Genomic DNA, 205,640 nt, shown 5'->3' on the forward strand with positions numbered 1-205,640 from the left:
TCATGTAAGTCAGTTGAACCAGACTTTTTTCTGTCACTTTTGGCCATTTCATCATGACATTTACACACAAATTTAAAACACAACATACATTTTCAAATGAAGTCAAAAACTGAAAAAAATGGACACATTTACTATGTAAATGAGCTATGTCCTGATTGGATACCCTTTGTTGACTCATTCCAAAGTGGCCCAGGTTGAAACCTTGTCTGTATACCACATCAAACACTTCTATTTAGTAAAAGCAAGGAAATATGGGGGGTTGCGGGGTTTTTTAGCCTAAAAAGGCCTTATTGTAGGTGGTGACAGGACAAGGCCACCAGTATGACTAACCTCCAAAGTTTTATTCCTTTTTTGCTTCTTGTATTCTTGCATTGTATTCCAAACTCAGGGGTGGATGCTGCACATCTATAGTCCTAGACCTCAGATCTCCCTCCCCTCTCTCTCACTGTCCACTCCTCACATCTCTCTCCATCCCTCCCTACCTCTCTCCTCCCCTGCTCCCTCCTTTTCTCTCCCTCTCCCTCTCTCTGCTCATTTCACCCACTCTTCCCAACACAAGGCAGAAACATGGCCGCTACCCCCACCAGCCGTGTGATCGTGTACGGAGGGAAAGGAGCTCTGGGCTCGGCGTGTGTTCACTATTTTAAGTCTAAAGGCTGGGTAAGTGCTCGCATGGTTCGCTTCTGCTGTGCTACAGTTTCTTCCACACCTCGGCTGCTCCTGGTGCCGCTTTCCTCAGCGCTGAATGAATGACACTTGTTGAATAGGCTTCTCATTAAGTTGTCGTCACGCTGCTTTGTTATAGTTTTAGCTGCTCTGTTGTTTTGTGTCGTCTAGTGGGTCGCCAGCGTTGACATCGTGGCGAATGAAGAAGCAAACGCGAACGTCCTGGTTAAAATCTGCGAGTCTTTCACCGAACAAGCCGAGCAGGTAGGTGGGCAGATTTTTTTCCCACCTCTATTCCGACAAGCCCCGCCCACGTCTAACAGGATTGGCTCATTTCTTCCTACTCCCTGCGCTGGGATTGGCTAGTGGGGCTACTCGTCTATGCAAACTGGTTGTTTAGTTTCATCGCTTAATGGATTTGAAGGCTACATTTCTAAGTATTTTGACACGATAACTTGTTTTAGAAGTATTTTTTAACCTGTTCTGTACAGTTTACTTTAAATGCCTCATATTTAGCGTGATTGCGGATTTAATTTCGCACGTCTCGCTTTCAGGCTATTTTCCTATGTTGGTGGGTGCTGGGTGGGAGCTTCCACTGTACTGTAGTTTTAGATGACAGAGTTTTTGACCTGATACTTCATTTCTTTTCTCTTAGCTTTTCTTTTTCTTTTTCTCTTGCCTTCTTTTACTTCTGCTTAAGCTCTTATTTAATTGAAATTACAACACATTTACTGAAATATGGTTTTAGACTCGTCTATCCACCTAGCCAATCATAGGAGGAGGCGGTTTGCTGCTAGCCAATCACAGCACAGAAGGCGTAGTCGTGTCAGAATATAGGTGGGTGGGGGGACCTAACCCTGCCTGCCACTTCAATTTCCTGCCTGGTATTGACACCAGTGTGTGCCATGCTCAGGATCATTTTTCATTATCTGTCCTACTGTGTTTGCCATCGACAAGCACAGCGTTATAATGAAGCTGGATGTTCATAAAATCCATGAAAATAAATTTGTTTTGCTTCTCTCATCTGCTTATGTCTTTCAGTATAGTATAGTATAGTATAGTATAGTATAGTATAGTATAGTGTAGTATAGTGTAGTAATGAATTAAACACAGTCAAATGCCTTCTTGTCAATGTGCCTATGAGGCCCAGTGCTATCTCATGTGTGTTGCTGTAGGTGACATCAGATGTGGCCCGGTTGCTGGGGGACCAGAAGGTTGATGCCATTTTGTGCATGGCTGGAGGATGGGCTGGAGGAAACTGTGGTTCAAAAGGTCTTCACTAGCCATATGTGTTTGAGCTAAAACAGGACATACAAGTGTATATAGACCTGCTGTGATGGTACCTTTAGCTGCTAAAAGTTTTTGGACACACTTTTAATCTACAGCTCCTCACTCTTATACCTGTATAATTCACTTATTACTTTCATAAGAGTTTCTGAATCATTAATAGTGGTTACTGTCTAAGAAGTCTTAAGAATTAAGTGTAAGAGGGGTTAACTGGGGCCTCTGTTTGGCTAGTTGGTGCAATGAGAAAAGCATTACTTTATAGTAACGCTAACTGTTTTGTGTTCTTTCTATTTGCTCTTTCTGCCTTTGCAGACCTCTATAAGAACTCTGATTTGATGTGGAAACAGAGCGTGTGGACCTCCACCATCTCCAGCCACCTGGCCTCCCATCATCTGAAAACAGGTGGCCTGCTCACCCTGGCTGGAGCCAAAGCTTCACTATCTGGAACTCCAGGTGCCCATAATTTCAAGTGTACTTTTCTATTAGAGCTCTGTTAGATTAAAGCAACGACCCACATGAAGCCGTGTGCTACAGTTAAGTGGTGTTGTTGACCATTGTTGAGTGCCTAAATCCCACTTAACCATGGCAGAATTATTATAATGGATGGCCTTGAATCGCTTATTGTTTGCAGAGCAATGTGACAGTCAGAAGGCCAAAGACCCAAATTAAAGCTGTCTGTAGATTGTGAAGAATTTCCAGTGATGATTCATCAAGAAACGCAGTTAACTTAGCATAGCATGCCATTAGTAAGCTATCATGGTCTGCTGGACAAGGAGAACTTTCAGTCATCCATCATTTATGTTGCAGTCAATTCATTTTTTTTTCATTTGTGTCATATAGTCATGAACATATCATAATATATCAGCATTTAATGCAGAAGCCTGCACCTCACGCTAGTTTCCTGTGTTGTGTTAGCATGAAGCTAATGCTGCCACACATTCATTTTCTGACATTAGGTTTAATACTGCTTATGGTTTCTTTAGATGTTCACAGTTTTACTGTGAATCCTTCAGTAAATACTTCAATTCAAAATATAACACAAAATATCAATCTGCTAATTTTAGCTAGTCTACTAGCTATCAACTGAGTTGCTCAGCCTATTTGTAGCTATTAAGAAAATACATTAAAAAATGGGTTATATAGGGTTTTTAGTACACTCTCAGAAAAATAGGTATGAGACTGTCACTGGGGCAGTACCCCTCTTGTCACTAGGGTGATACCCTCAGTACTTTTAGTGAGGGAGCATAATTGTGCCATAATCCACTGATATTATATTTTCTAATTTGTATTAACTACATACACCCCGTCTCGTCTCTAGGCTTTTTATTTTATTGTTCTGTTTTCAGACATTAGATTATGTAAAGATACAAATATGTACATTTCACCTGGAAAAACTTATTTAAGATACACAATTGGACCTTAAAACCATTGTTGCACTATTCAGGATACATTAACATTTTGTAAATGTATCCTGAATGTTTGTACTGTGATGAATGAGCATGTACCTGTGCAGTACCTTTGATTTCTGTGTACCTTTTTTGAGTTGTTTACTTCAAATCCACGCTGAAGTCTGGTATGTATCAACATGTGCAGTGGTCCAGATAACTTGGCATTAATACAGCATACAGCACTTTGCATTCATTTTACCATATATAGTCAAAGATGTCTGTATATTGAGTATTTTACAATGGCTTTGAATGCAGCCGGGCACACTTTTCAACTGAAACTGACATTTTATTATGAGTTATGTATATAATACAACATTCCCTCTAACAGCCGAGCTGCTTGGTGTTTCAGCTATTGTGTCTGCTAGTAAGAGAAATAAAATAAGGGAGATAAAACTTACATAGTCACCAGCTTATTCAGACTTTGACATTTGACGAGCTTTGGCTTGCAGCCGTCTTACCCATACCACTCAAATAAACTGATGCAAGAGAGACTTGGCTCTGAGCCAAGAAAGACTGAATTCACTTTAGTGGAACAGACCTTGAGGTGCTTCATCAGTGCCAGCGGAGTTTCAGTTTATTGTCAAATCCATTACACCTCTTTACACCAATACCTTCAAAATAGGTTTTGATGCAGGAAAAATCGAATTCATGAACGGTTCCCCAGTCTATCAGCACCAGTCAGCAAAAAACACCTCTCTAAATGATTTCATTTATGGTTTTAAAGTTCAGGTGCACACCTAAATCTGCACCCAAATCCTGTTTAAAATAACTATGAAATATACTCTCAGATAGTCAGTCAGTGATTGACATTCATTCAAACACAGCATTAGATAACATGGCAGTTATTGAAATATCTGCACTGGTGCTTCATGATTAAAGTGACTTCAAGGTAAACCAGTTGCTTATGGATAATGCCAAATTCTGACACCTGATTATTCTATCATTATTTTAGACCAAAATAGTGCTCTGAAGAGATCCATGACCCCTGATTACTATGTTCTTTATCTCTCCATGTAACGACTCACCTTACAGAAACAACCTTCAATTCATGTCGAGCTTTTACATTATGTGGAGGTTAATGAATGTTTATAAAAGGTTCTTCGCACCTCTATTTATATTTACAAGCATTTTTCTTTACATGAGGCATTCTGGCCCCAAACTGTCATTCATTATATCATTTATTGTATTCTGTAATATTCTGTAGAGCAGCACTGCATCACTCAGCATCACCAGTTTAACAGAATTCACAATTTTATGCCACTGAGAGTAATCCCACTGTTTTGAAATACACTGATGTAATAACTTGTGGATGTGATATTCATGTGATATAGCTATAGCTATGTATAAGCTATACACACTTCACACTGAAGTTATAAAGAGTGTTTCAGCCTAAAATACAGGGCAACCTTTCAGAACAGTATTCATTTACATAAATCAGTCTTAAAGTACAGTGACAAAACAGCCAGTTTAATTCTATGGTGTAAAGAGAGTTTGGAAAACTCTCATTCAAAACTGAATTATGACTGTTTTGGTGCACAAACCACACAAGTGGATGAAGAAACATGTAAAATATGAGTCATTTGAGACAAATGAGGAACAATAGAGCCTAACAAACAAACTATCAGTTCCTATGCTGATAGATGCTGAACGTACAAAGAAGTTCCATTGCAGTTCAGTAGTGTAGCTACTTCTAGTTGGGTGATTATTTGACCCTATTGTCCCCTTAAATCTGGCCCATGTGGCTCTAAATCTCCTGAACACCCCGATTAGAGCAGACATCATGTGATGCTCTAAGAACAATACCTCATGTAGCCTGGAGCCTACCCAAAACCCCCTCATCAGCACATTAGCCTGAAATAGCCTCCCTGATTGGCTGCGCTGCTGGGAGGAGACATGAGTCAGCGTTTTTGTGCTGCACATGTGGACTCTGCTCAGGAGTGCTCACTTTCTGCCCACTCACCCGCCCGACAGTGATAGAGACGGGGAATGCCTTGCAGCCAAGTGTAGTAGCTTTGATAGAACATGATGGAAATCTCCATTTCGTGTGGTTGATGTGTCCTCTTCAAAGACACGTTAGGTGGGCGAGGAGATTGCGGGGGGGGGGGGGGCTACCAAACGTTTTTGACAGGCCTGTCAACTCTCACAGCTGCATGGAGCTACACACACTGCCAGTCACGCAACAGCAGCTCAACTGCAGACTGTTTGCTACAGACAGGCAGGTGGTGAAGTCTAGTGGTAGATGTGGGGATTATGGTGTTATTTAGTGCTATCATGATGAATTACATTATGTTGCAATGCTTTTCTGAGCATTTCTTGTTAGTGTATGAAGAATTCGGACCATATTTCATTCTAAAGTGCAAAATAAAAGAAAAAAGAAATATCATAATACATATCATATATGAGGTCCAGTATCCATCATGATATATGAAGATGTTTTAAGTCAAAGGTGCAGAAATTTTAAGCAGTTTGATGTGACTTATGACATTTAATGTTTTGCCTTTTTTTTGGCTAAGCCTACGTTCACATTACCAGGTTGAAGGGGAACAAATCTGATTTTGTGTCCTAATGTGACTCGCCAGCTTCTTGTCTGAATTTTCCTGTTCTACCTTAAATGGTGCAGCAGTTACATATAGCTTCTGCACCATTTAAGGTAGAATGGGAAATTTAGCTAGCTAACTACTGAGACATCAGGATACTTCTGTGTGTGGACACACAAATCTGATCTTTCTTTAAATCCGACCTGAGCCACTTCAGTTACGTTCACATTACAAGCCCCATTGCTCTAATCCGATTTTTGTTTAAATCCGTTGGATTTGTAGGTTCACACTCATTTAGGACAGACTCAAACCTGTCATTAATGAGCGTTCTCATTAAGGTCGCATTGTGACAAATTGGAAACGTATCTGATCTAGGACCACATACGGAAGTAGCTTAGGTTGGATTTGTAAAGATCAGATTTGTGTGTCCACACAGCCCTGAAAACATCTGAGTCACATTATGGCAGAAAATCAGATTTGCGCCACTTTAGCCTGGTAATGTGAATGTAGCCTTTCGTATGTGGTTCTAGATTGGATACGTATCTGATTTGTGGCCATGCAACCTTAATGTGATGCTCCACTGCGCCTGCGCCATCATTCAGCATTACCATGGCAGCAGTGCTAAACAGAAGTTAAAGCCTGTAAATGGTGGAAAAGCAAAACATCTCACCTTTTTTCCCCAGTAATAATTAAGCTGAGAGCTGATCAGAGTTAATTATCTTCATAGTGAAGCTCGTTCTGCTCGTTGATGCAAGTGATTCATACCGAGTGGGATGTGTGCATGCGGGTCATTTCAGGACGCCGGTTCATCATTTAACAGCAGGTTTGAATCACTTACCTAAACTAGTGTGAACCCTCATGTCAGAGACTGGATTTGAGCAAAAAATCGTATTTGAGCAATGAGGCTTGTAATGTGAACGTGTTCTAATATAGCACTTTTCATACATTTAAAATGCAGCTCAAAGGGTGTTACAGTGCTGAGTAAAAAAAAAAGAAAAAATAGGGAAAAGAAAAAAGAGGAATACAACAGTCAAAATTCAACTGGTAAATTAGGTGAATATCATAAAAATGCAACAACTAAAAATTTAAATAAAATAAAACATGAAAACATTTAAGATGTTGAAAGTGAAAGAATAACAGCGAGAGACATGCTTGTGAATTTTTTAAATTATGTTTAAATAACCTATTATGTGATATTACGACTAGGCATGATCATCACTGTCATTAAAGGATTGCTTAAATCTCTTATAATAAAATAATTTTTAAAATGTATGCTACGCTATTTTTTTTATAGAACAGTAGCCACGTTTACATGCAGCCTAATAATCCGTTAATAATCCGACTAATAGCCCAATCGTAATAGAATACATCCATGTAAACACCTCAATCGGAATAGTCTTGTCCGAATGAGGCCATTTGGAATACAATTTCTATCCGATTGAACGAGGTGGGTAAACCTCTAAGTAATCTGTTAAATAGAAGAATAATATCCGTGTAAACGCCTGAATCTGATTACCTTCCACTCAGAACAAGTACGTTCTGTGCATGCGCGTCGCGTCATAGCGAAAGGTTTATAACGTTCAATATGGTGGAGCAGAAACTGGCAGAGGACATGAGTTTTAAAAGACGGCGGTGGGACGGACATCCAGCTTATGTGTCTCAGAACACGACGTCTTCCTCTCGCCGCTTCCTTTATAAGGACATGTAAAGGACATTTTTCTGACATCAGTTTAAAGTAATTAAAAACACAAGCACTGCTCACTGCTGCTCATCTCACTCTGACCGGACTCACATGATGTTTGCTGTCATGGTAACATTTACTCTAAGCGCTATCATGTGTGTCATTTTGCATCAGATTACTTGTAGTGAGCATGTAAACGAAGATTTTCCATCAGACAGTTGAATAGAGTGAGCATATAAACACCTCAGTCTGAATCAGTAATCCGATTATATTCAATCGGATTGGCAAAAATCCTTGCATGTAAACACAGCCAGTGACACACAGTAGTAGTTATTTAATAAGTGTATAGTAATCTAAACAGAACAGAGGGAACCCAATATTCATTTTGCAATATTAGTGCTGTTCGTATATCCTACTGTAGTGATGTAACTTGGCACTTCATCATTATTATGTGATATTACATATTTTCATAGATAATTCGTCTTTCATTAAGTGGTTGTTCTATTTTATTGCAAGATTCTCATAGGCATGTTAGTGATACATAAACTCAGAAGATCATCTGCCAGCATTGCTTGCTTTATAGCAGATAAAACTGCAGTCAAACAGGGCTCGGAGAGTTCGCACTTAGTTTAAACACCCTTATTGATCATTTAAGCCTTAGCTTGAGCGGCAAAGCATGTGAGCACACTTTGACCCATTTTTATCCTGGCTTTAAAGCCTAAGGTCAGAATGAAGCTGCTGAAGGTCTTCAAAGGCGATCCAGAGGAAAGTAGCTACAAAGTGCTACACCACCCCTCGCTCTCATTGGCTCTTTCCCCTTAAGTGGTTTTGGGGCATCTGGCGCTGGAGAAAATATTCCTGTTCTTTAAAGTAGAGCTTTCTCCCCTTGTAAAGATGGTTGATGTTGTTTATTGATTCCAGATGCCAAAGTTGTAAACATGTAGAGAGTTGGAGCCAAGAGCTGTGGATGAAGATATACAGTCAAAACACTGCATTTTCTAAGTGAAAATAAGTTAACACATCCATTATAGAGAGCACACTTGAATATGACATTTTTCAAAACATTTTAGTGCGCAATTTATATGCTTAATTTATTTATTTGACAAAAATGAAACATACAAGTGTACAAAAGAAAGGGCCATAACTTTTGCATATGCCACATTTTTGGTTTTATTTTTTAATAAACATTTAACATACAATCAGCATTCTTTGCATATGCGTAACACAAAAGGGGACCAAAAGGGGGCTAGAAATATATATACTGCTCTGGAAAAAATTAAGAGACCACTGCAAAATTATCAATTTCTCTTATTTTACTATTTATAGGTATATGTTTGAGTAAAAAGAACATTGTTGTTTTATTCTATAAACTACTGACAACATTTCTCCAAAATTCCAAAAAAATATATTGTCATTTAGAGCATTTTTTTGCAGAAAATGAGAAATGATCAAATGCAAAGTAAACAAGTTCATATTCATTTAGAAACAACAATACTAATGTTTTAACTCAGGAAGAGTTCAGAAATCAACATTTGGTGGAATAACCCTGATTTTTAATGCTCTCCACAAGTCTTTCACATCGGGTGACCTTATGCCCCTCCGGGCGCAAAGATTCAAGCAGTTCAGCTTTGTTTGATGGCTTGTGACCATCCATCTTTCTCTTGATTACATTCCAGAGGTTTTCAATAGGGTTCAGGTCTGGAGATTCATCTGGCCATGACAGGGTCTTGATCTGGTAGTCCTTCATCCACACCTTGATTAACCTAGCTGTGTGGCACGGAGCATTGTCCTGCTGGGAAAAAACAGTCAGCTACAACAACTCAGAGTTGGAGAACATTGCCAGAGCAGGAGGAAGCAAGTTTTCTTCCGAGATAACCTTGTATGTGGCTTGATTCATACGTCCTTCACAAAGACGAATCTGCCCGATTCCAGCCTTGCTGAAGAATCCCCAGATCATCACCAACCCTCCACCAAATTTCACAGTGAGTGCAAGACACTGTGGCTTGTATGCATCTCCAGATCTCTGTCTAACCATTAGACAACCAGGTGTTGGGCAAAGCTGAAAATTGGACTCATCAGAGAAGATGACCTTACTCCAGTCCTCTATGGTCCAATCCTTATGGTCTTTTGCAAACTTCAGCCTGGCTCTTCTTTGCTTCTCATTGATGAAGGGCTTTTTTCTAGCTTTACCTGACTTGAGCCCTGCATCTAGGAGCCTGTTTCAAACTGTTCTTGCCGTGCACTTCACCCCAGCTGCCATTTGCTATTCTTTTTGTAAGTCACTTGATGTCATCCTTCGGTTGCTGACTGACATTCAAATAAGTTGACAGTCATCCCAGTCAGTGCAGAGTCGAAATCGCCCTCTGCCGGTGTGTAGCTTTGTTGTCCCCCATGTTTGCTGCTTGACCTTGTTTTAATGAACTGCCGCCTTAGAAATTTTAAGGGTGGAAGCAACATGACGCTCACTGTATCCCTCTTCCTGTAAAGCCAGAATCGAGCCCTTCTTTTGCTCACTCAAAACTTTTCTTTTCAACTCTTTTGGCATGGTCAATAGTTATTTTGTTTATTCTAATTACTTTTGAGCTATTTCTAGCACTTTTTTGCCATCCAGCCTGTCCTATTGCAAGAGGACAGTGATGTTTTTATACTTTTCCTCATTAAATAAGATTTGGTTCAAGTGATCACATAATCACAACCACATTAAGTAGAATGACGTGTAGTTGTGTTGGAATTCAGCTGAGACTGGAGTGGAGTGGCTGGCATATATGTAGAGATGCTGATTTTAAAAAACTTTACAGCAGTGCTCTCTTAATTTTTTCCAGAGCTGTGTGTGTGTGTGTGTATGTATGTATATATATATATATATATATATATATATATATATATATATATATATATATATATATATATATATATATATATATATATATATAGAGAGAGAGAGAGAGAGAGAGAGAGAGAGAGAGAGAGAGAGAGAGGACAAAACCTGTTTTGTATCTTCATTTTTGTTTTTCAGTTTTTGACATAATGTAAAAATAACTTTTGCTCTTTATATTGTTTGTAAATTTCATGATGAATGGACCAAAAGAAACAGCCCAAAATGACTTAGAAAGACATCTGGTGCCCATGACTTACATTAAAAGTAAAGTATGTTTTGTAAAGTTTTTTACATGTAACAGTTTGACACACAGTGTCAGACACCACATAATCCGAGATTATGTAACAACTCACCACAGTTTGAGGCTACTGTATGAAGATTTAGGCCCAGTTCTATTTCAACCCTCACCCATTGCACATTCACGGCTTGTGGTAGGCTGTTCTGATCCTTGTTGAGATAGAGGGGTAGGGTAAAGTGTTAGAACTACATGGCCCTTGAAACAGAGGTTTTTCAGAGAAAAAATGACAAAATGGCTACACAAGTGACCAAAGAGACCCACAATGTATTTTCTCTGTTAAAAAATTACAGTAACCATTGTATTTTTTCTTCATTATTAACAAATACAATTGCTAGAAGTATCCTGATTTCCCATTCCACCTTAAATGGTGCAGAAGCTATATGTAACTGCTTCACCATTTAAGGTGGCACAGGAAAATTCAAACAAGAAGCTGGTAAATAGCTTCATTTCATAGAAGAATTAGGGGTGAGTGATAAGAGGCATATGATTCCCTTAATTACACCAAAGCCCAGCAATGAGGTTGCTGAACTTTACCATCCTCTGCTGTCACTGCAGACTGGCAGGGTCGTCTACAGAGCACCGCTAGTAGCCTGATAATAAAGTAATGTTCTTTTTTTATTTGAGGGTCCCATTTCACAGAGGAAGATTTAAACCACTGCTTGTAACTGAGTTACAAGGGACAAGGTGACCTGCGAAGACAATGGGTAGGGGTAGAAATAAGAAATGGGACTGTGCCTTAGACACAGTTTGCATGCTAATCTTGTGTTTTAAGCTACATTAGAGTCCAGGGCAAAACTTCAGACACCAAACATGTCTTGGCTGATTGAGTACATTAGGGGTAAAGGCTAGAAAACAGCCGTAATTTAGGTTTTTCAAGGAAGTGTTTCTTTGCAAAGGCTATTCAAAGTTCAGGCCTAATCTCCTGTCCATGTTTATGTTTCTGCCGGTCAAGAGCAGAAACTGTTAGTAAAGGTCAGGTGTGCATGTACATGTACTACTAAGAATCTGCATGTGTCCTTGTTATTGTTCCATTCTTGTTATCTTGTCTTCTACAGACATCACATTAAATGCCTGTTAGCTTTTCATCAAAGGAACAGCTGTTGGTTTTGAGGCCTCATTTTCTTTAGCAGGTGTTTGATTAATGCTTTATCAGCTGTAGCATTTTATATGCCACACAGCATTAATGCCCAATAGGCAGTATTGGTAAACCTCTGAAGTGCCATTTAATTAGAAGCACAGACTTTGTACCTACACTCATTGGCCATTTTATCAGAAACACCTATAATATAGGTGCACTAAGAGAAGTTTTGAGTGCTTACTTTAGCCCATCTGTTACTGCTCAATGTATCATCTACTCTTCATCCTTTCATTATTGGAAAGAGAACGTCACAGGACCACCATGGACCCAATATTATCTGGGCGGTGGACCATGTCAGTACTGGGCTGAGAATATTTCACCAGTCAAAAGCTTGTGTGTCGATGCTTAAAGGTGCAGTCTGTAATATGTAGAAAGGTCTATAAGGAATATGTTATACAAAACCATGTTTTCATTAGTGTAAAATTACAAATCATTGTGTTTCCGTTGCCTTAGGATGAGCCCTTCATTTCTGTTGAGCCAGCATGTTTACTACAGTAGCCCAGAGTGGACACAAGCTCTAAAGAGCACCTTTCACATTTTACATTGAATTTGATGGCACTAAAGCACCAAGAGGAACACATAGAAAGAAGAAAGATCAGTGGTTGCCATCACAGAAGAATTGTGTTGTGAGAGGTTTGACAACCCAAATTTTGACACATGGAGGATTATACTTACAGTTTAGCACAGAAAAAAGCAAGAGAGGGTGAATCCTTGTCCTGAAAGAAGCGAGAACATTCAGAAGCAAAACAACATTGGGGCAGGCAATAGCAGACCACTTCAGGTTCTACTACACGCTTGGAAAGGGAGGGGTGAGAGGTAGTCAGTTGGTCGCAATCTGCAGGCTCACCACTAGATGCCACTGAATCTTACACAATGTACCTTTAATCATGCTTAGTTAAATAATAAACATACAAAATTTGTAGTTCACAACAGTACATTTCTGTTTTTAGTATATTTTAGTCTTTACTTTGGCCACAAACCTGCAATTTATCTGGTTAGAAAGAATGAAATTATGAATTACGAGTTTTAGCCTCTAATCTCTTTTGTCTGAGGTCCATTTATAATTGAGTTTTGTCCCGAAACCCACAGCCATCTTGTCTACACTGTCACAAACGTGGCTTTTTTGTACTGGCATGATGTCTTTCTGACACAAAAGCACACACTGCTAACTATAGTTCGCATGAAGAAAATCAGTAAACAAAAATGTTGTTTTTTAATGGGGTGTTAAATGAGTTTAAACCGTCACTGGAGGTTCTTACTGCAAGAACTCACCTGGCACAGGCCTGTATTAGTATCTGGTCATCACCTGTACTGTGACTGTTCGTTTCCATTGAAGGAAAAAGTAGATGAGAGCTTTTCTCTTTCCTTTTCTCTCTCTCTCTCTCTGTAGGTATGGTGGGCTATGGCATGGCCAAGGCTGCAGTGCATCAGCTGTGTCAGAGTCTGTCTGGCGAGAACAGCGGGCTTCCTGCTGGAGCCGTGGCTGTGGCCATCCTTCCGTAAGTTTTTTTACCGACTCTGCTTATCCAAGTTTCACGATGAGTCAGCATTACAGCTGTTACTGATCTGGACTCACATCTGTTCACCACAGACTGCTTGACTCTGCACTTTTCCTATAGCGGGAGGGCCCTGAGGAGCATGAAATCTGATTTTAGAGTGCTCTCTGCTGTGTCTGTATTTGTGCTGAATAGATGCTTTGTGTCCGTATTTATGTTCAACCGCTATATTGAAAACGCTGTAATTTAAGAAACAATAGACTACATGTTTTAGAAGAGATGGCTGATTGAACTAAATGCTGTAAGCCACATATTAAATATTGTGAATCAAAAGGCTTAAAGCATTAGTATCAGATTAACACCTTTTTCTTCTAACCACAAATGTAGTTCGTCTTTCCACAGTTTTGTCCAGTATTGGCTTCTGTAATTTTGCACTAGACCTAATGTAGAGCTAAAGGCTAATATAGCAAACAAATAACAAGTTTATGTATACCAGTTAGCAAAAGGTGCATTAAGACTGTCAGTTCGGACACTGTATGACGTGCTGCGATCCAAGGTGGCTGCTAATACTGTTTATTTATAGACTAGTTTTACCATTTTATCCTTTTTTGTAGATAATGGTATGTCTCAGCAGTATGATTTGATTTTGACATTTCAGCATCTGTAATCTTGTCAAGGTGCATGACACACATTTCCCTGCAGTCTCTTTGCATCAGCTGCATGTATTCGCTGCAGCGTTGAAAGGGCAGACTAGTCTGATAGCGCTGCCTCAGGCTGCTCCGCTTTTCCAGAGCTCTTCCCAGATAACCCGTTATGACGTCATCTTCCAGGGTTACCTTGGATACGCCAATGAACAGGAAATTCATGCCTGACGCAGACTTCAGCAGCTGGACACCACTGGAGTACATAGCAGAGTGAGTACACAGCTCTCAAAACCTGACTTTAACGTTTCCCTCTGATATAGTTCTGCATAAAAGCCTTAGAAATGGTGTTTACTGCTGCTTATCTTGGCAGTAAGAAAACATTAACACTAGAATAATTGCATATAAACATTAAAGTAATAATTATAGCATTTTCAATCATATTTCTGTGTGCCATTGCTGTTATAAGCATACTTGAAAATTATGATTTGATGGTTGGACCAGGCAATACTTCATACTTGATTACTGTAACTCACTTTTCTATGACCTTCCAGTTAAACTAATCGTCTTCAGTACATCCAAAACTCAGCAGTCAGGGTTCTTACCTCCACCAAGCGCACAGCTCATATCACTCCTATTCTTCAACAGTTGCATTGGCTTCGTATTAGCTCTAGGATTATGCACAAAATCCTTCATTTTATGTTCAAGTCTTTACGTGGTCTGGCTCCGACATTCCTTTCTGATCTCGTTTCTTTATATTGTGCCTCTCGTGCTTTCCGATCTTCTAATGCTGGACTCCTCACAGCTCCCTCAACTAGACTCTCTACTATGGGTGGCAGATCTTTCAGTGCTGCTGCCCCCAAACTCTGGAATTCTCTACTTTCCGCTCTTCGTAATTGCCACTCTTCCTTCAAATCCCTGCTAAAAACCTTCCTTTTTTCATCTCTGTAGAGTGAATTCCCCCCATCCACCACCCCCCTCTGTGGTGATGATGATGTAAAGCATCCTTGGGTTTGTGAAAGGTGCTATATGAATTTAACTTATTATTATCGTTTTTATTATTATTATTATTATTATTCATTAAATTAAATTAAGTGTGCTGCTGGTTGAATTTGACCAATCCATGAAACAGCATCCTGGGTTTGATTCTCCGTCCAGGCAATCAGGGTCCTTTCTGTTTGCATGTTCACCCCATGTGTCTCCCATCTGTGTGGGTTTCCTCTGGGTGCTCTGGTTTCCTCACGCAGTCCAAAGACATGCAGTCAGACCAACTGGACAGGCTAAATTGCACCTAGATGTGAGTGTGTCTATCCTGTCTTCTGCCCAGTGGCCGCAGGGGTGGGCTTCAGCACCACCATAACCCAGAAGAGTAAATGGCTTAATTCCTAATGATGCACACATTTAAAATAGTTTTTAACAATTTTCTTTCATTTTTGCACAGTGCTGTAATTACTGTGGGATCCTCATGCATTTATTTGCTCATTATGAATTTATAGGCCTGGCTGATTAGATTAAAGGGAGAAGGGTCCACATTGCTTGGCTGAAGAGGCATGACTGTCAGTGTTGTCCACAAGGTGGCACTGATGTTCTTCCAGAGTCCTGGCACATATAAGTGTGGGAAGCCGAAAAGGAGACGGCTGCTCGGGTTAATCTGCAAATGACAGTAGATCTTATCAGACTATTTTGAACATGATTCTCGTTTTTGAAAACCTCTGGTCAGATATTATCAATCGTAGAAGTCTCAGAATCGTTTTCAGCTCAAATGACTCCAGCGGGATGAAATTCTTCAGGTCTTGAAAGGAAATGTTTCTCAAGACTGTATGTTGTTATTCTATACAGCCAGATTCAGCTTACATGAATGCATTGAGGTGACTAAAGTAATGCAGGGTTAGATATGTGTTTAAAGGGGAATTCCACCAGTTTTTCAAAATTTCTGCAAAGTGAAATCATTCACATGTAAACACAGTGTAACTTTACAGGAGAAGCAAAAAATATGCTTAATTTTCATTGTAAGATATCTAACGGAATTTTTCTATTTGGTTATATTATATACAATATGCATGCTTTCAAATTATGTAGAAAAATTGAGATACAAGGCTTTGTCCTGATATCAATCAACAAATATCAACAATATATGTGATCCTGCGCAGGTGAGCTGATCATTGTGGGTAGCAAATGGCAAAACAAATAGAAATACATATACATTCAGTAGGGCTGTACGATATGTATAAAATAAAACTATTGCAAGCATATTCCATCATATTATGTTCTTTCTATATTTTTAAAAGATACTGGAGAATTAATAATATTGTGATGTGGTTGAAGACTGACCTGCGTTATTTTGACTAAGTTAACATTAATGGATTAATATAAATACCACAAAATACCAATAAAGCAGGCTTCTCAAACTGTGATCAGTCAAGATGCTTGCAGCACACAGAGAAAAGCATTGATTGGCTTAGAGAGGTTATTTGCATATTGCAGCCTTCTGCAGTACTGCAAAGGCCGATATCACGATAACGATTAACATGCGTTCCGCAGCTCCAGCATTAAGGTACAAAATGAAAGATGCCTAAAAAGGGGTTCTTTAGAGGGATGCAGTACAGAGGCTTTTACTAAACTCTTCACCCAAGCCAAAAACCATTTAGTAACCTATACTCTTAACCCTTGTGTGGTATTGATGAGTTTGTTACTCAGTGGTCTGGTGGAGCCACCACATTATTGCTTTTTAGATCAATACAGTCATAACAATTTATGTAAAAATACCAGATGTTTAAAATATCACCAGTGTCCAGCGTAGGGTTCTCTTTTAGCAGCTGTAGCCAGTCAGCAGCCTGTCCATTTTGTCCAACCTCATCCACACACACACATACTAACAGCAGGTTATGTGGCACGAGAACAGAGTGAAGGGACACAGCACCTCCACACTTTTATTCCAGTCCACACAGTCTGTATCTGGACACTGAGCTGCAAAAGCATCCTTTTTTGTTTTTGTGATGTCACAAAAAGCAGTATATTTATATATCTGCCTCTTCTGCTTACAACAGTTTAGCACTGCCCATTGACTCTAACATTATAAGGAGTGTTCCAGCCGGGTCAGCTTTTTGAATAAGGGTCAATACAGGGCAGCCAAACAGAACAGACTCATTTACATATGTCAGTCTTAAAGGCACAGTAACAAATAAATATAAGAGATAGAAAGTTGGAAAATAGCAATGTAAACCCAACTTAATGCTGTATGTGGACTTCAAGGGAGAAAAACAAATGTAAATGTGAAAAAGATGTAAAATATGGGCTTTTTAGTATTGTAGACTAAATGACTAATTCTACAGAAATGCACAAACAGCATGTTAGTGGCTGAAAGATCAGCTGAGCAGAGCTCTGTACGTGCGGCTGGCCGCTGTGAATGAAGTGGTCTAGGCTGCTGGGGCTAAATCTCCCCTGCCAGTCTGCACAGATTAGATGGGGATTTGATGCAACTTTGTAATCCCAGAGGAGGACTGGCCAAAACGAACCCACAGGGATTAGAGAGGGAAAGGATGAGAGATGGAGGAATATAAATAGACTGGGTGCTGGAGGGTAATTAATACAAACACTCAGACCCTCAATCTGCTGTTGGTGCACTGAAGGTTTAGCGCAGCATCACTGTTTCTCTTCTGTCAGCTTTCTAGAATCTTCCACAGCGCTCTCGGCTTACAACTGCCTTCAGCGCCACTTTCTTTTCTCTCGCTTTCTCTCTCTCTCTCTCTCTTTTGCTTTCTTTGCTCTTCCCTTCTCTCTCCCTATGTTACTCTCTTCCTCTTATATTGTCCCCTCTGTCCATTTCTTTGTTTTCTTTTGCCTCTCACACTTTTCTGTCTTTCTTTCTGTCTCTCGTCCTTTTTCCTTGCTCTCTCCACCTCGCTCAACTGATCATGCTCTCTCTTCACATTCTCTTTTCCCTCTCTATCTTTCCCCCTCTCCCTGCCTCCTTCTCTGTCTCCCTAATTTTACTCCCTTTCTATCTCTTGAGCTCTATCTTCTATTTGGTTTTTCTCTGTCTTTCTGTTTCTGCTCTTTCCTTCCCCACTCCACATCATTTTCAGTTTTCAGTACTTTCCCTCTCTTTTCTCACTCTCTCTCTCTCTCTTTCTCCCTCCCTCTTTCTCTCTATTTCTCTCTATTTGTTTCTCGTTCTTTCTCTTTCACTCTGTCTGTCTCTCTCTCTCCTTCTATTTCTCCTTATCTTTCTCTCTCACTCTTGCTTTTCTTTACTCCCCATTCCCTTCTTCTGTTTGTCTACCTGTCTCCACATTTGTTTCTTTCTCTTTTCCTGTTTTCTCTTTTCTAACTCTCCCCCTTGCTCTCCTTCTCTCTTCTTTCCTACTTGCTCTCTCTCTCCATCTCTCGCCTTTTGTATCTCCCCATCTTTCTCTCTCTTTCTCTCCCACTCTTTTTCCTCTTTCTCTCCTTCTACCTCTTCTCTGTTTCTTGCTCTCACCGGTCACTCTCTCGCTTCCTCCCCTCTCCACTGTCCACCTTTCTCTCATTCTCTCTCATGTTTTTCTTTCTCTTTCTCTTCTTTCTGTTTTGTTCCCTGTCTCACTCTCAGTCTCTCCCTCACCCTGTCTTCTCTGTCTTTCTTGCTCGTTCTTTCCTTCTGGCTTTCCTCTATCCTTTCCCATTTTCTGTCTTTCTCATTTTCTCCCTTTCTTTCTCTATATATCTCTCTTTCCCTTCCTCTCTCTGACCCTCTTCTCCCTTCTCTCCCCTTTATCCTCTTCTTCTTTCTCACTTTCACTTATCAAGCTCCACCTACCTCACTCTCATTATCCTGCTCTCTCTTTCCTTCCCGACTCCACATCATTTTCATTGCACTTTCACTTTCTCACTCTCTCACTCACTCTGTCTTTCTCTCTGTTCCAGAACCTTCCACAGCTGGGCCACTGGGTCAGGGCGGCCAGCTTCAGGCAGTCTGATCCAGCTGGTGACGACAGGAGGAAAGACAGAGGCCATACCGGTTCAGTAAAGATACAGAGCGAAGGAGAGGATGAGAAAAGAAGGTTCTGAAAAAGGCAAACATTTACCGTTATATTTCACTGCTGAACAGAAAGATCAGAAAGATAAAGGCGAGAAGGGCAAACCGATGTGAAGCAAGATGAGATATTTTATCCATTCGGCCTTACAGTGTTTGAACACAGCGCCCCGTACTGGTAAACCTATTCATGTCTGTGTCATAAGGCCTACACACTTTACATGTTAATAAATTAATCTGGACGTTAAAATTACATTTCATGCAGACCAAATAAGATTCTTCAGATGTTCGAAAATTAAATGTTATTTTTTTCGGCCTCATTTGATTTGAACTCTCAACATCAATTTACGTGACCAATCACAGTTGCCTCTGGTGTTGACATGGCAACAACCAAGATGACCCATGGCATGTGTAAAAGCAGCTACAACTTTTCAACAAACGTTAACTGTCTGAAAAAGTTTCAGTAAGTATTGACTTAAATCTTCAGTATTTATTGATAACTAGAGAAGGTAAATGCTTATGGAATCATTTCAAAGTTACACACTTCAAAAGGAAGGTTCTTTAAGGGTTCTTTTGTATAGGCAATACATGCTTAAATGGTTCTTTGCATGGTGAAATGGTTCTTCTGGATGATGTAGAATGTGTTGTTTATGGTTCTGTATTAAAACTCTTTTTAAATGGTTCTATATAGCACCAGAAAAGGTTCTCATATTGTTACAAGCTTTGTTACAAACATCGTAACAATAGCAGAACCCTTTTTGGTGGTGTATATAGACCTATACATGACACATTTGCCATCAATCCAAAGAACCAGTTCACCATGTAAAGATCCATATAAGCATGTACATGACTGTATGTAGATCTCATGGTTCTAATTACAAATACAAATACAAATTACAAATGACAAATAAACGTGAAGCTTGAAACTTACCTTTAGAATTGCCTTTACTAAAGAACTCTTGAAGAACCATCTTTTTAAATGTGTATAATTTTATGTTTAAATTTTGCATCAGCTGGAACTCTAAATTAAGGTCTAAAACTCAATTTAAAATAATGGATTTTTTCACTTGCAACTCAAATATTTCCCTGAGGAGGTTTAAACAGCTTAAAATAAAATAAAACTTAAGGTCAAAATTTGTTTGTTTTAGGCAGCTCCTGACTGAAGGTGCGAAACCGATGGCCCATTTTTTTTGCCTTTTTTTGAGGAGAAAATGTTTTTTCGTCACTTGAAGCTCATTTTTTTCAGTTTATCATGTTCAGTGTGTAATGGCCTTTCTTTTTAATCAGTTAATCATTATTGTAGGTTAATATTAAGACACACAAGCTGGGTTGTTGCTTGAAAATGGATTTTGATGGCTCTTGAAATTGCCTTACCTTCTCATGATTAGACGACCCCACTGTAGAGCAGTTATGCTGATTCTAATTGACCTGTCTGAGCCCCGCCCACAAACAAGCTCTGTCACCGGTACTGTTGCGAGGTTGAACTTTACAGAATCCCATTCAGCCCAATGACAAACTGTAGCTCACTACAGCTACAGCGTTTGTTGAAGTATCTACATTTAGAGTGTGTTATTGTTCTCAGATGATATTTATTTTGCATGCATGATGAATCAGCTAAACATGTAATAAAGCTGAAATTAGCATGATGATAAATTTGTTATTGTTCCTTCCAACCTGCCTAGTTCCAATTAGCTACAGCAGCACAGTCCAGCTCAGTAGCAAAGCATTTTAAACTGGAAGCTCAACATTACGTAGCCTCTAAATAACGTGTGCTACAGTTTCTCATTAGATTGGGATTTTTGTCTGTGTTCTGTAAATTTAGACCAACTCCACAACAGTAGCTCAGTAGCTTGTGGGCAGAGCATGGCTTGTTCAATTTCCAATAGGTTCTTGCATCTAGAATGTAGCTTTAATAGAGCTGTTTACAGATATTATTTCACACAGAAAACCCTAGAGGAGCATCATTGTTGTTTGAAATGTACAGTACAGCTTTCCGAAGCAGTGGCCTTACTGTTTGTGTGTGTTTCTGTGAGAGTGAATGAAAAGTTTCGCAGTGTTGTTCATCACAATTGTTCCTGTACCTTCTGGCTATCTGTTCCAGTTCCATTGAACGTGTATGACCCGCTCTTAAACAGTAAAACATTTATTGCTGTCCACTATTTGCTTTTATGGTCTCTATGTATCTACTTCAAAAAGCTTATCTCTGTTATTTAAACATTTGGGGTAAAGATGTGAAATGTGTGTATCCGTATGTAGTCCAGTCTGAGTACCAAGACCAGTGCCTACTCCTTGTTTTCGAGTGTCCCCTTGCCCCTTTGAACTGAGTTACAACGGAAAGTGGTTAAAATCATCTACGAAATGGGACCCTCAAATAAAAAAAACATTACTTTATTAACAGCTACTAGCGCTGCTCTGTAGGCGACCCTACCAGTCTGCAGTGACAGCAGAGGAGGGTAAAGTTCAGCTCCTCACTGCTGGATTTAGTTATATTAAGGAATCATATGCCTTCAAAGGGGTATGAAGCTGAACTCAGCTGTTCGCCAGATTCTTGTTCAAATTGTCCTGTTCCACCTTAAAAAAAACAGAAGTTACATTCTGGCATCTCAGGCATCAGTACTGCTGGACTGTTTAAGGTGATGGGAAATTTAGCTAGCTACTGAGACATCAGCATACTATTAGCAATTTTTTATGCTTGCTAAGAAGAAAAGGACCATAATACTCTGAAATGACGTTAAACTAAGATAATAGAGTGGTTATCATATTTTTAACTGAGAAAATTCTCACATTTGAGGGTTTATCTGGTCATTTCTGCAGCCATCCTTACATTTTTGTCGCATAACACTCTGTTTGGAGGGCCATGTAGCCCTAACACTTCGCCCTACCCCTCTATCTCAACAAGGATCAGGACACCCTACCACTAGACATGATCACACAAAACGGAGGAGTAAGGGTTAAGTGGTAGGGGCAAGCACTGAAATGGGATTTGGCCCAGGAATGGACGAGACCGAGAACAGATGAAGATTTTTTTTTTTTTGTAATAGGAAAATGAAACGATTTCAGGAGAAACATTACAATCTGCCTCCAGGGGATGTTTGAGCTTCATAACCAGTAAACATAAAAAAAAATAATACTCAGTTAAGCCGCTCTGGGTACGATCGATTAGATCCTCAACCAACAGATTGTATTTAAACATGTACGACGGTAGTTTTCAATCTGTGGGCAGCGCCCCTCAGTGGGCCCTGGTGGAACTGCATGAACTTGCAGTTGGAACTCCGTAATTTGTCACAGTACAAATATTTAACCAATATAAGTCAAATATGACAAATATTGCTCATTATCTGCAAAAATAAAATATTTACATCAAGCTTATTGATTGTTCTGCCAAAATGTTCACAGTGTATTAATGTATTCATTGCAAGCATAACCAAAGTGAAGGAAATGCAGCAGTGTGGGATTTTAAGTCAGATCAAATTAAAAGCTTTTGTGGTCGTTTGTGTGGGCCACGAGTTGCAAAAGTTTTTTTTTTCTGATTTTGTTGATATTCAGTAATAACCTCAGTAATAAGTTTCCAGTTATTTCAAATGGAGGCCTCAGACTCCACTGGTCTCTATAGCAGTTTCTTAGTCCACCTTACCCCGACACTGAGATAAGACCCAGTCGAAATGAGACCAAGACCACTAGCTAAAAAAGTATTTTATACTACATATATATGTATGTATATATTATTTTTCAGTACTTAGAGTGTTCTTGCTTCTGTTACAGCTTCCATTCTTTCTGTTAGTTTTTCAAAGAAGTCTGCAGGGATATTTTCCAAAGTTCAGTCTTGAAAGTTGGTTACAGTTTCTCCTTCTCACAATCCAAGTAATCCAAACATGTTCAGTGATGTTGAGGTCTGGCCTGGGGAGGTCAGGAATTTTTGGGAATACCAGCACTTTTTTGGTCTATTTCCTTTTCTCAGTGAGGTTCTTCTTAACAGCTACACATCCTTTCAGACCCATAGCGCTGAGTCTTCTCACAGTGGAAGGATGGACAGAAACACCTGTGGATGTTCATGTCTGAAGCAGCTTATTTCCTCCACTCTCTCAAAGATGAATGCTTTGAGTGCTGTTCATCTGATGTTCATCAAGTTTTGATGTCTACCAGGTCTTCCAGGTGGTTGTTAGGAGACACATTTTCTCCATAGCTTTTACTCATTTTTTCAACTCCAGCTTTGAAAGCTTTTTTCACTTACTGCTTTCCTTTGACTTTGACCTTCCTTATGTATATGGATCATCTTACATCTTCTCAGAAATAGCTCCTGAAAAATGATTGACTTAGCCGTAATGACTGTTTTGACTGGAAACTGTCTCTGACTTTTGTACAGTATTGTATGTCTGAAAAAATAATATAAAAATGAAGCATACCATTCTCATGCAAACGTTTGGGCATCCCTAGATATGTTTTGTTGATTATTTACATGATTGATATGAAATAGATATGATTATCTCTTTGCAAATTAAAGTTAGTTAAATTAAATCTGGCATTGCTTTTATAAATTTGTTGTTTTATTTTTTCCAATATGTTACATTTAGCCAATAAACAGAGATGCCCCATTAAAAGGAAGTTTGCAGAAGTTTGTTTATTTTCTCAACAAAATGTCATTTGACTGGGGTGCCCATTGAATCAACCAGCAGCTCCTTCCAATCATCTGACCAGTTCAGATGTTCAGACTGAAATTTCCTTTTTAATATAAAACATTTGCTTCCACTATCGTCTGCCTTATCATATAATCGAGTAATTATAGACTTATCTAAGCACTGGTAATTAAAATGTTGGTTGTAGGAAAGTCTGATTGGAGTGTAATGTGCACTCACACAATGTCACTTTAGCTTAAGTCACACTGAGTTTTGAATCAGTGCACTGACATTTTCACTCCTTTATAAACCGGCATTAATTGGTGCCTTTTTAGTTTAAAAACTAAAAAGCAAAAACTAATGTCCCAGCCAGAGAGAGCATCTTACGTACAGCTAATCTACACCAATCAGGCATAACATTATGACCACCTCCTTGTTTCTACGCTCACTGTCCATTTTATCAGCTCCACTTACTGTATAGCTGCACTTTGTAGCTCTACAGTTACAGACTGTAGTCCATCTGTTTCTCTGATACTTTGTTAGCCCCCTTTTACCCTGTTCTTCAGTGGTCAGGACCTCCATGGACCCTCACAGAGCAGGTACTTTTTTGGTGATGGGTCATTCTCAGCACTGCAGTAACACTGACGGGGTGGTGGTGTGTTAGTGTGATCAGCAGTGCTCCTGGAGTTTTTTAATCCACCTACCAAAAATATTCAGCCAACAGCGTCCCATGGGCAGCGTACTGTGACCACTGATGAAGGACTAGAGGATGACTAACACAAACTGTGCAGCATCAGATGAGCTATCCTCTCTGACTTTACATCTACAAGGTGGACTGACAAGGTAAGAGTGGACAGTGAGTGGACACAGTGTTTAAAAGCTCCAGCAGCACTGCTGTGTCTGATCCACTCGTACCAGCACAACACACATTAACACAGCTCCTACAAATTAAAGCTCTGTGTTTCAGTAATGACATGAAAACATGGGACACCATTTATTGAATAAAGCTTTTTCTTTACAAAATGTCCCAAAATTTTATTACACAATTCTAAATCTAACAGCTGGTTTGCACTGATGTTGCTGTACAACCCCAATTCCAGTGAAGTTGGGACGTTGTGTAAAACATTTAAACTTTATAGTTTTTTGCAAATGTTCACTCATTCTGAATTTGATGCCTGCAACACGTTCCAAAGAAGATGGGACAGGGGCATGTTTACCACTGTGTTACATCACCTTTCCTTTTAACAACACTCAGTAAGCGTTTGGGAACTGAGGACACTAATTGTTGAAGCTTTGTAGGTGGAATTCTTTCCCATTCTTGCTTGATGTACAACTTCATTTGCTCAACAGTCCGGGGTCTCCGTTGTTGTATTTTGCGCTTCATAATGTGCCACACATTTTCAATGGGAGACAGGTTTGGACTGCAGGCAGGCCAGTCTAGTACCCATACTCTTACTATGAAGCCACACTGTTGTAACACATGCAGAATGTGGCTTGGCATTGTCTTGCTGAAATAAGCAGTGACGTCCCTGAAAAAGACGTTGCTTGGATGGCAGCATATGTTGCTCTAAGACCTGTATGTACCTTTCAGCATTAATGGTGCCTTCACAGATGTGCAAGTTACCCATGCCATGGGTACTAACACACCCCCAAACCATCAGAGATGCTGGCTTTAGAACTTTGCGCTGATAACAATCCGGACAGTCCTTTCCCTCTTTGGCCCGGAGGAGACGACGTCCATGATTTCCAAAAACAATTTGAAATGTGGACTCGTCAGACCACAGGACACTTTTCCGCTCTGCGTCAGTCCATCTCAGATGAGCTCGGGCCCAGAGAAGCCGGCTGCGTTTCTGGGTGGTGTTGATATCTGGCTTTCACTTTGCATGGCAGAGTTTTAACTTGCACTTGTAGATGGAGCGACGAACTGAGTTCACTGACAGTGGTTTTCTGAAGTGTTCCTGAGCCCCTGTGGTAATATCCGTTACAGAATGATGTCGGTTTTTAATGCAGTGACACCTGAGGGATCGAAGGTCACATGCATTCAATGTTGGTTTTCTGACTTGCTGCATACTTGCAGAGATTTCTCCAGATTCTCTGAATCTTTTGATGATATTATGGACTGTAGATGATAAAATTCCAAACAGGTGTTTTTTGAGCATTCCTCAACTTTCCCAGTCTTTTGTTGCCCCTGTCCCAACTTATTTGGAACGTGTTGTAGGCATCAAATTCAAAATGAGTGAATATTTGCAAAAAACTATAAAGTTTATCCGTTTGCACATTAAATATCTGGTCTTTGTAGTGTATTCAGTTGAACATGGGTTGAAAAGGATTTGCAAATCATCATATTCTGTTTTTATTTATGTTTTACACAACGTCCCAACTTCAATGGAATCGGGGTTGTAGTTACTGAATTATAAGCCTTAGTACATCATGAAAATATTATTTTCACAAGTGTAAATTTAGGAGCTAGGGTTTGGGACAGTCACCTTCCAATTGAAAGTCCTCTTTAAATGATGCTTTTGTGTGTATTTATCTTATAATCTCACTAGATGCCTCAGATTTAAACAAAGCAGAACATAATCCTTGTAAACATGTAAGTTCTGAATATGATTTTTTTTAAAATGTCTTTTTTACCTTTCAGGAGTTGGAACTAACCCAACAGAAATTTTGTGAAATTACACATTGAAAGATCACGTGTAAAATTATGATCCAAAGAGAGTTTGAAGATAAAGCAGAAGTAATAAGCTGGTGAGCTATGAAGAACAATAACATTTGCCATAATTACTAGTAATAGATTTAAAATTTCTGTTCCACATCAGTTAAAATTCTAACAGTTAAGTCTCATAAAAGGAAATCTTAAATATATTGTCTACATTTAGGATGCTGTCACTTATTATCACTTGATATCACCTTTTGCAGTGTATATTGTTGTCTATTTTGATATTATGTATTAAAATGAACAGCAATCCCTAAACGTTTTCTAAGTCTTTGTATCACAGGCATATTCAAAAGTTTAGGCACCCCTGTGAAATAACATGTTTTGTTGAATTTTTCTATTGAAAATAAAATATAAATGAACTTATCTTCTACAGAGAACACACTTCTGCACATTTTAATGCACAGTTACTGATTACTTGCTGAATGTAACACATTGGGGAAAATTTAAAACATAAAATGTGACCTGTGCAAAAGTTACTACATGTTTTATTTTTTAATTTTTTTCTCATTATTTTAATTGTGCACTGAGATAAGCAGAACAATGTCATAGTTAAATGTGTTCACTGCAGAGGGTGTTAATTTCACTTAGAAGGTCAACAAATTATGTAATTTGACCAGGGAGTTTAAACTTTTACATATGTGTGCATTTAGGTCTGAGCACTGACTCGTGTTTCTAGCAGTGCCTCAGCTCAGTGGCATCTTTAGACTATGGCCTGGTCACTTAAGGATCTGTTAAATAACAAAGGATTTCTGGATGTCACTCTGGATTAGAGCATCTGCTTTAAATGCTTTAAATGTTCAGTGTAAATATGTAGTTTTACGATTAGTGAATCTTGTATTGCTGCATTATAATATATATATAATAATGCTCGGTGTGGCATTGATGTTGCGTGGTTCTGCAGTAAGCCTCTCTTAGTGGTGAAGGAGTGAAGGGGTGCCCCTCTCTCTGCCTGCGGCTGTTAGTGTTCAGTCTGAAAAGCATGTGGAAGCCATTTTGACTGGAGCGCCCACCATTCATATAAATAAAGGGGGAGCAGATGGAAGTGGTTAGTGTTCCCGCTGAAAACATGAGTGCGGGGATGGAAGTGTGTGTTTGTTTGTTTTTATACATCTCAGCGTATATTACGCTATGGGTAGCATTCAAATTATGCAAAAAAGTACAAAAACTAAAAAGTGAAGACTATGTCGTCACTGTGCAAAGAAAACATGTATCTCCATTTTGTCATTTGAACACGGCAGCTGAACTTTATACTGTGTGAAAATTTTGTGATGAATGGGCTGATGGAAATCAAAACCTTGTATCTTCATTTTTGTCGTTTTCCAGTTTTTGATGGAGTTTGAAAATGCCTGCCGTCCTTTACATTGTGTGTAAATTTCAAGAGGAAAGTACCAAAAGAAATGGCCCAAAACTACTAGGAAAGAATTCTGGTTCCATTGACTTACATTAAAAGTAATGTGTGTTTTTTCCTTCTCCTGTAAAGTTACCTAAAAATTTACTTCAGACTTCTTTCCAAATCGTTTTGAGCCATTTCTTTTGGTCCCTTCTTCATGAAAATATCCCACAGTGTAAAGAGCAACGGGCATTTTCAAATTATGTCAAAAACTGTATATATATAATTATAGTGTTATTGTTAATATTGTGTACTTTTCAAATTACATGTGTTGATTTCCTGAGTGCAAATAAGTTAACACAGACACAAAACACTCAAATCTGATATTTTTCTAATTGCTGAGTTTGATATATTGGGAAAAATTTACATAAAATATTAAATGTGGCATACATTTTGCACAAGCCAATATGTTTCCCCCCCCCAATATGTTCAACAGTGATTGTGCATTACAACATGCACTATTATATTCTCTATAGAGGATGTGTTAACTTTTTTCCCTCCAAGAAAACATGTCAGTTGTCCAAACTTTTGCATACGACTGTCTTTTAGTTCTGTCATGGTGCACATCCTGCTCCCTCGCAGTGTAATTGAGTGTGAACTCCACCTCTAGATGGTGCTGCCTTCTCAAGCAACTCGACCTGACAAGACAATTAAGGGTATGTTTAATGATCTCTCTCAGTGGATATTTCTCAGCAGGATGTGGGAATATAGCACAATTAGCAGAGTTTCATCACTCTTCTGTTTGTCTTATAGGGAAAAAGTGAGTATGGTGAAGTACCTGTTGCAGGCAGGGTTGTAAAATCACCATTAGCCACTCTCTGTGTTGTCAAGATTTGACCAGTTTGAGCTACAGTGGCCATTACAGTACAGACCAGAGTGATTAACCCCTTAAATTCCCTGGCTTATTACATCCTAAGGCCTATTATTCAGTGTGGTGCCTGGCCATTTAAGGGGTTAATTTAGTGGCTGCACAGTAGATTGAGGATATGTCAGCCAATATGCCTAACAGTAAGAATGTCTGCAATGCAGGCTTATTACGCACATATATTCAGGGGCTGCACAGTGGCTTAATGATGTGTCTGATTTGTCAAAGCTGTGTGTGTGTGTGTGTGTGTGTGTGTGTGTGTGTGTGTGTGTGTGTGTGTCAGGTGGGTAAGTATGGCATACTTCACCCATTACCCTGAGTCTACTACACAGACTGCTTTCACAGTGTCAGCCAGGCTTTACTATTCTTTTTTTCCAGCTCATTTCTATATATTTTTTCATTTTTAGCTCTATTAATATGACGGTACCTTTAAACCACTGTCTATATTATTAGCATGGCTAATAATATAGTGCAATTTACCACCCAAAAGAAAACAGTTAGAGTGGTGTTTGTAGTTTACTTCCACAGCAACCATAGCAAGTATCCATGGTATTGTCTGAGAAAATAACAACTACAATAATACTGAATTATTATAGCTTTAATAAGTATTTAATATGTCTTAGCCCATTTTAAATTGTATCTCATCAATGCTAAATTCACAAATGCTTTACATCTACACATTAAACATTGAGGTTCTTTGAATCCATCACTTTAAAGGCTGCGCTCCTCCATTATTTATGTTAATTTATGCAATAGGATATAAGTCTAATGATATTTTTGAATATGTAAGTGGGCCCCAGTCAGAGGTAATGAGATATGCAGATAATGATATGCAAATTTGGTGAATTATTGAAGAGGCATGACTGAAGATTTTCTATTAGTCCCCATATTTATATCAAAGAACTCTCCGTTTTGAAAATCTGCATTGTTGCCTTTTAGGCAGTTGAATAAAAACCAGATCTGTCAATTAATTATTAAGACACTTCAGCTGTCTGTTCCTCTGCCTATGTGCGTCTGGATGTTTTGCATAGATGAAATTGGAGATATGGGCCAGCATGACAGGGCTGGTCAGCAGGGGTTTATTCATCACAGTTTAATGGAACAAGTAAGGTTGTGACAGCACTTCATTTTAAACACTTAACCCTCTCAGATCAAATGGACTGCTGCACAACAGCCTGTTTGACTTGTTCTGTTGGGCTCTTGCTTAAAAAATGAATGGGGAAATTCGGGCTGCATCCAGGTTCATAGAACTGCTTCTTAGCCATGCCTATATTGATTGGTTGATATCATCAAGGCCCTGGAGCCACCTAAAGCTATGTAATAGCTAGCTTAATCATTCTGAGCTCAAAGTTCTTTCTTAACACTTTTATTGTGGTCAGATGGTCCTTTTCAACTTAAAATTTCAGTTATCACATCATTAAATTGTGACTTGCAGTTGTTTCTGTTTTAGAGCCATATAAAATTAATTTTAGATTTTCCCAGATTCCTGTTTTTTTAGCCAGTTTTTATCCAATTTCCTTCATAATGTAAATATGGCCAGTTTCCACCCATGAGCTACATTTCCCCATCACGTTATGTTACCAATCGATGAGGATCAAGGCTAGCATGAACTTCCTCTGAGTCATGTGAAGCACCTTTTTTGAATCGCTGCTAATGCAATGTTACTGCCAAATCTGTCAATTCTGTTATGCCAGCTAATAGAAGCCAACATTAGCTAGCATCGCACTTAGTGATGGGGAGAGGGAGGGCCATTGTGCCCACCAATAGAGTGGCCGGTTATGGTGTCTCAGACATTGTACTCAACTGGGTCAATTCTGAGGTGTTCGTTCAGTGCAGAGAATATACAATTTTGTTTTTTTTACATGTTTTTGGTTTTCTTTTTTACTTTTATTTAAATTATTTATTTATTTATTTATTATTTACTTATCTGTAAAAAAGAGGATGTAAAACGCTAACACAAACCAACAGTGAAATGTCTTGTGTATGAAATAAATTGCAAAACATTTTATTGAAATAATATTCAATAACAGCAAGAAACATTCAGGTGGTAATGAGTGAAATCATTTCTACACTCATGGTTAGCAGACTAAAGATTTTCCACAAAGTGGGACTCTTACCACATCCATAGTTTGTGTATGCATCATTGAAAGAAAGAAAAATGGGCCACCAACCATATTTAAGAAAAAAAATCTTAAAACCCACTTATGCAGTTTTCACAAAGGGTCTGACACTCACCATTGTTGTTCTTACCTGGGATTTGTTCTTAGGAAAGAATAGAATCTACACACACTCAAGAGCTCGAAGGTGAGATAAATTCTGCGTTTTTTTTCTTAGAAACTTGCTCAAGAACAAATTTAAGAAAAAGTTAGGAAGTGAATGAGGCCCATTGATAGGAACCTACACCAGCAGGATCTGACAGTTTTTTTTAAACCAGTTTCACTTGCATTTCGGTGATGTATAAAGTAAAGGACTCTAAGCACACCCTGTGATAATATGGGATAATTTAAAGAAATAAGGTCATGTGTAACTCCCAATGTTTACCAGCAGCCTTTGTGACTTGGAAATTCATAAATTTTTGAGTTTTAAAAGACTATCTAAATGCACCATTAGTTTCTAAATTGCTCCTCCAGATCTTGAAATTCTGACACTTTCCTCGATCATGGCTTTAGTGTGGGGTTGGCCCTTCTCGAAATGGTGTGCAATGTGTCCTGGATGCTCCTCATAAACTGGTGAATTTCTGAGTTTACCACAAGACAGTGATAAATGCAACATAACATAATATCAGAGAATGTACTGGATGCTGATACATAACTCATAAATCACTGGAGTAGCCCTAGGCAAGGGGCCAGCCTCCATCAGGCAATCATAAAAGCCATGGACACTCTAGAATTTCTTAGTCACAAATACAGGTGGCTAACTCTGCCAAGCTTCTGGCTAGCTGAGTGTACAGGTTATGAGTATCACCATACATTAGGTTCCCTGACATCATGTGATCAGTAGATCAAGCTTGGTCCAGTAGTCCATTCTAGATGGTTCGCTAAGTTTACCAGTTGCTGATGACCACCTGAATGCAAACAACTATTATAATTTGATGATGGGATAATGTCCACCATGACGATTCCCAACAGTTGCATTCAATGAGACCTCTTAAACGGCCACTCATTTCGCACCTGAACTTGGAAATTCTGAATCCTTCCTAACAAATTGTTCCACAAAGTGGAATTTAAGTTAGTTTATCTGCTGCAACTATAGAGAACACACCCCTGACTTTCCACTTTACCACTGCTGACTTACCTTTGATGACAAACACCTTGTTCCTGCAGCTTACCTAGACGGCCCCTGTGGTCGATAAGTGGCCAGCCACCTCTGGAAGTTTGTTCTGTTTATTTTTTAGTTTGTTTATTTAACATTTAGTTCATCACTCAGGTCGGTAGAGTTGTCCGCTCTTTTAAAAGAGACCTCGCCAGGAAAGCTTCAATAAAAATCAAGTGTACGGTGCCAACAGCGACATTAACCCGACATCAACAAGTGAAAAGAAGACGTGAAGGAAGCAAACATCAGAAACATTTTCAGCAATTTCACAAAGTTCACAGAGAGATCATGTCAGAGTAACATGCAGATCAGCGGAGGCAGTTACACGCCACCTGTACCACATGGCTGATGTTAACTCTGAGATAAGCTACCTTAGCCTCCCACATTGGGGCCTTTCAACATACCTATAAAGGGTTCTGATACATTAACATCACCAGTGTGAGCTTATTTTGAAGGCTGGCTCAACCACACAAAAGTATGGACACTTTAGATTAGTATCATTTGTGTTATGACTGGTTTTCTGTGCCCTAGCATCAGTGCTAACTGATTGATTACTTGCCCCCAAAATAGAGGCAGATGCAGTGCTGTGTCACGATTGACCCCTCCCAGTCCGGTCCATGTGCGTTTGTTTTGGTTTGGCCCATGTGTATTTGTTTTGGTTTTTAGTCCAGCCCCCTCGTTTCAAGACTCCACCCCAATTGTCTCCACCTGTGTTTCCACCTGTCCCTCGTTTATCCTTATGTATTTAAAGCCTGTGTTTTTCCCCTGTCTGGTGACTGGTCTTTGTCTGAATTGTTATCTGCTGTGATGTTTGAATCTCTGTTTGCTTTGTTGGTTGTTATATGCTGTGTTGGATGTTCTGTTTGTTCTGTTCTGTTGTAGTCTGATTTAGATCATGTCTACACCCTGATCTATCTGTATTGGCTCTATGACCCTGGACTGTCTCAACCCTGAATTTGGATTTGCCCTTAATAAATCTCACTTATCTCCGCATATGCGTCCGACCTACTTACTCCATGTTATATGCTGTGTTTAGCATATAGAGTAAACTAGCAGCTGGTTTGACACTAGTGCTATAACTGATGTGCATTAGCTTCTGGAGCTAACTGATGTCATAACTGAGATTTCTGCATATTATTTTTGCTAACAAACATACCTTACAGCTAGCTAGCCAGATGTTGGTGTACATTACAAATTGCTTTCTCTCTATGGGTTCAGATAGCACCTGTAGGTCCAGTGCTAAGGTTGGTTAGCGTTAGTGTTTCTTTGGATTCATCTCACTCTACAACCCTTAGTCAATACCTGATATGCAAAACTAACATTGTTGATATTAATAAATGTACTGTATATTGTAGCACCGCATGTGCTACCCTGAGCTCAAGGAGGCAGGATTCAGGGTTGCAGCAGCCATTGCTTTAATTCACCGAAAACAACACAAAAATAAACCAAAGACAACCAATGCTATGCTGGCCACTTTTCAGTGGCTGACGCTAGCTAGACTTTTCAGTCCTTCTCTTCACTAAGCTTTTCAGCTGGTCAGTCCTCTGCTGCTGCTGCAGTTTGTCCCTCCCTCTCCCTCTGTTCCCTCTCAGCTCTTTTTAAAAGGCACTCATGCTGACAGCCAGATGAGCAGCTCGCCACTCCGCCTCCTCGCCCCTGCCCCCAGCTGGCAGCTCGGCCGCCCAGGTCGAACGTGAGGTGTAATGAAGCGGCCTCACTGCGTAACTGAGCTCGGGATACGATTGTTGCCGGCACCATCATTGTCCTCCTCTTCCTCCCACCGTCACTCGCGTCTGTTGGGGGAGCTCGCCTTCCTGCTGGCTTTTTGCAAATGGTTACAAATGTGTACACAAAATTTCCAATCAAATCTGGAATTAACTAAAAATACAGCCAAATATAATATCAAACGTTTTAGTATTTACTGTGTCCACTCTTTGCCATTATTACAGCTTCCATCATTTTGGTTATTTTTTTCTGAGACGTATGCAGGGATATTTTTCCACAAACCTCTAAAAGTTCAGTCTTAGAAGTTGGTTGCATTCTCTGCTTCACAATCCAAGTAACCCCAAACACCTTCAGTGAAGTTTAGGGCTCTGGGCTGGTCAGCACATTGTTCTTGAGAACGCCAGCAGCTTCTTTGTTTAATAAGGACTAGATTTTGATCTTTTCAGCAGTGTTTTATGGTTGTTATCATGCTGTAGAATAAATTTCTTCACAATCTTTTTTTTTCCAGAGGGCTTTACAAGATGCACTATAATGTTGTAATTTTATCAGCATTTGTCAATCAAAAACAATTAACTACAGTGTCAGGTTTATGGCAATTTATAACATTTCTTAGCACCAATATTGCAAATGTTCTGCATGTGAAGAAATGTTATTGTAAATACATTTAGATATATACAAGATTTACTACTCATCTAAAAACTTATTTCCCACATTGTAAACACCAAGAGCATCAGTCTTTATGCAAGATGTTACATTTACCTTCCTCAGTAACATGTTTACACTGTAACACGCTCTGTAACTCACTCTGGATAAGAACTGAATAAACTGAACGTAATGTAATAAGGACAGTTGGCATTTTCAAATGATGTAAAAAAATAAACACGGAAAAAATTGAGATGAAGGCTTTAATCTGGCAATGGCAATACAGCAGTTACATTTAAATGTATTTACATATTTAATATGTAAATGTATTCCAATATATTCACACATATGACAATATATTGAAATACATGTATGTACATGTATATCGCTGCTGAAGGAAGAAAACCTTGTGATGAAAGGACTGAAAGAAAAGGCCCAAAATGAATTGGAAAAATGTACACATTAAATGTAATGTATGTTTTTTGCTTCTCCTGTAAAGTTAGCATTTTGGAGATATGAGGTTTTCTTCCAGCAGCAGTGATATATATATTAAATACACAAAATTGTTAATTTTTACATCCAGAAATCCATATACACACATAAAATTATGTGAAATGCATAATATGAATATCTGTTTGTGACATGGTTGCCCTGCTTCACTGAGAGTATATCTAACCTTAGCTCCTCCAACTCTGAATCTATTCACTGAAATGACCAAGTAACAGACAGAAGGTTTCTCCCTCTTCGCTGATTGCTGCTATTCAGAGGGCCATCCATATCTGCCTTCTATATGTAGCGATGGTCACTTCTCAGGTCCTGATGGTTCACATACAGTCCTGTGGTGTGAGCCCTGTGAGTACTGTGGTTGATGGTGGAACAGTGAAGAAAAACACTTTACAACAGCTGTCTAGATCAAAAACGCCCACCCAGAGGTCAGCATATCTGTGTCAAAGTCAAAAACCAGTCTTTAGCAGAGGAAATACAGAGGGTTTACCACGAGATGCAAGCCTCAAAAACAAGAAGACAAGCTTAGTTTTTTTTTCTAAAAAAAAAAAAAAGAAAAAACAAACAACATCTAAAAAGCCTGTACCATTCTAAAACAACATGTAATGGACAGTATCAACTTGAAATAGAATCATGAGAAGACTATCTAGAAGAGTAAGGAACTGCTTATGATCCAAAGCATACCACCTCATCTGCAAAGCATGGTGGAGGTAGTGTTACAGAGTTGGCAGGTATGTCTTCCCAGTATTAACTGATGATGTGTCTGCTGACAAAGCTGCAGGATGAATTCAGAGGAATATAGGGCTGTATCCTCCATTCATATTCAGCCAAATGCTTCAAAATTCATCGAATGGTGCTTCACAGTGGCGATGAACAATGACCTGAAGCATATTGCGAAAGCAGCCCAAGATTTTTAAAGACAAAGAAGTGGAATGTTTTGCAATGACCAGTACTGACCTGAATCCAGTCAAGCATGCATTTCACTTACTGAAAGCAAAACTGGGGATAAAATACCTCAAAAACAAGCAGAAACTGAAGACAGCTGGAGTAATGGCCTGGCAGAGCATTACCAAATTAATTCCTACACGTTAACCCAACTTATGTAAATACATTCAAATAAAAGCTGCATTTTGAGATTATATTCATTGTTTAATTTCAACATATAGGTATATACAGTATATGCCAAATATGCTGCGACTACAAAAATAACAATAACTCTGCTGGCATTGAAATATTCTTGGACCTGATTGTAGCATTCAGGTTTTAAATACTGGTGATTTCTTCTCAAATCCATGAACAGCTCAGCTAAACACTATGACACTACCTGTGAGTACTATAAGGGAAATAATACAATTCACCAATGAAGATGGTCTGAAAACTTACCCTTGCTTTGCTTCACCCAAGAGCTGTGTTCTCCTTCACGCTTCAAAAAACTTGAGTTATCACACCATTATTAGCAAATGATATGATAGCTGACATTTACTAGCCATGTCCTATGAAGGACAAGTTGTTGTAAATGTTAGTTGCATTGATTGCTAACTACAGTTGGCACATGTGGCACGAATTATCTTGGTTGTAAACCAAAAACTGGCCTGTAACCCAAAAACTGCAGGCCTAAGTGCTTCGTCAATGTAATGTTGTTATGTTTTTACCGTAAAACGCTGTGGGTTAGTTTCCAAATTTTAATTCGACATTTATTCATTCACAACAGAGAAGGTCCCTCTGTACTCATTCTCATTACTCCTCCCCCCCATCTCATAGTCTTCCTTTTTCAGTCTCTCTCTCTCTCTCTCTCTCTCTCTCTCTCTCACCCTCCCCTGCCTCATTTGCAATGATTATGTTATCAGGGCAGCCAGGCAAAAGGGTGGAGCAACCATAATTTCAGCGCTGGATTAGGCTGAAATATCGAGGTCACCAAGTTACTGTTGCCTTGGCAACGGCACATCCAAGAACACAGGATGCCATTGCAAATCCAGGGCCCGGGAAAATCTTTTTTTCTCTTTATTTCTTTTCCTCGGAGCTGCAAAAAGAGGAGAGTGTCATAGTTTTCCTCCACTGTTTAAATCTTTTTTGGCTTTGTCTCAAAAATGGAATTCTAAATTACCAGGTGTATGAATTCTTTATGCCTCTACTTTGTGTTTTGGGGGCGGTCAGGCTAAACAGTGCGTAATGAGTGCACACACAATGACACCCATCACAGTTAATGTTAATAAGTCATTTAAAACCATTCAAGAAGAAACTTTCTGAGGTGAAACTGAAGCTAGAAAAACATATGTTTAAAAGGAGCAGATTTATCGAGTTGGTAAAGTAATAATGATAGGGGAGTATAGCGAGCCATTCTCAAACCCAGTAGAGTGGAAGCTGTACAGTGTCTCTGACTCAGCTGAAACACTTTCTGTGTGGCTTTCTGTGTGCTTCAGCAGATATTGAACAAAACCCTTTATCAAAGAGCTTTCAGACTGGAACCCAAGTGTGTAGAAGTGTTCAATAAAAGAGTTTCTCTACTTTATATAATATAGCATGGGTCATGGTAAATATTCATCAGTGCAATCAAAATCCATGTCACTTCTTGTAGTCGAGATTTGCTGCTGTTGGTGGAACCTTGTATCTCCAAAGTAGTAACTTTACAGGAGAAGGAAAAATCATACTTTACTTTAAATGGAAATCAATGGAACCAGACTTTTTTCCAAGTAATTTTGGGCGATTTGTTTTGGTCCATTCATCATGAAACCTTGACACAATGTAAAGGGGAACAGACATTTTCAAATCATGTGAAAACCTAAAAAAATGACAAAATGGACATATGACATCCCTAAATCATGGGAATTTATATGGAGTTGCCCTCCATAACAGCCTGCACTCTTCTGTGAGGAGTCCATCCATCCATCCATCCATCCATTTTCTAAGCCGCTTCTCAGTCAGGGTCACGGGGGGATGCTGGAGCCTATCCCAGCAGTCTTCGGGCGGAAGGCAGGATACGCCCTGGACAGGTCGCCAGTCCATCACAGGGCAGACAGACAGTCACTCACACCTAGGGGCAATGTAGCATGTCCAATTGGCCTGACTCAATGTCTTTGGACTGTGGGAGGAAACCAGAGAACCCAAAGGAAACCCACGCAGACACGGGGAGAACATGCAAACTCCACACAGAGAGGACCCTGGCCGCCCGGCCGGGAAATCGAACCCAGGCCCTCCTCGCTGTGAGGCGACAGCGCTACCCACCATGCCACCGTGCCGCCCCTGTGAGGAGTCCATCCTGACAAAAAAGCATTTAAGGTCAGGAACTGATGTTGGACAAGAAGGCCTGGCTAGACATTCCATTTTATTCCAAAGGTGTTCAGTGGCATTAAGGTCAGGGCTCTGTGTAGGTCAATAGAGTTCCTCCACACCAAACTCATCAAACCCTGTTTTTATGGACCTCTATTTCTATTTCTTCACGCAGGCACAGTCATGCTGGAACAGGAAAGGACCTTCCCTAATCTGTTGCCACAAAATTGGAAGCATATAGTTTTCTAAAGTATGTCTGCTGTAGCATTAACATTACTCTTCACTGGAACTAAGGGGCTCAAACACTGAAAAACAGCCTCAGCCCATTATCCCTCCTCAACCAAACTTTACTGTTGGCACTCTGGCAGATAACGTTCTCCTGGTATCACCAAACCCAGATTTATTCATCAGACTGCCAGATAGTGAGGCATGATTCATCCCTCCAGAGAACATGTTTTCACCACTCTGGAGTCCAGTGGTGGTGTGCTTTATACCACTCCAGCCAACACTTGGCATTGCACTTTGTGATCTTAGGCTTATGTGAAGCTACTCAGCCATAGAAATCCATTTCATGAAGCTCCCAATGCCCAGTTCTTGTGCTGATGTTGCTTCCATAACTAGGTTGTGGTGAGTGATTCAAAGGATGAGTTTTACATGCTACATGCTTTTTCTCCCAGATGCTTCCATTTCACAATAATAGCACTTACAGTTGACTGGGGCAGATCAAGCGTGGCAAGAACTGACTTGTGGCAAAGGTGATGTACTATAAAAGTGCCACATTTAAATGCACAGAACTCTTCAGTACGACTCATTCCTCTGTGAGTGTTTGTTTTTGGAGATGTTGTTTTATGTTTTTACATAATTAATAAAACATTGTCCTGTGCCTTGTGTAAACATTTCATAATTACACAGAAAAAAAACTTCAATTATTAGTAATTTTTTTTTCCTTCTCCTGAAAACTATTATTTTGGAGATAATGGTTTTCTTTTGATAGTGACGATATGTGGCAATAATTGTGTGCATCTCAACACAACTGTTGCCCAAAGTAAGTCAAATAAAGACACAATTGTACTGATATTAAATTTATGCGAAATTGTGTGCATCCAAGAAAAAACAGTGGATCACTTTTTTTCGGTATAATAAGCCCATAATAAAGTTCTCACTGTAACTCATTGGTTTTTCAGATACGTTGGTGGAAGCCTACAAAGTTAATATGAAATTTGAATGGAGGTATGCATTCGTGTTTGTGTCCTGTTTATTGTATCATAAACCTGCCTCTGCCTCTGTGATTTCATTATAAACTGTTGCACCAGGCAGCTAAGGCAAAACACCAATCTATAAAAGGCTCTACACCCTCCACCCACCACCACCCCCTCCCCCCCATCTCTCTAAACCTGGCTCTGCTGTTTTCTCCGTGCTGTGTTTTTGGCTCTCCCGTTCCTTTTCATCTCTTCGTAGTTGCACTGTTTCCGTCTTCGGCAGACATCAGCGTTGCCATGAGACGGCAGTGGGCCTGGCCAATGTGTGGAGACATGCTGGAACATTCTGCCTCTCAGGTTTTTCAGCAGCACAGCTATGAAAGAGGTCTGCTGAGGGAAGTTTGCTCCACCTCAAATCAACGTATGGTCAAACTTCACATCCTCTGCTCACACTCGATGAGATTTATCTACTTCTGACGTCCAGTGAAGATCATCATAGTTTATAGATCATATAGTATCAAACAGAGTTTTTTGTAGGGACCTGATCCATTTATTGTTTGGCCAGTTAAATCAGTTAATATTGAGGATTCATGGTGGAAACTATTCCAGAAGATGTTGCTTTTTTGAACTTTTATGTAGTTGAACATTGTGAGATGTTATGTATATAAGTAGGTTTTTTTTCATATTTATATTATTTAAGGCTTTCTGCTAATTAATTGACTTGGAGAAATGTGAATAACTCCTTAAATGGCCAGTGCCCACCGGTGGGCCCAAAGTTTTATTACACACTTCTATAACCTAAGGATAGCTTAACCAGTTTGCAAGTCCCTGTAGTTAGTTAATAATAATAATAATAATAATAATAATATTAATAATAATAAGCTTTATTATATAATAATCCTACAATCTCAGAAAAAAAGTTCCCAAACTGCCACTGTGTAACACTCAGACAGGGTTGCTGGATGCAAATGCAGAGAAACTCTTAATAAATAAAGTCCCTAGAGCCAAATCGTAGAACCGACAGGCAAAAAGTCAAGGAAAAGCAGGAAAGACAAAAACACAGTGAGAACAGCTCAATAGTGACACAGAGAGTGGCAATACCTCGTAAGGAGGCAGCGTGAGAGTCCAGGTTATAAAGGGTTGCTGATGAGTAGGTTGTAGGCAGGTGTGTTTGTGTGGGAGGAGTCAGCCTCTCAATACTCCAAAGAAGCTGATCTCTGGATGGAGGAATGGCCAGTAGGCGTGACACATTGGGGCAATGCCCCTCTTGTCACTGTGGTGGTACCCTCAAGTGTACATCTCAGCATCTTTAGTCAGGGACCATAACTACCATAAACCATTGAAATTAAATTCTCATTGAAATAAAACACTCTCTGTCTCATCTCCAACCTTTTTATTTTATTCTTCTGTTTTAAAACATTCGGTTATGAAAAGGTGCAAATATATACTTTTCCACTGGAGTTGGTGCACAACTGAACTTTAAAATCACTGTTGTACCTTTGAGAGAACATTTACATCGTTTATACCTTGATGAACGAAAAATGTACCTGCACAGAACCTTTATTTCTATCTGTGTGGGATTAAGAGGTTAAATTGAGTACTGAATTCAGCTGAATACTGACAATATACAGTATGATATCTGACAGTCATAGTGGCTAGTTCACCACTGTTAGATAAAACTACTGTCATCTATATAATATAAAGGTTATTTTGGCTAATACTAAGAATTATACTAATGATTTGGTTTCTCACAGTGAATTTGTTAAAATTCTGAAAAATGCAGACGATACCACCATAATAGGCCATATCACAGATAAAAACGACACTAGTCATAAGCAAAAGGTGAATCGATCAGTAACAAGGTGAACTAACAATGAGCTCCAACTTAATACATTGATATCAGTGGAGATCACTGGGGATTATAGGAGGTAACAGAGTGTTAAAACTCCAAACCTGCAAAATCTTTTGAATTTTTTGAAATTCACATTAGTGATGCAGCTTTAATTCTGATCATCAAAAAATCTCAATAAAGGTTGTTATTTTTGAGACAATTAAAAAAATTTAAAGTGAGCAGAGGTCATTTGATTCAATGTTATTTGTCAATTATGAATGTTGATTTATTTCTCATAATAAATTGCAATGTGTTGTTGGTAAAGCTTCAAAGATAAGAATATCACTTCCATCAGCTCACCCTGTTGATACTCAGGGCACCTTTAAACAAGCAAAAGAGAATAATTCGGGATTCCTCTCATCCATCGTGCAATCATTTCCAACAGCTTCCTTCTGGGAGACACTATTAAATCAATAAGCCATGAGAGGCCATGCGTTCCTGCAGTTTAGTCATGGGAAAGGGTGTTCCTAGACATGATGCAAAGCAGAGTGGTGAAGAATGTACGGTCACCTATCGTTGTATATTGTGGTAATTGAATGAACTTTTTAAGATTTTGTTGTATAACAATGAAAATATGATAAGACAGCACTGTTTAATGCAAAAACATTCGCTTTATAATTACTTTTTGATCACCAAATTATCACCGCAAGTCTTATTTCGCATCATTCCAGCAGTGCACCTGATTCACTGAGGCTGAATGTCAAATGGGGCTCCCTGCTCCCTACATAATGCACTATGTAGGAATTTATATACCGACTCCTGCAGCCCAACAATGAAAAATACAGCCAAGAAATTGACATTTGGGACTACTCAATAAATGATGTGATATTTGGCTGTAGAGGCTAGAGTACGGAGCTTTTTGGGATTCAGCCTGGGTTTTGACGTGACGTCTAATTGAAACACGAACATTTGAAATGCATAATTCATCCAAGTAACATTTTATAGACTTTTTTTTATAGTTAATCACTCCATAAGTACTTTCATTCAAGCCTGTGATATTAATGATGGAGTTGTTTAAGCTGTTGGCTCATTTAGCCTGTTAGCTAGCTGACCAGCCTAGTTCTAGTTAAGAGCATAAGTTGTCAGTCCCTCAGTTTAAACAGTCCATACAAGCAGTATGATAGAGACTATTCATTAACAGCACAAAGTTTTTTATCCATGCTGTAACATAGTGATACACTATTTAGGTGTTGTGAGGAGGTCATAAGTGTGTGTATATTGTAGATTTTACAACCGCTTCAAACTCAGCTCAGCCAATCAGATTTTAATACCAGAACTATGCTTTATAAAGATCTTTCAAAACTAAGACAATTAGCTTTTTCTGATTGTGTTAAGTGTTACTAAGCTCTTCTGAGTGGTGTACATCAGATTAATTTACCATGATTATCCTATTTCCAAATGTTGTATATTGTATATTATATTGTCTATTATTTTCTATAAATATTATATTGTATGTTTGAGCGCTTTGAGCTATAACGGAGTTAATTTGCATCTTAATGCTCTGGATAAAATCACCACCAACATGTCATGTGGTAATAAAATAATTATCAATTAACAAAATTAATTATTAATTAACAAAATCAATTATCAGAGATTAAAATCATTATCGGTATTTTCAACACTCAGTAACCCAAGAATGATGTCTTGCTTCTGTCCACTTTATTATTTTCTACATTGCAGTGACTGTATAGTCACAGTAGGTGTGTCTGAGTCTCTGGAGATCCTGATTCTGGTGAACTAATTTAGGGCCGTGATTGGGTAAGATGACGTGTGATGTGCTGGTTGAATGCTCTGATTGGCCCACGGCCAGTTTACCCAGCAGGCTCTTGTCCCCCGTGGTGTGGTACATGCCCTCTAAATGACCCCTGTCAGTTTGCTGAGGGCACTTTGCCAACCATGAGCCAGCGAGAGCCAGTTAGAGCAGCTCAGGAGAACAGAGGCTGAACTGCCACTCGTATGCTTGGCACAAACACCAAACCTTATTCAAAGAGCAGCAGCAGAGACGTGGTGGGGAGAGAGAGAGAGAGAGAGAGAGAGAGAGAGAGAGAGAGAGAGAGAGAGAGAGGGAACCCAACAAAAATAACAAAACCCCAGTGACTGCTTTTATATCCAAAAAGATGTCTTACTAGGAATTGCAATAAACTTGCTATTTTCTCTCAGAGTCGTGCAGTTGAGTTCAGGTCATTTGTGATTTTAATTCACAATGTTTTCACAATTTCATTCATATGGTGAACAGGAAGACACTCGTATAACCAGGTCCATAAAACCTCTGTATTTTTCAATCATATGACGTTTGAACAATTTTAAAGCCATTTTTAAATGACATTAGTACGTAAATAATAAACTGATTATTTTGACTATCAATTGAGTTGGTTTCACAAAAAACAGCCAAAAAATGTTGCTGTCGGAACAATCATATCTTCATTTTTGTTGTTTTTCAGTTTTTATAATTTGAACATGCATTTTTCTCTTTACATTGTGTGTAAATTTAATGAGGAATGGATCAAAGCAAATGGCCCAAAACGATGAAAAAAGTTTGGTTCCATTGACTTACATTAAAGGTAAAGTAGGTTTTTTTCTTCACCTGTAAAGTTCTCAATTTTGAGGTTCTCTTCCTACAACAGTGATAAATGGATATAACTAAATAATCAGAAACGAAGAGTCTGGAATACTTTAAATGACCATTAAGTACAAGGAAGTAGAAAAAAGCAGAAAGATTATACAATAATACAAAACTGCACAGACACGTAAACAGCTAAATACAGTATTAAATGTATCTGTATTTATTGCGTCCACTCTTTATTGCAGCTTCCATTCTATTCAGTTGCAAAGAAATCTGCAGGGATACTTTTCCACACTTCCAAAGTTCAGTCTTAGAAGTTTGTTGCATTTTCTGCTTCACATTATCCAAATTATCCCAAGCATTCACTGCTGCTGAGGTCCGAACTGGTGGTCAGTCTATTGTTTTCCAGCAGCTTTTTTCCTGCATTTGCCAAAGTTCTTCTTTCTTCGTTTCCTTTTCTCAGTGAGGGCTTCTTGACTGCTACACATCCTTTCAGACCCATATCATTGAGTTGTCTTCTCACAGTAGAAGGATGGACAGAAACACCAGTGGATGTTTTCAGAAGCAGCTTGATTCTCTCCTCTCTCCCAAAGATGAAAGCTGCTTATCTGGTGGAAACAGATTGAATGTCTTTCTTTGTATCTTTTAATCATTTTTTTTAACCTTCCTGTCTTTTCACTTCTTTTCCTTTCACTATCACTTATTCAAGTGGATGATCTTACATGCTATCCCCTCAGAAACATCTCCTGAAAAATGAGCTAAATCCATTTGATCATTTGACTGGGAGATCGCTGACCTTTGCACAATAATGTAAACAAAACCACTATGTGTCAACAATGCAGAGCCACCAGGCTCTGTTTCTTAAGACTCCAGCATACTTTAAGTGAAACAAAGCTCACAAGGATAGCATGAAGCCAAAACATTCTCTGCAAGAATATGAGCTCGCATACTTTCTGCAGCTTAGTTTTGGCCGGTTCATCTTTGAATGATGCCATGCTACTTTTGCACCAACCAATCACAGGCTTTGTCACGTAGTGTGTTCATCCACCGAGTTCGCCCAGCTGCCATGTGCACGTCACGGCCATCAAAGCCTCCACTTTTCTCTCTTTCGAACTGCAAGAATTATGTTGAGGCCTTGAGTGTCACAGAGACCAGTAGGAGAATGTAAATTATACATTATGACCATGCAAACCTGCCATGAATCAGTGCAGATTCATTAAGAAGGGCAATTTTTATGGTAACACTTTACATGAACCTGCTGCATGACATTGACATAATCATGCCATAAACATGTCATGATAGAAGTCATGATGTTTACATGACAGATGTTGTCCAGTTGCCCATTACTGGTAATATTATCAGACACTACTGTATCTGTGACTAAGAAGAAACCCAACAAATTAATTTACTTGATTTCACAACCACAAAATACTGGCTATGACATCATACATACTTCAGTACATACAATGATGTAAATAACTAATACATGAAAGAACTGGAGATGGATTCTGTGTGTACAGTGCATGAGAAGGAGAGATAGAGACAGACAGAGAGAGAGAGAGAGGTGAGGGAGGAGGTTACCGCAGGCAGATTGGGGGGTTGAGGGCGGGAGGTCAGCAGTGTTACCATGTCTGCACAGAAAATCCCCAAAGGAATTTTTGAAGTCTTAAATCCAAAAAAAAGGGAAACGAAAGAAGGACACCAGCAGAGGTGGAGCGTTTCAAGAACAGCAAAATAAAGCTGTTTACTGCAAGACATTTCCCCCATATTTCTCTACATATTTATCAATATTATTCCTAATGTAGACAGCCTCCACAGTTCAAGGTAATTTTATGTTGTATAAATAAACTCTGTCCATATAATGTTTAGCTAGAGCCGAAATGCATTCTGTCCTAGTGGTCGTTAGTAATTGAAGTGCATGGATTTCTATTAGTGCTCTTGGCTTCTATTAGCCTGGTGCAGGAGTTGACAACATGTGGCTCTGGAGCTGCATGCCACTCTTTTAACTGCCCTGTTGCAGCTCCACAGCAGAAATAGATTTTTTTAAATAAAATAATCCTCCTTTGCAGTAAAATAAAGCTCTGCTGATCATTCTAACACAGTTTTAACAATTAAAATGGTCTTAAACACTGGAGTTAATGTACATCTGCTAATTCACCCTTCAACCCTGAAGGTTGTTGTACAGACTGTTGGTCACCATAGCAATGCAGATAACCATCTTGCCTAGCTAGTAGCTAATGAAAAGGCAAAGAGAAAGATTCCAGACGAATATTGATAATTTAGAGACAAAATGGACTTAGTTGCATTTATAATCACTCCAGCTGGCTTGTTGATAAGTTTAATCTGCAACAAGAAACTGTCAAAAAAGTTGCAAGGCTCAAGTCAGCTTCTCGTTTTTTCCCCTACCACCTCAAATGGTACAGCAGTTATGTTCTGGCGCCTCAGGCACCATTTGAGGTGAAACAGGAAAATTCAAGGAACAAAAAGTTGGCGAATGAGAAGCTGACTTCAGCCTCATAAAAGAAATTTAACATTGAGAGACATTTTACAAGAAACGTAGCTTGGTCCTTTAGCTACAATAGGCTAAAGCACCACAGAACAGACTCAATTTAAGCAGTTGATGGACATTTTGCTCTCTCAGATGTAAGTTTTTATTATCTATAATGCAGCAGAACTCCAGTTAGTCAGAATCAAACCAGTGCTATGATGTGTGGCACTGTTTGGGTCTTGGTGAGCTAATGTTAAAACTAAAAAGCAAAATTTTTTGATCTGATAGCAACGACATAATTTTACATTTTTTTCCACATTTTATTATTTGATACAAAATATATGTCTGAATGCTCAAACCTGCCAATACAGAGCATGAACTGAAATGTCACTACTGTCCAAAGAAACATCATCACCAAAACAGTAGCAGAAGAAGGCAAAAACCTTATTTACCTTTAGTTTAAGCCTATGTGATGAGATTGTTTTTAAGCATTTTTGTACCATTTCTATTCACCTCTTTGTCATGAAATTTTAAATACAATGAAGAGGACAGCTACTGAACAGTCCTGCAAGGTACGATGACTGAACATGCATCTAAGTTCCACTTTGTTTTTTATATTTGTATAACACACAATTGTACAATTTCATCGTTATCATCATCATCAAGTCCACTTTATTCAGCTGGGTTATGGTTGCAATAAGGAAAGCATAGAAGCCCAGATGACGCTGTCTCCCACAACTTCCTCCAACTCATTGTAGTCCATCTTGAAGATATAATCCCTCCAGCAGGTTCTAGGGCAATCATGGGGTCTCGTCCCAGTTGGCCATGCCTGGTAAATCTTCAACAGGATGCGGTAAGAGGGCATCCTAATCAGATGCCCAAACAACCTCAACTGGATCCCCTCAATGTGGAGAAGTAGCAGCTCTACTTTGAGCTCCTCCCAGATGACAGATCTCCTCATTCTGTCAAGTGGAGTGTACCCCACCTCCCTGCAAAAAAAAACTCATTTCCAAAGCTTGTGTTGGCAGGCCCGTTCTTTTGGTCAATATCCGAAGTTCATGAACAAAGGTGAGGGTGGGGATAACAGAGAGCTTTGCCTTATGGTTCAGCTCCCTCTTCACCACCACTATCCGGGGCACAACTGTTGCCACCTGTCCCAACCTGTGGCCAATCTCATAGTCTGGAACCTCTTCAAAGCCAAATGAATGTTTTTCCATGGCCTCTCCATACTCCTCCCATTTTCCTGATTTTGCTTGTTCTATGACCGCTGCTGCTGCCTTTTTTGCCTGTCAGACTCTGCTGAGTCGAGAGTCCTCCAGACCAACAAGTTTCTAAAGGCCTCCTTCTTCAGCTTGACAGCCTCTCTCACCACTTTTGCCCACCATCAGGTTCTTGGGTTGCCAATCTGACAAACACCAACAAGATTTGGCCACAGCTACACATTACACCTTCCACAATGGAGGTTTTGAACAGGGACTATTCAAACTCTGTGTACCCTACCTCCTCTGGCACATGAGAAAAGTTCTCACAGAGGTTGGAGTTAAAATAATTTCGGACAGGGGCATCTGCCAGTCATTTCTGGCACATCCTCACCGTTCGCTTGGGTGTACTCTGCCTTTGAATCCACCAGATGCTGATCAGTTGACAGCTCAACACCTCTCTTCACTTGAGTGTTCAGATGACATGGTCCCAAGATAGATGAAACATGAACAAAGTTGATCATTGACCTTTGCCACAAGGAGCTCTGGTACCAAGTAGACTTATGAACTTCCTTGTGCTTAAACATGGTGTTTGTTATGGACAATCCATGGCTAGCAAAAAAGTACAATAACAATTTACCCTTCGGGTTTAGATCGGGCAGGCCATTCCTCCCAATCACCCACAAAATCTCCCAGCAAAACTATAGGGCCTTTCCAGAACCCCATCCTTGTTCAAAGAAGACAGAATATTCTGAACTGTTGTTTGGAGTTTTTCAACTTGTGATTTTAATTAATTTAGGTGACTCTCTTATCCACTGGGGCAAAATCCAATTGCACAGAAGCCAACCGAGGGCTTGTGAATATCCCCACACCCGCCTCTATGAAGGCGTTTGGTTCCAGATCCCACTTTGTGAATAGAGGTGAGCCCAACTATATCTAGTTGGTACTTCTCAATCTCCTGCTCAAGCTGCAGTTCTTTCACCTCCAAGTGAGGTGACATTCCAAATGCCAAGTGCCAGTTCCTGCTGCAGGGGTCTATGCCATCAAGGACCTCCCCACCATCTCCTACTGCCTATATGGCACTGCACTGGTCCCCCACGCTGAACCTTGCAGGTAGTGAGCCCATGTGGTCCCTTCACATTGCCTTTTTAGGACTGAGCTTGGCCAGGTTCTGTGGGCACCTAGCCACTAGGTCTACACAAAGGAACACTACCTCCAGGCTTTGCTTCAGGGGTAGGTCCCGGTAGCGCTCCTCAACAGGGTACACAATATATTGTGTCTGGATCGTGTTAGTCTGGGTCTTCACTCCAGACCTGCTCATCCTGGGAGACCCTACTAGAAGCATACTGCTCCAGATGACTTAGCTCTGAAGATCCCTAAATCACACCAGCCCTTCTGCCACAACAAGACCCCGGTCCAGAAAGTCCCACATTTTTCCTTACTTTATTTTATAGTCTTATCTTTTGCTGAATAAACATTACTGGGGAGTTAATAGTTAGTATGCTGCACCAGGGGGTGGCTAAATTTCTTCCCCTTTCTGAACAAAGTAAATAAAAACAAAAATGTAAAAACAAAAGCAATGGAATTGCCCATTTGATAAGCAGCATTGAGCAATATGGAAAAATATGTATAATATATATATATAATAATATATGGCAATAAGATTTTTGACCATATTGAAAGTAAATGTAAATGTAGCCGACAGCAGGAGACGAAAGGGTGCAGCATCTCTCTGCGTGTGCAGGTTCTCCACAGAGCCGCACAGTGCAGCAGAGCGGTTATTCCGGCGCTATCTTACAACAACATGAGTTTACAATCTGCGTGAATGGTAATCTCATTGGGCCTGCCGGGGTAATCTCCAGATGTGTGTGTGTGCATGTGTGTGTGTGTTTGTGTGTGTGTGTGCGTCTGTCAGTCTGTCTGTCTTTCTCTGTGTGTGTGTAATCTGCTGATAGGGAGCTTTGCTCTTGTATGTCTCTCTCAGAGGCTGAAGCCAATCTCAGTGCCTGCAGTCCTGACTGCTGATATGTGTGCAAGCATGCTGTATGTGTATATATGTGTGTGTGTGTGTGTGTGTGTGTGTGTGTGTGTGTGTGTGTGTGTGTGTGTGTGTGTCTTTACAAGTATGTATGTAAATTCACATGTATTTTCAGATACTTTCACAATGCACAAATGAAGCATATGAGTCACATATTAAAGGATGATTCAAGCATGATTTCTGCATAAGTGAATCATTAATATCAAGATTATAAACAAAGTCATTTAGAGTGTTGTAATGGTGGTCATAGGAACCAGACATCTGAAGCATTTAACGCATCTTAAAAAGCTCCCTCATAGAAAGATATCACACAAAATGGTTATGTTGCATTATGCCTGAAATATTGTTTCATGGTATTTTTTTATACAAATACTGGTGGAGATGGACATGCAGGGCATTGTAAGGCACACTAGTCTTCACTGTTTTATCATTCTCAACACATAAAAACCCAGAAGACACGTGTAGGTTCGCTGCTGGTTTTGGATAGTAAATAAAATGGCCATATTTGTGTTGTAGACATGGTGACCCCTGGTTCCTACCACCACCACTGTAAAGAAATTCAAGCTGGTATATTTATATATAAATGAACTATTTCACATCAATGCACACTGAATGACTTTGTTTACATCTCATCCACTAAATTATGCAGGACGTTTTGAAAATCCCCAGAATTCCCCTTTATTGATCTATTTTCATGGTAATTTTGTTAAGTCCTTGAACATTAACCCACCAGCCAGCCTACACCACCATATATTTTCATAGTAGCCTTAAGATCTGAACTGAATAATAAGCTTAGAATTTGTACCTCATCTTACCTAATATCCTGCCTGTAGTCAGGCTTCCATCCAGCTGTCAAATTAAAGTAGAATTAGGCAGATTTCTCAACATTTCTACATAGTTCTGCATGATTAAACCTTATGACTTATGCATAATTCAAAATGTCCACTAATTCTCAAAATTCTGTGAGCCTCTCAAACCTACTGAGTCAGACACAGTGGTGGTGACAGGAGCCAGACATTTGCTCCGTCACAGAAAGTTAGTATACAACATGGTTATGAATATGTTGCCTAGTACCTGAGGCATCATTTTATGATAGTTCTGTGATAAGATTTTGGCCTTAAACAAATTATTTTAATACTAACATGGCATAGAGGTACATGCAAGGCATTATAAGTTATAATCAAGTTATTGTTCAGATTTACAACGTTTTTATTAATGTTAAAGTTATATCAACATTATACATGAATGTATAATGTAATATATGTAATAATATTTAATAACTCAGTAATGACTACTTATAATCTTCTCCCTGGATAGTTGATGTGTGTGCCTGTCTAAGCTGGTTTTCATGTAATGGGTCAGAATGTGGAACTGGAGCTTTCTGTGTTAAGAGTATTACCTATCACTGTATAAAAGAAGTTCCATGCTGCCTTTATTGTTGGATGCACTGTGGTAGTTTCTGATCCAGTGTGCACAGACATTCAAAACACAATTCACATTAGTATGGAAAACCTTATTATTGGTCTGTGTGTGAAGTATTTTTCTACACATTTCTTCAGTTGCCTTTATATATCAGAATAACTGCAACCGCATGATTCTACTGAAGGAGAAGAGCAGGTTAAAAGGCAGAACTAGCTGTGTTTTTGCTTTAAAGGGTTAAGCGGTGAAATATAGTGGAATATGCGGCAGTTGCTGGAGTTTTGTGTTGGTCTGCTTTCTGAGCGGCAGAGACTCTGTTCCTCTCTTCATGCTGTAACTTGCTGAGCGAGTCAGGAAGAAAGTCTTAGCTTTACTCTTCAAAGCTGAGGCTGAAAGTACGGAGAGCTGTGAACTCAAGTTAAAACGCCTCAGATTCTATTGTTTGGTCATAAAAAGTTGCATCCATGAACTGAGAGAGAGAGAGAAAGAGAGAGAGAATGAAAGAGAGAGTGGGAGAGGAGGGGGTGTAGAGAGAGGAGGGGGAGAGGGACAGAGGCTCTCTCAGAGAGAGAAAGAGTGAGAGAGAGAGAGAGAGAGAGAGAGAGAGAGGGATGTGAGTATAGACATGGAGAGAGAGAGAGAGAGAGAAGGCATGAGCATGAAAAAGAGACAGATAGAGATAGAGAGAGATGAGTGAGAGGGGAAAGGGTTATGGGTATAGACACAGAGAGAGGGAGAGAGAGAGAGAGAGAGAGAGAGAGAGAGAGAGAGAGAAAGAAAGAGAGATGGAGAGGGAGAGAGAGAAGACATGGAGATAAAAAAATGCATTAGTGTGAGAGAGAGAGAGAGAGAGAGAGAGAGAGAGAGAGAGAGAGAGATCGGGATATGAATATAGATAGAGAGAAAGAGAGGACATGGAGAGAGGTTTGCAGGGAGAGAGGAGATAGAGAGAGACAGAGAGAAGAAGGTGGAGAGAGGAAGAGAAAGCAAGAGAAGGCATGCATGCGAGGGAAAAGAGGAAGAGGACAGAGAGAGCGATGTTGTGTATGTGAGAGGGAGAGATGGAGAGAGAGAGGTTTGTGAGTATAGACAGAGAAAGAGAGAGGACAGAGAGAGAGGATTGTAGGAAGAGAGAGAAAAGCAAGAAGGAAAAGAAAGAGGGGTTTATGGGTATGGAGAGATAGTGAGCGGAGAGAGAGAAAGAGAGGGTTTTGTTGGTGTAGACAGAAAAAAGAGTAAAACAGATAGAGGTTTAGAGAGAGAGAAATAGAGAGAGGGGTTTAGAGAGAGAGAGAGAGAGAGAGGGAGAGAGAGAGAGAGAGAGAGAGAGAAAATATGAGCAAAAGACAGCAACAGAAGAAAAGGTTGTGTGTGTGTGTGTGTGTGTGCCTGGTCTCCTGCTGAGGACTGTGTTTGTGTGTGTGTGTGTGTGTGTGTGTGTGTGTGTGTGTGTGTGTGTGTGTGTGTGTGTGTGTGTGTGTGTGTGTGTGTGTATGTGTGTGTGGGTAAAATTCCACTCCCTCGTTCCATCGGTGCTCTGCATCAGTCTGCTCCCCAGAGACTGGACTGTGTGTGCCCACACACCCACACAGCCCAACCTACCCCCCCTAACACACACACACACAACAAACAACCACAAACAAAATCATAGTTACAGGGTGATAAATGAATTTCAAAGTATAATGACACATATTGCCAAATAACTGTCTCTCTAGATGTTTGTTCATGCTTTATGCTTTATTCCTGTGTTCATCGTGTGTGTGTGTGTGTGTGTGTGTGTGTGTGTGTGTGTGTGTGTGTGTGTGTGTGTGTGTGTGTGTGTGTGTACATGCATATATGTGTGCCTATCCAGCCACACAATTAAATGTTTCTGCATGGTTGTTTGCGTATGTGTGTATCTGTGTGTACTCGGTATCTGCCTATACTGAGCACTCAAACAGCTGCCAATACAGAGTACTCAAACAGCTGTTGGTACCAAGTACTCAAACAGCTGTTAATATTGAGTACTCTAGCAGCTGTTAATACTGAGTACTCAACCAGCTGTTAATACCGAGTACTCACACAGCTGTTAATACAGAATACTCAAACAGCTGCTGATACTGAGTAATCAAACAGCTGCTGATACCGAGTACTCAAACAGCTGTTAATATTGAGTACTCTAGCAGCTGTTAATACTGAGTACTCAACCAGCTGTTAATACCGAGTACTCACACAGCTGTTAATACAGAATACTCAAACAGCTGCTGATACTGAGTACTCAAACAGCTGCTGATACCGAGTACTCAAACAGCTGTTAATACTGAGTACCCTAACAGCTGTTAATACTGAGTACTCAAACAGCTGTTAATACCGAGTACTCAAACAGCTGTTAATGCAGAATACTCAAACAACTGCTGATACTGAGTACTCAAACAGCTGTTAATACCGAGTACCCAAACAGCTGTTAATGCAGAATACTGAAACAACTGCTAATACTGAGTACTCAAACAGCTGCTGATACTGAGTACGCAAACAGCTGTTAATGCAGAATACTGAAACAACTGCTAATACTGAGTACTCAAACAGCTGCTGAACCAAAGTACTCAAACAGCTGTTAATGCAGAGTACTCAAACAGCTGTTAATACCAAGTACTCAAACAGCTACTGATACAGAGTACTCAAACAGCTGTCAACACCGAGTACTGACAGCTGCTGATACCTAGTACTCAAACAGCTGCAGAAACAGAGTACTCAAACAGCTGCTGATACAGAGTACTCAAACAGCTGCTTATCCAGAGTACTCAAACAGCTGCTTATCCAGAGTACTCAAACAGCTGCTGATACTAAGTACTCAAACAGCTGCTTATCCAGAGTACTCAAACAGCTGCTGATACTTAGTACTCAAACAGCTGCTTATCCAGAGTACTCAAACAGCTGCTTATCCAGAGTACTCAAACAGCTGCTGATACTAAGTACTCAAACAGCTGCTTATCCAGAGTACTCAAACAGCTGCTGATACTAAGTACTCAAACAGCTGCTTATCCAGAGTTCTCAAACAGCTGCTGATACTTAGTACTCAAACAGCTGCTTATCCAGAGTACTCAAACAGCTGCTTATCCAGAGTACTCAAACAGCTGCTGATACTAAGTACTCAAACAGCTGCTTATCCAGAGTACTCAAACAGTTGTCGATACAGAGTACTCAAATAGCTGTTGATACTGAGTACTCAAACAGTTGCCAATACTGAGAACTCAAACAGCTTCCGATACCGAGTACTCAAACAGCTGCTGATACAGAGCTTTTAAGCAGCTGTCTATTCAGAGTTTTCAAACAACTGTCAATGCTGAGTACTCAAACGGCTGCTGATACTGAGTACTCAAACAGCTGCTGATACTGAGTACTTTAACAGCTGCCGATACCGAGCACTCAAACAGCCATTAATACTGAGTACTTAAACTCAATTATTGGCACCCTATTGATGAATTCCATTCAGATTAAACTCGATTAGACTCACTTGTAATACATTAAATAATAATAATAAAATAAGAAAAATAATAATAATAATAAAAAGTTAGTTGTGCTTCACTTCAAACTACCGTCATTAGAGATTGTGCAGTGAGTGTCTTTATACTGCTTGTCTGTAGTATGATCTCACACTGCCAACGCATCATTGGTCGTTTTTAATCTTCATCTACTGCCATACATATGAGCGTCATTAAGTGGCACACGCACATGTCAGAAACTGCCAATACCAAAAGAACCGATACAGCATCAGTATCAGTGCAGCACTAGTGTGTGTGTGTGTGTGTGTGTGTCCTACAGTCAGGCTGTGAGGTTCTCGTTTATTAACTGACCTGAGGGGGGATGGGAGGCAGGAGAGGAGAGAGGGGGGTAGGGAAGCAGTGTGCGTGTGTGTGTGTGTGTGTGTGTGTGTGTGTGTCTGGTTTTATAGATGTGTGTACTGTATTCAACACTCTCTCCACATCCCTCCTTTTCCCTCTCTCTGTGTTTCTTTTTTGTACTCTCTCTCTATAGAAATATATGTCTCTCTCCCTATTCCTCTCTCTCCCCCACTCTGTCGTTCTCTCTATTTCTCTGTCCCCTCTCGCCTTCCTTATTTCACTCTCTCCCCTCTCTATCTTTCTGTTTCTCCCTTTCCCTCTCTCTCTGTTTCTCTCTTTTTTTGCACTCTCTCTCTCTTTACATATAAGTATGTCTCCTTATTTTTCTCTCTCTCTTTCTCTCTCTCTCTCTCGTGCTCTCTCTCACTCTCTCTCTGTCCATCAGTAAAACTCTGGGAGTTTCCCTGTACAGAATTATGAAATCAGAGCTCAGAGATGGAGACGCTGCCATTTATCATCTTCACTAAACGTGTTTGTAAAGATTCGGTGTTGGAGCTGAATTGAATGGTCAGCGGTCAGAGCCTGGTTAGCTGATATGGAAGGGAAGGACCTCAGCCGTGAGACTAAATTGTAAACAGATGGCGAGAAACGGTCAGAGATACAGACAGAGAGAGAGAGAGAGAGAGAGAGAGAGAGAAAGAGAGAGAGAGAGAAAAATAAGGAGACATACTTAGAGAGAACAAGAAAGAAAGAAAGAAAGAAAGAAAGAAAGAAAGAAAGAAAGAAAGAAAGAAAGAAAGAAAAAGAAAACATGCGAAGGAAAAAGTTTTGGTTTGTGATGCTGTTGAAACCAGATGACAGGTTTACTGAAGGTTCTTGATGTCTGATGAGGTTCTAGCTGTGGACTCTGATCTGAACTCATCACTGTGTAAGGAGCCGCAGAGCTTAACACTGTGTGAGAAACACAGACAGATCCTGAATTTCCGGGCAGAGCAGTGACGTTTGGTTTCTGAGGAACAATCTGAGGCGAGACCACGACGTCCCACCCGACAGATTTCAATGATTTCACAGCTTTGACAAATGGAGAAGTTGCAATTATGCAGAGATTTGTCATGAGTCTGAACGCTGGCGGGGAAGTCAAATGAGCTGCTCATTTCTGACACATCAATATCGAAGTTTACAACACGGGCAAACATGCTGGTGCTGATCCACAGGCGCACTGCGTGTGATGTATGTCCCTTACGTCACTTAAAGCTGAGCTAATGAGGTGACAAACCAAAAATTGTCATTCTTTTTGTTTTGCGGTGTTTAAGTTTTCATCATTAAAACGAAATATTGTTTTTGCTCCCTCAACAGAAATGAATGTTTCTCCACAAACGCTCAACAAGTCCTGCTTGTCTCTAATATAAGGAGGGAGACGTAATTGAAAGGCGCCTTTCAATTAGAATTTGTTTAACTTAAATAATGAAATAAAATATGGTGCTTCAAAGTTTTTGCTGTTCTTTTTTCCCCCCTCTCTCACTGCTTTGCTCTCTCTTTCTCTCTCTCTCTCTCCCTCTCTCTGTCTCTCTCTCTCTCTCTCTCCTCCAGTTGAAAAAAAAATTCAGTCTTGGCAATATGCAAATGAGGCTGCAAGCTATTACGATGCTAATGAGATTCCCCAGCAAAACTAGCAGTTCCCCGTCCGCGCACACGGGTGTATTTCATCCATATTCAGAAAACATTAGTGTGTGTGTGTGTGTGTGTGTGTGTGTGTGTGCGCGTGTGTGTGTGTGTGCGCGTGTGTGTGTGTGTGCACGTGTGTGCACGTGTGTGTGTGAGTGTGTGTGTGTGTGTGTGTGTGTGTGTGTGTGTGTGTGTGTGTGTGTGTGTGTGTGTGTGTGTGTTAGGCCCTGCATCACAATCCTCAGTGCTAACTCCATCCCCACTCCAGCACCCGTGCCTGTACTCCGCAGTGTTTGGTCAATGTGACGCATTGCTCACTCTGCCAAAGTAGAAGCTTCCAGAACACGCCAACATCTCACAACTTGCTTCTCCACATGAAGGAGGAAAATAAAGAAGCAGACGAGGAAGAAGGAAAACAAGGCTGGCCTTAACTGGCATCTGTGTTGACTTTGTTGTATTTGTTTGCGCTGGCTGAGAAGTTTCACCTTGACTGGTTTACACAGGAGAATCCACGGTGTTAAATTAACACCTGCAGTGTTACAGCGTCTCCAGTGGGCTGCTCTCCAGCACACACTGCAGGCCTTTAATTTGACCCTGGTGAGTTTACTGGGCAGGCCCGCTGGAAGACCTGTGTCTGGAAACACTGTCACATTGGCGGGGGATTTGCAGCTTTCGCCGTCATAATAAAACCTCAACTCTATTTTTTAACGTGTGTTTATATTCACCTTTGTCCAATTATAAATCCTTGTTTATGCACATTAATCTTTTTCCACTTCAACACTTTCAGGAAAACTGCAAAAAAAAAAAACAACTCAAACTTGTTAATTAACGGTGAAAGTATGTTTTCTCAGTGAAGGTAAAAATCTCTAAAATCAGTCAATTGATTTATTAGAAATCCTGTCTTTTATATTATGTTTTAATAGTTATATACATTATTGTACCATAATAACAACAGTAGTAACCATAAAATAAGCACAAATGTATTTATAAAATTTCAAATTTTGTTTTAGCCAATTTACATTCTATGTAAATTTACAACAGCAGTGTTAAAATATATTAGCTTGGTATGTTTACAAGCAATTGCTTATATATATATATATATATATATATATATATATATATATATATATATATATATATATATATATATATATGTTTGTTTTTTTGCTGTGAAAGTGAAATGTATTTGTTTGTTTATAATGCACCAAAGATTATCATATTTTATGTTTACATGACCACTTTCTAACCTCCCTTAGACTCAAACTGGTTATTTTTGCTACTGTACATTTAAGACTGATACATGCTCTGAGCTCTGTATTGATTGGCTTCAGATCTGAAACACTGTGAATAGGTGGGGCTAAACTGCTGTAGGTTGAAGGTTGAATAGGTGGATATATGTGTATGTATATATATATATAAGTATAAGTGTATATATAAGTGTTGGTTCTTTTGACATCACAGAAGCAAAATACAAAACAGGCCGTCTTGCAGCTTTGCCTCCACAAATGTACCATATGGACTGAAGAGTGAAGAGTACATTTTGTAAACTTGAACAATGTTTATTCATTAATTCAAAGTCCATTTTTAAACAAAAAGTGTCAGGCTCTAAAAAACCCTAGGCTTTTTACATACTAAAGCTTATTATTCAGTAACTACATGTTAATTACAATTACAATGAGTAACTCTTGGGTTATAAGAGGGTATTTGGACCTGAAAACATGTTCTGGCCGTTAAAGAGGTTAAAGAGTAGCTGACAAGATAACGTTATGATTCTTTTGCACATAGCGTCTCAGATATCCCCTCCAGTAAGCAGGCTGTGCTACCAGTGCATAAGACGACACCGTATCTCTAATCACATTCACCCAAAGCCAACACATTCTGATCCAATCTAGCGTGTTACTGTAACTATTGGACAACAACTACCTTGTAGTCTTTAAAGGATGGACTAAGTACCCTGTCTGTGCAAAGTTAAAGGAGTGTGCATTAATATTTAACTGTATGAATCTTCCTCTAAAACACAAGCATCTCAAGTAGCACTTCCATTTAGGAAATATGGGAAGTGCTACTAGAGATATTACTTTTTCTTTTCTGATACTGAGACCAATAATTATTTTGAGTGGTCATTTTACATAAAAAACATTCAACAGGCTCTCAGGAACATGTCAAAAACATGAGGGTTAGGGTTAGTTTTTGGGTTGAGGTTAAAGTCAGGATTAGGGCCAGCGTGAGGATTCTGATTAGGTTTTGAGTTGAGTTTAAAGCCAGGATTAGGGCCAGTGTGAGGATTCTGATTAGGTTTTGGGTTGAGGTTAAAGTCAGGATTAGGGCCAGAGTGAGGATTATGATTAGGTTTTGGGTTGAGGTCAAAGTCAGGATTAGGGTCAGCGTGAGGATTATGATGGGGTTTTGGGTTGAGGTTAAAGTCAGGATTAGGGCCAGAGTGAGGATTATGATTAGGTTTTGGGTTGAGGTCAAAGTCAGGATTAGGGTCAGCGTGAGGATTATGATGGGGTTTTGGGTTGAGGTTAAAGTCAGGATTAGGGCCAGAGTGAGGATTATGATTAGGTTTTGGGTTGAGGTCAAAGTCAGGATTAGGGTCAGCGTGAGGATTATGATGGGGTTTTGGGTTGAGGTTAAAGTCAGGATTAAGGTCAGCATGAGGATTATGATTAAGTTTTGGGTTGAGGTTAAGATCAGGGTAAGGATTAGGCCCAATGTGAGGGTTAGGGTTAGCATTTGTGTAAGGTTGGGTAAGGTTAGGTTTTAATGGAAGAAACATATTAACAATACATCTACAAGATATTTACAATGTATTCAGATGCTTCACTGCTGCCACCTCACTGGTATGTTGTTAATCAGGTCAGACAACAATATTGTCGGCAGGGAGAGAGCCATGAGTGTGCAGGGAGCTTCCCTGACTGACATGAGTCACGGGAGTGATGGTGGGAGGAGGAGAACGAGGATGACGGTGCCGGCAAAGAACAAGCCCGAGCTCCGCTGTCCGGGCCCCGCCCCCGGTTACGCAGTGAGGCCACTTCACTACAACTCACGTTCGACCTGGGCGGCCAAGCTGCCAGCTGGGAGCAATAATGAGGAGGCAGAGCAGCGAGCTCTCGTTCCCTTTCGGTTCGGGTGCTCAGAGAGCCAGCTGAGGCTGATCTGGCTGGCAACGTGAACGCCTTTAAAAAGAGCTGAGAGGGAACCGAGAGGGAAAGAGAGGGAACAGAGAGAGGGACGAGCAGCAGCAACAAGGGAGGACTGAAAAGCTGAAAAGCTTAGTGAAGTGGACTGAAAAGTCTAGCGAGCTTCAGCCACTGAGAATTGACCACTGTACCTTTGGTTGGGCTTGTTATATATATATATATATATATATATATATATATATATATATATATATATATAAGGACTAAATACTGAACAGATATTCTATACTTATTATATTTGTTTGTTAACCTTTCTGTGTAATATTGTTTATTTTTTGTAATTTTTTATTTCCTATTGCTAAAATGAATAACTCACTTCATTTTTTTCAGTGTTGCTGAAATTTAATACAAAGGTCACTGACTTTCTTCAGTACAGTTGGTTCAGAACTGCATAACTATTGGAAAAAGACATGCAGTGATTTCTAGAGCAGCGTGTAATATTCAGGAGGAGAACAGGATTTCTGCCTGTAAATGTCTGTACAAAGCTGAGTAAGTGTGTGTGTGTGTGTGTGAGAGAGAGAGAGAGAGAGAGTGTGTGTGTGTGTGTGTGTGTGTGTGTGTGTGTGTGTGTGTGCGCGCATGCGTGTGCTAGAGCGCACACGCGTGTGTTTGGGTTCAAACCTGCTGAGGAGCCGGCGTGCACTGCGCACCACGGTAGGTTACCATAGTAACAGCGGGGAGCCTGGCAGAGAAGTGTCTATATGTGTCCTGACCCATTTCGATTTTCCCCTCTCGCACCTCAGCATGCCTATCTCCCCCTACACACACACACACACACACACACACACATACACACACACACAATCCCAATTAAAACCCAGGCCAAACCCAGGCTCTCTCTCTGCTTCTCCTTCCCAGCACCGCTCAATCTCAGCTGTAGGAAAGTCATAGTGGGAGATTTTTTTCCTTTTCTTTTCTCCCTATAGAGGCAACAGTGTGGAGATCATTTCAGAAGAAAACACACCGTTGGTTTTCAGGCTGCCGAAACCCACTTTTGGCAAAACAAGCCGCCGACCCTTTTAGTAACGTCGATTGGAAAGATCTCCAGATATTAAATAATGTAATTTTTAATTAAGGTTTTATTAATAGATTTTTTTCTCCCCCCGCTAACTTTTATAATTACCTATCTCTTTTGCCTGAGGCGTTTGGAGTCGAACTTTCATTTATCGGAGTTGGTAAAAACCTTTCATCTGTGATATTCCAACAAAACAGACATCTTATCGTACTTAATTAAAATGTGGAAGTGTGAATGGTTTTTGATGTGTTCTCACTGCGAATGGGACGGAGACGGTTTAAATTCCACTGCCGTGGTGGACAGTGGACTTGAGTGTTATCCCCTTCAGTTCAGGCTTAGTTTTCCCAAAGTGAGTGAGGTGGCACTCTGAACACCCTCTCTAAAGGTTAAATCATCTTAACGCTACAGCGCTTCTGGTAAAGAGGATCTAGTCTGGGTCTGGCCCTGATATATCCCCTCTGTAGGTCTTCAGATATACTGAGAGAAGCCCAAAAAGAAGCTTGTTCCTCAGTGGGCAACCTGTAGCTCAAATAACCTCAAACAGAACTATGCTTTTATATGTTGCCGTTGAACTGAAGGTTTCAGCAATTCCATGTAACAGAGTGAAGTATGTCAGTGGTCACCAATACAGCTTCTGGAGATCTATATTCTTAGAAAAGTTGGTTCTTTAAGGGTTCTTTAATAAAGACAATAGTCCCATATGGAACCATGAACATTTAAAGAAAGGGTTCTTTGCATCAGTTCTTCAGATTGATTGAAGATATGTTGTATATGGGTCTATATAGAACCAAAAAGGGTTCCTCTGTTGTTACAAGCTTATCATCACAACAATAGCAGAGCCCTTTTTGATACTATATAAAACCCTTTTCAATTGGTTTATGGATCATGTAGAACCACAAACACTCAATGAATCTTTTGCATGCTTAAATGATGCTTTGTATGGTGAAATGGCGTTTCAGATTGATGGAGATTGTGTTGTGTTTGGTTCTCTGTAGCATCAAAAAGTGTTCTGCTATTGTTACAATGTCAAGGCTTGTAACAATGGAAAACCCTTTTTGGTGCTATATACAACCTTTTCCAAAAAGGTTCCATATAGAACCCTTGAAGAACCATCTTTTCTAAGAGTGTGGATCTCCAAAATTAGAAGTGGTGACCACTGACATACTCCATTGTGTTACATGGAATTGCTGAAGTCTACAGTCTAACAGCAACATGAAAAAGCAAAGTTTTAAAGACTTTTAGGTAGCTATGAATGATCATGTCAAGCTCTTTGAGCTATAGGTTGCACACCGAGGAACAAGCTTCCATTTTGGGCTTGAGCTGTAACTATAATTGACCCCATATGGTCCATCTAACCATCTGTTACACAATACTTTAAGCTTTCATTTCTGTCCATCTTTCCACTGTGAGAAGACAAAATGCTATGAGTTTGGAAGAATGCAAAGCTGCCAAGAGGATGTTATTAAGAAAAAGAAAATGACAAAAAAATCCAAATCCAAATCTATTGACATTTTTTGGATTGTGTGAAGTAGAAAATGCAACCAATATCTAAGACTGGACATGAGATATGTGAAAACATCCCAGTAGATTTCTCTGAAAAATTGAAAAGAAGCACAATGAAAAGAATAGGAGCTGTGACTAGACACACAAAATACTGTCCACTTTCCACTCTAAGAAGACAACTCAGTACTATGGGTCTGAAAGGATGTATAGATATCAAGAAGATTTTACTGAGAAACGGAAGACAACTCACCAAAAAAGAACATTTGTACCAAAACTGGATGCAAAGTAAGATTTTATAAACTGCTGAGTCAAAATTTGTTACCAGGTGAGAAGCAGAAAACAACCCAACTTCTATGACTAAACTTTGGAAGCTTTTACAAGCAGCATGGAAAATATCCCTGTAGATTTCTTTGAAAAACTGGAAACAAGTCTGTTGAAAAGAGTAAAAGCTGCTGAAAATGAATAATTTGTACAAATTGGCTGTCTGGAATTTCAATAAATTAAACCATGGCTCTAATTTTTCAGTGGTGGAAAGTAACTCAGTAAATGTAATTTGTTATTGCCCTTAAGTAGTTTTTTCATGTATCTGTACTTTACTAAAGTTTTTTCCATTTTGGGCAACTTTCAACTTTCACTCCAGTACATTTCAATGTCAAACATCTTACTTTTTACTCCACTACATTTTGTAAAATCTGTTGTTCCTTTTGGTTTCTGTGTGTAGAAAAACGTAACATGTCAAAATGAAAGAAGCACAAAGCAAGAGCACCAATCAGCGCACAGCGGTCACTTTGTTCTGAGCTTGTTTTGACCTGTTGGTCATACCGACCCAGTGCAAGCACACAGTTGAATGTCAGTGAAGTCTATTCAACATAAATGATGAATTAACCTAACTTTGTGTAAATAGAGCACAATATAGAAATATGTCCACATATGCAGTCGTGACGGATGCGTTTTTTTCCTGAATTTATACAGCATTTCATTTTATAGTAAATTAGTTTGGGCTGGTTTATGTTTATGAAGGCCTACAGATCAACATAGTAAAGGAAACTCATTTGTGATCCTGAGTTTTTATTATACTTAAACTTGGAACTAAGCTGCATTAATTAGGTACATTTTAATTTAATTTAAGTACAAGTTAAGTACATTTGAAGGCAAATACGTTTGTACTTTTACTCAAGTGGAGGTCTAAATGGAGGACTTGTACTTTTACTGGAGTAATATTTTACCTTAGGTATCTCTGCTTTAACTCAAGTCCAGATTTGTGTACTTTGCCCACCACTGTAATTTTTACAGAACTGTAGACATTCAGTATGTCTCAACAACTAGTAGCTTTACCTGCTGACCACTGCCTACACAGATGTCTAAGTAGACAACACCATCAATATGCGCTGCACTCTTAAAATGAGAGGATAGTAAAGAGATCTTCAAGGTTTAGTAAATGCTCTTAGAAAAGAAATCTTCAAGGGTTTCTTAGTAAAGAAAATGGTTCCATATAGAGCCATGAACATTCAAAGAAAGGGTTTTTTGAATTGATCCTTTAGATTGATGGTAAATGTGTTGTGTATGGTTCTATATAGAACCAAAAAGGTTCTACCGTTGTTACAAGCTTGACACCGCAACAATAGCAGAACCCTTTTGGTACTATACTATACCCTTTTGGACTCACTGGGTCTTCATGGAGTTTTGGTTTTGAGTCTTGGTTCTTCTTGGATTCTTCTCTTGGATCTTCAGGGAGTTCATCTTCATGAACATTCAAAGGGTGAAGACATGAAGAACTATGATAAAATGTAATAACATAAATATGATCAAATCCTTTGTTTCATTGTAGGACTGCCTTACACATAATGTTGTCTTACAGTTGGGCCAAAATCAGAAAACTGGGTAGGTACACTCTCAGAAATAGAGGTATTAAACTGTCACTGGGGAAGAACACTTGCTGCCACTGGGGTAGTACCCTCAAGGTACATCTCAGTGCCTTTAGTCAGGGAGCATAAATGCACCATAATCCTGTGAAATTATATTTTATAAGTTGTATTGACTCCACACACCTCGTCTCATCTCCAGGCTTATTTTATTGTTCTGTTTTGAAACATTCGGTGATGAAAAGGTGCAAACATGTACTTTTCACCTGGGAAAACTTATTTAAGCTATACAATTGAACCTTAAAACCACTGCTGTACTTTTGAGAGAACATTTACATTGTTTGTACCTTAATAAACAAATAATGTACCTGAACAGAACCTTTAACAGTGTAGCAGATTTAGGATATATGAAAACTCTGGATTTTATGTTTGGGATGTGGATTTGGTGACTTCTTTTCTGCATATGTAGAGAGCTCCCTAGGTATTAAGACTTAGCCATTGTGTACTGGAATGTGCCATGTTGCTGGTGGGCTGTGGGTTTCAACAATCCTGTGCCACACAATGGAATGTGTGGCAGATGGATCACTCTGTTCATTTTCAGTGTGTCTAACAGGATGTTTCCTGGGTCTTTGCATGCAACATATATGGATAATGCAGGCTTAAAGGCATGTGATAGCAGTGATGGCCTAAATTCAAGCCAGCTTTGACTCGCATCAGGTATCCATCCACTGCCTGATCTGCAAAAGTCAGACTACGTCTGTGGTCTGAGAAACTTACATTGTAGTTTCTCCCAAAGTTTTCCTCGGTTTGGAGAGAAATTAGAAGCCTGAGTCGTGCTATCATATTTTAGCCAGCTGGCTGGAAAAGTGGCCAGCTTATATATTATATCCAACTCTTGACATGACCTGGTTCAAATCCAACTGTAAATAGATTGAACCATGAACACAATGATTATGTCTGTGGCAAATGACTTCTAATTAGATTTAAATATGATTTTGCACAATAATAACCCCAAGCTTATTACAAAGCAACACATAATACTCAGTAACTATATGGACTACAATCCAAACCAGCTGATTTCCTCTGAGTGTTTATTCTTCATGCTCTGAGTTTCTCTTTCTAGGTCTTAGATTGTTCTCATTGTTTCTTAAAGGAGTTTTTTCTCATTGAGTCGTAATTCTTCTTAGTGGAATTCATCGTGCTTATTTCTTATGGTTTTAGGAAGTTTTCACATTGAGTCTTGGTTCCTCTCAGTGGGTCTTCATGGAGTTTTTAGTTATGAGGCTTTGGTCCTCTCAATGAATCAACATGGGGTTTTTGTCTTTGAGTCTCTCAGTGTGTCTTCCGGGTATTTTTCCTTTTGAGTCTTGGTTCCTCTCAATGAGTCTTCAAGGAGGTTTTGCTTTTGAGTCGTGGGTCCTCTCAGTGGATCTTCAGGGAGTTTTTGCTTTTGAGTTGGTTCCTCACAGTGTGTCTTCAGGGAGGTTTTGCTTTTGAGTCTTGGTTCCTCTTAGTGGGTCTTCATGAAGTTTTTGGTTTTGAGGCTTGGTTCCTCTCAATGAATCTACATGGGTTTTTTGTCTTTGAGTCTTTGTTCCTCTCAGTGGGTCTTCAGGGAGTTTTTCCTTTTGAGTCTTGGTTCCTCTCAGTGGATCTTCAGGGAGGTTTTGCATTTGAGTCTTGGTTCCTCTTAGTGGGTCTTCAGGGAGTTTGTGCTTTTGAGTCTCGGTTCTTCTCATGGGGCTTCAGGGAGTTTTTGCTTTTGAGTGTTAATTCTTCTCATAGATCTTCATGAAGTTTTTGCTTTTGAGATTCGGTTCCTCACAATGGGTCTTCAGGGAGTTTTGCTTTTGAGTCTTGGTTTCTCTCAGTAGGTCTTCATGGAGTTTTTGCTTTTGAGATCCGATTCCTCACAATGGGTCTTCATGGATCTTTTCCTTTTGAGTCTTTGCTTAATATTTTCTTATTAACACTTTTAATGTTTATTTTTTCCTTTTTATTATTAATGCTCTGTGTTTTCTCTTGTACTTTTAGAGGGGATCCCCTGACACTGATGCCCTCATATGTCATTTTAGTTTTTTATTTATTTATTTTTCTTAAAGAACAATCCATGGAAGGGTTTAAAGACCTTGTTTAGAGACGTGGTTCTAAGACATTGCTCCAAAGAACCTTGTGTGAATTTGGTTGCTGAGCTTGTGCACACCTTACTGGAGTTAGTCTGCACTTAGTTGTGTGTTCAGTGTGATTAAGCCATAAGATCAGAATAACACAGAGTAAATTTCCATTAGGCTTTGCTTCTCAGCCTGGTTCCTCCAGCACGAGCCCACAACATTTCACCAAGCAGTCTATTTCAGATTTAAGAGGTGGGGGAAAGGCAATGAAAACACGCACGAGCTTGGAGCGTTTTCAGCATTTTGTGCTGGCCACGCTCACCTCGCTCGCCTTCCTTCCTCAGCCGTCCAATGAGAGCCCGCGCACGGACCGGGAAGAGGAGGAGGAGGAGGAGGAGGAGGAGGGGGAAAGCAGGGGAGGGAGGGGAGGGGAGGGGAGGGGAAGGCGCGAGAGGAGGGAAGAGAGGAGAGGAGAGGAGAGGAGAGAGTTGTGAGCGTGCCGCCCGGCCACAGCTTTCGCAGGCGCGCGCTGCACGGATGCTGGAGGCGCTCGCCGCGCGCCCTGCTCCCCGCCACCATGTCCAACCCTCCGCACGACCCGTTCTACTCGTCGCCCTTCGCGCCGTTCTACCGGAGACACTCGCCGTACGTGGTGCAGCCCGAGTACCGGATCTACGAGCTCAACAAGCGCCTGCAGTCCCGCACCGAGGTGAGCGAGCGCGGGCTCGAGCCTTGCAGTGGCGACACCCGTTTGGGGTGTTTGTTTTTTTGGGCGGGGGGGGTGGTTGTCGTGGGGGGGGGCAGGACCCCCTGCTTTTTGCATAGCAGTTTCACCTGCAGTTCAGCAGTGCACGTGCATGTGAAGGTGTTGCGATTGGGCGCGTGCGCGCGGCAGCCTTAGTTGTGCTGCTTTTCGCTCACTTTCTCGCCCGCCGCGGAGGCCACGCGCTGCGTGACCCCGAATTCCAGCGCAACTCCTGTGAAACAGGTCGAGCCGCTTGGAAACAGATGTGCAGTCGTGAGACATTTTCAAGTTGACTAGATTCTGTGAAGTTCAGTCCAGACGCTCTCATCTTTTGCTAAGGAGTGACCACCCGCTTTACTGGGCGCTGAAATCCAGTGAAGTATGAATGCTTGGAGAACGGGGCTTGCCAGTTAAAACCCACGTGGACGCATATGAGTCTAACCAAACAGTGGCTTTGTGCCCAGAAGTGACTTTACTGACTCTTAGTAGAGTCATTTTAATGAATCATGCATGCATCCAATAAGCTACACGGAGCTATATGTCTGTTTGGTTGTGTTATGAGACTAAAGCTGTGGAATTAAAGGACTGATAGCTGTAGAGCTGCCTGACATACTTTTGACTGCGCATTATCATTCAGACACACACCTTAACCTTTTTTTTTCCTCCAGAATTGGGACTCTTAGTAGTAGAGGTGGGCGATTATGGTGAATATGTAATATCACCATACTTGAGAAAGTTTTCAGTAGACGATATTTATTTCTGATGAGTATTCGTTTATTTATCTAATGAGTTAGAAAAAAGTGGGGATGTGGGGTTTTTAGTACAAATGCTATCAAAAATGTTTGTACACTCTGTAAATCACAGTAAACAGGATAATTTATGCTGTCTTTGTCATTAAAAATGCAGTTGGAAAGTGTTTAAGTGCGGTTGATGCATTCTAAAGCATATCGTGACATAATGTAAGTGATTTTAGTACAATATCAATACATATTGTCATACTGCCCAGCTCTACTTAGTAGCCTACACTCTCAGAAACAAAGGTACAAAACTGTCACTGGGGCAGTAGCCCTGCTGGCACTGGGTGGGACCCTCAAGGGTACATCTCAGTATCTTTAGCCAGGGAACATTACTGGACCATAATCCACTGAAATCATATGTTCTAAGCTGTACTGATTCCACAGTCCCCGTCTCATCTCCAGGCTTTTTATTTTAAAATTTATATAGTTTATGAAAGATACGCGTATGTACTTTTCACCTGGAAAAAAAACACACATACTTAAGGTGTACAGTTGGACCCTAAAACCACTGTTGTACCTTTGGGGGAACAGTTACATTGTTTGTAGCTTGATGAAAGAAAAATGTACCTGAACAGAACCTTCATTTCCAACAGTGTGTTACATTTTAAGTGGAATAGCACTCATTTAAAAAGCATCCTAGCATCTGTCCTGGTGAAGTACATCTCAGCAATACAACCTTGAACAGGTTTGAAGGCCCATATTGGGATTTTATTCCTTCACTTCTGTCCAGTCTTGTGAAAGCTGGCTTATTTTCATTTTACCAAACTGTTTAGATTGTTTTAGGAAGATTTTTAAGGTGTTGTCTGAGGCTATTGGGGTCTGAATTGCATTTGTTTGATGATCTTTCCTGCATAATTCTGTAGAAGAGCGCAGCGACTCAGTCCTCTTCACATTCACAACCAGCGCTGCCCAAATTCTTCACGAATTTGAAGGTCACGCGCCCGCTTTAGGAACTGTGTGGTAGTTTTGCAAGTTGTTGTGTTTTTTCAAAGACCTTAAAGCAACGTAAGCTGAATGAATTACAATGTGTGTCTACACTTTTAAAAATAAAGGCACCAAAAAGTTTTCTGGATCGATGCCATTGAAGAACCTGGACTAGTTAATGGATGGTGCTGTAAATAACTGCTTTTATAAATGAGATATACAAGTGTCAAAGTCAAACCTCCAAATGATGTAAAGGTTCTATTCCAAGTGAATGTTTTTCCTAGAACATCCTGTACATCTAATCCTAGAGCCATCTAGGAACCTTTATTTTTAGGAGAGTAGGCTAGTCTTTCAAGTGTGACATGAAGTACCTTCTAAGCAGAAACATTTCAATATAATAGAACCCAAAATGTTCTATGGCTCTTTTTGGTAGTTGATAAAACATAAACAACATTTTTTTAGAACTTCTGTGAAGACAAGTTTTCAATCATAGAAAGCAACCTTTTGAAATATGATAAGAACCAATGCGGTGGTTCTTTAAGTGGTCAAAGGTGCCAAAAAGGGTTCCTGCATGATCCCATTTTTCATTAGAACTGTCTTTAGAGACCCAGTTCTTTAAATGTGACATGTGTGTGAAGAACCTTTAGCTTAAAGTTTAAAGAACTGTCTAATGTATACCTTTAAATTGGTCAAAAAGCTTTGCATTGTTTGAAGGTTCCTTTATACCGTCAAAAAAGTATAAAGAACACTTACACTCACACAGTTCATTAACATTTGTGGTTCTATAGAGAACTAAAATGGTTCCTCTAAGGCAGGGGTGCTCAGTCCTGGTCCTGGAGATCTATCCCCCTGAACAACACACTTGGCTTTGATACTGATATGTTCTCAGAGGCATTTATTACCTGGATTAGGTGGTAGATCTTTGGGACATGGCTCAGAAAACTTTATGGAACCTTGTGGAACCTTGTGTGTGTGTGTGTGTGTGTGTGTGTATGTGTGTGTGTGTGTATATATATATATATATATATATATATATATATATATATATATATATATATATATATATATATATAGCCTTCACTGAAGAACCTTTGAAGCTCCAAGTGTGGAGCAAGTGTGGACAATAACATTTTTCATTTGAACCATAGAGCGTAGAGATTAAGGCTTGTGTACCACTGCTACGGCATCACAGATGCAAAGGTATCTAACGCTATAGATGTGATAACCCCATTCCTTAGCTACTCTAACTGACTTACTAAGCTTATCACTCCATTCTTGCTATTCCCTGTTGAAATCCTGGTGATGAACGGCTGAAACACTAACCTGCTGCACCCGCGAACGAACAGAAGTGCGTGGATGGAGTAGCGGCAGCAGAAGCAGCTGCAGCTGGGGCGTTAGACGGAGGTGGTGTAACTTTAAGGAGATGTGGGCTGTGTTGCCGAGATGCAGTGCCACAACATCATGCATAATGCATGAGCCGTGGCCTAAGCCCCTGAAGACTTCCACTTCGAAACGGCACTTACCAAGCAGGCTAACGTAAACACAGGCTCAATATGTCATTTTAATCTTCTGCACCGTGCTCTTTTATCGCACCGGCTTTCGTTTAGATTAAATCTGTTCGTGTGATTGATCTTGATAAGATGTTCTATTGAGGAGCGATGATGAATCTGTCTGAGAACCTCTGCTCTCATGTACGACTATCACTTTAAAAAAACAGCTATTGCGATTTACAGAATTAAGAGTGGAAAACAAATTAAACAAGTGCCGAGAGAAATAAATGAAGTCGCTGAGGTGTTTGTGCAAAGCAAATGGCCGGTTCCTGGTCATTGACCACGAGGCATCGATGCGTCTCCCATCGCCTCTGAAAGGAAGACCAAGGAAGCATAGCAGAACGCTCTGCACGTCGGTTCTAACAAACATGTCTGGAAAGAAAAAGATGTTGGCACTTGATAGGCTCCCCTATTAAAGGTCTGATGTCTCAAAACCTGACCACTTCTCACGAGAGATCTCATGAACAAGCATGCCATCACAAAAGGCTAATCAACGCTGCAATACTGCTAATATCGTGCTAGCAATCAGTGTGCTGTTTATTGGCTCAGTGGTGTAATGTGCATAAGAAGCCTATGGTAATTTAGGGCTGGTTGTAAGAGGGAGACGTCGCTGTGGTCATTCATCATCTGGAATCGGCAGCTTTATGTGATAAACCCATGCAGACAGTGAAGAATCAGGCCTAACTTAGCGAGTTATACACTAAGGTGTGGTATTTTGTACAACAGATACAACCTAAACCTCATCTTGAACTTAGCATTTTTAGTGCTAATGATTAGAACCCTACACACATGGTTCTGCATAGCACCAAAAAGGGTTCTTTTATTATGTCAAGCTTGACAATAGAAGAACCCTTTTTAGAGCTATATGGAACCCTTTTCAAAAGGGTTCTGTATAGAATCCTTTTACAGCACTGAATCTGAAGAATGCTTTCACAATGCAGAGAACCATTGACTCATGCAAAGTGTTTTTTTAATACTCATGGTTCAAGATAGTACCATATTCTTGTCTATATATACACACACACACACACACACACATATATATATATATATATATATATATATATATATTTTTTTTTTTTTTTTTTTTTTTTTTCTTATTTTTGTTCATGGTTTGCTTTTTGGGTTTTTTGTGCGAGTGTTTAGATATCTTTATAATATTGTGGTAAACATTACAATTGGTTAAAATCAATAAAGACAATGTTGGCAAAAAAAACATTTATAGAATGGAGAAATTGGGCTAAGTGTAGCTTTTAGATCATTTTAGATATTACATGTATTTCTGTGGGGTTACAATTACATAAAATGATTGATACAATAAAATACAGACATTTTAGCTCTAGGTTACTTGTACGCTTTCAGAGTGCAACAAATATGACTGAATATTAGCTTGGAATATTGGTAAAAATCTAAAAGATTATGTTGTGAGCTGCCAAAGGGTTTATGGACAGCCGGTATCGATATATATAACAGATACTAGACTCAACATCTTAAAACAGACCATTAAAAGAGCTCTGAATGGAGTTGCACACATCAGACCGTTGGAATGAAGGTGGGGTACGAGCTGAAGAAGCTTAGACAAGTCCTGACTCTTGACTCGAGTCCTCTGACCCGCAGCATGTGATGGAGGTATTATGAATTGAGCTGTGTGGAGTCTAACAGTGCTCCATTTACAGCCCTTTACCTCCTGTAAACTAACAACAAGACAGAGTAGCCGCCTCTTTGAGACCTCAAGTAGCTCTTGCTGTGGGTCCCTTCAGATGGAATAGCAGGATGAAGTTAAATGGGTTTGTTCCCTTCATAACTCCTTTTTTATGCATTTATTGTGTTGGCTTTTTGTTGTTGTTTGACTGCTTGCTGTGTGTAATCAGAGTGGTACAGTGGCTAAACCATATAACCAAGCCTTATATGTTGCAATTGGGAGTCACCTTTTCCCTTTTAGTCTTACTGATCTTCTAGAAATCTTAATCTAATAAAAAAGGTACCAGAAAGGATTCTTTGGTGGGACAGTGCTCACAAACCCTAGTCCTGGAGATCTATCTTCATACAGAGTCTACTTCCAAACACATTTTGTCACACCAGCTAATGAACTTCTACAGAAGTTATTGTTTGTTTGGATCAAGTGCAGTAGTGTAGATAAGTAGATTAGATGGTAGATGAATTGAAACCTGAAGGAAAGTAGATGTTCAGGACCAGCGTTGGTGACCACTGCCATAGGAGAACCACTTTTACTTTCATTGTGAAACCTTTCAGTAGGTGGTTCCTAAAGAACCATTATGTTACACAAAATGTCCAAGGAACCTTTTTAAAGTTTGAAGAGCATCATAAAAACATTAAGCATCTTTACCAATTACAGGCTGCCTTTTTTACCCAGTACTCTTAAATAGGGGTCTTTAAGCAATACCATAAGAGAACCACTAATGGTTCCATAAAACCATGTGTTAAAAAGAAATAAAGAGATGAAAGGTTTGAAGAATCTTCACGTTAAAGAGGAACTCATTTTTTCAACGTTTTCATAATTCCATTAGTGCATTATAAATAAAGACATTCAGACACTCAGATTTCTTTACAGTGGTGGTGATAGGAACCAGGGGTCACCATATCCACAACACAAATATGTCCATTTTATTTACTATCCAACCACCAATGAATCTCCATGTGTCTCCGTTTTTATGTGTAACGCTGATGATTTTAAAATAGTGGAAAATCTGAAAAAAGTATGTTTTCTTTGGGGACTGTTTTGCCCTGCATGTATCCCTAAACCATGAATGTATTCAAATGGATTTACCAGACTTTTTAGGCCAAAACCATAATACAACACCATCGTTAAACAATGTTTGAGGCATGAAACAGCACATTCGTAACCTTTTCATGTAATAACTTCCTCTGAGGGAGCTTTTAGAAACATTAAACTCAGACATCTGGTTCCTTTCACCACCAGTTTAAATAAGTAAGGTTCTCTAGAATGGAACATTTCACACCAAACCACTCTGAATGATTTTGTTTACACTCTAACCATTAAATTGTGTAGACATTTTGAAATTTTATTGGGGTTCCCCTAAAAGGCTTATATAGCAGTTTAAAAGCACTTCTTTACAATCTCTACATTATGTGGATGTTATGTAAACTTAAAAGATTCTTCCCACTCACACATCTCAGCCATCTCATTTTTCTAGAACCATCCACTGAAAGGTTTTTAGGGAACCTTAACATGGTTCTCCTATGGTATAGTGTGAAGAACCCTTTTTGACACCTTTATTTTTAAGAGTGCAGCTTCTTAATAGTTTTTTTTAGGTAGAAGAACAATCTCACTTTTGGCTTAATGGTTCCCTTTGAGGATACAAGAACATGGAGCCAGTGTGTAACAGTCATTCTGCTTTGCATATGGAAAGTTCTGGATCATGCTGTATGCAAAGTGTCTAGGCTGAAGGCTTCCCACATTCTGTGTCTATGTTCTAGAGAACCAAACCAGTGTCTGAAATGAAACCCTGACCTTTCACTGCTTATCTCTTTGGCTGTCTGTGACATGTAAACAATAGGTGCGTATGTAGCTCAGTGCATGTCCTCAATATTGAGAACAATGGCTTCTATATATGTATGTTAGGGAGCCGTGTCTCACAAACATGGTACCTGTTGTAATACCTGATGACTTGAATGCATTTCTTGCTGCGGGCGGGCAGGTTCGCAGAGTAGCTTGGCTCTGGAGAGTATGCAAATGAGCCAGCCGATTAACATTCAGAGGAGGAGCCTTGTCGACCCCAGCTCTCGTAAGCTCATTAGCATACTGCTCATTAATATTCGCAGATGGAGGGGGGAAAGTGAGGTGGAGAGGGATGGGAGGGGAGGCAGGGAGCATGAGAGAGGGAGAGAGAGAGCATGGACGAGAGAGAAAGAAACACATACAGGAGGATCCATAAGAGGTCAAGAGGACGAAAACAAATGGAAGCACCGCTTTATGAATCTCTGTCTAATGGCTGCGGAATGGGATGCGTTTATGTAAAAGAGCAATGGAGGTTGCCGATGATGCCCTATCCCAATCTGAAACCGATCGATAATGCATTTTGCTGAAGAGCAACTCACTCCCAGAGTCTCTCAGAGATAAACCAATCAATGCGACTCCTCTACAGTCCTATTATAGCGGCTGTTGCCTCTGAATGGCAAGTCATTCGACAGATCATGATCATTTGTAACACCTGATGTTTAATTGATTTTGCGCATGGCAGGTAATGGGTGGATTGTTTTGCGCCGAAAGATGGGAAAAGCCTTCCTCACCTCTTGTTGCTATATACTGTAAGGAAGAGCATTAGCTTTGTTAACCTCATCTTGTTTAACCTCTCATACAAATATACTCATACACATACAATACACTCGGAGGCTTAAACTTTTACAAGGTTGGGTATAGTACAGTTAGAGTACGGTCCAGTTAGAGAAAATGTCATCAAGCAAAGGTCCAGAACATCATAATGCCTATCTTGCATTATGGTTCAGTGCCATATACTGTTTACTGAAGTAGCCTAGTAGTTATATCAAAATCTTGTGCAGTTAACAACTGAATGTCAAATCAAATACAGTGCAATTCTGTAATGTTTCAATAACATTTATTGTCAGTTTTCTATTTTAAGAGCACGCCATGTGACTCACTTTCTTCTCCGGCTGCTGTCTCTCGCCTCACCCCCCCCCTGTGTGTGCGCCACTCACCTAGAGTCTCAGTGCACATTGTAATGCACAGATCTGATTGGCTGAGTGGCGGCACATATTTACAACGCATGCGATTGGCTCTGAGTTCCCTGGGCCTCTAAACCATACTGCAAGTTTACAAAAGTAGTGCCGATTAAAATACGACCACTCTGTGGAAATTATATAATTCTCCATAGTTTATCGGTTATAGGTCCAGGTCTGCCTGGGTCCGGACTCGGACCGCAGTCCACCTATTAGTGGCCTCTGGTGCAGTAGAATGGATCAGCATGTGGAACGGGAGATTTTTGTGTGTTACAATGTTTCCTGTCACTGCATGAAAGAAGTGGTAACACGTTAATTCATTCCCAAGATCTTACATAAACGCTTTAGAACATGTTCATGAATGTTCAGATCAACATTCAGAAAGCATATGTGTTATACATGACATTAATATGGACTATTTTGTCATTTTTCTAAATAAAAGTCCTCACTTTTTATTTTAGTAAAATATCTCATTTCTGGACAAGCAAAAATAAAAAATGACTTTTTTGGTCATTAAGTGGTTAAATTCTAGCACTGTTATCTCAAAGATTATGTCAGACTTTAGATTAGATTTAGATTTTTAATGCTTATTTTATTTTTAGTGATGTTCTTCCTCACTTATGGTATTGGAGAAAGTGGAAATATGATTGGTTACTGAGGCTAAGTGTTGCATTGTTATCTCAAGGATCAATAAACTCTGTTCTGCCTTGACCTCAAAAGTGAAGTTAAAGTCTACTTACATGTATTTGACTGCCCAGCATCTACAGAGAATGGATGAGTTTTACAGCCTGTAAAATCCCTTCATGCACCACCATACTAAAATTTTGGCTTGTACATTGTTCACAGCATATTTATGAGTAATCTACTGCCTATGCTTAAAAAAAAAATAATAATTAAAAAGAAGTTGGAAGTATAGGTGAAATGTATGTCAAAGCTCTTAATGACCAAAGGGGTAGAGCAATGTTATTTTTATTGTCCAGAAATGACAAAAAATAAATAATAGTTTATAAAAATAAAAATGTATTTATATTAAAATGTATTTTATAATAATAAAAATGTATTTATTTTGAATAAATATATCTCAGTAAAATGACATAAAAGTCCATATTAATGTCATTTGAAACATGTATACATTATAAATGCTGATTTAAACATTCATGAACCTGTTATGAAGTGTTTATGTGAGATGTTATGAAAGTGTTATGTAGAAGCCCATCAAGTAAAGTGTTACCAAAGATGCTCTGTGCTGTCTGTCCTTGTTGTTGGATGTCCTGCGGTTTCGAGACTGGACTTCAGCTCGCTAAGGAAATGCATATTATTGATTTGTTTCAGATGAGTCATAATAAAAGCCAACTGAATAAAAAAGTACAATACATGCCCAAAACTATTCAGACACCCTTTTTATTGAATGAAATCAACACATTTTAGGGGCATCTATTGCTGACACAGGTGTTCAGTTGTGCATATGACCCTAAGGTGACCTTGTCCAGTGCCAAGCATTGGCTAGAGAGGTATAAAGCTCCTATAGCATTGAGTTGTGGAGCAGTGGAACAGCATTCTCCAACATCTAGAGTGAAAACGTCCTAGAAGAGTAGATGATGTTATTTCCTATTAATACCCTTGATTTTAGAAGAAACACTAGATGAGGAGGAGTCTATAAACCTTTGGATATATAATGCATGTTTGGCACTCAAAAAGCAGTGTGGGTCACAAAGAAATAGATCTTTATAGATCATGATGATTACAGGTCAAAACCTAAACAATAAAACATCATGTTTTTGAAAGAGAAGAATAGATTAAATGGCTGTTTTTAGCTCCCCAAATGAACGTTTTGGTGGAAGTCTTACAGAAATCAGACTGGATCTTATACCTTGCCCACAGCAATGTGACACTGTACTGCACTCTTATTCAGTTTCAGTGGAGCTGACAATGACTTTCTAGAGCCATTAGACGAGATCATACAGTGCACACATCTGATTTATAAACATAAAACTATGCAAAAATATATTCTTGACTTCATCCACATAATTGTAGTATATATTTTCTGTTACATTACTGTAAGTGAGGTGTCAATGCTTTACTTAGAGTATGCATATATGCATACATACCTCTGGTTTCCCTGTTAATACAAAGTTTTAAGCACTAAGTAGATCAACTTGAGACACTGTCTTGTGCTAAAGTTTGGGCACTCTGGTCAAATTGCATGTCTTCTTGACTTTCTAAGTGAACAGTTTCCCCAGGGGTGCCCAATTGTTTGCACAAAACTGTATGCTCATGATTCTGTAGTCGCTATGATCACTAGGGCAGCACTGATATGGCAGTTGTGGGTCAAGACTGATACAAAACATTTATAAAATATATGTACTGGGACTAGATGTACCTGGATAACAACTACAGAAATGTGGTTACTTATTTAATACATAGGTTATTTGAAGATGGTTACAAATGAATAAAATAAAAAATAAATAAAATGCAGTAGCCCAGCATCATGTAAACAGGCTGCTTTTTTTGGAGTATGATAAATATTATTGTTATTGTACTTTACTGACCCTATAAGGGAAATGTGTCATTTTGTCAAGTGCCTTTCCCAAAGGCACAATCAGAAACATCCAGTTTGCCTTCCAGTTACTGTCTCACCTCTCTTATAGCATTATGATACTGATGTCATTTTATGATGAATAGTCATTACATCTGACTAAACACTAACCTACTAGCAAAATCTGAGACCTGAAACAATGTAAACAAGTGCCATAATGAATGTTTAGTACTGTTTAGTGATGTTGTGATATGCCATTACATGTTTATTACATCTGTTTAGTCATACACATTATCATGTTATTACTACATGACAGAGTTCAAGTGAAGTGTACAGTGGAGTCAAACGTTCTGTAATATGAACATAACACAATAGTTTTGTCTTGTCAATAGGCCCTTTTATTATTACACAAAGAGGGGTTATGGGGGCACTGCCTGCTATCTGATAGATTACATTGAAAACACAACTGCAGTGAAAAAAAATTGGATTGTTTGAAACAATAAGGTGGTGGAGAAGCTGGCAGGATGCTAGGACAATAGTCCCACCTTTTTCCTGCGACTTTCCCACAGTTCCTTCCAGGCTACAGTGTTGGGCTGATAACAGATAAAGAGGGATCGCCCATTTTCACCAACTTCCTGTTTTCGGTTGCCCCCCCCCCTCCTCACTCACAATCTAAATCATGTTTTTGATGTAGCCCTGAGTGCAGCCTTTATTTTCGAATGCTGTATTTGAATATGAAGGTTTGTCAAAAATCTTGATTGACATTGAAGATGCTATGCTCTTATTTTCTATAATAATTAGTATTATTATTCAGATAGCTAATACAATTCATAATAGACATGCACAATTAATCACGCATTAATTGAAATCATGATTTCGGTCCCTGCAATTAGGGCGCTGTGAAAGGCAACAATTAATGCAATTCTTCAGCAGTGTGCCCACCGCATCGTAATCAGGTTCCAAACAGCACAGCGCTCCAAATGTGTACACAAACAAATGCAGGGAATTTGTGCTGTTTGTGCTGGACGGGACACTCGTCGGGTGTTTCTACAAGAGATTGTGTGCATAATACATGCCTCAACAACAAGAACTACCAGAACATAATACCTCTCAACAAAAACATACAGACTTTCTAGAGCAATAGAAAAGTTACTGTAGAGATCCATTGGTTTTCTATTTACAGTTTTACAAGGTTTTATATTCTGCTTCTCAAATGCATCATGTTTTGAACGTTATCATGCCATGTAGCAGTGTTGGCGCATCTGTGATGCTTTATATGTTTATTAGGAATAGTCTCTTTTGAGAAAATATAGAATAAAAAGGCCTAACAAAGCCACTGTATACAAGGTAGGCCTGGACTAGACCTCTAAGGACTATTTATTAAGCCAAAGTCAAAATATAATAAATCAAAATGCCAACATTTTGGCTTTGGTGTCCTTCATCTGGGCAGAAGGTGAAAGCAATATGAGGTTATAAACAAATAAATATTGCATTTTAAAGGAGTCTGGAATGATAAAAATGCTTGTTGATGATTCAAAAATGACTTCGGCAGCTATACAACATCAAAAGCTAGAATGCAATCCAAAAATGATGTCTCTTGTTACCAAAATTAATAATCAAATAGCAATACAGAAAAAGTGACTGTAAATAGATAGTAACCCCATATTTTGTAGCTTTTAACCTCTTGTTGTTCCCAAAATACTTAAGATGTTGAATAATACAGCCTGACTTGTTTGGACTTTGGTTTTCATGATGTCATAAAAAACAACATATTTAATATATCCACCTATTCAGCCTACAGCAGTTTAGCCCCACCCATTCACATTGAAGTTATAAAGAGTGTTTTAACCTGGACCGCTTTTGCAATAAGGCACAGTACCAGACAGCCAAACAGAATAGAGATCATTTACATTTATTAGTCTTAAAGTAACAAAACCAGCCTGTTTGATTGAAGGATTAAGGGATGAATAGAGTTTTCCTGTGTGGTACAATTTATTGTTACCAATAAAATAGCAAAGATCTTAAGTATGATTGCATGTTTCCAAACTCTTGAATGGTAATGACACTGAATGCTAGCAGGTGGTCAGTTAGCAACGTTCTAACCTTATTTGTCACCTTCAATTGTATGAATGGATTTAAAATGTGAATATACATACAAAAGTATACATCTAGTCTGTTTGCTTGTTGAAAGGGGCATAGATGGGGTCTTCAGGTTTGACTAACTTGAGGCTAACTCCTGAAGGACACGATCTTTCTGCTGCTTCCGCTCATTTGCATAATTCCCATTATGGATGCTCAACCTTTTAATGCACCTGAACACTGTCAACACACACACACCATCCTAAAACAACAGCAAAACAAAGGTGAGCAAAAGAGAAAAGGCTGCTGTCTGACACCAACAAATATATTTAGAATTCTGTTCAGAAGAATGGAATGTGAGTTTCTCCTCAAGTTCTGTTACAGTCCTAAGGTTTCAAGTTTCAGACCCAGAGACATTAAGGAGATTTCTGGAATTTGAGGAGTTAGAACTGGTCACTACTGATAAAATTCAAAATCATAGTAGCTACATCGTGGTATTTGGTACTAGAGAAATATCTCACCGACGTGAGATAACTTGACCTCTCCACAGAGTCCTATAATTCAGGTAACTGTCTAAAAATAATTGAGGCAAATAGTTAAACCAGGTTGGTGGGGGGTATTTTGCTTTACTGTTCCATCCTGTTAATTTTTACGATACTATGAGTTTGACTCAAAAGTCCTGTATGTAAGATTTAGAAACATCTAGTGGTGAGGTTGCCAATTACAATCAACTGGATACTTCTCCTTCACCCCTCCCTTTCCAAGCATGTAGTAGAACCTATGGTGGCTGTCAGGTACACTGGTATGCTAAATTACCTGTCCAGCAGAAAAAAGACAACTTCAGCTTTACTCTGAAAACACTTGTCACTTATCAGTGATTTCCACTGAGGAAGGGCCACACCAGTGTTTATTCTTGTTTTCTGCCATTATCTGTCCTGATTATGTTTTGCTTCTTTATGTTTTCATGTCTTTAATGATGATAATTCACCCTCTGTTGCTTTTTACTTGAACTAAATAATAAGTATGTTCTTCCATTTGGCAAAATTTGGGTTCTCAAACTTCTTACAACACAAAATGGTTAGCCAGCACCAGCAGCAACCAATGATTGAATGAATCTCCCAACCGGTGCTATAGCGCCACCAAATACAAGCTGCTATTTCAACATAAAAATGGTGCTCTCTAGAACCAGTATGTGGTTTATCCATTCTAGATTCCTGTAGAAACAAGGTGGTGCAACATGGCAGCCTCTCCTGAAAGAGGACTCTTCCTATGTAGATATGAAGGCCTCATTATAAGCTAATGAAAACACAATGGTTCATATGTACAGGTGAATATGTGTGGATGTCTTAAAATGTATGCTGTAACGTAGAGGTGGCTTTTGGTACAGGCACAAATCTGCGCAAATCACTCAAGTTCACTTACTTTTCCGTTTGGAGTTGAGCTAAATAAAACGTCATCATTGGCCAATTTTGGGTCACGAGCCTCACTTTGGACAGCCTAAGCAGTGGCCCTGTTGTGGGCAAGAGTTGAGTTTGATCTATGGTGACGCATCAGCCATCAAAGAGAGCATAATTGCCTTTACTCCTTCTGGATGCCCTTCCCTTTCCCTTCACCACTTAGTGTGATGCTAGATGAAGTTGACATGAAGAATTGGCAGTTAGCTTTCTCATCTGAACATGTTGAGCTGTCCATTGAGCAACGTCTAATTAGCAACAGTTTGAAAAGATGGCATGTGTCTCATAGCCCCCAAACCCCCCCAACACCCCCAACCAGCTGGTAGCACTATGTGAATTTATTGCTGGATCTTTTAAAATTGCACCTTACACAGTTTGCAAATGCTAATTAGACAGAAATGACATTTTCAGAAAGTAAACTTACTGTTGTTTTCATCTAGCTAGGTTAGATGTATTATGCACATTCAAAACAATATGAACTGCTCTGCAAATGGTGCATATTGTAGTTAAAGCTACACAATGTAGGTTTGGAAACGTAATTGAATTCAATATGTTGGTTTTGCTTCAGACCCCTTCCCCAAGGGGATGAATCCGATGTGAGCATGTTGAAGAGCCTGTGACTTTGAGTGTGACATTAATGAATAAAAGATGTATGACATGGTCCGAAAATCTTTCAAGAAATCCGACCCAATGCCTCAGACTTTTAAATATTTTCAGGCTATACAGGGTGACTCACAGCAGCACATGCAGGCCATATGTTTGTGTTTTTTTCTCATGACTCAGTAACGCTACTGCTTTCAAAATGACATACTGCAGGTTTAAGTTTTCCTTATCTATCAGTATCTGTAAATTGTGTAAACGATGTAGTGCCCAGTGCTAGTTGGAGTAACAGCTAGGACTGTTCAGCTTGGACATATCACTAAATACAATCGACTAATTGCATCCTTTCCCCAGTAGCACACAAACACTAAAATCATTAGAGTCTGACTCATTATTCAGCACTGTTGATTCCATGTATCTGGGAGCGTTTTGAAGATTAAGCCCATCTTAGGAACTGTTTCTGTTTGTGTTGGTCCATGTGTGTGAGTATGTGCGCCGCAAGAAAGCAGTTCACTATTGTTATTTACCGAGGCTACAGGACGCCGTTGTCTCTCTAAGCCCCCGGATTTCCCATAAATCCCGGCTGCTTGGCCCCAGCGGTGCGGTGACTGGGTCGAGAGGCGCCATTGGCACATTGATGAATCCCTTCAGACGGCCCAATCAATACGGCTTTATCTTCAGGCAACCCGTGCAGACGCCCGTGTTTGTTCACCTGGGGTCCTGAAGGAGTGATCAGCGAGCTGTACATCAAAGCCCACTATCAGGCTCAGACGGGCAGACAGCAGCAATCAGAAGCGAAGGTGTGATCCACTCATCTCCCGCGGCAGCTAAAGACGTGTGATCTATAGCCCATGCGCTAGTGGTGCCACCGCTGTTGAATATGTCATCTTTATCAGCGCTGATCTGTGTTTCTGGAGCCATAACAGCTGCAGCTTTCCTCACCAGTCAGTCGGGACACAAAGGCTATAGATGGTGATGTTTACGATATGTTACAGTAGTGGCAGAAAATACATCCTTGGAGGGCTTCGTGGAGGGCTCTTGATGGAGTTTCTTGATGGACTCTTCATCAGTTTCTTTGAGTACCTCTGGAGTATCACTGCCCTGCACATTGATCCAACTAACCGACTAACTAAGACTCCAATCATGAATTGAAGTTGGTGTGTTAACGCTGGAAAAAAACTGTACAATTACAGTAGCTGTACTGCCACTTATCCCCAGTAAATAAAAGTGAGATAGCTTTTTCCTGACTCCACACGGACTCTAAGATTGGAGTAGTGTTGCTGTATTTTGCTGTACAATTATAGCAATAAGCTATAAGTAAAACACAGTAATCTCCTGTATTTTTACATAACAACTGTGGAAGTTATGCAACTCAGTAACCAATTTACTATAAATGTACAACGTGAAAAATGGCCTTTAATTTGACCGGATCTATAATTAGGCCAAAAAAAGGATGTATTCACAATGTTTTGCACGGTATATACACAATATATTTTAAATATAAATATATATCTTTAAAATGCAAATTTCACAGACATTTTCAATTAATTATAATTTGCACAAACATGACCAAGAAGTTCTGTCTGGCAATAATATTCTGTGTTCCAGCATTTAAACAGCCATACATGTAACAACATTACATAATCAGGATATGACAAAAGGGTAACTTTACAGCTTTACAACTTCAGAAAAAAGGCTACAGTTTATAGGTACTTTATACATTTCCGGTGATTATTAGCAGAGTTACAGTGAGACCACTCTTGCAAAGAAAATGATTTTTCAGAAAGTGTCACTAATTTATTCTTCCCTAGTCATTGTCAGCCAGGCTGACCAGACGCTGTCCCAGGAACTTGTACTTGTAACAAACATCAATTGGATTAGTTTGTCCTCTGCTTCTGCAATGGACTGACAACCTGTCCAGGGTGTATCCTGCCTTCCGCCCAGTGACCACTGGGATAGGCTCCAGCACCCCACCGCGACCCTGAGGGAGAAGCGGTTTAGAAAATGTGTGTGTGTGTGTGTGTGTGTGTCCCCTCTGCTTCATCACGTGTGGTGCTGCATTTCCAAAAGCAGACGTCCAAACTATGAACAAAAGCTCAACGTTTCAGCTCCTGAATGAGGAGGTGAAACTCTTCATGCTGCTTTTGCCGTTCCAAAAGGAAAGTAGACTTTTTTTTTTTTTTTTTTTTTTTTTAATTGTTTGTTTGCTATGAACAACACAACAAAACATTGTGTTGCATCTGGTGCGCATAGTTTTGACAGACAATTATTCATCACTTATTATATATTATTTTATATCACAGGTTTTCCTGTTTGCTTTGTTGAGTGAAGTTTTGTTTTTATTATTATTTTTACAGTTGTGTACAAAAGTCTGAACAACCCCCCAGTCAAGTGACATTTTTAACCCCCCCCCCCCCCCCCCAACCCCCCCCCAATTTAAAGGAACACATTTAAAATGACATTTTTCTACAACATGTGGTGGCACAATTTCTATATTTTTCACATGTTGGAAGAAATGAAACATAAAAAAACAAAATGTTACATAATATTTACACTGGCCATGTTTTATTTTATTTATATTCCAATTAAATAAAATAAAACATTAAAATGTTCAGAGGTGTGTTCCTGGTAGAGGATGTGTTCATTTATTTTTACTTAAAAATGAACAAAACATGTAATCTGACTAGGGACACCCAAACCTTTGCATATGACTGTAGTGACAGGGAATTATATTTACATGTGTGTTGACAGGTTCTGAATTTTTTAGTTTGTTTCAATGTCAGTGGGGGGGGAATGTACCAATGTACATATAATTCATATAATAATATAATGAAAGTTTAGAAGTCACATTTGATATAATGGCATAATTGATCTTGATTGTTTCAATAAACTATGAGTGAGGAATGACTGATATAAAATTACAACATGCTTCAGTCATTGCTGGTGACTTCTAAAAGTTAAGCAGATAATTCCACTTTGAATTCTTTTGAATTTCTTTTGGCAAATTAGTGACATAATGTTGAAGTCAAAACATGTTGTGTCTCAGCTATAGCATCTCTGGTGCTTGTGTTGAGGGGTATTGACATTGTTTGCAGGGGCTGCCGTGCCATTAAACAGTGTTAATTGGTGCAAATGCCTGATCAGATTGGCCATTGATTGTGACAGTGTAGATTATCTCCCAGATAAATGAAATCCTTTAATTCACAGCTTCAGCCAGATACTGATCATGCTGTCTCAGGCCATTAAAATCCTGTTGCAATTAAGTTATAACACAGTAATTAGTGCCAAGACAGAGTAATGTAATTAATGTTTGCAGTATCTTTAGCTTCTTCATGTTATCTCTAGCTGTGTGTGTGAACAAAATAATGTGCAGTGTGCAAAGTTGTTTGTCAAAAGTAATGTTCTTGCATGAACACCTGTGTTTCTCTTTTGTTGAGATTATAGTTTTCTTGGTTTTGTATATCGCAACAATACACAAGCATATTAAACACTGTAGAACAACACTGGAGTAACATAATTTGAAAGCAAGTAAACTCAGTACCAGTAGATGTTTGCTAAGATGTGACCTGTGTGAGACACAAAACAAAGTAAAAGGTCTTTAGCTGACCGGGATCACAATACAGTCCAGATAGGTGCGTACGTGTGTGTGCATGTATGTGTGTGTATGTATTTGTTTGTGTATTTGTATTTAACTCTTTTTGAGGACTATTTGATGTTGCAACTGGTTCTCACAAGGAAAACTCTTTTTTCTTTTATTATCAAAATTTTGTTGACATTTTCTGCTAAGATCAATGCTATAGTGTAGACATAGACAGAGCCAGCAGAGTGAGTGCCCCATGCCATGCCTTTAAGGGGGGGCCCTCAGATGTGAAGTAATATAACACATAAAATGTTCTTGACAGAATTCTGGTAGATGGTAATATTACTTCAGTGTTATAAATGACAGAATAAATCATAGTATTTGGGGTCCAGTACAGAAAATATGACTGCAGAGTAAACTAGGCACAGCACTCACATGATGCTTAAACAAAAATCAGCAGTGCTAAAGAAAAAAAGACAGAAAAGATGTAATTTTAATTTTGGTTTCACTCATTTTTTTAAAACTAACTTCAGTTTCAGACTCAAATGATCAAAAGGAAAGTGACTGGCAATGGTAAGAGAGAGTCTGACAGGTGACAGGCTCAGATGACACAGAAGACAAAATGAGGATGGTTAGCAATAATGAATGAGATTAAAAATGAAAGTTAAATAACTGTCACGAAGTCTAGACTGTACCAAGCACAAAGGAAATCATATCTTAACAACGTCCAGAAACGCTGCTGACTTCTCTGGGCGCTCATCTGAGGTGATGCCCAGTGGAAACATGTATGGTGGTCTTCAGATTTCATTTATGGAGATGATGAATGTCATGTTCTCCAGGACAGTGAAGAAAAGGACCATCCAGATTGTTACCAGCATAAAGTTTAAAATCCAGCGTCTGACATGGTAAGGGTGGGGGAGGGCATTAGTGGGTAAACACACACGAAATACATTGTAGAGCAACATATGCTACCTTTCAGACAACGTCTTTTTCAGGAACGTCATTGCTTACTTCAATATGAACTTAAACACGTTCTACACATGTGACCATAACAGGCCTGCCTGCAGTCCAGACTTGTCTGCCATTGAAAATGTAAAAGGACCTATACACTCGTGCAGCTGAAGAATCTTGTGTCTTTAGTCCCCAAATGGTTACTAAAGTGTTGTTAAAAGGAAAGGTGATGTAGCTTTGTGGTAATAATGCTCCATTACTGGAACATGCTTCAGGCAGCAAATTGAAAATGAGTGGATATTTACAAAAACTGTGATGTTTATAGGGTAAAACATGATATGTTGAGGTATTGTTTTCAATTTAATACAGATCAAACAGATTTCATTAATCACTACTTTGTTTTTATTTGCATTTCACATACCATACCAACTTTTTTGGAAATGGGCTTATATTATTACATACAGGTGCTTACATATATGTAAAACATATGGTAAATGTTAATAGGTACGTACACATATAATGCATATGTGATGTGCATGACTCCACATTCTAAAAAGGTGTAAACTTTTTATGTGTGTGTATGTGTGTGTATGTGTATGTGTATGTGTATGTCTTGACTCGAGCATTAGAAAGATGTCTGTTCTGAGGAGATCAATGAACTCTCAGAGTGTGTTCTCTTCACCTGCTGACAGTAACGCTGGGCTGGAGTGGCTTGACTCAAGCGTTCACGTCAATGGACCTTAAAAGGGATATTGAGTTGTGCAGGCATAGTGAAGCGCCACAGTTCAGACAGCAGTACAGGACTTAAGGACAGAGCAGGACTTGTCTTTTTGCTGGTTTCGGTAGACAAACCAAACAGTCACTGACTGGAGGATGTTTCACAAAGGATGGGAATGAGGATATATTTTAATATGAAAGGTTATTGTTATTGTTTTGCAGTTTGGTATCATTTATTGAGATTGAATCTAATGAAAAAATTCTGAAGTACACGCATGGATATAATTTGAATGTAAATCTAATTCCTCACATATCTAAATATGCTATTTTAAATATAATGTAATTGTGTAACTGCATGTAAATAATATATTAAAATAACCTCAATAACTCTGCATTTCCAAGAGTAAAGCCTCTAAACCAGCAGCCCAGCTGGATGATCTGATGACCCTTGCACTGTCTAGTGTTGGATTTTGGGATAATGGCTTTGCTTTGATGTTAATTCAACATGTAAAATTAGCCAGAGCAGTTTACAAGGACACTCAAACCATTTAGCCTGTTAAGGTTCATACAGCAGCACGCGCACTCCCGATTCCATATGACCAGCCAGCAACATCATTAATAATCAAAGCATAATGATATTAACCTTGACCAGCAGGGCAGATGGAGGAACTTGAGCTTGATCAGAGGAAGCTCGCAAGGAATAAGCTGAGCCAGCATATATAGAAGTAAGTAAAGTACTTAGCATAATCTGGTGGGCTGCAGACGGAGATTTATGGGCAGTTTGTGGAGGATAATGCAGTGTGTGACGAGCTTTGGGATGAAAATAAAGAAAATAGTGAGCACCAGTGTTCAATGACCAGCCCCCTGAAAGCATTCGAAAAATGCAGAGAGAGAAAGAGAGAGCGAGAGAAAGAAAGAAAGTTGGTGATGACCCTGAAGCTCTGCCAATTCCCAAGAGGCCAAGGGAGAAAGGTAGAGAAGAGAGAGAGAGAGAGAGAGAGAGAGAGAGAGAGAGAGAGAAGGCAGGATTATCTGATGAGGTCATACATCCTACAGTGTGACTACTACATTCAGTCAGTGCAGATACAGATGTTTGTTTTTACACAATGTCAGGATATGGAATCGTGTCTGTTTCTCTGAATGTATATATTATACTGCTGCTGTCAGAACAACAACTTTGTATGTTCATTTTTGTTGTTTATTCGCTTTTTTGACGCGCCTGTTGCTCTTTACTTTGTCCCTCCTGTAAAGCTGCCATTATAGAAATACAAGATTTTGTTCCCACAACAGTGATATGTATGATATGTATTATATGTATGTATTATGTATATCATCACTGACTAAAGAAAACCAAATATCTTCAAAATTCTGACTTTAAAGGAGAGGGCAAAATTGTTCTTTGCCTTAAATTATTCCAAGTATAATGGGGAGAGAGGAGGCGGACGCATATGCGGAGATAAGCGACATTTATAAAGGGGCAAATCCAGGGTCATAGTCCAAACGGTCCAGGGTCATAGAGCCAACATGGATGGATCGGGGGACAGACATGAAAGAAACAAGCACCAAATCAGCAGAACAGTACAAACAACAGAACAAAGAGCAATACAAACACCACCAGTACAACCAACAAAGACCAGCAAACACAAGGAGTCAAACACAGGGCTTAAATACACAGGGCTGACAAGGGACAGGTGGAAACAATCAGGGGTGGACACGAGGAAACGAGGGGGATGGACCAAAACAAACGCACATGGTCTAAACCAAAACCCAAACGCATGGACAGGACTGGGAGGGGCCAATCGTGACACCAAGCAGTTCTGGAGCATTTCTATTGGTCCAATCACGAATTTTTCACACAATATAAAGGATAGCTGCTGAGCTCAAATGATGCAGAAAAATCACATTATATATATATATATATATATATATATATATATATATATATATATATATATGTGTGTGTGTGTGTGTGTGTGTGTGTGTGTGTGTGGGTGTGTGTGTGTGTGTGTGCTTACACTGATCAGGCATAACATTATGATCACCTCCTTGTTTCTAAGCTCATTGTCCATTTTATCAGCTCCACTTACTATATAGGTGCACTTTGTAGTTCTACAGTTACAGACTGTAGTCCATCTGTTTCACTGATACTTTGTTAGCCCCCTTTTACCCTGTTCTTCAGTGCTCAGGACCCCCATGGACTCTTAAAGAGCAGGTAATATTTGGGTGGTGGATCATTCTCAGCACTGCAGTAACATTGGTCACAGGACACTGCCCACAGTACGCAGTTGGCTGGATGTTTTTGGTTGGTGGACTATTCTCAGTCCAGCAGTGACACTGAGGTGTTTAAAACCTCCAGCAGCTCTACTGTGTCTGATCCACTCGTGCACTTGCTTTTGGAGGCAAAAAATATCCCTACGGCTTTCTTTCAATATGGTAACTACTGAAAAAAGGAAACTGTGTCCATATTCTGACAGATGCAGATGTGCAAAATGAGGGAATTAAGTGGACAAACACAGCTGCTTGGCCTTTGTCTTTGCATATGAGGGTTAGCCAGATGTGGATGTTCATCTCATATTTGTGTGTGTGTGTGTGTGTGTGTGTGTGTGTGTGTGTGTGTGTGTGTGTGTGTGTGTTGTCAGTGATTATCCTATGCTAAGAGCCAGCTGTGTTGACTAGCAACACTAGGACCTCTACTCCTGCAGGGGTCCAGCAGAAATCTCAGTACGAGGCTACTGTTTCAGCATCAGCAGCGTTCAGACTCTTTAGTTTCAAAACACTTTTTATTCAGTCATTAATTTGTTTAGTTAGTTTGGGCACCCCTGGCCAAATTACATATTTATTTGATTTCCAAACATCTCTGCAACAACCTATTTAAAAAACATGCACATGTAATGCAGAGTTACTTTATAGTAGATTACCATAAATAGGAAACAAGAAATATGTGTAACTTGGGATGCCCAAGCTCTTGCAACTGGTGTTTAGTAAACAGCAAGGGTGGATTTCTGATTAAGAAGAAGGCTTAACTTTGATGATTGTTATGGGAGTTTAACACCAACAGACTCTAGAACTTTCTCAAAGTACTTGTAATTTGTACTAGTGCAATTCTGTTGCTACAACTTAAAATATAGCTGTTTGCTTTGTTGATGATAGGTCTACACTCTCAAAAAAAGTGTTCTTTAGTAAAGAAAATGGTTCTATATAGAGCCATGAACACTCAAGGACCACTTGCATGATTAAAGGGGTCTTTGCATCATGAAAGGTTCTTCACATTGATGGAGAATGTGCTATAGATGGTTGGCCTTTTTGAAAAGGATCCTATATAGCAATAAGCCAAGGAACCCAACTCCTGAAAAACAACCCTACACCATAATCCCTCCTCCACCAAACTTTACACCTGGAGCAATGCAGTCAGACAAGTATCGTTCTCCTGGCAACCGCCAAACCCAGACTCGTCCATCGGATTGCCAGACAGAGAAGTGTGATTGGTCACTCCAGAGAACACGTCCAGCGGCGGCGCTTTCCACCAATTCATTCAACACTTTGCTTTGTGCTTGGTGATGTAAGGCTTGGATGCAGCTGCTCGGCCATGGGAACCCATTCCATGAAGCTCTCTACACTGTTCTTGAGCTAATCTGAAGGCCAAATGAACTTAGGAGGTCTTACTCTTAAGAGTCGATTGACTCTACAGAAAGTTGGTGACCTCTGCACACTATGCCCCTCAGCATCCGCTGACCCTGCTCTGTCATTTTACATGGCCCACCACTTCATGGCTGAGTTGCTGTCATTCCCTATTACTTCCACTTTGTTATAATACCACTGACAGTTGACTGTGGAATATTTAGTAGTGAGAAAATTTCACGACTGGACTTGTTGCACAGATGGCGTCCGATCACAGTAGCTGGAATTCACAGAGCTCCTGAGAGCGACCCATTCCAGTCTGCAGGCCTGGGTGCTTGGTTTTATACACCTGTGGCCATGGAAGTGATTGGAACACCTGAATTCAATGACTTGGATAGATAAGTGAATACCTTTGGAAATATAGTATATATAAGAATTTTAGAATTATGAAATAATGCTTACATTTATAAATTCTAGAGTGGGTTATTTATAAATTATAACATTAATTAGAAAGTTATTTACATTTACATTTGATCTTTCTGTGTTGACATTCTGCTCTTCTGCCTTTTTCCAACCATTTGTTTTTAATATCAATGAAAAAATTAGTAATGTATTCAGATTTGGCCAAATTGAGACTAAATGAGACTGCCAATCAAGTCATTTTATATGGCATTTTGAATCAGCAGTCAATCGATAGGAGCGTCCGTAGGCAGCACTGCCCCATACACAGCGCCAGTCATTCCAGCAGAACAGTACCATCAGTGTCAATATTAGCGTTGCGCTGGCATGAGCCGTGATCAGAATCAATCCCCTCCTAAACCAGCAGCAGATGGTGTGGCCTCCTCTGATGTCGAAAAGGGGGCTTGTAGGTCTCGGGGTGTGGAATCCTTGGGTCTAAAGAGGTTGGCCGGAGTGCTGCGTGACGTTACACGAAGCTGACATTGCTAATTGTGGACATCTGGGAGGGCTCGCGGTCCGTCAGTGGGTGATGCTAGCGAGACGGCGACGGCCGTCAAAACAGTGTCAGCGAGAATCAAAGTCCTGTCAGTCAGAGAGGGTCGTAGAACCGTTAGAACCGTGGAGTGGATGATTGCAGCCGGAGTGGCAGAACAGAGTTTCAGTGGATAAGGTTAATGCGCCTGTCAGTGGAGCCGAGTATGTCGATAATTTCCTTATTACGGCCACTATATATGATATATCTGAGATCTTTTGGTGCTGGAAGCCTGAATTTACGGTTGATAAACCCGTAGACCTTTACAACTATGTTGAATTATGTAACATACATGAATTCATAATTCATTTTATAGTTAGTTGCATAAGAAATTACATTAATATATGATTATATAACACTGTGTTAACACTATATGGTGTATGTATGTCACCATCACTCCTGTGTGAGGATTTTTATATATATATATATGTGTGTGTGTGGGTGTGGGTGTGTGTGTGTGTATGTATATAAAACCTACTTCACTTTCAACGTAAGCCAATGGAACCTGACTTTTTCCAAGTCACGTTGGGGTGTTTCTTCTGGTCCATTCATAAAGAAATTTATGTACAATGTAAAGGACAACAGGTATTTTCAAATTATGCCAAAAACAGAAAAATGTCAAAAATTGAGGTAGAACGTTTATACACACACACACACACATATGTATTCCCCCTACTTCTGCTGTATCATGTATTCATTTTCTCTGGGATGGTTTTCCACAAGATTTTGGAGATTTGGAGAATTTGTGCCTATTCTGTCTAAATAGGCACTGATGGTAGATGAGAAGGCCTGACTCACCATAGACATTCCAATTCATCCCAAAGGTGTTCAGTGGGGTTGAGTTGAGTGCCACTGGAGTTCACACCACATTCATTGGCACTATGCACTTTAGGAGGCATCCTACTACAGTGCTGTGTTTAAAGTCACTGAGCTCTGTGGTGGGATGCATTTGACTTTATGCACCAGTTGTATAGGTGTGACTAAAACACCTGACCTCAGTAAGTGTCCAAGCGAGTATGTTTTGTATCGACAAGAGCACCTCTTAACTTTGTCCATTTGTAAAAATGTTATAAAATGACAAAATCATTGAATTTCTGAATAACAAGACTTGACTGCACTCAAGCAGTACTATTTTGAGAACACCCAAAGTATACTTCAGAAAGAACTGTTGTGTCCAGGGATTCTGTCAGACTTAACAGAAAGTTTATATTTGCAATGTCAAGTTAGATTGTAAAATGCATTTTAAGTATAAGGTGAGTGTTTTACCGTAGAGCACCCTGATTGCTGTAATTCCCTTTCTGCGTCTAATTAGGTCATTCAGGTGATCGACAATCTTTATCTTTTTTTCTTTTTTTTTTAACTTTTGTTGTTGAAGAGTAGGTCATAATGAGGGTAATTAGCTCTCATTAATTAACTGTGTTTCCTTCCCAGGAGAGTGACAATCTGTGGTGGGATGCATTCGCTACAGAGTTTTTTGAGGAGGACGCCACACTGACCCTCTCCTTCTGTCTGGAGGATGGACCAAAGAGATACAGTAAGACATCAGCTTATCTTCATAAAGCAGTGTCACCTGCTTTGCACTTACTGATCACTCGCTAGACTTCCACTAGTCTCCGTCTCAGTTGAAGAGACATAGTTTAGTGATAATGAAGTTGGAAGTCTTTCCTTTCATCTAAGACTCACATACTAACCCAGGAATATTTTGCCAGTTGCTATCTTTTTGCACATGCAGTCAGAATCATGTAATTTCCAAAGAGTCGTGAGAGTTATTATAAAATATCGACTAATAAAAGTACATTTTGGTTGATTTAGTCTGTCTTTAACATATATTCTCCTATTTAAGAACCATGAGATGTCTGAACTCTATGCTCCACCAGAGGGCAGTGAAAGTCCATGTCTTGTGATTGGATTAGCATAGAAAGACTACTGCAGCTGGCTAAAGGCTACCGTGCGTAGTACAAAGTGCAGCTCTAGCACATAAGAAGCATCACAATGTTGATCAATTTTAAGCTCAGGCTTACTTTACACTTTACTCATATAGATTTAATAACATTTTAATTTCAAAATCTGAATTGATCATGTTTGCTATCAGCTAGCATTCTCTTCACAAACTTGCAGTTTTCTAGCTGAGGTGAAATAAGTTACTAGGTTAGTCATGTTAGCGGCTGGAGGTCAGTAGCCTAAGCTTGCATTCAGACCAGCCGCGATGCAACAAAGCAGCCAGTTGTCATTCATTTTCAAAGAGAGCTGACGATTTCTGGCAAACGTTGAGAGTGCAAAGTGAGCGGACTCAGCGGTGTGACAAAGTTGAGCAGAGTTTAACTTCATGCAAATAAGGAGCGAACCGATGTGGCTATGGTGGCTCCTCTTTTGGTTCCTAGATAATTGTTTCTACCACAGGTGGATTAATGACAACGGAGAGCTTCCGCCCCAAACATACTGTTTTCCCTTACAAAGTGACTGCACAGACATGGGGACTAAATAAAAATGAGCACACACGCGATTTCCCACCAGGATTTTAGCAGGAACATATCTGATTTGTGTTTGGAGTCAGTGAAACCATGGCAACCAACAGTCCATGATTTTGGCAACGAGGTGAAAAGATGGTGCCGGTGTGGACACCGGGATTAGATTTCTATGCAGAATGTTTTTTTTTCCTTTTCTTCTTTAGAGGAGAGATATTTTCTAACATTTCACAAATAATGAATCAAAAAGTTGGACTGAAAAGCACATCCACAGTACTTGCTAGGGGTCATTAGTGACATGACGTTTATAGTTAATCCAAATTGGTCTACAGACTGTTACTCTTAAAATGTGTATCAAGCTCTCTTGATTCCATCATTTCCATACAAAATCTGTACTTTTTCATTTATATACTTACTTAATTGTGTTGATGTAATACATTTTATTTCAATAGAACTTTAAATCAAGCAACCTCAGTGCTTTAGCTTGCAGTGTTACTACATTCGGTGAAAAGACATCTTGATTTTTTTTTAATTTTCTTTGTAATATTATATTTATGTTTTGTCACTATAGAGGTTAAGCCTGAGCGTGGTTTTATAGCATTCACGGTACCCTTAGATATTAGCCTTGTTCGTCCTGAAATGTTGCAAACTTAACCAGGGAAGAATAAGTTATATTACAGTATGATTTTATGAAAATATTGCGGATGATGTCAGTACTTAAAAATGCTGATGAACAGCATGTTCCATGTAAAAGAGAGTGTAGTTACTCCTGCTTAATTGAATTTTGTGCAGTATGTGAAAATATCATTATACTCTTCATTTTCGATGGAATTTCTTTAGCAGTTGGGCTTTTTTTTGCTGTTCCAACTTATTCAATCTTGAAAAAAAAAAGAAATGTTGTGCTATGTAGCACAGACTGTGGAAATCGTATGGTATTGTGATTCTATTGCACTCCTTGTTGTACCACTGAGTATACCTTTATATGTAATAAAGGTGCCAAAATGGTTCATTTGCAGTTAAACAAACTTTAATCAATGTAGAACCTTTACATGAAACTTTACAAAAAGGTTCAAATTTCCTTTAGGGAAGGAAATTTAGTATATTATAGTAAATTATAGTATGAGCCAGGCTGCAGGCTGCAATAGAAAAATTTCTAAAATCTAAGAATCTAAAAATTGGAGAAAGTTGTATAGGACTCTGGAAAAACCAATGGGCATATGCACAAAAACATACAGCAGTTTAAACAGCAGGGGTGCAGTTGTGAAGCTGTAATTTCAGTGTGGTCATTTCAGGCTATACAGATAATTGACTCCATTGATTATCTAAAGCCTTGTAGCGTTTTTGTACATCCTGTACAGTAAAACACAACTCTAGCTTTAGCTTATTGTGAATGCACACCACATTTGGTTTGTTTTTCTGTTCTCTCTCTCTCTCTTTCTCTCTCTCTCTCTCTCTCTCTCTCTCTCTGATGATTTGAGCAGTGCTGTCTATCTTTACCGAGTCCTGCGCCTTTGCTTAGTCATGCAGAACAGGCGGCTTGTTGTGGGGAGAGAGTGACTCAAACCCAGAGTCTTTTTCATGCCTCCCCCCCCCCCCCTCCCCCTGCCTTTGTAGTGCTGATTTATTCAGAAATACACACTTTTATTATGCAAACTGAAAATACCACTTGACGACGTGCAGTTAAACAGCAGCTTTTCTGCACCTTTTCGTAAAGAAAGCAGGAGTTTTTAACGGTGTGTTAGGGGATCACTCCTGTTAAAATGTGGACCTGTAGGTTTTTCGTGGGGCATCAAATCGCATTTCCTGCAGTGGTGATATTACATTTGCGGTAAGAGCTGTTGTGGAGCCGTGGGACTGTGAATGGGCATTATTTTAAAGATTTTAGACTCAGAGGCATTCTTATTTCATTCACTTTAACTCACTTTGTGCTGGAAGTGGGCAATATTATGATCTATTATTATAGTCATGACAAAAAACATCAGGATATGCATTTCTGAGTGTAGCGTGGATATTGTCAGTGCCTCCAGAACACTGAACGAATTCATACATCATTAAAAAATGACTCAATATAGTAACTATAAACAACAACACATGTATAGTAAGTATAAGACGCTGCTGATTGGATATCATATTGAAAAAAGTGGTTTAAATATACATGATTAAATTTAAGTTACACCCTCAACCCCTTAAAAATCCCAGACTTATTGCAAAATAAGGCTTATTATTCAGTAACTACAGGGACTGCAATGCAAACTTGTTGAGCTATTCATCATTTTTAAAGGTGTGTAATAAAACTTTGGACCCGCCGGCAGGTCCTGACTACACAAAGAGTTAAAATAAGGGGTTATTCTAGAGTTATTAAGTTAAAGACGATGGTTACGCTCATAGAACCATGCTAACTCAAATAACTGCTTAACAGTCCTTAACAGAGTTCCTATGTATAATGGAAAGCCTGTTGTACATGATTCATGTTCTGATAGAACCTTTATTAGGTCTTATACGGAACCCTTTTTTCTAAGAATGTACTTTTCATATGCAGCTTTGTAAATTCAAAGCATCTTTTTAATTCAGTGCAGCTCATTATGCCGTTATTTATTTTGATTTGTTTCATTTTTCATTCATTGTGGGATTTTCTTCCAGTGTCTTTTTAAATATATTATTTTTCTCTATAAAATCATAACTCATATTGTGAACATGCCTTCAAGTATAAATTTTGCCTTATTGATTACATAGCATTTCTGTGTTTTTCTCATAGAGACGTTGTATAGTGATGGATTTATCCAGTGAAGATATGCAATGTATGGATTGTGTGTGTGATTGTGTGTGTGTGTGTGTGTGTGTGTGTGTGTGTGTGTGTGTGTGTGTGTGTGTGTGTGTGTGTGTGTGTGTGTGCGTGTATGGTGTTAAGGTTCGGTCTTTCTGCTTGTGTCTCTTGCTGGATCAGTCAGTCCAGCTCAGCTATGACTCATCTTTAGTCATCCTAAATACATTCCTCTCAGACTAAACCACTAGCATATGCTCTCTCTCTCTCTCTCTCTCTCTCCCTCTCTCTCTCTCTCTCTCTCTCTCTTTCTCTCTCTCTTTATGTATATTTGTTTGTTGTTTCCACACTCACTGTCCATTTTATCAGCTCTACTTACCATATAGGAACACTTAGTTCTACAATTACAGCCTGTTGTCCATCTGTTTCTCTGCATGCTTTAGCACCCTTTTCACCCTGTTCTTGGTCAGGACCCCCATGGGACCACCACAGAGCGTGTATTATTTGGGTGGTGAATCAGTACTGCAGTAACACTGACGTGGTGGTAGCATGTTAGTGTGTATTGTGCTGGTCTGAGTAGATCATACAAAGAGTGCTGCTGCAGTGACAGTTTCAGCAGTGACAGTTTGAGCTAATTTTGAGCTCAAAAACACAGCCAGCACATGACTAGCAAACACAGCTTTGAACGGCTGTGCACAGATAAAATCATAAGGGTTTTCATTAAAACACAAAAATGTTTGCTTAATATCAGAAAATGTGTGTTTCAGTGGTGACAATTCTTAGTGTTCCACACCGATTTTCAGATTTTGGGATACATTTACTTTAAAACAATGGGATCGTTCATGTGGCCATGAGGGTCAGGGATGCAGTCCCACTTCCTGCTTTAAAATGCAGGGATGTGGCTAAAACTCTGTGTATCGATAATGACATGAACATGTGACAGCATTCTTTGAACAAAGTTTCTTTTTATTTAAAAATTAGGCACTCATGTTCTCTCTCTCTCTTTGTCTCTCTCTCTCTCTCTCTCTCTATGTATATATACATATATGTCAGTTGCTCTCTCTCCCACACCTGAGCGTTAGATTCCTTATTACTTTCTGACATTACCCTTATTTTGTTTTGCACTTGACAAATATGATTAATTGCTGTACAGTCATTGTTTCCCTTTGAGCTTGTCAATCGTTCACAGTACACAGTGTAGTAAAACACAGTCCTAGAGCCATGTATTACCTGTTTACAAATGATTCATTACCATTAAGCGATGGTGTCTCATTTATAAATGTGTTATTTGACTGTTGAAGTGCAAACTGAAGGGTTCTTCCCCCACAAGCTCTTTCACAGTACGGTCTTCGCTCTCTTTACACTACAGTCTGTCTTTTCACTTAGCGGCAGCCCCGCACACCCCTCTTTTTCTCCTTGTCCTGGGCCCGAGAGCCCTCTCGTCAAACACGTCTCACTCCATCCCCTTTGCCTCTCCGAGAACCATCACTTACACGTCTGCAACAGAAGTACCGATACCATTCAAATAGAAGCGCGTCGGTGCGGCATCATATTGACGGAGCTGCGGCTCATCGGTCAGTGTGCCGAATTTGATATCACCGCACCAGTGCTGTGTTTTTCCTTTTGAAATGGAAGGGTCATTGCTGGTCTCATCCAACCGAAATTACTTTTCCCACTCTCTCTCTTCCTCTCCGATCGGTCTGTTTTCCCTTTCCTCCTCCGCCTCATCCACCTTTATTTTCTCTCTCTCTTTCTGCTCTCTGCTCATTTTGCTTTTAGCCACCCATCCCCCCATTGTTTTTGTCCTCCTTCCATACTTTTTCTCTCTCTCTCTTTGCCGCTGGCCATTTTCTCGTCCTCCGCACTCTACCTGTTATGCATGTGGCGGATAAATAGTGAAATTACATGCTTTTTTCCAATGTAAGATAATACATGTTTAGTCTATTTCAGCTAAAACATCCAAAGTATTAGTCTTAAAAAACACATTTCCAGACAACGTGCAATATGCTAATTGCTCTTTTATATTTTTATTTTCTTATTTTTCCTTTCAGTGTGTTTGCCCTTGATATGGGCTTATTATTTTTGGAGTGATTCATATCGCATCTGAAGCGCTCGCCTTGTTTTTGGGGATGGTGTGATGAAAGTTTGCTCGCATGATGCAACGGCCCTGCAACAGTGACACGCTATAGACGAGCCGCTAAGAGTGGAGATCCACATAAAATATGAATTGCTCTGATCATTACCGCATGCTACCGCAAAATAATCTCTCATAGACTTTCTCAGCCAGGAAAATACAGCAGGCAAAAAAGAAAATGCCATAGAAGAACCTGGTTCTCTGAGGAACCTTTCAGTGGGTGGATCTTCAAAAAATACATGTTATAAATGAGGTGTGAGTGTGAGAACCTTTTTGAAGTTTAAGGAACCTTCAAATAATGTAGATGTTTCATACCACCCAATGGTTTTGACCTAGAACAGGGGTCAGCAACATGCAGCTGTTTTACTGCCCTGTTCCGGCTTCACAGCAGAATTAGATTTTTAGGTCAATATAAAATCATCACCTTTTGCAGTAAAATAAAGCTTTGTTAGTTCTAGTTCGTTAGTTATAACACAGTTAACAAATACTGGCATTAATGTACGTATAACTGCTAATTCACCAACCTTTAACCCTGAAGGATGGCACACTGACTGCTGGTGACCATAGCAACGCAGATAAGAATTTTGTCTAGCTAGTAAGGAATCAGTCTTGTAAAAAACCAAACGCTGAAAGACATTTTACAAGAAACTTTGTGGAAAAGTTTCCTGCCAGAGATGTGAGAAAAGCTGCTACAGCTGAACTAAAGCTTAAAGCAGAACAAAGTAAGTCTGCGTTTTCCTTACTAGTACATCAGCACATACTGAGACATATTTACAGCCGAGATGTTAAAATGGACATAAAATGTAAATATAAAACACCAACATATAATAATGATGATAAAACATCAGTTATATCAGTCCTGATGCTAGATAGCCATCAAGTTAGTAATAAGTTTTTATTTAAAAATAAGTTTTTATTTAAAGCAGCTCTTTGAATATATTTTTCAGCACTCAGCTTTATATTTGTCAAAGTATCTGCCTTGATATGAAGAGCAGTTTTTTCTTAAATGATTTGACGTTTTTCTTTCCAAAGCTTTCAAAAGATGGGCAGTGTAAATGGCCCTGAAGATGTGAATGAAACGTTTGAGTTTCTAGTGATGTTTCTGTATTGTGGACATTTTGACAGGTGCTAGACGTAAATATGTAGGTGACCAGAGAGAAAAGAGATGAGCTTTGTGAAAAAAAACAGGAATGGATACAGAAGTAACTGGAGGTCAATGGAGAATGAGGTTCATATTTCTGATTATATTTTATAAGAGAAACAGCCTTAGAGCTCTTTAGTGCAGCGAGTTTATTGTTTGAATGAGATTAGAAGAGAAAGAATGTTGGAGGCAGAGAGTGAGAGAGAAAGATAGAGAGAGAGGGAGAGAAATAGGGAGTGATTGGCAGTGTTATGTAGCTCTACATCAGTTGCAACTTAGATGGGTGATTACTGTGTTTGTGTGTGTGTGTGTGTGTGTGTGTGTGTGTGTGTGTGTGTGTGTGCGTGTGTGTGTGTGTGTATATATATATATATATATATATATATATATATATATATATATATACACACACACACACATAAAAATGAAAAAATCAAACAAAACACAGTAAGAACCATGAATCTGAATTCGGAAGCTTCTTCTTTGAATTTTTCCGTTCCACTTTAAATGGTGCAGCAGTTACATTCTGGTGCCCGAGGCTGCAGCATTTAAGGTGGAACAAGAAGCTGGTGAGTACGAAACTGACTTGAGTCTCATGTAAGAAGGTGACTCTATTAAGGAATGCTGTAACTGATCTACAGTGTAAATACATAACTACTACATCAAGTTAAGATCCCCTGTGTAGGCTATTAAATTAAATAAGCTTAATATAAAACCAGAGATCCTTTTGGGCTGCTTCTTTTGGTCCTTTCATCATGAAGTGGGCATACAATGAAAATGACTACAGGGATTTTCAAATTCTGTCAAAAACTGAAAAACATCAAAAATGGAGGTAAGAGGTTTTGTTCTGACAGCTCTAATATACACTCAAACACATACACTCACACTCACACACACACACACGTTGTAGCAGGAAAGAAGAATAGCATTAGGAAGAGGCGCTGGACCTGTCTCAATTTTTCCTGTGCTCTCTCTCTGTCTCTCTCTCTCTCTCTCTGTCTCTCTCTCCCTCTCTCTCTCTCTCTCTCTCTCTCTCTCCCTCTCTCTCTTATTGTCTTTCACTGCTTGTACAATAACAAAAACAGCTACCCTACCCAGTGTCAGGACAAAACCACCTCTACTAAAAAAACACTTGACCCATCCCTGTCTACTAATCACTCCTGTGTGTGTGTGTGTCTGTGTGTGTGTGTGTGTGTGTGTGTGTGTGTGTGTGTGTGTGTGTATGTGTGTGTGTGTGTGTGTGTGTGTACTCAGAAATGATGTGTTAATTTGTGCTTTTTATTGTAAAACTGCTTTAACACATCCTGTGTCAGTGACCAATAACACCATATACAGTACTGTGCGAAAGTCTTAGGCACCCAAGACACATTTTCAAAATCTAATTATTTGTGTAGTTTGTGTTTATTTGCAGAGAAAAGTGTTAATATTTGAATGAACAGAATATATAGAATATTAATTAATAAGGATTTTATATATATATATATATATATAACAGTGATTTTCTGGATGTTATTGTGTTTGTGTGTGTGTGTGTATGTGTGTGTGTGTGTATGATTATATAATCATATAAATAATAATTAGTGATTTTATGGATATTAGTGTGTTTGTTTAGCCATTTCCAAGCCTCTCCTCGAGGAAGCCCAGTATTATATGTAGTTAAGAAGCAGCTCCTGGTTTGTCCAATCAGTGCTTCAGTAAATTGTGCTCATGATGTAACTGATGATATCAACAAGTCTCTGTGGTGGCTGTGAAGGTGTTAAGTAAAAATATGGAACCAAGAAATTCTTGTTACTGTTTATTGTTTTTATGTTTATTTGAATTATGAATATGACTTTATTCTAATGTATATTGTGATAAACTCACTGCTGAGGTAAATTGTTTAAAAATTTGCTTAGATGCCTAAAACTTTCACATAGTACTGTACCTCTGACACAGAGTGTAATTAGAAGCCATCTCTGTGTTAAACACACTGCTTTTATTAAAGGGTCCATAGCATATATACTTTTAAATGAAAGAGTCTGTTGTACTAATGAAAAAAACAACAAAACAAGAAATAATTAACACCAAAACCTGCAAAGAACCTGCAAATCACTGCTCCACCTCCAGTGCTCCACTTTTAAGACTTTGTGAGGTGCTGTTTGAGTTTTAGAAGTATGACAGTTGGCTACTGACAATCAAAGCTATCACTAAAGTGCTGTTTAACTCTTGAATTACATAAATAAAATCTAAAATTTAAATGTAAAACTGCACCAGTCAGTAATATCAGTTATTGTCATTTTTAGCCTCACAATTTTGTTATCTGTACACTGTAAAAATGATTTGATGTTTTAACTTAAAAAGTAAGTAAGGAACCTGGTTAACTTAGTAAACTTTGAGTTTACTGACCTACTAATATTCATTTAATAACTACTTACTTACTTTAGCTTACTTTTGAAGGTAAAACATGACTAGAGGGTATGGTGACCCTAGGTTCATGTACGGCTGACAATATTTTGACAATATTTTAGGTAGCATCAAATGACTTCCGGACTTTATAGCTTTAGGTCTATATGAGGTGAAATAAGTCACTAATATGTTTGTTCCATATTGCTGCTTTTAGAACAAAACCTTGTATCTCCAAAATGGTAACTTTACAGGAGAACGAAAAACATACATTACTTACAAAGTAAGTCAATGGAACCAGAATTTTTTCCAAGTCATTTTTTGCCATTTATTTTGGTCCATCCTTCATGAAACGTACACACAATATAAAGGCCATTGTGCATTTTCAAATTATGTCCAAAATTGTAAACAGAAATGGAGTTACAACGTTTTGTTCTGACAACAGCGATATACTTAAATAGAGTTTTATTATCAATTTGAAGCTGAAAAGTGTTTTTCAATAAGTCAGTTACAGTTACAGGCATGAATCATAGGTATGTTTTGATTTCTAGCCTCTAAATAAGTCACCTGCAGCTACCTAGAACCTGTAGGAATAAAATGCTGCCAAGTAAAAAATGTACAGTAATAAAATGTTAAATTTTGGTGATAATTAATGCTCAACAATATATTAACAAAGTGCTTACTTTGTATTGTGCAGTTATGTGATTTTTAAATAGCAGAGCAGCAATTTTTTCTAATTTTCATCATAATGAATAAAGATTAATGCATACTGAATAAAACATTTAGAAGTGTCTAATTTAGGCGTTACTGAACAGAGAATAAGACCATAATAAGTAATATGAAACATAAAATATCTAGTGTTAAAATTATGTGGGTTCTATATTAAAAATGCATAGTCAAAAACTTTTGATTATCAGTTATAAGCATATCTGTTTGTAGTAAACAAAGTTTGGTCCCCAAATCCAGACTTTTTAAACATTCGACACTGCAAAGTGTGTCGTCGGGAGGTTTTTTTATAACCCAGCAGTGCAGCATGTATTACATGCACGCGTAGCTTGTATGTTCTTGCTTTTTAGCTGAGAATGTGCCTGCTCTAGATTTAGTAAATATGAAGTCATGAAAAAATTACGAGTTATGAAGGGCAACATGCAATTTTAAGCCGAGAACCTTCCAGAAAGTCAACAAGCTCCATGCATCCGTATCATACATAATGAAAGACAGACGAGTCCTCTTACACACTCGAGGATTGACCAGGAATAACACACACACACACACACACACAACTGCTAAGTTTTGTAGGCCATGTATGCGCTGACCGGGTCTTTTGTGCTGTAATGTTGGAGACTTGGCCTTTGTGTTTGGGTCTTCTTTGGCTCTTCAATGGTATTAAAAGTGTATAGATATTGTCCACGTGTGTGTGTGTGTGGGGGGGGGGGGGGGGGGGGGGGTCTAGCGACCCATTTTCCCTTGCTTTCTGTTTTTTCCTAGCCCCCTCGCTATCTCGCTCTCTCCCACTGTCTCTGTCTCTCTCTATATATATTCACTGTCCTTAAAGCTTATGTGCTTTGACACAGTATGTGTCTCTCATTTCCTCTCTCTCTCATGTGAACATATCTGTGAGTGTATGAATGTATTAGAATGTGAGTCTTTGCGAGTATAAATATAAGATTGTCAAAGTATGAGAATGTGAGTCTATAATCTGAGTCTATGTAAATATATGTCTCTGTGAGTCTGAGTTTATGTGAGTCTATGTGAATGAGAGTCTATGTGAATGCGACTATAATGGGAGTCTAAGTGAATATATATCTTTGTGAGTGTGAGTCTGTGTGAGTCTATGTGAATAAGAGTCTCTGTGATTGTGAGTTTATAATGTTAGTCTATGTAATTATAGGTGTCTATGATTGTGAGTATATGTGAATAAGAGTTTGTGAATGTGAGTCTATAAAATGAGTCTATGTGAATATAGATCTCTGTGAGTGAGTCTATGTGAATGAGAGTCTATGTGAATGTGCGTCTATAATGTGAGTCTGTGAGTATAGGTCTGTGTGAATATAGGTCTCTGTGAATATGAGTCTATGTGAAAGTGAATCTATGATAATGTGAGTCTCAGAGAGTGTGAATACATAATTATGAATATATTTGTATTTGAATATGTTTCTATGAACGTGAGTCTATGAGAATGTAAGTCCATGTGAATGTGACCATGAGAATGTGATTCTGTGCGAATGCATGTGTATGAGAAAGCCTCTGTGACTGTTTCTCTCTCTCTCCCTTCTTTCTCTCTTACCTCCCTCGTTCTTTCTCTCTCTCCCACTAGTATCACCCCATTCTCTAAAACTCTGTCCAATTTTTTTCTGTCATTCCAAGGCTGCCTCTTTCTAATGGTCTGTCTATTCCTCTCTTTCTTTCTTTCTTTCTCCCTCTCTATGGTGAGGTGTTGTTCCCGCAGGCCTGGTGTTGGGTGTGTGTGTGTGTGTGTATGTGTGTGTGTGTGTGTGTGTGTGTGAGGTTATCTAAACAGACCCAGCAGGAACCCTCCTCTCCTTGGTCCTAATTCACTCAGGAGGAATAAAGGAGGCACGCCGAGTGCAGCCTGAATTGATCGAGGCACAAAGGGAGGAATTACCTGGGTGTGTGAGATTTCACAGAGCCTCTTTATCAGCACCGAGGACGAGGGCATATCAATAAACATCAGCCAGCGTCCCGCAGTGAGACACGGGCGACTTAAACACTATGCAACTGCGTAACAGCGGGAGAATGAGCGTCCGTATAACTCAGAGAGTCACTCAGAGTTAATGTTCCAAACATGATCTGATTGCTTCCAAAGACACAGCAGAGGAATTACATTCACATAGACTTGAATAGAATGCTATTTTCCCACTCCAGTAAAACATTTCAGAGATGCAACATCTGTTTTGATGACGATGATAGACTCACATTCGGCTAGACTAACATTCCCATAGACTAACATCTAAATAGCTTCACTATCATAACTGCTGTTTTGCCCTTTGTTTTTCTCCAGACACCAGATGCTCTTTACATCTTTCACATTGACTCACATGCATAAAGTCTGACATTTTCAAAGTCTCACAATCACATAAACGGACACTATCCCACATTCACATAGAGTCATATTTACCCTGTCTCACATTCACATAGACTCACATTTACCCTGTCTCACATTCACATAGACTCATATTTACCCTGTCTCACATTCACATAGACTCATATTTACCCTGTCTCACATTCACATAGACTCACATTTACCCTGTCTCACATTCACATAGACTCACATTTACCCTGTCTCACATTCACATAGACTCACATTTACCCTGTCTCACATTCACATAGACTCACATTTACACGGCCTCACATTCAAATAGACTCACATTCATATAAACTGACATCCTCATAGACTGCCATTCACATAGACTGCCATTCACATAGACTAACATTTATGCATCATTGCTGTCTTTGCATTAATGTTGTTTTCTCCTTTGTTTGTCTTTCCATCTTTCACATTGACTCACATTCATAAAGTCTGACATTTCCGTAGTCTCAAAATCACATAAACTCCCACGATCCCACATTCACATAGAATCATATTTACCCTGTCTCACATTCATGTAAACTGACATCCTCATAGACACACATTCACATAGACTCGTACTCACACAGAATAACATTAACATGAACTCACATTCACATAGTCTGACATTCACATAGACTGTCTTTGACATAGGCTCGCAATCACATAGCTGTGCAGTGCTATCAATAGTTTGTCATTCTATTCTTTTCAGCCATTTGAAATTATTGTGTGAAAGTTTACACAGGATTACATTCACATAGACTTACATTCACAAAGACTCACATTCATAGACTCACTTTCACATGAAAACCTTGTAAATACATTGGTTTTAGTTACATGATTTGAAACACCAGCTGCTCTTCACATTGTGTGAGCATTTCATGATGATTGTCCAACAGAAATTCTCCTAACATATTAACAGAGGGATGTTTTTGCTGCTTTTTAACTTGGTTCATATTAATAATTGTTTTGTCTTATATTTATATTTTATCTTTTTAAAAAGAGTGAAGTCCAAACTTTGTTGTGTCCTCAGCTCCTTTTGACTGGCCGTGTATTTTAGCTGCATGTTTTAAATGAGATTCCTGTATGATTATGAACTGGACAGTAGTGGTGGTATTCGTCCAGGGAGCATCAGAGGATGGAGAGGGAGGCCAGGGCAGCCTCTACTGAATTATGGATGGAGGTGGGGAGTGTGGGGGGGTGGAGCAGGACCCATGGGAAACACACATACATACATACACTCACACACACACACACACACACACACACACACACACACACAGGCCTCTGCAGAAGCGTACACACAAAGCAGCTTTCACAGTTAAACAGGCCCAAAGTCACAAAGAAAATCACAAAAACGTATTAGTGAATAGACAAAACTCCCCACGCCCCCCAGCACACACACATACACTGGTGTGCAATGTGAGCAGTGGTGTGAGGCCAGGCGTGTTGTGAGGTGGCTGTGGGTGAGTGAAGCTCAGACTGCATCTCTCTCTCTCTGTCTCTCTCCCTCTCTCTCTCTCTCTGACTCGGCCTGTCTTTAGGGATTACTGCTGGAGAGAGAGGAAGCCACAATCTATCAGACAAGCAGCTATTCTCTCTCTCTCTCTCTCTCTCTCTCTCTCTCTCTTTTGTCTTTTTTAACTTTCACTCTGTTTTATCAATTTCCTTTTTCCTGTTGTTTTCTGTTTCTTTCTTGCTGTTTTTATCTATCACCCATTTATTTCTGTCTCACGTTGTTTTCTCTCACTTTTTCTTGAGCTGTTTGTATATCTCTCTGTTCTGTCTCTCTCTCGCTCTGTTCTGTTGTTCTCATTCTCCCTCTTTCTGTCCCTCTTTCTCATTGTATTTTTTACCTTTTTACTCTTTTTCTTTGTGTTTTTATCTGTTTATATTTCTATACTTCTGTTATCACTTTCTCTTTCTTTCTTGCTTTGTTTTTGTTTCACTTCTTTCTTGCTCTGCACTTACTCTTGCTCTTGTTCTGTTTTCCCTCTCTTTATTGCTGTTCTCTTTCTCGCTCTGCTGTCTTTCTTGCTCGGATTTGTCTCACTCTTACTTACTGTTAAGCCTGAGTAGACCAATAAATCAATGTGATGATCATTTACTAATCTCAGTGTTACTGAGCTCTGCTAAAGCCTGAGTAGACTGATAAATCAATGTGATGATCATTTACTAATCTCAGTGTTACTGAGCTCTGCTAAAGCCTGAGTAGACTGATAAATCAATGTGATGATCAGTTATTCATCTCTGTGTTACTGAGCTCTGCTAAAGCCTGAGTAGACTGATAAATCAATGTGATGATCAGTTATTCATCTCTGTGTTACTGAGCTCTGCTAAAGCCTGAGTAGACCAATAAATCAATGTGATGATCATTTACTAATCTCAGTGTTACTGAGCTCTGCTAAAGCCTGAGTAGACTGATAAATCAATGTGATGATCAGTTATTAATCTCAGTGTTACCGAGCTCTGCTAAAGCCTGAGTAGACCAATAAATCAATGTGATGATCATTTACTAATCTCAGTGTTACTGAGCTCTGCTAAAGCCTGAGTAGACTGATAAATCAATGTGATGATCAGTTATTCATCTCTGTGTTACTGAGCTCTGCTAAAGCCTGAATAGACCAATAAATCAATGTGATGATCATTTACTAATCTCAGTGTTACTGAGCTCTGCTAAAGCCTGAGTAGACTGATAAATCAATGGGATGATCAGTTATTAATCTCAGTGTTACTGAGCTCTGCTAAAGCCTGAGTAGACTGAAAAATCAATGTGATGATCAGTTATTAATCTCAGTGTTACTGAGCTCTGCTAAAGCCTGAGTAGACTGATAAATCAATGGGATGATCAGTTATTAATCTCAGTGTTACTGAGCTCTGCTAAAGCCTGAGTAGACTGATAAATCAGTGTAATGATCAGTTATTCATCTCAGTGTTACTGAGCTCTGCTAAAGCCTGAGTAGACTGATAAATCAGTGTAATGATCAGTTATTCATCTCAGTGTTACTGAGCTCTGCTAAAGCCTGAGTAGACTGATAAATCAATGTAATGATCAGTTATTAATCTCAGTGTTACTGAGCTCTGCTAAAGCCTGTGTAGACTGATAAATCAATGTGATGATCAGTTATTAATCTCAGTGTTACTGAGCTCTGCTAAAGCCTGAGTAGACTGATAAATCAGTGTGATGATCAGTTATTAATCTCATTGTTACTGAGCTCTGCTAAAGCCTGAGTAGACTGATAAATCGATGTGATGATCTGTTATTAATCTCAGTGTTATGGAGCTCTGCTAAAGTCTTAGTACACTGATAAATCGATGTTACATAAATCAAATACATGTCATTAACAGAAAATCACATAGCTACCTCCCTCAGATTTATTAGAATTTGTTATTGAGATATGGCAAACTGTTTGTTTAATTTGTGACATGGTAGTTGGATTCTGGAAGAAGCAGTGGACTAAAGTAAGCAATGAGAGAATTTTGTAGCTTCCTTTATTGAATTTTTCATGAGAAATTTGAAGATTTTTGAATTTGAAGAAAACCAGAAACAAATAACAGCAAGGAACAGTGTGAATTATGTAAAATTACAACAGCATGTGCCCTATCAATATGCACTGTAAACGTATTCTTATGTATTAACAGGACATTCTGTAGAATCACTAACCATATTGTTACACTAATTCAGAAACAAATTGACAGCATTATTATTAGTATTATTATTAATAATAATAATAATAATAATAATAATGCAATTCATTATAGAATATTAGTGCAGTGTATTCCATTTCCAGCCATTAATTGCCCAATTGCTCGACTCTGTGTACAGTTTACTTACTTTTGCCACAAATTATGTTTATATGTGACTTATTAATACATTATGTTCATTCAGATCACTATGGCTCTGTTCACACAGCAGGTAAAAGTGGCCCAAATCTGGTCTTTTTCTTCATAGGTGACAAAGTGTGTCAGTGTGAAGAACAAGAAACACACTGAATCTGACATTTTCAATTCCGTTTTGATATGCTTTCATATGTGGTACTCAAATCTGATACATATTCGATATGCGGCAGCGCAACTCTGGCTCAACAGAGGAATTCATGCGACTTTAACATCAATACAACTCTACATTCGTCATAATTTCACGCCTCATAAACATTTAGGCTGGTGTTCCGGTACAAGAATTAGAAGAAACCTATCCAAAACACCTCCGGGTTCAAAGAGATTTTGAAAGAAATAGCCAAACGCAGCTGTAGGAGAGCAAGGCTGCAGCGCCAAAAACAGTTTAAAGTTTAAAAGCAACATTTAATGAGTCAGAGGACAAAAAACTGACCGTGCTCGAACATATTCTGGGTGATGAGCCCAGCTGTCAGCCATCGAAACTTCATGAAAGCTCCTGCGATGCTGGTGAAGATTAAGCTGAAACCTCTGGGAACGACTGGCGTTCGCTGGCAGTCGTGATTGTTGGCCTCTGGATGAGCCACGTGAAGCAATGTAAAGCATGTTTCTTTGCACATGCAGGTCAGTTTAGGAACTGATCTGTTCAGACTGATGGCGCATACAGATCACATTGAAAAGATATTGTAAGCAGCCAATCAAAAAATCAGATTTGGTGAGAAAACCACTTGTACCTGCTGCGTGAACGTAGCCTATATTTTCAGTGTAAAGTACACTTTTAAAAATATACGGGGCCTGAGACTAAGCCTGTTGACATTCATTAGAACATAAAAATCATTATAGAACTCAGTACTGAAGGTTCTGCTCACCTTTCAGCTCAGTATGAGGCGAGCCTTTGAGAACTCCCTTCACCTTTCTCTTATATCTGTTCAGAGTTGCCTCCAGTAATTTCCTTCTCAGTGCTTTTATTTGCCGCATACGTCGCTGTTGTTTTTAACTTTTGCTTTCGGCCCTATTATACATAAGATAACTGTCAGAATTGATGCTATGGAATCATGAAGAGATGCAAAAACACTTCCTCACCACCACCATCCAACCCCCCCCCTCCCCCAAACACCACTCACAGCATAGATGTCATCATTTCATCCCATCGCTCCTATCAATTATTTTCACTACTCGCAGAATATTTTGACTTCACAGATCAATGTGCTTTGACAAAAGTTTGGGAGGTAGAAATAGAGAGAGTGAGTGAGAAAGAGAAAGAGAGGGGAGAGAGGGAGGGAGGGAAAAGATAGATGGTGTAGAGTGAGGGGTGAGGGAGAGGAAGAAGGAGAGATTGAATTAAAGTTTTATGACTGATGAATATTTCATATTCTGGGTCCCGAAATCCACATTCAAACAGTGTGTGTGTGTGTGTGTGTGTGTGTGTGTGTGTGTGTGTGTGTGTGTGCGCAGATTTTGTTGTTCTTGTTATTCTTGATATGTAGCTTTACTTTATGTAAATTCTTTTATTAACGCAACAAGTATGGCATATTTAACGTGACTCCTGAGACGTGACATTTAACACCAGAATGTAAACGCTCGTGTGCCTCTTACAGCATTAATCCAGAAGCACTGCAGCTGGGAGGCCGGTTTTTTGGCAGTGTATCAACAGAAAACAGCACTGTTTTACCAGCAGGCCGTTTAAATCACACACAAATTTATGCATTAAAGGGGATTTCCACTGATAATTCAGTCACTGGGATGTAAGCAGAGTCATTCAGAGTGGTTTGATGTAAAATAGTTGATTGTAGAGAAACTGAATGACTCAAACTGCTTTACAGTGGTGGTGATGAACCAAAATATACATTTTATTTATTATCCAAAACCACCAGTAAACCTACATGAGTTTTTATATGAATGTGTTTTTAAAAATACGTTTTAGGTTTTCTCAAAACTATAATACAGACATCAGATTGCATATTCGTAGAATTCAATATAATAGCTTTCTGTGACTTTTAGAGGCATTAAACCGACATCAGACACCTGGTTCCTATTACAGCCTCTGTTAATCATTCTGACTTAGTAAGTCTAGAATGGATCAATTCACATCAAACCTCTCTGAATGGCTTTATTTACATTTTAAGAGTTTAAATATGCTGAAATTTAGAGAGAGGTGCCCTTTAAAAACCTGCATGTGTCAAAACTTTGGAGTTTTCTTTATTTTTACACATTTCAGGGTCATAGTGAGGACATCAAAAGTAGAAACTCAAAAATATCCCAAAGAATTCCCAAAGTCTGGGTCAGTAAGTAAAAAGCAACCAAAACAGAAAGGAGTGATCTGTAAATTAACTTGATCTTTATTTAAATAAAAGCAACAGAAAGACAAGATATTATCTTGTATAACTTCATTGTTTTTTTGCAAATATATTCTACTTCTGAAATTGAGTCCTGCAACACATTCCAAAAATGTTAGGAAAGGGGTAATATAACACTAGGAATCTTGCGGTGGCACAACATTGCTAAAATGCATAATAAAAGGAGCACCCAGGAAAGGCCTAGTATATTTATATTAATTAATTAAATATATTATTATATTTACATTTATAGCATTTGGCTGACGCTCTTATCCAGAGCGACTTACAATTTGATTATTTTTACATAGGTAGGCCAAGGTGGTGTTAGGAGTCTTGCCCAATGGCTCTTATTGGTATAGTGTAGGGTGCTTGCCCAGGTGGGGATTGAACCTCAGTCTACAGTGTGTATATATATATATATATATATATATATATATATATATATATATATATATATATATATATATGTATATATGTATATATATATATAAATGATTTGATTTGAACTGTTTAAGAAAAATGTTCTACAACAAGTAGTTGCAAGAATTAAAAATGTTTACCATCTATAGTGGATAATATTATCAAAAGATTCAGAGAATCTAGAGAATCCCTGTGCGTGAAGAGCAAGGCTGAAAGTCACATCTGAATGCCCATGACTTTCCTTCCCTCAGACATGTCTGAGTTAAAATCCGACATGCTAAGGTGATGGAATGCTGCATGGGCTCAGGAATACTTTGACAATTAAATGTATTACACTTGTATATTAAACTTTATTTTACTTTTATATTGAGAGTTTAGACAGGTTTATATTTAATGGAGATCTGGGTGATGTAATTTCATTACAGGGTGTCTGTAATGTTTATGACTGATTCACCGGGGATAAGAAATCATGGTATGGTAAAATACAGACATGGAAATAACTACTTAATGTGTACACTGCCATCACCCCAAAAAGAGTTCCCTATGCAGTACATTCAACTTTTCACAAGCACAAAATGTGCTCAATGTTTTATTTTGTGGGAATTTTATTGACCATAATCAGCTACATAACTGTCCTTAGTCAATGTGGTGTGACATTAGCATTGTCATAAATAGAAATTTACAAGACTGGCACATAAAATCAAACTTTTTTCTGTTATTTTACATTTAATGTAAATGTTACATATAAGCTTGATTTGGGTCACATTCAGTACAAGTAAATAAAACGTTGTGCACTTACTTTAGAAAAACGGCAAAACTTTCCATAGAATATTATACAATTACCATCTCAAGTCACACTCGATTAACCTGGGGTTAGTTCTGTTTCGTGTTTAGTAAGTAAAAGGTGCCATCATTTTTCCTGATTTAAAAGCACACAATCAGTAAAAATGATTTCTATGCTGGGTGATATATGGTCTATGCTGGTATCTCAGTATTGCCGTCAAACAACAATATTGATTTTTAGTCGTAGCAGAATTCATAGATAACACTGCAGTATGCATTGCAGTACAACAGTGTTTGTATAGATATAGATTTCTTCTATATGAGTATATTTGTCAAACCGAAAGATTGCAAATCCTCATCCCATTAAGAAATAGAGCACGAGAGGGAGTGTGTTATACACAGTAACACACAACCTGGAGTGTTCTATTGCTTTTATATAACAGTTAAATAAATAAAGGAAGAAATTAATCAATTGGGCCTTGAACATGTCATTTAACGTTTTAATGTTCGCAGTTCCTTCTGACAAATTATAGCTCCTTAACACTCAGCTGGTTGCTATGTCAGAGTAACAAGCTCCGCCCACTCGCTGCACAGCTGGCAGTTCGTTCTCCAGCTCCTTACTCTAAATTCCCAAACTGCCATCACCACTGAGCAACTTTTCTGTTTTTTATTGCGTCAGTTTTATGGTTCAGTCTGATTTGGTCAGACTCTGAAGATCAGACACGTTTGGCGAATGGTATTGGGTTCATTTCTGGCTGATTCCAGGTTGTTTAGCTGCTCTTCTCACAGCTGCTGACTGAAAAGCTGCTCAATGGTGATGATAGTTTGGGAATTTAGCATTGTCTCATCTTCAGAGTCGGACCAAATCTGCTGTCGGTCAGATGTGATCTTAAAGGTCTCCATTTTCTATTTGTGGCAAAGTAAGAAATAAAAACGTTCAAATGGCTTGAATGTCTCCTATCAAAGTCGTTGCTTAGCAACGGCATCTTAGGAGAGTGCTATAGTCTTTGTGACAAACCTGTTATGTTATGGTGAAATCACAGCACAGTTAGAACGCTTCTCAACCAATCAGCTCGCGTGGCTGGAACTAACTGTTGTATAAAAAAAGAAATTGAAACACAAAGCAGTTTATAAATGATTTTTTTTTTTGGAGCTCTTCTTTTTCCAGACTGATGTATCTCAAAAGCACCCTTTCACATGTCTTTATGAATTTCTCTTTATCGCGGTGCTGCTTATTACCTTTTAGCCTTCTCCCTGGCTGCTGGAAAGGTTCTATTTAAGTGATGTTTAAGTTCAACAGGGTTGGCAGAAGTCAAGCTTGGGTGTTTCTCGTTGAATTGATCTCAATTATTAGGTAATTTGTTGATCGAGGAGCTAAGAGGGTCAGTGGGCCGGTTGGTGTCAGGTTGTTTGCTTCGAGTTTGTTTAAAGATCTGAATCAATGCGTGACGGATATGATAAAACAAGAAGGGGCAGATACTTTGTCACAGCACTGTGTGTAATTTGCTGGGTGCTTCAGATAGTTATTTGATTCCCAATGCATAGAAACTAGTAAACAGTAGATTTATTTTCTGAAAAAGTGTGAATGTCAGTTTTCTGTCTGACATTCACAGCGTTGTGTAAGCACAATTTTTCATATGGTCCTATTTTAAAAAAGACAAAATTCTTGTTTTCCTTGACCTTCTAATAACCTGTGATATATTTAACCCCGCCTGTAAAACAAGCATTTTATACTTATTCCTGTAAATGTGATGCCATAGATCATCTAGATTTACCCGTTAATTAAATTATGTCTATAAAACAGGGAGAAAGCATGATAAGCTGCATAAAGCCACATATATACAGGAATTAAAGAATCAGAGAATGTCACATTATAAAATTACAGATATCAAATATCTGTTTTTTTAAAGAGAATGCACACGTTTCTTGGTGAACAGTGCTTCTTTCTCTCTTCACTGCAATCAGTGGCTTTTTTATGAGCAAAAAGGCAGTGAATCCAGGTGTTATTTATTTATTTATTTAGTTAGTGTTTTTTTTTCTACTACCATTTTTCTTCTCTGCTAAATTGGAGGACAGAGGAGACTAAAAGATGTTTATATTGGTGAGGCGAGGGGTCAAGGTTTCCCAGGTCTCCATGGACACAAGTGGAAGAGATGCTCTGTGTGTGTGTGTGTGTGTGTGTGTGTGTGTGTGTGTGTGTGTGTGTGCGTGTGTGTGTGTGTGTGTGTGCATTCAGCAGAGTTTGCATGCATTTTTAACCCTTTCAACACAGTCACATGCAGGCATTACAGAAACAGCCCATTGGGCCAGATCCTGCTGTGTGTATGTTGTGTATGTTTGAGTGTGGTTCCCTTTCACAGCAGCTTTTTTCTATTTTGTCTACAAATGGTTGATGTTTTGGTCAGGGCAAGATTTTGTGAGGTCCATTTTGCAAAGGTGACTGAATATGTGTGGTTGAATGTGTGTGTTACACCAACCGTCAGTTTCTCCTTTCATTATTTTACGCTTCCATAATTGTGCACCTTGTTTAATTGTATTTATTTAATCATTAAACTATGTATTTTCCCATCTGTTTTTAGCTGTAAATTCATACATATACCTATTTATACTAAATCAGTTGATAGATGCTTTGTATGCCTCATGCATTTTAACGCATACATTGAAAACACTTTATGGGTCATTCTCCATAAGATTAAATACTTTTATGATTTCTATGATTTTTCTTGTCCTATTCTGTTTCATAGTCGCTCTGCATCTGTAAAACAGCTTGTCACGAAACAATTTTCAACATCTGAGAAACCATTTTTAATATAAACCAATATTTTTAAAAAGGTTTTAATTTTGTATACAATAGATTCATGTTTACTTTATATATCATTTATGTTATATTACATTTTAAAAATATGTATTTTATTTTTAACAATTCATTTGTCACAGAGATTTTGGTGACTGGTGTTTTCAGGACAACACAGTATTTCAGCTCCATTAAACTCCTTTGGGCTGAGGCTCATCAGAAAGGAAACATCTCAAAGCATGAGAAGTCCAGGCAAGACCACACCTGCTTACTATATTTCATTAATTAATTAATAGCTTTGTTTGTGAGGCAGCACAAAACTTCTATATGTAACCAGTGTTCTGAGCTTTAATTACTGGGTAACTAAAATGTCAAAATTACACCACATATCATTTTCATTACTGATTTTAAATAGTTAAACAAGGTCGCTTGACAGTCAGTGAGTCAGCCAATTTACAAAGTCCTCAGTTTTAGCCAGAATGTGACTGGAGTCACCGTCACTGTTACACCATATTCATACAACACCAGTGACTCTAAAATATGTTTGGAATCACATATATGGTAATAGGAGATGTTAATGGACATATTAAGCTTATTTAGTTATGGGTGTACTTTTTAGCTGCAGTTAAGCCAGCCGGCCATATTTTCTGGTATCTTTCCGTAATGGGCAATTTAGAGTTATCATTGAGTAAAAATAGTTGAAACATTCTTTTGTAATTTAATACAAAATGTGTAATTACAAGTTATATGATCAGAATAACGGTCTGAGTGAACACTAGAATCTTTCAGATTTTATGTGAATTTCTGAATTTCTCAGTGTTTTTTTTCACGCTTTTAATTAAATGACACTGTGCACTCAAGCTGTCATAGACTCTGATCAGTAACAGAGACAAAAGCCTCTGATGAGCAGATCAGATCCACCCCACCTGAGAGTCATCTGAACATGAGCTTCAGTAGACGAGATAAGACTAAAAAATCGGACCTTTTTGTACAAAGACTGTAACATGGCAGTGTTACAGATTTGCATAACTCTGAATAGTGACCTGGAGTCATGAATATTTCCTTCCTCTTCCTTTTACTTATCATAACTTCTTTTTGTATATATTTGTGTGTGTACACACACACACATATATATATATATATATATATATATATACATATGACTTTCCAAGTAATTCTGGGCTGTCCATTCATCAAGAAATTTTCAATGTATGTCACTGATAAATGACAAAAATGAGGTTTTGTTCCAACAGCAGTGATATATGTAAATGTACCGAGTAATGGCCCTGCTATTCCACTAACACATAACAACATGAATGGATTAGGATCAGTTGAGGCTCCCAGCTAGCGTCTACTTTATGGATCCCAAGTGTAGCGAACTTTCTCTGTAATAATATATTTGAATTTGGTATTGAATGACATGTTAAAGCTGAGGATTGTATGTGTTCACCTCGCTGCACTGGCTGCTGAGAAATTTCTTCTCTGTGTTCATGTCTAATAGATAATCATCCTTGTCTGTTTAAAATTCCGTGTTTACCTCGGACCACTGTCCTGCTGGAGGGGGAGCAAGCGTCTAGCCGCGGAAAACGCATTGATGTGCTTCTGCGTTTGTGTGTGTGTTAGTGTCTGTTACAGTCCCCCGAGAGTTAATTACTGATGAGGAAGGGCAGGGTCCGGGCTCTTTTCTCTCTCTCTCTCTCTCTCTCTCTCTCTCTGCACTGTGATCGTTTGTGCTTTTCTTAGAACAGAACCTGCACATGCATCCCACTGACCATCAATATGGAGTAGGGCTGCAACAAACAATTAATTTCCTAGTCGAATAATCGACCGATTATTGAAACGATTAGTCGATTTTTCGGATTGTGGAACATTATATTACCAAATAACTTTTACATCGTTTTTAGCTTTTAAACTTAGCTTGAGGTTGTTTTATGCATTTGCTAACTAACATTGCAGACAATATAGATGAACTTTTCTGCTAATACAAAAGATAAAAAAAACTCCAGTGTATTTTTCCTGTCAAGATGTGTAACCAATGATGTGCAAAGTAGCAGCAATGAAATATAACAAAACTCATTTAATTCTTCAATCAAGTTTATAAAAAATAAATCGAAATTTAAATGTTAAATTTAACCAGTGCAGTCTGTGCTCTGCTGTCTGTCTACATTTTGCTGTATTTTAAATCACAGGTCTTTATTGAAACCGAGGAAAGTCAGCACCTCTGTCAGAGAAGACAGAGCAGATGGGAGCGTGGTGAATGTTTGTGGCGAACTTCTCTATGAACAGCTAAATTTGAACGATTTTATGTAAGCACTTCATTTCAACGGCAATCTTTTCTCCAGGGGCCTGTGTTCACGGAGAACTACCTCTTTAAACTGTTAGCGAGTGGTGCTAAACGTTCGCGGAGAACAGACACCTGTTTGTAACACGGTTATCTGGAAAGTGAACAGGGTCGCTGTGAATAACAGTTACTTGCTTCTCTGTTCCAACTCCATTAATGATTGCAGAGCACATACATTTCCAAATACAAATTTTACAGCTCACAACATGAAGTAGGACGGCTTTTAACATTAGCTAACTAGCTTGCCAGCACAACCATCGCCACGTCCCAAACCACATACTTGACACAGTACACTAATGACTGCACTTCTTATGGTATATGCCCTATTTTACACACTATTTAGTGAGCTAGTACACAATTTGGGACGCAGCGTATTTTACCAAGCTGAATCTTCTTCACCCAGTGAGCCAAGTTTCCACTTCAGATACTCCAACGTGGATTATGTGCTCTCATGCCAGTCAAGGTCGGCTTTACAACTAGGACAACTGACACCTTTTCCTACCTTATCCCCAGTAAGCGTTAAAGTCAAAACGTTTCGAGTGAGAGCGAGAAAGTCACATAATGACGTCACCAACTAATCGACTGCTAAATTAGTTGGCAACTAATTTGGTCGTCGATTTTATTGACCAAGTCGAATAATCCTTGCACAACTAATATGGAGCACTTTTTAAGGTGATAGTTTGACAGTTTCTGCCCTGAACCTTAGTGTAGTTGATCAGTGAAGACTTGTTGAGTGTCAGAAGTTGGCTTCTTTAGTTGTGCATCGAAGCTACAAGGCTAAAGTGGCTTACAATTAATAGAAGCTTATAGCCAGCAGTGTAGCGCTGTGTCATCAGTCTGTGTTCAGTTGTTAAAGCGGCTGTGGATAATCTGTTAATGCGTATAGCTATAGGCTCCTGCAGGGACACAAGTGATACAGAACAACAGTGATCTAACTTTTAATTCATGGTCACACAACACGTTCTCTCTTATTGGGTTAAACATCACCCTTTAACTATGGGGCACGACTTTAACCCTCTGGGGTCCACAAAGTCATCAGCGCATCAAATTTGTTTCTAAATATCACTGCTGTCAGAAACAAAATGGTAACTTTACAGGAGAAGGAAAAACGATACTTTACTTTTAATGTAAGTCAATGGAACCAGATGTCTTTTCCTAGTAATCCTGGGTCATTTCTTTTGCCCCATTCATCACGAAATTTGTGCAAAATGTGAAGGGCAATAGGTCCTTTCAAATTATGACAAAAACTGAAAATCTATCTTTGTGATAATACAGCACAAAATATGGTTCAAACATTTCTTAAATCTTTTCATTCCATTTTATGAAATCATACGTGACTGACATCCAGATTAATGAGGCTATAAAGAGGGGCTGAGATGCACTTCATCTGCCTCTGACTGCGTAGAGCTGGTGGATCCGTGTGTCCATCTACATTCTGTGTGAAACTGACCAATGCACATTCAGGAAATCACTAAGGACTGACCATCATGCCGGAAACCTTTCATTCTTCACTCAGTCCACATCGGAGACACGTGAGATGGTGTGCAGAGAGTTTACAGCTGCTCAAGTTACTGCAGCGGTTTTAGAAAGCAGCGATGAAGACGACGGAGCATTTTTATATGAAACATATGAAGAGCCTTAAAGGTGAATTTAAGAAGACAAGCACAAATTGAGAAAATGCCCTCAGACCCCAGAGAGTGAACACTAAATAAAAATGCCCACTTTCTGTGAGATCAGTTACACAGTTTCACAAACTGTTGGACGCTTGTGATAAAATCATCTATCTCTCCATTGTAGATCATACAGAACCTGCCTACATCCTCCACACACGTCCTTCACTAAGGTCTTTCAGGGAGAGTGAAGTCATACATGGGAAAGCGTCTATACTGTAAACAGCTTTAATGGAATTTTCCCTGAATAAATAAATAAATAAATAAACAAATAAATAAATAGTTTACCATGTCATGCATTTTTAACATCATATGGAGTGTTTCCTCACTCTTTCATCATCATTATTAACACTGTGATGCTGATGAGGTGAATGGAAGTGTGTGTGTGTGTGTGTGTGTGTGTGTGTGTGTGTGTGTGTGTGTGTGTGTGTGTGTGTGTGTGTGTGTGTGTGTGTGCGTGCGTGTGCGTGCGTGTGTGTGCGTGTGTGTGTGTGTGTGCTTCACACTCCTCTCCACTTTCCACTCACTTCTTCTTTCCCAGCATGCATTGCACTGCAGAACACTGCATCGGCTGCATAATCACACCAAAGTACGGCCAGCTTACACACACACACACACTTACGCACACACACATGCACACACACACACACACACACACACACACACACACACACACACTATTCTCCCTTCCCCCAGTATCTCTCTCTTTTCTATTCTCCCTCTCTATTCTGTCTTTCTACTTTCTCTTTTTCTCCTTTTCCCTCTCTCCTACTTTCTTTCTTTTCTCTTTCTCGCTTTATCCTTCATTTTTTTCTCTTCTGTATCTTTATTTTTCTTTTTCCTCTCATTCTCTCTCTAGTTCTCTCTTTTCCCTTTTTTTGTAATTCTTACTTGTTCTTTTCTGTCTTTCTTTCTTTCTCTCTCTCTCTCTTCTCTCTCTCTTACTGTCCTTTTTCTGTCTTTCGCTTTCTCTCTCACTCTTTTTTCCTGTCTTTTTCCCTTCTCTTTTATTTCTCCTTTTCTTGTTTTCCCTTCATTCTTTTTTCTCTGTCTCTCTCTTCTCTCCCTTCACTTTCTCTTTTTCTGGCTTTTCTCTTTCTTGAATCCTCTTATTCTCCTTCTCACTCCCCTCTTTTGTAGTTTTCTCACTCACTTTTTCTCTTTATTTTTCTTTCACTGGTTTTTCTCTCTGTCTTTCTCTTGTCTGCATCTCTCCTTGTCTCTCTATATTTTTTCTGTCTTATACACTCCTTTTCTCTCTTTTTCTCTTTTTCTAGTTCTCTCTCTTCCGTCTCTCTCGCTCTCTCTCTTACTGTTCTATTTTCTCTCTCTCTCCTTTTTCCTTTCTTTTTCCATTCTCTCTTTTTTATCTTTCTCTCACTCTTTTATTTTTCTTCACTCTTAGTCTTTTTCTTTCCCTCTTGCCCCCCCCCCCCCCCCCCCCCCCCCCTTGTTATAACTTACCATGTCCGTGTATTTATTCGTTCTATTGTTTCTGTTTTGTGCTCATTTAGATTATCATTTCAGGCTGTATTCACTTTAATAACTGACAGGAGAAAACCACTCACCTTTTCCAAACCTGCATCTTTTCTCCTTTCTCTCGCCGTTGCTCTAATTCTCTTATTCAGTCTCCCCTTTCTGCTTCTGCTTCCTCTCTGTTTCTGTGTTTCTGTTCATTCTCTCTCTCTCTCTCTCTTTGTTTCTGTCTCTTTCTCTCTGTTTCGCTCTCTCTGTCTCTCTCTCCCTTTCTCTCTCGGTGTGCACGCTCGTCCTCGTCACTTCAAGCTGAATTCCTCCCTTTCGTCTTTTTGGCTGCGAGTGCTGGCATCCTTCCTGGGACCCGCGCGCGGCGTGAATTAATGTGCCTAATTAACACCGCGTTAATTATTTGTAAATTGCGTGTTTGGGTACACATTACTTGAGAGGCATATGTTGCGCTGCGTGTTAGCCAAAACAAGTGACTGCGTAATCCGATCTCTGGAGTGCCGTGTTCTGTGGATGGGCCAATCAGTCTGGAAGCCCCTCAGAAGGCGCGAGCGAGAGAGACCTGCAGACGCCAATAGAGAGGCTCTCCGAAAGTGACTGTGCAATTGTCTGCGTGTGACAGGAGCCTGGAGAGGCTTCCTTCTGCAAAGCTGAAGAGCAGCAGCACTTCTGGACCTGCAGTTTCAGAATATGGTGTAGCGTCCAGGTCATAAATGCAAATGACGGTGGCCTGTTGTGCAAACAGGACCTCACACCTAGTCACTTCATGTGACAATTATCTGGACTGTATCCTGAGAAGATTTCAGCCACATGCAGTTACACTTGATAGTCAAATATGTTTCCGGTTAGTTGGTCTGACGTCCGATTGTTGTGTGGGACCGAATATTCAAATCTGCTTGTTACATAGCGACCAATTACCTATTGTTTATCCTTTCAGCCATTTACTCTGCAGTTTGTTGTGCACGGTAGCATCTGTCCATGATCATCTTCCTTGCAGACATGGATCGTGTACCCAGTGACGCACTACATTAGGAGGAGTTTCGGTTGTACTATGTGGTTATTGGTTGTCGACTATGTGCTGGTAAGCTGGATGCATTTACACTGTAATACTGTAATATATAAATATCTGTAAACTAGATTTACTTTTAGTCCAATAACCAAAACCTGTATAAACATCTTAATATTTGCAAAGTGTGCTGCTTTACTGGTTGGTTTACTGGTGATAAAAGTAGAGCAACCAGAAGATGCAGTACAATCACTGGGTCACTCTTGGAGCAAAGGTGTGTCCCAATTCAGGTGCTGCATCATTTGGAGGACGAGGCTTATGAAGCTGTGTCCTTCGAAGGCTGTGTAGACCCGCAAAGGCTGAACCGAAACGAGACCGTCTGCTCTACACTGGATTTCCTTACCACCCCCTGTTGTGGGACTAAGAAAAGATTATCTTATCTTAATTTATCTTAGCTCCCAGGGGTGCTCAAACCTTTGCATATGACTGTAGCTGTCCAGTCAGCCTCTACTTAAGATAGATTGATCCATCTAATTCATTCTAACTTCTTTTCAGGATCTATTCATTTGCATTTTGTACCTTTTTAGCTTAATTTATGAGTCAAGTTAATATAGCTAATAGTTAATAATTGGATTAGCTACTTTATCTTAGCTAGCTAGCCAACGACTTTAGCTACAAACCGGAAGCCCAAATAAGCTCACAGGCTAGACTCCTGCCTGTCATCAGTGAGCAGTGTATTTTCTTTACTAACATAGCCGGAAGTTGCCTACTTTGGCAGGAAAGGGCTGTTAGACTAACACATTGGTGTGCAATGGCAAATCCAGGACATCACCTAAAAATGCTTCACTGAAAACTTAAATATCTTTTAAAGACTATTTTAAAGACAATTTCAAATATCGCTGTTGTTGGAGCAAAACTTTGTATCTCCAAAATGATAATTTAACAGAAGAAGGAAAACCTTTACTTTTAATGTAAGTCAATGGAACCAGACTTTTTTTCTAAATTTGGGTCATTTCTGTTGATTCATTCGTCATGAAATTTACACACAGGACATGTCACAAACTGAAAAATGACAAAAATGGAGAGACAGTGTTTTGTCTTGACAGCAGAGATTTTCTGCTGACTATTTTCCTCTGAAAGACTCGGTTGTGGAACACAGATCAGGAAGCTGCTTGCAAACGTTTATTTCTTGCTGGACAGAATAAACGCATTGTGCGTACACATGGATGTGCAGGTAGCCAATCACATTGGCAAAATCTTGATAGTTGTGGTATCAACGCACAACAAATCAGATCAGTTGCTCTGTTTACACCTGGGTATCTGAGGTTAAGACTATAGCCCAAATAACCCTAAACCTAACTTTAACTCCTTTATGCAGGCCCCCTAGTGGCCATTCCATCTCTGATATTTTGAATTAATAAAATAAAAAAATGCTTTTTTTCCGCATAAATCAGTTATCAGATTTACTAGGACACTGTTACAAACTTTCTATGTTGTGACATGTTGAGCTGCTAGTGAGCAGCGAAGGCTGAAAGGGAAGCGTTGAGAACCCACATCTTGTTGAAGGTTTTTTCATATAAAAACTGTGTACAACTGCCACAGAAAACCAATACTTTTGTATATATTTACATGCTTGCTCACCTATGAGAATGACAATCCAGCTTGCTTCCAGTATTATAAGTCATTCGAGACTCAAGGTTCAAGAGTTTTATTGTCATCTGCTCAGCAGAACAGGCAGTTACACTGTACAATGAAATTCTTACTTTACTGTTCCTCCATTCACCAAATATAATCTTAAGAATCAAAGAAATCTTAAGAAGAGAAAAAAAAAGAAAATATAAGAATAACTCTAAAAACAGTAGTAAAAAAGTAAAAGTAAAAATGTACAGTATGTGCAAAGTTGGAATAAAATTAGTTACTCGTGCGTATGTGCAAATATGTAGAGCAGCTGTTCATAAAGTGCATCAAGTAACAATAAAGTGCATCAAGTAACAGAACACACAAAGACATCTGCCAGCAAAGAAGCATCCAGATGGGACTTCATTTGCTACCATGACATCTTCATTGAAATATATACAGTCATATACATCTCCATTGAAATATATTCCATCACATACTGCGATGGACTGGTGGCCTGTCCAAGTTGTTTCCTGCCTTCCACCCAATGAGCTCTGGGACTGGGGGTGCTGTGTAGGGGTAAACCATTAGGGACCACCATTCTAAATCTACTGCATACTGTGAAATTGATAGACAATATTCTGTAGCCTGAGCTTTAGAGACAAGTGTGCTTAAAACAACAGCAGGACGGAAAACAGGACGGATGGCCGGGACTGTGGCTCCTATCGGTGACTGTTTGTTCAGCCTCCTTAGGCAAAGCACGTAGAAATAAGCCTTTCAGGACTTATTGAGGAGATTTGTTAAGCCATAGAGAGTTGATGAAGGTCAAGAGAACAGTTCTGCACCTCCAGCATGTTCCTCAGTCTTGGTAGCAAATGAAGTCCCATCTGGATGCTTCTCTGCTGGTCGTATCTTGTTTGGCATTGTGTTTCGCAGTGGGGTGATTTTTAAAAAAGTGTCTCTATAAGCATAGAATGCAAAAGCATGGATACACAAAGTCATCCACAATGGCTTAGAGAGTTAATGAAGAAAGCCAACTCCAAACAATCATAATGAACTTTCTGACCAAGTCTCTGGACAAACATGGGTTATTTGGCAATGATCATTATTTCCTCAAATTTACACTGCTTTACATTATCAATCAACACCAGCGTTCTCAGACTGTTAGGTCTGTTTTTCTTCTTCAACTCATCACTTTAAAAACTAAAATTATTATCTGTGACTCTCCACAATTTGAGAAAAAGTGTCATTTTGATTACGCTGTAATTTGGACCGGTCGTTGATAGGGAGATAAAGCCGTCTGCCCAGCCAGTTTTACCGCAATTACAAAACTCTGTAATTCACAGATGCCTTCTGAACCAAGCAGAGAGTGATGCTCAGTGTTTTCCAGCTGGCAGGCTGCAGGTATATTAGGTTTTGGACGGCGTGTTCTGGTTCATTATGGGCTTTGTTTTCGTTTAAGGTTCCATTCAAAGACATTAAAATGGATGAGCCATATACAGTTCAGAGCATTATTCCTTTTCATTACTGCTGAAAGATGCGGCTGCTCTGATACCCATGACTGACACATCTCTTCATCTTTTTGGTTGTCTATACTGGTGTGCATGTCTGTGTGCACATGTGTATTTAGCTCTTTGTGAGGACCCAGGTGCTCATTAGCTTATTTGAAGGGACAGCCGCCATCACTTAAGCCTCATCTGATGTGAAACTTGCCTGTTTAACAGTAGAAAGGAAGAAATGGTCAGTTTGACCATGGTGACATTTGATCATTTTGAGAAAATAACCCTCCATATCTACATTCACTAAGTTGTATTAAATTAATGAATTTTTGGTAACACTTTCTATGAATGTGACATTTGTAAGAATCTATAAACACATTCATAACATGTTATAATGCATTCATAAGGCATTATAAGTACATAGTGTACATAAGTACATAGTGTACATAAGTACATTGTTCATAACAAATTATAAGAGCTCATAAGTTGTATTAGTCCGTTCTAAGTAAAGTGAAGCATACAGTACTAAAGCTTCCTCCAGTGTTAAGAAAGAGGCTTTAACTTGAAGTATTTACTGAATAATTTACTGAAACACTAAAACATAAACAAAGTATATTGCATGCTTTAAATGTCAGGTTTTAAACTAGTGCTGCCATCAGTGTTTTACCCAATGTGGGAAATCAATGTACACCACTGTTAATGTACACCACCATTAGCTTGGCACTAACTTAACACTGCATATCCAGTATTATACTGTTTGGAGCATCTGAATATTCAGTACTAAAGCCCCAAAGATGCAGCCCTAACAGCACCAGCCAAGACAAATAAAATATTCTCAGGGTGTAAACAAACTTTATATTTGTCACTCTTCATGCTGTGACTGAGTTGTTTGGCACTGACAGTGTAACATGTTATTGTAATGTAACACTACCTGTAATGCATTATATTAACAATACATAATGTATAATAAAGATGGCTATAAAGTGTAATTCAGTGCAATTTATTATTATAAATGTTTACAACTATGTTTATAATGCCTTATATAATGCATTATAACATGTTATAAATGTGTTTATAGATGCTTACAGACATGACATTTATAGAAAGTGATACCAATATCTGATATAGTATATTGTTATGAGGTCAGTACTACAAAGCCAATAAAGTTCTGAGTATTTCTATCTTGTAAGGCTGTTAACGGTCATTTATACCACACACATTAGACTGTTTTTGTTTCCATAAGCTGGCTCTTTTTTCCACCTATTCTAGGGAGTTGGACATGATTTGGGCAGCAGTTATTCAATAGCCTACACTCTCAGAAATAAAGGAAGTAAAGTGTGACTTGGGCAGTCCCCCTCTTGTCTCTAGGGTACACCTCAGTACCTTTAATTAGGGCATGTAAGTTGTATTGACTCCACACACCTCGTCTCATCTCCAGGCTTTTATTTTACTGTTCTGTTTTAATATATTTGGTTATAATATGGTACAAATGTCTACTTTTCACCTGGAAAAACTTTACAGTTTACAATTGGACCTTAAAACCACTGTTGTACCTTTGAAGGAACATTTACATTGTTTGTACCTTGATGAACGTAAAATGTACCTGCACAGAACCTTTATTTCTGGCAGTGTAGCTGCTTTATCTGAGTTAACTCACAAAATATCTTGAACAATTGGAAAAAAGTTTACAAGTATGATACATAATAGAATAAAACAGTAGCAATAGAATCAAATAGACAATAGACTACAGATTATGGCATACAAGCCCATCAGGTGGGGATTGGAGTGCTGTATCTGGACAATGGATGAGGTGCAAACACTCAAGCAATGACAAGACAAGTCAAAGTTTATTTATATAGCGCTTTTCAGAACAGGCGTTATCACAAAGCAGCTTTACAGAAAAATCTGTGTCCAAGCTTGCATGAGCATCCCAATGGAAACCCCCCTAAGAGCAAGAGGAAGAAACCTTGAGAGGAACCAAGACTCAAAAGGGGAATCCATCCTCCTCTGGTCGACACCGGATAGCAGAGAATAAGGTTTTGACATTAGTATAAGATGCAGAAAAGGGGAAAAGCAGGAAAAGCAATGGCTGTGATGAAATAGTTTGAGTCCTCAGCAGCAGCATCAGGAGGGTCAGTTCATGCAGGTGAGGTTGTGTAGCAGGAAGCTCCATGGTGGTCAAACTGGTCCAGAAAGCTGGCGACCAGAGGATAGAGTGAGGGGCTGAAGATAGCTACTCCTCATCTAAGGAAGCATCACTTTTTTTTACCACAACTTGGTTCTTTCCTGGTCTCATTTTCCTGCCTGTGAGCCCACATACTGTGCAGTTTGCCACAGAAGGATCTGTTAATAATCATTGTGGTAAATAATATTGAAGAGATCATTTCAAGCAGTTAATATAACATTTTGTCTAATTTCCCATGAAAATCGATTAAACCATTTGGCAAAGTTATATTAAAAAGCTGCCACAATACAACAGAAGCATCATTTTTTTGTTTTATAGTTTGCTTTGTTCACACATAGAAGTAGTCGATTTGAAATCCAAAGATGTTTTTAGCCAAAAAAATACAATTGAGGTTATTTGTGTTACCTGTGTTTTGTCGTACTAGTAATAGAACTCATTAAGTAATTCATAAATAGTTATCAAGAATAAAAATGTGATGTCCAGACATTTATTATGGCATATCCCAAGACAAATGTTCTCTGACGTAGTATTTATAAGCATGTAAAATTCAAACTTAATGGCCATTCTAGTAGTTGGAATTCACTCTTTTCTAGTGTTAACCTAGTTTTTCCTTTGTGCCACTGGGATCACATATCAATTTGTCAATAATTATCAGTGGCCACCAAGAAATTGACATGTTTTGAAAATGTGGATTTATCGAGTAGCTGCAGTGAAGAAGTTCTCATTGCTCTATTAGCCAATCCAACTCAAAGACACTGAGTAACAGCCCATTCTGCTAAAGAAGCTAATCTAGTGACTCACTCAGGAGCTCAGAGCACTCAGTAGACATGAACAAACCACAGGAGGTCCCATGACCTCTGATGTGAAAGACACTGTTACTGTTGTTGTGTTTTTAAATTTGTTTCTTTTTTTGTATGCACGCTGCTGTGAATAAGTATTTGCCCCCTTCTGTTTGCAATGCAAAATTTAAACCTGCAGGTTTGCAATGATCATTTTATTTATTGACAGAACAAAAGGTGACATGTTTGCAAAGTTTCTATGGTGATAAATTTCTGTGTGAAATAGTAAATGCACCTCCAATTCTAGGAGCTGGTTTAGCAGCTCCAGCTGCAGCCCAGCACTTCCTATAACCTCCCATCACTGTGGAGGTTACTTGGTTACAAGTTATTATGTTTTTCTGTGTCTTAAATTCGTTTATTCCTTTCCATTTCTTCTCTGCGGTTAATCGAACGTCACTTCACGAACGCAAATGCTCAAATGTCAAATTCGTCATTGGGGACATTCCCAGTTAAATTTTATGGTTAGGAATAACATTATTCAGCTGCAGCGCTGTGTGAGCGAGTGGAAATTCACAGGAATACAGGATTCTGTGTAGGTGTGAGGTTTTTTTTGTGTGTGTGAATGTGTCTTTCTTTGTGTTTCATGGTGAGAATAAAGGCCATCCTGACAAACCTAAAGAGGCAGTCCGGAGTGGCCCTCAGTACATCTCTCTCACGCTCTCTCTCTCTCTCTGTCTATCTCTGTCTCTCTCTCTTATCGCTCTATGTATTTCTCATTATTCTGCTATGTATCTCTCTCTCTCTCTCTCTCTCTATCTGTCTCTCTCTCTCTCTATGTCTCTGTCTCTCTCTCTTATCGCTCTATGTATTTCTCATTATTCTGCTATGTATATCTCTCTCTCTCTGTCTCACTCTCTGTCTCTCTCTCTCTCTCTCTCTGTATTTCTTTCTCTCTCTATGGGTATCTGTCACTCTCTCTTTCACATGTATGTACACTCTCTTCCTCTTTCTCTCTCTCTTGTTCTCTTGTTTCTCTCTGTCCGCCTTCATTCTCCATCTCACTGCGCCATTTTCTCATTCATAACCAGTTCATATTTATTTTCACTCTCCCTCCCTTTCCCCCACTCCCCTACCCCCCTTCCCCCCATCCCTCCTCATTAGCAGTCAGCTCCTGTCCTGGACTCACTTTGTGTTTTAACCGCTGGGGAGACCTTCGCTTATGCGCCCCGCCGAGACCTCCACCCCCCACCCCCCCCCCCTTTCTCTCTCTGCCAAGTATTTATGTGTTGATTTAGTCATGCCACACTTTAGCCAATTTGAGAAACAGGCCGTGTTCAGCCGTTTGATTTTCTCTGTGCGGCTGCACGGTTTTAACCAGCAGTGGCTATCTGGAGGGAGCCTGTCAAAATGAAGTTCTCTCTCACACTTTCTCTCTTTTTCTATCTCTCTCTCTCTCTTTCTGCCTCTATCTCTCTCTCTCTGTCTCTCAATATCTGTCTCACTCTCTCTTTCACTCTGTCTGTCTCTCACATTCTCTCACATTCTCTCTCTCTCTTTTTCTCTTAGTCTCTCGCTCTCGCCTCACTTTTCTCTTTCAGTCGCTCTCTCATTCTCTGTCTGTCTCTCTCTCTCTCTGTTTCTCTCCGTGTTCCCTCAGGGCTGATGGCACACTCGTAATTTCTCTCCGTTGGGACTTTGACTGCGAGATGGATTATTTCCGCTTGAACTCAGATGCGGAGTTGGATCAGGCCACTAGTCCATTCAGTGTCAATATTAAAATGATAAGTTGACGCAGCAAAGCAGCTCGAAACAGCACAAGTTGTTTGTGTGATCGAGCAATTTTAGGCCAGAGTCCTGGTTTCCTCTCAGTTACTCAGACTGTGGCTACACTTTGGCTGCAATGTGTTTGTAGCATTGCAGAAAAACAGTGGTGCGTATTTAGCTGAACAGCAGGCTGCCTTTCTTCCTGCACAGATTTCTGAACATGTTTTAAATTACTGAGAGGAGAGCACGACCGATGTGAAAAATGTCTCCAATGTGGATTCTCAGGAGTTAAAATTTCAGATAACTGATAAATAACTGATCATCTCAGCCATAGCTGTATATAGTCACAAATCAATCTGACTGCAGTTGCTCACCCAGTGCTTTACTGACTGGTATCACTGTTAGTGGGCAAATACTGCATGATTATGCTCGTGTGCAAATGTTTGGGCACCCCTGGTCAAATTACATGTTTTGTTGGATTTCTAGGTGAAAATAAGTCAACATATCCTCTACAGAGAACGTTACACAATTACTGTTTATTTGCTTGATTTTATTTAACATAATGAGAATAAAACACATAAAATGCAACCTGTGCAAACATTATGGTGCATTTTATATATATATATATATATATATATATATATATATATATATATATAAACAATGCCTGTTGTCCTTTACATTGTGTGTAAATTTCATGAAGAATGGACCAAAAGAAATCGTCTAAAATGACTTGGAAAAAATTCTGGTTCCATTGACTTACATTAAAAGTAAATTATGTTTTTTTTCTTCTCCTGTAAAGTTTTGAGCTTTTGTACCAACAACGATGATATAAGTGAAATGATTTTTTATCTTTGGTTGTTGTTCAAAAGAGCATCATATTCCTGAATGTAGTTTTCTTATGTAACTACAGGTGGCACTGTCATTTTTAAATCTCCAAAGCCTTAAATTAAGCATTTCACGTAAGATGAGCATCAAAACTACTCAAACATCACATCACACACTGTGGGTGTGTGCTGTTTCAGGACAGATTTGTTACAGGACTGGATCAGATTATTTTTTGTCCCTCCAATATCCAATCCTGCATTTTCTGCTGATATTGGCCCAATAGTGACATACTGCCATACTAGATTTATTAGTATAGCATGATATGTGTTTTAGTGGCTGCATTTGTCTTCACAAAGTTCCACAAAAGGCATCTGGATCTAGTAAAAGTTCACTAAACACGTACATAGCGTAAGAGCTTATGAATCACACCTCAACATAAAGCTGTAATTGTTCTGATTTGAAGGTTTTCTCTCATTTCCATGAGATGCTGCAAATCTCAAAGATACAACTGCTTGAAAATAGAAGCTAATGCTTTTGAGATTCAGTAAATATTTTGAATATTTTAGGAGTTTGGAGGTAATAATACTAAAAGGCTATAACTGTAGGTGCATGGGTTCTTCTCAAAGATGGAGTATGTGGAACGTTTGTCTGTTTAGGTTTCACCAAACATGGGTCTGACAGTTGGGGGCTCAGCTGAAGTCTGTCTTTTCCTGCACACCTTCAGGCATGAGTCATCGATCAGAATTTTCTCAGAAATATCTATAAATAACTGAGAGAGAGCAAAATCAAGTGCACATAAGGAAGAATAACATTATTATTCATCCTCGTCATGTGAGCAAAGAGCTTTTTTCATCATTAATGTGTCTTTAATAGCTTATAGACTGTTTTGAATATTTGTAGTGGTCTGTGGTCAATGAGTATTTGTTAGTGGTCACAAATGACATGTTTTGTTGAAGTCCTCTACAGAGAACCCACTTAAATATAATTTTTTTCTGAAAATTTTAGCGCACAGTCTCGATTTATTTGCTTGTTATTTAGTTGAATATGTTGAAAAAAAAAACAAACTGTAAAACGTGCCACCGGAACGGTGAATAATTCCTTATTAGGAGTTGGCAGATACTAGGATACAGTCAGCTGACATAGGATGGACAGAAAGGCACTGAGAATCCAATGTGTACTTACTCTCACTTACAAATTCAACAGAATGCATTTTGATTAGTGGGTTCACACACCTTACAACTGTAACTAAAAAGCTTAGCTAGCTATGCTAAAGCTTCAGCCTTGAAGATCATGACAAATGCAATTAGCTTTGGGCTTCTGTGTGGCGCAACCACCCAAATGTTGGTCCTCTCATCAAGAGATCACAAGTTCGATCACTGGTGATGCTACAGCCACCTGTGGCTAGGAGACCAAGAGAGCACAATTGGCCTCACTCTCCCATCCCCCACGACCGTGTCCAAGTTCAAAAAGAGGCAGTAGCACATCACAGGTACCGGAGGAAGTCTGTTCTAGCCTTCACCCTCCTAGCGCTGTGTGATTGGTCGAATCCTAACTGGTGGGTGGAATTGGTTACGAGTAAATTGGGGAGAAACGTATTGTTATTTGTCATTGTCGTTTGGAAAATACGTTTTTAAAATATTAACCGAATATCCTGAATTTACTGAATATTAACTGAATTTTAAATTCAAATATAAATAAATGAACACACTGAGGGCTCCTGAGTCATGCAACCTCTCTTTGGTCCAGTCATAGAGAGCTTGGCAAGTTCTATCCCCAGCGATGCCACAGCCGTCCATCACCAGATTTCCATTAGAGCATGAGTGGCCATAATTGGTGTAAAGATGTTCCAGTGTTGGTAGTTTTAAAAGATGTGATAGTTCTTCAGAAATCTCAGAGGAAGCACATGCTAGCCTTCACCCTCCCAGCTTGGTAGCACTGTGTCATGAGGAGGCCTGGCTAGCAGGTGAAAATGGAATTGGACTGGACTGAAATACATGTTATTTTAGATCAGAATGTGTGGAAATGATGAGAACATGTTCCAAGGAAAAATGCCTGCATGCTCTTAATTGCAGACAAGCACTATAGAAGAAGTGTGATACATGCAGCATAGTGGAATTTATAGATTCATATTTAATTAGGTGTTATAATCTCTCTACTGGTCCTGGTCAGTCGGAGTTTGCTTGTCAGCTGCCCTCTCTCTCTCTCTCTCTCTCTCTCTCTCTCTCTCTCTCTCTCTCTCTCTCTCTCTCTCTCTCTTTCTCTCTCTCACTCTCTCACCCTCTCACCCGCTGCCTTAACAGACACAAAGCACACGCATCCTGTCCTAATGATCGCTGGCTGTGGGATTGTATTAACACCCACTCATACTTTCTGCAGGCTGTTGTTTATCAAAACCCATTTTTCTGATTCAGGCCATTTTAGTGAGCAACATCAGACGTTTTACTGCAGTCGTTTATCGGCCGTCTGGATGAGAAATTGTCTGGGAGTGTTGTGTCATCCAGATGACGAAATCTGAAGTCTTGCGTGAAAATAGAAACATCCCTGGTAAAATATGATTGGAGGAAAATATTGGATTAAAAAATATTCCATGTATATATTTATAAAGTTGAAGTAGGAAAGTAGCTTTTATTTATCAAAGTTAAAAGACCTGTGCGTTAATTTAAAAACTCGAAAGTTCCAGATAGCTCCCTGTGATAAAAATTACTCATCAAAATAATTAAGAATGAATAATTTTTAATAAATAATCATTTTTAATCTAACTGTTTTACCTTTGACAGTTTAATAAATTCATAAGCAGAAGCTATTTATTTGAACTCCAGTAGAAATAAAACAAAATTTGCTGTATTTTAACACATTTAAATAATATTTTACCCAGAGTATTTATGTTTTTAATGTGTGCTGTTTTAATATCTGGCTTCACACACATATGAACTTCCCATTCTTGATCCATAGGGTTTAATAAGATGACAGTCAACCGTTTGCAGCTATAACAGCTTCAACTCTTCTGGGGAGGCTTTCCACAAGGTTTAGGAGTGTGTTTATGGGAATTTTTGACCATTCTTCCAGAAGCGCATTTGTGAGGTCAGACACTGAGGTTGGACGAGAAGGCCTGGCTCGCAGTCTCCACTCTAATTTGTCCCAAAGGTGTTCTATTAGGTTGAGGTCAGTGGAGGCCAGTCAAGTTCTTCCACACCAAACCCGCTCATCCATGTCTTTATGGACCTTGCTTTGTGCACTGGTGTGCAGTCATGTTGGAACAGGAAGGGGCCATCCCCAAATTGTTCCCACAATGTTGGGAGCACGAAATTGTCCAAAATCTCTTGGTGTGCTGAAGCATTAAGAGTTCCTTTCACTTAACTAAGGGGCCGAGCCTAACTCCTGAAAAACAACCCCACACCATGATCCCCCCTCCACCAAACTTTACACATGGAATCAGAACATACAATGCAATCAGACAAGTACTGTTGTCCTGACAACTGCCAAACCTAGACTCATTCATCAGATTGCCAGATGCAGAAGCGTGGTCTATCACTCCCAAAAACTCGTCTCCACCTCTAGAGTCCAGTTGTGGCGCTTTACACCAGCACTCAACGTTTTGCATTGCGTTTGGCAAGGCTTGGATGCAGCTGCTCGGCCATAGAAACCCATTCCATGAAGCTCTCTGCTCTGTTCTTGAGCTAATCTGAAGGCCACATGAAGTTTGGAGTTTGACTGTGGAACATTTAGTAGCGAGGAAATTTCACGACTAGCATCCTATCACGGTACCACACTGGAATTCACTGAGCTCCTGAGAGCGACCCATTCTTTCACAAATGTTTGTAGAAGCAGTCTGCGTGACTAGGTGCTTGGTATTATACACTTGTGGCCATGGAAGTGACTGTAACACCTGAATTCAATGATTTGGATGGGGTTACTGAACACTTTTGGGAATATAGTATATATATGTGTGTGTGTGTGTGTGTGTGTGTGTGTGTGTGTGTGTGTGTGTGTGTGTGTGTGTGTGTGTGTGTGATTAATACACACTGTAACATACATATGAAGGGTCTCATGGATACATCTGCTGTGTGTGTTCCTCAGCCATTGGACGGACCCTCATCCCTCGTTACTTCAGCACGGTGTTTGAAGGAGGAGTGACGGACCTGTATTACATCCTCAAACACTCCAAAGAGTCCTTCCACAACTCCTGCATCACTGTGGACTGCGACCAGTGCACCATGGTCACCCAGCACGGCAAGCCCATGTTCACCAAGGTAACAGAGTGTGTGTAGGAAGGTTGTGTGTGTGGATGTGTGGACATGTGTTAGCACTGGGCTTTATAGACAAAATACTATGCAGACTAAAAAATAACACAAAGGGGTTTGTTTTACTCAAAAATTGAAGTCATTAACAGTAATTATAACAGAACTTCATGTAGAAGTAACAATAACTAAATTTGAGCTGAATTCTGCTAATTTCTCTAAATTAAATTGTTACAATATAAACAAGATTATTCAGAATAGTTTGATGTGAACTAATACTGTGACACTTCGAGAAACTTTCACAGTACACAATAGGTCATGTTATTTATTTGTTCAGACATCTGATCAGTTGGATGAAGAAAAAAGAATGACTTTAAAATTGACTACATTTTTAAAATACTATCAAAAACTGTGAACACAATGATTTCTATTCAGTATTTGTCACACTGTGTTGCACTAAATCCAAGATTTTGCTCTGTTTATAATAAAACATGCAGTTGGTCTAGTACAGACAATATCAACGTTTATAACAATATCTATATTTAGAAAAACATAATGTATTGTGTTGTAACATAATTCATCACAATAATGATATGTATTGTCTCATTGCCCAGCCCTAACATGAATTAGTAAGTTCTACTGAAACTTGTGAGGTCAAACTTGTTCACAGTGGCGGTGATAGAAACCGGACAATTACACAAAATGGTTATGAATATCGTCACTGTCCAAAGAAAATCATCCATCTCCATTTTTGTTGATTTTTATTTTCCTACATCATTTCAACACACCAGTTCTTTACATTGTTTAATAATTTCATGGCGAATGGACCAATAGAAATGCTCTAAAATCACTTACAATAAAACCTCTTTACATTGACTTACATCGTGAGGTAAAAGTGTTTTTGCCTTCTCCTGTGAAGTTACGATTTTTCTTTGAACAGCAACAATATGTTTCCTGATGCCTGTGACATTATTTTGTATGAAAGATTTGAGAGAAAGTTTTGGCCTAAAATGTATTTCCTTAGTATCAGTTATTGCAACAAGGGAGTTGTAAGGCAAAATAGGACCCAAAGAAAACTTGCAGGTTCACATGGGGGCTTACTGGCCATTTTAAATAGTGAATAAAATGGGTATAATTACATTGTAGACATTGTGACTTCTGGTTACTATGACCATAACTGTATGAGTCAGTATGTTTACCTACAATGAGCCATTTCATGTCAAACCACTCTGAATTATTTTTATTTACAATGACTTAATTATAGAGAAACTTCAAGAAATTGTCCTTTATCCTCTTCAGTGGCCAGAGCCCACCAGCATATATAGATATTGCTATATATTGTGATTGCAAGACTCACGTAATATAAAAAGCACCTCACAAAAAGCAGCTCACAATAAAAAAATTTATTGATTGGCTTTAAGGCAATACTAACACTAACGACATCTTTATTGCATATTATGACAGCAATTAGCAAGCAATATTGTGCAGCCCTAGACACAGTTTGTAGACACCTGCTCCTCCAGTGTTTCTTCTGACATCAATGGTATCAATGCTGCAGTAAAAGCCTATACTCTTCTGAGAAGGTGCCACTAGATGGTGGAACATTTGACTGAGCATTAGTGAGGTCAGGTCCTGATGTTGGATGATCAGTTCTGGATCACACCAACTCATCCTGAAGGTATTGGGGCTGCATCCCCCCAAAGAATGCAGTTCCTCTGCTTACCAGCCCAGTGCTGGTTGGCTTTATACCCCTCCAGCTGACACTTTGCATTAGGCATGATGGCCTTAGCCTCATGTGCTGCTCCAGAGCATAGCATTCTATTGGTCAGTGCTTCCTCTATGGAGATTACACAAGCTGTGTGCACATGATTATTTTGTAAATATACACAGCACTGTGCAAAAGTTAGAGACCACCCTTTATTTATTTAATTTCTCATAAAAAGACCATAAAGTACAAGCTCTTCATTTTTCAGAAGAGATTTCTGAGCAGACTAGATACGATTTCTGAGGGATCCAGATAAGATAATCCACTTGTATCAGAAAATCAAAGGGCAGTAAGTGAAAGACATAGGATGTTTCTTAAACTGCTGCTCAAAAAATTAGACTCTTAACATCAGTGGAAGACCTGGTAGAACCCCGAAAAAACCCGACTCCCCAGGCGACATGGATAGGGCTGCCCACTGCTCCGGGCAAGTGTGCTCACTGCCCCCTAGTGTGTGTGTTCACTAGCGTGCATGTATGTGGGCGTTTCACTGCACAGATGGGTTAAATGCAGAGGTCTAATTTCACAGTGTGCAAAACACAGTGACAAATGGTTGTTAATTCTATTCTAATTCTAAGCTTTCATCTCTGACAGAAAATCAAGCTGCTTCATATCTGAAAACATCCACAGGTGTTTCTGTCTATCCTTCCACTGTGAGAAGGCAACTCAGTGCCATGGGTCTGAAAGGATGTGTAGCTGTTCAAGAAGCTGCAAATCAAACAAAGCTGCTGGTGCTTTCTGAGCAATGAAGTGACCACCCCAGGGTCCAGATTTTTTCTGTTAAATATGTTTTGTGCACTGACAAATGAATAACTTGTACTTAATGGTCATTTTGACCGGAAGGGTGGTCTCTGACTTTTGCAATGCACTGTGTGTTTATGTTGTGCGCCTTAATTTGACCACAATAATGAGCGAATAAATGAATGAATGAATGAATGAATGAAGGAGCAGGAGGGCTGCAATAAAAGGCCGAATGGAGTTGTTCACGAAGAAGCCAATTATTTGTTTGTGTACAAACCTGTGTCTGTATATTTGCGTTTGTCCATCTGTGGACACAGTGTTTGTGTGGATGTGTGCTCTGTTTTCTGTGTAGCGGCTGCGTGAGCGTTAAAGGCGCGTGCTGGTTGTTGTTCCCCCGGATCAGCCTGTGTGAGTGTGGGAGACACAGTAAACAAAGCAATACATCAAACAAGCACAGCAACACGACACATACAATCATTCTCTGCCTTAATCACTTCCATTATTCTATATTTGTTTATTGTCGAGAGTCATTAGGAATCCCACAGTGAAATGTCTCATGCACAGAGCTTTCCAAAGCTTCACTTCATTCGCTTTATTCTGCAGCTTTATTCATCTGAAACATGCCGCTAACCTCTCCCCTCCACTCCTTTGGCAAGAGGCATGTTTTCAGCCAGACCCTTTCAATATTTCAAGAGCAAATATGAAAAAAAGTGTCTTGTCATAAACTCACCAGGTTGGAATGCATAGATGGGCTGAATATTAGACACTGGAAATATTGGAACCATGCAGACGCCAAAAAGGAGAGAAAAAAAGAGCTTTTCTGTTATTTGATCAATGTTAGAGTCTACGTATTTAAAATATTTGAAATCCAGAAAAGGCTTTTCCCAAAATGGTGAAATGACACCTGTAATCAAAGTTTTTGCCAACTGTAGTTTGTATTTAAGATGGTGTCTCAGGTGGTTGCTAAGGTGTTGCTATAGTGTCCTAGGTGATGGCTAATGTGTTGCTTGTACATTGCTATGGTGTCCCAGGTGGTTGATTAAGGTGTTGCTGCTCTGTCCCAGGTGGTTGCTACGGTGTTGCTATGGCATCCAAGGTGATCACTAATGTGTTGCTTTTACAGTGCTATGGTATCCCAGGTGGTTGTTACAGTGTTGTTATGGTGTCCCAGGTGATTGCTAATGTGTTGCTTGTACATTGCTATGGTATCCCATGTGGTCATTACAGTGTTGCTAGGCCCTTGCTATGGTATCCCAGGTGGTTGCTAAGGTGTCCCAGGTGATTGCTAATGTGTTTCTTATACATTGCTATAGTATCCCATGTGGTTGCTAAGGTGTTGCTAGATTGTTGCTATGGTTGCTAATACATGTGTATATATACATGCATGCTTGTATGTGTCTGAGCCTATATGTAATGTCTATGAGGGCAGTGTGAAAAATGTCCATAGTGACATCATCTGTGGTAGTTAGGTTTTTCTTCTGTCGATCATGTCCTGTGGGGAAATAAATCATATTTGAACAAGCGCTATATGAAAACTGGACATGCGTTCCAAAGGCACAAAGGCATTATTGCTAAATAGTCTTTGATTCTGCTACTGCGAAGTTTTAGTTGTAACTCAAAAATTATGACCTGTAAAAATGTTACCAAAGAAGCAGAAATTAATTAAATGAATCGTAAACTGGTTTATTCAAGCCATCGTCACTATATTGTTATTAATGATGATAACCAGGACTTAAGGGTTCAATTGGACTGAATATTTAGTCCATGGCATTGCTTACTCCTGGGGGCTATAGCTCTTTGTCCTTGTAAGTGATAATCTCTTTGAGTAATCCTTGTTGAGTGTTCCTGCTCATTTAACAACTTACATTCACTTCCATCGCACTGGATCAAATTTGAGGTGCCAATTTGCTTTGAGCATTTTGGAATATTTGCATGTATGATTATATGTTATATTAGTATATGTAGGATTTAAACTGCATTAATCTAGCTCAGAATCACTGCTGATTAGCGGGATGGCAACTCTGTGTGACCATAATAAGAATATGTCTCTGATTTCTGCTTTTCCTTCCCATTGTGCTCAAACTTGCCTGTTTATTTAGCCCTCTCAGAACTGAACTGTGATAGGAATGTCACACTGATGTCAGAATTAGGATAGTTAAAGTCAGGGCTGGGCAGTAGGTTGACAGACAGATGGGTAGCAACCCTATAAACAACAACCAGTTTATAACTGTATGAACAGCATAATGAATAGCTAATTGGGTGTCAGCCAAATCGTAATTCATTTATTTACCAGTTCTTTCTTGAATGTACATAACATAACAACTACACACACACACACACAAATATATATATATATATATATGTATATATATATATATATATATATATATATATATATATATATATATATATATATATATATACATTACACATATGCCAAATTGTAATTTATTTATTTATAGTTTACCAATTCTTTCTTGAATATATATATATATATATATTTTTTTTTTTTTTTTTTTACATATAGACATAATATATATACCTTTTCTGCTTCACACAATCCAAGCCAACACATTCAGTGATGTTCAGGTCTGGAATCTGGGGTGGTCAGTCCATTGTTTAGCTTCTTTATTTGATGTGTCTGTTTCCTTTTCTCAGTGAGGCTTCTTAACAGCTGCACATCCTTTCAGACCCATAGCACTGTTGTCTTCTCACAGTGGAAGGATGGACAGAAACACCTGTGGATGTTTTCAGATCTGAAGCAGCTTGATTTTTTCTTCTCTCTCAAAGATGTTTTTCTGATGGGGCAGTTTTGGTGTCTACCAGGTTTTGCATGGTTGTTATGAGTCTCGTTTTCTCCTTTCTATTTTTTTAAACTCTGTTTTTACACTTATGTTGGCTTTTACTTTGGTCTTCCTTAAACCTTTTTATGTCAAACCTCCTCAGAAATGTCCTGAAAAATCAATAACTTGCTCTTCTTTACTGTTTTGATTAGAGATGAAATAAAGGAATTTTGTGACTTTGCAAAGTACTGTATATTATACATTTACACAGACAGATATTCATTTGTGTTAATATATACTGTATATGAAAGAATACAGCAGCTTTATGGAGGAGCAAATATGCACATCTGTTGGAGAAATGTTTTAGAGAAAAAGAGGTTAAGTATTCAGATGTGAGGAGGAGAGAGAGAGAGAGAGAGAGAGAGAAAGAGAGGGAGAGAGGGAGAGAGAGAGAAAGAGAAAGAGGGAGAGTGATATTTTCTCAGTGTTGCTTTTTCTCCTGATGGTTTGTGGGGAGCAAAAAAAGGGAAAGTAAGAGAAAGAAGGAAAGGTAGTGAAGGAGAGAGAGAGAGAAGGAAAGAGAACAAGAGAAGAAGAGAGAGAGAGAGTGGTGGTCATGTGACTCCGCTGCATTCGCCGGCAGCCTCTTTTCTTGTTGATCCTCCAGAGACCATCTGTGCTGGGGGCATTGATTAGAGTGGCTCTGGCGGGATTACATCTTTGCCGTTGCCATGCCAACTAATCAGCTGTTGCACCCCCCTCCCCATTCCCCCTCCCTCCTCTCCGTCCATCCTCCTCCCCTTGGTTGCCGCAGCAACGGAACATTGGTTCTCCAAGTAGCTCGGTGCTAAATTCAGCGAAACAGCAAAATGTTTTTCTCCCTTTTTTTTTCTTAATTGGCAACGGTTTATGACCCCGGCCTCCATTGCAGCTTTTTGTTGTTCTGCTGCTTTTTTCTAAGCTTGTCTGGAGCATTCTTCGTTCTCACGTCTCGGGTGCACGAGGCTGAGGGAATGCAGGAGAGTTGCAGCTTCATCTTCAACATAACAAAGTCCAAACTGATAGCATGAAGCTTTCCAAGAAAACTGCACTTCAAAGTAATTCCTTTTCCTTCAAAAGAAATGTCTGGCGGGCAGAACACCACAGATGTTGTCTGATGGCGATGTTGGCCAAAATTCCTAAATATGAACCCCTTGACCTAAAAAGTGTCCTTTTCTGCTGTTTACATCTACATTCATTGCTTTATTGTTAACGATATGAAAGTCTCAATGATGCTCTGTTAATGAATGGAAAGACAGATGTTATAATATATTTTTAGTCTCATTATTTACTTGTTAAAGAGTTTTGTTCAGCATTTTTCTACCTAACATTGTCCACGACAACTGTATTACATAGTTTCCCAAGGTTTTCTGGTATTCATGTGCTTTAAAGAACGACATATCACTGCTGTCAGAAGAAAACCTTGTCATCTCCTTTTTTGTCATTTTTCAGTTTTTCAGATCATTTGAAAATACCTGTTGCCCTGTACATTGTCTGTAAATTTGATGATGAATGGACCAAAAGAAACTTGGGAAAATGTCTGGTTCCACTGAGTTACATTAAACGTAGATTTTTTCCTTTCCTGGTTTTCTTTCTACAACAGCACTATATAGCTGTACAGCTTAATTTATCAATTCTTTGCAAATATATTCTACTAAAATCTGACTGTTGCAAAAAAAAAAGGACGGATGACATTCAGTTGCCCATAAAGGTGTTTGAACTCAGCAGGTGGTCTGTTCTTTTCCAAGAGCAGTGAAATGAGTATTCCTTTAATCTTCAGCTTTATTATTCATTAACTATCAATTAATTAGTATGTGTTATGAAAGTGATGTGGAAACTGCATTTACAGACATATTTCAAAGGTTCAATGTTATTTATCAGTCTTTAAGTATGTGCTCTTGTGTTTTCAGGTGTGCACGGAAGGACGTCTGATCCTGGAGTTCGCCTTCGACGACCTAATGCGGATCAAGACGTGGCACTTCACCATCAGACAGTACCGTGAGCTCATCCCACGCAGCGTCCTCGCCATGCACGTGAGTGTGACATCAGCACCATTTTTCTTACCCCAAATGTAAATGATTGGCTGAGATATTCTTTTACACTGGAGCTCAAATAGATAAATTACACATAAAATCCACTCTTTACGTTATGACTGCTCTATTCATTATGCTGCACGGTTTCTTCTGGCAGCAGCGATATATTGATATGTTAGATTAAACAAATAATCCATAATTGTGCATTATAAACATGCAGAAGTGTTTTCTCTGTAGAGGGTGTGTTATTTTCACTGAGACAAAGAACAGAACCTGTCATTTGACCAGGGGAGCTCACACTTTTACATTCAACTTTATCAGTATGCATGTTTTCCACTCCATTTGAAAATAAAGCAGTTGCATTCTGGGGCCAAATGAATTTTCAGGTCCACCTTAAACACTACAGCAGTTACATTGTGGTGCCAACAAATTTTCCTTTCCACCTTAAAAAGTGCAGCAGTTGCATTGTGGTGTCAACACATTTTCTGTTCCACCTAAAAAGTCCAGCAATAACCTTCTGATGCCTAAATTAATTTTCTATTCCACCTTAAACACTGCAGCAATAACATTCTGATGCCTAAATGTATTTCCTGTTCCACCCTAAACACTGCAGCAATAACCTTCTGATGCCTAAATTAATTTGCTGTTCCACCTTAAACAATGCAGCAATAACCTTCTGATGCCTAAATTAATTTCCTGTTCCACCCTAAACACTGTAGCAATAACGTTCTGATGCCTAAATGAATTCGCTGTTCCACCTTAAACACTGCAGCAATAACCTTCTGATGCCTAAATTAATTTTCCATTCCACCTTAAACACTGCAGCAATAACCTTCTGATGCCTAAATGAATTTGCTGTTCCACCTTAAACACTACAGCAATAACCTTCTGATGCCTAAATGAATTTGCTGTTCCACCTTGAACAATGCAGAAATAACCTTCTGAAGCCTAAATGAATTTGCTGTTCCACCTTAAACACTGCAGCAATAACCTTCTGATGCCGAAATTAATTTGCTGTTCCACCTTAAACACTGCAGCAATAACCTTCTGATGCCTAAATTAATTTCCTGTTCCACCCTAAACACTGCAGCAATAACCTTCTGATGCCTAAATTAATTTTCTATTCCACCTTAAACACTGCAGCAATAACATTCTGATGCCTAAATGTATTTCCTGTTCCACCCTAAACACTGTAGCAATAACGTTCTGATGCCTAAATGAATTTGCTGTTCCACCTTAAACACTGCAGCAATAACCTTCTGATGCCTAAATGAATTTGCTGTTCCACCGTAAACACTGCAGCAATAACCTTCTGATGCCTAAATTAATTTGCTGTTCCACCTTAAACACTGCAACAATAACATTTTGGTGCCTAAATGAATTTGCTGTTCCACCTTAAACACTGCAGCAATAACGTTCTGATGCCTAAATGAATTTGCTGTTCCACCTTAAACACTGCAGCAATAACCTTCTGATGCCTAAATGAATTTGCTGTTCCACCTTAAACACTGCAGCAATAACCTTCTGATGCCTAAATTAATTTGCTGTTCCACCTTAAACACTGCAACAATAACATTTTGGTGCCTAAATGAATTTTCCATTCCACCTTAAACACTGCAGCAATAACATCCTGCTGCCGAAAGCTGTCTAACTGCTGCACCATTTAAGGTGGAACAGAAAAACTGATTAAGAATCTAACTTCAGCCTCATTAAAAAGCGTTAATGCGAATCGTCATTAGCTTAGCGCCAACAAACCACCAGAATCCAATAAGGATGCTAGCAGAAGTTAGCATTATTCACTGAGATGGTTTTGTTGTTTTTGACATTTATGGCCCGATTATAAGGCCTAACTCTAATAGCCTTGGTCCATCACTGATGATGATGATAATGAGGCTGTAATCAACATGCTAAATAGCCTAATAGTGTACTTAAGAAAATACGTAAGACTGCTTATAGGGCATTGTTCTTAAGTACATTAGGATCCCTCATAAAGTTTTTCTTTGGAACTATATAATGCAATTGCATTAGTAGCTGATATGAGTCTTTCTCGTTAGCCTTTATTTCATATTTGGATTATTTATGTCGTTTTTTTTTTACCTTTTTTGCGGGAGAAAAGTGCGAAAAGTTTCTTTTTTTAACGAAAAGAACAATTTCTTGCAAGACATCAAAGGCAGTCTCAGATGAAAGAAAGCCTTGTCTAAGGCAAAGAAAGAAAAACAGAAGAATAACAAGGTCAAATAAGTAATCTGCTTAATTCCGCGGAGTGTAACGAACTCCACGAGCACGCTGCGATGAAGGAAATGAAGACAGCGCCCCGCAAACCTGGCAAACTCGCCATTTATTGCGCCAAATGAAACCACTGATAGCTTTCAGTCTCTCATTTCTATTCCGGATGGCGAAGCAGGTTGTTGCAGCAGGCAGGATGAATTTTTTTTTTTAACTTTTCTCTCTGGCCCCCCTGTAGGTTTCGGAATGTGCGATGTTGGAAAGTTTGCTCACGCTACCAGCCCACTGTGTTCATGTGAAATTCACATGCTCTTAAATTGGGCCCTCTGGGTATACCATCCATACTGGAAGAAGAAGAGCGAGAGCTACAGAGCCAGAGTGAGAGAGAGCGAGATCTTAGGGATAGAGCGCTTAGGGAAAGGAGGGGAGGGTTTTTCGCTGCAAGAGAAAGGCAGCGCTAACGTTACTGCAGTGTATTTGATCGTTTCGTACACACTCACGCACACACCCCCTGCCAGGGAAGAGCAGTGTAAGTGAAGTTAAACTTGTTTGATCATGACTAACAATAACTGGAGTGAACCGTTTGAAAACTAAACTCGTTTTTGGCTCCGGTGCATGATGTCAAATAAAACATTCCCGAACCTGCAATACACAGTGGAGCTAAACATCTTCATAATGCATACAGTGTTGTGAAAAAGTCAGAAACCTTCTTTGTTTATTGAATTTCCAATCAGAACAGCCATTCAGTACAGGTTAGTCATGTTTCATTAACGACAACAATGCGTTTGACTCTGTCGACCATGTGAAATTCTGGAAAATGATACCAGATCATCTCACTGTTCTAATGAGGAACATCTACACTGATCAAATCTGAGTCATGACAGAAAATGGACAGATTGATTCGACATTGGCAAAGCCAGGACTGCCCACTGTCACCGTCAGCTGGAGGAAGATGACCGAGAGAAGGCCTAAACAGCTTTACGCACAACCACATGGGTTTATGCCAGCACAATGAAGCCTCGCTGACACAAATGTGACTCAAATCTGAGCTGATAAACCTGAGTTCTGGTGTGTGGCGCTATCAGCTTGAGCTGCTTTTAACTCATGTCCTTGTTAGCACTAGTGACTAACGTTAGCTTAGCGAGAAGGCTAAATCACCAGCAATTCCAGTTCACTGAGGCCTCACTGATGCGAGGTTAGAGGATGAAGATTCAAATCTGAGCTGATAAACCTGAGTTTTTTTGTGTGTGGAGCTGTCAGCCTAAGCTACTTTTAACCCATGTCCTTGTTAGCACTAGTGATTAGCATTAGCTTAGCAAAAAGCCTAAACCACCAGCAATTCCGGTGCACTGAAACCTCACTGATGCAAGTTTAGAGACTGACCTAACTTCTAAAAGCGCACAGTATGTTTGTTTATCCTCAACAGCATTCTGACTTGTGATTAGTTTTCAAGCCTGGTAGACCAATGGGAGATGGGTATCCAGCACGGAATTTTTAACTAGTATTTCATCATGGATTAAATTATAATTATAATATATAATGCGTTTTTAAGTTTGTGTACAGTTTTATATTAATTTTTCATGACTTATTTCAGTGCATTTTCCTGCATGATGTGCACGAGGCAAAGAAAATTGACACCAGGTCTATTCTGTAAATACTGCACCACTTTAGTGCAGCATTTAAGGTGCTCTGCATCTTACCCTTCGCACACGCAGCCTTTGTGAAAGCGCTGGCCAGTTAACATGATCACCGAAATGAAAAGCAAGACTTTCCGCATGTTCATGTGTGAATCAGGCCTAACATTACCTTAGCAAGAAGACTAAACCACCAGCAATTCTGGCCCACTGACGCTATATGGAGGCAGGTTTAGACTCAAATCTGTGAGTGAAGTCAAATGACTGGTTCCGGAGTGACAGAAAGACAGAATCTCCCTGGTTATTAAAGTTATGGCTCTGTTTATGTTTCTGTTCTTCCTCATCTGTTCAAAAATAGAGGCTACGACCAAGATAGTGGAATGGGCAGGGCGCAGAAACGGGGCAGCAAGGGGGCGTTTACAGTTAGATTCATATTCATAGATCTTCGCATTGTTAATGAATGTTGGGGTTTAGCGATGCTCCTATGCCATTTCTAGTAGTTTCTTGGGCACAGCAATTGTGGATAAAATATTTAGCAAGTTATTATTAATCCACTTTCAAAGCAAAACCTCGTTTTCCAAGTAATTTTGGAGCATTTATATTGGACCATTAATCATGAACTTTTAACACAAGGCAAAGGGGAAACTGGATTTGTAAAAAAAAAAAAACTGACAATAATGGAGATGCATGGTTCCATGGTCACATTGACTGGAAATGAAATAAATGAAGGGTGGTCTCTGACTTTAGCACCACACGGTACATGTCTAACAGTTTGTTCTCTCTCAGTCTTACCCATTGCCTTACACATGCACCCAACTTTTCTTCGCACCCTCTCTGGACTCCCTCTGTAACCTCTGTTGTTCTTCTTAAGTCACCTGCATTGATAGGCGTAGTTTGACAAGCAGTGTGAATGCAGCTTATACGTTTTTTTGAGGGGTGGCAATCTCCCCGGGCTACTGTGAAATTCAAATTTTTGACCGTCTCTATCAATATTTATTAGCAGTTTGAGTGCACTCCACATACAATGCCCCAAAAACCTGAATCAAATACATATTCAGGGTAATTGAAGCATTGGCCTCTGTCCCATTACAGCTTTTTGACGAAAGCTTTTGCCCCGAACCGTCAGGGTGATTTTCTGCTGCTCCTGAAATCCTGAAAGGAAACAAGAAACCAAAGAAACAAAAGCAGATATGCCATTTGGTGCACATCCACTTTACTTAATTACATTCTCTAGGCCAATATAAAAATCGCTTTGAATATGCAGCAGTAGAATAGCCACTTTCTCCACTCCTAATGCCTTAAACCTGAGCTCTCATTGTGTAGTTATACTCTTAGGTCTTTCCAACTACTCAGTCTGTATGGAGAATAATAAGACTAATAATTCAAGGCTTCCAGAAAAGGAAGATGATTTTAAAGTACAATTTCACCAATTCTTTTTCCAAAATTCTGCATAATTCCACAGACAATGGTTGTTCCATAGGTTTTCCACGGTGATTTGATCAGTAGTGATAAAGTAGGACTTCATTTAGGATGAGCAGTTACCAATAGCTGTAGGAATCCATGAGGTTCCTAATCGACATGCAGCTCTCAGCTGAGTCGTCTGATAGTGTGGCTGCAGGTGTGAGTGGGTGTGTGTTTTGGTGTTGTGAGATGAGGTGTGGAGTGACGAGGGGTCTTCTTTCTGCTCACAGGCTCAAGACCCTCAGGTTCTGGAGCAGCTCTCCAAAAACATCACCCGAATGGGTCTCACCAACTTCACCCTCAACTACCTCAGGGTAAGTCTACACAGAACTGTACTGTAAGTCTTAGCCAACCCAGGAACATTGTCTCTGACCATTTATCTGGGCAGTAAGGGTGTTGTTTACCCTTTAAAACACTATATGACATTAAAATAAATACAAATAAACACTATAAAATATAGTGAAGAGACTAGTGTGTGACTGTTTGTCCCACATGGAGAGCGATTAGATAAAGACTCTTAAGATAAAGACATTTTATGTATTTCAGATGTTTTCTAGGATGAAGAATATATAGCATATAGTCACTGATGGAAATAGGGTTAGGGTTAGGGTTAGGGTTAGAAGATGGGAAAAACATAATTAACTTGTAATGGAAGCTGATGTAAAAATGGATTTTGATTCATTTTTTTCACCATGAAATTTTAACACAGTGCAAAGCGTAGCTGGATCTTTTAATAAATGCAAAAAAAAACTACTAAAAACAGAGATCAAAGGTTTTTGCCTGACAGTGAATATGATTCTTTTTTTTTTTTAAACTTTCGACCTCTTTTCAGCCATGAAATGCAGCTTCAGTCTGTTTTGGAGGTCACTCACTTGAATTTTATCATTTTTAATTAAATAATTTCCAGTCCATTTCCATTCCATCAACACAACAATCATGCTCTGCTGTGTTGTGCTGCATCGAAACTTTTTAGTCTTTGTTTTTAATGACACTGACTGTGAGCACTGCTCAATATCTCTGTGAGTCTTATTGCACTGCTCAGCATTTTGCCATTACTACTTTAGATTAAACCCAGAAGCAGACCACAAAAAGCCACAGTGGATCAGATGTTTCTAGATGTTTATGGTCCTTAAGATAAACACATAAATGCTGGCGTTACTAGCTTAGTTTTCCACCTTGTATCTTTTAGCTCAAAAATTTGAAGCTTGTAAAGCTTATAACAAACAAATTCATATATGATGCTGAAAGTTTGTCATTAAATTTAAATTAGTAGCCGGTAAAAATGAACTTGAGCTTGATGCTAATGTCACTGCAACACATTCATACCCATTTAGAAAGAACTGCACTGGCTACCTGAATAATTCAGAATTTTAAAGCTCTTCTACTAGTTTTTAAGGCTCTCAACGACCTTAAAGCACTGCTTACATCACAGAGTGTCTGTCTGTTTATGTTCCAGCATGTGATCTTAGATCTGCAGATACCGACCTTCTGAACACCTTCTGTAAAACACAGAAAACATGGAGAGACTCTTTCAGTTATTCTGCTTCTCAGCTGTGGAGCTCAATTCCACCTTTTATCAGACAGTCAAGCCCAGTGCTCACTTTCAAGAACATCTAAAAACGTATTTCTTTAACTTAATGTTTAATTAAAACTCTACATCTTGTGGTATTTATCTTTTAATTTTATCTCTGTCGTTTTCTTATGATTCTGAATGAATGCTTGTAATTTCTCGTATTACTGTTAAGTTAAATTATTATTATTACAAGTGTAGGTAATATTGGCAAGTGTAAATATTGGACTTGCTCAAGTAAAAGCTTGAAAATGGTTTAGCATACACATGAAATCACAGTGTATTCTATTATTTAGCGATGCACCGATCCAATACACTGGATCAGTATCAGCATTAGTATTAGTATTAGTTATCGGCCAGATGTGACTGATTGACCTTGAGTACTGTTTCTTAGACACAGTCACTGTAAGACAGATGAGTGTCATTCCAAAACACGTCATATTCTCACTTTGTGTTCTTATTAATGGAACTGAATGCTCTACATACAGCCAATAATTATGAATGATCACATTACAGACACACTTGTTTGTTTAAGGAGATGAAACGAGTTCTTTGTGAATGTGACATGTGCCGAATGTGTTTCTCTACAGAGCATGAGAGAATGAGAGCCCTGTGCAGGAGAGCTTCTCTACAGCTTCATTAGCGAATACCTGTTTCAGTTATGACTTGTACATATTTATCAATTTACCCTAGGCTAAAAAAAATGACAAATGTCTGATTTTTTACTTCACAGCCCTAAAATAAATAAATAAAATAGAATAAGGTTCGGTTTCTTAAAATGACATCATGTTTTGGAATGAACTCTTTAATTGTAACAACATATTATATGATGTTTAATATTATAACATATTATATGATGTTTAAAGAATTTACAGAACTGAGGAAAAAAAAATTCGGATTAAGAAAGTCAGATCAGTGCATCCTCAGCATTATTCGTGAATGTTTATTTGTTTTTTATTAAAACGTTTGTTTTCTGAGAAAGTAAACACCTACTGCACATATAAATAACTTTATACACCCGACTGTCAGGTGGCCTGAGATTTTTGCACAATAATTTAGGAACACAGAGGTCTTATTTTCTTCAAAACGCATTGTTTTAAAAGTCAGAGTTTTATATAAAACTCTGACTTTTAAAACAATGCGTTTTATGTAAAACTCTGACTTTTAAAACAATGCGTTTTATATAAAACTCTGACTTTTAAAACAATGCGTTTTGAAGAAAATATATATATATATATCACATCATTCCAGGCACAAGTTTATTGCCTCCTTTAGTTGTGCATAGAATATCTATGATACGTGTGTTTTTTGCTCGTGTGTGTGTGTGTGTGTGTGTGTGTGTGTGCGTGTGTGTCTGTGTGTGCGTGTGTGTGTGTGCGTGTGTGTGTGTGTGTCTGTGTGTGCGTGTGTGTGTGCGTGTGTGTACGTGCGTGTGTGTGTGTGTGTGTGTGTGCGTGTGTGTCTGTGTGCACGCACCGCCTGGAACTCCTGCAGTAGATTTCGCCGTCTTCTCCACAGCTTTGTTTATTCTTGCGATTTTCGAGTGAGTGACAGCTCCGATTTGCGAACGGGAGAACAAGAGGGGGAGAGAAAATTAATTGGATGGAGGAAATTAGCATAACATTAATGAGCGTTCCCCTGTTGAGGCGCGGCATTGTGGGTCTCCGCGCTCTGCTCTCACTCACCCAGCGCACCGGCTTGTTTATTGTGGGGCTACATGAAAAAAGAAGGGTAGAAATAAAGGCCTTTTTTAGGTTTCTCTCTCTCTCGCTCTCTGTCTTATTCCCCCCACTGCTCGTCCATCCTCTACGTTACTCCGCACGTTAAACACACAGCCGTGCTTATAAAAGCAGGGAGGAAAAAAGGTGGGCGAAGTCAGAGCTGAATTGTGAATTAAATTTAGATTAGCCGCGGCTCTGTAAGAGTGTAAAGTCTCGGCGCTCTCAGCCTGATCCATCGCCGCTCCCGCAGCTCTATTCAGCAGCTCGGTCTGGTTTGCATATGGTTTCCCTGTTCTAGCTGCGCGGTTTTGCATATGTTCACCTACGCAGCCTCAGAGCTGAGAGACAGAAGGAAGGCATTGCTTACCTTTGTCTGACTCTTAACTGAGGCCCAGTTGTTTCATACTTAAAACTTGTCTTTTGTTACTTGTTTAATTTTGTGGAACATTTTTGCATTAGCCTTAGCGTCATTTTCAACTAGCTAGTTAATGCTTTTGTCTGGCTAAAATTGAGGGTCACTGAGTGGTCAACCTTTCAGCAGCACACCCCAGCTGACTCGTGACTAAGGCTTTATATTTTTGATTTGACTTTATTTGTCTAATCTTAAAAAAATTGCGACGTTGTAAATTTCACATTGGCTAATTAGCCTAATTCCCACCTAGCTGGCTAACCAATGATTAATGTGGGGCTGAAATCTACAGTAATTGAAGGTCACTGAGAGGTCAGCTTAAGGGCACATCTAGTTCTGAAAATGTCACAGATGCGAATTAGAAATTCCCACCTAATCTAATTCAATTAACTGAAATAAATTCAAGCTTGTTATTTCTCATCATAAGTGATCACCGAAATGCAGTTCCTCCAGAACCAGTGTTTCACAAAACAGCAGCAGATCAGCAGGTAAGATGACCACAGTAGAAGAGTCAATAAATACAATGAATGCAGACAACTATTCGGACTACAACCAAAACTGTCCAAACATTTGTAAAGAATAACAGATAAGTAAGTGCACCCATACAGAAAGCTGAGATATGGCCAAATATGCACATATTTCATAAAGGGTTAGGCATGTATTTCTAAATATATGTGCACATACACTCACGGGCCACTTTATTAGGTGTTCAATTGCTTGTTAACACAAAAAGCTAATCAGCCAATCACATGGCTGCAACTCAATGCATTTAGGCATGTAGAGGTGGTCAAGACAACTTGCTGAAGTGCAGACCGAGCATCAGAACGGGGAAGAAAGGGGATTTAAGTGGCTTTGAACGTGGTGTGGTTGTTGGTGCCAGACGGGCTGGTCTGAGTATTTCAGAAACTACTGATCTACTGGGATTTTCACACACAACCATCTCTAGGGTTTACAGAGAACGGTCCGAAAAAGAGGAAATATCCAGTAAGCAGCAGTTGTGTGGACGAAAATGCCTTGTTGATGTGAGAGGTCAGAGGAGAATGGGCAGACTGGTTCCAGATGATAGAAAGGCAACAGTAACTCAAATAACCTTGTTGAAAGTCTGCCATGAAGAATTAAGGCAGTTCTGAAGGCAAAAGGGGGTTCAACCTTTTACTAGCAAGGTGTACCTAATTAAGTGGCTGGTGAGTGTATATTGTGTACATGTATGGATAATATATGGATCATACATGTATGTATGATAGGTGAGTGGATGCATATGCACAATATAAGGATTATACATGTAATATCTGATGTCTAATACATATGTCAGGTACATGACATCATACATATATGTCTGTTACAAACAGGGTTTTTTTAAAGCAAAAACAATCTGATTGATATACACCAGAAACCTGTACTAAAACACATGTAAATGAAACTAACATATATGATTAATATATCGCTGCTATCAACATAAAACTTTGTCTTTAACTTGTCTTTAACTTTAGAGAAGTTTGTTCCCTGTAGAAGATGTGTTAACTTACAATTATGTGAAAAAGTAAGTACACTCCATGTATTTTCTGACGTATGTAGGCATATCAGTAATTGACCATTAGTATTTGACCATTAATTTGGCCATTAATAAAATTAAAAATAAATTAATAGAGCTGTCCTTTTTTTCTGTCAAAAAGTAAGTGCACCCCTGGCTTCAGTAATCCACATTGCCCCCCTTTGATAGTCACTTTACGTAGGCATTTTCTCCCGTAATACATGGTCAGTGAGAGGTCAGCTGTCCAGCACGGCAAAGAATCTTGTAAAGGTGTACTTTTTTTCCTTTGCTTGCAAATGTAGGCTAATTTCTCACAGTCTCTCAGCGTCCCAGCGGTGGTAAAAATACCTTGTAAAAGTGACTCATTAGCATGGTCAGAGGCAGCAGGGTTGGTGTGCGGGAGGTTATCAGCGGCTCCACTCGGGCCGGTTTCCTGTGTTGGGAAGGATGGGGTGCACTGTCCAGTGCGCTGGCTGAGGAAGCCTGGGGGTTTCCTAGCATTCAGGCTGTAAATAGCTCCGCTGCCTGGGACAGCATCCAGAGATTGTTCCCCTGGACCTGTGGAAGTGTGAGGGGATGCAGCCGCGCCAGAATGCAGGGGCTGTCAGAACGGATGGTGTGTGAGTGAGGGGAGGGTGCATATGTGTGCGTTTGTGTGAGTGCGTATATGACCACCTACTACACTGCCTGTCAAAAGTTTGGGTACACCTTGCCTATGGACATTTTAATCACTATTATTATTATTAAAGGTTTTATTAAAAATGCTGTTTGTTAATACTTTGAGTATATATTACAATTGTCAGCTTTGCATTTATCAAAATGACTATGGAGAGGGGGCTGTTGCTATTGGCAGCTATTGTTAAAGGGGACTTTTTTACAGGGAAATTTATCTGTAATTCAGTGACTGAGATATAAACAAGTCTTTCAGCGTGGTTTGATGTGAAATGGTTCACTGTAGAGAAATATACTCAGATTCCTTTACAATAGTGATAATAGGAACCAGGAGTCACAATGTCTACAACACAAATATAGCCTGTTTATTGACTATGCAAATGATCGCTGAACGTACCTGTGCCTTTTGCTTAAAAACACGTTTTTGGTTGCCTTACAACACCCTGCCTGTCCCACTCCACAATGATTGGTGTTAAAATGTGTTTAAACACTACCCTAAAAACAATGTCCCAGGAATCAGGCAGCGTATTCATGTAAGGAAGCTATGGAGGCATTAAATGCTTCAGAAGTCTGGTGGGCACCACTCTTGTTTTGTGCAGAAACGTTGAAAAGCTTTCGCTTTAAGAACATATATTAAATCTCGTCTGGCCTAAAGGAGGTTTAAACACCTAAAAGGTTTGGATGCCGATGAATGTTGACATCACAACGAGGGAATAAAATGCATGGACTTTAGCATACAGGACAAGCATTGTGAAAACTATCTATATCCAATATGTGTGATTTGTTTTCCTCAGGATTTGAAAAAAAAAATATTAGTTTTAACACATTAACATATTACACATCATAACCTGGTCCTCTGCTCACTGTATATGTCTGTGTGTGTTTCTTTGTTGATTGTGTTCTGCAGTTGTGTGTTATCCTGGAGCCCATGCAGGAGCTCATGTCCCGACACAAGACCTACAGCCTCAGCCCCAGAGACTGTCTCAAAACCTGCCTGTTTCAGAAATGGCAGCGGATGGTGGCACCACCAGGTAAGACATACTGAGATGCCAGTTTATTGGAAACATTTACTTTGTACCCACAATCATTGGCCTTTATACCAGAAACACCAACCATACAAGTCGCTGCACAGGTACATGTTAGTTTCCCAAGGTACAAACAATGTAAATCAACCCTTAAAGGTACAGAACTGTCCTTAAAGCCCAATTGTGTACCTTAAAGCAGTACAATGTAAGATTTTTTGTGAAAATTAAAGAAAGAGCATTACTGAGTCAGGAGGAAGAAAACCAAACTAGCTTAAATATGGAGAAATTGTGCTGCTGTGCGTCACCCTGTAAAGTCTGAATGATCTTTTAAATTTCAGAGGCAACAGGGTGAAGCTTTTTAGACCACATCATATGTCTTTACATATTAACATCACACCCACAGGCTCAAAAAGAGGGTCCAGTGCAATGTTTAGGTCTTAAATACAAAATCGTCCTGAGAGGATGAATCTTTCTTCAGATTCATCCTCTCGGGGAAGGGGTCTGAAGCACAACCAATGTTACAAAACATTTTCCCAAACTTTGCTTGAAAGTGCACTTTTTTTTTCCAGGGAGGTCTCTAAATCATGTATTGTCTTATTTTATATTCATATTATATTCTAATAAAAATAAATAAATAATGGGTTAAAACAGGGTGTATAGAGTCAGTGCATTTAAAGCACCTCAGTGACCTACAGGTACCACCCCAGTGACTTATGGGTATCATCCCAGTAGCCTAAGGGTACCATCCCAGCCCAGTAAACTATGGGTACCACCACAGTGACCTAAGGGTACCATTTCAGTAGCCTAAGGGTACCATCCCAGCCCAGTAAACTACAGGTACCACCCCAGTGACCTAAGGGTACCATCCCAGTAACCTAAGGGTACCATCCCAGCCCAGTAAACTTTGGGTACCACTGCAGTGACCTAAGGGTACCATCCCAGTAACCTAAGGGTACCATCCCAGCCCAGTAAACTTTGGGTACCACTGCAGTGACCTAAGGGTACCATCCCAGTAACCTATAGGCACCATCCCATTGGCATTTCCGTACTTATTTTCTAAAAAGTATATAGGTGCACTTTGTAGGTTTACAATTATGGAAGTGTTGCTGCACAATTTACTATCCTTCAGAGTTTATGCCCCCCCCCCCCCCCCCCCCCCCACTAGCCCTTCCATCAGTGGAAACAGACCTCCATAGGCCCAGATATTATTTGTAATAAAATAATACTAGGACCTTGCATGGGAGAAAAAAAGGAGCTTGAGTTTGGTTGTGTTTCAGTGCGCTGCTCAGTAATGTGAATTTCATTATAAATGGTGCATATCGCAGAAGATGATTTGAAAAGTAGAACATTTTGTTCTCTGGCTTAAACAGCCTTTTTACATCATTGTTTAAAACCAAGCTCACTTTTTTGTCTCTTTGTGGAAAGTGAAGCTAGCAAAGCACTCAAATTTAAACAAACATATGTATGAAACAAACACTTACAGACAGATGAGCACTCGGTGCAATTTTAATTTACTTCTCAAAGTTAAAGGCGAATACCATGGATATCCCAAGTTTTCTGTATTATTAATAATGATTCGTTGTTGTTAATCATCACAATTAAGAGTCATTCAGAGAGTGGTGTGGTGGGAAATGCTCCGTTCTAGAGAAACCTCAGAACTGTTCACAGTGGTGGTGGTAGGAACCAGACGTCTGAAGCATTTAATGCCTCTGAAAGCCCCCTCAAAGAAAGTCATTACATGAAATAGTGATGAATATGCAGCACAGATGCCTGAGATAGTGTTTTATGATAGTTTTGAGAGAGGGATATTGGCCTACAATGTAACTTTAAAAATCATTCAGGTTAGAGTGGTACATGCAAAATAGTACTCAACATCTTTTTTGTGTCAGATTTAATGCTGTTTTACTATATGTCAATACTATATATAAAGACAAAGATACGTGATACTGGTCATTTTGGCCATATTTGCGCTGTAGACATTGGTTCCTATCACCACTGTAAAGAAGAAACATAATTTCACATTAAAACCCTCTGTATGACGTTTTCATCTTTCTGTTTGAGCATATTATACAGAAAGTTAGAAAAACGGTGGAATTCCCCTTTAAAATCCATATCTAGACTTTGGTCAGTTAGACCGGCATTAATTTGTGAGCAAATTTCTCTCCTTCCAGCATGAAGCCCCATTTGGGCTTCTGTCAAGCAGCTAAGTAGCGTAACTCACATTCTCCCACAGCCATGTGCTGGTGGATCCTCTGTAATGGTCATTTCCTTTATTAGCACCAGCTCCTTCTTTCCTCCCATTCTGCTGAAATTCAGGCGGCGTTTGCATTCAGGGCAGGAAGGAAGGACGGCCGCCTTCATACACTGATAAGTCCTTTTTTCTAGTGTGTGTGTGGAAATGAGGCCGTTTCAGTGCGTCATTCACACACCCTCGCTGATAAACACACCAGGAGCCAGCAAAGTCTCTCTTTTACCTCAAAAACAACACACTGTTTATGTGCCACAGTATAAGTGATATGCTGGTTATGTGGGGCGGGTGAAGATTATGTTTATTAGCTGTTAATATGGTAACAATTATGTTTTGTTTGTTTGTTTAACCCTTAGAAGTCAGGAGTTATTACCATTTTGGTTTGCTGTTTAAATACAATTGCTTTGTTATAGATTCAGTTTCCATTTAGCAAAGAAATCTGCAGGGATATTTTTCCACACCTCCCAAGATCAGTCTTAGAAGTTGGTTGCATTTTCTGCTTCTCACAATCCAGAGGATACTTTATCTTATACGAGTGAAATAAAGTTGCTTAATTATACACATTTAAAAATGATGGTTGTTCAAGGGTTCTTGGTAGAAATTGATTCTACATAGAACCATGAACACTTAAGGAGCCCCTTTGCATGATTAAAGGATATTTTGCGTTGTAGAAGCGTTCTTTAGTTTGATGGAGAATGTGCCATAGAGGGTTCTATATAGAACCTTTTTGAATAGGATCCTATATAGCACCAAAAATGGTTCTTCTATTGTGACAAGTCTGACATCGTAACAATAGAAGAACAATGTTTGCTGCTATACAGAACCTTTTTGAGAAGGCTTTGAACCCTGTTCAAAAAAGTTATGTATAGAACCATTTACAGCACTTCTTTAGGGGTTCTTAATGAAGAAAATTGTTCTAGAACCATTAGCACTCAATGAATCCTTTGCATGGTTAAAGGGTTCTCTGCATTGTGAAAAGGTTCTTCAGCTTGATGGAGAATGTGTTGTAGATGGTTCTACTAGAACCTTTTTGAATCCTATATAGCACTAAAAAGGGTTCTTCTGTTGTAAGTAGTGTGACACTGTAACAAGAAAAACCCTTTTTGTTGCTACATAGAACCCTTTTCAAAAAGGTTCAAGACATTCCTTATCAAACTGAAGACCCCCTTTCACAATGCAGAGAACCCTTTAACCATGCAGAGGGTTCTTTGAGCGTTTATAGTTCTATATTGGGCCATTTTCTTTACTAAAGAACTCTTGAAGAACCATAATTTTTAAGTGTGTATAATTCCTTATTTAGTTACTGTTGTCTATTATCGTATTACATTATCATGTAATGAATATCAGGTGCTATCTGGGTTGGATACCCTGGCCTTCTGCCCATTGAACGCTGGGATAGGCTCCAGCATCCCCATGACCCAACCTCTATAAGTGGCTTGGAGAACGTGTGTAAATAACATTTACATTTGGTTTACATTCTGTATCTACAGGTTCAACTATGCTCTTTCTATATTTTCTGTTTTAATGTCAAGAAGTGACAAAAATGGAAGGTTTATCAAGGCTGGACACACAACAGTAACTTGTCATCGAATTCAAATCATAGTAATTTATCTCCTCTTCTGGTTACAAACACTAATATGGTTATATATAAAGTTAAAGTTAAGATTTGCACTTTTAACAGAATTGTTTACCGCTGTTGAGAAATTCATATCAAATTACATCTCACGTTTGTAATCACCAGCAATCAGCAGCGACTTCTGAGGGTTAAGAATCGTCGAGTATGAGCTAAAACATGGGTGCAGGTAGAGCCTCAGATGATGTGTTTCATTTTGTGACAGCATCCAGTTATGCACTATTCGTTTTCAAACTTTTTAATAAAGGCAGCATTGATGCCATTGAGGCATATCTAGGTACTTTTCACATTTTTATATGAAGTAATGTTTGATGTATTACATGCTCTTGTGACAAAAATACAGAAAACAGTCTATACTGTGCAAAAGACAGAGACCACCATTCATTTCTTTAACTTCCAGTCAAATTCCTCATTAAGTCCTTTAAGTGAATAATTTTTTTATTGTTTGGGGGAAAAAAGTATTTAATTAAACTTGTGTGACCACCCTTTGCCTTTATTACAGCTTCCAGGATTCTCCTGTTCAGTTTTTTAAAGAAATTTATGCAAATGCAGGGATGCAACCTCCTAAATTCAGTCATAGAAGTTGGTTGCTTTTTATGCGAATTTGCAAACCAATTAATCCCGATTGAAACCCATTTAATATATTCGGGTCTTAAATCTGAGTATTTCCTTTGACTTTAACCCTCCATGTGCAAGTGGATTATCTCATTTAATCTACTTAGAAATATATCTTCAAAGAAAATAACTTCATGACAGTTCTGACAGGTGGTCTCAGGCTTTTGCCCAATATTGTATATAATACGCACTTAAAAATAATGAACTAAAGTTAACTTCAGTATTTTAAACAGTTCACTGGTTTTAAAAGTTTGATTTACCAATATTTTCATTTCATGCTGAAAGACATCTCAGATTTAGGCTACATGACATCCTTTTCATAATCATAACCTTCTAAATCAAACTTGCTCTGACTGGTTTTCAGCGGGACATCCACAGAACTTCAAAACGGAAATTTTCCCCACAAATCACAAGAAAGGTACTCCTTCTGTCTTCTAAAGCTTTCCTAACAGCGTGTTCTAACAGGGGGAGCCACATTCTGTCTCTGAAAGGAATGCTGTGAGATGCCTTTGGTTTCTGTCTCGTGCGTCATGAGTGCTCAACATATTCTCACTTTAGCAGATTAAGGTTGCATGTTATACAGTCGTATGAAAAATTGAAGAAGACCCTGGGCACATACCACATTTGGGGATTTTATGAGTGATAAATTTAACGCATTGTTTACAGAGAAAACACTGTTCATTTGCTGAATTCAACATTTTGGGGGAAAAAAAGATTTAAAAAAACAAATGTGCTCAGTGCAAACGCTATTTTAATTTGACTTTTTTTTTTCGAATGTGTTAAACTCAAATTACAAATAAACGGAAAATGTGCAGTAAAATTACAGATGCCAAGATTGAGTCTGTTCACTGTATAGGATATGTAAATTTGCTCTAATTTAGAAAATCAGCAAAATATTTTTTATTGAACTTGTCTGGGGATGTTCAAACTATTGCATTCGACTGTATATGATAACACTGACAAATCAATCGGATATACCAATAAATAAGTCTTAGGCCTATGAGTTTAGGAATTTGAATAGTTAAGTGAAATGAATACACATTCAATTTCTGCCAGTAACACTAGTTTTAATCTGTCTTAAAACATTTTAGCACTGAAAAATAAACACCATTTATGACCATGACTGCATAAACAGTACAGTACATTGTTGAGCATTTATGCAACTGAAAGCAGGGGTTTCTCCTCTTACTAGTGCACGTCTTGGAAGATGTTAAGCTGCTTTTTGATTTCACCTCCTAAAGAAGCAAAGCATGCTCTGTCAATGCCTGTGTGTGTGCTAATATTAGGTGTGTGCTAATATGGGGAGGGTATTTGTTACAGAATATGACTAGATGTGTATATTGTATTGTATTATAGATCTTTCTATACACCCGTATCTGTATGCATGCAGTAGTTTGGAGCTTTTCTGTGTGAATACATGTGGGACTTGTAAATTGTGATGCAATTCTACACTCCTGTGTATGTGTGTGCACGCAGAGCCCACTCGACAGACCACCACGAAAAGGAGAAAGAGAAGGAACTCGGCCAGCAGCGCGTCTAACAGTAGCCTTGGCAACAGTGCAGGCAGTAAGAAACGGAGCCCAGCCAACAGCTTCAACCTGACCAGCCAGGTACCTGTAAGCATCGAATCTTCTCTTATATACACACACACTTGGACACACGTACACCTACGCACACACCACGATCATAGATATTCTTCCTCCTTGAAGCTTTGGATGACCATGATATTAGGGAAGGCCCACAGCTGTGAATACTCATTCAGAAACACCAGTGACCATTTGAATCCTGTCAAATGCAGTTCAGGTCATCCATAATTAAAACATACTCTGAATATGACCCAAAAACAATAATATTTACCTGTCATAACATTCATATCTAAAGCGAATGAGCTTACTGAAAATTCTAGGTTTGTTTATTTAGTTGTAAGCCATGGTTTGAAGACCTCCAGTGAAAGGACATGTTTTTGGTTGATTTTCGAATTGAAAATGTATAAGAATATATTAAATTTATGAAATATATGAAAATGTATTTTAAAAAATTAAAATTATAAAATATTCCCCATTTTTTGTTTAGCGATATATTTTCATTGCCAGTTTAGCTGAAAGGAGCCAAGTTCATACTCCAATACTAGGATACTGGTCCAAGCTTCAATTAAATAGTGAGTGAAACAACATAAATACCATTCAGATTTGCAGACTAGTTATTTCAGTATTTATTAAAAGAGTTATGGCCATTTATGGCCATAGTACAGGAATTAACTGAACTGATTAGCTAGCCTACTGTCTCTGTTTGTCTTCATATCTGAGCTCTGCAGTGGGTAAACGAGTGACTGAGGGAACACCCAGCTTCATCACCTGCATCTAGTTCAACAGTCAAAACTACTGCCAAACAGATTACTGTATATTTGGCTAGCTCTCGTTGTGTCAACATGGTTTGCATTTTACTATCATTCTTCGTTCTGATTTGATTCATTCTTTCTAAGAAAAGGGCTGACAATGTGAAGTCATAGGAGGTAATGTGGCTGTGTTCAGCACTTCAGATAACATTACCTGGGTGTTTTTATAATATGATTATTAATAAAAGGCTAATGTGAGGTCCATTGTTAAGTTTTATTGTAAAATATTTTGTTTAACACAGAGAAAAGTAAGCCTCTAACTATACGCATTCTAAAATTCTGGTGGGGTCTGAAGGGCCAACAAATGACAAACAGTAAATAGAAATTTAAGACCAACATAAGGAACAAATACTCGAGTATTCAGATTATTTATGCCAGCCCTCTTTCAGATCTGTATTATACTGAGATAGCAACTTCAGTGTGTTTCTTTGCATGTAGGAAGGTTGAAATTTCACTTGGCAACTGGAAGCCAGTAGTTAACTGCTGAATTCTGTAAACAAACATCTGAAACGTGTGACCGTATGGATCACTCTACTGGTTCAAAGCTGGTTCAAAGTCAGATATATTTCAGAATTTTAATTAACTTGGACTTTAGATTAAAATCCTTTGCTTTCAGTAACTATATGCCTTACTTACATTTATTTTATTAAAATATAAATATTCCATTTTGCCGTTTCCAAAACAATCATTGTATTACCAAAATTTGACCCAATGTTTCGGTAGTGACAGCTTTAGCTAATTCTGAGAAAAACAGAATTAGCCAGTCCATGACTAGCAAACACAGCTTTGAACAATTGTACACACCTAAAATCATAATATTTTTTCATTATAACACAAAAATTACTTAATTGCTGAAAATATGTGTTTTGGTAGTGGCAATTCTAGCAGATTATATTATATTAGATTAGATTTTGAGCAGAACTCAAAAATGTTAGCCGGTACATGACTAGCAAATACAGCTTTGAACAGCTGTACACAAATAAAATTATCATATTTTTCATTAAAGGTCAAAAAAGTTCACTTAATTGCAGAAAATATTGACAGTTAGTGGGTAGTGATCGTTCTTAATGTTCCATACTAATTTTCAGTGGGACGCATTTACTTTATACACTATATTTCCAAAAGTATTCACTTACCCATCCAAATCATTGAATTCAGGTGTTCCAATCACTTCCATGGCCACAGGTATATAAAACCAAGCCCCTAGGCCTGCAGACTGCTTCTACAGACATTAGTGAAAGAATGGGTCGCTCTCAGGAGCTCAGTGAATTCCAGTGGTTCCGTGATCGGACGCCACCTGTGCAAGTCCAGTCGTGAAATTTCCTCACTACTAAATATTCCACAGTCAACTGTTAGTGGTATTATAATAAAGTGGAAGCGATTGGGAACGACAGCAACTCAGACACAAAGTGGTCGGCCACGTAAAATGACAGCGCGGGGTCAGTGGATGCTGAGGCACATAATGCACAGAGGTCACCAACTTCCTGCCGAGTCAATCACTACAGACCTCCAAACTTTATGTGGCCTTCAGATTCGCTCAAAAACGGTGTAGAGAGCTTAATGGAATGGGTTTCCATGGCCGAGCAGCTGCATCCATGCCTTACATCATCAAGCACAATGCAAACCGTCGAGTGCTGTGGCGTAAAGCACCGCCACTGGACTCTAGAGCAGTGGAGTGACAAATCATGCTTCTCTGTCTGGCAATCTGATGGACGAGTCTGGGTTTGGGATTGCCAGGAGAACAGTACTTGTCTGACTGCATTGTGCCAAGTGTAAAGTTTGGTGGAGGGGGGATTAAGGGGCTGTTTTTCAGGAGTTAGGCTCAGCCCTTTAGTTCCAGTGAAAGGAACTCTTAATGCTTCAGCAAACCAAGAGATTTTGGACAATTTCCTGCTCCCAACTTTGTGGGAACAGTTTGGGGATGGCCCCTTCCTGTTCCAACATGACTGCACACTAGTGTACAAAGCAAGGTCCGGACATGGATAACATGGATGAGCAGGTTTGGTGTGGAAGAACTTGACTGGTCTGCACAGAGTCCTGACCTCAACCTGATAGAACACCTTTGGGATGGATTAGAGCAGAGACTGTGAGCCAGGCCTTCTTATCCAATATCAGTGTCTGACCTCACAAATGCGCTTCTGGAAGAATGGTCAAAAATTCCCATCATTCCCATAGTTGTAGAGAATTCCCGCAATTCCTAATGTAAAATGCAGGGGCGTGGCAAAAATGAGGCTCCAGCTATGAACTGAAACTCTATTTTCGGTAGTGACATGAAAATGAAAACAGCATTTTTGATTTTTTTAAAGGTTTTTTTTTTATTTAAAAATTTAAAAACCACCTCCAAATAAAAAGTACCATATAAATTATGTTTTTGTATTACTATCCCAATGGATGCATTTTATTTTAATTAATTTATTTAATAAATAGGGACTCTCATTTGAATTCTGGTAAAATTGTCCATATAACTGACCTGTGTATGATAATATGATGCAGACAGAGAACAAGAACATGGAAAACGTCTTACCAGAACTGCTTTTATAAGTTTTATCCAACATTTTTAACACTGGAGCAAAACTGTAAAAGGCAGTACTGCTTACTTTTGCTCTCACTAAGGTTTTCTACATTGGTAACATATTACAGCAAATTCTTCCCTACATCTCATATTTGGAAGGATTTTTTTTTAAATTACAACTTAAATTTTTCAAATGACTGATACATTCATCAAATTGTTTCAAAGAAATGTTTACTGACAGAATTCAGTGGCTGCCTATTGGTTATTTTATTATGTGCATGAAAAGACATTGAAGTTGCTGGTCATGGTAATCACCTAAACACTGTGGCAGATATAGATTAGAATTAGAAATACTGAAATATTCCTTAAATTAAATAATAAACTAATTTCTTGTCATAGGCAAAGCAATCTAGGCATGGCTGTGTTTATGCTGTTCCTTGAAGCTTTGCAGTTACATTGAATCTGTATGTAATACAATGTTAATCAAACTCATGAGGCATTTCTGTCAAAACAGGATCAAACCAGCACTGACAATATTTCAGAAGTGGTTTGTAGGTTTTCTTATTGAGAATATAAGTTTTTAAACAGCAGACCTCCTGTTAAGTTTTATAACATAAATTTATTGACATTGCTTATAAATCTATCTATATATATCATTGGGCAAAATGTTTAGACATCTAAGCAAACTTTTAAACAATTTACCTCAGCAGTGAGTTTATCCCAATATACAATAGAATGAAGTCGTATTCATAATTCAAATAAACATAAAAACAATAAAAAGTAACAAGAATTTCTTGGGTCCATATTTTTCTTTGACACCTTCACAGCCGCCACAGAGACTCGTTAATATCATCAATTACATCATGAGCACAATTTACTGAAGCACTGGACTGGACTTCCTCGAGGAGAGGCTTGGAAATGGCTAAACAAACACACTAATATCCATAAAATCACTATTTATATATATATATATATATATATATATATATATATATATATATATATATGTGTGTGTGTGTGTGTGTGTGTGTGTGTGTGTGTGTGTGTGTGTGTGTGTGTAAATAAGCTTAGTTAGATTTTCAACATCTTCCCTCTTTTTCAAGAGGTAAAGCTTTGTTTACTATAGTGGCAGGGTGCTTGCAGGTTGCATACAATCAGCTGCATCATGAAGTAGAAACAATTTTGTACAGCTGAATTGTTGTGCAATTTTTCAAGAGTGATGCACCCAGTAAATGAAGTACAAACTAGATGCAAATGGTGCAAATTGTCTGGAAAGTTCTTTGCACAGCACAATCATTTAACATTGCTGCAAAGAAGCCATAATGTAATGAACTGCTGAAATCATTGTAATGGGCTTTGACGAGAACAGATAGTTGATATAATATTGCATTTATACCCCCTTTGTTTATATTATAACCTTAATCAATCACAAAATTGATGTCAGCAATAAAACTATGTTCCCCCATGGTCTCTTTCCCTCTGATCAAAAAAGATAACCACCAAGCGAAAGCTAACCAAACAATATATACTATATATACAATATATAAACTATATGCCATCCATACATAAGTGTAACATCTGTCTGTCAGTTATCCATCTGTTGGTTCATTTGCCCATCCACCTAAATGTCTGTTCCTTTGTTTGTCTGTCTGTTTGTTTGTAGTTCTAGCTGTTTGTCTATCCATCCATGCAATCGTGCGTTGGTTCAGACAACCACACCACCATTTCCAAAATGCGCATCCTGCTGTGAAGTGAATACGAACTTTACCTTCTTTAAGATGTTCTTCTTAACATTTCATTCATCTCCTCTCACTCGCACTGTTCTGTTATGTTCTGCTTCAGTGTCGTAGCGTGTTGGGAGCCATGGAATTAGGGCTGTCAATCAAACATGCTCAACATTTCATTCACACTTCTCTGGATTTTTAATATAGTGCTCAATTTTAGGATAATGGAAACAATGGTCATGTTTAATACTGTGTTCCATTGGACTTTAGGTCTACCATTCTTCCAAACTTACAACAAATGAGTGACATTTGTTTTCTTCCAAAAAAAGATTCTCTCAAAGGAGTCACTTACATTATGTTCCCCTCCATAGAGACATTAACATTCACACAAACAACCCAAACTCACCTCAGCTGCCCTGCTGAATTTTTTCTCATGTGCGTTTAAAATGTCCAAAATTGGAGTTCCTGAGAAAAGGAAATAGACAAAGAAGACCATTTGCAAAACTGAAACTGGATATCTGGACTATGGATTCTAAATTGGCAATTTGGATTAATTGGATTGTGAGAAGCAGAAAATATTCCTGCATTTTTGAAAATTGAATGGAAGCTGGAATGAATTGCAAAGGGTGGATACACTAAATACTGAAAAATATAGTATTATAGTTAATAACTTTTTTTCTGGCACAGTGACAGAGTAAAATGAATTTATTGGTTGTTTTAGGAGGGTATCTGAGTTGAATGGGATCAATAGAATTAAACTGAGCATAGATAGATAGACACTAGCTTCTCTTTAAATTGTATAAAAATCATAAATGATGGACGAATAGAAATGATTCAAAATGACTTGGAAGGTAATATCATTTAGAGTCGCAACACCAAAGATCACTACAACTGAACATCATTTATGAAGCCATAACCACACATAACTACACACAACCTCCACTGAGTCATCTAGAGTTAGTTCTCAGCACATGACTCGGAAATCCAAGGTTTGCATTTAAACTGCGAAATCACACTTCAGCTCCCCGGCTGAGAATGAGCCTCCATGCCATTTTCTGTCCCAATAAAAGCTCATCGTGTTTAACCTCAGCCTGTGAGGTGTTTATCCTCGAGTGCCTTTTTATCCCCAGGCCTCTTCTCCCCAGCGAGCCTCGCACAGTCACTCAGCCTGGGGTCAAACACACACTTCAATCCACAAGTGTTGCAGCTTTTTTACCTGGAGAGCAGTGGTGGTTGCATTTGTTTGCAGAGGGATGATGGGATTTGTAGTGTCTGGATTTTTCCCCAGAGTCATGAGGACAATGGGATCTGTGAATGCTGACTGTGAGATTAGAGTGAGGATTTGGACCAGGTTCAAGCTCTTGATTTTTTATTTATTTATTTATTTATTTCACATTCTAGTCAAGGATGATGTTAAAAGAAGAGGAGAAAAAAAGATTTTTGAGCAGTCTAAGTTTTATGATTGTAATTGGAATTATTTGTATCATAAGGAAAAAAGAAAAAGCATCCAACTTCTAAGCTTTAGAAAATATCCCTGAAGATTTCTTTCAAAACCTGACAGCAAGTGTCCAGAGGGTATTGGTAGCAAAGAGTAGACACATTACATACTGTATTATTTTTAGGTGTTTATGCTTTGTGTAATTTTCTGTTAAGTATACTGTCTTAGGCAAATGTTTGGGTGCCTTGGTCAAAAAAAATAAATCTTTTGTTGATTTTCTAACTGAAAATAATGAACACATCTTATCCAAAGAACAAACTTCTACACATATAAATGCATGATCAGTGTTTATTTGCTGATTTTAACATAATGGAAAAACACAAAATGTGGCCTGTGCAAAGATGATGGGACATTTAGTGTGTACTTGTTATATTTTTTTTTCCAGCAAATAAAATTAAAATTCAGCAAATAAATTGGAATTGTGCTCAAAAATGTGTAGATAAAATGTCATATTTAAGTTCATCGACAGTAGAGGATGTGCTAACATATGTTCCCTTAGAAAATCAACAAAATATTGAATTTGGCCAGGAATCTCCAAACTTGCATACGATTGTATGTTTTGTTTGTTTTTTTCTAACGCTGAAAAAAATGAACAACTTAACAGAAATTAAATCTATGAAAGGGTGGTCTCTGAAATTAGCATTGTATGATACTGTACAGTGCTGTATCAATAGTCATAGTGTATATAACATTATATGCTTCATTTGTGATGTAGTGTTGTATTGTATATAATGTATCGATATAGTTACTGCTTTTTATATTATCACTGTCATATCAAAACTTTTTTGACACTATTTGAAAACACTAGCTTCCCTTAACCTCGTGTGGAAATGTAATTAGTTGTAGAGAGCGCATGTTTCGTGTGGGTTTGTGTTGCTTTTAAAGGATGGCTGCATTTAACATATTTTGTGAACATAAACAAGACACGTGTTCTCCAGCATTAGCATATTTCTCACTAGGAACAACTTTAATTGTGCGTATTTTTGTTTGTTCATGCACGTCTGGTCTACGTACATCACTTTAATGGAAGAACGCACATTAAAAACACACAGAGAGGAAAACTGTTGGTGTGAGCCACTGGCTCTGTGCCAGCACTCATTATCATACATATATATCTGTATGTCTGTGTGTGTGTGTGTGTGTGTATGTCACTGGACACTTTGTGTCCTCCCCCTCCACCCCAAAGCAAAAAGACACATAACGAGTGGAGCAGTGCCACGCGCCGTGGAGAGGAACATGCTGGTTACATATGTAGCGTGGCCGTTTGGCTTTGTCTGTGCAGTTGTAGCACGCTGCCTGAGCACAGGCCTACGTGAGCCCAATCACAATGAGACAGTCATGTGACCGCTCGCAAAGGGGCAGAGCCCACGCTGTTACATCAGTGCCCCCTAGTGGTGGCGTCAGTGAGATGGAATAAGGAAATCTCTGTTTCGAGGAGACTGACGATACGAGGGGGACATGAATTCCTTAAAAACCCAGATTTATTACACACAGAGACTTATTATTCAGTAAATACACAGACTTTAGTGCAAACTGGTTGAGCTATTCTTAGGTTTTGGAAGTAATAAAACTTTAAGCCCACCGGTGGTCATTTAAGGGGTTAATGTACATTAACATTAGCGCAGTCACAGAAATTGGAGTCACTGAACTACAGCTCTACCATATGGTGCCATAGGCCATTTTGTTATCCTACATGATTTGAGCATGGCTGCTGTCATTTACATTGTGTGGAAATTTTAGAATGGAACCAAAAAACAAAAAAAAGCTTCACAATCACCCCCAAATAAAGCCTCTTTACAGGAGAAGGCAGCATAAAATAATGTAAAGTCACCATTCTGGAGATGCTTGCTTTTTTTGGACATCAACAACAAATAGACACTAAATCATGAACATGTGTCAGCCAAGCATGTCATTACCCAGCAATGTTCAACACAGAACCCTTGTAATGTGCTTTAAAATAGCCTTTGCTGGCATCCTTACCCTGCTAATATAGTGCTAATTTCCTCTAGCCTGGGATTTAGGATTTGCCTGTTACATTAGCATCAAGCTAATGGTGTAATATTTGCATTCCATAGCAGAACTCTGGATTAAATGGAGACATTTTAAGCTCGTAACAGACACTTAAGTAACATTCTTTACTTCGAAGGTAAGTTTGGAAGTTGACTCCTTCAGAAAGGCTTGAAAATCTCTGAAAATTACTAGAGCCTATTAGCTTAGCTAAAGCCCCAGCTTGTTATTGTGAGGACAGAAGATGGACTGATCTGCCCACAGACATTAACATCGGCAAAAAAGTCACTATCACAGTTAATGCTTGCAATATGTGAGGTTATATTGATGTTTTACGCAGAGATATATATGTATGTGAATCAGTAGCTGCAGTGGTGAAAGTATGAAGGCTGGATAAGGGGGCATGTTTGTCTGAGGAGGGGGTGGGATGGTTACTCCATGTGATGCCGAAATGAGTAGCAAATATGAACAACCTATAGAATCGCATGTAAAGAAGAAATAGAGCAAAACAGACGTCACATTTCACAATGTCTTAATAATAAAACAAGCATGACAAGTAACATATCACTGTTGTTAGAACAAAACCTTTTATCTCCATTTTTGTCATTTTTAAGTTTTACATAATTTGTCCAGTTGTCTGCTACATTATGGGTGAACTTCATCATGAATGGACCAAAAGAAACGGGCCAATTAACCCAAATGTGGGTTCCATTGACTTATATTAAAAGTTAAGCATGTTTTTTTCCTTCTCCTGTAAAGTTATCATTTGGAAATAGGAGGTTTTGCTCTGACAGCCACGATATAGTTCTGTTTCTTGTGTCTCTTTTAGGTAGCATTTGTTAAAAATTGTGTCCTGAATTAATTGCAAGATTAGTGCTATCTTGTGTAAATAAGTGGAATCTGATTCATCACAAAGTTAAAAAACATAACTGACTAAAATCTCATATTTTTGTCAGACTGGTGCTTTGCAAGCACAGAACAACAAACAACAGCAGCTGGAAGCAACAAGCTAAATTTACATATGTGCACAACTGCACAGTTACAGTGTTTAGGCTGCATAATATGGACAAACTGCATGATGTTTTCATTGCTACTTCTATTGCGGTGGCAATATGTTAAAACCACTATGATGAATCAATAATGTGAAAATGGTTCAGGAGCAGCCTGCAGTATCATCACAACAGAAATGCTCATCTGGAACTATTTATGTAGTGGGCTAATTTGCATATTGTCATGTTCTGCAAAATAAGAAAAGGCCAATTTAGAAAAGGTAGTATGTACAACAATGTATATTCGCAGTTTGGAGTTATCTAAAGAGGCTAAAATTAGCTATAGAAATAAAGCTATTTAAGGATGAAAGAATTCAAACTCAGCTTAAACCCTTCCTTTTTTTGTGATTGTGCAAGCAGTACACAAAGTTCCACTCAATTTTTCAGCACTTATAGTATCATCTGGGTATTAAAGGAGACCAGTGTTCCCACATTCCAATGCAATTAAATGGTTAAGATGTAAACAAAGTTGTTCGGAGTGGTTTCATGTGAAATTTTCTATTCTAGAGAAGCTTGCTGAGTTAGAATTGTTCACAGTGGTGGCAATGAGAACCAAATGACTTATGCCTCCGAAAGCTATTACTAAAATTTACTGCCTAATGTCTTAAATATTGTTTTTCAGGGCAAAGACACACCCAAAGAAACCTTATTTTCAAGTTTTACCACCATTTTACTGCTATAGAAGCATATAAAAACTCAGAAGACAGGTCGGTTCACTGGCTACGTTACAAAGAAATCCAAGTCTGTATTTTTCTCCACAATGCACCATTTCTTATCCAACCACTGTGAGTGACTTTGTTTACATCTCACTGAGTGAATTCTACAAAACCTTTAAAAATACAGTTGTTGATCACAACAGTAAACTTGTATGGAGATGCTTGTTTTGATACACAGGGATAAGAGGCCCTATGCTTTACTGACTCTGACTCATTCTCCAGAGTAAAGTTTATATGAGTCCACCAGGCTTCGGGGTAGAAGAGCTGTGAATAAATCAATGGTGAAGGGTGGCAGGTAGGCAGAGCAGGTTTTAGACCGGAGTGCTGTGCGTGGCTTTAGCCAAAGGCTAAAGCTAATGAGATGAGTACACAGAACACGCTTCCCATTTGATAGCAATTAGAGCTCTCAGTCAGACCACCAGCTGGAACCTGTGGGATGCAGTGCTGTTTTGTGTGTGTGTGTGTGTGTGTGTGTGTGTGTGTGTGTGTGTGTGTGTGTGTGTGAGTGGTACTGGCCCCTGGTTTCACACCCAGAGTGGAGGGTGACAGTTGCCGTTCGAAAACAGATGGTGAATTCAAGGCTCGTTGGCAAGCAGCATTCTTTTTTATATTGGTAACATCTCTGCTAATTACTTAATTAGCTATGCAAATTGACAAATCAGCGTGTGGATATTGTTATTTAGTCCAAAAGCCCACCTTAATGAATGACTGTAATTAAGAAGTGGAGAGGAGGGGCAGGAGCACAGTGACGGTGGGGTTTGTGTGTGAGACTTCAGAAGACATTGTGAGACACAATGCTCTGTTAAAGAGTTTCTCAAAGAGAGAGAGAGAAAGGAAAAAAGGAATATATAAAATTCATGGTAGAAAATAAAAATTAATTGACGGCATATGCAATAGAAGCAATCTGAACCAAACCTTGATGCTGTGAAGTGATCTCTGTTTTCTGCCAGACACATGAAGTAATACGGGGGTATGCACCCAGAAGTTGCAAACGGAGGTTAAACGTCACAACGGATGTCCGGCGCCTACCTCATCACTCCAGCGTAGGGGCATTCAAGCTTGTTCGAAGGTCCATAAACTGAGGAGCACATCGCACCTTGTTTTGTTCATTGCTTCCTCTGATTGCTACCTCTAACTTTGCATGCAACTGTAGGGTGTCTGAATGTGACTAGTTTAACACACATCATGGAACACTGGGACAAGCAAAATCACCCAAACTCAATCCCAGTTCTCAGTTTGCAACAGCAGGTGAAATGTTGAAATACAGTACTGAACTGCAGCTTGTGGCTGAAAAATGCACCCAGTTAGTGGAAAAGTGGGATAAAAAGCACAGGTGACTGATGTAATCCTTACCTAAGAAACTGTTATTAAAGCAAGGGGACGTGTAACTAAGTATTAGAGAAGGGATGATGCATTTATTGGAGATCATACTTTACACTTGCCTTTCATCGTTCCGGCTCTTATGCAAAAACCTGACACAAGTAAACAAGACAAAAATGTGAAATATTCAGTCACTGTTGTTTCGCATCAACACTATGCACAGCAGATGTGATTTCTTATGGAAATTTGTTTGTGTTGCAACAGAAACAAACAAAGGAGCAGAATGTCTTCAAGTAAAATGGAGATGTCCATTGCACCCCACAAAATGGGCAAACAGTGACACTGAGTAGGCTTTCTATTTTGGTAGTGGTAGTATAAAGTTTCATCACCTCTATGAGCATATTTCCTTCAGTTTGAGTTGTGTTTGCAGAGTCTAGCATACCAGGTGACAATAAACTAACCTTTTTGACACTGATCAAAAACTTGCAGTTGTTAACCGATCATCTTGGTTGTTACCATGCCAGTATGAGTTAAATTGGCATAAATTTTTGCCGCCGAGAAAACACATGTTCAGATTAATTTGTTGCCATCCAAATGTAGTCATATGCAAAAGTTTGAACAGCCCTGGTCAAATCAAATGAAAATAACAGAACACATCCTCTATAGGGAGCAGACTTAAATATAGCCTATGTCTCCAAAAGTGCTCAGTTTCTTGACATAAACACATAAAATGTGCCATAACTTTTGCACAGGTCACATTTTATGTTTCATCTTTTTCCCCAAGGTTAAATGCTGTAGATAAACAGTAATTGTGCATTAAATTGTGCAGAAATGTCTTCTCTGTAGAGGAATTTATTTTCACATAGAAAATGAAAAAACATGTTGTTTGACCAGGGTGCCAAAACTTTTGCAAATAAATGAATATCGCATAAATAAATTGCACTCGGTGGCATGTATTCTGATAAAACAAATCAATAATGAGCCCTTAACGATATGAATCCTGTTCTGCGTGTACTCAGAAACATTTACAGTGTATCCAACAGTGTATCCAACAATAAAGACAGCATGGAGCAGTAAGAAACACAGTCTCACATACTGATCTGTTTTACTGTGACCATTTTGATGAGTTAAAGGAGATTTCACCTAAGTGTCCCATCATCAACACAAGAGGTAGCACAGGGTTAAGGGCTTTTTTCTGTATAATGAGTAAAACTACCACCACTGTGCTTCAAATACAGACAAGCAAGTCAAATGAGAGCATTTATACATATGAGAAAGGGCAGAACAAAGGGAAACTGAGAGCAAGAGGCGTAAAACAAAGAGTACAACTCAAGAATGTTCTGAAAGGTGCTTTGAAATGGTTGGAAAGTCAGAGGGCAGAAGAGAGAGAGTGTGTATATGTCTGCATGAGGAGGCTGAGAAAAGCAAGGAATAAGGCAGTCCTTTGCTACAGCACACGGATACACATGGCCAGCGATGCGTGTGCTCCAGTTAACTGATCGTTCGAGCTCCACAGTGCAACAGGAGAGAGGGAAAGGCTGACAGATAGAGAGAGGAATACAGCTGAGATATAGAGATATTTACTTTCGTGACACTATCTGGGACAATTCTTTCTATCCTTTTTTCTGAAACTATGCAGTCAGTGAGGAGTTAAAGTTTTAAGATGAACCCAGTCAAGAGGATATTTACATATGACTGCCCATCCAGCCTATAATGGTTTAACTGCCCATTCAGGAGTGCTTCTACTGTAGACACTGGGCTGGAATATGTGGAAGAAAATGTGCTGTTCATGACTGAAGCAAATATATCATTCGCTCCTGTCGGAAGAAAATCTTGTATCACCATTTTTGTAATTTTGGGGTTTTTGACATAATTTGAAAATGCCTGCTGTCCTTTACATTGTGTATAAATTTCATGATGAATGGACTAAAAGAAATGGCCCAAAATGACTGGGAAAAAAAGTCGTGTTCCATTGACTTACATTAAAAGTAAAGCAGGCTTTTTCCTTCTTCTGTAAAGTTGTCATTTTGGAGATACAAGCTTTCTTCTGACAACAGCGCATTGCAGCCTTCCAAAGAACCAGACATCCGAAATGAGTGGCTGAAGTTTTTTCAATTTTTGTTCTGTACTTTTTTAATACTCTAAACCAGGGTTGTTATAGTCTTGACATTTTCATTAGTTGAAAAAAAATCCTTTCAGAAAATCTTTCAGAAGTATAGATGAAGAGGGGCACTCCACTCTGTGAAAGAAATTTGCAACAAATAGTGCAACGGTTATAAAGAATAGCAACATAGAATAGGAAAGAGCTTGGGGATTTCATCATCTATGGTGCTAATTTAAAATGAACTGAGGCAAAGTGGAAAAATATCCTGTGGTCCAACAAATGAAAATTTTTCATTCTTTTTGGAATAATCATTTAATGCCAACAACATGTTTCACCCAGGTACAATCATGGATGCCACATCCTCCAGCTTGTGTTTAGTTCAAAAAGCCAGAATACATGATTGTACCTGGGTGCAACATGTTGTTGGCATTAAATTAAAAATGGACATATACACTCACCGGCCACTTTAGTAAAAGGTTGGACCCCCTTTTGCCTTCAGAACTGCCTTAATTCTTCATGGCACACTTTCAACAAGGTGTTGGAAACGTTCCTCAGAGATTTTGGTTGGTTATTTGAGTTACTGTTGCCTTTCTATCATCTCAAACCCGTCTGCCCATTCTCTGATGACCTCTCACATCAACAAGGCATTTTCGTCCACACAACTGACCGCTCACTGGATATTTCCTCTTTTTCGGACCGTTCTCTGTAAACCCTAGAGATGGTTGTGCATGAAAATTCCAGTAGATCAGCAGATTCACCAACAACCACGCCACGTTCAAAGCCACTTAAATCCCCTTTCTTCCCCATTCTGATGCTCGGTCTGCACTGCAGCAAGTTGTCTTGACCACCTCTACACGCCTAAATGCATTGAGTTGTGGCCATGTGATTGGCTGATTAGCTATTTGTGTTAACAAGCAATTGAGTACCTAATAAAGTGGCCGGTGAGTGTACAGACATGGAATAGAATTTTTACATCTCATAATTAAAATTTTACATACCATTTTAATTTTGGCATCATCCTACTGCCATCATTTTTAAATATTGTGGTTTATTTTATTACCATCACACCACCCAGCCCTAGTCTAGTTTCTGGCTGGTCTTTCATACATGTCATGCCAGCTTCTGCAATAATCACTCTTCAAATTAAGATGAAAATTAGTTTTCGTTGTTAGCTTATGACTATTATAAAGGAGCTTTTATGATGATTATGATGGACTTTTCCATCCGTGACTCATGTGCCTACCCTGTTCATGTCTGGCTGTGATTTGCAGGATGTGATGGTGGTGGGTGAGCCCACCTTGATGGGTGGGGAGTTTGGTGATGAGGACGAGCGTCTGATCACACGGCTGGAGAACACGCAGTACGACGCCACCAACGGCCTCGACGACGATGACGACTTCACCAGCTCGCCGGCACTCGGCAACAACAGCCCGTGGGCCAGCAAGCCACCCCCAGGCCAGGACAGCAAACCAGAGAGCACAGCCTCCCAACCCTCTCAGTAAAGAGACACTGCACGCAGTGCTGCCTCTGCGCCATCAGGGTGGCGCTATCTCTCTCTCACACACACTCTCTCACTCTGTTTTCTTTTTTCCACCAACAAGATGTCGAAACCTGTGGTTCTCGGAAACTTGGAAATGGCAGTTCCACCGCCTTGTGATGCCGTTCTCCCACAGCTCACAGGAGTGTTGCATGATACAACTAAAAGTAAAGGGTCTGTCATTATAAAATCTTTAGTCTGAATAACAGGTTGATGTGCTACATGCAGTGAATTCGGCGTTTAAAGGAATTAGGCAAACCAGCTTTAAATGGTTGGCTACTGTGCAGTTTGAAGAGCAAGCATGCTAACTAGCACAATAGCCTGAAGTTTACCTGAAGTTGTCAGTGAATCTAGATACATTTTTATCAAGTTTCAGATCATATTCTTTTAAAACTTACTAAAGCTTTTGGCAGATTAGCTACTGTGCTTTTTCTATGAGGAAAGGATTATTATTTGAAGCTGTGCCAAACCTGAGTTTTATTAGCGGTTTAGCCGACAGCTAATAACGAGATTAAACTAAAATTCTCCACAAAACACAGTAAATTCAGTTTGTTCCTGCACCACAGAGACTTGAGCTTTTACTTGGTCTTATATCAGTCAACTGGTGAACCTCTGTGCTAAATGCCAACAAGCTTCCAAAATACACCAAATTCTGGATTTGCTGGTTTGTCTAGCAGGAAAATCATGATTTCCCTGCTGCTATTGTTTATTTTTTCCCAAAAAAATTTGGAAAATAGAGGGTCTTTTGTGAACTTCATACTGTCCTGACATTTTAATGCCCTACAACCCTTTAGATCACCATTCCTTAGTTCCAGACCAACAGGTTAATGAGACTGGAATGGCTACGATTTTGTGGAGACGTGTGGAACAACTCAAATTTAGGCTCTGGCACCTCGTTGGTGGAAAAAGGCATGTTGTTTTCCGACCTCACTTTCTATCCCAATGATGTAATTCCCCTGTCATGATTTCAATGGCACTGTCCATTTTCTCCAGAGACTTTAATTTCTTTGCTTTGGGCAACACGTTGAGAAGCTCATCAGACTAAACAATGGATACTTCTAAAAATGGACTGAAAAAGGAAAGAATGCCATGAAAAGAAAAACCTGCACTGATGTGTGAGATGTTTTGGAGGACTAAAGCAGCCCAAACAGCAGCATATAAACTATAGACGGTCACCAAGGTAGCAATACATCTCCATGGCGACTGCAGTTTCCAGCTGCGCTGGACGACGGCCAATCACAGACGAGAAGGGTGCTGTTGGTTGTCCTCTCATTGGAGAGCCGCCGAACTCCGAAAGCAGCCGCTGAGGCCGACCCCTTCACAATTACATCGTTTTAGGTTCACTCAGCTTTATTATTATCATCATTTTTTTCATTCCTCTTCAGTTTCTTGCATTCTTCCGAGACAAAGAGGTTCCTCGTCTTTTGCTCGTGTTTGAGGGGGGAGAAGAGATTCCGCAATTGTGTAAAATTTACAGTTGTAATTTTACCAAAAAAAAATTATTTTGTTTTCTGGGTCTAACTGTGTTATTTTTAAGGACGTTGTGAATAATCTGTGATCTCCTTGTACTGTACCAATGAGGTTGGGACTCGTTCTCCGATCGAAGGCACATATTGAAAAGCATATTCGTCCAAATCTTACCTCTTTATCCCTTTAACAACCTGTTCCCAGACTGGACTGTAACACGTTCCTGCATGATGTTTTGAAATCTGTAAAGCATTTTCTGTTCATTTCCGTGGTTGGAGGCCACGCTGGGTTCAGTTCATCGGTTTAGGAAAGCTGTCAGAAGGGTTGTGGCTGTGTAAATAAAGACGCCGTCCGCTCTGTTGGATCCTGTTGAAGGCCACTGGCCCTGATGTGTAAAGGCAGCTGTTTTGATTGACTTTCAGTTGGCAGTGTGGTTACAGGCCTCACCAGTGTGCACCTAAATGAGAGACGTACTTTAATTAAGCATAAAAAGCTTATCAATTCAGGATCAGGTGGCTCTGCACAAATAGAGACTTTGTGTATTGTGTAAAATTTCCAGTAATATGAGGTTAAAATGTGCAAAGGTATAGAATTGAACAATGATGTTGACGATGATGATGATAATGGTGGTGATGATGCCGATAATGGTCAGAATGGTCTATACCCAGCCAGCCAAACCATGTATTTTGGGTCTGTTCCTTTTGTCTTTTAACCGTTTTTACAATTCAGACTTTTTTCCCCTAAATAACTTATACCCTGCTGTATTTCCAACATAATGGACGAGACTTCTCAGAGTTCTCAGAGGTCTTGTTCCAATCTTGTATTACTAGAACTCTGCACTCTTTGTATAATATTTAGCAGAGGTGTTTTTGTGTCATATCCAAAGTCTTGTATGTATGCTTTGCCATTTTGTGTGCCAATAAAACGTGCTTACAGGATGAATCTGCTTCTTATTCTGCAATGCTACTGAAGCCTGTAGAAGTTATTCGTGTCATTACCTCATGCAACCTCATTTCCAGATCTTTTTTTTTTATATAAAATTTCTGTATAATTGATGGTCAAGATGTAAACAACATCATTCAGAGTGCCTTGATGTGAAAAAGGAACTTACTGGGGGAGAGTTGCTCACAGTGGTGGTGATAGGAACCAGACGCCAGAAGTCTTTTAACACCCCTGAAGGCTTCCTCACAGAAAGTTATTACAATAAATGCACTGCCTGATAACAGAGACATTGTGTAACAAAGGTTTTGATAGATAAGATTTTGGCCTAAACATATTTTTAAAAGGCATTTATGGTGGAGAGGTACATGCAGGGTGTTATCAGCGGTGGATGAAGTACACAAATCATGTATTTGAGGTTAAGGCACAGATACCCAAGGTAAAATATTACTCCAGTGAAAGTAGAAGTTCCTCCCTTTAGACCTCCACTTTAGTAAAAGTACTAAAGTATTTGCCTTCAAATGTACTTAAGTATCAAAAGTAAAAGTACTAAAACATTCATTATGACTAATGTCCTGTTATCATTTTTATAACAAGACTGGCTTCATGAACTCATTTCAGGTGAAAGTCCTCCAGCGTCTCTCTTGGTAAACCAGTCTTTTAATAGAACGTCATTAATTAGTGACGCTGACGTCTATTAAAATGATCATAAGCACAAAACACTGAAGGTAAACAGTTTCCATCAGGGAGAACCGAGTGGCTCTGAAATCACTTTTTACACACAAGCAAAGTTTCAGGTTCAGATATATTTACAACTTAGTTCCAAGTTTAAGTTGAATAAAAACTGGCTTTAAACTCAGGATCACAGATGAGCTCCTTTACTATGTTGATCTGTAGGCCTCTGTTCATAAACATAAACCAGCCCAAACTAATTCACTATAAAATGAAAGTGTTTGTATAAATTCAGAAAAAAGACACGTCTGTCACGACTGCATATGTGGACATATTGGGCGCTGTGCCCTGATTGGTGTTCTTGCTTCGCACTTCTTTCGTTTTGACGTTACGTTTTTATACACACATAAAACAAAAGGAACAACAGATTTCACAAAATGTAGTGAAGTAAAAAGTCAGATATTTGACTTTGAAATGTAGTGGAGTGAAAGTAAAAAGTCACCCAAAATGGAAAAAAAAACTTCAGTAAAGTACAGATACACAAAAACTACTTAAGTACAGTAATGAACTACATTTACTTAGTTACTGTCCATCACTGGGTGTTATAAGGCTTATTGCTATATTACCATTATCAACCTGACGCAAAAAAAAAATCAGAACTTGTGTGGGTTCCCTGGTTGTTGGACTCAAAAAGGAGGCAAACAGCACCACACAAACTTCAGCTCCTATGCTTATAGATGCTGAAACTAGACACTATGCCATTCCACTGCAGCTCTCAAGAGAATTCAGTAGTTGAGAGTGTAGTTTATGTTGTTTTTGATGGTCTGCTTTTTGAACTTGAGCCATTATTTCATATAAGTAACAATACTTTTACTTCAGTGTGCTCTTAGGCCACTCTAGCGACCTGCCTTAACCTGCCAAAATATTGTGTTTTTCACTACAGCGTTTTACTAGGGCCATGTGTTAAAACAGGGGTCTGTACACAGTACTGTCATTGAACACAGCCACTCATCATGCCCTCAGCTTAGTTATGTATGAAGCATTACACTTTACCTATTATACTATTAGTATAGAAAGACACTTGGACCAGGTTTAATGTATTATCCCAGAAAGAAATCTGATATATGGCCATATATCAACATATATTATATTGGGTCTGGCACATATTTCAAAATAAATGCACATATATGTTGTGTTCATATGTGTAAGTACTGAATGTTGGCCATAAATGTATAATATATGGTGCATACATACATATATAGACTGTTTCAGCTCACTCCAACTTTTCATAACAACTCAGTCAGAGACCGCCTCAGTCAGAGACCGCCTCAGTCAGAGACCACTTCAGTCAGAGACTGCCTCTACCAGTTTCTAAAGCTTTACCATCCAGTCTTCAGACAGAGACCCTCTTAGCTTTTATTTGGTATTTAGCTTATTAAATTGTAAATACTGTTTGACCAGAGGAGGATGGGTCTCCCCTTGTGAGTCTTGGTTCCTCCCAAGGTTTCTTCCTCCAGTCTGAGGGAGTTTTTCCATGCCACCGTTGCTTCTGGCTTGCTCACTGGGGGATATATGTTGTAATTGTATGTTTTCAAACTTCTGTAAAGCTGCTTTGTGACAACATTGTCGTAAAAAGTGCTATACAAGTAAACTTGAATTGAACTGAATTGAATATATTTGACGGGGTTGTCTGGGAACAATGTTTGCATTTATTTAATGTTTTAATTACTTCAGGAGTATATGGAAGAAACAAAGAAGATACATAATAACCACATATTATATCTAAAGAGATGACAGCCTTTATGAGCAATACATCCAATCCATAATTGAACTCTGTTTTCTATATTCTATATATTTTCTATATTATTAAATAGGTGTTACATATATAGGTTCGTATATGGCTGAAATATATGTCAATTATGAAAATGGTTGTCACATATATGTATGTCCATATGTGGTCAATATAAGTTGGATAAGGGAATCCATATATGATGATCTTGGTCATATAATTGAAACCTAAATATTGGCAGATGTCTGTACGGGATTGGAGGACGTGTGATCCTGTTGCGCCATCTGGTGTTCAAGACTCATAAGAAGAATAAATATGTTCCTATTTTAAATGTATTTGGATATAATGTAAGTGCATCCTGATTTGACCCTATAAACGCAATTTGCGTTTTAAAATAAGCAACAAATTAAAGACGCTACGTTCGTTGATATAATTCAATGTAGACACATCAAATTCAAAGCTATTTATTTCGACAATTTGCAAGTTCTAGCTTGATTGTCTTTTCTGTTTTCTTTGGTTTGTCTTTCACTTTAATATTAATTCGATGTAACAGCGTCAGCTTATGAGAATTAACAAACGGCAAGCATTTCTGTTTGTTTCCTTGCGTTTTGACGTAATGACGTAGCGCTCTTTTTCCCCCACCCGTATTGTGACAAGCCCTGCCTTCTTGCGCTCTGATTGACTAGTATATCAGACTTACAAGCAGCCGCTTATGGTATAACCCATTAGCCAATCCGAGCGCAGAAGTTTGGATTTTACCAGCCAATCGTAGCGTAGGAAGGCGGGACTTGTACGAATACGGGTGGGGTAAAAAATAGTGTGTGCGGTCCGCTAAGCAAGCGGCCAGGTGAAGATGGCGGAATCGCTGAATGTCGGGCTGTCTGAGGAAAAAGATTTAGAAAACGAAAACCGGAGCCGCACGACAAGTTCGTGGAGTAATGCGGCAAGGATTCGTAAAGCCGTTCCTGTGACGGACATGGCGGAAACCTTGGGGTTTTACGACCGACCGCTTGACAACGAGGAGCAACGGGAAAGCTCAGGTGAGCGTCAGGTCAGGTAACGATAACGGCTATAACAGCATTCATAAACGGTGCTGACTCGCCCACTTCTCTGGCCTCGCTTTCTGGAGTCACCACAGTCAAACGTTTAGGTTGTTTGTATTTTCTCATAGTTCTGTTAACATTTCAATGCTAATGCTAAACCGTTTCTATATCGCTATTCCATTGGCTGCTGATGAATTCGTGCGAAGCCCTGAGGTGACATGGTGGTTATTTTTTAATAAGACGTTATTCATACTATATTGGGACCCCGAGTTACCTTTCTCATTCTCACTATTGATTTGTGGCCTCAGTATGCTTTTATTAAGACTGCACCTTGGTGCTGCAAAAATTCGAGTCCAAAAGTTCAGAGAAGAAATATAGCCTAACTAACGTTAACTGTGGGTATGAAAACGGCTGAAACTCTCGCTTCTTTCTCTCGAATCGGGTCCAAAAAGGAACAGTAAATTACACACAGAGCAAAAACACTCCCTGACATGGGAGGGGGTTTTGTAAACTTAGTCGCATAGCTGCAAACAAATGTAAAACATTTCTTTGGAGTTTGATGCTCCCTTCGTTCAGTAACTAAGCTGGTACTGTCAACACATCCCATGTTTAAGCTCGCCTGCTCGTTAACGTTAAACGTCTTAGCTTAGCCGTGTTGTGACTGAGAAGTGTCACCGAACTCCGGTGTCATGAATGTAGGTTAGCTAACGTAGCTCTAGCCACAGCATCTGACACTTGAGCCTTTTTACTCAAACGAGGGTTTAGCTAGGTTATATTAGTGACACAGAGAAGCTGAAAGTCATGAGCAACCTTTGTAACCTAGTTAGGTTATTTATGTCCCTTAACGACTGTCAAACTGTCTTTTGTGGGCGTTAACTTTGCAAAGTACGCTATGGCTAACCTGACTAGCATGCTAATGCTAATGAAGGTGTTGACTAGTCCGCCACCTCAGCAGCTGTTAAGCAACATCATGACAAGTATTGTTTTTAGACGCTGAATAATAAGGCGTGAGGCATGTATTCATACTAATACTACTACTGAGTGACTTAAGGCTTAGGTTCTGTATGTCATGAATTAAACGAGTACTTACAGTGGAGCCTGTATCAGTTCAGCCATGGTTCTGTCAGAGTCTGTAATCCAGAGCTCATCATAAACCATCAGTACCTGACTTCATGAGTGATATTGTGGCTGAATGCAATCAAATCCTCACAGCATGTTTTAGCATGTAATGTCAAGACTTTCTAGACTAGTTGGGGCAGCAAAGATGGAACAAACTCCCTGTTAATGCCCTGGGTTTTATAAGCAGTCAAGCAGGTATTTACAAGCTTTTGTTCGTGTAGGGTCAGTTTCCTGGGCATGGATTAAACCTAGTCTTGGACTAAATTGCAATGCTAATGGTGAATCGCCACTGGAAATTCTTTTTAACCTAGGCTTAGTCTTAATCTGAGTCAAAGAAGCCTGGCCCATAGTGTATGTTAATCCCGAAAGAGAGAAGCAGAGCACAGCAGTTTGTGAGTCTGCATGGTAGTAGATGTTAATTAGTAGTCATTCTAACTCTAAAATCCCAAATTAATAAGGAGAATAATTGAAATGTCCAATGCTTGACATGGCTAACAAAGTTACAGTGAAGAAAGAAACTTCTTCTCTGCATTTTTGGAATCCAATTTATATTTTAGCATTACTGAAGCATGAATGTAGCAATGGAGATGGCCTGAAATTGAATCTGCACAGACAAAATGTTTTCACAGAAAATAAATGTTTGAGAAGAACTCTCTACTCACTCTGCAGTAGCTGCTGTTAAGCTAACGGACAGGCATCAGTTCTTCTTTGGCTAATGCCTGATGAAGTTGATCTAGGCTCAGCTGCTTTACTCTTTACTCTCTCCTGTTTGTGAATACATGCACCCCCAGTCAATCCCCACAAGCCCACAAGCATCATATTTTTCTTTGAAATTCATACATGATAAATAAATGACTCTAAAACAATAAGAGTAATTACTAAAACCAGGGAAAAGATCATACTTGTCCTTAACTAACTTTTAAATTACAATGACCATTCAACTGTCATTCTATGAGCTAGGAGACCATCACATCATCCGTGATTTTCCCTTGATGCCACATATATTAGGGCTACTTGCTGATGCATTTTATATCCTCTTTCAGCTTTAGCTTAGAAGTATAAAATGTATACATTCTCTGGGTTCTGTTTTGTGCTCAAAAGGTCAGGATACTAAATGTTATATGTACAGTACTGTGCACAATTCAGAGACCATTCATTTATATAATGTCCAGTCAAAATGTTATTAATTTTTCAGCATCAGATAAAGGGCAGAAAAGTTATATGTAACTGGAAACTACAACGAAGCCTCAACAACTAAATGTAGTACATGTATTTTCAGTATTTATTGTGTCTGCTGTTTGTCTTTATTCCAGCTTCCCTTAGTTTTACGAGACTTTCTGTTTGATTTTCAAAGAAATCTGCAGAGATATCCATGGACAGAAACACCTGTGGATGTTTTCAGCAGCTTGATTTTCTCCTCTCTCTCTGGAGATGAAAGCTTTGAGTGCTGTTTATCTGATGGGGACCGTTTGGTCCGCCAGGTCCTGCACAGTTGTTAGGAGTCTCATTTACTCTGTATCTTTGAATAAATGTTTTGAACTCCAGTTTTGGAAACCTCTGTTTTTTCACTCATTTTCTGGTTCCTTATGGAAGTGCCATGTCTTATATCTAATCTCTTCAGAAATGTCTTATGAAAAATGAATAGCATGTTCGTACATGCTGTTTTGACTGGAAATTAAATAAATAAAGGGTGGTCTCTGTCTTTTGTACAGTACTGGACTTGACATACTATGTGTCCTGAATGCTGATGGTACTGAGTATTATAAGCACTGAACGTTGATAGTACTTAGTTGTGTATGTACTGTCTTTTTGTGTCTTTTTAAATTTAGCACTTTGGAAGTTTTATTTTAGTGAGGAGGGTAGCCTGTCTATTTTTGGTGTGTGTACTGAATTCTCTTGTCTTCCACAGAAGTAGAGGACACAGAAGAGCCGTCCTTGCTGAGGTTTATGTGTGCGGAGCTGACCAGGGGCTACTTTCTGGAGCACGATGAGGCGAAGTACACAGAGCGGCGAGAGAGAGTCTACACATGCATGAGGATCCCCAAGGAGCTGGAGAAGGTGGGCCGCACACACCCTTCAGTGTTTACTCTCTCTCACAGAAGCCCACATGCGCACATATATACATACACACACATTCTTTATGTCCCTCTGTGTTTTTCTTTCTCTCTCACACCCACAAATCAGTGTTCTCACTCTCTGCCCTTCAGGCTGTGGGCTGAGAGCAGTGTGTGTAGCCAAGTGATGTATTTATTGCAACGTGTACTCTAGAGCAGAGTTCACAAAGGTTCAGATAAGGCCATTCAACATCATCACTCAGCAGATGACCTTATCACTGAACAACAGCAGTTCCTTTGTAATTTTTAAAGGTTTTCCTGCATGTTTGTAGAAAATGTGTAGTGTGATACAGGACCCGGGAGGGAATTATTCTGTCTGAGCGTTGGCTTGTTTACAAACAGGTTAAAAGTAGTGATTCATAAAATTCATATTTTAGATCATTATGACTCAGTGGTGTTGAGATTTTAATTTTTCAATACACCAAAAAATGTACCTGATGCTAGCAAAGTTAATATTTCCATTTCCAGTTTTTTAGAAAAAAAAACAGCTTAATCCAGGTTGGGTTGTTGTAATTGAAAAGATTATAAAATATTAAAAAGTATTAATAATAATAATATATTTCATAATAATATACTAGGCACAAGCTAATATACACTTACAAGGAATGTGCTTTTCCTCCCTGTTCTTGATTTTGAGGAAAAGAGTGATATTTTGAGAGGACTGAGGGTCTGCCCTTGTTCTTCAGTTTTATTATATTTCATTTAGTATAATACCTGTGCTTATTAATTGAAAAGCTTGTGTTGACAAATACTGTGGTATATGTTGTACTGTTATGCTCCTAGTTGAAGGCATAAGTAAAGCAGTCTGTAAACACGTTGATTACTTAAAAGTAGTCTGTCTTCATTACCACTAGATGGAGAAGCTGAGCCATGAAGTGATCAAAATTATGCATGGTGTACCAATCATCGCTTTAATGCCTCATTCTGATTCTCATTTCACTGTAGCCAATCTACCAGTAGAAATAATAATGTTTGTTGTTGTTTTGTTTTGGTTATTTCTAAACAAGAGTTCACATGCCCTACCTTAATCGCAACACACCTCAGCAAATATCAGCCGATTCCACTTGTGCAACCCTATTGTTGTGTGTTCTTATGTGACCAAGATTTTGATGGTGATTCTCCAAGCTATATAGAAAGTGTGTGGGTGCGGTCTGATATATGTGTGTCACACACTCGTGAATACACTGCAAATTTGCTTTTTCTATATCTGGCTCACACACAGGGTCTGTGGTAGACCATGAGTGAATGAGTTAGTGTATGCTGAGGTTTGTGCGCACAAAGACTCGTCTGTGACCTTAAAGAAGTTCCGCCCCACAGCACCTGAAAAACCCAGGCTAAGATGAGTGAAAGCATCTGACCCAGGAGCAGTCACTCCCCTCACATATACTGTTGGCTTTGCAGGGGCCTTGAAAAGGCAGGGGGGCTCCAGTTTACTCCACAATGAAAAGAAGGCTCAGAGCAGCACATGCACAGTCTTCGCACCCACTGATGGAAGTAACATCAGTTTAGTAAACACTGGGGTTAATAGGAGCTAAATTCTTTTTTTGATTACAAAGGGAATCAGTCAGTCTTTTCTGGCTGAACAGGTGTGGCTTATGTATGACATCCTGTCTCATGATCTTTTGAATAATGCAGATGTCCATATGTGATGGATTTGTTCAAGATGGTTATCTCTTGCCAGGCTTTGATGTTTTTTAACTTCTTATTACACTAATCGTCTTGAGTCTGATCCCAGCCTTTGAAGTTTTAGTCTAAAAACTATAAAGAACCAAACTGCTTTTTTCTTTCAAAGATTAAAATAAACTAGCCTTAAGACACAGGGCCCTAAGCTCGTGTGCCTAGCTTGTATGCTCACATCACACTTCACTCTGCAGTGCAAGTCTCTAGGGAAGTGCAGAATATTAAAATAACCAACTTTTGAAAAAGTAAATATTTATTTATTTTCTAGGGCTATTCACAAAGCAGGTTCAGCCAAGCCAAGATTCTCAACTAAATTTCAGCTTCATAAAACCTAACAAATGCATCTGCCGTTCACTTTTTTATGACATCTGTGAACAACTTTCTCTGTGAGCCCAAGCTTAGATACTCAAGCTGATTAATCCTCGTGCATGTGCACGTGATGGGGTGATGTTCATGAAGAACAGGCAATCACATGAACCGTGAGGCATAGTGGTGAAAAGCAACACAATCTTCACTGCCACTGTGTTAGTCCTTATTTGAGCAGTAATTGCTGTATATTCTTGATGTCTGAACGGTTGGTGTAGTGTAGTGGTTAACACCTCTGCCTTCTACGTTGTAGACTGGGGTTCAATCCCCCACCTGGGTAAGTACCCTACACTATACCAGTAAGAGTCCTTGGGCAAGACTCCTAACACCACCTTCGCCTACTTGTGTAAAAATGATCAAATTGTAAGTCGCTCTGGATAAGAGCGTCAGCCAAATGCCGTAAATGTAAATGTCTGTGTGGTATATTTTGTTACCTATGACTGATTCTGCTTTAGCTGTGGAGGTGTAAACATCATTCAGAGTGGTTTGATGAGAGAGGATTTATTATAGAGAAACTGACTGACTGACTGTTTGCAGTGGTGATGGGACCGAGGGGTTGCTACTTCTACATATATATATATATATATATATATATATATATATATATATATATATATATATATATATATATATATATATATATATATTATAAATATGTAATAAATATACTATAAATATATTAAAGAATATATTTTTATGTATTGTTGTGCAAGAATAGTGTTTTATAACATATTTGTAAACATTTCATATAAATAATGTGCTTTTAGATGTCTGACTCTTCAGACGTCTGTTTCCTATCACCACCACTGTGAACAATTCTGACTCTGAGTGGAGCATGTCACGTCGATCCACACTGAATGACACTGTCTTAATGATTTGGATGGATGGTGGAATTCCCTTTTAACATGCCTAGGCATTAGACGTGCAGGATAAGCCATAGCCTTAGACGTGCATAAGCTGCCATAGTGATGTGGCCCAGTAAAAAGTGTTCTAACAGTGAGACAGAAAATCCAGGGTTACACTATGCTAAGTTTAAAGTTAACTGGCTAAGCAGGAAATCCTGCTTCATGACCACTAGAAGAGAGTATGCTTAGACATAATAGAGATTCTGCTCCGTTTCTACTGCCCAGTTTTTTGTTTGTGAAAGAATTTTCTCCGCTCAGCTTGCTGTGATGTTCTCTCATGCAGCTGATGATGTTTGGCATCTTCCTGTGCCTGGATGCGTTCCTCTATGTGTTCACTTTGCTGCCCCTCCGAACCCTGCTGGCCTTCCTGAGATTGCTGACCATGCCCTGCTGTGGCCACAGGTAATATTTGTACACAAACAAACTCCACTTCTTTCTCAGTAAACAGATGCACATGTCTGTAGTTGCATAGATCTCTTTCTTCTCTGAACCTGTGAAATTAAAGCTAGAAATTGGTTAGAATTTCCACCATTTTCTATTTATCCCAAATGTAGTGTATCAGGCAAGACATGTTTTTGATATGTCCAGTTTCCTCCTTTGTTTTGCGCTAGAGCTACAAGGCTAATATGTTAACTTTAAAAGAGGAGAAAAGTATTTATTAAATTCAGATCTTAAGGTGGCTGCTATTACATTTTTACCTGTTCTTTGTCCTTTTGTCCTATTTCTAAGTATCAGTATGACATAAAATATCAGAAATTGTGCAAGGAGCTCTGTTTAAGTCTGCTTGAACAACTGTTTGAGGCAAGTTTGATGACTTGGCCATGCAGTGTGGGTGATATTAACCAGTGGCTATAAACCTCACTATTTCTTAGCTATATTAGTTTTGTAACTCCAGTGCAAAAGTAAAGATGAAATATTTGGACACTAAAGAAGTCTTTGCTGATCCATTATATTTGGACTAAGCAGAACGTGTGAATGTGTATTTTGGCCAAATCATGCCAGTAATAATCATTGACATTCTGATGCCATTTTTTCCAGTGTGCCAAATTATTCTTCTCCCCTCTTTTATTTCGAGAGTAACCTTAAAAGCTCTAATATCTTGTTTTCCTTTGCTACCCCTCTTAAACCTTCTCAGGGCACATGTGTGCCCTTACTGCAGAAGGAGCAGGTAGGCTATCGCGACCCACAGTTCCTCCCATTTGCCATGCTGTGATTGACCCATGTGTTTGCTAGTGTCTTGTGCTTAAGCATTATTCAGCTTTACATTGGAATAAAAAGGTCCTTATAGTAGAGAAGCAACTAAAATATGTTGTGGCCCTCTAGGATTGGAATTGACAAACAACTGTATTGATCTACTGGCTATCTGCGGTACCTACAGTACTAAGCTTCAGAGACAATACCATGTAGTGTGATTGATCTGCTCTGTGAACAGGCAGCTAAACCCACTGTAACCTGAAAGTTAAGAAAAAGTACATTGCCAAATAATGCATGTTTCAGTTGTGTTGCATACCATGTTACACAAAATAACATAAGCAATAAGCTAAAGGGGAGTTCCACCAATTTTTCAAAATTTTACCATAATTCGGTCAACATAGTTATTCAGAGTGGTTCAAAGTGGAATAGTGTGTTGTAAAGAAGCTTGAAAACTTGGTGGTGATAGGAACCAGGGGTTGTGATCTACACAATTCAAATTTTATTTGCTGTATGAGACAACCAGCGAACCTACACATCTGAGTTTTTATATGTGTTGATCATGTAATGTAAAACAAAGATAAATCTGTTTGGCCTTACAACACCCTGCGTGGACCTCTCTGCCATGAATAGATTATAGGCCAGAACAATCTAAGACCTAAACCCTACACGTGTTTTCTAAGTGCATATATGTAATTTTGGTAGTAAATAATAGTAAATCTCAATAAATACGTTTCCTTGAGTATTATGTTGCCTTGTTACAGAACTATCATAAAACATTGTCCTAAACATCAGGCAGCCTTTTTATAATACTTGCATGCAATAACTTTCTGTGAAGCAGCTATTTGGAGACATTCCACCACCATTGTGAACAATTCTGCCTCTGTACGTTTCTCCAGAACGGAGCATTTAAGACCACACTTTCTTTGTTTGGACTTTAGCAATTAAATTACACAAAAATCTTTGAAAATCAGTGGAATTCGCCTTTAAACCTGCATGTTTCTGTAATTTTCAATAACCATGTCTCATCTCACCATCATTGGCAGTGTTTTTCTTAAGAAATGAAGCAATGCTGTTGCAGCCTTTTGTGATTTGGTAATTGGAGCGTATGGTTAGTGCTTTTTGGGCAGGCATAATTACACAATTCAGAACCACAGAATTTCTCTAAAACAGAAAAGTCTGCATTCTGAATTGTCTGTATCCATAAATATTGGAATTGGTGACTAAATTGGTGATTAAAAATAGAATTTGTCGTTTATACTCATATTATTTCATTTAAGCTCTATTATTGCTTCTGAAGTATTTAAAAATGCTTTGTGTTTGAGAATACAGACAGTGTGCTATACATTTGTTGTAACTTAAATGGCTCTACAAGTTCAAAATAGGGTTTTTTGGTAAGCTGTCACCACAATTGAAATGATTTCTAAGACAAAAGTGGGAGATGCAGGTGTCTTCTGTGTGTGAAGGATTTGACCTTTTATTAGAATCAGATGTCATACAAATGCGCAGTCTCATCAAAGGCTCTATATAATCCAGCATTTTTTCTAAACTCAGTTGTCTAACTACTAATAACTACTGTTATTTTTAGTGAGGTCTGGTACTGATCTTAAGTTATGAAACACACTCCAGTGCTTGGGGGGCTTTATACCCCGTTAGCACTTGGCATATATTATTTACCATATAATAAATGTACACTAAAGTGTATACTAGATGTTTCTTTGCACAAGAAGATGCCAGGCATTCTGTTTTATAGAGCACAGAGTCTTGTATCCAAACAATTGTGATAAAACTGATCTCATGAGATAAAATTTATCTTGTGATCAGACTTGAATACACCAGTTTGGCAAGTGTTACCTGAAGTGTGAATAAGAGCCACTTTTAATTTTTACATGTTAGTTGCCAGGGGCTGATTCCTCAGCTTTGAAATCTTGGCTCCCTAAATAGCAGTAAAACGAAATGTGTTCTCATCTGCTCAGTGTGGAAAATTATCTCTGAATCAAGTACAGTTAGGTCAGTGCTGATACAGTTTCACGTCCCCTTGTTGTCTCTCTCTGTCTTTGCTGGCTGTCCTTTGAGAACAGAGGCTTTTGATATGACGTGCATGGATAGTGTGTTTTGTGCAGGATAGTGTGTTTCCAGGTACCATTTCATGTTCTGAACAATAAGGTTTATAGTTATACCGCCACACCCAAAAACACCTATATCTGTTTATGTTTAGTCAGTGTGTAAGAGCATGATGTATACTGTTAAGTATTTGACTATGTTTCTGGATTGAACCAGAGTACATACATTGGCAAAAAAGTATATGAACCCTTTGGAACTACCTGCATTTATCTTGTAATATATACTTGTTTTCATCTAAAGAACAAACAGTTTCTTCAAACTAATAGCAAAAAATGTGGTGTTCTTGTCCATATTAAATATTTCATTCAGACATTCATAGTATAGGTTGGGGAAAAAGTATGTGAAGGCTGATGACTTCAACAAAAGACAGTTTCTGTCCTGACAGGAGTCAGGAGCTGGGAAATCTGGAATCCAGTCAATGAAATGAGAAGAAAAAACACTCAAACATTTAGAATTTGCTAGTGGCAACAAGTATCTGCTGATGTCAACAATGCTTGCAAAAAAATTAGATCTCAGAAGACCTAGGACCAGTAATTGTTGACTTGTATAAAGCTGTAAAGGGGACCAAAGTAATCTCAAAGAGTTTAGCTATTAATCAGTTTACATAATAGATAAATTGGGAGCTTGAAGTGCTTAGTGCCAAATGAGGTTTGGCCTGTTATTAAATGCAAGGCGATGACTTAATTTTTCAGTTGGAGAACAGACACATTTTATGACCAATTAATGCAGAAAATGAATTCCAAAGGGTTCACATACTTTTTCTTGTATTGTTGGTGTTCTGCACTGCATATGGACTACTTAATGTATACAATCTGTGTGTTCTCAGTGTTTCGCGGTTCCTGCAGCCAGCCCAAGTGTGTGACTTACTGAAAGGTCTGATTATGGTGCTGTGTTACTTCATGATGCATTACGTGGATTATGCCATGATGTACCATTTAATCCGGGGGCAATCAGTCATCAAACTATACATCATTTACAACATGCTGGAGGTATGAACTCGTTAAAATGTACACCATCTACATATACATACATGTATTTATGTGTCTGTATCGCTGTTGTCAGAAGAAAACCTTGTATCTCCATTTTTGAATTTTTTCAGTTTTTGACATAATGTGAAAATGCTTCTTGCCCTTTATTACATTGTCAGCTAATTTCATGATGAATGGACTGAAAAAAGTTACCCAAAATGACTGAAAAATGTCTGGTTCCATTGAATTCCATTAAAAGTAAAGTAGTTTATATATATCGCTGTTTACACCTAAGTAGCTGTGAACTAGTTTCAGGACTCTTTCTGTGAAATACTCTTCCTTTTTCTCAAATTTTCACAGGATCCTTATTTCAGTACAAAATTAAGGTTAAGAAACTTTCCATTTTTACATTACATACCCTTGAGTATTGTTTTTTTTTCTTGTTAATCAGATTAAACTAAGTTTCCAGCAAGGTGACAAAAAGCAGCCCAAGGGTGTCAGCTGCTTTAAAGTAAGCTCTGGCCATGCGTGCATCACACCGGGAGCTGCTGTCATCAGATCAAGCAGGGCTGTTTTTGTTAGTCACGGAGTGCAGCATGTCTGCGATAATGGAAGTAGACAAGCACACTTAATATCTGACCTGCAGTGAGGAAACATTTTCTGAGATGAGAGCAGTAGGAGTGGATAGTTTTGGCAAATCACAACTTTGGCTTCTAGAGTTTGTAGGAGGAATATCAGTAACACTCTGTGGGATGTTTGCAGGAGGCAGTCATCAGTGACAGTCATGATTTTTTTTTTTCGCCACTTTATTTAGAAAAGACAGGTTCTGTTGAGTTACCGATGTCTATTAAAGTTACTCCTGTGAGTCAGAGCAGAGACACCTCTGCTGCTCAGTCTTATCTGCAGAGAACAGCTGCACTTGTTGCATTTTTTGACATAATGTCAATAACTTTTCCAACTTGCACTTTGATTTTCTGGCTGGTGAGTTTGTTTATTTATTATACACATGTTAATATATTATTTATTATTTATATTTACATCTTGCCTAATTCTCAGTGCATTTATAGAGCTTAATACTTACATGTGACCTTCAGTAATAGATGATAGCTTACATTTTAGTGGCACTATGACTGAAAACCAAGTTTGTCTCTTTTGTTTTATAGGTGGCAGACCGTCTCTTCTCGTCCTTTGGCCAGGATATTCTGGACGCTCTATACTGGACTGCCACAGAGCCGAAGTCCAGGAAAAGAGCTCACATTGGAGTCATCCCTCATTTCATCATGGCCGTCTTCTATGTTTGTATCCCTTTCGATTGCCGCTGATCTGCAGTGTTCATACTGGAACTCTTCTGGCTGAAGCTGTACAAGTTGTTGTTGTCAGCCTGAAGTCAAAAGTGACCTTTTTTCCTTGTTAGTTTATGTCCTCAGTCGGATTAAGCATGAGTCATCATATAATATTCCAATTTTAAAAATGCTAAATTTTGTTTCTGCCTATCTTATATTGAAGTTTAGTGATATTTACCCTCCTCCAAACACCTTCAGACATTTGTTTACATTACCATTCACTAGAGCTTGATATTTGTCTGTTTTTGCAGGGTCTGACATTTTTGAGTGTCATTTTGGGTGTGGTCCACTCTTATTGTTGACTGATTTTGGCACTGAGGTCCATTTGGCCCCATGCTCATGAGGAAAAGAATAAGGTGTTTTAAAAATTGTGGGAGGGGAGAAGTGCAGCTAAAAAGGTGTTGATGTTTTTCACGTAATTTATATGTTACGATGTATGGAAAATATTCTGTGTACAAAAAGAGTTTTAGGATTAAACAAGTAAAGGCAAACATCATGGCTAAATAATTTTGGACAGCAGATTGCTTTATGTTATTTTTTACTTTATTTATCTGTGATCTAATGGCAGCTGTTATTGTCACTACATGTTAACAGGCACTGTCCTGTCACATTTTATTTGGCTTTTATTTTCTTTGGGTGATAGTGGACCAGTTTGGGCCAGTTTTGGACAGAATCTTGTTGTGCTTAGGTCAGTTTTGGACTCGAGACTTGATGACGTGGTTCAGATTGGGTCAAGATTTTACTAAGTTTTGTATGGACCGGGTTGTGCACTCAAAACTTGATGTAGTTCGGGATAGGTCAGGTTGGGTCAGGTCAGACTTGGACAGGTTCTTGGGCTGTATTCAGGTTCGCATCAACATTTCAGGCCGGATTAAAGCTCTACTGTGCACCACCGGTAAGAATGAACCAATAATATGGTAGCATGTTTTCCCTTTCCCGTCATCCTAACTCCTCCGCCCATCATAATTTCTCACTCGAATGTCCTGTTTCACAGAAAGAAAAAATGAATTCCTATTTACACTAACTTAACGTGGAAATAACATGTTTTCCTGAGTATACGTCTACCTCAGTTCTGCATGCCATCCTCATTATGGTGCAGGCGTCCACTCTGAACGTGGCTTTCAACTCTCACAACAAGTCCCTTCTCACCATCATGATGTCCAACAATGTAAGGACAAGCACACACTTTTTTTCTTTGCGTGTTTTCCAGTTTCACCTTTCCCTTTATTCACAGTGTCTTGCTTGCATACAGTATATGAAAATATTAGCATTTCTGTTCACAGCAATGTATTTTACTGTCTCCTTTGTCATAGTTTGTGGAGATAAAAGGAAGCGTCTTTAAAAAGTTTGAGAAAAATAACCTCTTTCAGATGTCTAATAGCGGTAAGTTAACTTCAGCTCCTGCTCGGTTGCTATATTGTCTGTGTTAATGAATCCTGTAGCATAATCTCATTTCAGAAGCGATGTTCTTTTCAAACGTCCAAAGTAAGTTGAATCTGCGAGGCTACCTGTCACCTCAGTAGCCGACAGCTGCTTTGATATCAGACGAGGTAAAGCTGTGATCCTGCACTTTAGTATGGAGGCCCTTTTGAAATGCTAATCAGAGCTTTCAGGCTTTCCCTGATAACACACATGGAGGTGCTGACAAGGCTGTACAGCCTGAATGCCTGTCTTCTCTGGCTCCCGGCAGCCTGTTTCAATCTTTTTCAGCACCTTCCCTGAATGACAGGCATATATGAGATGTACTGTAATCAGCGCCTATTCTCCCTCCCTGCAATTTAGCTCTCATTCTCACGCACTCTCCTCTCAGAGGCTACACAACAGGGTGGGTCTCTCTCAATTTTTACCACTATCCTGTAACAAGTCCTCCAGGCTCCCATTCAGAAATGGTTCTATCATAAAACATACAAATGAAACCAGAATTATTCCACTTTGATGTGAACAGAGAGCCTTGTTTGTGAGCCTCGGTGTTTTCATGCCCTGCATGTGTTTTTGTTTGTATAGATTTGAATTTGAGGATGCTGTGAGGTGCTGATGCTGGTTTGTTGCTGTTTTTTGGCCCTCAGATATTAAGGAGCGCTTCACTAACTACATTCTGCTGCTCATTGTGTGTCTGAGAAACATGGAGCAGTTCTCCTGGAACTCAGGTCTGACCTTTACAAGCCTTAAGACTAGTCTATCTAACCCAGACCAAGGCTAGACCTACACTGCCAGTCAAAAGTTTGGACACAATAACCAAATGTTAGGTTATCATAATGACAAAGATGTTTTGATTTAAGACTTATGCTTATGCAAATTAAATTTGTTTCTGATTTTCTTCCGTTCTTTTGGAAGAGCATTCCAGGTGGCCGAAAGCTGCTTGTGAGAATGCCTGGGAAGTGCAAAGCTGCATCAAGGCAAAGGAGGAGATGATTTGGTTTAATTTGACAATGTATTGGTAACTGAATTATTCCTTGTGTGATATTACTTCATTTTGTAGTATTTTAGTTTTTTTAAAATGTGTAAAAGAGTTTTAAAAAGTGTAGGTTTATTATTTGGACATGCCTGGTGCTTTCAAATTTCTGTCAGAGTTAGCTGGGGCATTGGTGGAGAAAATGACAATATAAAAATTCATAATACAGTGCCTGTACCTGCTTATAAAGAGTTTCTTTATTATTCTAAAATGTGAAAAATAGAAATAATAGTAAATACATACTAGCTGTGAAATGATGCATACCTGTTTGAACAATGACTGAATCAAAACTGTCTTATATTATTATAACTGTACACATCTGTATACTGTTCCCCATTCCATCAAGCAGCTTTATGAGGAGCCACCTGGTATAGTTTTTCATCTGGGCTGATAGTTCCACATATGTTGAGACTTTCTTGGGTGTGGGAAACTGCTTGTTGGGAGGACGTTTAAAATATATATCTTATATATCTTGTTTGTTTGAAGCCAAACAAACAAGATCATTTGTTGACATCAACTTCACTTAAAAAAAATTCCAGCATTTAAGCATTAGATCAAAATGTGGTGTGTCCGAACTTTTGTCTGGCCCTGTATGCATGTGCTAAAATGTGCTGGACAGAAGGGTGTTAATAATTCGGTATTATTTTCTTTAAGTTTTTTTCTTTATTACCTGCCCTTGATGTAATGTTGGTGTTGATTTTAGATCACCTGTGGGTACTGCTGCCGGATGTCCTCATGGTGGTGACCTCTGAGGTTGCGGTGGATGTCGTAAAGCATGCGTTCATCACCAAATTCAATGACATCACTGCAGATGTGAGCAGAGATTTTGTATTATGAAGTTGAGTTGAGCTACTGAAGTTTGAAATGTGTTGCTTATTAACCCCAATCTGATCTTTATAGATTATTTAAGTGCTGACATTCTCCTCTCTGCTGAGAATGAAAGAGAACATGATGTTTTTTGCTTGTTTTATATCTGTAGGTGTACAGCGAGTACAAAGCCAGTTTGGCATTTGAGCTTGTGAGCAGCCGACAGAAGAATGTGAGTAAGAGCTTGCTAGCACTGATACAACACTCTTACACCTATTGAACAACCCCCCCCTCTCTCTCTCTCTCTCTCGATAACTATAAGTATATATAAGTGTGTGTGTGTATGTATGTGTATATGTATGTGTATATATACACACACACACACACGCGCATATACATAATATATGAGTTTGGCTGATAAAAATCAGTTGATATTATAGTTATTAAGTGATTTAAGCGGTATCAGAAAAAACCCAGCCAATAAAACACCATTAATCAATGCTAATACGTAGGTTTGGGACGCTCATCATTTTGTTTTTTTTTTTAGAGTTATTTAGTTTGTTAATGTATTGTGAAAAATGTGCTTTGCTATATACAAAATTAATTTCAGCTATACGATGACTTGGCCATCAGTACTTTGCTAAGGAATACTAGAAAACATTCACCCAATATACCCCCCCCCCTCCCCCTTTCACTTAAAACCAAATGTTAGACCACTAATCCAAAGGAATAAATGTTGAAACCAGGGATCACCAACATGTGTTCCAACACCTGACTCTAAATCTCATTAATATTCTCATTACTATTCTGAATTTAGAGAATAGATAGATAGAAGTCCAAAAACTTACATAAAGGAAAGAAAGAAGTCCTTCTAATATTAAGTAATAAATGAACAGGGTACAAATTGGATTCACAGTGTCCCAAGACTACTGTTGAGCACTTTATATAAGTGGCTTGGTTTATATTGTAACAGAGTAGAATTGCTTGCTTTTTAGATCATTAAAATCAGTATCACAGACAATTTGTATTAGTCATGTCCTACTGCTCATACTGCTACTGCATCTACTATGTTACTACTAATTGTTCACATGTTTTTGGTTTCATCCATACAGGCATACACAGACTATAGTGATTCTGTGGCCAGAAGAATGGGCTTCATCCCTCTGCCCCTGGCTGTCCTGGTGAGCCACTTATTTTAGCTGTGCCTGTGGTCGTCTCTGTGGGTTTTATTGATTTAATGAAACAGATGGTAGAGGGTTTTAAAGTTGATGTGGGCTTATGGCAACATACATGACAGTTTCAGGCTTTGGCATAATGTGTTGTGTGAGCCTGTGCTGACTCACTTATGCTATCAGAAGGCTTATACTCAAATGTGTGATTACACATTCTGTCTGTCTCCCTCTCAGCTGATCCGAGTAGTGATGAGTTCAGTGAAGATCCAGGGAGCTCTCTCATCTGTCTGTCTTCTGCTCTTCTACCTAGGGTAATTCACATGCCACAGCAGTACCAGGCTGTCATTGCTCACAGTGCTGTCACTGTGCACTATTGCATTGGGCTGCGTTTACGATAACATTTTGTAATCATTAAAAACGTGCATCTTTCCATTGATTTCAGTGAGAACAGTGCTTTAAAGGACAACAGACGGCAAGACATTGCAATGCGTGAAATCTTTTTAAAAGTTCAGTGGAGAAAATTTTCAGGGAATGTACTTTGACAGAACCCTGCACCATCCAAAAGACAGGGCCAGGACTTTAGTCAGTCAAGTTGATGTCCAGCAAGTTTAAGAACTTGCTGAAGAAGCTTATTGCAAGCTTGATCAGCTGTATGACTAGCTACAGTGAAATGCTTACTAAGGCTTTGTTTACACAGCAGGTAAAAGTGGCCCAAATCAGAAATCTTTCTTCATATGTGATACAGATGTGTGTTTGTGTGGCAGTGTGAACAGCAAAAAAACAAATCTGACATTTTCAATTCTGATTTAAGACTTCTTTCATATGTGGCCCTGAAATCCGATACGCTGCAGTGCTGCTCAGTCTGAACAGCCGCTTTGGAATTAGTGCAATGTTTACATCAATCCAACTCAACATTCATTATACTTTTACGCTGCTGAGACCGCACACATTTAGGCTGATGTTTCTGTACCAAAAAAATAAAAGGCACTTATTGCAACCGCTCTGTGTTCGAAGAGATTCTGATAGAAATGGCCGAACGCAGCTGTAGGAGAGCGAGGCTGCATAGTCAAAGAGAAAATCTGTTAAAAAAAATGAAAGCAACGTTTAAAGAACCCAAGGACATAAACCAAAGAATTGACTGTGCCCTTTTTATGCTGAGGTTGAACACATTCTGGGTGATGAACCCAGCTGTCGGTCAATGAAGCTTTAATAAGATGAAACTGAACCCTCCAGGAGTGACTGGAAGTCATTGGCAGTTATGATTGTTTACCTCTGGATGAGCCACATTAAGCAACATGAAGCATTGTTCTTTTTTCACGTACGGGTCAGTTTAGTAGCTGATCTGTTCAGACTGATGTCACGTACAGATCACATTTAAAAGATATTTGTACAGCCAAAAAAAAAAAAGTAATTTGGTGAGAAAATCAGATCTGGGCCACTTTTACCTGCTGTGTGAACATCGCTTAACACACTTACTGCTAGCCCCAGTTTCTGAAATGAAAAAAATTGTATAGATGATGTAAATCATTGCCTTGGATGATCAGCTGTTCTCTGCTGTCGAGGATGCTGGATTTCATAGCACATACTGTAGCCTGTAATAATTGTAGTTGGTTTATTTTACATAAACTGTTTTTTATTTATTATAAGCTTTTCTCTGGTTTTCAGCTTGGTGCGTCACTAATTCTGAAAACCTTGTATCTCCATTTTTGCAGTTTTTTTAGTTTTGACATAATTTGAAAATGCGTATTGCTTTTTACATTGCGTGTAAATTTCATGATGAATGGACTAAAAGAAACAACCCAAAACTAGGAAACTCGGAAAAAATTCTGGTTCTGTTGACTTACATTAAAAGTACAGAAGGTTTTTTCCTTATGCTTTAAAGTTACCATTTTTGGAGATATGAGGTTTTCTTCCGACAGCAACGATATAAGAACAAGGCTATTCAAGATAGGACTGTAATACAACAAAACAGCAACGTGTATCTGTGTGCTTTTTACAGATACAAAAATATCCTTGAGAATGCAGCCTCTGTTTTTATTTTATTGGATCATACCACACTAGTTCTTTCAGTACCTCTTATACAAAGTACCATCTTGTTCAGAATATCACTCCCACTCCACTTTCCCACTCTAACTTGTCTGTTTCAACTCGCCTCCTAATTGATTGTCAAGCTCATTATTGAGATGAGCCGTTTTCAGAACACAGGATTAGCACAGAGGCTAATCCTGACTGGAAACCTTCTCCACTATTGGTGTGTTAATATTGCTGGTATATAATGTGTAAATATAGTGAGATTTAATGCTAAGTGTTGTTTTTTTTTCTTTTTTGTGTACAGAATGATTACACTCAAAGTGTTGAACAGTATAGTTCTGCTGGGGAAATCCTGCCACTACGTTAAAGAGGCAAAAATGGAGGGTAAACTGTTTGAAAGACCCAACACTTCAGCTCCAAAACAGACCCCCACCAAACCCAGCAGTACCACATGCCCCCCTCCCTCAGGTAACACTCATCTGCCTCATTAAAACCAATGCTACCTGTTTACACAGGCAAAAACAATATGCAATGTTTTTTTAGATGGAAAGTGCGATATGAAGCCATTTCAGGTGAACTTGAGCAGCCGGAATGACAGAAAAAGTTTAGAAAGCTTCCAGTTGATTGGTATCACTGATTTTGATTATGACTTCAAACAGCATAGCACAGGTCCCAGAGAGAGAGGGAAGACATCGCTGTGTGAGTTTTAATGTGCTTTGCTTCAAATAGTGAACTTAGTAATGAAGAAGCAGGAGAATCTTTTATGTTTTTTGCAACAAAAGTTTTTTGCAAAGATTCACTGTCAACTTTTAGCCTAAACTAGGGAAGCTACTCCTCGCCAAAGCATGTCCTGGCCCTAAAATGTATGTAAATTTTGGATTCAGGTGATTGGTTAGTGAGTCTAATGTGATACAGTCAGCTGTTGTGATGGATGTAATGCAGAACGTCACATGCTCATACAATGAGTTGACACATGAATCTTGAGCTGATACTTTCTATTGTTGCCTCCACTTTCTTTCTGCATTCTCAGACATTCTTCTGAGACATTTTATCACATGAAATGTTACTGTCCCCAGCTGTTTCAGTGTGTGACACAGAAGTATCAATGAACACATTGACGCTTAAGTGCAAATACATGTGCACTATGTTAATCAAGCATGCCGTTGTTCTGCTTTTCCAAAAGTGTTTTTTTTTAACATCCTTTTCTTGTGGCTGACTGTGAATCCTTTTTGTTTCATTTTTGGGACTCTGATGACTAACAGTCATCTTTGACTAACTGAATAGAGCAGGGTTTCCTAAAAGCATCTTATCATGATGATGATTCTAAAAATAAATAGTTTTGCAAAAACGCTTAAAGAATTTACAGTTTTTGTCTTATCCCAGATATAGTTGATATGCCAAGGCATGTTTGGAGTCTAAGTTTTGCTTCTTTAGTTTATAACTGAAGACTAATATTAGCTAACAAACATTAGAACTCAGTAGTCACCCAAATAGCCCAAATATAAAATACATTCTAAAACTTTCCTCAGCCCCTTCAAACTCCAAGTCTTCGTAAAGGTTTCGCAGAGTTGCTGATGTAGTTTGATTTACTGTGAGCTATAAAAATGAAAAATAACACGTTCAAGCAATGTTCAAGTGCCATCGATAAAACTCAGTATTACTCAAGTCCAGTATTTCAGATGAGCACATACTTCATTGAATATTATTACAATGAATTACAGTCCCAAAACGCTGCAGTTGAATGGCTATCGATTGAGGCATCACAATGCTTCAATGCAATTTACCCACCTGTATGTCTCTCACGCTTTCCTTCTCAATTCGTTCTTAGGTGAGCCAAAGATGCCTCAGCCATCTCCCTTCATCACAAAGCAACCCACACCACGAGCATCAACGTCACTTCCTCCAGAACCACCCCCTGTAACCAAGGAAACCAGTGAGGCTCCTCCAGAGATTCCACCTAACCCAGTGGAGGGCAGCAGCGAGACACCTCAATCTCCAGAACTCAAACACAGAGCTCCAAAGAAAGACCTGCTGGAGATTGACCGCTTCACAATATGTGGGAACCGTATACTTTGACCGCTGTAGTTTCTGCCCAGGAACTACAGCCAGGGTGACTTTTAATCTCCATAGTCAGCGTCTCAGAGTCCAGAGGCTGGGCGGTAGGGCAGCTTAGTACCAGAGAAAATGGGAAATGGACAGCGTTAAGCGTTCCAGCTTTTGCCCATAACGAATCATAACAGCCTGGTGGATCATGTAGACATAGGAACTCAGTGCAGTGGATATGCACCATCGTGAACAGTCGGCCATTAAAATGGCTTCGTCAAAGTAAATTATCTTCTCATTAAACAGGGAGGAGGAAAAATCTTGCACAAAAGAGATTAAAACGTTAAATAAGTTTACGTTCTTAGTTTTGTTTAACACAATTCTCCTGCAGGTAGTTAATAAATGATAAAGATTATAGTGCCTAATTTATTCACTCAAAAAGTAAAACATTTAGTCAGTCATTTATAATTTTAGCTTGGTGCTGGTCACAAGGCTGGCCACTTGTTTTGTCCAAATTAGAGGTACCTTCCAATGTTGCAGAGACTACGGTGAGACTTCCTTACTCATCATTGTGTAACATTCCATATCTACTGGTGTTGAGTGATATTCACTTTTTGTAACATTTAGCCAAGTTTTATTGGGAAATTCTGCTTATCGTGCCAAACAGGCGAATCCATGATGCAGATTTTTAGACTAGATTCTCAGATATTCCAAGTACATTCAAAATAACATGTATTGAAGTAGCTGTATTACATTCTCATACTCTCTTCAGAATGTCCATAGTAGGGACTGGTGATGGTGATGGATGGCAGATTCTTACTGCGCTCTGTACTCATTCCGACCTCTTCCATGAGCGCAGCCAAACCAGCTGACAAAAACCTTGCACTGATTTACCGCGTTGTCTTAAGCTGTGCAGTAGAAGTTTCTAGAAGCCTCTGTGTTTGGTTTAACATGCACAAAAGATTCACCCACATGTTTACATCTCTCACTAGAAGTGACCATAATTTTACAAAAAATGTGATGTGATAAGTTATCATAACCACTGCTGAGTCATTTTAGATATCTCGGGATTGTGATGTATGTAATGTATATTTAATTGTTTGGTTTATTTTTTTAATCGCAAGAAAATGATTTATTGAAGTATAAAGCTGAAGATGATATGTAGTTCTACACAGATTTAATCCTAAGTATGAAGTAATTTATTGTGAGTGTTCTGCTGTTGCTTGAGGGAAGGAAATGTTCTTTTTTGACTTTTGAGTTTTTCATACATCACTGCCCAGTGTGACCCATCATAAACATTCTTATGAGTATTAAGTTCACATGTGTTGGTCCAGACTGACCGCAGCTCACAGCATTGCTTTCAAACATTAATATTGTTTCTTTTTTTAATGTGCCATTATACCAGCATTGCAGGGACATGTTTCAGTAACGTCATGCTTTCAGGATGAAGACGAATGGAGTTCATTTAATGTAACTGGCCTGTTTTTGAGGCGGCTAATAAACTTTTGTAATGTAATCGTGTTCATCTGGTCATTTTCGTGGTGTTTTCTCCCTCTTAATGAATCACAAACCTGGGTAAGAGGCCTGCAAGACTACAAAGAGCTTCCCAGCGTTCACGAATGATGCCTCAAGATGGCTTAATGTGATAGCCTGGCAAATTAACACCCCCCTCCTTCTGCCAGATGTGGTCAACTAACAAAGACCTGTTTGATGCCTGACATTTAATTAGTTTTGCACTATAGCTATGAGGTTAATGTAGCTATTAAGAATGGAGTCATGATGTAATGGAAGCTTATCTTGCAAACTACATGCCCCTAACCTCATTAATTTCGAAGGGGAATTCATCATTTTACCATTTCCACATTCTCCTAATTTCTGCAAGATTCACTCCATGATAGGTGGAGGTGGGCATTACATTACCACAACTGTTGGTGCCAAGTGGCCAGGGCTGGGATAGCTAATGAAAACTTAGTAGTTACTTAGCTATGTTCCCAAAATGTGTAGCTAGCTACAATTTAGCTACTTTTCCAGGCTACTTGAAGAATAGAGCGCTACTTTTTAGTTACTTTCAAAGCACGAGTGTCAGAATGTTTGTGTATTTCCACCTGACACACCGAACAAGCCCAACTGTGTAAAAGACGCTGCATTTAATCCTGTGCCGGAAAGAAACATACAATTGAAAAGCAGCAACTATACAAAAATGTGAGTTTAGGTGTAACCAACAATCAACCTGACACAACAAAGGTGCCCAAAAATATCCAACAAAAATTTAGACTAAGTGAAGGCAAAGTCAATCATTCCAGGTTTTTCCTAACAATCAACAAAAAACAAATCCAAACAAACAATTTTCTGCAAAGAATAATGAATATTATCTCCACAGCTGCCGCTCGACAGCAGATCTAGATTTTTAAATAAAATATTATAATCATCCTTTGCTGTAAAATTGTTATAAAACATAGTTCGAACACAGTTTTCACGATAAACTTAAACGCTGGAGTTAACATAGAATTGCTAATTCACCAACATTTAACGCTGAAGACTGACTCAGGCTGCTGGTCACACAGCAACGCAGACAACGAAATGGCAAAGAGGGATTTAAGACGAACGTTGATAATTTGGAGATGAAAATGGCTTTGGGCATTTATAATCACTCAGCCTAATGTTGAGAGATGTTTTACAAGAAACTCACGGAGGAGTTTCCTGAGATGCGAGAAAAGTGGCTTTAGACCTGGACATTGTGTTTGATAAGCAGAGAACTTTTAAAATTAGGATGTTTTTTCAAGACATTCCCACCAACAGTTTGGGACATCATGGTGAACCAGATCCCCATCTACCCTAATGGACTGAACAATGAACAGTTCAGTGTCTGGAAATGATTATGTAGAATCCATTGAGGTTGAAGAGCAAGGAGACTATGAGGTTGAACCTATGGAGGTGCAAGGGGAGGGAAGGTACTCGGTGATGCCAATGGAAGTGGACATTCATCCAAGAAGAAGATTCTGGCAGGCCAAATGTCTTTCTACAGTCATCAGGAGCTTGGGAAATACCAGAAAGGCCTTCAGGAAAAGACGCTGTTTCCAGCAGGAGAACCAAAGACACGGAAATAAAAATACAGACAGAAGCCAGAGAGGAAAGATGTGTAAACTTTTGCATATAACTGTACTTTGGAATGAACGATTACTGAGAAAGAGTTTTGTCTTTTAAATGGTATGAGTTGTGCTTAATACAACCAGGAACATGAACTAATAAGAGGAAAAAAAGCCCATTTTGATTTCAAGTTCACTAAATTATCTTAAATAGGACATAGGGAGTTGCATAGCAACTGTCTTGCCACTTAAATGTTAAGGGTGTAAATTAGATTTTTGCTCAAAATGTGGCTGAAAATGTAATCAGTGTTTTTCCTCTCAGTCTCTACAGCAGCTCTTGACAGCAGTTGAACTGGTGTTGCAGTTGTTCCCATAGCATGTCTTCCCTACAGAGT

The 205,640-nt window shown here is 39.0% G+C and overlaps 3 protein-coding genes across 6 annotated transcripts; all 3 read left to right on the top strand.

Moving 5' to 3' along the window:
• Window positions 1–504: 504 nt before the first annotated feature.
• On the top strand, window positions 505–21,243 carry qdpra (quinoid dihydropteridine reductase a). The gene is made up of 7 exons (XM_017691955.2): window positions 505–660; window positions 838–930; window positions 1,842–1,938; window positions 2,266–2,406; window positions 13,324–13,432; window positions 14,260–14,343; window positions 18,976–21,243. Exons 1-7 carry the CDS (start codon window positions 568–570, stop codon window positions 19,076–19,078), a joined length of 720 nt encoding a protein of 239 aa, XP_017547444.1. The 5' UTR covers window positions 505–567; the 3' UTR covers window positions 19,079–21,243.
• A 45,311-nt stretch (window positions 21,244–66,554) lies between these two features.
• On the top strand, window positions 66,555–178,343 carry ldb2a (LIM domain binding 2a). Of its 2 annotated transcripts, none has more exons than XM_017692053.1 (9): window positions 66,555–66,807; window positions 92,791–92,893; window positions 134,809–134,981; window positions 142,205–142,327; window positions 147,879–147,962; window positions 154,459–154,582; window positions 159,437–159,490; window positions 160,549–160,682; window positions 175,669–178,343. In XM_017692053.1, the coding sequence occupies exons 1-9, from the start codon at window positions 66,676–66,678 to the stop codon at window positions 175,897–175,899; spliced, it is 1,158 nt and encodes a 385-aa protein (XP_017547542.1). In that variant the 5' UTR covers window positions 66,555–66,675; the 3' UTR covers window positions 175,900–178,343. The 2 variants fall into 2 exon arrangements, with proteins under 2 accessions (XP_017547542.1, XP_017547539.1); XM_017692050.2 differs by having other exon boundaries at window positions 66,556–66,807; window positions 160,549–160,688.
• Window positions 178,344–181,612: 3,269 nt separating this feature from the next.
• Window positions 181,613–203,675, top strand: tapt1a (transmembrane anterior posterior transformation 1a). Of its 3 annotated transcripts, none has more exons than XM_017692055.2 (15): window positions 181,613–181,841; window positions 184,876–185,021; window positions 188,312–188,430; window positions 189,164–189,196; window positions 192,170–192,332; window positions 193,475–193,610; window positions 194,725–194,822; window positions 194,968–195,037; window positions 195,721–195,801; window positions 196,810–196,919; window positions 197,086–197,145; window positions 198,026–198,094; window positions 198,320–198,396; window positions 200,421–200,584; window positions 201,945–203,675. In XM_017692055.2, the coding sequence occupies exons 1-15, from the start codon at window positions 181,655–181,657 to the stop codon at window positions 202,190–202,192; spliced, it is 1,761 nt and encodes a 586-aa protein (XP_017547544.1). In that variant the 5' UTR covers window positions 181,613–181,654; the 3' UTR covers window positions 202,193–203,675. The 3 variants fall into 3 exon arrangements, with proteins under 3 accessions (XP_017547544.1, XP_017547543.1, XP_017547545.1); XM_017692054.2 differs by having other exon boundaries at window positions 181,614–181,841; window positions 184,873–185,021; XM_017692056.2 differs by lacking the exon at window positions 189,164–189,196 and having other exon boundaries at window positions 181,614–181,841; window positions 184,873–185,021.
• Window positions 203,676–205,640: the final 1,965 nt, after the last annotated feature.

The sequence above is a fragment of the Pygocentrus nattereri genome, chromosome 8 (assembly GCF_015220715.1).
Source record: "Pygocentrus nattereri isolate fPygNat1 chromosome 8, fPygNat1.pri, whole genome shotgun sequence".
Classification (NCBI taxonomy): Eukaryota; Metazoa; Chordata; class Actinopteri; order Characiformes; family Serrasalmidae; genus Pygocentrus; species Pygocentrus nattereri.

Bases quoted from the DNA above. Each gene is read 5' to 3' on its own strand.
- tapt1a (XM_017692054.2), top strand. From the start codon at position 181,655: ATGGCGGAATCGCTGAATGTCGGGCTGTCTGAGGAAAAAGATTTAGAA. The intron at 188,431-189,163 runs GTAATATTTGTA...AAACCTTCTCAG, and splicing joins ATGCCCTGCTGTGGCCACAG to GGCACATGTGTGCCCTTACT. The intron at 195,802-196,809 runs GTCTGACCTTTA...TGTTGATTTTAG, and splicing joins GCAGTTCTCCTGGAACTCAG to ATCACCTGTGGGTACTGCTG.
- qdpra (XM_017691955.2), top strand. From the start codon at position 568: ATGGCCGCTACCCCCACCAGCCGTGTGATCGTGTACGGAGGGAAAGGA. The intron at 931-1,841 runs GTAGGTGGGCAG...GTGTTGCTGTAG, and splicing joins TCACCGAACAAGCCGAGCAG to GTGACATCAGATGTGGCCCG. The intron at 1,939-2,265 runs GTCTTCACTAGC...CTGCCTTTGCAG, and splicing joins AGGAAACTGTGGTTCAAAAG to ACCTCTATAAGAACTCTGAT.
- ldb2a (XM_017692050.2), top strand. From the start codon at position 66,676: ATGTCCAACCCTCCGCACGACCCGTTCTACTCGTCGCCCTTCGCGCCG. The intron at 66,808-92,790 runs GTGAGCGAGCGC...TTTCCTTCCCAG, and splicing joins GCCTGCAGTCCCGCACCGAG to GAGAGTGACAATCTGTGGTG. The intron at 92,894-134,808 runs GTAAGACATCAG...TGTGTTCCTCAG, and splicing joins GGATGGACCAAAGAGATACA to CCATTGGACGGACCCTCATC.